General features: G+C 43.8%; 2 protein-coding genes across 6 annotated transcripts; one reads left to right on the top strand and one right to left on the bottom strand.

Moving 5' to 3' along the window:
- The first annotated feature begins 105,217 nt into the window (after positions 1-105,217).
- Positions 105,218-232,627, top strand: ATL2 (atlastin GTPase 2). Of its 5 annotated transcripts, XM_040351076.1 has the most exons (15): positions 105,218-105,344; positions 153,836-154,089; positions 160,870-161,004; positions 170,928-171,032; positions 191,404-191,454; positions 198,104-198,160; positions 200,574-200,666; positions 201,449-201,587; positions 204,513-204,640; positions 210,414-210,470; positions 210,542-210,613; positions 215,841-216,272; positions 227,437-227,451; positions 230,957-231,033; positions 231,445-231,538. In XM_040351076.1, the coding sequence occupies exons 1-15, from the start codon at positions 105,263-105,265 to the stop codon at positions 231,449-231,451; spliced, it is 1,704 nt and encodes a 567-aa protein (XP_040207010.1). In that variant the 5' UTR covers positions 105,218-105,262; the 3' UTR covers positions 231,452-231,538. The 5 variants fall into 5 exon arrangements, with proteins under 5 accessions (XP_040207010.1, XP_040207007.1, XP_040207008.1 ...); XM_040351073.1 differs by lacking the exon at positions 231,445-231,538 and having other exon boundaries at positions 230,957-231,377; XM_040351075.1 differs by lacking the exons at positions 105,218-105,344; positions 231,445-231,538 and adding an exon at positions 144,385-144,501 and having other exon boundaries at positions 230,957-231,378.
- Positions 232,628-237,689: 5,062 nt separating this feature from the next.
- Positions 237,690-255,209, bottom strand: EIF4A3 (eukaryotic translation initiation factor 4A3). The gene is made up of 12 exons (XM_040351072.1): positions 254,919-255,209; positions 248,543-248,615; positions 246,239-246,305; positions 245,413-245,475; positions 244,501-244,633; positions 244,322-244,402; positions 243,468-243,609; positions 242,527-242,665; positions 241,627-241,742; positions 240,091-240,198; positions 239,873-240,000; positions 237,690-237,920 (listed from the first exon to the last, which is right to left on the bottom strand). The coding sequence occupies exons 1-12, from the start codon at positions 255,091-255,093 to the stop codon at positions 237,904-237,906; spliced, it is 1,242 nt and encodes a 413-aa protein (XP_040207006.1). The 5' UTR covers positions 255,094-255,209; the 3' UTR covers positions 237,690-237,903.
- Between the last annotated feature and the right edge of the window lie 16,042 nt (positions 255,210-271,251).

The raw sequence follows: 271,251 nt of genomic DNA, 5'->3' as shown, positions 1-271,251 counted from the left end.
TACAAATACCCCCCAAATGACCCCTTTTTGGAAAGTAGACATTCCAAGGTAGTTAGTAAGAGGCATAGTTAGTTTTTTGAAGTTGTCATTTGTTCCCAGAATTCTTTGCAAAATTAGGATTTTTTTTTTTTTTTTTTTTCTTCACACCATATTGTCATTCTAACAGGTTATTTCTCTCACCTGGCATGTATATTCCACAAATGACACCACAAAATATATTCTGCTGCTCCTCCTCCTGAGTATGGCGATACCACATGTGTGAGACTTTTACACAGCGTGGCCCCATACAGAGGCGCAACACTGAAGTAGCAACTTCAAGCATTCTAGGAGCATAAATTACACATCTAATCTCTCAACCACCTATTACACTTTTGAAGGCCCTGGAGCACCAGGACAATGGAAACGCCCACAAAGTGACCCCATTTTGGAAAGCTAACACCCCAACGTATAATCTATGAGGCATAATGAGTCTTTTGAACAGTTCATTTTTTTGCCAATGTTTTTGGAAAATGTGGGGAAAAAATTAAAATGCATTTTTTTTACACAAAGTTGTCCATTTATAGGATATTTCCAACACATAGCATGTACATAGCAAAAATTACACCCCAAAATATATTCTGCTGCTCCTCCTGAGTATGGCGATACCACATGGGTGAGACTTTTACACAGCGTGGCCACATACAGAGGCCCAACACCGAAGTAGCAACTTCAAGCATTCTAGGAGCATAAATTACACATCTAATCTCTCAACCACCTATTACACTTTTGAAGGCCCTGGAGAACCAGGACAATGGAAACGCCCACAAAGTGACCCCATTTTGGAAAGCTAACACCCCAACGTATATTCTATGAGGCATAATGAGTCTTTTGAACAGTTCATTTGTTTGCCAATGTTTTTGGAAAATGTGGAAAAAAAATGAAAATGCATTTTTTTTACACAAAGCTGTCCATTTATAGGATATTTCCAACACATAGCATGTACATAGCAAAAATGACACCCCAAGATATATTCTCCTGCTCCTCCTGAGTATGGCGATACCACATGTGTGAGACTTTTACATAGCGTGGCCACATAGAGACCCAACATCCAAGAAGCACCATCAGGTGTTGTAGGGACACAAATTACACATCCAATTTCCTTACAATCTATCACATTTTTGAAGGCCCTTCATATTTCTAACACAGCATGTACATACCAAGAATTACACCCTAAAATACATTCTGCTGAGTAATGGGTAAAAAAAAAGGATTACCTGTGGTTTTAGTAGTGCAATTATCCACAGGAGGAGAGCCCTGATCCAGGCAGCAGGCAGGGACGTGGTCAGCGACAGTGAATGGAATTGTCCAGGCAGCAGGCAGGAATATTGTCCATAGTCAGTACAGGCAGGTATACTGTCCATATATAGTCCAGGGCCAGTGCAAGTAGAAACATTGCCAGCAGTGCCAAAATATTGGTCCTGGTAGTAAGCAGGAACATGGTCCAAGTAGCAGGCCAGGAAAGAATGGGGACAGGGGTAGAGGCTTCTCCCACCCAAATCTCTTTGAAGCCTCCGGGCAACCAGACCCTAATCTGGGAATGAGAAAACTAAAAATTTAGTTTTTTCATCCAGAAAAACAATTCTGGAGCCCCTCACATGTGTGAGACCCCTGTGTTCCCACTAGCATAGCAGGGTAAAAGATCAATCCAAGGGGCAGGCAAAAAGCGTGGTCAAACAGTCCAGGGTCAGTTCCAGAGCGGGCAGAAGTAGGTACAGTTTAGCGTTAGGCAGAAGCGTAGTCGTATAACAGGCCAGGGTCAGTTCCAGAGCAGGCAGAGTAGGTACAGTTTATCGTCAGGCAGAAGAGTAGTCGTATAACAAGCCAGGGTCAGTTCAGGAGCAGGCAGCGGTATGTACAGTGGCATAAGAGGTGTGGCCGTAAATGATAATTACGTTTACCATACTTTCCTAATAATCTAGTAAAGTATGGTAACGGCGGAAACATTGATTGAAACAAAGGCCTGGTTGGGAAGGACAATCAGGGCAATAATATGTAGTGTCTCTTCTAGTTCCTGCTTTGGTGCACACACAGCATCTCTTCTGACGTTTTCGGCCTGATTCATGGGGGGGGAGTTTATCAATAAAGTGTCGTTCATGGAGTCTGCTCACGCAATCAGAGCGAATGCCATCTGGTGAGTCTTCAGGGTACAAAAGGGAGGAGAAAATTTCTTCTTGGTAATAAAGATAAGATAAGGGGTTCCTTGTAGATTTACGGTAAACGACATAAGTGTTGTAAATGGCCAAACTGAAAAGATATATGGAGACCTTTTTGTACCAATAGCGGCTTTTTCTTGTGGGAAGGTATGGTTCGAGCATCTGATCATTGAAATCGACTCCCCCCATGAACAGATTATAGTCTTGAACACATGCCGGTTTTTGGACAGGGCCGTTTCTTTTGGGGATTTCCACGTAGGTGTCATTATGTATCGTTGAGAGCATGTGTACATTTCGTTTGTCCCTCCACCGGAGAGCCAAAACTTCTTCATTCCGCAAAGACGCCGTCTCCCCTTTTCGCAGTCTTTCCATAATGAGCCTTTGCGGGAAACCCTTCCTATTGGGTCGCACTGTACCACACGCTGGAGTGCCCATCCGGTGAAGGTTGCGGAAGAGGGGCAAGCTAGTATAGAAGTTATCCACATAAAGGTGGTAACCCTTTCCAAGTAGTGGATATACAAGATCCCAAACAATCTTTCCGCTGGCTCCGATATATTCTGGACATTCAGGGGGATGCAGTTGGGTGTCCTTCCCTTCGTACACCCGGAAGGCGTAGACATACCCCGTGACCCGGTCACATAGCTTGTAGAACTTAACCCCATATCGGGCCCTTTTGTTTGGGATAAACTGCTTGATGCCAAGCCTGCCTGTGAAGTGGACCAATGACTCATCCACGGAAATATTTTGGTCGGGGACAAATAACTGGGGAAATTTCTCTGAGAAAAAATTTAGAAGTGGCCGAATTTTAAATAATTTGTCATGTGATGGGTCATTTCGGGGAGGGCACTGGGTGTTGTCGTTGTAATGGAGGAAACGCATTATCATGTGGTATCTGGTTCTTGACATAGTGGATGAAAAGACTGGCATATGGTGGATGGGTTTTTTGGACCAATATGAGTATGATTCATTTTTTTTTGAGAGCCCCATGTTGAACGTTAGGCCTAAAAATAATTTAAATTCCTCCACTGTCAATGCTTTCCATTCATAGGGACGGGCGTAACTTGAATCAGGGTTGTCTCTTATGAATTGCTGTGCATAGAGGTTGCACTGGGCCACGATGGAGGATAATAGGTCTGGGGTAAAAACTAAATGAAAAAAATCAATAGGGGCAAAGTTCTCTGTGTTCACCTTAACACCTGGCTGGGCGGTGAAAGGGGGGATGTTTGCTGCTCCGGAATTGGGGGGAAGCCACGTAGGGTTTTCAAGGGCATAGGGAAGGCTGGCATGGGTCCTACCCCTTTGGGGCTGAGATGACACTCTGCTGGTTATTGGCCTTTGCTGCAGTGGTACTTCATTTCTCCTGGATGGTACTGAGCTGCTAGTTGATGCCACTGTATTTCTGGTGGATGGCTGCGAGCTGCTGGTTGATGCCACAGCGCTACTTGTGGTAGCCTGCTGCCCCATGTCAGAACGCCTTTGTTTCATGGGCACACTTTGCTCTTCCTCTGAATCTGTAGAAGACCCACTGCTTCCAACCGGTTCATATTCTGAATCAGAGAGCTCCCCGCTGCTCTCGTCGGTCAAGCACATATGTTCGTATGCCTGCTGAGTGGTAAAAAAACCTTTTTGCCATACTGGTGACTGTGGGCTGTGGTGACAAACTATGGTAGGGAAACTGGAACAGATATGGCTGCACTGATGGGTGCTGATGAGATGAGGCTGGTCTAATGAGTGTGCACTGATGGGTACTGAGGGTGCACTGATTATCTGCCACTGATATGCACTGATAAGGCGGCGGTGATGAGGATCCACTGATGAGCACTCACTTATGGGCACTATTGGGCACTCTAGTGGCACTGATGAGCGCTGTAGTGGTGCAGATGAGCACTATGGTGGCGCTGATGTGGTACTGATGGCACTAATGTGGCACTGGGCACTGATGGCACCGATGGGCACTGTAGTGACACTGGGCACGGTAGTGGCACTGACTGAGCACTGGTGGCACTGATGGAGCACTGGTGGCACAAATGGGCACTGTAGTGGCACTGATGGTGCACTGACGGACACTGGTGTGGCACAGATGAGCACTGGTGTGGCACTGATGAGCACTGACGGCACTGATGAGCACTGTAGGTGCACTGATTGGCACTGATGAGTACTGTAGGTGCATTGATTGGCACTGATGAGCACTGTAGGTGCACTGATTGGCACTGATGAGTACTGTAGTGGCACTGGGCACTGGTGTGGCACTGATGGACACTGGCAGCACCGATGAGCACTGTAGTGGCACTGGGCACGTTAGTGGCACTGATGGAGCACTGACGGCACTGATGAGCACTGTAGTGGCACTGGTGGTGCACTGATTGGCACTGATGAGTACTGTAGTGGCACTGGGCACTGGTGTGGCACTGATGGACACTGGCAGCACCGATGAGCACTGTAGTGGCACTGGGCACGTTAGTGGCACTGATGGAGCACTGACGGCACTGATGAGCATTGTAGTGGCACTGGTGGTGCACTGATTGGCACTGATGAGTACTGTAGTGGCACTGGGCACTGGTGTGGCACTGATGGACACTGGCAGCACCGATGAGCACTGTAGTGGCACTGGGCACGGTAGTGGCACTGACGGACACTGGCGGCACTGTAGTGGCACTTATGGACACTAGCAGCACCAATGGGCACTGAAGTGGCAGAGGTGGCACTGAAGTGGCAGAGGTGGCACTGGTGGGGACTGTATTGGCACTGGTGGGGACTGTATTGGCACTGGTGGGGACTGTATTGGCACTGTAGGGGCACAGATGGGTACTGTAAGGGCACAGATGGGTACTGTGTGGCACAGATGGGTACTGTGTGGCACTGCTGGGCACTGCTGGGCACAAGAAAATGATGACACTCACTTTAAAATGTCTTCTCTCCTCACACTCTGTAACGGTGTGAGGAGAGAATGGAAGGAGACCTTAGAATGACCTTACTGTGTTTACATTTTGATCGCTCCCTCATTGGAGGGAGCGATCAGGTGGTGAAGAGCCGCTATCATTGGCTCTTTACCGCGATCTGTGTTGCGCCGGGTCTCCTGGACCCGGCAAACACGCACACTCCCGCGAGCGCGCCGCAGGGCGCGCGTTAAACAAGGAGGTGCATGAGGACGTCCCAGGGACGTCCTCCCGGGATAACTCGACCGCGCTGCAGCAGTATTTCTGCTATGGCGCGGTCGGCAAAAGGTTAAATATGAGATCTGGGGTCAAAAAGACCTCAGATCTCATAATTAGACTAAAATGCAAAAAAAAAAAAATTGAAACTGTAATTTTTTCAAATGACAAAAAAAAAATTGTTTCTTTAAGAGGCTGGGCGGGACTGACGTTTTGACGTCACTTCCGCCCAGCAGAGCTATGGGGACGGGCGAAGGAGATTTTTCCTTCAGTCTCGTCCCCGCTCAGCTGCCGAACGGTCCCGATCTCCTCCGCCGCTACCGACGGCTCCCGAAAGCGGCGGAGGGCGCGGGAGAGCGGCGGGAGGGGGGGGGCCCCTCTCCCGCCACCGATAACGGCGATTTTGCGGCGAGACCTCTATTCCTCCGCCATCTAGGGTACATGATGAGAGCTGAGAAGAATTGCAATGTCCACACTTTAGATGTCTTTTTCTGTGCTTTACGGGGTAAAATAATAAAAGTAATAGCAGCTGAAGAGGTAGAAGAGAATAGTAGGTTGTGGGTTCAGGCGTATAACTTGGTTTGGAAACAATCCTGCTTCCAGCGATAAACTTTCGTCGCCACTCTAGACAAAGTGGGTATTGCGCACCTGGATAGGCCCCTCTCACTAGCCTGGCAGCCAGAGTGTTGAACAGAACTTTAGCAATTTTTATTTAATAAATATCACAATTTAAAAAAAATATATTTTTTCCTCAGTTTAGACCGATACATATTCTTCTACATATTTATGGTAAAAAAAAATCGCAATAATCGTATATTGATTGGTTTGCGCAAAAGTTATAACGTCTACAAAATAGGTGATAGATTTTTGGCTTTTTTTTTTTTTTTTTAACTAATAATGGCAACGATCTCCGATTTTTTTTTTTTTTATTTTATATTTTTTATTGTGACCGTGACATTGCGGCGGACACATCGGACACTTTTGTCACGTTTTTGGGACCATTCACATTTATACAGCGATTAATGCTATAAAACTACACCGATTTACTGTGTAAATGTGACTGGCAAGGAAGGGGTTAATGCTAGGGGGCGCTGAAGGAGTTAAAATGTTCCCTAAAGTGTGTTCTAACTGTAGGGGGGAGGGGACTAACAAGGGGAGGAGACCGATGTGTGTTCCTCTGTACTGGGAACACAGCATCGGTCTCCTCACCTCTGACAGGAGGTGGATCTGTGTGTTTACACACACAGATCCACACTCCTGCCATGATCACTGGCAATCGCGGGTGCCCGGTGGACATCGCGCCTGCCGAGCACACGTGCCGGGTCATGAGCGGTGCCACGGGCGCGCCCTAGATTGCCGGGAAGAAAGGACGTCATATGACGTCCACCCGGATTGAGGAAGGGTTCCTGCTGGTGTCATTTAAGGAAGAGGCTAAGCACCCGGATCTCTCTTGAATAAACTTTAATAAAGTCAAAACTGACAGGCGATCATCATCCAGCCTCTCATTAATGGTGCGTCCTTCAATAAAGTCTTATGCTGCGTACACACGATCATTTTTCGGGTTGTAAAAAATTACGTTTTTCAGCCTCTAGAAAAAACATCGTTTTTTTTCAACATCATTAAAACGACGTTGCCTACACACGACAGTGAAAAAAAAATGCTCTAGCAAAGCGCGGTGACGTACAACGGCACTATAAAGGGGAAGTTCCATACGGATGACGCCACCCTTGGGGCTGCTTTTGCTGATTTTGTGTTAGTAAAAGACGATTTGCGCTTTTCTGTCTGTTACAGCGTGATGAATGTGCTTACTGTTTACGAACGGTAGTTTTACCAGAACGAGCGCTCCCGTCTCATAACTTGCTTCTGAGCATGCGTGGGTTTTTCTCGTCGTTAAAGCCCACACATGATCATTTTTTACAACCCGGAAAACGACCTTGTTTAAAACGTCGTTAAAAAATAGAGCATGTTCCACCTCGCACTTATACTCCTTCCTACTCTTTGTGTCCCTCCCTCCCCTTGACGGGCTGCGAGCCAGGTGGCAAACGGACATCCCCACATTAGATACAGACGACTGGGATGACATATGGGACCTTCCCTTCTCCACGTTGGTGTCAGTTCGTGACAGACTGGTGCAATACAAAATAGTGCATAGGGCATACTTTACCCCCCACAGGTTACACAAAATGAACCCCACACACTCACAGGAGTGCTGGCGCTGTGGCGCCTCCCCAGGCGATTTTTCACATATTTTATGGCAATGCCCAGAGGTGGTGCATTATTGGGAGGCTGTGTTGGAACTGACCAACAAAATTGCTGGGACTCACTTGCCCTTAACTATGGAGGTTTGCCTTCTGGGCATCGTGGACAACGTTGTCCGAACCTCAGCCAAACGCACACCAGTAAGCGTACTGCTCTTTTATGCCCGTAAAAATGTGGCCATGCATTGGAAAAAACCCTCACCCCCATCCCTGGTACAGTGGCGGCGCCTGGTAAACACCAGCCTTCCCTTATATAAAGACACATATGCCAATCGCGGATGTCCGCAGAAATATGATAAGGTATGGCGGGTCTGGGTGGAGGAGCCGGAGACTGCTGGCTAAGACATTCTTTTTTGTTTTTTGTTTGATATGACATTCCCCTTCCCCCCCCCCCACCTCCTTCCTTGAATATGTCGGTTGCTACGGACCTCAGTCTGATACCATGTCTAGTTTGCGAGGGTCACTGTCTCTCTGATGTATCGGCTGCCTCTCATGACGAATTGTAAGACTTTGAGCTGTCTATGTCTTGTCTTGTCTAAATGTACTGTGTATTGTGTTTGAAATTCTTCAATTAAAATATTTTTCAAAAAAAAAAAAAAAATAGAGCATGTTTATTTTTTGTCGTTTTTCGGAACCCGGAAAATGCTCTGAAGCCCACACACGATCATTTTAAATGACATTTAAAAAAAATGTTTTTTACAACCCAAAAAATGATCGTGTGTACACGGCATAAGGCCTCTCCTGAGATACCAGCCTTGTGCTCGGTACTCCCCCAGACAGGTTCTTCATCGGTCGGCTTCCTCCCTCAGGACTGACAGGGCAGGACCACTCTGCAGTCTAACTACTAAGCCTGCACGGTATATTACTGCCCCGGACCAACAAGGTCCCGGAGCCAGGAACACTTGAACACGCACCCCCGGCCATGAGGGCCACACATGGGGGGTGGTGGGACGACAGATCAGCGATCGACGACCGCGAACCAATGACGTCTGTCCCTTAAGTACTCTCCCCCAGCATGCACAGCGAGGCGATCAATCCCCACTGATTGATTGCTGAGGAAGAACACCCAATGCACCCTGGCTTGACTGCTGCCACCCTTGGCCTGGGGTGGAACCGACACCCCAGACAACAATAGTGGACACCTGCAGTACAGCCATGGCGGGAACAGAGGCCCAATTTTTTTTTTTTCATCAATAGATTTTTATTGAAGTTTATCGTAAGCAAGAAAAATACAGTTATACAATGTGTGGTGATGTTATACATTAAGAGACAGTAACAAACGTCTCAGAATTGTGTGCGTAAGCACAAACAGGTTCAAAAACTGTTAACAGGAAGTTCTCAAGTTTTCACAGTAGATACAGTCGATGTAGTAAGTTGATATGACCTATCTCCAGGAACCCCCATTGGGATCACTTTTGTTACCTGGAGGTAGGTTATGGTCGCTCAGAGCATAATTTACGTAATATCAAATTTAAGATAAACAAAGTCTAACTTGCCGTTACATCATAAAGAAATACATTAACTATAAACTAAATACAAAAATTAATCATAAAAACTTTGCTGCTCCAGACCACCTTTCCCACTGTGACCAAGTGGCCTTTCCTTTATTCAAATTGCCAGCGCTAGATGCCAGGGTCATCTCATATCCGTAGTGAAGGTTTACCAAGTCTAAAGTATTTTCGATGATAGGGGGTCTATTCGCTTTCCACAGTCTGGTTATGCTTAGCCTAGCTGCTAAAAGGATATGTATAACCACATGTCTGAAAATATGAGGTATGGATTCTATAGTGAGGTTCAGAATCGCCAATTTAGGTCTAGGGGCCAAGTGCTGGTTGGTTATATCTGATAGGATTTGAAAAATAGTTATCCAGTAGGATTGTATTTTGGTACATTTCCACATTATATGGAATAAGTCTCCTTTAGCTGAGTTACATCTCCAGCATGTATCGCTCACTTTTAAGCTGAACGACGCAAGCTTGGATGGTGTGAGGTACCACCGCAAGGATAATTTTTGGGTGAGTTCCCACAGTGCCGAGCATTTAGTAGCCTTATATATAGATTGAATAGCTTTTTGCCATTGGAGATCCATGTAGGTTTGGCCCAGGTTGTTTTCCCAGTGAGTGTGGGGGGATGACTTGGTGAAGAGAAGTTCTAGAAAAAAGATATACCTTTTTAGTTTTATGGGATGTGTTATTCAGGTGTTCCCAGGCTTTTGGTAGTACTGTGTAAAAAGGCATATGAAGTTTACTAAGGCAATGTTTGATTCTAACGTAGGTAGAAGAGTCGGTGGTAGATAAGTTAAATTCTTTTTGGAGAAGGTGAAAGGGCTTAATCTGCAAGTCCTGGAATAGATCATGAATGGACAGGATACCCAGCCTTGACCAATGGGTCAAGGAGAGGTCAGGCGATAGGTGATGAAGAGTTTCGATTGGGATCGGTATTTGTGGGCTGTTAGAGTGGATGTTATTGTCATTTATCAGAGTATTCTACGCTTTAGCTGAAGCCAACATGGTGGGAGATAAAGTCGAGGATAGTTTGGATCTATAGGGGGTGCTGAGCAACCACCATTTTAAATTTGGGCGAATGAGTGATATGTGTTCTATATTGCTCCATAATTTAGTAGGGTGTGGACGGAACCATTCAGTAAGTTGGTCTAGTATTGTGGCAGAGGCCCAAATTTGAAAATGAATCAGTCAGAGATAACTAATTCTCTGACTACCCTCTAAATTTAGAGCAGGGCCAGCGAAGAAAAACAGCTGCCTGCTACAAATCTTTCACCATAAATTCAGGCCAAAATGCTACATTTCTTTGGTGAAAATAACCCAAATCTATGTATATTATTTAATCTGCAGGAAAGTTATAGAGTCCATATACTATGGGATATACAGTATATCTGAAAACCAATTAATCCTGATGTACTGACAGCCTATTTCATTTCTCAAGGCCAGGACAGTACAAATATCTCCCCAAATGAGACATTGTTGTAAAGTAGATAGTCTAAGGTATTTAGTAAGAGACATGACAAGTTATTTTGAAGTTGTACATTTTTGCCACAATTTTTTGGTAGATGAAGAATTTAAAAAAAGTTTTGTTTACAATTTCTTAAATTTTTTTACATACTGTCACCAGTGCAGTACAGTGTCATCATGTAACTGGTGTGGCGGTGAACAGAGACACTGACTGGTGATAGTTTGCAAACAAAAAAATTGAAAATATTTATTTAGTTTTTTTTACACAGAAAACGATTCACTCAGTGTTCACTATTGTGATTAGCCACAGCTAATCCCACGGTACAGGTGGTCTGTATTTGGTCACAGTGATCACATGGTACAAGCAGAGCTCATCATAATAGTACGCAATGAAAGCCATGAATCAAAGCCTTTTATTGTGTGCAATTGTCATGATCTGCTGTGACTGGCCACAGTGATTACATGGTACCAGCAGCAGGCCAGTACAGTGATGTGTCATCAGCTGTGTCCAGTGGCCCGATCCTGGGAGGACGTCATATTACATCCTCCCAGGATAAAAGGGACCCTGCTTGGCCAATATATTACAATAGGTCAGACAGGGGAATAAAGTGTATTATGCAATTTTGCAGCCAAAGTGGGAAAACACCTACTTTATATGTGTTGCATATATATATATATATATATGTATATATATATATATACACACACACACACACACACACACACACGGCCATTTATATGGATACACCTTAATAAAATGGGAATGGTTGGTGATATTAACTTCCTGTTTGTGGCACATTAGTATATGTGAGGGGGGAAACTTTTCAAGATGGGTGGTGACCATGGCGGCCATTTTGAATCCAACTTTTGTTTTTTTCAATAGGAAGAGGGTCATGTGACACATCATACTTATTGGGAATTTCACAAGAAAAACAATGGTGTGCTTGGTTTTAATGTAACTTTATTCTTTCATGAGTAATTTACAAGTTTCTGACCACTTATAAAATGTGTTCAATGTGCTCTCCAGTGACATGCGTCGAGTGCTACGCTGTGGGCTCTTGCTGAATGAAGCTAGGACAGCCACTGATGTTTCTTCATTAGTGACAGATTTCATGCATCCACATTTTGGCTAATCCAACACTGAACCAGTTTGACGAAACTTAGCAAGCAGTTTGCTAACTGTAGCATGGGAGATGGGTGGTCTCGTAGGCTGTCTTGCATTGAAATCTGCTGCAATGACCCGGTTACTGTGTTCACCAGACATCAACACAATTTCTATCCGCTCCGCACGTGTTAACCTCGGCGACATGTCAATGGCTGTAAACAAAGAGAAACTTGTAAATAGCTCATGAAAGAATAAAGTTACGTTAAAACCAAGCACACCATTGTTTTTCTTGTGAAATTCCCAATAAGTTTGATGTGTCACATGACCATCCTCCTATTGAAAAAACAAAAGTTGGATTCAAAATGGCTGACTTCAAAATGGCCGCCATGGTCACCACCCATCTTGAAAAGTTTCCCCCCTCACATATACTAATGTGCCACAAACAGGAAGTTAATATCACCACCCATTCCCATTGTATTAAGGTGTATCCATATAAATGGCCCACCCTGTGTGTGTGTGTGTGTGTTTGTTTGTGTATATGTATGTATGTATGTGTATGTGTATGTGTATATGTATGTATGTATGTATGTGTATATGTATGTATGTGTATATGTATATGTATGTGTGTGTATGTGTGTATATGTGTATGTATGTGTATGTATGTGTATGTGTATGTGTGTATGTGTATGTATGTGTATATGTGTATGTATGTGTATGTGTGTATGTATGTGTATGTGTGTGTGTATGTGTGTGTGTGTGTATGTATGTGTATGTATGTGTGTATGTGTGTGTATGTATGTGTGTATGTGTGTGTATGTATGTGTGTATGTGTATGTATATGTGTATGTGTATGTATGTGTGTATGTATGTGTGTGTATGTGTGTATGTGTGTATGTGTATGAATGTGTGTATGTGTATGTATGTGTATGTATGTATATGTATGTGTATGTATGTGTGTATGTGTATGTATGTGTGTATGTATGTGTATGTATATGTATATGTGTATGTGTATATGTGTGTGTATGTGTGTGTGTGTATGTATGTATGTATGTATGTGTGTGTGTGTGTATGTATGTGTGTGTGTGTATGTATACATACTGTGAGGGATTAGCTAGTGGGGATCACCTTTTCTGAAATCACAGTCTGTAAGCAGGCACTTTCTTTTAAGTCTGGCGGATGCCAGATTTTATTTATAAACGGTTTGCAGATTAAAATAAACAAAACAATAAATTAAATCCTTGCCGTCCGGCGCTAAACTAAACAAACAGGATCTCCTCTCTATACAGTGTGGGGCTAGTCCCTGACACCCACAAAACATGTAGTAAAGCAAACCTTTTCAGTCCAGCACTCAGCGCTCCCCTCACTCAGGTCCCTTCCTGAGTTTCAAGCCAGAGCCCTGTTGTGCTCTCTTCCTGGACATTTAAAGTCCAGCTGATTGTGGACTCAAACATCCGGACCGGAATCCTAGCCAGGCCCAGAGGCTGTAAAACCCGGAATGGATTCCGGTTCAGTCTCTCATAATGGAACGTATGCGAGGTGAAATGTACCTATGATCATGTATCGCACCTCGCATACTGTCACATATCCTCCCCCTCTGCTCAAGCCCCTGCGGCTGAGCACTTGACCCAACCATACAGTGCACACGGGAGAGGGCATCTGCATTATTTTGGAGCTTCCCTGGCCTGTGCTCCACCGTAAATTTAAAAGGCTGTAGAGCCAGGAACCACCTTGTCACACGAGCATTTTTCTCCCTGTTATCACACATCCACTTCAGGGGAGCATGGTCTGTGACCAGCTTAAATGACCTCCCCAGTAGGTAATACCTCAGGGAGTCTAAGGCCCACTTAATGGCGAGACACTCCTTTTCTACGATGGCATAATTTTTCTCGTGCTTGTTCAGCTTCCTGCTCAGGTATACCACTGGGTGCTCCTCACCATCCCTGATCTGTGACAGTACGGCCCCTAGTCCCACCTCAGAGGCATCCGTCTGTATAACAAACTCCTGGCTAAAATCCGGGGTTACTAGTACGGGTACCATACAAAGAGCCTGTTTTAACTTCTGAAATGCCCCCTCGGCTTCGGGGTTCCATTTGACCATGACCGACCCCTTACCCTTCGTTAGATCGGTCAAGGGGGCGGCAATGGTGGCAAAATTGGGTATAAAACGCCTGTAATACCCCGTAATGCCCAGGAAGGCCCTCACTTGTTTTTTATTGACTGGTTGGGGCCATTTTTGAATTGCCTCAATCTTATTGGTCTGCGGCTTGACCATTCCCCGGCCAATAATGTACCCAAGGTATTTGGCCTCCTCCAGGCCTATGGCACATTTCTTTGGATTGGCCGTGAGATGTGCTTCCCTAAGGGAATCTACGACCGCTTGTACACGGAGCAGGTGCGATTCCCAATCTGGGCTGTGGATGACCACATCGTCCAAGTACGCCGCTGCATACGAGCGATGTGGTCTCAAAATTTTGTCCATCATTCGCTGGAATGATGCAGGGGCTCCGTGCAGACCAAACGGCATCCGCTTATACTGAAACGAGCCCTCAGGAGTGGAAAAGGCAGTCTTCTCCTTGGCCGATTCAGTAAGCGGTATCTGCCAATAACCTTTCGTTAGGTCTAGGGTCGTTATGTAGCGAGCCTGTCCCAACCTGTCCACAAGTTCGTCGACCCGGGGCATCGGGTAGGCGTCAAATTTGGACACACTGTTAAGTTTTCTAAAATCATTACAAAACCTAATACTGCCATCAGGTTTTGGGACCAGCACTATGGGACTTGACCACTCACTGTGAGACTCCTCGATCACATCCAACTCTAACATATTTTTTATTTCTTCCGCAACTGCCTCTCGCCGGGCCTCTGGAATTCTATATGGTTTTACATTTACCCGAACCCCTGGTTCCGTCACTATGTCATGTTGGATCGTGTTGGTCAGTCCGGGTAAGGGGGAGAAAAAGTCTCTATTTTTCTGCACGAATGCCCTAACGTCACTTTGCTGTGCTACAGACAGGGAATCCGTGATGGGAACGTCAGGTATCACGGGTATCCGGTCTGTTGGAAGTGGGGACGTGGCCAGTAAAGTCTCTCGGTCCTTCCAGGGCTTTAAGAGATTTACATGGTAAATTTGGTGTGGTTTCCTTTTCCCTGGCTGGTAGACTTTGTAGTTTACCTCCCCCACCCTTTGGACAACCTCAAAGGGACCCTGCCACTTGGCTAAAAACTTGCTTTCTACCGTGGGAACCAGTACCAACACTCTGTCCCCCTGGGTTGAAAGTACGGACCTTGGCACCCCGGTTATAGACCCTCCTTTGGGCCTCCTGGGCTCGCTCCATATGTTCCCGTACTAGGGGCAGAACGGCTGCAATTCGGTCCTGCATCAAGGAGACGTGCTCTATGATGCTCCTATATGGGCTGACCTCTCCTTCCCACGTTTCTTTAGCAATATCTAGCAGGCCCCTGGGATGCCTACCATACAAGAGCTCAAAGGGGGAATAGCCTGTGGAGGCCTGTGGAACCTCTCGTATGGCAAACATGAGATATGGTAGCAAAAAATCCCAGTCTCTCCCATCCTTGTCAACCACCTTTTTCAACATACTCTTCAAGGTTTTATTAAACCTTTCGACCAGACCATCTGTCTGGGGGTGGTAGACAGAAGTACGTAGATGGGAGATTTTGTACAATCTACACAATTCCTTGGTAACCCTTGACATAAAAGGGGTGCCTTGATCGGTCAAGATCTCTTTTGGGATCCCTACTCGACTAAACACCTGGACTAATTCCTTGGCAATAACCTTGGCGGAGGTGTTACGCAAGGGTATGGCCTCAGGATAGCGAGTCGCATAGTCCAGGATCACCAGAATATGCTGGTGACCTCGGGCAGATTTCACGACCGGCCCCACCAGGTCCATGCCAATCCTTTCAAAGGGGACCTCAATTATTGGTAGAGGAACAAGGGGGCTGCGAAAATGGGGCGATGGTGCTGACATTTGGCACTCGGGGCACGATTCACAGTACTCCTTGACCTCTGCATGCAAACCGGGCCAGAAGAATCTTTGGGTGATTCTCTCCCTGGTTTTTTCGACCCCGAGATGTCCCCCCATTACGTGACCATGAGCCAGGTCTAGCACCACCCTGCGAAAGGGTTTGGGAACCAGTAGCTGTTCTACCTCTTCCTCTCCATGTTTTATCACCCGATATAACAAATGGTTTTTAATTGCCATGTAGGGAAAGGACACCACCCAATTAGGATCCACCGGTTCCCCATCCAACACCTTAACATTTTCCCTGGCATTCATGAGGGTGGGCTCTCGCAGCTGCTCGGTACAGAAATCTTCCCTCCTGACCTCCAAGTCGGGTACCACATTTTGGCTACTCTCCATGTCAGGGTCAGGCGAGGTTTCCTGTTCGTTACCCTCAGGCTGGGTGCTAGCTTCTAAGTCCTCCGGTTCCCCAGCCATGGCAGGGAATGGTGGAGGATCTCCGGCCTCCTCGATCCCACCAACAGCATGCCCTTCCCTTTGGCAAAACGGGTCTGGTGAGAGTTCTCGAGTTTCCCCAGGAGGGGGAGCGCTATCTACGGGCCTCCCTTCACTCTCCCATAACTTCCAAAAATGAGGAAAGTCCCTTCCCACTAAGGCTTCATGGAGCAGTGAAGGTACCACCCCCACTGAATGTGTTACACAGCCCCAGGGGGTATCAACCTCAACCACCGCTGTCTGGTAGTCCCGAGTGTCCCCATGGATGCATATTACCCCAATACAACTGGGGTGTAGTTTTGCGGGGTCTACACACACACTCCTGACTAAGGTCACCACACTACCAGAGTCTAGCAGGGCTGTAAGAGGCTTGCCATCTACTGAAATAACGCACATTTGTTTTTCCAGGCGACGCTGACCTGTCGCAACACATGCGACCTGTGCAAACAGAGAAAGGCGTCTTACCCTATCAACATAATCACATTGCATAGGTTCATCATTTAGAGGGCAGTTTGCAGCAATATGGCCTAATGCATGGCAACGAAAACACCGTATTTGCCCTACCCCCAGTCCTCTTACCGGTCCCAAAAACCTTCCTGGCTTCTTTGGCCAGTCTCCAGGTCTAGGACCTACAGTCTCATCTGCTGTAACAACAGTCTTATCCACTCTCCCCAAACTCTTGAACCCCGGAACAGTCTTACCCGAACCGTTGGGAGATCTTGCACCCCGAGACACTCCGAAGTGGGGCGTGGGTGGGTTTATTAAGTCCTCGGTAGCACTGTACCTCTCCACTAGGTCCACCATTTGGGCTGCAGTGTTGGGGTCCCCCTGTCCGACCCACTTTCTCAGGGTAGCAGGGAGCGCACGCAGGTACCGGTCCATTACCACACGCTCCACAATCTGAGGGCTGGTCAGAGTCTCTGGCTGCAACCACTTCCTGGTGAGGTGGACCAGGTCAAACATTTGTGACCGGGGTGGCTGGTTGCTGGAATAGGACCACTGATGCACGCGCTGGGCCCGGACTGCCATGGTGACACCCAAGCGTGCGAGTATTTCTGTCTTTAGAGTCTCATAGTCCTGGGCCTTATCTGGTTCTAGGTCAAAATAGGCCTTTTGGGGTTCTCCTGTTAGGAATGGGGCCAATAGTCCCGCCCACTGCTCTTTTGGCCATCCTTCGCGGTCAGCGACTCTCTCGAAAGTCGCCATGTACGCCTAAACATCATCCGCCGGTGTCATCTTTTGCAGGTGGTAGGAAGCACGTACAATCTTTGGTTCCGCTAACACCGGAGGTGCGGACCCCTTTTTCAGTTCCACCAGAGCTTCGGCAAACTGTCGGTTCATCTCCTGCTGGGCAGCGTGTTGTGCTGCAACGGCCTCTGCGACTTGGCGGTGTTGTGCTGCAACGGCCTCTGCGACTTGGCGGTGTTGTGCTGCAGCGGCCTCTGCGACTTGGCGGTTTATCTCCTGCTGGGCAGCCTGTTGTGCTGCAGCGGCCTCTGCGACTTGGCGGTTGGTTTCCCGCTGGGCTGCATTGGCCTGTAGCAGGGCCTTTAACATTTCTTCCATTTTCAGAAAAGTGCCCGCTGAATCCACCACGTGTGAGGGATTAGCTCGTGGGGATCACCTTTTCTGAAATCACAGTCTGTAAGCAGGCACTTTCTTTTAAGTCTGGCGGATGCCAGATTTTATTTATAAACGGTTTGCAGATTAAAATAAACAAAACAATAAATTAAATCCTTGCCGTCCGGCGCTAAACTAAACAAACAGGATCTCCTCTCTATACAGTGTGGGGCTAGTCCCTGACACCCACAAAACATGTAGTAAAGCAAACCTTTTCAGTCCAGCACTCAGCGCTCCCCTCACTCAGGTCCCTTCCTGAGTTTCAAGCCAGAGCCCTGTTGTGCTCTCTTCCTGGACATTTAAAGTCCAGCTGATTGTGGACTCAAACATCCGGACCGGAATCCTAGCCAGGCCCAGAGGCTGTAAAACCCGGAATGGATTCCGGTTCAGTCTCTCATAATGGAACGTATGCGAGGTGAAATGTACCTATGATCATGTATCGCACCTCGCATACTGTCACAATACACACAAAATCTCACAAAAGTGAGTACAACCCTCACATCTTTGTAAATATCTTATTATATATTTTCATGTGACAACACTGAAGAAATTACACTTTGCTACAATGTAAAGTAGTGAGTGTACAGCTTGTAGAACAGTGTAAATTTGCTGTCCCCTCAAAATAACTCAACAAACAGCCATTAATGTCTAAATTGCTGGCAACAAAAGTGAGTACACCCCTAAGAGAAAATGTCCATATTGGGCCCAAAGTGTCAATATTTTGTGTGGCCACCATTATTTTTCAGCACTTGCCTTAACCCTTTCAGCGTGGAGTTCACCAGAGCTTCACAGGAGTCCTCTTCCACTCCTCCATGATGACATCACGGAGCTAGTGGATGTTGAAGACCTTGCTCTCCTCTGCCTTCCGTTTGAGGATGCCCCACAGATGCTTAATAGGGTTTAAGTCTGGTGACATGCTTGGCCAGTCCATCACCTTTACCCTCAGCTTCTTTAGCACGGCAGTGGCCTTGGAGGTGTTTTTGGGTCGTTATGTTGGAATACTGCCAACTTGAGAGCAAAAACGAACAATGAGGACATGAAAACAGCACTGCATTAAGGTAAAGGAAGCTATTAAGATAAAAAAAAAAATTCCTTTACAAACCCTTTAAATATATACAGGTCATTCTCAAAAAATTAGCATATTGTGATAAAGTTCATTATTTTCTGTAATGTACTGATAAACATTAGACTTTCATATATTTTAGATTCATTACACACAACTGAAGTAGTTCAAGCCTTTTATTGTTTTAATATTGATGATTTTGGCATACAGCTCATGAAAACCCAAAATTCCTATCTCAAAAAATTAGCATATCATGAAAAGGTTCTCTAAACAAGCTCTTAACCTAATCATCTGAATCAACTAATTAACTCTAAACACCTGCAAAAGATTCCTGAGGCTTTTAAAAACTCCCAGCCTGGTTCCTTACTCCAAACCGCAATCATGGGTAAGACTGCCGACCTGACTGCTGTCCAGAAGGCCATCATTGACACCCTCAAGCAAGAGGGTAAGACACAGAAAGAAATTTCTGAATGAATAGGCTGTTCCCAGAGTGCTGTATCAAGGCACCTCAGTGGGAAGTCTGTGGGAAGGAAAAAGTGTGGCAGAAAACGCTGCACAACGAGAAGAGGCGACCGGACCCTGAGGAAGATTGTGGAGAAGGACCGATTCCAGACCTTGGGGGACCTGCGGAAGCAGTGGACTGAGTCTGGAGTAGAAACATCCAGAGCCACCGTGTACAGGCGTGTGCAGGAAATGGGCTACAGGTGCCGCATTCCCCAGGTCAAGCCACTTTTGAACCAGAAACAGCGGCAGAAGCTCCTGACCTGGGCTACAGAGAAGCAACACTGGACTGTTGCTCAGTGGTCCAAAGTACCTTTTTCGGATGAAAGCAAATTTTGCATGTCATTCGGTAATCAAGGTGCCAGAGTCTGGAGGAAGACTGGGGAGAGGGAAATGCCAAAATGCCTGAAGTCCAGTGTCAAGTACCCACAGTCAGTGATGGTCTGGGGTGCCATGTCAGCTGCTGGTGTTGGTCCACTGTGTTTTATCAAGGGCAGGGTGAATGCAGCTAGCTATCAGGAGATTTTGGAGCACTTCATGCTTCCATCTGCTGAAAAGCTTTATGGAGATGAAGATTTCATTTTTCAGCACGACCTGGCACCTGCTCACAGTGCCAAAACCACTGGTAAATGGTTTACTGACCATGGTATTACTGTGCTCAATTGGCCTGCCAACTCTCCTGACCTGAACCCCATAGAGAATCTGTGGGATATTGGGAAGAGAAAGTTGAGAGACGCAAGACCCAACACTCTGGATGAGCTTAAGGCCGCTACCGAAGCATCCTGGGCCTCCATAACACCTCAGCAGTGCCACAGGCTGATTGCCTCCATGCCACGCCGCATTGAAGCAGTCATTTCTGCAAAAGGATTCCCGACCAAGTATTGAGTGCATAACTGAACATAATTATTTGAAGGTTGACTTTTTTTTTATTAAAAACATGTTTCTTTTATTGGTCGGATGAAATATGCTAATTTTTTGAGATAGGAATTTTGGGTTTTCATGAACTGTATGCCAAAATCATCAATATTAAAACAATAAAAGGCTTGAACTACTTCAGTTGTGTGTAATGAATCTAAAATATATGAAAGTCTAATGTTTATCAGTACATTACAGAAAATAATGAACTTTATCACAATATGCTAATTTTTTAAGAACGACCTGTACACATCAAACGGTACCATGATAGTATTGTGCACCTTTAAAGTCTATAGCTATATGCATTTGTCAAGTTAATTCCAACCCATTTAATCCTCTGTGAAAATATCTACCTTATAAAGGATAAATAATCTTTATTACATAGGGCATGTTAGTTAAACACACAGTCTGCTATTTGCAGAACGTCTTTGTCCTCTTGACATTGCCGCCCTTTAGAAAAGGTTTGATAGTAATAATCTATATCTTGACAGGAATAACTTCCTGGAGATGCTCCAAATCTTCTATTAGGCTGTCCATTTCCTGACACTTCTGTTTTGTGGCATGCCAGCCAATGTCATTAAAGATATTGCCTTATTGACCTGACTGTGTAGACATGGGACATCTTTGTACTCATGTAGTCCTCTACCACAAAATATGACAATGTACACAGTGGTAAAAAGAATATTTATATAAGGTGTGTTAAAATGGAAATAAATAGTTGCGCTAAGTGATACCAAAATTGCAGATAAGTGATAAATAACATAAATAACAAATGAGTGTAAAAAATGTGTAAAACAACTCAGCAGCAGATAATGTAAATCGCAAAATATCTGCCAGTGAAAAAAATAAGCAATAATGACAATTGACATAAAAAATGCAAAATAAAAAATAATAAACAATATGTGATATAAAGTGTCCCAGGACAAGACAACCAATGGATACACAAATGATCAGATTGTATCCACATGCAAGGAACGATCAAAAATTCAATACAGCAAAAATAGTCCAATAAAGGGAGGAAAGACCAGCACTTCAAGTGAACACTGATAGATGTGTCTGCAGATAGGAAGTGAGACTGTCATCCACCACCACAGCGATCAAATATTCTCCCGTGCCACACAGAATAGTAAAGGGGGGACCCTTACCAAAAACGTAGGACCTCAAAGTATAAGGTCTAAACTCGCCTTTGCAGATATAAACCTCTGCAGGGGTTAAGGTAGATCCTCCAGCCTCCAGGCTCCTCGGTATCTCCACAAGCAATCCTCCTCTGAGACCAATAGTGGAATGATGGTGATTAATCCACCGAATGCCAGTCCATGGATCATAAGGGGTATAAGAAAATAAGCCACATGTGCATTATCTCCTTTCAAAAATAGGTGGTTTATTGCAAAGCTAGTGTAGCATTACAGCAGTAAAAAACGAGCAAGTTCAAGGAACGAGCAAGTCATAATTAAAAAATAGCCGGCTATAAAATATAAAAGCAAAGAATTGCGAAACACCCGTGCTTCCGGGGTCATGTGGGAGCGTAATGACGTCACTGCGTAGCTCCGCCCTGACCAGTTTCGACACACCTGTCGTTTTCAAAGGTGTGTTGTAACGAAGATAAGGTAAGCAGATGTCAAGTGATAGGACTCTTCCATTTTGTTGACGCAATGTTTATATTTCTCCATAACGGAAAATGTATTTATATTAGGTCATGGGTGTCCGACTAGACCGTTTTAGAGTAGACCACATATGTCCTAGAGCTCACTTAAAATGTTATTCCCCATAAAACTGGTAATAATAGAGATGAGCTACAAACAAGTTTAAAGTTGGCACGCAAATCCTTTTCGGGGGAAATGCAAAATCCAAATTATCTGCCATGTTCAATATGATTATTAACTTTGTGACCACTAGTGCACAAAACTATATAAAACGTATTTATAATAATCTCATGTAAATCAAAATGATATATAAATGCTTCCAAATATAAAGAATAGTGCAATCATTTAAAATATGCATGCCCAATAAATAGTACAAAGTCCAATCATCCAGTGAAGTATATTTATTATCCATATGAACAAATGTAGCATAATTCTAAAATCTTCCAACCCTCCGCAGGTGGCAAAAACACTGTTCTGTGCAACCACCACCAACCCCTGTGAGCACACACTCTCCTTGGTGACCGGACTTTTAAACTATAAAAGGTCTGGTATGGCAGGTCATAAACAAATGTCAACCACCCCAACCTGTAACTGGCCTTTGCAACAAGGAGCACATGGAAGGGCAACGCATGTCAAAAAACAAACAAAAATTCCAAGCTCACTTATCAGCCAGTCTGCAACAAACCAAATTGACCCTGTCTAACAGTTCACATTAACCACCTGAGGACCGCCTAACGCCGATATACGTCGGCAGAATGGCATGGCTGGGCACAAGCACGTACAGATACGTTGCCCTTTAAGTGCCCAGCCGTGGGTCGCTGGGCACTTAGTTAGGACTGCAGTATACTGGGGTGCCGTGACATGGCCGCTGCAGCTTACGCATGTATTTACAAATGTGTGCTAACTAAATTTCTTTGTTTTCAATGTGCAAACAAATGGCCACTGCCCTTATATATAACTGGCCTTTGCAGCAAGGAGCACATGGAAGGGCAACGCATGCAAAACAAAACCAAAGGAATTCCCAGCTCAACTTTCTGACTTGTCTGCAACTAACCAAATTATCCTGTCTAACAGTATGCGTTTAAAACAGGGGTTTAGTTTGCACACATTTGCAAATGCATGAGCAAGCTACATAGCCCTGTCAAGGCACCCCAGTATTTTCTGCAGTCCTAACTCTAAATATTGAGAGCCTCCACAGTGGAAGCACATGTATTTTAATGTATAGGGAGAGGGCAGGTGAGCCTGGAGGGAGCCCATCCCTCCTTAATACCCCTTTCACACTGAGACCATTTTCAGGCATTTTAGCGCTAGAAATAGCGCCTGTAAAGCGCCTAAAAATTGCCTCCCATGGTGCCCAAATGTCAAAGCCTGAGTGCTTTCACACTGGGGTGGTGCGTTTGCGGGATGTTAGAAAAAGTCCTGCAAGCAGCATCTTTGGGACAGTTTGGGAGCCCCTGCCCATTGCAATGAATGGGCAGCACTTCGGAAGCACCGCAACACGAACGTTTTTTAACCCCTTATTCAGCCGCTAGCGGAGGTTAAAAGTGCCTCGATAGTGCCCAAAAACCATTGCTTAACCTGCCTGGCGGTATTCCCGAGTCTGACTTGGGGTTAGATTTTCATGCTGCGAGCGGTAACCCCAAGTCAGACTCGGGCTCGCCTCGCTAGATCCACAGGCTTGGTTTACTTACCTTGTCCCTGGATCCAGCGATGCCACCGCGCTGTGTGAGCGAGCGGGACCTCGCTCGATTCACACAGCATCCTCCTGTGCCGCCGATCTCCGTTCCCTGCGACGTTACGACGCACGGGAGCGGAGAACGGCGCCAAATTCAAAAATGTAAACAAACACATTACATACAGTACTGTAATCTTATAGATTACAGTACTGTATGTAAAAAATACACACCCCCCTTGTCCCTAGTGGTCTGCCCAGTGCCCTACATCTTCTTTTATATAATAAAAACTTTTCTTTCTGCCTGCAAACTGTAGATTGTCCATAGCAACCAAAAGTGTCCCTTTATGTCAAAAATAGTTTTAGAGCAGCTAAAAAACAGCGATAATAAATTATAATCACTTGCAGAATTGTGCTATAGCGATTTGTGGGGAAATTCGTCAAAAAAATAAATAAAATGACAGCAACAATTCTGCAACTGAGCAAATTTCAGTGATTTTGATTTGATTACATTATTGAATAATTATTATAATTATATTATTATTTTTTATAATTATTTATAATTATTTATTATATTATAATTTTGTTTTTAAAAAAATGTCATACCCGGGATGCCTATTAGAATCTTGTTTGGTCAGATTTAAGTGAGTTATTTCAAAAAATTACAGGCCTACAATATAAAACGCCAAATTTCCTTGCAAATAATGGTACCGCTTTCAGCACCTTTTTTCTGAAAGAATCATACCGCCAGGGAGGTTAAACAGCTAATGTGGCCGAAGCCCCAGTGTGAAAGGGGTCTAAAGGCACAGGGGCACACTGGACACCCAGCATATAGCACAATGGCAGCAAATGTGTTAACCAATATTTCAACAGTTCAAATAACTGGCCTTTGCAGCAAGGAGCACATGGAAGGGCAACACATGCAAAACAAAACCTAAGAAATTGCCAGCTCAACTGACGGACCAGCCAAATTATCCTGTGTAACAGTATGCGTTAAAAACATGGGTTTAGTTTGCACACATTTGCAAACACATGAATAAGCTACAGAGCCCCATCAAGGCAGCCCAGTATTTTCTGTTGTTCGAACTCTAAATTTTGAGAACCTCCACAGTGGAAGCACATGCATTATAATTCTGCATTCACGCATTATTATTTCTGAGCAGCCAAGTGTGACAGTTTGCAAAGTTCAAACACGGATTTATTACTAAAGATTAAACTAATTTCTGCTCTAAACAGATGCATAATTAAAGAGTTTGTAAAGGTTCGTTTTTTTTTTTATATAAACATAGCATACCTGCTCTGTGTAATGGGTTTGCACAGAGATACCCCGATCTGCCTCTTCTTAGGTCCCCTGGCAGCACTCCTGGCCCCTCCTCCCTGCTGAGTGCTAGGCCGATACGTATTTTACATATTGCTGGTAAAAAAAAAAAAATCGCAATAAGCGAATGGTTTGCGCAAAAGTTATAGCGCCTACAAAATAGGGGACAGAATTATTATTATTATTTTTTTTTTTTCTAGTAATGGTGGTGATCTGCGATTTTTATCGGTACTGCGACATTATGACGGGCACATCGGACACTTTTGACACATTTTTGGCACCATTCACATTTATACTGCGATCAGTGCTATAAATATGCACCAATTACTGTATAAATGTGACTGGCATTGAAGGGGTTAACACTAGGGGGTGAGGAAGGGGTTAAATGTGTACCCTGCATAGTGTTACTAACTGTGGGGGAAGGGGACTGACTGGGGGAGGTGACCGATCTGTGTCCCTATGTACAAGAGACACAGATCGGTCTCCTCTCTCCCTAACAGGACGTGGATCTGTGTGTTTACACACACAGATCCACATCCTTGTCTCTGTAACCGCCGATCGCAGGAGGCTGGCGGACATCGCGGCCGCCAGGCACGCGCATCGGCATCCCAGTGATGCGGCGGGTGCGCGCACGCCCCCCAGTAGCCAGGAGGAGCGAAGGCCGTATAAAGACGGCCACTCGGAGAAGTAGAACCACCCTGCGGCCGTACAAAGTCGTACGGCCGTCGGGAAGTGGTTAAAACCACTTTAAGGAGTGGTCAGGGTCAGGTCTCATTTAGTTTCACATTTTGCGACTTGAGCAGCCAAAGGAGGTATTTACGATTCAGGCTGTAACCTTGTCCTAAATCTGTCTCGCCATGCGTCCATATGTCTCTGTGTTCCTGTTTAGCATTGCCTTGCCATAGGATTGATAAATGTCCCCCAGAGTTGCTCTGCTCTTAAAATGCCTCCGGCACTGAACCAAGGAGGAAGTCAGTGACAGTGCTGAAGCATGGAGAAGGTAAGTGAACATTGGGACAATTTTTTTTAAACCGGGGGGAACTTATAAATTGAAAAAACAATCCTGGAGTCCTGGAGATGCAAATTAATACAGCTGTTGTCTTGTTGGATGATTTTTTTTTTCATCGGGTCATTAGGCTTACAGCATAGTTTATTTTGTTGGTTCTTCTAGCTCACTCTGAGGTTTTTGGCAAGAACATATAAAGCGGTGAGAATGTTTATTTTCTTTTTGTTACCGAGAATAATACATGGCCAAGCCTCAAGTGATGGAAACACTTTACTAAGCAAACACAAATGAGAAGTTACATAAACCTGCAGCTAGTCTAAATACATAATTATCATTGTGTGGTATCACAGCAGTTAAAGTTAAAGGGGCTGTAAAGGTTCATCTTTTATTTTCTAAATTGGTTCCTTTGAGCTAGTGCATTGTTCACTTACCTTTTCCTTCGATTTCCCTTCTAAATGTTTTTTTTTCTTTGTTTGAATTTCTCACTTCCTGTTTCTCCTCAGTAAGCTTTCCACCATCATCCAAGCGGTGGAAAGTCATTTAGAACAGCTGACCGAACACCTTACTGAGGAGGAACAGGAAGTGAGAAATTCAGACAAAGAAAACAAAGAAAAAAAACATTTAGAAGGGAAATAAAAGGAAAAGGTAAGTGAACCACAACAATGCACTAGCTTAAAGGAACCTATTTAGAAAAAAAAAAAAAACGAACCTTTACAACCCCTTTAAGCTTTTTTTTTTTTTTGTCATGCTTTAAAGGCCTGAAGACAGAATACCTTGTACATCCCCCTCCTGACAATAATGAATGGAAAGAAGAAAATAAACATTCCGTATTATCATAGAGCTAATTCAGAGGACATCCGCTTTATTCCACAGATTGCCCAAACACCTGTTTTATCTTTATGGAATTCAGGCACTCTTAGAATAAAGGTATGACAAAAGCATATTTGGCCATACATCTCTGGTGGGTCACAGGACTACACTTCCCTTCTCATATGATGAAGAGTCAGTTGATAGTGGGCTATAGCCTGCTATCAGCTGACAGGGCAGAGCCGGTCCAGTCTCTGGAAAAATACTGACAATATTATCGGGATCCACCCTGCTGCCTGATAGTTGGCTCTGTCTTTCAGCACAGGGCTGAGAGCCGGAGCTAGCCGTGCCCATCCTCTCCTCGGCCTGGTGCTCCGATGAGCACTGGAGGAGCAGAGCGACTGACAGTCATTGCTCTGCTTGAAGCAGACCGAAACCTGATCGATCAGCGGTCCTGTGATCACTCACTTCTCAGTTTTAGAGTTGGTGTGGGACAGCTGCAACACCATACAGATGCTGCAGCATGGAGGGGAATATAAAGTTTGTTATCTTTACATCCCATACTTCTCCTTTTAAGGCTGGGTTCACATCAGTACCCATTAGTGCAGCCTCATTGGCGCACATCAGTGAAGGAGAAAAATTACTTATTTACCAAATGTTCTGACATAAAAATGTTATTTTTATATTTTTTCATTTTTTTAGCAAAAAATTATAAACCCAGCGGTGATTAGATACCAACAAAAGAAAGTTCTATTTGTGGGTAAGAAAATGATAAAAAAATTAATTTGGGTAGTGTTGCATGACCACGCAATTGTCATTCAAAGTGCGACATCGCTGAAAGCTGGAAATTGGCCTGGGCAGGAAGGGGGTGAAAGTGCCCGATATTGATGCTACTATGCATAATTTGCTATCACTGTTAATGAGCTTATAGGGACAACCACAATAGTTCATTACATTTGTAGACTCTGCTTCCTGCTTAGCAGTGCTACACAAGGGTGTGGCTTAAGAGCCGGTTCACACTGGGGCAACCTGTCAGGCGACTCAGCCGCCTGACAAGTCGCGGTCCACAGTAGTCAATGGAACCGTTCTAATAGGAGCGACGCAAGTTGCTCCGACTTAGAAAAAGGTTCCTGTACGACTTTGGGGGCGATTCGGGGGCGACTTGCATTGACTTCAATACTGAAGTCATTTTGCAAGTTGCCTCTCAAGACGCCTTGAGATCGCCTTGCCGAGTCGCCCCCAAAGTCGTGCCGCCTGTGGCTGGCCTAAAGAAATAAAGTGATTCAGCGCTGGAAAGTATAAATAAAACTAAATTGCAAGCCAGCACTGCAGATATAATCCAAAAAAATATCTCAAAGTGAATAAATAAATAAATAGTGCAGCGCCTGTGGCTGGCCGACTGGCTCTTATTGCACCTTCTAAAAAAAATGTAAGTTTGTGAGTTGGCCAACTCATTTTAAACAATGCACTTCCTGCGTACCTAATATATTGGGGTTAATTTACTAAAGGCAACTAGAATGGGCACAATGCAAAGTACAGTTGCCCTCTGCAAGTGCAATTGCTCCAGAGCCTATTAAATGAGATGAAGTTTCACTTTGCAAAGAATACCCAATCTTATGCAAGAAAAATAACAAAAACAGCAGTTTTGCTTCCATATGATTGGATGATGGAAGTCAGCAGAGCTTCTGCTCATTTACTAAGCTCTGGAGCAACTGCTCTTGTAGAGTGCGAATGCACTTTGCGAAGTGCACAGTCTATTTGCCTTTAGTAAATTAACCCCATTATCTCAACAGCTGTTAGAGTATGTAAACCTCAACAGCAAACTTCCCTTGTTTGCTTCCTTTTGGCATGTTAAAGCCCCGCTCTGTGATAAAAAATGTCCCCCTTTCCACATATAAGAAAGAAGACCCAGGACTGTGAAGCCGATAAAATCCTATATTAGGCAAAAATGGGACACATTCCTCTCACAAAACTCCAGCAACTGGGCTTCTTAGTTCAGAGACATTTACGGAGGGGGGGTTTATTTACTAAAGGCAAATCCACTTTGCACTACAAGTGCACTGCAGTCGCTGTAGATCCGAGAGGAACATGGAAGGAAAATAAAACAGCATTTTTGCTTGTACATGATTGGATGATAAAATCAGCAGTACTTCCCCTCATTTCAGATCTTCCCCTCAGATCTACGGCGACTGCATTTGCCTTTACTAAATCTACCCCAGAGCATTGTTAAAAGAAGAGGGGATAGTAACTTTTTTGAGATTTCAAAATTGCTGTATTTTTATTTCTTAAAAAAGTAAATTTTTTCAGTTTAACCACTTCCCGCCCAAGGTAGTCATTTGATGTCCTGGGGCCGGATTCAGATACATTTCAGTATCTGCCGGCGCGGCGTAACACATGTCAGATACGGTACGCTGCCGTAACTTAGTTCGCAAGTTCCGTATGCAGAAAGAACTTGCGCCCTTAGTTACGGCAGAGTAACGTATGTGTGGCGGCGTAACCCCGCCTAATTCAAATGGGGATGATGTGGGCGTGTTTTATGTAAATTCACTGTGACCCCACATATTTGACGTATTTTATGAATGGCGCATGCGCCGTTCGTGAAAAAATCCCAGTGCTTATGCTCGAAATTACGCCGCAAGTCGTCATTGCTTTAGACGTGAACATAACTTACGTACAGCCCTATTCGCGAACAACTGTGATTAAATATCACAAAAAGAAAGCTCTATTTGTGTGAAGAAAATGATTAAAAATTCATGTGTGTACCGTGTGCATGACCACGGAGAGCTTGTTCTTTTGAAACTTACTTACTGGCTGGATCAGCAGGTGAAGATAGAAAGAGGGCTTAAAAAAGAAAATGAATACAACCACATCTAAGAATTGGTTTGCTTTTGGGTTAATACATCTTTAAGACTACAGCACACTATTTGCTGCAATCTGCTATTGCTTGCTGGTTTAAAATAATTTGGACAATTCACTTTATCAATGGTTTCTAAATAGAAAGGTAAAACCACGGTCAATGCCTCCTCTCTTCTATGTGTTCAGTACTACCCATATGTATAATTCTTAGTCATATCCTTTGCTTATGTGCTTTGATTGCATATGTAAATATGGCCGGTGTGATTTACATGTCAAGGCTGCTTTGTAGTACCTGCCCAGCAATGATAAGATCCGTGGCTTATGATGACTGTTTTCCCGAGCCAAGTATATATAGTATATATCAGTTTGTCAAGAATAAACTTCACACAATTAAAAGAAAAAAATACAGTTATGTATTCATTTAAAAATAATGCACACTTAAAGTAGAAACTACAGACAAAACCTTTTATTTTCATTTTGGATGGAGTCAGTTTTATTGCCATCTGTGTCCATTGGGGAGATTTCCCTTCACTTCCTTCCCTATCGCCAAAACAGGAAGTGAGAGGAAATCATTGCAAATTAAGGGAATCCATTGGGCCTCCCAGGTCACCAGAACTAGTATTCCCATTGGATGAGAGAGCAATAAAAACTTAAAGTGGAGTTTCCATCCCAAATTTTTTTTTCATTATTGTGCTCATTAGACCTGAAAAAGAAAAAAAGAAAAAAACTTTTTTTTTACTCATCTGGAAATGCCTGTTGCTATGCGGTCCCACGAAATCTGCCTTTGAAATCACCTAGGATTCTGACATCATCTCCCTCTAATGCTCCTGGGCAATGTGTGTCATCATTTCCCAGGATGCAGTGTGCTACCCAATTATCACTCCCCATCCAAGACTTCCAGGAAGTAAGTGCTTGTGGGCTTCACAATGCCCACAAGCAAAATGACAACGGTGTGGACATAGTTTTATAAACTATCTTTTTTGAATAACTATGCGGAGCGGCGGTGGATTGTAAAATAGTAAGTGACCAGATTTATATTATAAAAACGCATGATGAAAAGACATACATTTAAAAAATGCTAATTGTGGTTGGAACCCCACTTTAAAGTGGTAGTAAACCGCTGAAAAAAAAATTAAATAAAAAAAAAAACGATAAGACAATTGCATAATGTGCTAGTATGCATCGCATACTTACCTCTGAACAAAACCCCAGGCAGCGGCGCCTGGTCACCACTGAGGGGACTGATATGTTCCCCGGGCATTTTTCCCACGTTTGTGGGCTCCAGCGTCGAGAGTGGCCTGAGCCGCGATGACGTCACTCCAGCGCATGTGCGAGGGAGCCTTCCTTTCCCACAAGAAGCTATGAAGTTCCACCACGATACGCCGGACCTTCAGAGCGCATGTGCCGCAACGGTACACATTAAGGCTCGATTCACACCTATGCATGTTGCTTTTGAGCGTTTTTGCAATGCTTGCTGCGTTTTTACCGCGATTTGCGTTTTGCATTTTTTTTTTACATTTCATTTAACCACTTAAGCCCCGGACCTTTAGGCAGCTAAATGCCCAGGCCAGGTTTTGCGATTCGGCACTGCGTCGATTTAACAGACAACGCGCGGTCGTGCGACATGGCTCCCAAACAAAATTGGCGTCCTTTTTTCCCCCACAAATAGAGCTTTCTTTTGGTGGTATTTGATCACCTCTGCGGTTTTTATTTTTTGCGCTATAAACAAAAATAGAGCGACAATTTTGAAAAAAATGCAATATTTTTTACTTTTTGCTATAATAAATATCCCCCAAAAACATATATACATTTTTTTCCCTCAGTTTAGGCCGATACGTATTCTTCTACCTATTTTTGGTAAAAAAAATCGCAATAAGTGTTTATCGATTGGTTTGCGCAAAATGTATAGCGTTTACAAAATAGGGGATAGTTTTATTGCATTTTTATTATTTTTTTTTTTACTACTATTGGCGATCAGCGATTTTTTTGTGACTGCGACATTATGGCGGACACTTCGGACAATTTTGACACATTTTTGGGACCATTGTCATTTTCACAGCAAAAAATTCATTTAAATTGCATTGTTTATTGTGAAAATGACAGTTGCAGTTTGGGAGTTAACCACAGGGGGCGCTGTAGGAGTTAGGGTTCACCTAGTGTGTGTTTACAACTGTAGGGGGGGGTGTGGCTGTAGGACTGACGTCATCGATCGAGTCTCCCTATAAAAGGGATCACTCGATCGATGCGCCGCCACAGTGAAGCACGGGGAAGCCGTGTTTACATACGGCTCTCCCCGTTCTTCAGCTCCGGGGAGCGATCGCGACGGGGCGGCTATAAACGAATAGCCGCGGCGTCGTCCCGGATCGCTCCCCGAGGTAAGCCGCCCGCCGCACGCAGCGGAGGGGGTCCCGATCGTACCCCCCACCCGCTAGAAGGCAGGGACGTATATATACACCCATCTGCCTGTACGTGCCATTCTGTGGACGTAAATTGGCGTGCGGTGGGCGTTAAGTGGTTAACAACCAGCTATAAACAGGTTAAAAAAAATGCAAAACGCAAATCACGGCAAAATCGCGGCACTTGTGTTTTTGATGCAGGTCTATTGAATTCTATTGCATGCAAAACGCTGCTTTTTGCAGGAAAAAAAGTCCCTGACCCTTTCCAAAAACGCAGAGGCACAAAAAAGCATTGATGTGAACATGTTCCATAGGAAACCATGTTAAAAAAATTCCCTTCATTTCTGCAAAATGCAAGATGCATCAAAAAAAGTGTGAATGGAGCCTTAGGAGATATTCATTTTACATACAGGTAAGCCTTATTATAGGCTTAACTGTAGGTAAAAATCACCAAGTGCGGTATACAACCACTTTAACAGGTGTTCTAATCCATCTCCACACTATCCAAAACTATAAAAAAAAGTTTAGCCTTTAGTTATACTTTAATGTAAACCTGACACCTCCCTCTTCCTCATAAAAAGCCACCACAATATAAAAGTATATATAATTTGAAAAGCAGTGCTAATTACAAGTTTACATGGAATTATGGAAACATATATATAAACTCACTCCTACGGGTATTAAAGTGCATAAAATATATTGATGTTTGTTAAACTAACACCCCTTTAATAATATATAAAACCTAGTAAATAATAATTGATTGACACTTTACAATAGTGCATACATCCTATGAACCTAATAAATGTGCAATAAGCAAACTGTAAAGTGCTTTCTTATGATAAATGAATGCATTTAGTAGTGCAATAAACATACCTTACAAAACATATACCGTATTTATTGGGGTATAGCGCGCTCCCGCGTATAGCGCGCACCCCTAAAGTTGGCCAGAAATTCCTGTGGAAAAAAGGATTTTGTACTTACAGTTTTGGTGTCTTGCGCGGCGTCCATCGGCGGCCTCGTCGGGTCCGGCGTCCGTCTGTGGCTTTGGGTGTCCTCTTCGTCGGGTCCGGCGTCCTTCTGCGGCGTCCTCCTCGCTCGTTTCCCGCTTTCCCGCACCGAGTTTGAATACTGCGCCTGCATATACCGAGCGCAGTACACTCGGGCAGGCTCGGCTACTGTCGCGCTCACGTCATGTACGTCCAGGACGTGAGCGCGGGAGGAGCCGAGAGTGGCCGACTATACACCAGTGTACTGCGCTTGGTATATGCCGGCGCAGTATTCAAACTCGGCGCGGGTATCGGCGTATATCGCGCACCCACGATTTTGCCCTGATTTTCAGTGCAAAAAAGTGCGCGGTATACGCCGATAAATACGGTACTTCAGTAGTACAATAATAAACCTCATAAACACATAGGGGCAGATCCACGTACAGCGGCGCATATATCCGCCGGGCGTAGCGTATCTAAGATACACTACGCCGCCGTAACGTATCTAAGATACACTACGCCGCCGTAACTTACTTTTTTTTTTCGAATCCTCAAAGAATGCGCGCCGTAAGTTACGGCGGCGTAGTGTATCTTTGGCGGCGTAAGGGCGCGCAATTCAAATCGATGTGATGGGGGCGTGTTTTATGTAAATACGTCGTGACTCGACGTAAACAACTTTTTTTTTTGAACGGCGCATGCGCCGTCCGTGGGGGTATCCCAGTGCGCATGCTCGAAATTAAACCGGAACAAGCCAATGCTTACGACGGTGACGTCATTCTACGCAAATCCCTATTCGCAAACGACGTAAAAAATTAAAATGTCGACGCGGGAACGACGGCCATACTTAACATTGAGTACGCCACCATATAGCAGCTATAACTATACGCCGGAAAAAGGCGAACGCAAACGACGTAAAAAAATGCGCCGGCCGGACGTTCATTCGTGGATCGCCGTATCTAGCTAATTTGCATACTCGACACAGAATTCGACGGAAATGCCACCTAGCGGCCAGCGTAAATATACACCTACGATCCGACGGCGTACTAAGACGTACGCCTGTCGGATCGATCCCTCATTCCGCTGTATCTTGTTTTGTGGATACAAAACAAAGATACGACGCGGGAACTTTGAAATTACGCGACGTATCAAAAGATACGCCGGCGTAATTTCTTTGTGGATCTGCCCCATATGGTGTATCAACCTTGTAGGTTCAACTAAAAAGTGTAAATGTGCAAAGTCCCCAAATAGTATTAGAAAAACAGTATCCACTTGTCACACAAATGTTATAGTGTCAAAAAGAAGCAAGCTGTTTTTTTAGTGATGTATTTCTTCCTCACCTCTTGTAAATGCACTCACCAGATGAGCTCATTCCTTGTTCATTGCGTCTCAATGCTCTTGATCAATTATTAAAACTAAAATCACCCTTGTTTTCCCTTCTCTCCACATTTCCATACCCATTAAAGTGGATGTAAAACCTCCATACTCCCAGTGAAGTGAACAGCCTCAGATGATACACAGAGATGAAGCAAATCTCCCTACAAAGGTTTTACATGTATATCTGCTGTCTTCACATTTATATACTGTTTAAAAAAGTCAGATCGTTTTAAGAGATTTTCTCTTCCTAGTTAACACGGTGAGCCAGATTCACAAAGAGATACGATGGTGTATCTCCTGATACACCATTGTATCTCTGACTTAAACTGGTCCTATCTATGCGTCTGATTCATAGAATCAGGTACGCATAGATATGGCTAAGATCCGATAGTGTTACACTGTGTTACACTGTCGGATCTTATTTTCAATTTGAAAATGGCGCCGGGGGCGTTCCCGCTGATTTACGTTGAATAATATGTAAATCAGCGAGATACGCAAATTCACGAACGTACGCGGACCCGACGCAGTGTTCTTACGTCGTTTCCGTAGCGGCTTTCCCCGTCGTATACTTACCCCTGCTTCTATGACGCGCAGCCAATGTTAAGTATAGCCGGCGTTCCTGCGTCGAATTTGAATTTTTTAACGTCGTTTGCGTAAGTCGTTCTCGAATACGGATGGACGTCGTTTACGTAAGCGTCGAAACCATTGACGTCCTAGCGACGTCAGTGGGAGCAATGCACGCCGGGAAATTTCACGGACGGCGCATGCGCATTTAAATCGGCGCGGGAACGCGCCTGATTTAAATAGTACACTCCCCCTAGCCGCTGAATTTGAATTCCGCCGGGGGTTTTACGATCCGCCGCCGCAAGTTTGGAGGTAAGTGGTTTGTGAATAACCCACTTGCCTCGCAAACTTGCGGGAGCGGATCTTAAATCAGGTAGATCGAGCGGATCTAAAGATCCGCTGATCTACGTGAATCTGGGCCAGAGTGTGATGTCTGAGCATAAAGCCAAGATAGCTAAAATTCAAGGTACTGGGGGCCAGATTCACATAGAATTGCGGCCGTGTAACGTAACCCGTTTACGTTACACTGCCGCAAGTTTTCAGTGTTAGTGCCCGATCCACAAAGCACTTACCTGTAAACTTGCGGCGGTGTATCGTAAACACGTCTGGCGCAAGCCCATCCAATTCAAATGGGGCGGGTACCATTTAAATTAGGCGCGCTCCCGCGCCGGACGTACTGCGCATGCTCCGTTCGCAATTTTCCCGACGTGCTTTGCGCGAAATTACGGCGGCGCGACGTGTTTGTGAATCTCGACATGCGTAACGTACTTACGCCGGGAAAAAAAAAATTTAAAAGCGACGCGGGAACGATGGCCATACTTTAACATGGTGGAGTAATTTTACAAAACATGTGTTACTGCAATACTTTTCTGTGAGAAATACTTGATTTTCTGGAAAAATTTCCTGCGGTGCCAACAATTTCAGTCATGACTGTATATATATATATGTGTATATATATATATATATATATATATATATATATATATATATATATATATAAAATATAGACAGAGACACACACACTTATAAATGTAAACAAACATTTTAAAATGTATTAAAAGTGAAAAATGTCAGTAGGGCATAGATTGATGTCAGTTGGTAGCTGATATTGTCAGTAGTTTTATTTATTTTTCTACAGTATTTTTTATTTACAATTCTTTTATGGGCCCTACTGGGGGCTTTGGTGAAACTTCAGGGGTCTAAACAGATGCCCGATGTCTCACTTTTGCGACAGAGAAAGGGGCTGAGGACAGTGATTCCCCAGACCCTTTCTCTGCAGTCTCAGCTGCACTGGACAGTGATTGAATGGGAAATGCTCTGTACTGAGCGGCTTCCTGTTCATTCACAAATTGAAGCCTAGTCAACACAGTTTACTAGGCTTTAGTTATGAATGAACACAGTGAGTAATCTGTACCAATTACTCACTGTGCTCGTTCAGAAAAGCAAGCAGCCAGTAAATGACACAGGCCCACGGGCAGCCAGAGGAATCTACACCGCACAGGGGTGATTAGGGAGTGCCCAGGCCCATGATTAAGGCAAAGATATCCAAACTTGAATCCCCCTTTTTTTTTATCTTCTCCACAGTCCCAGTGGAAACATATAGGGCAGAGACAGAAAAATCTTCCATCACTTTAAACCGTTTAATAAAATGTGCATAAAATCAGAACACTCACATGTTGGTGTTCCCATCCCGGCACCCAGAATGGCCCACCAATTTACAGTAAAGTAGTGCAGCTCCACCTGCTGTTCCAGCCTTCGGTGCAACCATACATTCCAGCAAGTGGATGTGACACCACAGGCCAAACCCCGCCCAACACATTTCATCATCCATGGATACTCCTGCTAACTCTTCCCTCCTCCTTGTGGGCAGGGCTTAGGCATCCCTGTATGTCATACACCTCTCCCCTTCTTGCATGACATCAGGCTGGGTCCCTAGGCACTCTGTGCTCAAAGAATGGGACAAGCGAGACAAGTAATATTTTACGGACGGACGTAGGGCGGCGTGGCGTGCTGTCGTCACCCAAGAGCTCCAAACGTTCCCCCAGTTGACAGGTGTCTGGGAATTTGTGTACCGGCCGGCACATCAGATTCAAGGCATTTTTTTACTGCATGTTTGTAAGTGCAATACAACTTTTAATAAATCTTTTTTACTCATTTAATGCGCTATGTGGAGCTGTTATTGTTTTTTACACGGTGGGCATTGATGTTGGTGAAGTTTAATCACTTGTGGATGAGACCCATGTTAAGGATCGTATCTGTCTGAACTGCAAGACTGTTAGTGACTACCTAATATATACTGTTCATGATCCCCTGTCACAAGGGATCATGGCGTTCTGGTAAGGAGCCAATCTATAGTTTGGTGGAGGATACATCACTTTTCTTTGGACATCTTTTCAACTGATTTTGGAACTTGGCACAGAGCACGGGTGTTTGGCATTTCACGTGTTAAACTTATGGACTTTATTGCTACAATTTTTACTTTATTTATATATTTTTTATTTGGTTAATATTCATTGATTTAATGATATGATCTACATTCTTTTTGATGTTCATTATTAATATCATCACTGTTTCACTGCTATTGAGGGGCTTGAGAGTGCTTTATAGTGCCCTCTAGTGGCTACCAACCTCTCTTGTTCTTTTTTTTTTTTTTTTGGATATTTGTGATTTATATATACCATCACATAGCTTATGATTTATACTATCATATATCACATACTTTTGTGTATTTTGTGATTCAAACATTTGTTTCAAACGGTTTAGAGGTAGCGCGATTTATATTTTTTCTCACAAATGAAGGTGCCAAAGCATGCATTCGATACAAACACTGTAGTCCTTAGTAACAAGACATTAACTTACACTGGACAGTACGCTGCGTGTTGGACCCATGTATTACATCTTCCCCCTAGATCAGTTTCCTTGTTGTGTTGCAAGCCCGGTTCTTGTGATATGCTGTGCATGCACCCCTTTGAGAGACTTCCGACCAGTGGCGACTGGTGGTACATTTTTAGGGGGGGCGGCAATTTGACCGTTTGATGCCATCCCCTCCCCCCGTCGGTCGGTCGGTCTAGTCTCCCACCTCCCCCCCTCCAGTTGACCGGTCCCCGCCCTTACCCCATCTAGGTGGGTCGAGCGGCGCCTCCTTCCTCAGCTTCACGTGGTGCAACTTTACCTGTGTCTCCTCCCTCCTTGTCTTTCTAGGTGGCCAATAGGATTTCCTCTCCTTTTCGGCCAATTGGGAAACGGGTCCCACTTCCAGACTAGCCTGGAGAAGAATCAGTGTGACAATATAAATTTGCTATTGTCACACAACTGGGTGCCCACCCTTTTCTGAAGCCTATTAGAGCCTTTGGCTCTAATCACCTGCTTTAAAAAAAAAAACTTGCATTAAAATCCATGCGTCCGGCTCTACGCATGTAGATTAGGGAGCCGGATTCATGGATAGAGGGGGGTTGCGCCCCTAATTGACGGGCCGCCACTGTTTCCGACAAAGCAAATCAAGTAAACAAATAAACAGGATACTTTGCTGAAATAGCTGCTCTCAAAAACAGTTTTAACACAAATCCTGTCCTTTAAGGCAATAAATCCACAAAAGGCACCACAAATCCCTTAAATGTAAAACATGGGAGTATAGCCTCAATTAGGAAATTGTAATAAACATAGTAAAGTACCATCATCCGGGTATTGATGAACACGTAAAAGGGGAGGGTGGGAATAGGGGGATTATTTGCTGAGGCTAAACCCAGAATAAACCCACCCAATGGAAAATGGACTATCTCGGTACTATTAAGTGAAAATAAACGGTGATGAGTAAAGAAGATAATTTTATTAAATTAAAATATTGCATTAAAACAGATAGTCTATTTTCCATTGGGTGGGTTTATTCTGGGTTTAGCCTCAGCAAATAATCCCTCTATTCCCACCCTCCCCTTTTACACAAATCTCTTAAAGTCCATAATTGGCAGTAATCCAAAAAGGCGGTATGTTCATGATTAGCAGCTACAAGTCCATAGGCAACTCCAGGCTCAAGCCCCTTTCTGAGAACCCCCAATTAGGGTCCTAACACCCCCAAAGGCGGTAATCTATCCAGCTACATTTTGGCTTGTCCTGTAGGGGGTGATAACTTTTCTGCAAATAGCAGGAAAAACATTAATCCTTACAGCCAGGTTACCCCTAGCTTTCAGGTCAACCTGATGACACATGAGTGTAGCCAGGAAAAACAAGTGCTTATGCAGAAAAAAAATGTTAACTCCTTGTCAGCCCCTGTCTAAACCCAAAGCAAATAAATGAATTTCCCTTTTTATTCCAGAGGCTGCTACATAAAATCAACCAATGGTTGCAAATGAAAACAAAACAAAAATAAAACAAATAAATAGCTAAATACTGAATATTCTTAACCCATCTGGGACAAAATAAATAAAAAGAATATAAACTTATTTTGTAAAACCATCATATGTGTTCAATCCCATGCATGCACAGTAGATCTGGCCACATCACCAGTGCCTCTAGAACATAGAACACAACACAGAAGGATCAGTTAATATCAGCATGCAAAACTGCATGCACCGCTGATTTTGCATGTTGCGGGCGAAATGTCCACTTTAATGCATCAATTGTAAGTATCTGAAATTAGATGTGTGCACTGTACATGGCAAGCTTTATTTTTTTTTATTTTTTTTTTGGGGGGGGGGGGTGATATTTAATTGCCTTAAAACAGCCTAGATTGAATAACTGAAAATGAGCTAATAAGTCAATACTTGTGTTCTGTTCTTCTCTGTTCACTTGATGGATCCACCAAGTGCATATTACATGAAAAGCCACATCTCTCTAATTGTACCAATAACTTTCAAGAGCACAGAGCTGTTAAATTTTCCAATATACCCAACAGATCAAATAATTAGCTGTAAAGAGCCTAGATACTGGGAAGGTTCCTCTGGTTGTTGGATTATAATGAAGATGTACAAGATAACTAGTTTGTTCTGACCTCTGTTACTTGGAAAAACAAAGTGTTACTCTAGCAATAGTGTGGATGTGTTTACATCCATTAGAGAAAGGAATATGAGTGTACTTATGACACAGGGGCTAGGACAGGGCTGACCTAGGATGGAAAAAATAATGTGAAAATAGCGCACCTGTCAGATTTTCAGTACATACATTTCCGTATTGATCCTAAAAGCACATTCCAGTTAAACATGAATATTTAACATCTTTGTCAACATTTAACTCTGATGCCTCATACACACGACCGGTTTTCCCGACGGGAAAACTGCCATGTTTGCTTTTTGTTGGGAAAACCGTCCGTGTGTATGCTCCATAGCAGTTTTCCAGACGAAAAAAAAATTAGAACCAGCTCTTTTTTTTCCTGTCGTGATTCCCGGCGGTCTTTTTCCTGTCGCGAAAACCGATTGTGTGTATGATTTTCCGAGGGGGGAAAAAACGCTTATGCTCAGAATCAAGTTTGAGACGGGAGCGCTCGTTCTGGTAAAACTAGCGTTCGTAATGGACATTCGTCACGCTGTAACGGACTGAAAAGCACGTGGCTGAAAAGCGTAAATCGTCTCTCACCAAACGTTTAGTAACACGAGGATCAGCAAAAGCAGCCAAAAGGGTGGCGCCATTTGAATGGAACTTCCCCTTTATAGTCCCATCGTACGTGCTGTACGTCACCGTGCTTTGGTCGGGCGGAATTTGGCATGAACGCATGTATGCAAGGCAGGCTGGAGAGGAATCACGTCGGGAAAAACTTTGTTTTTTTTCCTGACAGGAAAACCGGTCTGGGTACGAGGCATGAGAGTCCCTACTTCATCCTGCTCACCAGATCCCTCTGCATTTGTTCGTCATACACCAACTTCTCTTTCTGAACCCATGGAGTCTCACTTGCTTTCACTGAAGCATAAGAGGGAGGTTGCACTTTGCAGAATTATATAGAAAAAGGCTGCAGAACCAAGATGCCTTGCAATACCCAGGCTGCCATTGCCATTGTCAAATGGTGGCAGGTCGGCACGATAGCGCTAAATTACGGGGGTGGCGATGCTCGTGACCGGCAGTCGCGATGACCGCAGTCGGCGATCGATCGAGGGCACGAGAGGCAGAACAGGAACGTGTTTGTAAACGCACCGATCCCTGTTCTGTTCTGTAAGGAAAGACAGATCGAGAGTTCCTAATAGCTAGGAACCATGATCTGTCATTTCCTCTAGGTCAGTCCCCTCCCCCTACAGTTAGAAACAGACTAGGGAACACAATTAACCCCTTGATTGTCCCTAGTGTTAATCCCTTCCCTGCCAGTGACATGTTTACAGTAATCAGTGCATTTTTATAGCACTGATCGCTGTATAAATGCTATAAATCTATCCCCTATTTTGTAGACGCTATAACTTTTGCGCAAACCAATCAATATATGCTTATTGCGATTTTTATTACCACAAATATATAGAAGAATACACATCGGCTTAAACTGAAAAAAAATAATCCTTTTTTTTTTTAAAAAATGGGTATATTTATTATAGCAAAAAGTACAAAATATTGTGTTTTTTTCAAAATTGACGCTCTTCTTTTGTTTATAGCGCAAAAAAAAAAAAAAAAGTTGCAGAGATGATCAAATACCACCAAAAGAAAGCTCTATTTGTGGGGAAAAAAAGGACGTCAATTTTATTCGGGTACAGCATTGCGCGACCGCGCAATTGTCAGTTAAAGCGTTGCAGTGTCGAATCGCAAAAAATGGCCTGATCATTGAGCAGCCAATTCTTCCGGGGCTGAAGTGATTAAGCAGACCTTATAGTAATTTTACATGACTTCATGAATACAGGTAGATTCATGATACATCACAATGTACAACAATGGTAAAAAAAAAAAAAAAAGAAGCTCTACCTCTTATTAAAAAGCAGTTCTCAATCCAGTCAAATTACTCTGTCTGGGGTGTGATGATGTCATCAGTCTGCTGCAGACAGGAAGAGGCATTTCCTTAGTCTCCAACCCCAGTGATCAGGTTAGAAAATTTAAATTATCTAACAAGTGGCAAAGTCAAACCTCCCAACTTTTTGAGATGGGAATGAGGGACACCTATCAGCAAAAGTATGCAGGCATAGGACACACCCCTTGCCACGCCCCCTTAAAGGAGAATTGTACAAAAAAACAAGATTGGTTAAACCCACAAGTGCTTTTTTTACCACTACTATTAGTTTCTATTGGCTTTTGGAATTTACAAATGCAGCAATTTAGAAATCAGATGAAAGGTTTAGCACTGGAAAACGCTTCTTGATAGATAAATAGTCAATTTTATATACAGCTTTATGGATCAGACCAAAATGAGGGACAAATAAAGAGGAATGAGGGACAGAAGGACGTTGTTTCAAATCAGGGGCAGTCCCTCGAAATCAGGGACAGTTGGGAGCTATGGGCAAAGTGAGAGGCTTCCGTGTGGGAAGGGGAGGGGGGGAAGTAGGGGTAATTGGTTTCAGACATTTATAAATGTAGCCAATAACTACACATTATCTCAGTCTAGGAAGAAAATGCTAACCACAAATGACGCCTGAACGAAGATGATGCTGTGCTTCTGATAAGAATAGGAGATGAAGGCATTGTCAGGGAGAGTACTATGGCAGGTATTAAAGTGTTTCACTTACACATTACTTAGTATACGTGCACTTAACATGAAAAAATGTACCGTATTTGCCGGCGTATAAGACGACTGGGCGTATAAGACGACCCCCTAATTTTCCAGCCAAAATTTTGGTTTTGGGATATACTCGCCGTATAAGACTATCCCCTTCCTACTAGTCATGCCTCGCCTCACGGTGCCACCATTACATGCCAGACTGTGCCACTACATGCCAGACTGTGCCCCATTACATGCCAGACTATGCCCCATTACATGCCAGACTGTGCCACATTACATGCCAGACTGTGCCCCATTACATGCCATACTATGCCCCATTACATGCCAGACTGTGCCACATTACATGCCAGACTGTGCCCCATTACATGCCAGACTATGCCCCATTACATGCCAGACTGTGCCACATTACATGCCAGACTGTGCCCCATTACATGCCAGACTATGCCCCATTACATGCCAGACTATGCCCCATTACATGCCAGACTGTGCCCCATTACATGCCAGACTCGCTGAGCAGACCTGGGCGGTTTTCTGCCCTTGGAAATCAGTTATTCCACTGTTTGGTAAAGTATATCTAAAGCCCTTACCTTATCCTAAGACATGAATTGCAGACATGCAGAATTGCGGCCGTACGTTTTTTCAAAAGCCGTGCCTCCTACGTCTTCTTTTCCGTGATAGGCAGAACACTCAGCTTCCGAGGAGGCACTGTGTTCAGTGTTCGCCTATCACGGAGGCCCTCTCGTCCGAGGACGAGAGGGCCTCCGTGATAGGCGGACACTAAACACAGGACGAGAGGGCCTCCGTGATAGGCGAACACTGAACACAGTGCCTCCTGGGAAGCTGAGTGTACCGCCTATCACGAACAGAAGACGTAGGAGGCGCGGCTTTTGAAAAAATGTATGGCCGAGATAATCTGCATGTCTTAGGATAAGGTAAGGTTAGGTTACCGGCGTATAAGACGACCCCCGACTTTTAAGAAGATTTTAATGGGTTAGAAAGTCGTCTTATACGCCGGAAAATACGGTATGTGATGTTAGGTCAATTTTAATTCATGTTTTTCACCTCTAGTTCCAAGTCAGTGACTCTCTAAGTAGTAAAGACAGGGTTGGGATTATCCAGAGCATGTCCCTTTAAAAACAAGTAATTTTTGACAGTTTTATTTTTTTGCTCAAAGGTCTTGAAATGGATCAGACCAATCATCTGGTGAGTATCTGCCCCCGTCCTGATTAGGCCTATATGATTTAGAAGAACCACACTGAAGCCATACTCAGATATGTGTTACTTAATTTATTGCTTCCGGATACATGGGGTTTAATAGGTGATCGACTAGTGCTGTGAGGAAGTGCATCATTAGCATAGCGTTATCAAGATACTTGTAGCTTCTGATTGGTTATGTCCATGTAAGGTGAACTTCCTCCAGGATCTAGGTGTCATCATCTTGGGTGTAGTCCTGGATGGAGGCGCCATCTTAGTTACACATTCTTCACTCTATGGGGGGGGTCCTGCTAGCAGCCATTTGAGCAACGAATATAAAAGCAGCATAGGCGTGCGCACAGGGTGTGCCAGGTGTGCCCAGGTACACCCTAATCACCCTGTGCAGAATAGATTCTCACTACTGCCCTAGCACCTCTCTCACACCGCTTCCGGCTTCCCTCCTCTCCCGCTGGCTGTTGTTGCAGGGATGTTTTAGGATGAATGGGGGAAGGGGCCAGTAAATATGTTATTTTTTGGCCCCTTCCCTTTCTGAATGAAGATAGTGAGCGATCCGTAGGTAGTGTTTGAGCTTTGGGGTGCACACCCTAATGCAATAGGCTGCGCACACCTATGAAAAGCAGTTTGATATACAAAAATATAGAGTTTATAGTATAGAAAAGATACATAGAAAATGGATATTTTACCTGATCCATCACAGTCTAAATCCTCGCTACTGATATTTTAGCTATTAGTGGAGCCTTTTTACATCCACATGTTTTACATTCCATGGTAACTCCAACTCCAATGATATCTCCCCACCATAGTTTCTGTCTTTTCTTGGACTTTGGATGTTCTCAATTCGCCCTTGCAGCCAAGCGTTTATTATTATTATTATTATTATTATTAATATAATACAGGATTTATATAGCGCCAACAGTTTACGTAATGCTTCATAATATAAAAGGGAGACAGTACAGTTACAATACAATAAAATAAAAAAGGGTTAGAGGGCCCTGCTCATAAGAGCTTACAATCTAAGACTTATAACTTTTTTTATCTACTCCTCTAACCCGGTGTGTCAAATGGTGGTTGAGATGCTCTTCTATCATCCGTTAAAGGTAAGCCCCAGTCAATCTAAAGAAAAATTCCTTTGTAAAATTAAAATGTATTAATTGAAAATATTAAAACCCAAGGACCAACATGAAATGTAGGCAATTAGCATGTGTAGCGCCCTGCTCCCATTGAGTGGGCACTATGTGTTAACTTATAGTTGTCTGAGCAGTAGTTTGGTTTAGAAGGATTATGCTAAATTGTTGGCTCTGTTTCAGTTCGGCTGGGTTGCACAAGTTTCCCCTTGACGGTGGGTGTCGCTGTTACCACGGGTCAAGGTTGGAAAGGCAGCAGGCTGGATGCATTGGGTATCTCTTCCCCACAAGTAGCTCAGGGGGCGTGGTCAACCCGCTGTGCATTCTGGGGGGGGGGTACTTAAAGGACAGACGCCGTTAGGCGAGGTTCGTCTCCCGATCCAGACCTGAGGGCCCTCCTGGCCTCAGGGATGTGTGTGCTGTTTCGTAGCCTCGGGCCGGCTGGCCCGTAGCCTCGCAACTGATAGTAGGCCAAGGAGTTTCTGGGGCCTACTGATTCAGGGATGGTCCTTCACTACCTTATCTACGAAAGGAAGCTGAACCAGTGGGATTCAATTGATGGACGTACCCTGGCGGATTTGCCTCACTGTGTTGCCGGTCCAGCTGAAAGATTCTTGTCAAAGTGAGTTGGGTAACTTTTGTTGGAACTATACCAAGTGTGCAGTTGGTTACACGATCTTGTAGCAGAAGATCGTGGGACGGCCTGACAACACTTATCAAGTCTGTGACAGAGACTTTGTCGAGCTTCGCATCAGCTGCTAGGCCGGTGAGAGTAGGCCTATCTGGTGGTTGCTGGAATCAAGTGTGGAGGTGAGTTAATCCTCTGGATCTAAGTCGTACCCGTGATCCGCAAAGCAAAGGTACCTGAGTCTTTTTCCTGTCCCTCTACCCCTCTGTTGGAGAACTTTGCTTAATAAAACCCTTGAAAGAGACTTCGTGTTTGGTGCAGACATTCTTATGGACAACTCTTCAAGGACAACCCCTGAAACGTACGGAACAGTAAGGTAACGGCAGGCCCAAATCTAAACCAGCAGCTCCTTCAGGGGTAGTGCTACACATGTTTAGATGGAAAGGACAGCAATTAATAGCTTAGTGAGTCAAATTATCAGCTTTTCAAACAATAACGTGTAGCGGCACCCCCGAAGGAGCTGCTTGGTAATTTTTGGTTCTCTGTTCTGCTCCTTAAAAAAAAATCACTGCAAGCACGTCTAAAGACTCAAGTATGAATACATTTTACCTGGCTGTGGTTTTCTACCAGAAAAATAGACACACATCTGTTTAGTGATAAATGATACAAGTTTAGAAAAAATGTCAGTAGAACTTAAATGAGCACACAGATGATAAATATGAACACAGTCTACAAGACTAATAACTATGCTAATGCAGAATCTCCTAAAAGGTACATATTTAAATAAGCAAAGGGGAAACAGGTTTCTGGGTAGCAACTGTTAAAGAGGAAGTAAAACCAGAAAAAAAAATACAACCTGAAAGACAAAGGCATAATGAGCTAGTATGCATAGCATACTAGCTCATTATGAATTACTTACCTGAGATCGAAGCCCACGCAGCAGCCCTCGTTCCTCTCCTCCACCGCCGCCATCTCACTTCCTTGTATCGTGGCTTCGGCGCACATGTGCGCGAGCCGCCAGGGAAGGCTCAGTGCGCCTGCGTCGTTGTCTACGGCATGCATGCGCCGTAGACATCGGTGCCATCTTTCTTGCAAATATCTCCTTAACCGTGTAGGTTAAGGAGATATTTCTTGCACCTACAGGTAAGCCTTAATCAAGGTTTACCTCTAGGTCTAAGTGGTCTGTAAGGGTTTACAACCACTTTAAAGGCAGTCTTTAGTCCTGACTCATCGGCCAGCTAAACTTTGGGGCCCGGTAGATAACCGTTGGCGCACTTTAAGGCAGTCAACAAGGCCTGCAGGCAGTACTAGAGCTATAAGGTAGCTGTTCAGGTCATTTTTAATGCCTCAGTGTCTAGCGGTGGTAGCAATCAGCGGTCGTACGGCCCTCCCATAAGACCCAGTGACACAGCAGCAGTGGTCCCTCTGATCAGGTGCCAGCTCCCTCTGGGTTGCCCATGGCAATGCTGATAGTTAGCTCAGCAGATAGGTATTATGACAGCTGCTCCATCCCTTAACCCACAAGTCACAGTTCTGCACTTTCCAGGTATAGGCTTGCTTGGGTCCTCTGCACTTCCATCCAGTTGCACTGCTGACAGGAGGGGTGAGCGGGCAGAGCAGTCTTGAACTGGCAGGGCGCCTGGTTACAAATGTAAAAGTAGCATGTTTATACAGTTATGTAATATACTGTATATAATAAAAAGAGCATTTGCTATTTCTTGCAGTTTTGCATATTTTTTTTAATTTTTTTCAGAATATGTTTTTGTACACAGAAAAATAGGAGTGGCGCCGCCATGACTGCCATTCTTTTCTATTTTAAGTTGACATTGTGTAGCAGCAGCCTTTGTAGTCTTTAGGGCTTTCTAAACACAATGTGAACTGCGACTTGTATTTCATCGCAGCATGTCGTAAGTTTGTCATCTTTTGTTTCATGCTGCTTATATAATCGTCCCTAACATCTCGTAATTATTACTGCATGAAACAAATATTTCCTATAGGCCTTGACGCTGATTAAGTCAGAGCTGAATAGAGACCAGCAGAGCTACATGCTAAGCAGTTTAATTTCTGTTATATTAAAAATGTTTGTGAAAAAGACAAAGGAACACTGATGTAAGAGCATAAGAAGCCAGAATGGTATATGTATAGTGCATATAATTACCTTTTATATGTGACTTTTGTTAGAACATTTTTATTACATGTTAAAAATATGTCCACATTCAGTCCTCATTTAAATAGTTGCAGTAAGTCTTATCAACCTGCCCCTTGATCACATATTGTATGGCCAGGAACTGATATACCACATATGCAGAAAAACAAGGGCCCTACTGAAATGTAGCGCGCATTTGTAGTAAATGTAGGTTGAGTGGGTACTGCGACCCATCATTTTTTTTTCACAGAATTTTTTTTTTTTTACATATACCACTATGGGCCAGATCCACATAGAAATAGATCGGCACAGCGTATGTGAGATACGCTACGCCGCTGTAACTTACTTTTTGCTGGTTCGAATCCCCAAAGAATTTGCGCCGTAAGTTACGGCGGCGTAGTGTATCTCAAGCGCCGTAACAGCGCGGAATTCAAATCGGCGATTAGGGGGGCGTGTTTCATTTAAATGAAGAGCGTCCCCACGCCGAATGAACTGCGCATGTGCCGTCCCTAAATTTCCCGCCGTGCATTGCGCTAAATGATGTCGCAAGGACGTCATTTTTTGGAACATAGACGTGACTTACGTCCATCCCGATTCACGGACGACTTACGCAAAAAAAAAATATTCAAATTAAACGCGGGAACGACGGCCATACTTAACATTGCAAATCTAACTATACGCCGCAAAACACCAGCTTTAACTATACGCCGGAAAAAGCCGACTAGAGACGACGTAAAAGAATGCGACGGCCGTGCGTACGTTCGTGGATCGTCGGAAATAGCTAATTTGCATACCCGACGCGGAAAACGACGCGAACTCCACCCAGCGGACGCCGAAGTATTGCATCTAAGATCCGAAGGCGTACGAAGCCGTACGCCTGTCGGATCTAACCCAGATGCCATCGTATCTTGGTTTGAGGATTCAAACTAAAGATACGACGCTGGAAATTTGAAAGTACGCCGGCGTATCAGTAGATACGCCGGCGTACTCTCTCAGTGGATCTGCCCCTATGTTTCTAATTTGCAGGTTAGGTAAGAAGCAGGAAACATTCTTCAGGTCCTGGTTTTAAAGTAGTGTTGGTCAATCAGCACCTTCTTCGCCTCCTGTCTAAAGTCTCATACACACGATCGGACTTCCAACTGACTTTTCAATGGATTTTGCTCCGAAGGGCGTTGCCCATGAACTTGGTATGCATACACACGGCAGGACTTTTTCAGCCAACTTTCACCAAATCACATGTTTTTTTCTGCTCTTTACCGCCACCCTTTGGGCAACTTCTTCAATTGTTGTCTGATCTTTAGCATTGGTTAAGACCATGCGTGTTTGTACTTTGGACTTTAGTCCGATGGACTTGTGTACACACGATCGGATTTGCTCCATCAGACATTTGTTGCCGGAAAGTTTGTCTGTTCTCACAGTGAACATTTAAAAAAAGCAAAAAAGTTTGTCTGATGGAGCCTGCATACAGTCGCATTGTCTGCAAAAACAGGTCCATCTGAGGTTTGTTGTCAAAAAGTCAGATCGTGTGTATGGTCCTTAAGGCTGGATTTACACCTATGCAGTTTTAGTGCTTTTTGCATTTTGCAGATTTGCACTACAGTCCATTTAACATGGTTTCCTATGGAACACGTTCTGTAGTGCAAATCTGCAAAATGTAAAAAGCACTAAAAATGCATAGGTGTGAATCCAGCCTAATGCCCCATACACACGAGCGGAATTTCCGCCAGACAAAGTCTGATGTGAGCTTTTCATCGGAAATTCAAACCGTGTGTATGCTCCATCAGACTTTTGCTGTCGGAATTTCCGCCAGTGAAAGTTTGAGAGCAGGTTCTTAATTTTTCAGACGGAAAAAAAATCCTTTGGAGATATTTTCATATATTTCATTCCTCCATGGGGGTAAAAAAATAAATCTATCTGTTAAAACATCTTTGAATGGCAGACTAAAAATTGTTATCACACTGAGGGCAATGAGAATGAGGGCATTGTGCGGGTGGGTAATTTTACATACAGATGTATAAATGGTGCGCCCCTTATATAATGATACACAATAAACTACTATACCATGAAAAATTACAAAATAAATGAGTAATTATATTGCTATAAAATGTCAATTTAAATGTTCGCTGTTAATGTTCATAAAAAAGGAATCTAAGGAAACTGTGTGGGGTTATTTTATGAAAGGCAAATCCACTTTGCACTACAAGTGCAAACTACAAGTGCAAAGTGCATTGGAAGTGCAGTAGCTGTAGATCCGAGGGGGACATGCAAGGGAGATAAAAAACAGTATTTTGCACATGATTGGATGATAAAATCAGTGGAGCTTCCCCTCATTTCAGATCTACCCCTCAGATTTACAGCGACTGCACTTCCAAGTGCACTTTCAGTGCAATTTCAAGTGCACTTTGCACTTGTAGCTTGTTATTGTAGTGCAAAGTGGATTTGTCTTTTCGTAAAGTTTACAGAATCTGAAGACCAGTTATTTATGTCAAAAAGTGCTGTTTGACCGTTTGGCACACATACCGTATTTATTGGCGTATACCGCACACTTTTTTGACCTGAAAATCACACAGTGTCTGCTGGGAAGCCGAGTGTTCCGCCTATCATAGAACAACACGAGGAGGAGGCGCGGCTTTTGAAAAATGGACGCCCGCGGTCTGACTGAGATTCTGCATGTTAGGTAATGTAAGGGATCGTTGAGGCATGTAATGGTGGCACAGTGAGGCATGTAATGGTGGCACAGCAAGGCATGTAATGGTGGCACAGTGAGGCATGTAATGGTGGCACAGTGAGGCATGTAATGGTGGCACAGTCTGGCATGTAATGGTGGCACAGTCTGGCATAGTGAGGCATGACTAGTAGGAAGGGGGTCGTCTTATAAAGCGAATATATCCCAAAACCAACATTTTAGCTGGAAAATTAGGGGGTCATCTTATACGCCCAGTCGTCTTATACGCCGGCAAATACGGTACTTTATTTAACAAGTTCCTAAACAGATTTTTTTTGTGTGGAAAAAGCCTTAAAAATAACATTGGAGTGGTTACCTTATGAAAGATTTCTAAATACTTGTTAGAATCAGACTTAACAGTTGAAAGTGGCTTTGATGTAATGGAATTTGTCCCTGCAGGAAATGAAATGGCTTCAGGTAACATGCATCAAACCAGCTGTGCAGAATTCCTTCTTTTCTCTTCCTGTCTCCCTCGTCTGTTTCTGCAAAGCATCAAGATAAGTGTAGCACATGTATACAATAGAAAATAATTTTTCAACATAATAAGGTTTATTGAGTTAGAGAATCCAAAGAGAATATAGAATATTCCATTGTTCTGACCATCATATACTCTAAGGAAAGACAAATGGTTGCTATTGGTTTTACATTGCATATTGGTTTTGCTCAGCAATATTACTTTACTGTGTCCACAAGTTTGAGCACTGACTTATTTTACTACCTTCCATAGGTGTGCGCAGGGGGTGTGCCAGGTGTACCTGGGCACACCCTACTCACTCTTTGTGGGACCCCCTTACTGCCCAGGCTTCCCCCATTGTTGCACCACCACCCCCAGCGGTGCTGCTGCAGTGTATACACTGAAAATAAGGACTGGCCGCAATTCACTCCATGGGTGGCCTTATCGGTACCCTCCCACAAGACATCCTTCAATTGGAAAATTTAAATGTTTTATTTTATTTAACCACTTGAGCTCCAGAAGGTTTACCTCCTTTCTGACCAGGCAATTTTTTGCAATACGGCACTGCGTTACTTTACCTGACAATTGCACAGTTGTGCGACACTGTACACAAATAAAATTGATGTCCCCTTTTCCCACAAATAGAGATTTATTTTGGTGGTATTTGATCACCTCTGCTGTATTTATTTTTTGCACTATAAAAAAAAAAAAAAGACCAACAATTTTAAAAAACATAATATAAATTATTAAAAAAAAAATCAAATTTCTTCATCAATTTAGGCCAATATTTATTCTGTTATATGTTTTTGGAAAAAAAATACCTAGTAAGTGCATATTGATTGGTTTGCGCAAAACTTATAGCGTCTACAAGCTATTTATATTTTTTTGCTAGTAACGGCGGCGATCAGCAACTTATAGCGGAACTGTGATATTGCGGTGGACAAATCTTACACCTAACTGAAACTTTTGACACTGTTAGGGACCAGTGACACTAATGCAGTGATCAGTGCTAAAAAAATATACACTGTCACGGTACTGACACTCGCAAGAAAGGGGTTAACATTAGGGGCAATCAAAGGGTTAACTATGAGCCTAGGTTGTGCTTAATCACTGTGGGGAAGGTGACTAGGGGAAGGCAAAGATCTGTGTTCCTGCTTAGCAGAAACACATGATCTGTGCCTTCCCTCCTGACAGAACAACAATCTGCCTTGTTTACATAGGGAGATTGTTGTTCTGCCTGTGCCCTGTGTAATCGGACATCGAGTCTGCTGGGCTCCCGCTGTGTAGAATCACAGCAGGTGGGGGATGCCGACGTTGTACGCGTACGACCCCAATGACATTACCACAGTAAGAAAGCCATGATGGTCTCTGCCAACTTGAAACTCAGTGAGAAGATGGATGTGAAAATAAAACTGGTTAATGAGATTTGGACAGACCTGGGTCTTCTTAAATACTGGTGCCAAACTGTTAGCTGTTAGTTGCTAACTGTTGATTAGCTTTCTGTTTATGTTTATGTTAGCTGTTCATTAGATATACTGTTAGATGTACTGATGACTAGGGTTGAGTGAACCCGAACTGTAAAGTTCAGGTTCGGTACGGACTTTGTTTTTTTTTTGCTCCCGAACCCGAATAATTGGAAAAAGTTTGGGTTCGGGTTCGGAGTTCGGGTATGTTTTGGCGCGCCGCACGGCAGCCAATCGCCATTTGTTTTACTACTGTGACTGGGAACTGATCACAGCCATGCCTACTTATGGCATGGCTGTGATTGGCCAGTGCAGCATGTGACCCATCATGTGACCAGCCTCTATATAGATAGAGGCTCTATAGATAGAGGCTCACAGCACAGATCGTCACTCTGCTTTAGTTATGATAGGGAGAGGTTGCTGCTGCTGCTTAGGGACAGTGTCAGAGAGCTGTATCCTGCTTCAGAAATCTAAACAGGCACACTTTATTTCTTTGATATCTGCATCATCTTATGGTTCCTGGCTCGTCACTGTGCTTTAGTTATCATAGGGAGAGGCTGCTGCTACTGTTGCTTAGGGACAGTGTCATTTAGGTGTATCCTGCTTCAGAAATCTCAACAAGCACACTTTATTTCTTTGATATCTGTATCATCTTATGGTTTCTGGCTCGTCACTGTGCTTTAGTTATCATAGGGAGAGGCTGCTGCTGCTGCTGCTGCTGCTTAGGGACAGTGTCATTTAGGTGTATCCTGCTTCAGAAATCTCAACAAGCACACTTTATTACTAACAAACTAATTTACTAACGGACTAATTAACTAACGAGATAACTAACGAACGAATTAACTAACGAGATAACTAACGAACGAATTAACTAACGAGATAACTAACAAACTAATTAACTAACGAGATAACTAACAAACTAATTAACTAACAAACTAATTAACTAACGAGATAACTAACGAGATAACTAACGAACTAATTAACTAACGAACTAATAAACTAACGAGATAACTAACGAACTAATTAACTAACGAGATAACTAACAAACTAATTAACTAACGAGATAACTAACGAACTAATTAACTAACAAATTAATTAACTAACGAGATAACTAACAAACTAATTAACTAACGAGATAATTAACGAACTAATTAACTAACGAACTAATTAACTAATGAGATAACTAACGAACTAATTAACTAACGAGATAACTAACGAACTAATTAACTAACAAACTAATTAACTAACGAGATAACTAACAAACTAATTAACTAACGGACTAATTAACTAACGAGATAACTAACGAACTAATTAACTAATGAGATAACTAACGAACTAATTAACTAACAAACTAACTAACGAGATAACTAACAAACTAATTAACTAACGAGATAACTAACAAACTAATTAACTAACGGACTAATTAACTAACAAGATAACTAACGGACTAATTAACTAACGAACTAATTAACTAACGATCTAATTAACTAACAAACTAATTAACAAACTAATTAACTAATGAACTAATTAACTAACAAACTAATTAACTAACAAACTAATTAACTAACAAACTAATTAACTAACAAACAAACTAACTAACTAACTAACTAACTAACTAACGAGATAACTAACTAACAAGATAACTAACTAACAAGATAACTAACTAACAAGATAACTAACTAACGAATAGGGTTGAGCGAACCCGAACAGTAAAGTTCGGGTTCGGTACAGACTTTGGTTTGTTTTTGCTCCCGAACCCGAATAATTGGAAAAAGTTTGGGTTCGGGTTCGGAGTTCGGGTATGTTTTGGCGCGCCGCACGGCAGCCAATCGCCATTTGTTTTACTACTGTGACTGGGAACTGATCACAGCCATGCCTACTTATGGCATGGCTGTGATTGGCCAGTGCAGCATGTGACCCATCATGTGACCAGCCTACGTGCTATTAGCTGACAAAGATCAAGATGGTATCTGGTATCTACTGACTGAGCAATTTTCAACTCAATTTCTCCTAGTCCTCTGCCCTGCTGTCACCCAGTCCTCTGCCCTGCTGTCACCCAGTCCTCTGCCCTGCTGTCACCCAGTCCTCTGCCCTGCTGTCACCCAGTCCTCTGCCCTGCTGTCACCCAGTCCACTCCTCTGCCCTGCTGTCACCCAGTCCTCTCCTCTGCCCTGCTGTCACCCAGTCCTCTCCTCTGCCCTGCTGTCACCCAGTTCTCAGCCTTGCTGTTACCCAGTTCTCTGCCCTGCTGTCACCCACTCCTCCGCCTTGCTGTCACCCACTCCTCAGCCTTGCTGTCACCCAGTTCTCTGCCATGCTGTCACCCACTCCTCCGCCTTGCTGTCACCCACTCCTCCGCCTTGCTGTCACCCACTCGTCCGCCTTGCTGTCACCCACTCCTCTGCCCTGCTGTCACCCACTCCTCCGCCTTGCTGTCACCCACTCCTCCGCCTTGCTGTCACCCACTCCTCCGCCCTGCTGTGACCCACTCCTCTGCCCTGCTGTCACCCAGTCCTCAGCCTTGCTGTCACCCAGTCCTCAGCCTTGCTGTCAACCAGTCCTCAGCCTTGCTGTCACCCACTCCTCCGCCCTGCTGTCACCCACTCCTCCACCCTGCTGTCACCCACTCCTCCGCCCTGCTGTCACCCACTCCTCAGCCATGCTGTCACCCACTCCTCAGCCATGCTGTCACCCAGTCCTCAGCCATGCTGTCACCCAGTCCTCTCCTCTGCCCTGCTGTCACCCAGTCCTCTGCCCTGCTGTCACCCAGTCCTCTGCCCTGCTGTCACCCAGTCCTCTCCTCCGCCCTGCTGTCACCCACTCCTCCGCCCTGCTGTCACCCACTCCTCCGCCCTGCTGTCACCCAGTCCTCTCCTCTGCCCTGCTGTCACCCAGTCCTCTCCTCTGCCCTGCTGTCACCCAGTCCTCAGCCTTGCTGTTACCCAGTTCTCTGCCCTGCTGTCACCCACTCCTCCGCCTTGCTGTCACCCACTCCTCAGCCTTGCTGTCACCCAGTTCTCTGCCATGCTGTCACCCACTCCTCTGCCTTGCTGTCACCCACTCCTCCGCCTTGCTGTCACCCACTCGTCCGCCTTGCTGTCACCCACTCCTCTGCCCTGCTGTCACCCACTCCTCCGCCTTGCTGTCACCCACTCCTCCGCCTTGCTGTCACCCACTCCTCCGCCCTGCTGTCACCCACTCCTCTGCCCTGCTGTCACCCAGTCCTCAGCCTTGCTGTCACCCAGTCCTCAGTCTTGCTGTCAACCAGTCCTCAGCCTTGCTGTCACCCAGTCCTCTGCCCTGCTGTCACCCACTCCTCCGCCCTGCTGTCACCCACTCCTCCGCCCTGCTGTCACCCACTCCTCCGCCCTGCTGTCACCCACTCCTCAGCCATGCTGTCACCCAGTCCTCAGCCATGCTGTCACCCAGTCCTCAGCCATGCTGTCACCCAGTCCTCTCCTCTGCCCTGCTGTCACCCAGTCCTCTGCCCTGCTGTCACCCAGTCCTCTGCCCTGCTGTCACCCAGTCCTCTCCTCCGCCCTGCTGTCACCCACTCCTCAGCCATGCTGTCACCCACTCCTCAGCCATGCTGTCACCCACTCCTCAGCCATGCTGTCACCCACTCCTCAGCCATGCTGTCACCCAGTCCTCTCCTCTGCCCTGCTGTCACCCAGTCCTCTCCTCTGCCCTGCTGTCACCCAGTCCTCTGCCCTGCTGTCACCCAGTCCTCTGCCCTGCTGTCACCCAGTCCTCTGCCCTGCTGTCACCCAGTCCTCAGCCCTGCTGTCACCCAGTCCTCTCCTCCGCCCTGCTGTCACCCAGTCCTCTCCTCCGCCCTGCTGTCACCCAGTCCTCTCCTCCGCCCTGCTGTCACCCAGTCCTCCGCCCTGCTGTCACCCAGTCCTCTGCCCTGCTGTCACCCAGTCCTCTGCCATGCTGTCACCCAGTCCTCTGCCCTGGTGTCACCCAGTCCTCTCCTCTGCCCTGCTGTCACCCAGTCCTCAGCCTTGCTGTCACCCAGTCCTCAGCCTTGCTGTCACCCAGTCCTCCGCCCTGCTGTCTTCCAGTCCTCTGCCCTGCTGTCACCCAGTCCTCTGCCCTGCTGTCACCCAGTCCTCTGCCCTGCTGTCACCCAGTCCTCTCCTCCGCCCTGCTGTCACCCAGTCCTCTCCTCCGCCCTGCTGTCACCCAGTCCTCTCCTCCGCCCTGCTGTCACCCAGTCCTCTCCTCCGCCCTGCTGTCACCCAGTCATCTGCCCTGCTGTCACCCAGTCCTCTGCCCTGCTGTCACCCAGTCCTCTGCCATGCTGTCACCCAGTCCTCTGCCCTGGTGTCACCCAGTCCTCTCCTCTGCCCTGCTGTCACCCAGTCCTCAGCCTTGCTGTCACCCAGTCCTCAGCCTTGCTTTCACCCAGTCCTCCGCCCTGCTGTCTCCCAGTCCTCTGCCCTGCTGTCACCCAGTCCTCTTCCCTGCTGTCACCCAGTCCTCTCCTCCGCCCTGCTGTCACCCAGTCCTCTCCTCCGCCCTGCTGTCACCCAGTCCTCTGCCCTGCTGTCACCCAGTCCTCTGCCCTGCTGTCACCCAGTCCTCTGCCCTGGTGTCACCCAGTCCTCTCCTCTGCCCTGCTGTCACCCAGTCCTCAGCCTTGCTGTCACCCACTCCTCCGCCTTGCTGTCACCCACTCCTCCGCCCTGCTGTCACCCACTCCTCTGCCCTGCTGTCACCCAGTCCTCAGCCTTGCTGTCACCCAGTCCTCAGCCTTGCTGTCAACCAGTCCTCAGCCTTGCTGTCACCCACTCCTCCGCCCTGCTGTCACCCACTCCTCCGCCCTGCTGTCACCCACTCCTCCACCCTGCTGTCACCCACTCCTCCGCCCTGCTGTCATCCACTCCTCAGCCATGCTGTCACCCACTCCTCAGCCATGCTGTCACCCAGTCCTCAGCCATGCTGTCACCCAGTCCTCTCCTCTGCCCTGCTGTCACCCAGTCCTCTGCCCTGCTGTCACCCAGTCCTCTGCCCTGCTGTCACCCAGTCCTCTCCTCCGCCCTGCTGTCACCCACTCCTCCGCCCTGCTGTCACCCACTCCTCCGCCATGCTGTCACCCACTCCTCAGCCATGCTGTCACCCAGTCCTCAGCCATAGTGTTGAGCAGAATATGCCATATTCGATTTCGCGATATATCTCGAATATATATTCGAATATTCGAGATATATTCGCTAAATTCGAATATTCATGATATTTTATCGAAATTAAATGATTGCGATTTTTCGCTATTGCGAATGCGAAAATAATTGCGATTTTTTGATAACTGCGGTAGGAGCACTCTGATTGGCTCAGAATATTCGTGATATTTTATCGAAATATTGCAACATGCGAATGCGATATTTATTGCGCAATTTCGAGAAATGCTGGAGGAGCGCTCTGATTGGCTCAGAATATTCGTGATATTTTATCGAAATATCGCAACATGCGAATGCGATATTTATTGCGCAATTTCGACAAATGCTGTAGGAGCACTCTGATTGGCTCAGAATATTCGTGATATTTTACAATACAAAATAATTGCGAATATTTGGCAAATGCGGAAGGAGCACTCTGATTGGCTCAGAATATTCTTGATATTTTACAATACAAAATAATTGCGAATATTCGGCAAATGCAGAAGGAGCACTCTGATTGGCTCAGAATATTCTTGATATTTTACAATACAAAATAATTGCGAATATTCGGCAAATGCGGAAGGAGCACTCTGATTGGCTCAGAATATTCGTGATATTTTACAATACAAAATAAAAAGTGTTTTGCATTGGTGGTGATTCTTTACTCTATCCATCTGTCACAGCCGTTTGTCAATCAAACACCTTGAAGATTGAACACGTTCATGCTGCATGCTTTGGACTTTTTTTCACTTCACATATCAAAGACATTTTTATGAAAGATTATTTTTCTATTATTGGGACTATATTTCTTTATATATTTGTTTCACTGTGTATTTCACAAGTTATTTGCGCTTGCTTATTTTATAATTTGCCCACATGTCTTGTCACTAGACATATTTTTTATTCTTGTAGAGCGACTCCATTTTCTGTCTTGTATTAAATTATGTTGTATAACATTTTTGAGTTGCTGCTGTATTCTCCCCTTTTTTTAAGGTATGCGCAATTTTTTCCTTCTTACAAAAAAAATAATATCAAACATACAAATATTCATAACATACACATACACAAAGCCCCCCCCCCCTTTTGCATCAGAGACAATCAGAGTTCTCCTACCACAGTTATCGAAAATTCGCAATCATTTTCGCATTCGCAATAGCGAAAAATCGCAATTTTTTTTTTTTCAATTTGGCAACATAAAAGGATCGCCTCAGCTTAGCTACTCGGCCCAGGGTCTCTAATCATACCAGCAATGCTTTTAGACGTCGATAGGATGTGATCTGTTTTAAAAATCAAATTGAAAAAATGCGAATATTCGGAATTGCGAATATTCACCGCGAAATTCGAAATATAGCGCGATTTCTCGAATATGCTATATTCGAGTCGAATATTCGCAATGCGAATATTCGTGAGCAACACTACTCAGCCATGCTGTCACCCAGTCCTCTCCTCTGCCCTGCTGTCACCCAGTCCTCTGCCCTGCTGTCACCCAGTCCTCTGCCCTGCTGTCACCCAGTCCTCTGCCCTGCTGTCACCCAGTCCTCTCCTCTGCCCTGCTGTCACCCAGTCCTCTGCCCTGCTGTCACCCAGTCCTCTGCCCTGCTGTCACCCAGTCCTCTGCCCTGCTGTCACCCAGTCCTCTGCCCTGCTGTCACCCAGTCCTCTCCTCCGCCCTGCTGTCACCCAGTCCTCTCCTCCGCCCTGCTGTCACCCAGTCCTCCGCCCTGCTGTCACCCAGTCCTCTGCCCTGCTGTCACCCAGTCCTCTGCCATGCTGTCACCCAGTCCTCTCCTCTGCCCTGGTGTCACCCAGTCCTCTCCTCTGCCCTGCTGTCACCCAGTCCTCTGCCCTGCTGTCACCCAGTCCTCTGCCCTGCTGTCACCCAGTCCTCTGCCCTGCTGTCACCCAGTCCTCTGCCCTGCTGTCACCCAGTCCTCTCCTCCGCCCTGCTGTCACCCACTCCTCAGCCATGCTGTCACCCACTCCTCAGCCATGCTGTCACCCACTCCTCAGCCATGCTGTCACCCACTCCTCAGCCATGCTGTCACCCAGTCCTCTCCTCTGCCCTGCTGTCACCCAGTCCTCTCCTCTGCCCTGCTGTCACCCAGTCCTCTGCCCTGCTGTCACCCAGTCCTCTGCCCTGCTGTCACCCAGTCCTCTGCCCTGCTGTCACCCAGTCCTCTGCCCTGCTGTCACCCAGTCCTCTCCTCCGCCCTGCTGTCACCCAGTCCTCTCCTCCGCCCTGCTGTCACCCAGTCCTCTCCTCCGCCCTGCTGTCACCCAGTCCTCCGCCCTGCTGTCACCCAGTCCTCTGCCCTGCTGTCACCCAGTCCTCTGCCATGCTGTCACCCAGTCCTCTCCTCTGCCCTGGTGTCACCCAGTCCTCTCCTCTGCCCTGCTGTCACCCAGTCCTCAGCCTTGCTGTCACCCAGTCCTCAGCCTTGCTGTCACCCAGTCCTCCGCCCTGCTGTCTCCCAGTCCTCTGCCCTGCTGTCACCCAGTCCTCTGCCCTGCTGTCACCCAGTCCTCTGCCCTGCTGTCACCCAGTCCTCTCCTCCGCCCTGCTGTCACCCAGCCCTCTCCTCCGCCCTGCTGTCACCCAGTCCTCTCCTCCGCCCTGCTGTCACCCAGTCCTCTCCTCCGCCCTGCTGTCACCCAGTCCTCTGCCATGCTGTCACCCAGTCCTCTCCTCTGCCCTGGTGTCACCCAGTCCTCTCCTCTGCCCTGCTGTCACCCAGTCCTCAACCTTGCTGTCACCCAGTCCTCAGCCTTGCTGTCACCCAGTCCTCCGCCCTGCTGTCTCCCAGTCCTCTGCCCTGCTGTCACCCAGTCCTCTGCCCTGCTGTCACCCAGTCCTCTGCCCTGCTGTCACCCAGTCCTCTCCTCCGCCCTGCTGTCACCCAGCCCTCTCCTCCGCCCTGCTGTCACCCAGTCCTCTCCTCCGCCCTGCTGTCACCCAGTCCTCCGCCCTGCTGTCACCCAGTCCTCTGCCCTGCTGTCACCCAGTCCTCTGCCATGCTGTCACCCAGTCCTCTGCCCTGGTGTCACCCAGTCCTCTCCTCTGCCCTGCTGTCACCCAGTCCTCAGCCTTGCTGTCACCCAGTCCTCAGCCTTGCTGTCACCCAGTCCTCCGCCCTGCTGTCTCCCAGTCCTCTGCCCTGCTGTCACCCAGTCCTCTGCCCTGCTGTCACCCAGTCCTCTCCTCCGCCCTGCTGTCACCCAGTCCTCTCCTCCGCCCTGCTGTCACCCAGTCCTCTGCCCTGCTGTCACCCAGTCCTCTGCCCTGGTGTCACCCAGTCCTCTCCTCTGCCCTGCTGTCACCCAGTCCTCAGCCTTGTTGTCACCCAGTCCTCCGCCCTGCTGTCTCCCAGTCCTCTGCCCTGCTGTCACCCAGTCCTCTGCCCTGCCCTGCTGTCACCCAGTCCTCTCCTCTGCCCTGCTGTCACCCAGTCCTCTGCCCTGCTGTCACCCAGTCCTCTGCCCTGCTGTCACCCAGTCCTCTCCTCTGCCGTCACCCAGTCCTCTCCTCTGCCCTGCTGTCACCCAGTCCTCTGCCCTGCTGTCACCCAGTCCTCTGCCCTGCTGTCACCCAGTCCTCTGCCCTGCTGTCACCCAGTCCTCTCCTCCGCCCTGCTGTCACCCAGTCCTCTCCTCCGCCCTGCTGTCACCCAGTCCTCTCCTCCGCCCTGCTGTCACCCAGTCCTCTGCCCTGCTGTCACCCAGTCCTCTGCCATGCTGTCACCCAGTCCTCTGCCATGCTGTCACCCAGTCCTCTGCCCTGGTGTCACCCAGTCCTCTCCTCTGCCCTGCTGTCACCCAGTCCTCAGCCTTGCTGTCACCCAGTCCTCAGCCTTGCTGTCACCCAGTCCTCCGCCCTGCTGTCTCCCAGTCCTCCGCCCTGCTGTCACCCAGTCCTCTGCCCTGCTGTCACCCAGTCCTCTGCCCTGCTGTCACCCAGTCCTCTCCTCCGCCCTGCTGTCACCCAGTCCTCTCCTCCGCCCTGCTGTCACCCAGTCCTCTCCTCCGCCCTGCTGTCACCCAGTCCTCCGCCCTGCTGTCACCCAGTCCTCCGCCCTGCTGTCACCCAGTCCTCTGCCCTGCTGTCACCCAGTCCTCTGCCATGCTGTCACCCAGTCCTCTGCCCTGGTGTCACCCAGTCCTCTCCTCTGCCCTGCTGTCACCCAGTCCTCAGCCTTGCTGTCACCCAGTCCTCAGCCTTGCTGTCACCCAGTCCTCCGCCCTGCTGTCTCCCAGTCCTCTGCCCTGCTGTCACCCAGTCCTCTGCCCTGCTGTCACCCAGTCCTCTCCTCCGCCCTGCTGTCACCCAGTCCTCTCCTCCGCCCTGCTGTCACCCAGTCCTCTGCCCTGCTGTCACCCAGTCCTCTGCCCTGGTGTCACCCAGTCCTCTCCTCTGCCCTGCTGTCACCCAGTCCTCAGCCTTGCTGTCACCCAGTCCTCCGCCCTGCTGTCTCCCAGTCCTCTGCCCTGCTGTCACCCAGTCCTCTGCCCTGCTGTCACCCAGTCCTCAGCCTTGCTGTCACCCAGTTCTCTGCCCTGCTGTCACCCACTCCTCCGCCTTGCTGTCACCCACTCCTCCGCCTTGCTGTCACCCACTCCTCCGCCTTGCTGTCACCCACTCCTCTGCCCTGCTGTCACCCAATCCTCTGCCCTGCTGTCACCCAGTCCTCTGCCCTGCTGTCACCCAGTCCTCTGCCCTGCTGTCACCCAATCCTCCGCCATACTGTCACCCAGTCCTCCGCCATACTGTCACCCAGTCCTCCGCCATACTGTCACCCAGCCCTCTGCTGTCATCCTGTCCCTACTGTCACCCAGTTCTCTCTAAAAAAATAAATAAAAAATCGTTGGCAACTATGCTCGCTGTGTATGGCAGTTCAATGAGGGTCAACAAACATCACAGGGGGTATAGACAGGGCCGGTGCTAGACTTTTGCGCCCTTTCTATACCTTATAGAGATATAGAAATTATATTTTAGCAGTATAGAAGTTTTATTTTAATTTTTTTTTTGGGGGGGGGGGCGCAAATAGCTGGTCTCGCCTAGGGCGCGAAAAAGTCTAGCACCGGCCCTGACCAGCCTCTATATTAGATAGAGGCTCACAGCACAGATCGTCACTCTGCTTTAGTTATGATAGGGAGAGGTTGCTGCTGCTGCTTAGGGACAGTGTCAGAGAGCTGTATCCTGCTTCAGAAATCTAAACAGGCACACTTTATTTCTTTGATATCTGCATCATCTTATGGTTCCTGGCTCGTCACTGTGCTTTAGTTATCATAGGGAGAGGCTGCTGCTGCTGCTTAGGGACAGTGTCATTTAGGTGTATCCTAGTTCTATGCCTCCTTGAAAAAACGCTACGGGCGATGATGGAAGAGGATGTGGCACAGGAGGAGGAGGAATCGGGATCATTTCCAAGGCTTTCAGGGCAGTCATTCACAAGTGGCTCCGAGGGTGGGTTAGTGCACCAACAAAGGTCAACAATTGTCCAGCAAGGGCACAGTTCTGGAGGATGACGCGGTGGAGGATGAGGAGGAGGAAGACATGGAGGAGGAGGAGGAACCATGTTCACAGCAGGATGGCATCCAGACCAGCTCATGGCCATTACTGGTGCGTGGCTGGGGGGATACAGAGGACACAGATGATACACCTCCCACAGAGGACAGCTGTTCGTTGCCTCTGGGCAGCCTGGCACACATGAGCAATTACATGCTGCAGTGTCTCCGCAACGACCGGCGTGTTTCGCACATTATAACAGGTGCTGATTACTGGGTGGCCACGCTGCTGGATCCCCGTTACAAGGACAATGTACCATCCTTAATCCCCTCACTGGAGCGTGAACGCAAGATGCGCGAGTACAAACGCACGCTGGTAGACGCGCTGCTGGTTCAATTCCCACCTGGCAGCGGGGGCACAGTGGAAGCAGAAGGCGAAGGCAGAGGAGGAGGAAGAGGTCGCCAACACATCAGGGGCACCGCCAGCACCTCAGAAGGCAGGGTTAGCATGGCCGAAATGTGGAAAAGCTTTGTCAGCACGCCACAACAAACAGCACCACCAGCTGATATGGAACGTTTTAGCAGGAGGCAGCATTTCAGCAACATGGTGGAGCAGTATGTGTGCACACGCCTACACGTACTGAATGACGGCTATGCCCCCTTAAACTTCTGGGTCTCCAAATTGGGCACATGGCCTGAGCTTGCCCTTTACGCCTTGGAGGTGCTGGCCTGCCCTGCGGCCAGTGTATTGTCTGAACGTGTATTTAGCACGGCAGGGGGCGTTATCACAGACAAGCGCAGCCGCCTGTCCAGAGCCAATGTGGACAAGCTCACGTTCATTAAAATGAACCAGGCATGGATCCCACAGGAGTTGTCTGTACCTTGTGCAGAATAGACACCGGGCCGGCCTTACCCAGCCATTGTTTTTTTTCTGATCTTTCTAGGGTTGCCATCTCATCCCTTTAAAAGCAAAAACATATTAATTACACAGGTTCTCTGGCTGATTACGTTGCTGCTAATTAAACTCACTTGGTGCCTTATCGACAGTAAATTAGCCCCAGAACCTGTGTAATTACTCTGTGTTCTGGTTTAAAGGGAGGAGGTAGCAACCCTAGATCTTTCTCACTCTTTTGGGGTTTACCCTAATTTAAAAAATACATATATTAAAAACCAAAACCTGCTGTGTTGGCTACCTCCTCCTCCTCCACAGCCGCTTCCACCTACACCGCCACATCCACCTCAACCTCCTAATACATATGGACCTCGTCTTCCTAGGTCAAAATGATTTTATTTTTTATTTTTATTTTTTTATGTTATTTTATGTTATTTTGAGTTATTTCCCTATCCACATTTATTTTCAGAGTACTTGCCATGCTCTTCCCGACATTTTGCAATTTTTTTTTTATGCCATTTTGAGTTATTTCCCTATCCACATTTATTTTCAGAGTACTTGCCATGCTCTTTCCGACATTTTGCTGCCACTTGCAGCCCTCCAGCCCTTTCCCTTAGTTTTTTAGAGACATTTTTGTAGTCAAAAGTCCGGGTCCCCATTGACTTCAATGGGGTTTCGGGTCCGGGTCAAAATCCGGGTTCGGGTCCGAACCCGAACATCCAGGTGTCCGCTCAACTTTGAGACTACCAAGACTCTTCCCACCCACAGGTGAATAAACTGCTTAATACAGTATCATATAGTAAATGGGGTTACAGTCGCTGCTAGAAGCACAGTAAAAAGCCAAATAATATACTATAAGGCAATAATAATTTCTTAGCTTGCTAGATAAGAGCTGTGATGCACAATTTGTTTCTATATGATTGTGCAATACCACAATGTTATGTGTGTGTTGGGGAGTGGGGTAGGAGCACTGCTTCAGTTTCTCTTTTCCTATAGTAGTAAACTATGATACCATGCTTGTTGTTGTAATTATTGTCGGAGATTTTAATCCACAATACATAATGGCATGACCAAAAGTTGTTGCTGTAGCCAAACCCTAATGTGCATTGACAGCAGAGATAGAAGTTGGGGACAGCTCATTTAGTATCTGTTTATCTGACAAAATACAAATTAACTGCCGTAAGCCCTAATGACCAATAATAACATACACCAGATGTCAAGTTTTGGTGTCGAGGTGTATGTTTCCTAAGAGCACTGCTTCTTAACTGTTTTTTCTTTCAAATTAACATGCAGTTCCCACACCTCTACCCCATTGTATTGAACGAGTATTACAATTCTAAAGGATATCTCTGTGGGCAAGATGTGACTGCGTAGCATAAATGATGGAAAGTACTTATACACACTGAGAGAAATAACAATAACATTGTAAGATTCCATCTATAAAAACATTCATGGTAGATGAGTGCATGTAAGTGACCAACAGCAGTTCTAGCCAGAGGCCTACCCACAGGGTGAAGAACTGGAGTTGCAGTACCCTGAGTACCGTGAAGAGTCCGGGAATAAGGAGAACAGAGTTGAGCAGTGCAGAGGAGGGATGTTTGTACTCAGAGACAGAAGTTCATTTACTACTGCACCCTGTACTCTGTCACTACTAACCTCTAAACTCTGCATCACTTACTTTTGACCCCTTAATTCTATAGTAAGTGATGCAGAGGTCAGTAGTGATGCAGGAGTCAGTAGTAAGTAATGCAGAGTTCAGAGGTCAGTAGTAAGTAATGTGCTGTTTAGGGGTCAGGAGCATGTGATGCAGAGCTTGGGGATCATAAGTAAGTGACACAAAGTTCAGGGGGTCAATATTAAGTGCTGCAGAGTTCAGAGGCCAGTACAAAATCAGTTCAGAGTTCGTTAATGAGTTGGGCTCAGTAGTAAGGGACGTAGAGTTCAGGGGTCAGTAGTAAGTGACCAGAGTGTAGGAAACAGTAGCAAGAGACAAAAAGTTCAGGGGTCAGTAGTAAGTGACCACAGTATAGGGATCAGTAGTAGGTGACCAGAGTTTAGGGATCAGTAGTAGGTGACGCAGAGTTCAGGGTCAGTAGAAGGTTACACAGAGTTCAGAGTTCAGTAATGAATCAGGGGTAGTAAATGACAGAGTTTAGAGTTCAGTAATAAATCAGGGGTCAGTAGTGAATGACAGAGTTTAGAGGTCAGTACAAAACCAGGGGTCAGTAGTGAATGACAGAGTTTAGAGGTCAGTAATAAATCAGGGGTCAGTAGTAAATGACAGAGTTTAGAGGTCAGTAATAAATCAGGGGTCAGTAGTAAATGACAGAGTTTAGAGGTCAGTAATAAATCAGGGGTCAGTAGTAAATGACATAGTTTGGAGGTCAGTAGTAAGTGATGCAGAGTTCAGTAGTAAGTAAGTCACCTAATAATAACCCCCAAACAAGTGTCCCAACGTCTAATATTGGGCCCTGGCCCCTCCAATGTACCTCCACAGCTACTGTACTGTGCATTCCCTATTTAACATGTCTCATTCTATACCATATAAGTCAACTCTAACTCTGTTTAACCACATCTCTTTATACAAGAGAGAAGTATTCAGCGCAATTAAAAAAGGTTTTGCCCAGAGGGCCCAATTTATAGTCCTGGATACAGGCCACTGCATCCAAAATCATTATTTTTTTTTTTAAATCTGGCAATTTCAGGGTATGTTTTTTGTAAACCTAATAACAAAGTGTCTTGATCCAATAAGTTTTCATGGTTGTTTCATTTGGTGTTCAATACATCAGGCTGTTGACTGACATTTATCTTCAGAACCTGTTAAGCATTTCTTCTTCTTTCTTTTTTTTTTTAAGAAGAATTCAGTTACAACAAAACAGGATATGCTTTGTGAACAATTGCTTTTTTTGTTGCAAAAAAAAAAAAAAGGGTTCAGAGTTACAGAAAGAGGTAGTGTGGAAAAGATTAAAGTGGTTGTAAACCACTGGGTGCCTTTTTTTTGGTGACCTGCAAAGTAAAGCCATAATGTGCTAGTTTGCATTGCATACTTGCAGATTATGTAAATCTTAACATTGCTGGAGGTCGCTTCCATCTTTACCTATCTTCCTTCCGGGTATGCGGGCTCTGGCTGTGTGACTGACCGCAGCCGCAATGACCTCATTCCTGCGCATGGGCAAGGAAGCCACCGTTTACAGCACAGGATTCTGAAGGAACGGCCCGGATGACGTCATCGGCTGTATATATAGTAAATACCGTATTTATCGCGGTATAACGCGCTCCCGCGTATACGGCGCACCCCCAAAGTGGCCCGAATTCCTGTGGAAAAAAAGTTTTTTTGTTTTTTTGTACTTACAGTTTTGGTGTCTTGCGCGGCGTTCATCGGCGGCCTCGTCGGGTCCGGCGTCCATCTGCGGCTTCGGGTGTCCTCTTCGGCGGGTTGGGCGTCCGTCTTCGGCGGGTCGGGTGTCCTCTTCGGCGGGTCGGGTGTCCTCTTCGGCGGGTCGGGTGTCCTCTTCGGCGGGTCCGGCGTCCTCTCCGGCGGGTGCGGCGTCCTCTCCGGCGGGTGCGGCGTCCTCGCGTCCTCCCCGCTCGTTTCCCGCCACGAGTTTTGAATACTGCGCCGACATATACCGAGCGCAGTACACTCGTGTTACGTCGGGCAGGCTCGGCAACTGTCGCGCTGACGTCCTGTACGCTCAGGACGTCAGTGCGAGAGGCGCCGAGACTGCCCGAAGTTACACGAGTGTACTGCGCTCGGTATATGCCGGCGCAGTATTCAAAACTCGTGGCGGGAAAGCGGGTATCGGCGTATATCGCGCACCCACGATTTTGCCCTGATTTTCAGGGCAAAATAGTGCGCGGTATACGCCGATAAATACGGTACCTCCTAAACGGTGCACGCTTATGCCGCGTTTCCTATCATGCAAAAAAACGACGTTCATGAAAAAAACGCTCGCGCAAATCGCGGGGTCTGTAAACAATGGCAATCCACTACAAAATTTTAGGCCCAAATCCTTGACAAGTCGCTCCCCATATACCCCCAATCAACCAAATCAAATGCTTTTTCTATATCAAGTGACACAACTGATGAAAAGCATACTCAATCTCATGAATTGTTATACCTATCTCTATGAGGGCCCGCTCTGCCAGAGAGAAACTGGATATAGCTAGGAATAGGAGTACAGGCATAGCCCACTTTTAAGTACATAATTGGGTTTATTTACTATCGCTGGACAGTGCAAAATCAAGCACACTTATGCACAGAAACCAATGAGCTTCCAGATTTTATTACCAGGCTTAATTGAACAAGCTGGAGTTTATTTATTTATTTATTATTTATTTATTTCTATGCAGAATTTAGCCTGATTTTGCACTCTCCTATAGTAAATAAACCCCATTGTGTACTTAAAATTGGAGTATGCCAAAAAAAAAAAGAGTGGGGTATGCCTGTATAGCCTCCAATGCACCAAGGTTGTAAGGGGAAATGGGGCATTTAGATTACGATAGAAGACAAAGAAGGTGTTCATTATTTCATTGTGGTCATTAGATGCAATGGGGTTGATTTACTAAAGGCAAATAGACTGTGCACTTTGCAAAGTACAGTTGTATTCTGCAAGTGCAGTTGCCCCAGAGATAGATAAATGAGCAGAAGCTCTAATGACTTCGATCATCCAATCATGTGCAAGCAAAAATGCTATTTTTTTATTTTCCTTGCATGTGATTGGGTATTCTTTGCAACTGCACTTTGCAAAGTGCACTGTCTATTTGACTTTAGTATATCAACCCCAGAGTAATCTGCATTCTTAAAGTGGTTATATACCCAAATTTTACACTTTTACCTACAGGTAAGCCTATAGTAAGGCTTACCTGTAGGTAAAATTAATATCTCCTAAACCTGTACGGCTTAGGAGATATTCCTTATGCATGCAGCCGCAGATGTCAGTGGCGCATGTGCGCTGAATGCCCCAGCTGAAGGTCCGGCAGCGTTGCCGGACCTTGCCGGAAAGAAAACTCCTATGCGCAGTGACGTAATCGTGGCCCCAGCCACTCACAGCGCCTGAGCCGCAAACCCGGAGGTCAAGATGTCAGCTTCCTCGGTGTGGACCGGGCAGCAATACGGAGGCTTCGTTCTAAGGTGAGTATTTCATAATGAGCTAGTTTAATACAGGGGATGTCGGTATAGGCATTTTAGTCTGCTTCCAACAAGGCTAGTAGTTTCCCATTCATGTTACCCTGCTACAGTATAGACTTAGCTCTCCTCACTCCCACTGTACGTCTAGAAATCTCTAGAAGACAAGGGGAAGTAGCAGAACAGTAGCCTGCAAGACACTGAACAGCCCAAAGCAATCAAACTCTGTTCCACTGATTACAAAGGAGCTAACTAAATTTGCCTAGCAGCCTACTCTAAACTAGGAGGGTGCTGCACCAAGCTAAGGTATCCTATAATTTTAACACTAACATTTTTTTTACCTCTTTCAGTTTTATGAGAATAGTGAAAGTTTCATATTAAATTCACAGAAGAACATTAAAAAAATACATCAATAATAAATACACACTTGACACATATTAACCCCAAATTTGCTGGATTCTTACGAGACTGCAGTACTTTCTACATTCTTTGAAATTAAAATGTGTTTCTTAGTAACACTTTTTCATCTACTAGACGAAAAATACTGTTTATCACTCAGTGTGTGAAAGAGACACTGTTTAATTTAAGGGTTTAAACATGCTCTTTTATAATTATCCCTAAGAATGTAATGGAATGTGTAGATTATCCTCTCCAGCATGTCTGCTCGCATTTCCTAATAAGAACAAAGCTTTGTACAACAGCTTTACTATGCCTAAAAATAATTGTGAAAACCCAATGACTTAGTTGCATAATAGAGTTTGGGAGCATAATATATCAGTAGTAGGTCACTCATGGAAAAGTACAGATCAAATAAGGACAAATTTTAACTTTTTCAATTGTATGCACAATAGTTCTCAGTCTACAATACATTTGTACATCCCTCCATACCTAGAGCTATTCTGATGTATGTAGTGGTACCCCCGTAGGAGCTGCTGAGTTATGTGGCCCACCTTTCACCCTGACCAGCCCGGCATTCACTTCCAGAAACTCCAAGACAATGAACAAGTCCATCAGCTTTGTTATTTTGTATTTTATTGAGGGATTAGAACTTGGATGGGGTTAAGGAATTCATGGGATGCCCAGGAAAAAGATTCTTGCATGGTTTGGGACACTTTAGATACTCTCCTCCTGCACAACACTTGCTGCAGACTATCTCTCCTTCTCCCTCCAGCACAATTCTTCAGGCGCAGCTAGCACATGACCTGACCATAGGTGTGCGCAGCCTATTGCATTAGGGTGTGCACCCCAAAGCTCCAACACATATGCTTTTGACATATTTACCGGCCTTTCCCCGCTCTCCATCCTGAAACAATGTGAGGAAGGGGGAGCAAGGGAACACATGGGGGACCCGGGCATCAGAAGAAAGAGGGATGGCGGGGGGTGGCATATATTGGTACCGATCCCCTGTATTTTCCTCCTGTGGCAGCTGAATGTTGACGAGAGGGAGAGGATGAGAAGCCTACTTTCAGCTACTGCTTGTGGAAAATACAGATCGGTTCCACTAAAATCCACCGCCGCCGCTTCACCTTTCCAGGTTCTGAGGGTCAGCAAGGAAGGATTGCGGTTTACCTGTCACCTGCCCGTCAATGGCGGGTTGCCAACCACAAGATTTGTAAAAAGGGGGGGAACTAATGCGCAAAACCAAACTAACCAAGGGCAACTAAGCTCAGTTAAATAATGATAATAATAAAAAATATTAATTTATAAAAGCAGCAGCCACTACTAAAACAGTGATCACGCACCAATTAGCATATGTATAACAGGGAGTGTAATGGCGCTTACCAAAGGGAAACTAAAATATAGTAGGATACAATTAACGCACAGCAACGTATAACAACGTATGAATAATAATCAGTGAATTCAATCAATATGTGTTCCACTCCTAATTTCCTTGAAAACCCTTCATGACATCCATAATTCAGGTGTGAGGGGTAGGAATAGTGGATATAATGGATGAAATAAAATTACAATGATAATATGAAAATCATTGGTTATAATGGATGTGCAAAATAAAGTGTAAATAAAACTTCCAGTGATAACGCCAAAATTGGTGCTCAAGTGTTGACGTGGATATAGAAAATCCCAAAAATGAAATTACTTTGTGTCAAAAATACAAAATATTATGACAAATGAACCAATGTGCACAAAGATTAAAAAGTGCAAAGTGAATAAATACTGTTTAAATATATTCATAGACAAATATAGTTTCATAAAAAAATATAAATAAATATATATATAGTTCAAGTTGATGGGGTGTTCAGAGTGAATTCCAATGCTTCATAAAAAATGTTCCAAACGTGCAAGAAATGAAAAAAAATAAAAATAAATAAATTTCCCAGAGGTGAAATGTTGTTCAAAACAATGCTCCAATCCACCACACAATCCTCCAGTGTAGCTGTGCAGGTACAAGATAGAAAATGCTAGCCTCTCACCTCAATTACGATCATGTGAGCCTGTTAAATAGAGGATGAAACCCAGCAGCACACGCTCTGCATCCAGGAAGGCTCAGGCAGCTCCAATCCTCCACCTCCAAGTTCCTCCAGACCGCTCTCAATAAAAGCAATATTATATATTTTGTTTATTAAACTACAATTGATTTACTGCACTATGGAGCCTGCCTTTTGCTTTTATTGAGAGCGGTCCCGCAGCCCATACCCGGAAGCGGCGGAGAAGATCTATCTCTAAAACGGTAAGTACTGCTTCGATTTTAAAAAAAACAACCGATTCCCCTTGACAAAATGAGCCTCAATCTAATGTTAAAAATTACGTTTTTGGGTGAACCTCCACTTTAAATTTACCGGCACTACAAAGAAAAATCTTACTCTAGCACCTACCTAGGTAGAGGGTGCGACATGTATTTTGAATGCAAGGAACAATGTAAAACAAGAAGAACGCAAGGAGTCTTATTAGAAATTGCACAACATTGGACTCACAACATTTAAAGGATACCTGTCATTAGGGAAATGCATATGCTGCCATAGTTTACCTCTCTTGCAAATTTGAGTTGCCCAAAATTGCATTATGCAGCTGTATCGTCGGGAGAAGAGGCTACGAAAGCCAGTCTTGCAGTGCAGAGGAGGCTGCAGGATTGGAGTATCAGGTCAGTAATAGTTATTTTCCTGGTCTCCTAGACATAAATGAGCAGTTAACCCTTGCAGTGCAGGGGCAGCCCCACTGCAAGGGAGTTTTTTTTCCCTGTAGTTCTTTAAACACTTTCTTACTGGGCACATATACCCCCTTCCTGCCCATGCAAAAATTTCAGCTTCTGGCACTGCGTCGCTTTAACTGACAAATGCGCGGTCGTGCGACGTGGCTCCCAAACCAAAATTACGTCCTTTTTTTCCCCACAAATAGAGCTTTTTTTTTGTGGTATTTGATCACCTCTGCGTTTTTTTTTTGTGCTATAAACAAAAAAAGAGCGACAGTTTTGAAAAAAATCACAATATTTTATACTTTTTGCTATAATAAATACCCCAATTTTTTTTATTTTTTTTAATTTATTTTTTCTCAGTTTAGGCCGATACGTATTCTTCTAAATTTTTTGGGTAAAAAAAAAAAATCGCAATAAGTGTATAGTGACTGGTATAGCGCCTACAAAATAGGGGACATAATTATTATTTTTTTTTATTATTATTTTTTTACTAGTAATGGCGGCGATCTGCGATTTTTATTGGGACTGCGACATTATGGCGGACACATCGGACACTTTTGACACATTTTTGGGACCATTCACATTTATACAGCGATCAGTGCTATAAATATGCACTGATTACTGTATAAATGTGACTGGCAGGGAAGGGGTTAAACACTAGGGGGCGAGGAAGGGGTTAAATGTGTACCCTGCAAGATGATTCTTACTGTGGGGGGAGGGGACTGACTGGGGGAGGTGCCTGATCTGTGTCCCTATGTACAAGGGACACAGCATCGGTCTCCTCTCCCTGACAGGACGTGGATCTCTGTGTTTACACACAGAGATCCACGGTCCTGCTCAGTTACTGGGCAATCGCGGGTTCCCGGCGGCCATTGCGGCCGCCGGGCACACGCATCTAAAATATGAGGACTGTCAGAATAATAGAGCTATCGCGCCGCCGTCAATTGACGGCGGCCGGTAGTGTAGTGGTTAAAGTACATATATAAACTTTATCTGGATCACATTTAGTTTGTCAAGCACGGTGTATCAAACAATTACCTTTTTTTTTGTTTTCCCAAAATATTTGTCTTCCCTTTTTTCATCCTTTGTTGCATGTCAGTGCTGCTGATTGCCTTTGGACTTTTTCAGACATTTCCCACATGCTCCACTGTTAGCTGCACATCATTACTGTGAACCAGTTGAATGATGCTGAAGTTGGAGCACATCTGTGCAATGCGTATTGGTACAGACACTATGGGGTTGATTTACTAAAGACAAATAGATTGCGCACTTTGCAGAGTTTAGTAAATGAGGTAAAATGTTCTCTCTTGTATACAAATTCTTCTGATCAGCCAACATGAGCCTCTGACAATCAGTTGAACCATTGTTTTACTTCCTTTAAATCCATTCAGCCATTTCTATAATGAAACTCTTCCTGATTGTTATCACTTCCTCCTATTCTGCACAGGAAAGTGTCCTGCTGAATTCCATTTTTAAAGGCCGATAAATCACACAAAGAAACCCAAGGTAAAATAATTCTTATAAAGATTTGTCTTACATAGCCATTAAAAAAACAAAAAACAAATGTAGAACTACCCCCGCGGGAACCACTTGGTACATTGGCTTCTCTGTTCTTCTGCCTTGACTCTAAAGCCCCATACACACTATCAGTTTTCCTGCTGGTTTTCTCTTCAGGTTTACCAAAACCATGTAGTACAAGGACCTGATTGTATTCAAATTGAAACGCTTAAGGTTTGACCTCATATTAGATGGTTTTGGTAAACCTGAAGAGAAAACCATCAGGAAAACTGATAGTGTGTATGGGGCTTAACCACTTGCCGCCCACCAATGACATATTGACGGCGGCAAAGTGGTTGTAGAATCCTGACTGGACGTCATATGACGTCCTCGTTGTTGCAGGCTGTCAGTCTGACACCCCGCAACACCGATCTCGGTAAAGAGTCTCTCACATAGACTCTTTACCACGTGATCAGCCTTGTCCAATCACGGCTGATCACGATGTAAACAGGAAGAGCCGTTGATGGCTCTTCCTCACTCGCGTCTGACAGACGCGAGTATAGGAGAGCCGATCGGCGGCTCTCCTGACAGGGGGGGTTCGCGCTGATTGTTTATCAGCGCAGCCCCCCTCGGATCGCCACACTGGACCACCAGGGAAGCCCACCCTGGACCACCAGGGAAGGGCAAATTTAAAAAAAGGGGGGAAAAAAAGTCTGTAAAAAAAAAAAAAAGTCAAAAAAAGAAAAAGGCTGGAAAAAAAAAAGATGCCAATCAGTGCCCACAAATGGGCACTGACTGGCAACATAAGTAAAACAGTGCCACCCCACAGTGTCCATCAGTGCCGCCCCACAGTGTCCATCAGTGCCACCCCACAGTGTCCATCAGTGCCACCCACAGTGCCCATCTGTGCCACCCCACAGTGTCCATCAGTGCCACCCACAGTGCCCATCTGTGCCACCCCACAGTGCCCATCTGTGCCACCCATAAGTGCCCATCTGTGCCACCTATGAGTGCCCATCAGTGCCGCCCATGAGTGCCCATCAGTGCCGCCCATGAGTGCCCATCAGTGCCACCCATGAGTGCCCATCAGAGCCGCCTATGTGTGCCCATCAGTGCCGCCTATGAGTGCCCATCAGTGCCGCATACCAGCGCCGCCAATCATTGCCACCTCATCTGTGCCCGTCAGTACTACCTCATCGATGTCCATCAGTGCCATCTCATCTGTGCCCATCAGTGCCGCCATATCAGTGCCCGTAATTGAAAGAGAAAACTTACTTATTTACAAAAAAAATTACAGAAAAAAAATAATTTTTTTTTTTTTCAAAGTTTTCAGTCTTTTTTTAGTTGTTGCGCAAAAAAAAAAATCGCAGAGGTGATCAAATAGCACCAAAAGAAAGCTCTATTTGTGGGGAAAAAAGGACGCCAATTTTGTTTGGGTACAGTGTAGCATGACCGCGCATTTGCCATTCAAAGTGCGACAGTGCTGAAAGCTGAAAATTGGCTTGGGCAGGAAGGTGTGTAAGTGCCCCGTATGGAAGTGGTTAAGAACAACCTCAGACCCATTGACACTCCAGGTTAAGCAAATGGATGCTACACTGCTACTGGGAGCACAAATAGGGATACCCTGCACCAGTGGCGGCTGGTGCTCAACATTTTTGGGGGGGCGCAAACAAATAAAAAAATAAAACAATTGCAGGCTCACTGTGCCCATTAAACACAGCTACTGTGCCCATCAATTACAGCCACTGTGCCCATCAAACGCAGCCACTGTGCCCATCAACCGCAGCCACTGTGCCATCAAATGCAGCCACTGTGCCATCAATTGTCGCCACTGTGCCATGCCATCAATTGTCGCCACTGTGCCATCAATTGTCGCCACTGTGCCATGCCATCAATTGTCGCCACTGTGTCATGCCATCAAATGCAGCCACTGTGCCATGCCATCAAACACAGCCACTGTGCCATCATTTATCGCCACTGTGCCCATTAATTGTCACTACTGTGCAATGTCATCAAACGCAGCAACGGTGCCATCAATTGTCACCACTGTGCCATCAATTGTCGCCACTGTGCCATGCCAAACGCAGCCACTGTGCCACGTAAATGTGTGTTTTTTTTTTATTTAAAGGGGTTGTAAAGGTTTGTTTTTTATTTTCTAAATAGGTTCCTTGAAGCTAGTGCATTGTTGGTTCACTTACCTTTTCCTTCAATTTCCCTTCTAAATGTTTTTTTTCTTTGTTTTCTTTTTCTGAATTTCTCACTTCCTGTTCCTCCTCAGTAAGCTGTTCAGTAAGCTGTTCTGGCTGACTAACCATGGCTCGGATGATGAGGGCAAGCTTACTGAGGAGAAAAAGGAAGTGAGAAATTCAGACAAAGAAAAAAAAAATTTAGGCCCGGATTCACATACATCGGCGCATATTTATGCGGGCGTAGCGTATCTAATATACGCTACGCAGACGCAGCGCACAGATGCAAGCACTGGATTCACAAAGCACTCGCCCCCAAATCTACGCTGGGTTTCCTCTGCGTAAGCCAGCGTAGGTGGAAGTGGGCGTGAGCCATGCTAATGAGGCGTGACCCCATGTAAATGATGGGCTGAGCGTCATAAAGATACGAATAACGTACGGCGCATGCGCCGTCCCGTGGATGCAACCCAGTGCGCATGCGCAGAATCACGTCGGAACTACTCCCTAAGATACGTCGGATCACTGCCTACGACGTGAACGTAACCTACGCCTAGTCATATTCAAACAACGTAAAATACGACGGCTCTGTTCCCTGGTCCATACCTTTGCATGAGTTGCACCTCCTATATGTGAAATAACTTTACCCCCCATGTACGCCTTATGCAAACCGCGTATATTATGCGCCGAGCGCAAGTAAGTTCGTGAATCGGCGTATCTCCCTCATTTGCATATGTGCATAGAAAATCAATGGGAGCGCCCCTTGCGGCCAGCGTAAATATGCGCCCACGATACGCTGGCTGGCAATACGATGTCGGTCGTATGCAGCCTATTTTCAGGCGTATCTCAGATTGTGGGCACGGCGCATAGATACGATGGCGCATAGATAGACTTACGCGGCGTATCTCGAGATACGTCGGCGTAAATGCTTTGTGAATCCTGGCCTTAGAAGGGAAATGGAAGGAAAGGGTAAGTGAACCAACAATGCACTAGCTTAAAGGAACCTATTTGAAAAAAAAAAAAAAAAACCATTACAACCCCTTTAATCAAAATAATTCCAGTGCCATCATCCATATACAGAAATAGAAAGGACAATATACATTAAAAAGTGTGTGTTTAGCATCACTTTAATGTCCATAGGTATTGTTATGTATCATAAATACAATAAATAAGGCCTGTGGATAAACTATAAATGATAAATCATTTTTCTGCTGAGAACACCAAGTATATGCAGGATCTGCTAAGCCAGGGGTATTGAATTAAAATTCATGGAGGTCCGATAAGTAAAATTTTCTTCCAGCCGAGGTCCGCATCGCAGTTTCGTGCAATTACCCCAATTCTTTACATTGCAGCCCAAGGGTGCAGGCACGACACACCATTCGTTTGAATGGGCTGCTGCGCCTGTGTTTCTGCTGGGAAAAGGTCCTGGCATCTTTTTAAAAAGGCAGCCACAAGGAAACTGCATGATGCGTTTGTACCATGCAATTTCCATGTGCAGAAAATTGCACTTTGCATTTTAGTGCATTTAGGAGTCAATGGTACCCCTTTACGTTTTCTGTGCAGCACCTCATTTTGTGCGCAGCTGGTTGTCCGCTTCACATCTTCCCCACCACAGCCCTGTCCCCCTTCACATATCCCCCCACACAGTATTACCCCCTTCACATATCACCCCACACAGTATTACCCCCCTTCACATATCCCCCCACACAGTATTGCCCCATCACATATCCCCCCCACACAGTATATTACCCCATCACATATCCCCCACACAGTATTGCCCCATTACATATCACCCCACACAGTATTACCCCATCACATATCTCCCAACACAGTATTGCCCCATCACATATCCCCCACACAGTTTTGCCCCCTTTACATGACCCCATCACATATCCCCCACACAGTATTACCACATTACACATCCCCCCACACAGTATTACCACATTACATATCCCCCCACACAGTTTTGCCCCCTTTACATGACCCCCATCACATATCCCCCACACATTATTGCCCCCTTTACATGACCCCATCACAGATCCCCCCACACAGTATTGCCCCATCTAATATCCCCAAACACAGTATTGCCCCATCACATATCCCCCCACACAGTATTGCCCCATCACAGATCCACCCACACAGTATTGCCCCATTACATATCCCCACACAGTATTGCCCCATCACATATCCCCCCACACAGTATTGCCCCATCACAGATCCCCCCACACAGTATTGCCCCATCACAGATCCCCCCACACAGTATTGCCCCATTACATATCCCCCCACACAGTATTGCCCCATTACATATCCCCCACACAGTATTGCCCCATCACATATCCCCCCACACAGTATTGCCCCATTACATATCCCCCCACACAGTATTGCCCCATTACATATCCCCCACACAGTATTGCCCCCTTTACATGACCTCATCACATATCCCACCACACAGTATTGCCCCATCACATATCCCCCACACAGTATTGCCCCCTTTACATGACCCCATCACATATCTCACCACACAGTATTGCCCCATCACATATCCCCCCCCACAGTATTTCCCCTTTACATGACCCCCATCACAGATCCCCCCCATACAGTATTGCCCCTTTACATGACCCCCATCACAGATCCCCCCCCCATACAGTATTGCCCCATCACATATTCCCCCCCTCCACACACAATATTGCCCCATCACATAATTCCCCCCACACAGTACTGCCCCCTTTACATGATGCCCCCTTTACATGACCCCCCCTTCACACACACAGCACTGCCCCCGCTCCCCATCCTTATCATTTTCATACATTTTCCTCCCTTCCTCCCTTCCCTCTCCACTCCTACCTTTCACAGAGCGCGGGGCGGGAGGCGGGACAGTCGTGGACTGAAGGCGCGGGAGCTGTCGGGTTGACTTTTCGGCGAACTGGTGATTGGCTGCTAGGACCGCCTCCTAGCAGCCAATCACCTCCCATCTAACACGACAGGCAGCTACCTCTCTAGTCCCGCCTCCCGCTGTTCGCTCCTCTGCTAATAATAGCGGAGGAGGCTGGGGACCAAAGCGGCGACTAAATGGCGCGATCGCCGCGGTCCGGAAAGAGCAGCAGCTCGGGCCGGACGCGGACCGCGGGCCGCCATTTAGTGATGCCTGTGCTAAGCTATGACAATTGTGAAGAAGCGCTCAGCTGCAGGAATACTAGATACTCAGAAAATTGGATCAGAGTTGCTTTGTCCACTACTTAATGAGATTATACACTCCTTTGCACAAACACAGTTTATTTAATGCAATTTAACCCACATTATTTCTACGAGTTAAGCACAATAGTTTATAGTGATCCAATGCACATTAGACACAATATAAAATTACAGTTAGAGGGGCTGTAAAGGTTTGTTTTTAATTTTCTAAATAGGTTCCTTTAAGCTCGTGCATTGTTGGTCCACTTACCTTTTCCTTTGATTTCCCTTCTAAATGTTTTTTTTTTCTTTGTCTGAATTTCTCACTACCTGTTTCTCCGCAGAAAAGGAAGAAAAAGGAAGAAAAAATGAAAACAATGTTTTAATACCATATTGTATTTTATTAGCATTAGAGCTGTCTTAGTTAAAGCGGTGGTTCCCCCTTAAAAACAACTTTTTTTTATTCCACTGCCCCCCCACATTACAATCCGATTAAGGCTCTTAATATTTTTTTCCTGCTGTACATACCTTAGTACAGCATATTCACCCGTGCATCCGGGTTGCGAGTCCCGCGGGAGTGGGCGTTCCTCACAGGCTGTTGATTGACGTTTTCCCCAAAAACGAGCTCTCCCCCCGTCGCGTAAGCCGCGTCACGGTTGGCGAAAGGAGCCGAACGGCGAGTCGGCGCTATACTGCGCATGCGCATCGCCGTTCGGCTCCTTTCGCCAACCGTGACGTGGCTTACGCGACGGGGGGAGAGCTCGTTTTTGGGAAAACGTCAATCAACAGCCTGTGAGGAACGCCCACTCCCGCGGGACTCGCAACCCGGATGCACGGGTGAATATGCTGTACTAAGGTATGTACAGCAGGAAAAAAATATTAAGAGCCTTAATCGTGATGGAATGTGGGGGGGCAGTGGAATAAAAAAATGTTGTTTTTAAGGGGGAACCACCGCTTTAAGTATTCGGCCCCTTTTACACAGTCGGACTGTTCAGATCCGCCTGTCAGTTTTGACGGCGGACCTGAACGGCCGCTCCATGCAATCCTATGGAGCGTCGGATGTCAGCGGAGACATGTCCGGTGACATCTGACCCGATCCGATCCACCAAAATCAGACAGATGACGATACGTCCCCATCTGTCCATGGCGGATCGGGTAAGATCTGATGAAAACGGGCATGCTGTCCGTTTTCATCAGATTGCTCCATAGGAGACAGTGGTGCTACACAAGCCCCTCCCCACTCAGTCAGCAGAGAGGGGCTTGTCATCTGCCGGCTCAGCGGAGATCAGCGGACAGATCTACCGCTGAGCCGGCGGGAGCTGGCGGACTCCGTAGTGACGGAGTCCGCTTCGTGTGGAAGAAGCCTTAAAGCGGAGGTTCACCCTAAAAAACAACTTTCTACCATGCCATACAGCATACTAGCGTCAGCTACAGTATGCCTTTATTTTATTTTTTTGCGCTGTACTCACAGTTTAATCCATTCATTTCGTTTCAGACTCCCGCGGGGAAAGGCGTTCCTATGAAGAGGGGAACATGATTGATGGCCGGCTATGGCGCGTCACGCGTTCCGAAAATAGCCGGAGTAGGACTCGGCTCTTCACGGCGCTATACGGCGCCTGCGCACAGACTAGGAGCTGACTGCGCAGGCGCCGTGAAGAGCCAAGTCCTATTTCGGCTATTTTCGGAACGCGTGACGCGCCATACCCGGCCGTCAATCATGTTCCCCTCTTCATAGGAACGCCTACTCCACGTAGGGGTCTGAAACTAAACTAATGGATTAAACTGTGAGTACAGCGAAAAAAAATAAAAATAAAGGCATACTGTAGCTGACGCTAGTATGTTGGATGGCATGGTAGACAAAGAAATATTTTTTTTTTAGGGTGGACCCCCCGCTTTAAGGTAGTGACCTTAAATCTTTGTCAAAGTGCTAGAAGTGAGTACTAGCCCAGTATATACGTTAACCACTTTAATACCAGATACTGTTACCCCCCTTCTTGCTTAGGTACATTTTCATCTCTCAGCACTTTGAATGCCAATTACTCAGTCTCGTAACTCTGTACCCAAATTACATTTTTATAATTTTTTGGAGACAGATAGAGCTTTCGTTTGGTGGCATTTAAAACCAGTGGGTTTTTATTTGATTGTTATAAAAACACAACATTTTGGGGAAAAAAACGTTTTTCCTAATTCTGTCATAAAATGTTACAAATAAATAATATTTCTTTAGAAATTTAGGCCAAAATTTAATCTGCTACATTTCTTTGGTAAAAATAACCCAAAACAGTGTATATTTTTAGTCTGTTTGAAAGTTAACCACCTGCTTACTGAGCACATTCACCCCCTTCCTGCCCAGACCAATTTTCAGCTTTCAGCGCTGTCACTCTTTCAATGACAATTGCGCGGTCATGCTACGGTGTACACAAATGAAAATTCTATAATTTTTTTCACACTAATAGAGCTTTCTTTTCGTGGTATTTAATTGCTTCTGGGTTGTTTTTTTTTTGCTAAATAAAACAAAAAAGGACCAAAAATTTGAAAAAACAAACAAAAAACTGTTTCATAGTTTGTTATAAAATTTTGAAAACAGGTAATTTTTCTCCTTCGTTGATGTGCACTGATGAGGCTGCGCTGATGGACACTGATAGGCGGCACTAATGGGCACTGGTAGGTGGCACTGATGAGGCGGCACTGATAGGTGGCACTGATGGGTGGCACTGATGGTTGGCACTGATGATCACTGATGAGTGGCACTGATGGGCACTGGTAGGTGACACTGATAGACAGCAAGGATCTGTGGCACTGATTATGAGACACAGATGGGCGTTGATTGGCAGCACTGGTGGGCATTGATGGGTGGCACTGTGGCACTGGTGGGTACTGGTAGGATGCATAGTGGGCACTGGCAGCTGACACTAAAGATCACAAAAAATGCAACCGTGGCTTTATGTGCGAGGGACCGATTTCCCTCTGACAGAAGCCGGTGATCGTATTTTTTCCCCCTCACACAAAAAAAAAATACTGATTACAAAGCTTCTGGTTACATCACGTGATCAGCCGTCATTGGCTGACAGTTGATCACGAGCTAAGGGGTCGGGATCGACCCCTTACTCAGATCTGTGATCAACCGAGTCTCGTAGACTCAGTGATCACAGAGCGGGCCACGGCAGTTGAAGAGTCTACAAACTTTGGTGTATACAGTATATGAAAATTGATCAGTCCTGATGTAATGACTGCCTATCTCATTTCTTGAGGCCCTAAAATGCCAGGACAGTACAAATACCCTCCAAACAACCCCTTTTTGGAAACACCCCAAGGTATTTAGTAAGTTTTTTGAAGTTGTAATTTTTTGTCACAATTTTTTTTACATACTGTCACTAGAGCAGTACAGCGTCACCATATGATGACAGTATGTTAAAAAAATATATATAATATATAAATATATCCAAAAAATGTTTACTTTTTTATTTTCTTACAATTTTTTTTTTACATATTGTCAATAGAGGTGTACAGTCTCTCCATAGTGACACTTTACTGCTCTGGGAAGGTGATTCGTTTTTTTTTTAAAACTATGATTGCTTATTGTATCGAAGGTCACGGTATAAGCAATCATTTTTACTTTGTAAATTGCATCCATGCATGTGCAATTGTGTGCTATTGTGATATCTGTGATTGGCTACAGTTATCACATGGTACAGGTCCACAGTTATTGGCCCTGTACCATGTGATCACGGTGACCAATCACAAAGATCACAATAGAACACAAAGAATGGCTATGAATGAAAGTCATTGCGTACAACTGATATGTGATTACTGGGATCACATAGTACCAGGGCTGGCCTATTACAATGATCTGTGTGTCCCTGGGGCACTCACAAGGCATGCAACTCGGAGGGCATCATATAACGTCTATCAGGTATAACAGTTCTCCCGCCATGCCATGTTTTTATAATAGGCAGAGGTGGTTAAAGGAAAAATAGAGCCCCAAAAACGTCAGTTTAAGAGCAGTAGTGTGCATGAGGCCTATTCTGTGTAACTGATATTGCCTTAAACATCACTGTGAGTGTCAGTGTATGTCTGACAGGAAGAAACAGAGCTAAAATGCTCCCACACGGCAGCTGGTCCTGCCAGTCACTTTTGTACATGGTATGTCCTACTGAGCGGACATTGGAGAACCTGCAACAGATGTGCTTTGTCTGCCATGTCATCTTTACATATTAACATATCAACGCTCTTATTACTTAAGTGAAATTACATCTGAGGATAACATAATCCAAATGCAGCTAGTGAGATCTCCACGCGGAAATATTTTGCAGCGTCACGGTTTTACATTTACATGTAAATAATTTAAAAATGTGATGTTACTCTTACTACACAATTTAAATACAGAAACCCTAAACCCCAGTCCTTCTTAATAATTTATATTTCTGAAGCTTGGTATTTCCTGGAAACACAATGATTTTTTCCCAATAAAACCTTTTAAAGTGGACCTATCAGTAACTACATATATTCTCTAATAAATTCCTGACATGTCACAAATTAGTGAACTGTATCAATTTTCTTTACTGTATATTTTTTACTTTAAAAAGCCTCCCCTTACATTGATTAAGTTATAAAGTATACCCTTTTTCCATCAAAGGTATGATTGTTTAGGGGTTGAATCACACATTTGCTTTGCTAATAAGCACGTTGGTGCACTGTGGTGCTTTTCATTCTGAATGCCACCTTAATGCATCTTTCCCAAAGCATCTGAACATTGCAGTGCACCACAACACGTGGCCATGCATGACTGTTTGTTGCTGTGTTCTCCATTGGTAAAAATAGTGCATGCAGTAAAAGTCAATGGTCACCTGTTGGACGCTTTCCCCATCAGCAACGGTACACTTCAGGGGTGTCCACTTTCACCTTTGATTTACATCCTTACCCTGGAACCCTTCCTTAATAGGCTGAGAGGAAATCCTAACATGCAAGGGATTACCGTGAAGGAGAGAGAGTTCAAGGTCGCAGCTTTTGCGGATGACATTTTTCTCTCTTTAAAATTGCCCTGTATTTCCCTGCCTAGTCTTCTCAAAGATATTGAATTCTTTGGTACCTTATTGAATCTCAAAATCAATCACACAAAGTCACAAGCGCTAAACGTCACCCTCCCTTCTCATGAAGTTGCTCACTTTCAAGAGTCATTCCCATTCTGTTGGGAACAGGTTGCACTCACTTATCTTGGCATTCAAATACCCGCCCGCCTGACAGACTTATACCTGAAAAACTTCCATTCTGCCCTGCTTAAGATCCAAAGGCACCTTAAGGATTGGATGGGCCTGAATGTCTCTTGGTTTGGACGCTCAGCCCTGATTAAAATGATCATCTTGCTACGCTTACTTTACCTCATGCAATCAATCCCAAGTTCCTTACCATGAGGTTTTTTCATATCCTATCGGAAAGCTTTCCTGTGGAGGGATTCTCTTCCTCGCATTAAGTTTTCCCATCTCACATTACCTAAATCTAGAGGGGTATCGGGCTACCGGATCTCCAAAAATACTACTGTGCCTGCCACCTTACAAGGATCGCAGACTGGAATATTCATGCCTTCAAAAAATCATGGTATTCCTTTAAAAAGCCTTTTCATCTTGACCCTTGCACCTTCTCCCGTAGTTACCTCCAAAGAACTGGCCTCAAACCCTCTCGACACACCCGCTCATCACTCCCTCACTCCTAACATTCAGGAAGGCCTCGCTTCACGGGACATTCGCCCCTCTCCCGAGTTCTCTAACCACATTAAGAGGGAATCCTGATTTCCCTCCGGTGACTCCAATGCTTTTTTAAGCCATGAGTGGCCATTTGAGGATGTACTAGCCCTCCAGTTCTATTCTAAAGAGAAGCCCTTATCTTATTAAAACTAAAATCTACCACTAAGACGTCCTTACTATCCTTTTGGACCTATAGACAAATTCAACACTTTCTCACAACCCATGCCCATCAGTCAAGCTGGGCACGACAACTCACACCCTTTGAATCCCTGTGCCACCGCAAAGTTCAGCAAAGACATTTAATTTCTCTCCTCTACACCCTCCTCTCAGAGGCCCCAACTTAGGTCCCCACCCCCTCAGAGACTTCCTGGAACAGAGACTTACAACTGACCCTCTCAATGGAAGATTGGAATACTATCTATAAATACGCACATAAAGGCTTGTTTAAATGTAGCCATTCAAGAAAATGGCTACAAGGTGGTTACCAAATGGTATAGGACTCTGTCACGTCTATGCTCCATGTGTGGTGTCACCCCAGCCCAATTCCTATTGCACCATACGTCGCTACCCAAAAAAAATGACTTACTAAGTCCCTAGCCAGACTATGTATCCCCAGACATTGGCGCTCTACTCACACCCCGACAGTCAGGGAATGGTTGGCAAGGATCTCCACCATAAAAGAAATGGAGGAACTGATCCACATTTTGCAAGACAGGATTCACAAATAGGGATGAGCCGAACACCCCCCCCCCCCGTTCGGTTCGCACCAGAACCTTCGAACGGACCGAACGTTTGCGTGAACATTTAGAACCCGATTGAAGTCCATGGGACTTGAACGTTCGAATTCAAAAGTGCTCATTTTAAAGCCTTATATGCAAGTTATTGTCGTAAAACGGGTTTGAGAACCCGGGTCTTGCCCCAGGGAACATGTATCAATGTAAAAAAAAGTTATAAGATGGTTGTTTTTTCTGGAGCAGTGATTTTAATGATGCTTAAAGTGAAAAAAAAAATGAAAAATTCCTTTAAATATCATACCTGCTGGGTGTCTATAGTATGCCTGTGAAGTGGCACGTGTTTAGAACTGTCCCTGCACAAAATGAGATTACTATAAGAAAAAAGTATTTTAAAACTGCTTAATGTAATGTCTGGTCCCTGCAATATGGATGAAAATCATTGAGAAAATAGCATGGGTTTCCCCCCCTTCCCCCAGGTCATTACCAGTCCCTTTGGCCCTATATACTTTGAACAGCAGTATACAGGTGGTGCAAACAAGACAGGGACTGTAGGTTTGTTGTTAAGTAGAATCTGTTTGTAATTTTGAACTGGTACTTTTTTAAAGTGTAGCTCCAGCCAAAAAATCTATTTTTAAGCTTTTCTGAAAACATAGAGAGGGGTTATCACCCCTGTAACATTTGTTTTGCTGTCTGTGTGCATCTGTTCAGAAGATTGCAATTCACTGTTTGTCCCAATGACAAATGATTTTTTGATTTTTTTTTTTTTTTTTGTGAAAAAAGGATTGGTGATAAAGCAACAGGAGACACCTCTCACAGTTAGTCTTGGTGGGCGCTGGAACGCCCTGCTGTGTGAACTATTATATCAAGAATTGTAATTACATGCCATTGTTGAACAGTGGTAGAAAAATTGGGCTTTGGTGCTGGCGCTGGGGCCACAACACTGTAAGTTCTCACAGTTACTCTTGGTCGGCGCAGGAATGGGCCCTGCTGTGAAATATTAGATTAAAAATTGTAATTACATGCCCCTGTTGAACAGGGGCAGAAAAATTGGGCCTTTGTTGGGGGTGGTGGTGGTGGTGGTGCTGGTGCCACAACCCTGTAAGCCCTCACAGTTACTCTTGGTGGGCACAGGAATGGGCCCTGCTGTGAAATATTAGATCAAGAATTGTAATTACATGCCCCTGTTGAACAGGGGCAGAAAAATTGGGCCTTTGTTGGTGGTGGTGCCATAACACTGCAACCCCTCACAGATACTCTAGTTGGAGGGCAGGAATGAGCCCGCTGCAAAGTATTGCATCAAAAATTGTAATTACATGCCCCTGTTAAACAGGGGCAGAAAAATTGTACCTTAGGCACTGGTGCTGGTGCCACAACACTGCCACCCCTCACAGATACTCTAGTTGGAGTGCAGGAATGAGCCCGCTGCAAAGTATTGCATCAAAAATTGTAATTACACGCCCCTGTTAAACAGGGTGCCCAGAACCAAAAATGTTCTTACAAGCTATCAGCATGATCATTGAGTAGGAAAAGGATAGTCACTCAGCATAACAGGATAGTCACTCAGCATCAGCATAGGCAGTCTTGAAGGGATCTGACATTTAAAAAAAAAATATTCAGTTACATCAGCATCAGGTGCTTGGTAGCTGGTGGTGATCCAAGCCTGATTCATTTTTATGAAGGTCAGTCGACCGACCGAGTCGGTGGAGAGGCGCACCCTGTGATCGGTTACAAAGCCTCCAGCAGCACTGAATGTGCGTTCTGAAAGAACGCTGGATGCAGGACAAGCCAGTATCTCAATTGCGTACTGTGCACGCTCTGGCCAGTGATCCATCCTCAAGACCCAGTAAGCCAGAGGATTTTCGGTGGGAAAGGTGTCCAAGTCTTGCCCGTAGGTATTCCCGCACCATGTAAAACAGACGTTGGCGATGGTTGCTGGAACCGCTCAGACCTTGGGGCTTCGGACTAAACAATTGTCTGAACGCATCGATCAGACAGCCACCTTCTCCACCGCTCCTTCTGTGACTGACCGAAGCCTCAGCAACACGTTGTCCAGGACCAGGATTTTGTAACCTCCCAGTCTCTGGGAACACGTTGCACATACCTTTCTGCAAGGCCTCCCGAAGATGTTTTATCTTCAGCTCCCTCTGCGCCGGCAAGATAAGGTCCGCAACCTTACTCTTGTAATGTGGATCAAGGAGGATTGCCAGCCAGTAATGATCGCTCTCCTTGATAGCACTGAGGACGACAGGATCCGCAGCCACCTCGTCCCAGCCACGTACAAGTCCATGGGTTTCTTGGGACTGTAATTGATCCCTTGAAGACTGCAGCTGATGCTGAGTGCTAGCCTCCACCTCCATGCTGACACAATCCTGTCTTCTGCCTATATAGGCATTTGCCTTGCATAGAGGCGCCATTCTATTATTGTCGGCCGTCCAAGGACACCCTAAGCTATCCCCCACCAGGAGACCCTGCATCAAAGAAAACCATTGCTGCTGAACTACAACAAGACTTCCTCTGCAAACGGATAAGTAGCCATTGTTTCACTTGTAGTGCTTCACAATCATCTGCTACATGTATTGATTCTAATCAAATTGTTGTAATCAACTCTGGCTTACTATGTACTACCATACACCTTGAGATTGTCTGTTGTATTCTCGTTTACTTGCTGTGGAGTATCTTAAAGGGACATATACTCTCAAATTACCTGTACTATATTTGCCTCTCTTACGCAACTACCAGTTGCCTACACCTTGCTTAATTACTATGTGCCTGACATAAGTTCTTACTTGTTAAAGGCCCCATGCCCTAAGTTACTGAACATGTTCGCTCCAAACTTTTCTATGCTAAGGGTTGAAGCTATTTTCATACCTGCAACCTTAGTGGCCTAATACACAACTGTATGTTTAACTGATAATCACTTGCATATAGTTGTGCATTGGAATCTCCTAGTAAATCGTACTTTTAAACGATAGGGGTTGGTCACATGTTGTAATATGTCCACCCCTAGAAGCTCAACGCATTCTTTTATGTGAGAGAGAGATGATTTAGAGCAGTGGTCATCAACCCTGTCCTCAGGGCCCACTAACAGGCCAGGTTTTATGTATTACCTTGGGGAGATGCAGACTAGAATACTGCAATCACTGAGCAGCAAATGATATCACCTGTGATGTATTTCAGTTATCTTGCAAACCTGGCCTGTTAGTGGGCCCTGAGGACAGGGTTGATGACCACTGACGTAGAGAACCCCCAAACTCCTGTTTGTGTGGAGTGACGCCTGGGGCTCAGTACTGAAATCTTACATAGAGACGTGCATTGAAATCCTTTCCCTATCCGCAGTTGTGGTTCACTCCCGTTCACCAGAGCTGTTACACTATGCACTGCAAGGTTTTGCTAAACATGATATGTTATCTTTTGGTGCAGGGTTCACAGCCCTGTATTTTTATTTTTCCCTAGAGTTCCCAGCGCTGAGACTAATGCCCTACCCTATGCCCTTCTCACTCTAACCCTCCGTTTAACCCAAACCTCTAAGGCCTTGTACACACGGCCGAACATGTCTGATGAAAACGGTCCGCGGACCGTTTTCATCGGACATGTCTGCTGGGAGGTTTTGGTCTGATTTGTGTACACACCATCAGACCAAAATTCCCGCGGACAGAGAACGCGGTGACGTAGAAGACACCGACGTTCTCTGACACGGAAGTTCAATGCTTCCACCCATGCGTCGAATCAATTCGACGCATGTGTGTGATTTCGGGCCGCTGGTTATACGTCATAACCAGTGGACATGTCCGATGAGTCATACTAACCATCGGACATGTCCGACGGACAGCTTTCCAGCGGACAAGTTTCTTAGCATGCTAAGAAACTTTTGTCCACTGGAAACCTGTCCGCTCAGCTGGAAAACTGTCCGCTAGGCCCTACATACGGTCGGACATGTCCGCGGAAACTGGTCCGCGGACCAGTTTCAGCGGACATGTTCGGTCGTGTGTACGAGGCCTAACCTTCCCTAAAGTAAATCTAACTCCTAGTTAGCATACTTAAAAGGATCTTCTGTGGTGACCAACAAACTTGGACCAAAAATGCCAGCTCTGGAATTCCAGCACCAATATTTTCAGTTTCTTACTAAACAGCTTTATGCATCAGTCTTTTTAAAATTGTAGCCAAGTTCTGGACTATAGTAGTGTGTATAAGGAGGCAATGTTTTTTCCCTTCACTGAAATGTTGATGTTATCCTGCACTGTTATCCTCCAGCCAGGAGGGGGAGATCCAGAGTTAAGTTAGCCATAGAGCTAAATGCAGAACGCAGGGAAATTTGAGAGGTGTAGTCCAACTAAGGGGGGACCCAAGTACAATTGCCTGGGAAAACTCACTCTCTTGGCACTGTGGGAATCCAGGCAGAGGCAGCAGCCAGATCCTTGTCTGAAGGGAGGCTAAGCCGGTCAGGTTCAGCACCATCCACATGCGGGAGCACAAGATATCCAGCAGCCTAGTTTGCATCATAATTTCCTTCCACATTGCTGCCAGGAGACCTGAACATCCACCGGGTATAGCCAGCTGGACACCAGCTTCAACAGAGTAGAGCTGAGGGGGGCCCCTTCCACTGCAATCATGTTCCAGCAGTGGTTGAGAGGGCCGCAAGCTCACATATCGTTCTGCTTGCATACAGAGAGCCGCTGAGAGCAGGACATGTATGCATTAGAATTATACTGCGCTTGATTCAAATCAGTACCTTGCTGTTAATTTCATACTACATCTTCTCTAAGCTTGACCTGTGGGAATATTTAACTGCCACCCTAAGCACAATATTCAATTAGGCCATTACTACACTTTACTGCCTGCAGGTTTCTTAAGAGAGTCTTTCATCAATAGCGCCATTTTTAAAGGGCACCAATGATAGCCGGCAGAGAAGCCCTAATAGAGACCTTGTTTATCACTCTGCATTTTCCCTTAGTCCCTTTAGTTTTATCATCTACAGTACATATGGTCTGTGCCTATCCGATCAGTTTAGGCCAGGCATAGCCACCATCAGTGCACATTAGCAGTATAACCCATACTGTTAATGGTTCAGATGCCATTTTCTGCTTCCAGTTGCCCTTTAGGTAGTGTTTTACTGTTTATGCTGATCTGGAGGTTAAATTCCAAACCTTGCCAAACAGTTTGCCTGCAAATACCTTGCATGTGCTCTGCACATGCTCAGTTGCTCTCCATTTTTTGGCACTGTGCTGAAAATGTAGAGGCCGATCTGCTGAAAGCCTAAGGCCCTTTTCACACTGGGGTGGGAGCCGCGGTGGTGGTATAGCCACCGGAATTGCTGTGGGAATCGGCCGCTAGCGGTGCGGTATTAACCCCCGCTAGCAGCCGATAAAGGGTTAATACCACCCGCAATGTGCCTCTGCAGAGGCGCATTGCAGGCAGTATTGCAGCGGTTTCCCATTGTTTTAAATGGGAAGGAGCGGTATACACGCCGCTCCTCTCACCACTCCAAAGATGCTGCTGGCAGGAGATTTTTTTCTCTCCCGCCAGCGCATCGCCTCAGTGTGAAAGCCCTCGGGCTTTCACATTGAGTATGCAGTGCAGGAGTTTTTCAGGCGGTATAGCAGCAAACTCCTCAGTGTGAAAGGGGTCTAAAGATTTACTGCTGCTTTGGGGCTTCAGCAAAATGGCAGCCTCTAACAAGAAGAAACTGCAACAATGCTGGAGGCAAATTACAGCACAAACAAATTTTGATAGCATAGTTATTAATGTGGAATTTATATTCATTGCTAAAACACATTTTTTATTTATCAGGTTGTAATGGATAAACTACAGTGTTGACTTATACTATGTTGATTTTCATAGTATGGGAACATCATGGTGTGGGGCTGTTTTTCAGCATACGGTACTGGCAAACTTCATGTCATTGTAGGATGAAAGGAAAAATGTACCAAGACATTCTTAATAAAAATTTGCTGCCATCTACCAGGATGATGAATGTGAAACAAGGGTGGACATTTCAGCAAGACAATGACAAACCTCCCAACTTTTTGAGATAGGAATGAGGGACACCTATCAGCAAAAGTATGCAGGCATAGGACACACCCCTTGCCACGCCCCTTAACGGAGAATTGTACAACAAAAAAAAATGGTTAAACCCACAAGGGCTTTTTTTATCACTACTATTCCTTTATATTGGCTTTTGGAATTTACAAATGCAGCAATTTAGAAATCAGATGAAAGGTTTAGCACTGGGAAACACTTTTTGATAGCCAAAAAAAGGAATTCTATATACGTCTATATTAGTGCTGTCAAGCGATTACAATTTCTAATCGCGATTAAATCGCATTAATGTCATAGTTAACTCACGATTAATCACAATTAATCAAATTGAGTCTGTATAAATTCAATGTGTGGTGAACCCATCCAGGGGGTCACATACCCCGCTACCGAGCTAACCCCTTACTATATATATATATAGTAAGGGGTTAGCTCGGTAGCGGGGTGTGTGACCCCCTGGATGGGTTCACCACACATTGAATTTTTTTTTTTTTGTCAGCACGTACCTCTTAATCCCGATTTTCACCTGACGGCGATCCCGCGGGAGTGGGCGTTCCCAAGCACTGCCTGTGATTGACAGGCTTCCGAACGGCGCATACTGCGCGTCACAGGTTGCCGACAGAACCCGAACGTCGGTGCGCATGCACCGTATAGAGCCGCACCAACGTTCGGGTTTTTCCGGCAACCTGTGACGCGCAGTATGCGCCGTTCGGAAGCCTGTCAATCACAGGCAGTGCTTGGGAACGCCCACTCCCGCGGGATCGCCGTCAGGTGAAAATCGGGATTAAGAGGTACGTGCTGAAAAAAAAAAATGTTTTAAAGGGTGAACCTCCTTAATCGCGCGATAAAAAAATTTACGGCGTTAAAATGGGTTTGTGTTAACGCCGTTAATAACGCGTTTAACTGACAGCACTAGTCTATATAGATCAGACCAAAATGAGGGACAAATGAGGGACAGAGGGACATTGCTCCAAATCAGGGACAGTTGGGAGCTATGCAATGATCCCAAACACAAAGCCAAGAAAACTCTCAATTGGTTTTAAAGAAAGAAAATAAAGCTGCAAGAATGGCCCAGCCAATCACCTGACTTGAATCCAATACAGGGAGTGCAGAATTATTAGGCAAGTTGTATTTTTGAGGATTAATTTTATTATTGAACAACAACCATGTTCTCAATGAACCCAAAAAACTCATTAATATCAAAGCTGAATATTTTTGGAAGTAGTTTTTAGTTTGTTTTTAGTTTTAGCTATTTTAGGGGGATATCTGTGTGTGCAGGTGACTATTACTGTGCATAATTATTAGGCAACTTAACAAAAAAAAAAAATTTTTTTTTTTTTTTTTTTTTTTTTCACGTCAGACTCTGCTCACATATAGCGGAGAGGCTAGCTCACGGTTCGCCCGCCCTTAGCGTCTCTCTTGCGGCTTCGCATCATTCGTGGGTTTTTTTTTTCCTTTTCTTATGATTAAGTTCCTTTCCTTTTTTTTTTTTTTTTTTTTTTTTTTTTTTTGCCATTACAGGTTTAACATTTTTAAACTGTTAATTAATCTTTCCCCGCTTAACAAGTCTGACTGCATTCCTTGCTAGTATAACATTATTAGTCCCCCCCCAGATCTGTGTGCCATGTAATCTTCTTTATGCTTTCTCAGCTATCTGCTTCTATCATTCCCTGGGCAAACTTTTCTGAGGATTTGAATACTTTCCATTTTTCCCAAACCACCCTGTATTTGTCCTCTTCTCCTGTCTCTCTGCAGGCCAGATACTCCATCTCTTCTATATATTCCACCCTTTCTATCCACTCTTTAATTGATGGCCTCTTTGGATGTAGCCAATTTTTTGGGATCAGAGCCTTAGCTGCATTTAATAACACTGGGACCAGAGTTGTTCCATATTGTTTTTTTGTTTTTTCAGTTCCATGAAACAGACAGGGCAGCGGGCTACATAGAATCGTCTCCCCTGTTATTTCTACAATATATTTCAAGATTTCTTTCCAATATTCCTGGATTCTCGGGCAGTCCCACCATATATGTAGAGTTGTTCCTTTTTGTTTACAGTTTCTCCAGCATAGCTCTGAATTTCTTGGATGAATCTTACTCATTCTTGATGGGGTCAGGTGCCATCGCACCATACATTTATAGTTTGCTTCTATGGTGGTAATGTCCGCTGCATGATTGTATACTGCACCTATCATTTGTGTTTTATCAATTTTTTTACCGATATCGCTTTCCCATTTTTCTAAGAAAGGCAGTGTGTCTTGAGTCTCGAGTTCTGTTAATATCCCATATGCCTTTGATATTCCATGTGTCAGGGGCTTATCCATGCTGCATATTTTTTCTATTGGGTATAGTGTCTTATCTTCCCTAATTGGTTGTGGTAGTGTGCTCACAAAGTGTTTTAACTGCAAATACTCCCATTCACTCATATTTTGTTCCTTTTCCCCTATTTTTATCTCTTGTCTTAGTTTAATTTTCCCACGTGTAACAATATCTTTTAATTTTTTCTCCCCTAGGTGCTTTCCAAAACGTGTTCCATTTCCTGGTGGAAAAAAATTTGTGCCTGCTAATGGGGTTAATGGAGAGTTATACTCCCATTTTTCCCGTCTAAATATTGTGTCCCATATTCTAAATACGTTCCTTGTTATATTATGTGTGTTCGTGCTCAATTCCCTCATTTTCGGTGGTATCCATATATTTCTATTTAATTGTGTCCTACTTAATATTTCTTCCATACGTACCCATTTTTTTTTTGTGTATGCGTTTGTCCATTCTACCAACCTTGCTAAGTTTACAGCAAAATAATATCTTTTTATATCGGGGAGCCCCAACCCCCCTCCTTTTTTTTTCATGCTCAGCAATGGATAGCTTAATCTAGCCTTTTTTCCTGCCCATATATATTTCAAAATTACTGTTTTAATTACTTTAAAGAAGCTTTGCGGTATTTTTATTGGGAGCATTTGAAGTTTGTATGTTATCTTTGGTAATATCATCATTTTGAACGCATTAATCTTGCCTATCCAGGAGATATGTTTTTTTGCTAGGTTTTTCAGGTCTTGGTTAATGTCGTTGATTAAGGGGACAAAATTGGCCGAATAGAGTTTTTCAACTGTAGATGTAATTTTTATACCCAGGTACGTTATAGCTTCTTTTTCCCATGTAAATGTAAACTCTTTCTGAAGTTCTTCTGCTTCTTTTTTATCTATCCCTAAATTCAAAATTACTGTTTTTATCGGGTTTATTTTAAAGTTTGAGAGTTCACCGTATCTTTTTATTTCCTTTATGACATTAGGGAGGGAGACTCTCGGTTTGGTCAAGTATAGGAGTATGTCGTCTGCATACGCCGCCACCTTGTGTTCTTCATCTCCCACCCTCACCCCTCCTATCCCCGGGTTTTCCCGGATTTTTGCTAACAACGGTTCCAGGGCTATTACATATAGGAGAGGCGAGAGCGGGCAACCCTGTCTGGTTCCGTTTTCCATGTTAAACACAGACGACATACTCCCATTGACCTTCACCCTTGCCGTCGGGTGACTATACAAGTTCTTTACCCATTTCATGAACCTTGGTCCCAGGCCTATATTTTGTAAGGTTTCCATCATAAACCCCCAGTCGACTCTGTCAAATGCTTTTTCGGCATCTAAGGACATGAGTACGACTGGGGGCTTCTTTTTTGGATCTTGTTGTAACAGTAACAGAGTCCTTATGCTATTATCTCTTCCTTCTCTGCCCGCTACAAAGCCCGCCTGATCTGGGTTTATTAATTGCGGCATTAAACTTTTTATCCTAGTTGCTAATATTTTCGCGTATACTTTCAGATCTGCATTTAACAATGCTATTGGTCGATAGCTGGAGCACAACGTTCCATCTTTTCCCGTTTTAGGGATAATAGAAATATTTGCCAATAGAGATTCTTTTCTTATTTCCTCTTCCTCTCCTATTTTGTTAAAATAGTTGCACATCTCTGGGATCAAAAGTTCTTTAAATGTTTTGTAATATTTAATCGGCAAACCATCGGGGCCTGGGCTCTTACCACACGGTGTTTCCCGGAAGGCTCTGTGTACCTCATCTTGAGTTATTGGGGCCTCTAAGGATTCAATGTCGTTTTGGGAGATTTTAGGTAATTTCACTTCTTCTAAGTAGAAATTATTTCAATTATTTATTTTTACCAGTGAAACCAATATAACATCTCAACATTCACAAATACACATTTCTGACATTCAAAAACAAAACAAAAACAAATCAGTGACCAATATAGCCACCTTTCTTTGCAAGGACACTCAAAAGCCTGCCATCCATGGATTCTGTCAGTGTTTTGATCTGTTCACCATCAACATTGCGTGCAGCAGCAACCGCAGCCTCACAGACACTGTTCAGAGAGGTGTACTGTTTTCCCTCCTTGTAAATCTCACATTTGATGATGGACCACAGGTTCTCAATGGGGTTCAGATCAGGTGAACAAGGAGGCCATGTCATTAGTTTTTCTTCTTTTATACCCTTTCTTGCCAGCCACGCTGTGGAGTACTTGGACGCGTGTGATGGAGCATTGTCCTGCATGAAAATCATGTTTTTCTTGAAGGATGCAGACTTCTTCCTGTACCACTGCTTGAAGAAGGTGTCTTCCAGAAACTGGCAGTAGGACTGGGAGTTGAGCTTGACTCCATCCTCAACCCGAAAAGGCCCCACAAGCTCATCTTTGATGATACCAGCCCAAACCAGTACTCCACCTCCACCTTGCTGGCGTCTGAGTCGGACTGGAGCTCTCTGCCCTTTACCAATCCAGCCACGGGCCCATCCATCTGGCCCATCAAGACTCACTCTCATTTCATCAGTCCATAAAACCTTAGAAAAATCAGTCTTGAGATATTTCTAGGCCCAGTCTTGACGTTTCAGCTTGTGTGTCTTGTTCAGTGGTCGTCGTCTTTCAGCCTTTCTTACCTTGGCCATGTCTCTGAGTATTGCACACCTTGTGCTTTTGGGCACTCCAGTGATGTTGCAGCTCTGAAATATGGCCAAACTGGTGGCAAGTGGCATCTTGGCAGCTGCACGCTTGACTTTTCTCAGTTCATGGGCAGTTATTTTGCGCCTTGGTTTTTCCACACGCTTCTTGCGACCCTGTTGACTATTTTGAATGAAACGCTTGATTGTTCGATGATCACGCTTCAGAAGCTTTGCAATTTTAAGAGTGCTGCATCCCTCTGCAAGATATCTCACTATTTTTGACTTTTCTGAGCCTGTCAAGTCCTTCTTTTGACCCATTTTGCCAAAGGAAAGGAAATTGACTAATAATTATGCACACCTGATATAGGGTGTTGATGTCATTAGACCACACACCTTCTCATTACAGAGATGCACATCACCTAATATGCTTAATTGGTAGTAGGCTTTCGAGCCTATACAGCTCGGAGTAAGACAACATGCATAAAGAGGATGATGTGGTCAAAATACTAATTTGCCTAATAATTCTGCACTCCCTGTAGAAAGTCTATGAAAAGAAGTAAAGATCATAGTTCATAGTAGAATCTCAGTGTCCTCAGTGGAATGCAAGGTGCAGCAGTCCCAGTACCTCCAACCACAAGCAGAACAGAACCAACCAAATCGGCTTACCACAATTAACCCTTTTGGGGGGCCTGGGCCAGCCTATAATTCACTAGAAACAACACATTTCAACCCGCCTACACTCATGTAGATGCATGTAGGAGGAGGAAGCAGCTAAAAGTGAATAGAGGCCTGTTAGCTTCAGAGGTATTATATGTGCTTATCCTGGCTATTAACTGCACTAGGAGGCAGACAGTGGTGCTGGGATCACCAGTAACCAGGACTTTGGAGGAACCCACCCTTACCTGTAGTGGGTACAGAGGTATGGGAGTGGTATACTCAGGCAAATAAAAAATAAAATTATGTTTCTGAACAGCCGCACTCCAAAAAATATTGCCTTTTGCCTTTACAAGCCACAGCAAAAACTGAACACACAGCTGACGCGTTTCACACTAATACTTAGTGCTGAATCATGTTAAATTTTTGCTATGGCTTGTAGTTTTTGATTCTTTTTTACCAATAAAGGCAATATTTTTTGGAGTGTGGCTGTCCAGAAACATCCTTTTATTTTTTATTTGCTGTATGCATTGCTAGACCAACCTGGAGCAGTGACTTCCTTTGCCTATCTGTTCTTGGGGTCAGGCAGTGATAGATACAAGCAAGACCAGACCTATGTTACATTGTAGGGGTCATTGGATCTGGTGTTCCATCCTGGTATTAAACATATACTATGACAGAGAAGTACATTTATTAAAGCGGTGTTTCACCCTAAAAAACAAGTTTCTAGCATGCCATTCAGCATACTAGCGCGAGCTACAGTATGCCTTTATATTTTTTTTTGGCGCCGTACTCACAGTTTAATCGCGTAGTAAAGTTTCAGACTCCCCGCGGGGAATGGGCGTTCCTATGCAGAGGGAACGTGATTGACGGCCGGCTATGGCGCGTCACGCTTTAGGAAAATAGCCGGAGTAGGTCTCGGCTCTTCACGGCGCTATACGGCGCCTGCGCACAGACATCGGAGCTGACTGCGCAGGCGCCGTGAAGAGCAAACTTCTATTTCGGCTATTTTCGTGAAGTGTGACGCGCCATAGCCGGCCGTCAATCACGTTCCCTCTGCATAGGAACGCCCATTCCCCACGGGGAGTCTGAAACTTTACTACACGATTAAACTGTGAGTACGGCGCCAAAAAAATATATAAAGGCATACTGTAGCTCGTGCTAGTATGCTGAATGGCATGCTAGGAAAAAAATTTTTTAGGGAGAACCACCGCTTTAAGAAGGTTAAAGAGCAACATAGTATACGTCAATACTGGAGCCTAAAGTGGAACTTTACCAATTACAACCTGATAAAAAAAATCATTCTTTATTAATGAATATTAAAAATTATGCTATCGAAATTAGTTTGTGCTGTAAATTGCCTCCAGCATTGTTTTTGTTTTTTCTTGTTGGAGGCTGTCATTTTGCTGAAGCCCAGAGACCCTGAACAGCAGTAAATCTTTAGACTGTCAGCAGATCGGCCTCTACATTTTCCGTTCCAAAAAATAGGCATCAACTGAGCATGTGCAGAGCAGGGTGAGAAAGTGTATTTGTTGGATTTGAAACAGTAAAGACACCTATTTTTTATGTTTTACATAGCTATACCTGCAAAAGGGGCCAGCCTGAAGTGATCTAGCAGGGCTTAATTTTCTGACTAAAGTTCCTTATTGAAACTTTAATATATACAAAGTACAGTGCTGAATATTTATTTAATATAGGTGTAGATGCATACTTGCTAAAGAACAAACCTCAGGTATCGCTGGCTGTTTTATTTTTGTTGTCAGAGACAGAGAAATAAAAGTGGAACATCTCAAATTCACCAGCACACTGGTAAATAGTTGTTAGAATAAAAGTCCCCTGATCTAGACACACAAGAACACACACACACAGGCAGGCCCGTCGCTACAGGACATGCAAAACAAATAATTGCTTGGGGCCCCGAGCTGGCCTGAGGCCCCCAACTTCCCCTTCCCAGGCTGTAGCATGGCCGAGCTCCTCTTCTTTCCTCCTGTCAGTCCATGCGGTACAGGAGATTCAGTTTCCTGTTCTTGGCCGGAATGACAGGAAGTGCACACTGAGTGCTCACTTCCTTTCAGTCCGGCCGGGAACTGGAAACTGACTCTCCTGTACTGTACGGGACCCGGCCGGTGTTCTGCCGAATAAGTTCCGCCCGGCAGATAAGGACCCCTCTTGTACTGCGCATGCGCGGCGCAGAGTCTCCAAAAATACGTCAGGATACCTGACTGACAGGAGGAAGAGGAGCTCGGCCACGCTACAGCCTACAGGTAAGAAGGGGAGGTGAGAATAGAAAAACATGGGGGAGGGGTAAAAAGAATGTGAGAATGACCACGGTGATAATGGATCACCACCTCATAATAAATGAATGTGACATATATGCTTTTATTCATATTTTACCATTTTGTGATCACTTTTATTGGCTATATTTTACACGGATTTGTAAGATATTTTTATAAATAAACCTCATTGGTTGATGTACACTATATGGAGCCCTCTTTTATATTTCATGCTATGCTGGGGCACTAGTGATTCATCTTGCCCCACCATCACCCCTTCCATCCACCTGGATGTTGGTTTTCTGCTTGCTGTGGTTCTGCGCATTGCGTGCGTGCGGGGGGGGGGGGGGGGGCTCCATGTCCATTTTGCTTGGGGCCCCCTAATTCCTTTAAACGGCCCTGCACACAGGTCATGCCAGACTTACAAAAGACCCACACATCTATTTATAGTAATCTGTTCTCCAGGAGATAATAAGCTATTACACACGTTTTTCCAACACAGAGACATTGCTTTTTCAGATAATAAACAAAAAGTTAGCTAAGCCAGTTATTTCTACCTAAAAGGTTAAGACCCCTTTCACACTTAGGGCATTTTGCAGGCACTATAGCTTTAAAAATAGCGCCTGCAATCCGCCCTTAAACAGCTGCTCCTCACACTCCAGTGTGAAAGCCCGAGGGCTTTCACACTGGAGCAGTGCGCTGGCAGGGCGTCAGAAAATGTTTTGCCAGCAGTGAACTCACCGCTGCTAATGCGCTCCTGCCCATTGAAATCAATGAGCAACGCTGCCGTACCGCCGTCAATACTCCACTGTAGCGGCGCATTGCGGGCGGTATTAATCCTTTCTTGGCTGCTAGCGGGGCTAAAAAGCACCCCGCTATTGGCCGAAATGCGCCGCAAATCCGATGGTAAAAAAGTTTTACCGCTATTTTACCACCGAAGATATGGGCGGCACCAGTGTGAAAGGGGTCTAAAGCAGACATACAGTATACTGTGCAATAACCATCTCATTTGTCGCTTTGAATTTGTAGTTTAACCCCTTAATGCCTAAGCCTTTTTCTACAAGTTAAAATCCGTATTTTTTGCTAGAAAACATTATATATATTTTAGCAGAGACCCTAGAGAATAAAATGGCGATTGTTGCAATATTTTATGTCATACCGTATTTGCACAGCAGTCTTTCAAATGCAATTTTTTTTGGAAGAAATACACTTTCATGAATTAAAAATAAACAAAAAACAGTAAAGTTAGTCCAATTTTTTTTGTATAATGTGAAAGATGATGTTACGCTGCGTAACTAGATACCTAACATGTCTTGTTTTTTTTTGCGCACTTCTGGAATGGCGACAAACTACAGCACTTAAAAATCTCCATAGAAATGTCTACAGGTTACCAGTTTAGAGTTACAGAGGAGGTCTTGTGCTAGAATTATTGCTTTCCTTCCAACGATTGCGGTGTTATGCGATATCTCACGTGCATGGCTTGAACACCGTTTACATTTGCAGGCGTGACTTACGTATGTGTTCGCTTCTGCGTGCAAGCGCAGAGGGACAGGGCTCTTTAAAAAAAACATTTCTTATTTATTTTTATTTTTTTGACACTGTCCCTTTAAAAAAAAATTCTGATTACTTTTTTGCTGTCACAAGGAATGTAAACATCCCTTGTGACAGTAATAGGCAGTGACAGGTACTCTTTATGGAGAGATTTGGGGTCTATAAGACCCCAAATCCCTTATTTGCACTTGGCAGAGTTTAAATACTGATTTTTTTTTTTTTTTTGGTGCCTTTAGTCTTCAGTAAACTAAAAATGATATCATGACATCGCTTCTGGGTTACTAGATCCGAGACCTGACCAAAGCCGATTCCGGCTTTGTTCAGGTCTCCGGTCAGCCAGCGGAATGGCCGGCTGGTCGCTCGGACCTCCTGGTGGGACAGGAGAGCCTGGACGAGTTGTGAAAGGTGGCTGGAGGGGGGATGTGAAAGGCGACGGAGGGGGGGACTTGCTTAGCTGCATCGGTTGTTATTACAAGAAAGCCAACCGTCAACTCTAAAAAATGGTACCGGGATGATGCCTGCAAGGTTTCAGGCATCACACGGTACCACCCCTTCAAGCCGAAGGCCGCATATTTGTGTTACATCGGCATGAAGGGGTTAAATCAAAAAAGTATTTTATACCAACAAAAGTGGGCAGTGCATTTATACAAAATTAAAGTGGTTATAAAGGGTTAAAGGGGGGTTCAGGACCAATGGGACACGTTCACATTAACCTTATGTTTACACCTATACTTTCTTTTGTGCGTTTTGCAAAAACGCACTACAGTCTATTCAACATGGTCTCCCATGGTATACATTCACATCAATGCATTTTGGGGAAGAGTTGGGGACTTTTTTTCCTGCAGCAGATTATATTTTGCGTGTAATAGACTTCAATAAAGTCGCATGAGAAATGCAAGTGTAATGTTTTTGATGCATTTTGCCACTTTAAATACACTGTATTAAAGGGGTTGTAAAGGTACATTTTTTCCCCTAAATAGCTTCCTTTACCTTAGTGTAGTGCTTCACTTACCTCATCCTTCGATTTTGCTTTTAAATGTCCTTATTTCTTCTGAGAAATCCTCACTTCCTGTTCTTCTGTCTGTAACTACACACAGTAATGCAAGGCTTTCTCCCTGGTGTGGAGTGTCGTGCTCGCCCCCTCCCTTGGACTACAGGAGAGTCAGGACGTTCTCTACGTTGCAGATAGAGAAAGGAGCTGTGTGTTAGTGGGCGTCCTGACTCTCCGGTAGTCCAAGGGAGGGGGCGAGCACGACACTCCACACCAGGGAAAAAGCCTTGGAATACTGTGTGGAGTTACAGACAGAAGAACAGGAAGTGAGGATTTCTCAGAAGAAATAAGGGCATTTAAAAGCAAAATTGAAGGATGAGGTAAGTGAAGGAGGACTGCACTAAGGTAAAGGAAGCTATTTAGGGAAAAAATGTTTTACCTTTACAACCCCTTTAAGCTGGTTGCTATGGAGCGGGCCAGGAAGCCGCCCTTGTGTCCTTAACAACCGATGAGTCATTAGATGACAGCTGAATGTAAAAAAAAAAGATTGCTGGCTAAAAAAATTATGATGTGGGGTCCCCTTCAATGCATACCAGGCTCTTCAGGTCTGGTATGAATTTGGAGGGGACCCCCCACACCAAAATAAAAAAATTTAAAAAATAAAAATTGGTGTGGGGTCCCCTCTAAATCCATACCAGACCCTTACCCGAGCATGCAGCCCGGCAGGTCAGGAAAGGGGTGGGATGAGCAAGTGTCATCCCCCCTACGAAGGGGGACAAGGGCCTCTTCACCACAACCCTGGCTGTATAGATAGGACATGACCCAGTGTAGATATGACATGACCCAGTATAGATATGACATGACCCAGTATAGATATGTCATGACCCAGTATATAGATAATAGGTATGAGTATGACATGATCCAGTATATAGATAATAGATATGACATGACCCAGTATAGATATGTCATGACTCAGTATAGATATGTCATGGCTCAGTATAGATATGACATAACCCAGTATGGATATATTATGACTCAGTATAGATATGACATGACCCAGTATAGATATGTCATGGCCCAGTATAGATATGACATGACCCAGTATAGATATGACATGACCCAGTATAGATATGACATGACCCAGTATAGATATGTCATGGCTCAGTATGGATATATTATGACTCAGTATAGATATGACATGACCCAGTATAGATATGTCATGGCCCAGTATAGATATGTCATGGCTCAGTATAGATATGACATGACCCAGTATAGATGTGTCATGGCTCAGTATAGATGTGACGTGACCCAGTATAGATATGACATGACCCAGTATAGATATGTCATGGCTCAGTATAGATATGTTATGACTCAGTATAGATATGTTATGACTCAATATAGATATGTCATGGCTCAGTATAGATATGTCATGGCTCAGTATAGATATGACATGACCCAGTATGGATATGTTATGACTCAGTATATATATATATGTCATGGCTCAGTATAGATATGTCATGGCTCAGTATAGATATGTCATGACTCAGTATAGATATGTCATGACTCAGTATAGATATGTCATGGCTCAGTATAGATATGACATGACCCAGTATGGATATGTCATGACTCAGTATAGATATGTCATGACTCAGTATAGATATGACATGACTCAGTATAGATATGACATGACTCAGTATAGATATGTCATGGCTCAGTATAGATATGACATGACCCAGTATGGATATGTTATGACTCAGTATATATATATATATATGTCATGGCTCAGTATAGATATGTCATGGCTCAGTATATATATGACATGACTCAGTATAGATATGTCATGGCTCAGTATAGATATGACATGACCCAGTATAGATATGACATGACCCAGTATGGATATGTCATGACTCAGTATAGATATGTCCTGACTCAGTATAGATATGACATGACTCAGTATAGATATGACATGACTCAGTATAGATATGTCATGGCTCAGTATAGATATGACATGACCCAGTATGGATATGTTATGACTCAGTATATATATATGTCATGGCTCAGTATAGATATGTCATGGCTCAGTATATATATGACATGACTCAGTATATATATGTCATGGCTCAGTATAGATATGTCATGACTCAGTATAGATATGTCATGGCTCAGTATAGACATGACATGACCCAGTATGGATATGTCATGACTCAGTATAGATATGTCATGACTCAGTATGGATATGTCATGGCTCAGTATAGATATGACATGACCCAGTAGGGATATGTCATGACTCAGTATAGATATGTCATGACTCAGTATAGATATGACATGACTCAGTATAGATATGACATGACTCAGTATAGATATGTCATGGCTCAGTATAGATATGACATGACCCAGTATGGATATGTTATGACTCAGTATATATATATATATATGTCATGGCTCAGTATAGATATGTCATGGCTCAGTATAGATATGACATGACTCAGTATAGATATGTCATGGCTCAGTATAGATATGACATGACCCAGTATAGATATGACATGACCCAGCATGGATGTGTTATGACTCAGTATATATATGTCATGGCTCAGTATAGATATGTCATGACTCAGTATAGATATGTCATGGCTCAGTATAGACATGACATGACCCAGTATGGATATGTCATGACTCAGTATAGATATGTCATGGCTCAGTATGGATATGTCATGGCTCAGTATGGATATGTCATGGCTCAGTATGGAAATGTCATGGCTCAGTATAGATATGTCATGACTCAGTATAGATATGTCATGACTGAGGTGACCAGCACTTTGTTAATAAAAAATGGCAGTTAAAAAAAAAATTGTGTTATTTTGAGCCATGCTTGCCTTCTCTGACTAGCAAAAAAAAAACATAAATTGCAGCCTCACTATGCCATCACATGCAGCCACTGTGCCAATCAAACGCAGCCACTGTGCCCAGTTTGCCCCATCAATTGCCGCCAGTGTGCTGCCAGTTTGCCCCATCAATTGCCGCCAGTGTGCTGCCAGTTTGCCCCATCAATTGCCGCCAGTGTGCTGCCAGTTTGCCCCATCAATTGCCACCAGTTTGCCATCTTCGCCCTGGGCACCAAATGGCCTTGTCCCAGCACTGATGCAGTATATAGATATGACTGAGTATAACATGACTCAGTATAGATATGTCATGACCCAGTATATAGATAATAGGTATGAGTATGACATGACCCAGTATATAGAAGCTGCCAATACAGAGCAGAGGACACGATCAGTACAGCAGCCAGAACGGCAGTGAGGCCTTTGCGCATGCGCACAACCAGCCATAGCCAGGTCGGTCCCAGGACCCGGGAGCATTTCTCTGGACTGCGGAGACTGGGTGAAACGTCACGGGAGGGGGCGGGCCTAATTTCAAAACCAAGAGCCAAGATGGCGGAGAGAGGATCGCTGAGGAATAGGACTCGGCTCGATTCGAAGAGAAGCCGGGAAATGAATCACATTGACGGGCCAGGTAGGAACGCTTTATATAGAAGAGGGTCGAATGGAGGATTGTTCCCGCTGGTAGGCGGAGACTTGGTAGGCAGCTGTCACGGGCTGCTTGGCCGTATCTCCTGTGCTGTGTGTATGCGGGGGGCACTGGGGCGCCGAGAACGGTGCGCGCCTGTGACGTCAGCTGGGCACCGCTGCGGTTCTAAAAGGGTTAAGAGCGCGCGTGTGGCGGCGGATCGATATGGGTCATTTAATAGCCCGGGAGGTCACGTGACAGGCGCGCGCCTACCTATATATGATAGCGCTACACAATGGCTGGGGACCTATAGTGTGCCTGACAGTCCGGCCATGTGACCTGTCTTCACACCTGTCATTCCCTCCTCCCCCCTCGCCTGTACTCCAATGGGGAGGGCGGGCACCATAACAGATGTGAGCCTGGCGCTGTGATTGGCCTGTACTGGTACCATGTACCCCGGCTATGTCTGTACCTCTGCCATATGGAAAACTCCCACAGAGGATCACCTTGTATCATTGCCCATACCTTCCATCTGATCCCTGTCTACACTTGTCTGCATGGAGTGTGTATGTCCCTCTCATGCTTTTGACACCCCAGGTTCATCGCTTAAAGTATGAATAAACTGGGCAATTTTTTTCACTGATTAACCATGTGACCTCTGGAAGATTTACCCCCCCCCCCCCCCTCATTACCAGGCAATTTTTTGCAATACGCAACTTAAGCTGACAATTGTGATCGTCATGCGACGCTGTACACAAAATATATATATATATATATATATATATATATATATATATATATATATATATATATAATTTCTCCTTTTTTTTTTTTTTTTTTTTTTTTCTGGTGGTACTTGATCACCTCTGCGTTTTATTTATTTTTTAACAAAAGACCAATTTTGAAAAAAAAAATGTAATATTTTTTTACTTTCTGCTATATAACATTTATTATTATTATTATTATTATTATTATTATTATTATTATTATTATTATAATAAAATTATATATTCTGTGTTTTTATTTTTATTTTTTCATGTTTTTGGTACAAAAATCCTAATAAGCATCTACAAACTATTGGATATATTTATGAATTTTTATTTTTCTAGTAATGGTGGTGATCAGCGACTTATATCGGGGCTGCGATATTGCGACTGACAATCTGACACTTTGTGGCAACCAGTGACGCTAATACAGTGATCGGTGCTAAAAAATATGCACTGTCACTGTACTAATGACACTGGCTGGGAAGGTGTTAATCATCTAGGGCAGTGATGGGGAACTTTGGCACCCCAGATGTTTTGGAACTACATTTCCCATGATGCTCATGCACTCTGCAGTGTAGCTGAGCATCATGGGAAATGTAGTTTCAAAACATCTGGGGTGCCAAGGTTCCCCATCACTGATCTAGGGCAATCAGAGGCTTAACTGTGTTGCCTAACCAGTACTGTATGTGCTGCTTTTATTAGGGGAAGAGATGGATTTTAGTCCCTGCTTTGCAGAATCCATCACTCCCCCTCTCCCCCCCCCCTGGCAGAACAGAGATCCACTTCATTTACATAGACAGAGCTCCATTTTGAGTCTCTGCCCGATGATCAGAGGGTGCCAGTGGACATCGAGTGCCCACCACCCACAGATTGGTTTCTGCTGTGAATCGGAACGCGCCCCCTGCAGGCCAGGAGTGCAGATCACGTGTATAATTTATGTGACGCGGCACAGAGCTGCTGCCCTATAGCAGTAAAACAGCTGCAGAGCGGTCAGCAAGTGGTTTAATAGCGACCTGCGGTAAACCTTGGTTCACGGTAGTGCTGCCGCAGCATGATGCGTTTAGTGGTGCGTTTTTGTAGAACGACTGTGAATTTTTCATACTTTATGCGTTTTTATTTATTTTTTTGAGAAGACTGGATTTTATAAGCAAAATCTTGCCAAAAATGCATGGGTATGCATTTTACACTTCTTTTTATTTTTTTTGTCTCCATTAAAGCGGGGGTTCACCCGCACATGACACTTTTTACCCTTAGCTTCATGCTCGTTTTGTCTAGGGGAATCGGCTAGTTGTTTTAAAATATGATCCGTACTTACCGTTTACGAAATGCATCTTCTCCGCCGCTTCTGGGTATGGGCTGCGGGACTGGGCGTTCCTATGTTGATTGACAGTCTTCCGAGAGGCTTCCGACGGTCGCATCCATCGCGTCACGATTTTCCGAAAGAAGCCGAACGGCTTTCTTTCGGCTACTAGTGACGCGATGGATGCGACCGTCGGAAGACTGTCAATCAAGAAGGAACGCCCAGTCCCGAAGACCCATACCCAGAAGTGGCGGAGAAGATGCATCTCGAAAACGGTAAGTACAGCTCATATTTTAAAACAACTAGCCAATTCCCCTAGACAAAACGAGCATTAATCTAGGGGGATTGTTTGAAAAAATTGTTTTATGGGTGAACTCCCGCTTTAAAGTCTCTGGGCCAAAATCGCACTGTAACAGCACCAAATGACCAAATCTCCCACACTGCACTGCTCCTTATATGTTGGGTCACAGGTGTCATGCAAAAGTGGGCGTTTGTGCTCCAGCCATATTGGCTCCTCATTATCAATGTCAGCGTCCCTTTATCTTTTCAGCATGACAAAAACACATGTTGCTGAGAGGAGGAGCCCAGTTGGAGGAAAAAAAAAAATAATGCGTGTAGCTGCGATTTTCATGCATTTCCATTGAAGTCTGCGGGGAAAAAAACTGTGTTTCGTTGCACCTGTAGCTTCCCCAAATTTGCATTGATGTGAATGGGCACCATTGAAATCAATGTGATTTCCATTGCCATGCTATTCTGTGTGAGCCAATGAATAGTACTTGATCGACGTACTGTACTTGTGACCGCCGGACAGAAAAATGTACAGAAGAGGCTTCAGGGACCCGGTCACACAGATAAAGGAGATCTATGCAGGTCTGGGTAGAACATGCAAACTCCATGCAGCGCAAGCTCAACTCGTTTTCAATTTTCCCGGTTCCCCACTATAATGGTGCGTTATGTTAAAAATGCAGACAGGCTGCATTTTTCTCACACCTCGCTGTACCGCATGTCGCTGCTCTGGTGAAATGAATGAAATGTTGTTTTGTGTAAACAAAAAAAATAAAAGGGGGGCATGACTTGTCATGTAAATAAATAATAAGCTGCGCAGCGTGAACTGATTAATCAATATAGTGATCAATATTGATATATAAAACATGTGCATATATGGTTAATACGTGTGAGAAACACATATAACATTTCAAAATGACCTTGGAATTACATGGGAATTCAACACCATATGAACTCTTGAATACCATTTATTATCACTATATGTGGTTTGCACAGGTGTCTATTATGTGTGCACGTGTCATTTTTACTTTACTGTCATATGAATTTTTGAATAGCTAATTTTGAAATGTTATATGTGTTTCTCACACGTATTACCATATATGCACATGTTTTATATATCAATATTGATCACTATATTGAATTATCAGTTCACGTAGCGCAGCTTATTATTTATTTACTCTGGCCCGGATTCAGGTAGATTTGCGCATTATTTACGGAGGTGCAGGGCAACGTTTTTGCCCTTTGCCCCCCGCAAATTTGCTCCGCTGCCCTTGATTCACGGAGCAGAAGCTCTGTAAATTGTGCGGGCGCGCCGGCAAAATGCCCGGCGCAAGAGCACGCAATTTAAATGATCCCGTAGGGGGCGGGAATCATTTAAATTAGGCGCGTTCCCGCGCCGATCGTAGAGCGCATGCTCCGTCGGGAAACTTTCCCGACGTGCATTGCGGCAAATGACGTCGCAAGGACGTCATTTGCTTCAAAGTGAACGTGAATGGCGTCCAGCGCCATTCACAATTCACTTACGCAAAATTCAAATTTCGCGACGCGGGAACGATGGGTATACGTAACATGGGCTGCCCCTGCTAATGGCAGGGGCAGCCTTGCGCGAAAACCGCCATACGTAAACGACGTAAATTGCGTACGCAGGGCTCGCGCAACGTTGTGAATCGGTGTTGGTATGCAATTTGCATACTATACACTGAGCACAACGGGAACGCCACCTAGCGGCCTCCGCAAGAATGCAGCCTAAGATATGCGGGCATAAGAGCCTTATGCCGCGCAGATCTTAGGCTGCAGTCGGCGTAACGAGGTTCCTGAATCAGGAGCACTCGTTACGCCGGGGCAAGTAAGCAATTGCGCTGTGTGACCTATGGTTACACAGGCGCAATTGCTTCTTGAATCTACCCCTCTGTTTTTATGTTTTATCTGACATTTTTTGCTGCAGTAGCATTTTCACTTGTTTATTTCATTATTTCTTAGAATTAATTTGCACCATATATCACCTATTAATTCTAGATTTACCAAGACCCGTGCAGTACATTTCCACAATATGACTTGTCATGTGACTAGAGAGTTCAAGGTCACATGACAAGTGGGAACCGGGGCTCTGTGGACTCGTGCTCAACTTTGCATATCGGCCTGTAGTCCACATTGGGAGCAAGTAGCCTGGGGTGACGGCTCTGATCCTACATGGATGTACCATATATGTAGTGAGTGTTGGACAGGAAGTATCTTATGGACAAGATCACAAGGTAAAAATAAAGGAACAAGGACCCTTACAAAAAAAAACGAATGCAGCTAATAAGTGCTGGTGTATGTATTAGAGCTGTACGATTGTTAAAGAATCGAGATCACAATTCTACACCCCCTCGCAATCTTAACACAGCATTTCTTCCATTCAGTGCAGAGTTCTCTGCTCAAGCCGACAAAAACAAAACACAGGTAGCCTGCCAAGTTTATCACAACATTGCCCAGGCGAGATAAAGAGCAACATTGTAACGCTTCTTTCTTTTAGATCAAAGGGATGAACTGAGGTCAGTTCAACCATTTTAAAGGGTTTGTTGACACAGGGTTTATATATATATATATATATATATATATATATATATATATATATATATATATATATATATATATATATATATATATATATATATATATATATATATATATATATATATATATATATATATATATATATATATATATATATATATATATATATATATATATATATATATATATATATATATATATATTATCACACACACAGCTTTTAGGTGCAGGAACTCAACCACGACCCCCGTTCAGATTTCACAAACAGTAGGAGGGTCTTAAAGATGCAATAAATACCAGAATTGCTTTACATGCAGAGTTCAGGGGGTTACACACAGAGTGCAGAGCTGTCACTTGTAAACACAGAAACCAGACTTCTGTGTTTACAAGTGATTGTGGTGAGCAGGCACCCAAGGGTCTGAGCCAGAGGTGGTGGAACTGAGTTCCCCCAAGTTCCCCCTGAAAAAAAGATATATATATATATATATATATCTCCATGCCAGTCCCTCTATTAGAGGCTGGCCTAGAACACTGTGTTGCTAAAACAAGTGTTGTAAATGCATAATATCGGCTGTCTTCAGGCCGGTGAAATGACTCACGGCCACTTTCCAGCTCTAAATGGCTTCTGAGGGAGGGGCCGTGATCTCCCTCTGATGTCAGCAGGGGAGATCACGTGACCTAGTGTGCTATGCCAGCCTCTAGAGCAGGGGTGTCAAACTGGCGGCCCTCCAGCTGTTCCGAAACTACAAGTCCCATCATGCCTCTGCTTGTGAGAGTCATGCTTGTAACTGTTAGCCTTGCAATGCCTCATGGGACTTGTAGTTTTGCAACAGCTGGAGGGCCGCCAGTTTGACACCCCTGCTCTAGAGGAACTGGCAGTGAAAATGTTATGAATTAAATTTACAAGCAATATCGGCGGGGGGGCAGGCACAGAGTCAGGTGACAGGGGGAGAGAGAGGAGAGCAGAGGGGTATGACGGAGGAACGCACTTAGACCACAGTGATCAGGGTGGAGCTACCCTAGTTATTGTGGTCTATTTAGAGAGGGGATACAGGAAGTGCAATACTCAGGTGTGTTTTTTTGTTTTTACAGTTTAGAGGGGCGCCGATTACACTGTGCTGTGTAATCTGCTTTAAGTGACCAGAACATATATTCTATTTTTTTGGGGTTAACAAACACTTTAAAGACTAAACCTTTTTTCCATCATTTGTTGCTTACAAGTTAAAATCTGTATTTTTTGCTAGAAAATTACTTAGAAGCCCCAAACATTGCACGCACGCTTTTAAAGCCCAACTCCATAAAAAAATGTAAATGTTGGATAGACTAGGGAATGCGGAATAAAATGATGTTCTTGTTCTCCTCCACTCTGGGTTGCGGCCCTCGCCGTCCTCAAGTACAGTTCAGGGATATTGATTGATGTACTGTACTTGTGACTGCTGGCCAGAATAGCTTTCAGAAGATCCTTCAGGGACTCGGTCGTACAGATAAAGGAAATCTATGCAGGCCTGGGTAGAACATACAAACTCCATGCAGCTACAACCCTCAGCGTTACACTAGGGGCTTTTTCACACCATATCCATTAAGCTGTATTGATCTACATTTTTACGCAGCATGGCACTGCATGCCGCTGCACTGGCAGCGCCATGCATAATTTTGAATGCAGCATGGTCTTTCAATACATATGTGTAAATTGTGCATTGTGTTCTAACAATTTATCACACCACATCTACACAACGCACACAGGCGTGCAAGCATCTTTGCCTTGTTCACATGGGGCCTGTGATAACATAGTTGCTGTGTCCCAATATGACATCTGTGTGGGTACGGGTCTGTGAAATGACACTGTCTGCGTTCAGGAGCCCACACCTGCACCCACGCAGATGTCTTATTGGGACACGACAAGCGTGTCCCCGTGCAGCTGTTGTGTCTCAGTAGACATCAATGGGACTGCGTGGATGAAGGCAGGCTTGCGGTATTGTGCGTCCTGTGTGGATGAGGGCAGGCTTGCGGTATTGTGCGTCCTGTGTGGATGAAGGCAGGCTTGCGGTATTGTGCGTCCTGTGTGGATGAGGGCAGGCTTGCGGTATTGTGCGTCCTGTGTGGATGAGGGCAGGCTTGCGGTATTGTGCGTCCTGTGTGGATGAGGGCAGGCTTGCGGTATTGTGCGTCCTGTGTGGATGAAGGCAGGCTTGCGGTATTGTGCGTCCTGTGTGGATGAGGGCAGGCTTGCGGTATTGTGCGTCCTGTGTGGATGAAGGCAGGCTTGCGGTATTGTGCGTCCTGTGTGGATGAGGGCAGGCTTGCGGTATTGTGCGTCCTGTGTGGATGAGGGCAGGCTTGCGGTATTGTGCGTCCTGTGTGGATGAAGGCAGGCTTGCGGTATTGTGCGTCCTGTGTGGATGAAGGCAGGCTTGCGGTATTGTGCGTCCTGTGTGGATGAGGGCAGGCTTGCGGTATTGTGCGTCCTGTGTGGATGAGGGCAGGCTTGCGGTATTGTGCCTCCTGTGTGGATGAAGGCAGGCTTGCGGTATTGTGCGTCCTGTGTGGGTGAAGGCAGGCTTGCGGTATTGTGCGTCCTGTGTGGGTGAAGGCAGGCTTGCGGTATTGTGCGTCCTGTGTGGGTGAAGGCAGGCTTGCGGTATTGTGCGTCCTGTGTGGGTGAAGGCAGGCTTGCGGTATTGTGCGTCCTGTGTGGGTGAAGGCAGGCTTGCGGTATTGTGCGTCCTGTGTGGGTGAAGGCAGGCTTGCGGTATTGTGCGTCCTGTGTGGATGAGGGCAGGCTTGCGGTATTGTGCCTCCTGTGTGGATGAAGGCAGGCTTGCGGTATTGTGCGTCCTGTGTGGATGAGGGCAGGCTTGCGGTATTGTGCCTCCTGTGTGCGTCCTGTGTGGGTGAAGGCAGGCTTGCGGTATTGTGCGTCCTGTGTGGATGAGGGCAGGCTTGCCGTATTGTGCGTCCTGTGTGGATGAGGCCTTACCATGCAAGCTGCTGTGAAAGGGCCTAAGTGTTGTGTCTTTGGTATGACTTCCAGTTAGTTCCCATGACTGACATACACAGCTTAGTAGCACTTGTCACCCTGAAGGACATGTGTGGGACAGCTGCAGCTACAATGATAGTGATCTGCAGTTGTCATGCTGCCTATCTGTTTTACTATATTTAAGATGTCATTTCTGGGTGTACGGTCTGAGCAGATGTATAATATGTTGATGTTGCGTAGTAAAAGAAATGCAACCTCTAGAATTGTTAGAATTTTACCAGGTGCCATTGAGGATATACATTGGATGCAAAAATAGAATTCTGCTGTAACCCAGGAATAGACAGGGAGGAGGCTTGTAGTTCATCTACCCCCCCCCCCCCCCCCCCCATACACATGGATGAACCAGGGTGGCTTTGATTTAAAGCGGAGCTCCACCAAAAAAATGTAAAAATTCTAAAATGCTGCAAATATATATATATATATATATATATATATATATATATATATATATATATATATATATATATATATTTTTATACATACTTGAAGTGGCTGTTACTAGGCAGATCGTCCTAATCTGCCACTTCCTGATCCGCGGTCCGTTTTCTTTCTTCTGCTCCTCAGCTGGGGAATGGGGGAGCGGTGTCTTCTGGGACCTTGTGTGTGTGTGTGTGTGTGTGTGTCCCAGGAGACATCATCCATTCGCGGCTCGCGCAGTAGGGGATCGGGCGGTGAAGCCGAAAGGCTTTACTTCCTGATTCCCTCACCGAGGATGGCGGCGGGGCAGCCGAGACCCGAGCGTTTGCTCGGCTTCGGCTGCCGTCATCGCGGGCACCCTGGACAGGTAAGTCTCCTTATTAAAAGTCAGCAGCTACAGTGTTTTTTTTTATTTATTTTTTTACCAGACCTCCACTTTAAATCCACTAGTAAAAAGGCTTGATTTAAATCAACTCGATTTTAAAGTGGTTGTAAACCCTTGTTTACAACGTTATGGCTACAGCAGGTAAGCCTATATTAAGGCTTGCCTGTATCTAACAAGGATATCTCCTAAACCTGCACGGTTTAGGAGATATCCCTGTATTTGCATCTGCTGACGTCATGTGGCACATGCGCACTTAAGCCAACTGAAGCAATGGCACTATATGCCGTTGCTTGAGTTGTACTGTACTGTTCCCCTGCGTGCATGCGCGGGAGTGACGTCATCGCGGCTCCGGCCAATCACAGCGCCGGAGCCACAATACCCGAAAGTCACTCCGGGACAACATGTCGGCGGCTGCAGAGGGAGACGTGGACCACTGCGGGGGTTTCGATCTGAGGTAAGTAATACATAATCCGCTAGTATGCTATGCATACTAGCGGATTATGCCTTTTGTCTTGCAGGGTTTATTGTTTTTCAGGTTTGTTTTGGAGGGTTTACTTCCTCTTTAAATCATAATTTTTAAAGAGCAACTGTCATCTCTGTCCCGCAGCTCCTCCTTTGACCCGCTGTTGACTCACCGACCAATCCCAATCACTTTAATGGGATGGTTGGTGATGCGGTAGCGACACAAGGCGAGGGACGTGCTGGCAGCAGGTGAGTGGATGCCGCTAACAGACGGTTTCTATGATGGATTTGAAATGACAGGTGCTCTTTAAATGTAAGGACTCATTCTTGCTGGTAGTTATAATGTTTAATATTTGCAAAATGAAGGTTTCCTATTTATAATAATAAGCTGTCAGTGATATCCGAACCGATGCAATCATACAGATTGTAGTGCACAAATAAAGGGGGGGGGGGGGAATATTCCTGAACTTTCTTTTATTTCATGGTTTCTGTGAAATTGTGTGAATGCATCAATGCAGTGCATGTTATCTCCGCTTGGATTCATTGAATTGAGTTTACCAAAAATTAAAATATTGCAGAATATACAGCCTCATGCTACATAACTAAGCTCCATTTCATGCTGAATAAACTCAATTAGTAATATATCTTAAATAGAAATCTAGCTAGATTTTGACTCTAAAAGCGTTTATTAAAATTTTGATAAAAATCCCAAAAATCTGATTTCTAAAAAAAATTGTTTTATCCACCCTGGTTAGAACGACACACACTGTCACCGTGCTTCTCATTGCCATGTCCTGCTTGTTAATGTGAAGGAAATGGCATGCAGACAGAACTAGTCCAGTTTGATTTGGGTATAGACAACATGGCATGACTTGTTACTGGAAAGGAATGCAGTAGAACACCTGTGTGGCAAGCAGCATCTAAATATTATTCCTGCTAACAGATCGATTTTTGAAATGAAAGGAATGTTAATGCTAAAGCCTAACTCCAGCCAAGTTTTTCTGTTTTGGATAGAAAAGAAAAAGGCACTACAGTGATACCTCGGTTCACGAACTTAATTCGTGAACTGACTCTGGTCGCGAACCGAATTGGTCGCGAACCGAGGCACATTTTCCCATAGGGTTCAATGTAAATCCGATTAATCCGTGCTGACCTTTTTTTGGGGGTTTTTGAAGCACAAAAATATGAAACAAATTACAATACACATTAGTACAGTATAGTAATGTATATTTTCTTCACAACCTTGCCACCTTTACTACTGCTCTGCACTTTCTTTTTGCCACCATGCTTGCGCTGCACATTCTTGTCACCTGCATTTCCACTTTGCACATTGTCACTTGCATTTCCACTTTGCACATTATCACTTGCATTTCCACTTTGCACATTATCACTTGCATTTCCACTTTGCACATTATCACTTGCATTTCCACTTTGCACATTGTCACCTGCATTGCTGTTCTTGTCACCTTCATTGCTGCTCCGCACTTACAGTACTGTAGTACAGTACAGTACTGTATGTGCTAAAAAGCACACCAAAAATCCAAACATCACTTAAAATGTTTGCAGAGTACTCACAGTACTTATTTCTGTGTGTCTTCTTCTCTCCACGGTCTTCCTACAGGAAGTCACGACCATGTGAGAGCCTGGAAATAGCATTAAAATGGCCGCGGCTCCTGTTCGTGAACCGAGGCGGAGTTCGTGAACCGGAGCATATTTTTATGAACTTTTCTGTTCGTGAACCGAGTTGTTCGTGAACAGAAGCGTTCGTGAACCGAGGTATCACTGTATTTGCCAGATTTCTAGTTGTTCGTGACCCTGTTCCCTATGAGGCCTATACAAGAAATGATGGGTACAATTGTCACTGGAAATGCACACAAGCAGTAAAAAAAGTATTGTTAGAATTTCTTAAGGTGGAACTGTGCCAAATGGAGCTATAAAGGGGTTGTTTTTTTTTTTTTTTTTTTCTAAATTGGTTCCTTTAAGCTAGTGCATTGTTGGTTCACTTACCTTTTTCCTTTAATTTCCCTTCAAATTTTTTTTTTTTCTTTGTCTGAATTTATCACTTCCTGTTCCTCCTCAGTAAGCTTGCCCCCATCATCCGAGCCGTTCTGGCTGTGGGTTAGTCAGTGTGCTCGCCCCTCCCTTGGGACTACATCCCTGCAGGGAGACGCTGTGAACATTCAGTGTGTCTCCCCACAGGGATGTAGTCCCATGGTAGAGGGCGAGCACGCTGACTAACCCCCAGCCAGAACGGCTCGGATGATGGGGGCAAGCTTACTGAGGAGGAACAGGAAGTGAGAAATTCAGACAATGGAGAGAAAAAAACATTTAGAAGGAAAAGGTAAGTGAACCAACAATGCACTAGCCTAAAGGAACCTATTTAGAAAATAAAAAACAAACCTTTAGGCTCCATTCACACTAATGCTTTTTTTGGTGCATTTTGCAGAAATGCAGGGAATTTTTTTTAACATGGTTTCCTATGGAACATGTTCACATCAATGCTTTTTTGTGTCTCTGTGTTTTTGGAAAGGGTCGGGGACTTTTTTTCCTGCAAAAAGCAGCGTTTTGCATGCAATAGAATTCAATGGACCTACATCCAAAACGCATTTTGCCGCGATTTGCGTTTTGTGTTTTTTTTTCCAACCTGTTCATAGCTGGTTGTTAAAGGAAATGTAAAAAAAGAAAAGTTACTGGCTAAAAAAAAAACGCAAATCGCACATCAAACGCAGCAAGCACCGCACAAAGCATTGCAAAAATGCTCAAAAGCAACATGCATAGGTGTGAATGGAGCCTAAGGCTCGATTCACACTAATGCTTTTTTTGATGCATTTTGCAGAAATGCAGGGAAATTTTTTACCATGGTTTTCTATGGAACATGTTCACATCAATGCTTTTTTGTGCCTCTGCTTTTTTGGAAAGGGTCAGACTTTTTTTTCCTGCAAAAAGCAGCGTTTTGCATGTAATAGAAGTCAATGGACCCGCGTTTTTACCGCGATTTTGCCGCAATTTGCGTTTTTTTTTATTTTTATTTTTTTTTAAACCTGTTTATATATAGCTGGTTGTTAAATGAAAATTGATGTAAAAAAAACAAAACGCAAATCGCGGTTAAAACGCAAGTCAAAAAACGCAGAAAGCACCGAAAAAAGCACTGCAAAAACACTCAAAAGCAACATGCATAGGTGTGAATCGAGCCTCACAACCCCTTTAAACCAATCCTCAGCTGACCTGCGTAGCTCCATGTACTATGCAGCTGTTGATCCTTAAAGCGGAGTTCCATTCATTGGTGACAGAAAACCTGTCGGTATAGAAAGATGGAAACCGAGAAGTTGTTTTTAAGGGAAGTTATCCTTATCCTGACTTCACTATGTGCTGAGTCACAGAAATGGAATAAACATGCAGCCACTAAAGTCCAGGGTCTGAACTCATTCCGCATGCTGGTTTTTCAGGTCAGTATCTCCTTAGTGATGCCAAAATGAGACTGACACCTTTTTTAAATCCTTAAAAAAAAAAAAAAACATATCGTGCTTCTCATTTTTATTCCTCAAATGATTATAAAAAGGAAAAATACCCCGGGGGCTTTGTGTTGCAGCAAAGAATAATACAGTTATGATTATTATATCGAAATCATAATTTTTATTTAGAAAATATTTACTACTGGGAGAGCATATGTTGGATTCAAAACATGAGCTCCAAATATGTGACATAAAACATATGCATAAAAATACAGCCAAATGGGTACATATACAATAACATAGCATTAACATCCTATAATAAATTAGAAACACTGACGCGTTTCGACCTCATCAGTGGCGTTCATCTTCAGGGGGAAAGGAAGAGCTGCTCTGAAATAGAAACATTGGGGGTTATTTACGAAGGGCAAATCCACTTTGCACTTGAGGGGGACATGCAAGGAAAATAAACAGCATTTTAGCTTGCACATGATTGGATGATAAAATCAGCAGAGCTTCCCCTCATTTCAGATCTACCCCTTAGATCTAAAGCAACTGCACTTTCAAGTGCGCTTGTAGTGCAAAGGGTATTTTCCTTTAGGAAATTTTACCTTATTGTGTAGGTGAAATTGTTAAGGCCCAGAGTTAGACAATTCACGGGTGCCAGGGCGCAATCGCGACTAGAATTAGCGACCTGGGGTACTCGCGTCCCTGTTCCCCCCCCGACCCCCCCCCCCCCCCCCAGCGCCACGCGATCGTGGAGCGCCGCTCTGGCCGGTAATTGAGGCCGCGGCCTACTGCAGGCCTATAATTCCTACTGTAGTTTGGTGCCATCTTGTGGTCGCCGCTGGTATGACAAGAGACGACCAGCAATACTAATGGAGATTTCTGCCTGTATTTACTGCCCGCCCATCTCCTTCCCAAAGTGGAGAAGAGCAGGAAGCGACTGTGGCCATCATCTGGCGCCTTTTGCGTAATGGTGAGTGTGGGGGGGGGGGGAGCTGGTTTAAATAGCTTCATACTGCCTTTTTTTTATTTATTTATTTATTTTTTTAAAGAAGTAAAAACTTTTTTTTTCCCTTAATTTTAAAATGATTTTATTCATGTCCCTGCTTGGCCTCTTTCACCTCCCCTTTTTTATATATATTTTTTTTATTCTAACACCCTAGAGAATAAAATGGCGGTCGTTGCAATACTTTCTGTCACCCCGTATTTGCGCAGTGGTCTAGCAAGCGCACTTTTTTGGGGAAAAAATACACTTTTTTTTAATTTATTTTTATTAAAAAAATAAAATGACGGTAAAATTAGCCTAGTTTATATTGTGAAAGATAATGTTACACCAAGGAAATTGATACCCAACATGTCTCATTTCAAAATTGCGTTCGCTCGTGGAATGGCGACAAACTTTTACCCTTTAAAATCTCCATAGGCGACGTTTAAAAAATTCTGCAGGTTGCATGTTTTGAGTTAGAGGAGGTCTAGGGCTAGAATTATTGCTTTCGCTCTACCAATCGCGGCGACACCTCACATGTGTGGTTTGAACACCGTTTACATATGCAGGCGCTACTCACGTATGCGTTCGCTTCTGTGCGTATGCGTTCGCTTTTCCAGGCAAATTTGTCAAACCCTGAAAAGCCCTATCAACAATAGAACATCTACAGCATGTGTAATCTTTATATTGAAGAGTATTACCAATTAACGGCTGGGGGTAGAAACCTCCCCATTTGTTGAGTTTAAAGCCAACCGCGGACGCTGTGGCTGGCACCCCAAATGGCCCACGAGGAAGTGGGCGGAATGGGGAAACAGCAGGGCTGCAGGTGAACGGACAGACTCCAGGCCTACGAGAGTTCTCACTGGTGCCCCCCACACACCAAGGCTAGGGGGGTGCTAAAGAGCTGAAAAACCGCGTAATATATTACGTCACTACGTTCGTGTTTGTTGGCTGAAAATGTTCTGCCATGTGTATGCATGCCAAGTTCACAGACAACGCCCTTCGGACAAAAATCCATGGAAAAGTCTGTGTGTCCGATGTGCTGTCCTCTTTTTACAGGATGTTTTTGTAAACCTTTCTGCGTTGATATTCCATGTCATTGCTGAGGTATCTTTTTATAGGTTGTTTATTGCATCAGATGTTATTTGTAAGGTGTTGTGCCATCCCATGCCATATCACATGGATCACCGAGTGATTTGAAAATAAATTGCGAATCTTTCATAAACGTTACTTGTAAAGCAATAGAGGTTTTTTTTGTTTCCCTTTTTTAAAGGGGTTGTGAAGGTTAATAGCAGATGGTGACCAGTCATCTCTATGACTGTCGGAGGTCCGGGCACGACGTTATAACATCACGCCCGATACCCAGAAATAAACAAAGCCGAAATCGCTGTCGGCATGAGATCGGTGAATTTTTTTTTTTTTTTCACAATCTCATGCTTGTAAGCTTGGAGGAGAAATGTGGGGTCTTATTGACCCCACATCTCTCCATAAAGAGGACCTGTAACAAGGGATGTTTACATTAGTAAAAAATTAAGTAAAATAATAAAAAAAGTTTAGAACGCCCCTGTCCCCGGTAGCTCGCGCTCAGAAGCGAACACGCATGCAAGTCCCGCCCACATATGTAAACGCCGTTCAAACCCCACATGTGAGGTATTGTCGCATGCGTTAGAGCGCGTGCAACAATTCTAGCACTAGACCTTCTCTGTAACTCAAAAGTAGTAATCTGTAAAAAAAATAAAGCGTCGCCTATGGAGATTTTTTAAGTACCGAAGTTTGGCTCCATTCCATGAGTGTGCGAAATTTTAAAGCGTGACATGTTGGGTATCTATTTACTCGGTGTAACATCATCTTTCACATTATACAAAAAAATTGGGCTAACTTTACTGTTTTGTTTTTTAATTCGTTAAACATTTTTTTTCCCCCCAAAAAAGTGGTTTGAAAAATGTTTGCTCAAATACCGTGCAAGAAAAAGTTGCAATGACCGCCATTTTATTCCCTAGGGTGTCTGCTAAAAAAAAAAAAGTTTGGGGGGTTCTGATTAATTTTCTAGCAAAACAATTTAGATTTTTACATGAAGGAGAGAAGTGCCAGAATAGGCCCGGCTGTCAAGTGGTTAAAGCCTTTACTGGCTAGCGACGTAGTGGAGTACTTCAACACATGCGATGTGTCCTGCATAAATATCATGGTCTTCTTGAAAGATGCAGACTTTTTCCTTTACCACTTCTTGAAAAAAGTGTCTTCTAAAAATTGACAGTCGGTTTGGGAGTTGATTTGAAGTCCATCTTCAACTCAAAATGGACCAACTAGTTCCTCTTTATTAAAGCGGTGGTTCACCCTGCTGAACAACATTTCAGCATAAAATTCGGCATCGTAGCGCGAGCTACAGTATGCCGGTCTTACATTTTTTAACCCCGTACTCACTGTTTAATCGTACATAGACGATTTCGTCTGCCGCGGGGAATGGGCGTTCCTAGCAAGAGGGAGGGTGATTGACGGCCGACTCTGGCACGTCACGCTCCCCGAAGACAGCCGGAGTAGGTCTCGGCTCTTCACGGCGCCTGCGCACAGGCTATGCTCAGGCGCCGTGAAGAGCCAAGCCTATTTCGGCTATTTCCGGAGAAGCGTGACGCGCCAGAGCCGGCCGTCAATCACTTTCCGTCTGGATTGGAACGCCCATTCCCCGTGGGCAGACGGAATCGTCTAAGTCGGATTAAACAGTGAGTACGGGGATAAAAAATGTAAGACCGGCATACTGTAGCTCGCGCTACGATGCCGAATTTTATGATAGAATAAAAAAAAAAAAAATTTATTTTTTATTCTAGGGTGAACCCCCGCTTTAATTTCAGCCCATACCAGTGCCCCACCTCCACATTTCTGGCGTCTGAGTCGAAGTGGAGCTCTGTGCCTGTTACTGATCCAACCACATGCTGTCTTTGTGGAACAAAATCCCCATTTTATTTTCCCCCCCACCTCCAGGTTGGTGGAAAATGTCTTTGTAAGGCCCCTTTCAACACGGTTGGACCCTTCAGGTCCGCCTGTCAGTTTTGACGGCGGACCAGAACAGCCGCTCCATGCATGCCTATGGAGCATCGGATGTCAGTGGAGACATGTCCTCTGACATCTGACCGGACCAATCAGACGGATGGCGATTCGTCCCCATCCGTTCATATCGGATCGGGTGATATCTGATGAAAACGGGCATGCTGTCCGTTTTCATCAGATCTCTCCATGGGAGACAGCGGCGCTGCACAAGCCCCTCCCCGCTCAGTGAGCAGAGAGGGACTTGTCATCTGCCAGCTCAGCGGAGAGATCCCCCGCTGAGCCACCGGGAGCTGGCGGACTCCGTAGCGATGGGAAATATTAAGGCTTAAAGCTTAGACAGCTGAAGCTGCCTTCAAAAGGTATTTCACTTGTATGCTCTTCCAATAGAATGCACATGAGCAAATTCAAATTCTCCAAGAGGTCATTGGAGGAAAGGTTTTACTTTCACAAAGGAAGATTCCAGAAGACACCCTCCTTTAAAGCGGGAGTTCACCCGAAAAACAATTTTTAACATTAGATTGAGGCTCATTTTGTCTAGGGGGATCAGGTTTTTTTTTTTTGTTTTTTTTTTAATCAAAGCTGTACTAGCCGTTTTAGAGAGAGATCTTCTCCGCCGCTACCGGGTATGGTCTTCGGGACTGGGCGTTCTTATTTGATTGACAGGCTTCCGACGGTCGCATACATCGCGTCATGAGTAGCCGAAAGAAGCCGAACGTCGGTGCGGCTCTATATGGCGCTTGCGCACCGACGTTCGGCTACTTTCGGAAAACCGTGACGCGCTGTATGCGACCGACGGAAGCCTGTCAATCAAATGGGAACGCCCAGTCCCGCAGCCCATACCCAGAAGCGGCGGAGAAGATCTATCTCTAAAACGGTAAGTACAGCTTCGATTTAAAAAAAAAAAAACACCCGATTCCCCTAGACAAAATGAGCCTCAATCTAATGTTAAAAATTAAGTTTTTGGGTGAACCTCCACTTTAAGTGATACTGAAGGTGTGTGTGTGTGTGTGTGTGTGTGTGTGTGTGTATTCAGAACTTATTTTTTGGGTGAAAGTCCACTTTTAACCTTTTGCAGTGCAAAACCTCACTGCAAAGGTCGTGTGTGTTTGTTTTCATTTCATTCCACCTGGCGTTTTACTTCATTAGATTGTATGAGGCATACTTTGTTTTTAGCGTTTTCCGCAGACAGACATTAGCTTTCCTTATATTTGCATGAAATTTAGTGCTATATGTGTATATATATATATATATATATATATATATATATATATATATATATATATATAATATATATATATATTCTGATGGATTTTAGCATTGATCTTAGAAAGATAAAAACATAAGTGGTAACATTGCAGGATGATTTCTGACTTCTGCTAAGGAGTGTAGAACGTCCTCCTGACCTACTTTCTCAAGACGGTTTCCCAGGAGGTCTCACAATGATATACTGTAATTATCGACCCCCTTTTCACTACTCTTGTAGGGAAAGTGATTGCACTGTGTAAAATTTTTACTTTCATGCCTGTTCTTAGGACCATCAGTGGTGCCAAGTCTTTTCTAGTATACTAGAGATCGTTCCTTTTTTTTTTTTTTGTTAATAGACAGATGCTCTTTATGGCTTGAAGTCCATCCTTGCACTAAAATCCCTGCATCTACAGACATCCACGATCTAAGACTAACCTACCTAGCCCTGTAAAGAAGAAATAAGTACACATACCTTTTCTGAAGCCGAACCAACCAAACCCCATGTTGAGCTGTCGGCTACGGCTTTGCCGTGAAGGTGGTTGCAGAGGAGGCCACTGACAACAGAAGTCACATGGTAACTCTGTGGGTGACGTCGCTCCGTATTCATTTCATAGCTGCTGTCGCCTGTCTCCTCTGCAGAGCTCCAACTGCTGGAGACCGGACCAGAGTGGCTTCAAAAAAAGTGTGTATACCGATTTCTTTGTTACAGGGCTAGATGGGATTAGTGTAAGATTATGGGTGTCTGTAGATTTAGAGATTTTAGGGTTAGGCTGGATTTCTACTTTAAAGTGGAGTTCCAACCTAAAATGTAACTTTCGCTTATTGTATTCCTCCCCTCCCCCCTCCGGTGTCACATTTGACACATAGGTCCCAGAAGACAGCAGGGACCATTCAGATCGCGCAGCGCGACTCGCGCATGCACTGTAGGGAACCAGGAAGTGAAGCCGCAAGATGGCGGCGGTAGAACCCGATAGGCGAGGGACAGATCAGCTTCAGGTGCTGACATCGCGGACGCCCTGGACAGGTATGTGTCCATATTTTAAAAGTCAGCAGCTGCAGTGTTTGTAGATGCTGACTTTATAAAAAAATAAAAATTCAGCGGAATTTATGTAAAAATCTTTTTTTTTTGTTAGAAAATTACTCAGAACCCCCAAACATAAAAAAAAAAAAATATATATATATATATATATATATATATATATATATATATATATATATATATATATATATATATATATATATATATATATATATTTTATAAGTAGACTCTCTAGGGAATAAAATGGCGATCGTTGCAACTTTTTACGTCACACGGTATTTGCGCAGGAACAGTAAAATTGGCCCGATTTTTTTTTTTTTTTTTTTGGGATAATGTGAAAGATGAGGTTACGCTAAGTAAATATATACTTAACATGTCATGCTTTAAATTGCGCACATCATGGAATGGCGCCATACTTTGGTACTTAAAAATCTTCATAGGTGACGCTCTTAAGCCCCATACACACTATCAGTTTTCCTGCTGGTTTTCTCTTCAGGTTTACCAAAACCATGTAGTACAAGGGCCTGCCTGATTGCATTCAAATTGAAACACTTAAGGTTTGACCTCATATTAGATGGTTTTGGTAAACCTGAAGAGAAAACCATCAGGAAAACTGATAGTGTGTATGGGGCTTAACTTTGGAGGTTGCCAGTTTAGAGTTAGAGGAGGTCTTGGGCTAGAATTTGTTGCTCTTGCTCTAACACACGCAGTGACGCCTCGCATGTAATTTGCACACCATTTATATATGTGGGCGCGACTTGCGTAAGTGTTCGCTTCCATGCGCGGGGACAATGTAAACATCCCTTGTAATAGGAATAGTGCGTGACAGGTCTCCTTTGTATGGAGAGATCTGGGGTCAAGAAGACCCCAGATCTCTCCCCTTGGCAGGAAAGACCAAGAAAAAACAAAAAAATTAACTATCTCGGCTTTTCCAGCCAAGTTCCTGGTATTTTTTGACATTGGCCGGCCCAGACGTGACATAACGCCGCACCCAGGCTTTAGAGTCTGGGGAACATCTGGCTGCCAGAAATCTCTATGTCATCTCTATCAACTTCTGGCGGCAATCGATTCGTTCTCCGGCTCGCGGAACGCAAGGGCGAGCCAGCTTCAGGCGTCTCTCATCCACCTGTTATGATGCCAAATGTTAGTCCTAGCTTTTTGCTTCACACACAGCGACTGACTTGTGCGTGTTCTCAGCCCCTCCCCCACGTGTTTCTTCAAGGACTTTCTCACATTTTATATGCCTGTTAATCTGTGATTTAATATTTATGGACACCTTAACAGCCAGAACATTTCACACTCTAATGTCACTGAAATGGAAACCACAGCCAAGGTTTCTTGGGGGGGGGGGGGGGGGGGGGGCAATTGCATTTTGTTTACCCCTTTATAACAGAGGGTAAAAAAAAAAAATCTAAAGGGTAATAAATATGTCCTGGATTTTTTTTTTCCATCCAAAAAAATGTATATATTATATATAATTAAAAAAAAAAAACTTTAAGAATGAATTTAGATTATATTTCTCACCATAACCTACCACCAAAGAACATCTGGAAAAAAAATGTCCTGCTCCTGACCATTGCAGCGATGCCACATGTGTATGTTTGTACCTGCAGTAGGTCCCAGATGTGGTTCAGAGGCCATTCCAATGCATTTTCCGTGTGATTTGCTATTTATTCTCGCTCTCTCTTTTGCGCGCTCCCTCTCGTTACCACTTTAAGTCTATGAAGGTAAAAATCGCACCACACCATTCTAAACTCACGCAGGACCCTTTTTTCAAAGTCTCGTCATGCGATTCCATGTGTTTTGGAACACATCAGAAATTGCATCGGTGTAAAAATACACTGACCCGCCCCCCCCTAACCACTGATACTTGATCCTAATCTTTGTTCTAATTCTAACCCAGATCTAAATCAAACATTGATCTAGCATTTTTTTTTATAAAAAAAAAAATTCCAGTTGGCACGGGGCTCAAATTAACATTTGTTTTCAACCTCAACGATAAAAAGTTCATCAAAGGAGCGGGATGGAGAATTTTTCTTGATTTAACCACTTCAATACCGGCCTATCGTCATATGACGTCCACAGATGGGATCTCCCATCCTGGGTGGACGTCATGACGTCCTGGGCTTTGCCGGGGGATATCTGAATGATGCCTGCAGCTAGAGGCATCATTCAGATATCCATGTCTTCAGCCGGCGATCTTGCGCACCATAAGAATGATCATAGCGGCGGTTCCGCAGCTTGATCGTTCTTATAGGCGGTGGGAGGGGACACCCCCCCTCCCGCCGCCATCCGGTGCTTCTCCGGGCTCTCCCGTGCCATCGGGGGCCCGGAGAAGGAATCGTCCGGCGCAGGCAGGAAGCATAGAGATGACTGGTGACCAGATGGTCACCAGTCATCTCTATGACAGTCGGAGGACCCGAGCGCGATGTGATGACGTCACGCCCGGGGACACGCAAGTAAACTAAGCCGCGATTGCGGCTAGTGAGCAACACTGATCATGAGATCGGTGAATTTTTTTTCACCGATCTCATGCTTTCCAGCCTGGAGGAGAGATGCGGGGTCTTATTTTATCCTGCATCTCTCCATAAAGAGGACCTGTCACACACATTTCCTATTACAAGGGATGTTTACATTCCTTGTAATAGTAATAAAAATGATAAAAAAAAATAAAAAAAAGTGTTAAAACATAAATAAATAAAATAAAACAATAAAAAAAACAGTGAGCACATAGGTCATGCGCCGTAGGGAACCGGGCAGTGAAGCCGGAGCGCTTCACTTCCTGGTTCCCTCGCCGAGGCTGGCGGGGGCAGCAGAGTGAAGAGCGATCGCTCGTCCTTTGCTGCCGACGGAGCTGGACTCCAGGGCAGGTAAGTGTGCTAATATTAAAAGTCAGCAGCTGCAGTATTTGGAGCTGCTGACTTTTAATGATTGTTTTTTTTTTTTTTTTCCGCGGACATCCGCTTTAAATACTTTTGAATGACATTCGTCACGTTCATGCATAATCTAAGTTTTTTTTCTATGAAAGTTTGTTCGAAAATCCACTAGTGCGTGGCCAGCTTAAAGAGGAAGCAAATGTATTGATTTTAATGGTTTTCAAAAACTGTAATCGTTCACGGCATGCCTGGAATTTAGCCGTTACATTTGCTTGTGACCTCAACTGAACTGTCAAGCCATCAATGGCTGGTCTCATAACTGATCATATGCAGCACCATGGCATCTGCAGATTATCAGAGACCGAGATGACGGCTTCCAAAGGATAGGAGGGTTTAGGTGTTAATTTTTGCGTTGTGCCTAGGTGTCCAACTGCCTGTTTTGTATCTACTCTATATACTGTATGTCTTCATATGTGACCTTATTAGGCCATTCCTCATTTAAAGTCCCAAAATTAATTTTTTCAATGTCTTCATATGTAAATACTTAGGACGGCTTCACATTGTCCTGCTGTGCTTTTGCTAAAGTACAGCTAACACACAGTTTTCAAAATCCAGCATGCTGCATCATTGGTGTGTGGACATCTTGGAAAGTGTGTGGGAATAACCTGCATGAAATCTGCACAACGGGGCCCCACAGGGACGGTGTAAAGCTGCCCTTGGATGTTTTTTTTTTCTTTTAAATAAGTATGGCAGAAACCCCTCCTGACAGAGTTGAGTGTACGCTTTTTTTTTTTTTTTTTTTTTTCTCACTCCCTTCGTCCCAAAGGTCAGAGGTTCTGTTTCTTTTTATAGCAGTTGTATTTTACCGCTATCGCCTTTTTTTTTTTTTTTTTTTTTTTTTTTTTCCTTGTTTTTTGATAAGCAGCTGGAAAACTCCATGTCCTCTCTCCTGTGTGAAGGTTATTAACCACTTCCATACCGGGCCTATTTTGGCACTTCTCTCCTACATGCATAAATCATAATTTTCTTGTTAGAAAATTACTCAGAACCCCCAAACACTATATATGTTTTTTTTAGCAGACACCCTAGGGAATAAAATGCCGGCCATTGCAACTTTTTATCTCGCACAGTATTTGCGCAATAATTTTTCAAACGCCTTTTTTTTGGGGGAAAAAAACAGTTTTGTGAATTAAAAAATAACAAAACGGTAAAGTTAGCCCAATTTTTTTGTAAAATGTGAAAGATGAAGTTACGCCGAGTAAATAGATACCTAACATGTCACGCTTTAAAATTGCGCACACTCATGGAATGGCGCCAAACGTCAGTACTTAAAAATCTCCATAGGCGTCGCTTATTTTTTTTTTACAAGTTACAAATTTAGAGTTAGAGGAGGTCTAGTGCTAGAATTGTTGCTGGCGCTCTAACGCACGCAGCGATACCTCACATGTGTGGTTTGAACGCCGTTTACATATGTGGGCGGGACTTGCGTGTGTGTGTGTCCGCTTCTAAACGCGAGCTACCGGGGATAGGGGCGTTTAAAACATTTTTTTTTATTATTTTATTTTACTCGATTTCTTTTATTTTCACACTTTTTTTTTTATTTTTTTTTTAATTTATTTTTTTTATCACTTTTATTCCTATTACAAGGAATGTAAACATCCCTTGTAATAGGAATGTTTGTGACAGGTACTCTTTATGGAGAGATGCGGGGTCAATAAGACCCCACATCTCTCCTCCAGGCTGGAAAGCATTAGATCGTGAAAAAAAATTCACAGATCTAATGCTTTCAGCCGCGACTGTGGCTGTGTTTACATTCCGGTACCCGGGCATGACGTCATAACATCGTGCCCGGGCCTCCGACGATCATAGAGATGACTGGTGACCATCTGGTCACCAGTCTACTCTATGGTTTCCATCGGACGCCGGCGGATCGTTTCTCCGGGTCTCCGATGGCAAAGGAGAGCCCGGAGAAGCACCGGATGGCGGCGGGAGGGGGGGCGTCCCCTCCCGCCACCTATAAGAACGATCAAGCGGCGGAACCGCCGCTATGATCGTTCTTATGGTGCAGGGATTCGCCGGCTGAAGAGATGGATATCTGAATGATGCCTGTAGCTGCAGGCTTCCCACCCAAGGACGTCATATGACGTCCTTGGGTGGGAAGTGGTTAAGCAACTAATGCTGACTGCTGGACTTTGAGGCCGGGTTCACACTGGTACAACACGACAGTCATACAACTTTCATCCTACTTTGCTCTGTGGCATCAGTCCTACATCCATCCGACTTTCATGAACAGGATATTGCTTTGATCCGACTTTGTGATAGTCTGACTTGTTGTTTTGACCAATCAAAACAATCCCAGCATTAGATAAATTCCTTTTTACTGCTGCTGTAATCACCATGTCGGATGCTACAAGTTGGATGGGAAGGACAAGGATCCTACTTTGATCCGACTTCAATGATATTCAATGGGCAAAAGTAGGATCAAAGTAGTGCAGGAACTTTTTTCAAAGTCGGACCAACTTTTGTCAGACCAGTTAAGACGGCTCTCCTAGGGAAACGTTGATTTTCATACGTCTTGCGACATGAGCTTCCAATGTCGGAGCGTTTTTTCATACCAGTGTGAACCCGGCCTGAGGCTGGGTTCACACTGATACTACACGACAGTCATACGACATTCATCCTACTTTGCTCTGCGACATCAGTCTTACATTGGTCCTACATCCATCCGACTTGAATGAACAGGATACTACTTTGATCCGACTTTGGTCAAAGGCAGGGGTCGACAATATCCGGGTGCCAGGTTGCAATTGCGACAAGAAATTGTGACCTGGCGCCCGCGACGGCCGGTAATTGAGGCCGCGGCGGGGGAAGAGGGGGCGGACGCAGGCACAGGATCCTGTGTCGCTGTGCGTGACCGCCGATAATTGAGGCCGCGGCCTTGTGAAGTCCCCAGCTCTTCCTTCTGTGAGATGGCGCCATCTGGTGGTTGCCGTTGGTATTACAAGTTAAACAGCAATTCTAATGTCATTTTTCACTATTTTCACTGCCATCTACTTCCCTCTAATTAGAAGTTGGAACCCCCAAACATTATATTTTTTATTCTAACACCCTAGAGAATAAAATGGCGATCGTTGCAATACTTTCTGTCACGCCGTATTTGCGCAGCGGTCTTGGAAGCGCACATTTTTGGGGAAAAAATCCACTTTTTTAAATAAAAAAATAAGACAACAGTAAAGTTATCCCAATATTTTTTTTTAAATTGTGAAAGATAATGTTACGCCGAGTAAATTGATACCCTACATGTCACGCTTCAAAATTGCGTCCGCTCGTGGAATGCCGACAAACTTTTACCCTTTAAAATCTCCATAGGCGACGTTTAAAAAATTCTACAGGTTGCATGTTTTGAGTTACAGAGGAGGTCTAGAGCTAGAATTATTGCTCTCGCTCGAACGATCGCGGCGATACCTCACGTGTGTGGTTTGAATACCGTTTACATATGCGGGCGCTACTCGCGTATGTGTTCGCTTCTGCGCGCAAGCTCGTCGGGACGGGGCGCGTTTTCTGGCTCCTAACTTTTTTAAGTGGCTCCTAGATTCCAAGCAAATTTGTCAAACCCTGGTCAAAGGACAAGTCGGACTATCGCAATCAAAACAATCCCAGTGTGAGATAAATTCCTTTTACTGCTGCTGTAATCACATGTCGGATGTCAAAAGTCGAATGGTAAGGACAAGGATCCTACTTTTGATCCGACTTCAATGATACTCAATGGGTTGAAGTTGGATCAAAGTCGGACCAAAGTAGTGCAGGGAGCATTTTCAAAGTCGGACTGACTTGTGTCGGACCAGTAAAGACGGCTCTCATAGGGAAACGTTGTTTTTTACACGTCATGTGACATGAGCTCCCAATGTCGGAGCGTTTGTCGGACCAGTGTGAACCCAGCCTGAAAGCTGTTGAACACACAGGGTACTTGTTATAGATTTGATGATTCCTTATTGTTATCTGAAATTCCCATGGAAACTGCAGTTTGCACTCACCAGAAAGAGAAATTTAAATGTTGTATGGCAATTGTAAATTTGTAAATGTTCAGTTTCTTTTGCAGGCATCCTGTTTTTTGGGACCTGCAGCATTGACAGGTTTCTGCCTGGTTTTAGCAGAATCTTGGGATTTTAGGGATCTATGGACAAAGTTTTTGTTTTGCTTATCTGCCTGCTATGGGCTTCATACGTGACGTTCAGCAAATACCTACTGCAGATAAATCGGTCACTGTACTTTCATGCACCAGAAAAATATACCTGCACATTACCAGCTTTATACATATACCCCTTGGTTAGGAGGTAAAGTGAATCGTCCTAAAAAGTTGCTAATCTAGGACTCTTATTATTGTACAGAATAACGTAACATTAACTGTGTGAGGTGGTGCCCACTTTTTAGTAGCAAGGAAAGGTGGTAATGAATTAACCACTTAAGCCCCGGACCATTTTGCAGCTAAATGCCCAGGCCAGGTTTTGCAATTTGGCACTGTGTCGATTTAACAGACAATTGCGCGGTCGTGCGACGTGGCTCCCAAACAAAATTGGCGTCCTTTTTTCCCCACAAATAGAGCTTTCTTTTGGTGGTATTTGATCACCTCTGCGGTTTTTATTTTTTGCGCTATAAACAAAAATAGAGCGACAATTTTGAAAAAAATGCAATATTTTTTACCTTTTGCTATAATAAATATCCCCCAAAAACATATATAACATTTTTCTTTTCCTCAGTTTAGTACGATACGTATTCTTCTACCTATTTTTGGTAAAAAAAATCGCAATAACTGTTAATCGATTTGGTTTGCGCAAAATTTATAGCGTTTACAAAATAGGGGATAGTTTTATTTCATTTTTATTAATTTTTTTTTTTTTTTTTTTTTTTTTTTTTTCGTGACTGCGACATTATGGCGGACACTTCGGACAATTTTGACACATTTTTGGGACCATTGTCATTTTCACAGCAAAAAATGCATTTAAATTGCGTTCTTTATTGTGAAAATGACAGTTGCAGTTTGGGAGTTAACCACAGGGGGCGCTGTAGGGGTTAGTGTTCACTTAGTGTGTGTTTACAACTGTAAGGTGGTGTGGCTGTAGGACTGACGTCATCGATCGAGTCTCCCTTATAAAAGGGATCACTCGATCGATATGCCGCCACAGTGAAGCACGGGGAAGCCGTGTTTACATACGGCTCTCCTCGTGCTTCAGCCTCGGGGAGCGATCGCGACGGAGCGGCTATAAACGAATAGCCGCGCCGTCGTCCCGGATCGCTCCCCGAGGGAAACCGCACGCAGCGGGGGGGGGTCCCGATCGGACCCCCCCACCCGCTAGAAGGCAAGGACGTATATATACGTCCTTCTGCCTGTCCGTGCCATTCTGCAGACGTAAATAGTCGTTCGGCGGGCGTTAAGGGGTTAAAGTGATTATAAAGTCTGTTATTTTTAGGGGGGGGGGGGAATGTTCTGTTTCCTCCTCTGTGCAGTTGGTTTGGCACAGAGCAGCCCAGATCCTCCTCTTCTCGGGTCCCTCTTTGCTGCTCCTGACCCCTACCTCCCTATTGAGTTGCCTCACAAAAAGCAGCTTGCTATAGGGGCAGCCAAGCTGCAGCTCCATCTATTCGTTCAGATGTGGAGTGGCCCCACCCCCTCTCTCCCAATTGGCTAGCCGAGTTTGACAGCAGCGGTAGCCAATGGCGCCACTACTGTGTCTCAGCCAATCAGGATGGAGAGACCTGGCCGTCCGATTCAGTTGTGGACATCGCTGGATAGAGATGGGGCTCATGTAAGTATTGGGAGGGCTGCTGCACACAGGGTTTTTTAACTTCATGCATAAAGATAAAAAAATCTTCTGTCTTTACAATCACTTTTAAACATTTCAGCCGCCTCAAGGTTTTACCCCCTTAAAGTGGAGTTCCGCCTCACAGCCTTTTTCCTCCTGCGCATGTGCGAGTCGTGCCGTGCTTTCTGAATGGTCCCTGCTGTCTTCTGGGACCTGTGTGTGGGGGGCAGTGTAATGCGGAGGGCTGGACCTTGCATAGATTGTCGCACAAGATTGCAGCGATCTTTCTCTATGTGGGAGCAGATGCCTGGTTTTGACAGGTTTCCCCCTGAAAGGTGCCAAATGTGCCACTGGAGGGGGAGAAGAGTCCGATTGGCAGAAGTTCCATTTCCGCTTCAATGGCCAGGCAATGTTTTGCGATACGGCACTGTGTTACTTTGACAATTGTCGTTCGACATAAATTTCATGTCTTTTATTTTTATTTTCCCCCACAAATAGAGCTTTCTTTTGGTGGTATTTGATCACCTCCTGGGTTTTTATTTTTTGCTCTATAAACAAAAAAGTTGATTTTGGAAAAAGAGAAAAAAAAATCTAAAAACCTCCACTTGAGTTATAATGGTCAACCTGTCTTCCTTTATTTGCCTTTTTCTTGCTATTATATGAGAGCAATGTAATATTGTATAAATACTTTTACAGAGGATGTGCCAACACAGTTTGTTTCATGCAATGTTTGAAATCCAATCTTTTTGATGACCTATGAATAAACTTACATGCCCCCTAACCCATGCTGCAGAGCCTTTTGTTTTTCTTACCTGTCAATCAAGATATACTCCAATAAAGTGATACTAAACACACACTGTATCATTTACATTGTCCCTTCAATTTCTGTATGTGGATGATGACACTTTATTTCAATTTCAAAAAAGTACAAAAGGGCCCTAATATATTAAAAGTCAGCAGCTACAGTATTTGTTAGTAGGAGGTCAGTGCAAGTGAAAAAAAAGAATTATTCACATAGGAGTGTGTACCTATAATAAGGCTTACCTGTAGGTATAAATAGATATTCCCCCCGCAATGCGCCGCTGACTGCAGCGGCGCATGCGCAGCGGAGATCCTCAGTTAAAGGCCCGGCAGCCGCCGGACCTTGCCGGGGAAAAGTCTCCCGTGCGCATGTGCGGGCGTGACGACATCGCCGCTCCAGCCAATCACAGCGATGACATCTCCCTCGGTGTGGACCAGGTAAGTTCCCCTAACCTCGTTCCAAGGCAAGTATTTCATAATGAGCTAGTATGTGGTGCATACTAGCTCATTATGGCTTTTGCTTTTCAGGTTTAAAAAAAAAGACAGCGGGTTTACTACCGCTTTAAAGGCGTTGTAAAGGTTTGTGTTTTATTTTCTAAATGGTTTCCTTTGAAGCGGATGTGCCATGGGAAAATAATATTAAAAGCCAGCAGCTACAAATACTGCAGCTGCTGACTTTTAATATAAGGACACTTACCTGTCCTGGAGTCCAGCGCCGATCGCGCAGAGGACGAGCGATCGCTCGTCTCTCTGCTGCTCCCATCGCCATCCACGCTGAGGGAACCAGGAAGTGAAGCGCTGCGGCTTCACTGCCCGGTTCCCTACGGTGCATGCGCGAGTCGCGCCGCGCCCGCCGATTGGCTCCCGCTGTGTGCTGGGAGCCGAGTGTTCCCAGAGCACAACGGGGGGGGGGGGGGGGGGGGGGCGACGGGATGTGACGGAATGCCCGTCTTTTGCCCGTCTTTAGACAGGTATTTGCACCCCCCTCCCCCCTGAAAGGTGTCAAATGTGACACCGGAGGGGGGAGGGTTCCGATCAGCGGGACTCCACTTTAGGGTGGAGAACCGCTTTAAGCTAGTGCATTGTTGGTTCACTTACTTTTTCCTTCCATTTCCCTTCTAAATTATATTTTTTCTTCGTCTGAATATCTCGCTTCCTGTTCCTCCTCGGTAAGCTTTCCACCATCATCCGAGCGGTTCTGGCTGGGGGTTAGTCGGCCAGAACAGCTTACTGAGGAGGAACAGGAAGTGAGAAATTCAGACAAAGAAGAAAAATATTTAGAAGGGAAATTGAAGGAAAAGGTAAGTGAACCAACAATTGCTGACTTTTAATATTGGGACACTTGCCTGTCCTGGGCGCCCGCGATGTCGGGCCCCTGACTGACTTTTTCCATCGGAAATTCCGACCGTGTGTATGCCCAATTGGATTTTTTTTCCATCGGATATTCTGAGGATATCATCGGAGTTTAGATGTGTTCTCTTTTACTCCAATGGAATTCCTTTGGAATTCCGATGTGAGTTTGGCCGGGCAAAAGCCTGATCGTGTGTACGGGGCTTAAGAGTGGTAATTATATTACAAATGGAATGGTGTAACCTGTGCAAGTAGTAAAAGTAGCGAATAATCACACATGTTCGCTGTGCAAATAGGACTTCTAGACCTAGAATGAATATTGGTTTAGTACAGGGTTTGACAAATTTGCTTGGAATCTAGGAGCCAGCTAAAAAAGTTAGGAGCCAGAAAACGCGCCCGTCCCACCAAGCTCGCGCGCAGAAGCGAACACCTACGTTAGTAGCACCCGCATATGTAAACGGTATTCAAACCACACATGTGAGCAATAATTCTAGCCATAGACCTCCTCTGTAACTCAAAACATGCAACTTGTAGAATTTTTTTAATGTTGCCTATGGAGATTTTAAAGGGTAAAAGTTTGTCGGCATTCCACGAGTGGACGCAATTTTTAAGCGTGACATGTTGGGTATCAATTTACTCGGCGTAACCATATATTTCACAATATAAAAAAAAAATTGGGATAACGTTACTGTTGTCTTATTTTTTTTAATTAAATAAAAAAAAAAAAATCCCCAAAAAAGTGCGCTTGTAAGACCGCTGCGCAAATACGGTGTGACAAATTATTGCAACGATCGCCATTTTATTCTCTAGGGTGTTAGAATAAAAAAATCTACATAATGTTTGGGGGTTCTAATTAGAGGGAAGGAGATGTGAAAACAGTAAAAAAAAAAAAAAAAAAAAAAAAAAAAAAAACACACATTAGAACTGCTGTTTTGCTTGTAATGCCAACGGCCACCACCTGATGGCGCCAGGTCACAGAAGGCAGCTTGGGCCTTCACAAGGCTGCAAAGCCGCGGACTAAATTACCGGCCGTCGCGGGCCCGCTGCAATCGCGCGGCGGTGGGGGCGCACGGAGACACAGGATCCTGTGCTCCCGCGGCGGGCCTGCGACAGCCGATAATTGAGGCCGCTGCTTTGCGGCCTCAATTACCGGCGGGCGCCAGGTCACAATTTCTTGTCGCAATGGTGAGCTGGCGCCCGGATTTTGTCGAGGCCTTATTTATTGTCAAGCCTAAACTAATTTTTTTTTTTTTTTTTTTATGTATATTAAATATTGCATATAAATTGAGAGGGTTCAGGCTCCTCTGACATTTTCAGTCTAGATATTAGAAAGAGCCCGTTTATACAGATCAGTAGCTCAAGCTGAAATTTACACACACAATGTGAATGGCTTATACTTTAATAAAAGTCAGATCAAAGTTTGTCAAATACTGTAAACCAACCCTCCAATGCAGGTAAAATGTTCTCTTTGGCTAATGAATAGTACTTTCTGAATACTTTGCCGTATATTCAACATTTAGTTATAAATCAGATTTGTATAGCTATAAAAAAAAAAGGCAATGAAACTGAAATAAACTTGACCTAAAAATCATTGGGCTTCTTTCTCATAGGAGCCGCCTGGTCTGCTCAGCAGGTTTTCCATGAACAGATCCCCGCTGAATTGGAGCAGAATGATACAGATGTCACTTTTGTGATCTCTGTGCCCATGATTTTATTTTTATTTTTCCTGTCTGCTTTCTTTACAAGTATGGTTGTACCGATACTAGTATCGGGACCGATACCGAGCTTTTGCACAAATGTTCCCGATACCGAGCTTTTGCACAAATGTTCCCGATACCGAGCGTTTGCACAAATGTTCCCGATACCGAGCGTTTGCACAAATGTTCCCCATACCGAGCGTTTGCACAAATGTTCCCCATACCGAGCGTTTGCACAAATGTTCCCCATACCGAGCGTTTGCACAAATGTTCCCCATACCGAGCGTTTGCACAAATGTTCCCCATACCGAGCGTTTGCACAAATGTTCCCCATACCGAGCGTTTGCACAAATGTTCCCCATACCGAGCGTTTGCACAAATGTTCCCCATACCGAGCGTTTGCACAAATGTTCCCCATACCGAGCGTTTGCACAAATGTTCCCCATACCGAGCGTTTGCACAAATGTTCCCCATACCGAGCGTTTGCACAAATGTTCCCCATACCGAGCGTTTGCACAAATGTTCCCCATACCGAGCGTTTGCACAAATGTTCCCCATACCGAGCGTTTGCACAAATGTTCCCCATACCGAGCGTTTGCACAAATGTTCCCCATACCGAGCGTTTGCACAAATGTTCCCCATACCGAGCGTTTGCACAAATGTTCCCCATACCGAGCGTTTGCACAAATGTTCCCCATACCGAGCGTTTGCACAAATGTTCCCCATACCGAGCGTTTGCACAAATGTTCCCGATACCGAGCGTTTGCACAAATGTTCCCGATACCGAGCGTTTGCACAAATGTTCCCGATACCGAGCGTTTGCACAAATGTTCCCGATACCGAGCTTTTGCACAAATGTTCCCGATACCGAGCGTTTGCACAAATGTTCCCGATACCGAGCTTTTGCACAAATGCTCCCGATGCCTTAGCCGATACCTGGAATGGGTCAGCGGGCAGAGTGTCGCGGAAGTCTTAGTAAGGAAGTAAGCTGGCAGGGAGTGCAGAGTTCAGGGCGCAGCCGCATCATCATTTGGGATTCGCGACCGGAGCCGTCACATTCGGTCGCGGAAGTGACACTCCGTGTTGCCATCAGAGACACCCATCTTGGTACACCCTGCACTTTTTTTTTTTTTTTTTTTTTTTTTTTTTTTAGGTTTGGAAAAGCCAAGAAAGCATGCAGACCTTTCCCAGGTTCACACTGCTGTGATCAGATTTTGGTCCGACTTTCAGTGCAATTTGGACTCTACTTGGATGAGGTTTGCACAGGTGCCAAAATTGCAATTTGAATCGCACAAAGGAGTACCGGAACCTTTTCCAAAATGTCCCGTGTTACATTGATGTGAACGGGGCACCATTGAAAACTGTTTTCCATTGTCATGCAATTCTGTGTGATTATAATTGCATCTGGAATCGCACTAGTGTGAATAGAGCCATAGTGGCTGCACAGCGCTCAGTCCGACTTGATTTTATTCAGGGACAGGAAGTCTCTGTACCGCTGGTGAAGCACAGCGCTGTATGCTACCTACAGTCTATCTGGTGACCTGGCATGGTTTCTCTGTAGGTTCCATTAAATGACAAGGTGTGTGGGTGTGTTTTTTTTTTTTTTTTGTCCTGAAATATGCCCTTTAACCACTACAGCCCTGGACCATTTTATCTCTAAATGGCCAGGCCACTTTTTGCGATTTGGCACTGCGTCATTTTAACTGACAATTGCGCGGTCGTGCGACGTGGCTCCCAAACAAATTGACATCCTTTTTTTTTTTTTTTTTCTTTTTTCTCGCACAAATAGAGCTTTCTTTTGGTGGTATTTGATCACCTCTGCGGTTTAAATTTTTTGCGCTATAAACAAAAATAGAGCGACAATTTTGATAAAAAAAAAAAATTTTTGCTATAATATCCCCAAAAATATATATACATATTTTTTTTTCTCAGTTTAGGTCGATACGTATTCTACATAGTTTTGGAAAAAAAATAGCAATAAGCGTTTATTGATCAGTTTGCACAAAAGTTATAGCGTCTACAAAATAGGGGATAGTTTTATTTTTTTTTATATCGTGACTGCAACATTATGGCAGACACTTTTGACACTATTTTAGGACCATTGTAATTTTCACAGTAATCGGTGCTATAAAAATGCACTGATTACTGTGAAAATTACACTGGCAGTGAAGAGGTTAACCTGTAGGGGGCGCTAAAGGGATTAAGTGTATCCTATTGTGTGTTTCTTACTGTAGGGGGGCGTGGCTGGGCGCGTGATGTCACTGATCGTCGTTCCCTATGACAGGGAACAGACAATCAGTGACAGGCTTACTAGGAAGCATGGGGAGAGGTTTGTTTACACTTGCCTCTCCCCGTTCTTCAGCTCTGTGAGCCGATCACGGGACACCGGCGGTGATCGGGTCCGCTGGCGTGGTCACGGAGCTCAGGACCGGGTCGTGAGCTCCACCCACGGCTGGGCTCTTAAAGGGCAATGTACCTATACGTGCTTATGCCCAGCCGTGCCGCTCTGCCGACGTATATCGTCGTGAGGCGGTCCTTAAGTGGTTAATCAAAATGATCCATAGTTCTCCCTAGGGAACCCAATTGTCACAGGCAATACACAAATTGGATCAGGTATTTGCACCACTTCTGGGTCTGATCCCCGCGGGGAATCTAGCCTGTGACGTCACTCCCCCCCCCCCTCGCTGTCTTTTGGGAAACACTGTTCCCAAGAGAGAGCGGGGACCAGTGACGGAGCGCCGCGATCCTCGCGCATGCGCAGTAGGGAATCGGGCAGTGAAGCCGTCGGGCTTCACTTCCTGATTCCCTCACCGAGGACCGAGCGATTGCTCAGCCTCGGCTGCTGACATCGTGGGCGCGCTGGACAGGTAAGTGTCCATTTTTTAAAAGTCAGCAGCTGCCGTATTTGTAGCTGCTGACTTTTAAAAAAAAAAATTGGCGGAACCTCCGCTTAAGAGCACGAATGTTTAATTATCAATCCACTTAAAATGTGCATAGTATCTCCCGTATTGCATTGCATGGTGAGATTTTTTTTCTTTTTAATCCTTATATCCACATTAATCCTTCTAATTGTAATTCCTTGTGATCCCCTTGTTTTTGTGCTTTACATCTAGTTTGCTTTTCATCTAAACAACTTTCTGTGGAGTTAAAATTTAATTAGAAGTACGCTTCTAATGGCATTCGGTACTGAAAATCCTATTTGTCTGCCTTGCCCACGGTGCATAAAATCGTATAGTCTTAAGCACCGTACACACAATCGGATTTCCATCGGACGAAGCGTAGGACTTTTCTCGGGCCTATTCTGGCACTTCTCTCCTACATGTACAAATCATCATTCTTTTGCTAGAAAATTACTCAGAACCCCCAAACATTATATATGTTTTTTTTAGCAGACACCCTAGGGAATAAAATGGCGGTCATTGCAACTTTTTATCTTGCACGGTATTTGCACAATCATTTTTCAAACGCCTTTTTTTTTGTAAGAAAAAAAGATGGTTTCATGAATAACAAAACAGTAAAGTTAGCCCAATTTTTTTGTAAAATATGAAAGATGATGTTACGCCGAGTAAATAGGTACCTAACATCATGCTTTAAAATTGCGCACACTCATGGAATGGCGCCAAACTTCGTTACTTAAAAATCTCCGTAGGCGACGCTTTAACATTTTTACAGGTTACCAGTTTAGAGTTAGAGGAGGTCTGGTGCTAGAATTGTTGCACATGCTCTGACGCACGTGGCGACACCTCACATGTGTGGTTTGAACGAAGTTTACATACGTGGGCGGGACTTGCGTGTGCGTTCGCTTCTAAACGCGAGCTACCGGGGACAGGGGCCTTTTAATTTTTTATTTTTTTTTTACTTGTTTCTTTTTTATTTCTCTTTTTTTTTTTTTTTTTTTTTTTACATTTTTTTTTTTTTTTCGATCGCTTTTATTCCTTGTAATATTAATTGTAATAGAAATAGTGTGTGACAGGCCCTCTTTAAGGAGAGATGCGGGGTCAATAAGACCTCACATCTCTCCTCCAGGCTGGAAAGAATGAGATTGTGAAAAAAAATTCACAGATCTCATTCTTACTAGCCGCAATTGCAGTTTGTTTACTTACGGGTACCCGGGCGTGACGTCATCACATCGCGCCCGGGACTCCGGTCATAGAGATGACTGGTGACCATCTGGTCATCGGTCATATCTATGCCTCCCATCCGGCGCACTGAGATTATCTCTCCAGGACCCCGATGGCACGGGAGAGCCCGGAGAAGCACCAGATGGCGGCGGGAGGGGGGGTTTCCCCTCCCGCCGCCTATAAGAAGGATCGCCGCCGGAACAAAATTATATCTGAATGATGCCTCTAGGTGCAGGCATCAATCGGATATCACCGCACAAATTACAGGACGTCATATGACGTCCACCCGGGATAAGAGAACCCCTTTTTGGACGTCATATGACGGCTTGCGGTATTAAAGTGGTTAAGTTGGCGACAGTCGGCAATCAGTTTGCAAAACAGCGCGATTTGCAGAATCTGTTCACACCCATGCGTTCCAATTCTGGTGCAGACAAAAAAGAGTACTTGCTGTGTTTGGTTTGAATGCGATGCAAATTCACCCATACGGTTTTTATGGCCGAATTCGCATTACACAGACAACGCATGTGATCTGCACAGCAATGTGGTGCGAATCGCATGCGATGTCTGGCATCGCACTGGTGTGAACCGGCCCTAAAGGATAACTTTGATTTCAGTTCAGATTCTTTAGCAGTCTTGGTCATGGCTACCTGCATGAAGGAGTTTATACTGTGTTTGAACATAAGCCACCAAAGGGTGCTCTAGACCAGTGGCCATCAACCCTGTCCTCAGGGCCCACTAACAGGCCAGGTTTTATGTATTTCCTTTGGGGAGATGCAGACTAAAATACTGTAATCTCTGAGCAGCAAATGATCCCCTGTGATGTATTTCAGTTATCTTGCAAACCTGGCCTGTTGGTGGGCCCTAAGTACAGGGTTGATTACCACTGCTCCAGACTAAGGATGGGCTCTGGCGTGTTCGCATAGTACACGTGCAGAGCCCACCAGGAAGTGTGCACAGCGCTGCGCTAATCACAGTCAGGGAGACATTGTCCTGATGCTCGGCTGCAGGGATTGTGAAATGTCTCCCTGAGTTTGATTAGCGCAGCGCCGTGCACACTTCCTGGCGGGCTCTGCACGTGTACTATGCGAACACGCCAGAGCTCATCCTTAGTCTAGACCAGTGTTTCTCAACTCCAGTCCTCAAGGTGCCCTGACAGGTCATGTTTTCAGTATTTCCCTCAGATGAAATGGCTGTGGTAATTACTAAGGCAGCGAAACTGATCAAATCACCTGTGCAACATAATGTAAAGCCTGAAAGGGTAAAAGTTTGTCGCCATTCCACAAGCGGACGCAATTTTGAAGCGTGACATGTTGAGTATCAATTTACTCGGCGTAACATTATCTTTCACAATATAAAAAAAATTGGGCTAACTTTACTAGTGTCTTATGCCGCGTACACACGGTCGTTTTATGTGATGAAAAAAAATGACGTTTTTAAAAACGTCACTTTAATTGACCGTGTGTGGGGGAAAACGTCGTTTTATGTCTTCTAAAAAACGATCAAAAAAAATTGAAGCATGCTTCAATTTTATGTGTCGTTTTTCAAAACGTCAACTTTTACTTCACAGAAATTGACCGTGTGTAGCAAAAACGTCGTTTAAAACGACGTTTTTTCACCCGCGCATGCCCAGAAGCTACTTATGAAGCGAGCTTCAATGGAAAAAGTGGTGAACGTAACCTCGCTTTGCTAGAACATTGTGAGAAAAACGATGGTGTGTAGGCAACTTCGTCTTTGAAAATTGAAGTTTCAAAAACGTCATTTTTTACTTCACAGAAAATGTCGTTTTTTTTCATCACATAAAGTGATGGTGTGTACGGGGCATTATATTTAAATTAAAGTATATTTTTTTTCCCAAAAAAAGTGCACTTGTAAGATCGCTGCGCAAATACGGTGTGAAAAAGTATTGCCATTTTATTCTCTAGGGTGTTGGAATAAAAAATATATATAATGTTTGGGGGTTCTAATTGGAGGGAAGGAGATGGCAGTGAAAACAGGGGAAGCTCCATTAGCATTGCTGGTTGTCTTGTCATACCAACGGCCACCACAAGATGGCGCCATATCACAGAAAGAAAGCATAGGCCTGCAGAAGGCCGCAAAGCCGCGGCCTCAATTGCCAACAGGCTTGACCCAAACACGTGGCGGAGGCGCAAAGAGACGCAGGATGCGCCAGGTTGAGAATTCTAGTCGCAATGGCGACCTGGCGCCTGGGGTTCGTCAAACCCTGCTTTAAATCGGAGTCAATGGCTTGGTTAATTGGACAGCTATTTTATTGAAGAGAAATTCTCAAAACATGGCCTGTCGGGGGTACTTGAGGACAAGGTTGAGAACCACTGCTCTAGACACAGAAGTGATACTGCAGTAGGATAAATAGGCAATGTGCCTTTTGCTTTTATTTTATTTAACTATTATTCAGATTTCATGCAAAAGGCACTATGTGCCAGATTCACAGAAGAGATACGACGGTGTATCTCTGATACGCCGTCGTATCTCTGAGTATCTATGCGACTGATTCATAGAATCGGTTACGCATAGATAGCCCTTAGATACGACAGGTGTAATTGTCTTACACTGTCGGATCTTAGGATGCAATACCTCGGCCGCCGCTGGGTGGAGTTTGCGTCGTATTCCAGCGTCGGGTATGCAAATTAGGATTTACGGCGATCCACAACGGTTTTCGCGGTCGTTACGTCGTCGCTAGTAATAGTTTCCCGTCGCAAAGTTAAGGCTGCTTTAACATGGCTTAACTTTAGTCGAGCCATGTTAAAGTATGGCCGTCTTTCCCGCGTCAAATTTAAAAAAAAAAAAATTCTTGCGTAAGACGTCCAGGAATACGAAAGTACGCTACGCACGTCGCCGTTCCAAAAAATTACGTCACTTCGCGCAAAGCACGGCGGGAATTTCAAAACGGAGCATGCGCAGTATGTCCGGCGCGGGAGCGCGCCTAATTTAAATGGCACACACCCCTTTGAATTAGGCGGGCTTGCGCCGGAGTAAGTTTTCACGCAAGTGCTTGGTGAATCAGGCACTTGCGATGAAAACTTGCGGCGGTGTAACGTATATACGTTACGTTACGCCGCCTCACTTCTACGTGAATCTGGCCCTATGTGCTTTACAGGCGTCTATCTAGTTCCCTATGAATATTCATCCTTGCACAATGTCCTCCTCACCTGGTAATTGATTTAATGGTGGCTAGTAAAACCGTGCTTTTTATCTTGCAATCCTTTAATATCTGAAAACAATATCTACCTGGCCCGATTTTCTTTAAAGTTGTGATATGTGGCATTCATGAGTCAGTACTTTCAAGTTCTATCAGGTCATCTTATCATGTAGGCTGTAAGGTGCGAACTTCAACCTATATGAGCTGTGTTATCTTCGCTTAAAGACTGAAAATTGCTTTTACAATTCAAAGTGTGTGGTTAGTCAGTATATTGGTGATGTCTGTAGGAGTTTTGCTCTTTCAGAGGAGCTTTGCTTTCCGATGGGAAACCAGTGCTTGGATTGCATCTACTTGGGTTGTAAATACGGAATCGTGAAATGCAGAGGTGAGCTCTCTTCTGTAAGGACTATCCAAAAAGATCAATACTTTTATCTTATTGTACGAGGTAACAATCCAAAAACCAACAGGGTTATTTTTCCAAAGCTGGACTAGCTAAATTCTATTTCATTCTATCTAAATATAGGACTATTGATCCAATTTGCACTGACAGAACCGTTGGCATTAACCACTTGACTACCAGGCCAATTCTGACATTTCTCTCCCATTTTTTTGTTAGGAAATTGCACAGAACCCTCTAAACATTATGTTTTTATTTTATATTTATATATATTTTTTATATATATATATATATATATATATATATATATATATATATATATATATATATATTATATAAAAAATATATATATATATAAACAATTTTTTAGCAGGGACCCTAAAAAATAAAATTACAGTCGTTACAACTTTTTATCTCGCACAATGTTTACACAGCAATTTTCCAAGCGCGTCTTTTGGGGGAAAAAAACAGTTTAATGCATTACAAAAAAAAAAAAGCATAATGTGAAAGATGTCGCGCCGCGTAAATAGATGCCTAAAATTGCACATGCTCGTGGAATGCCACCAAACTTTGGTATTTCAAAATCTCCATAGGCGTCATTTTAGTTTTTTTTTACAGGTTACATTTTTTGGAGTTACAGAGGAGGTCTTGGCCTAGAAATATTGCTCTCGCACGGGGTGTGTGTGTGTGTGTGTGTGTGTGTGTGTGTGTATACCGTGTTTCCCCGAAAATAGGCCCGGGTCTTATATTAATTTTGGCAACAAGAGACACAGTAGGGCTTATTTTCAGGGTAGGTCTTACCATGTAATGTGCCGTCTTCTCTCCCCCCCTCTCTCTCTCTGCCTGACAAGAATCCCCAGTGTGAACCGAGTTAAAATGCTTGTAAAATCCTATAATCGACTCTACCGTAGTATATAATGTACAACATGTGTGTTTCTGTAAAATAATTGTGCGAAATACCTTTGTTATAGCGCCGCCCTGCGCTTCTGTGACCTGCCGGAGCTCTCTTCCCCGCAAATATATTACAGAAACACACACACACTTATACATTATATACTACTGTAATAGAGTGTATTATAGGATTTTACAAGCTTTTTAAACTAGGGCTTATTTTCGGGGTAGGGCTTATAATGCAGCCTTCCTGAAAAATAACACTAGGTCTTATTTTCGGGGTAGGTCTTATTTTCGGGGAAGACGGTATGTATGTATAATATAAAAAAAAAATATATATATATATAAAATATATTCTCTCTCAATTGAAGCTGTGCGCTAGCAGGACCGCTCCAAAAGTCCTGCTAGCCGCATCTTCGGAGCGGTATAGGAGAGGGGCGTTTACGGCTCCTTCCCATTGAAATCAATGTAAAACCACGGTAATACGCCTCTGCGGAGGCGTATTGCCGGCGGTATTAACGTTTTTTCGGCCGCTAGCAGGAGCTAAAACCTAAGACCACTAGCGGCCGAATATCGTGGTAAATACGACGTTGTAGCAACACTAAAAATCGTGCCGCTATACCGCTACCCCGTGTGAAAGGGGCCTTATACTCTGTAGCTCCTGCTGGATTTTTCTTCTTATCCGCTTGTAGAGGCTTCCATCACATTGCTATAATAATTGTATATGGGCTATAAACTGAAGGATTTATGAATAAGGGCCAGTTCACACCAGACGCAGTTCCATTCAGTTCCGTGTGCTTCTTTTTTATTTATTTTTTTTGCACAAAATACATGCACAGTGTTTTCCATGTATTCTAGTGGCTCTAGTTCACACCATGCAGTCGGTTTCTGCACCAGAAACTGACTGCATGGTGCCAACTAGAGCCATTGGAATACATGGAAAACACTGTGCATGCATTTTTAGTGCCGAAAAAAATGCATACGGTACTGTGTCTGGTGTGAACTGGCCCTAAATGGTTGTGGAACGAATCCTCTGAGTTTCCATTACTTCTTATGGGGAAATTTGCTTTGATATACAAGTGCTTTGGATTACAAGCATGTTTCCGGAACTAATTCTGCTCACAATCCAAGGTTTTGCTGTATATGCTTTCAGCAGCTTTAGCCTAGGTTCACACTGCTGCGATTTTACCGCGATTTTGCTGCGATTTCGGCCGCAATTTAATGTAAATCGCGGCCCGAAATCGCAAAAAGTAGTACAGGAACTACTTTTTGAAATCGCAGATGCGGCGTCGCACTGATTAGGACAGTGCCATTGCGGACAATTGCCGCCGATTTGAGATGCGATTTGACATGTCAAATCGCATCTCAAATCGTTCCAAATCGTACCCAGTGTGAACCAGGGCTCAAAGCTATTTTATTGCTTGGAAGCATGCGGTTTAGATACAAGTAATATCTCTTGTCATAATTGGCTTCATAGGTTCACTTCTGTTCAAATCTGAGCAAGCAGTGCCGTTCTCCCATGGTGTTATAAATGATGGCATAATTGGGTTAACTCTACACTATACGGGCAGGGAAATTTGGTCTATTTTCTGCTCTGTTCTCCAGCCCTCTGTCCTAATCAAATCGACTGTTTGCATATTGTGGTAGCAGCACATCCCAGAGGAATGCAAAGTCTTAAGCAGAACTTGCTGCTATTTCTGTCTCCTCTCTGAAGGATAGAAATAGGACTATGAAAGCACTGCTGCTTATAAGGACTACGAGCTTGCTGTTTTGTGTATTCTATGTGCTTGCAATGATAATATTTAGCTGCGTACCAAATATCATCTGTAAAATTGTAATTCTCAGATGGTAACAGGCTTAAAGATGTCCTTGAACTTGGATAAAATACTTAGAAGCATATCCTGGATGAGAACTTGCCTAAACTCTGTTGGCAGCCTTTGATGCTTATGTTGGGTATAATATGCCCCGGGTCAAACTAGTGCTTGGTTAAGCCTTGAGTGAAATTCTGCCCTATTGGTGCAGCTGTTGCCTCTGCTGATCACCAGCCCTGGAATTCTGCATAGAGAAAATAGGCCATGATTTAAGATGGCAAGGCTCCCTGGCGTGGCACATACCCACCATGTTAAATAACTGAGACTGTGAAACTAAACTGCTAACTGAATGAGATGACATTTTACTCGCCTCCTTTTAGTTCCGGGTATACTGGTGCAGAATGGGCAGACCTCTTATTTTTTTTTTTTTATTTTTTTTTTCCAGCACCACTGCACCCAGTCTTAGGCCGGGTTCACACCTATGCAAATTAGATGCGGATTTCCCTGCATCCAATTTGCATGGTAGGAGATTGTGACCGCTCTCTATGGAGCCGGTTCACGTATCTCCGGTGCCAATTTGCACAGGGGTCTGATGTTAGTACAGCGATCTCCCCTGCTGTGCTATTGATGGGGGGGCTGGTCAGCGCTCTCAGCCATTGGCTGAGAGTGCTAAACAGGAGGCGGTCGGCAGATCATTTTTGGTCCTGACTAGGGTTATACCGATACCAGTATCGGTATCGGGACCGATACCGAGTATTTGCGGGAGTACGAGTAATGTAATGTACCCCCGATACTGAAATAGAATACTTGTTAACCCCCGCCGCCGCAAACCCGTCGCCGCAAAGCCGCCGCCGTTAATCAGCGTGCAGGGAACATTACAGCTTTCGTTTGAATATCTGTATCCCCGCCGTGTATAGACACTCCCCCTTGCGCGGGATTGGACGGATGATCTGTCCAATCCCACGCATGGGGGAGTGTCTATACGCGGCGGGGATACAGCTATTCAAACGAAAGCTGTAATGTTCCCCGCACGCTGATTAACGGCGGCACGTGCGGCATCATCCAGGTAGGACATGGCTGGAATATTATGTGGGGGACATGGCTGGAATATTATGTGGGGGGACATGGCTGGAATATTATGTGGGGGGACATGGCTGGAATATTATGTGGGGGGACATGGCTGGAATATTATGTGGGGGGACATGGCTGGAATATTATGTGGGGGGACATGGCTGGAATATTATGTGGGGGGACATGGCTGCATTTGGGGACACATTTAAAAAAAGTATCGGTATTCGGTATCGGCGAGTACATAAAAAAAAAAGTATCGGGACAACCCTAGTCCTGACCCTTCGACCGAAGCTAGCCAACCTGCTTCTGTCAGACCAGCTGCTGCCACACACATGGGTGGAATGTCGGTCGGTTTCTATTGAACCACCTGACTTTCTGCTCCGGTCTACTAGGCTTTAGAGAGGGTAGAGGAGGAGCATTGCAGAAGAATAGACGATGGTCCATCAACGTCAAGGAGATTTAATGGCCGCTCAGGTCTAGAAGGAGGCGATTGAAGGGCATTCATTTTGAGAATGTTGGAAGTACATTTATTGACCTGACAAATATCGTTCCATTATTAAAGCGGGAGTTCACCCGAAAAACAATTTTTAACATTAGATTGAGGCTCGTTTTGTGAAGGGGAATCGGGTGTTTTTTTTAAAAATCGAAGCAGTACTTACGGTTTTAGAGAGAGATCTTCTCCGCCGCTTCTGGGTATGGGTCTTCGGGCCTGGGCGTTCCTATTTGATTGACAGGCTTCCGGCGGTCGCATACATCGCGTCACGAGTAGCCGAAAGAAGCCGAACGTCGGTGCGGCTCTATACGGCGCCTGCGCACCGACGTTCGGCTACTTTCGGAAAATCGTGACGCGCTGTATGCGACTGTCGGAAGCCTGTCAATCAAATAGGAACGCCCAGTCCCACAGCCCATACCCGGAAGCGGCGGAGAAGATCTATCTCTAAAACGGTAAGTACTGCTTCGATTTAAAAAAAAAAACACCCGATTTCCCCTTGACAAAACAAGCCTCAATCTAATGTTAAAAATTGAGTTTTTGGGTGAACCTCCACTTTAAATATCCAAAATTTTGTAGAGAACAATTTTGCATCCTGCCCCTTCAAATTTTCTTCTCACTGTGGTTCAAATTGCACAATGATTTGACCCCACTAAAGATTATGCAAGTGGCATGACCAGCTTTTAAGGCCGGGTTCACACTATGCGAATTGGTTGCGGCTTAAACCGCATCCAATTTGCATAACATTATAAAATACATTGTTTTCAATGAGGCTGGTTCACATATGTGCGATGCATTCGCACTGCGCATTGCCAAAAAAACGTGTGCGTTTTCTAGGCATTGCGGTGCGGCTCAGATGCGATGTCAGGCCCATTATCTTCTATGGGTACGCATCTGATTCGCACATGTGTTCATTTCTCTCATTCAGCTCAATACACTTCCCCCCTCCCCTCTCCCAGGTCTCCAAATTTGCATCTAAAACTGAGGTGATCTGCTGAACAGTTGTCTTATCTCTCTGCAGAGATAAGAGAGCTGAAATTCGCACCGCACAAGTGTGAATCCGGCCTAAAACGTGTACAGACTTCCTGTGGAAGTGCTGCAGTCAAATGTGTCGTTTTGTGACTTTGTCACAAAAATGGTCACAATGTTTGTCTCCTAGAAAATGTAACTTGCAAGGTAACTCTGAGGATAGAAATGTATGGGAACTGTCATTGGGTCAAATTGAAGCATAGGTCACTGGTGTCTTTTGTCTTACTACGTTACTGAGAAGATTTGCCACCCAGCATGCCCTTCTAGTGTTTCCTAATTCTCTGTACTACTACAACCTCCAGTATGCGTCCCTGGTCTCCTGCTTTACAATGGGGATTAAAAATCCTAGCGTTTCTCTACATTTTTTTTTTTTACTGTTGATGTCTGTCTTCACTCTTCTGTGTGTGTGTGTGTGTGTGTGTGTGTGTGTGTGTGTGTGTGTGTGTGTGTGTGTGTGTGTGTGTGTGTGTGTGTGTGTGTGTGTGTGTGTGTGTGTGTATGACAACTGTGCTGTTGATTTTAAAGTTTTCTCTGCTGAGTAGCTGTTCCAGGACCATACATGCATAAATGTGCAAATGTTTAAACTTGTAGTATTTAGCTATGTTGGTATTCTGATGGTAAATATTTTTAAGCCACACCATTTTTTTGTTGGATATATATCCTTAGGGCGCTCTGGATGTATATCCTTGTGGCGCTCTGGATGTATATCCTTGGTGGCGCTCTGGATGTATATCCTTGGTGGCGCTCTGGATGTATATCCTTGGTGGCGCTCTGGATGTATATCCTTGGTGGCGCTCTGGATGTATATCCTTGGTGGCGCTCTGGATGTATATCCTTGGTGGCGCTCTGGATGTATATCCTTGGTGGCGCTCTGGATGTATATCCTTGGTGGCGCTCTGGATGTATATCCTTGGTGGCGCTCTGGATGTATATCCTTGGTGGCGCTCTGGATGTATATCCTTGGTGGCGCTCTGGATGTATATCCTTGGTGGCGCTCTGGATGTATATCCTTGGTGGCGCTCTGGATGTATATCCTTGGGGCGCTCTGGATGTATATCCTTGGGGCGCTCTGGATGTATATCCTTAAAGTGGAGTTCCACCCATAAATATAACATTACATCAGTAGTTTTAAAAAAATGTCATTGGTCCTTTAAGAAAAAAAAAACAATTTTTTAGATGCCTTCAAAGTGTTGTTGCTAGGCAGAATAGTTAATCTTCCCTCTTCCTGCACCTAGGTGCTTAACCACTTAACGCCCGCCGCACGACTATTTACGTCCGCAAAATGGCACGGACAGGCAGATGGGCGTATATATACGTCCTTGCCTTTCCGCGGGTCGGCGGTCCGATCGGGACCCCCTCTGCTGCGGGCGGCTTACCTCGGGGAGCAATCCGGGACGACGGCGCGGCTATTTGTTTATAGCCGCTCCGTCGCGATCGCGCCCCGGAGCTGAAGAACGGGGAGAGCCGTATGTAAACACGGCTTCCCCGTGCTTCACTGTGGCGGTGCATCGATCGTGTCATCCCCTTTATAGGGGAGACACAATCGATGACATCAGACCTACAGCCACACCCCCTACTGTTGTAAACACACACTAGGTGAAGCCTAACACGTTCAGCGCCCCCTGTGGTTAACTCCCAAACTGCAACTGTCATTTTCACAATAAACAATGCAATTTAAATGCATTTTTTTGCTGTGAAAATGACAATGGTCCCAAAAATGTGTCAAAATTGTCCGCCATAATGTCGCAGTCACGAAAAAAACGCTGATCGCCGCCATTAGTAGTAAAAAAAAAAAAAAAATTAATAAAAATATCCCCTATTTTGTAAACGCTATAAATTTTGCGCAAACCAATCGATAATTGCTTATTGCGATTTTTTTTTTTTTTTTTTTTTTTTTTTTTTTTTTTATACCAAAAATAGGTAGAAGAATACGTATCGGCCTAAACTGAGGAAAAAAAATGTATATATGTTTTTGGGGGATATTTATTACAGCAAAAAGTAAAAAATATTGCATTTTTTTCAAAATTGTCGCTCTATTTTTGTTTATAGCGCAAAAAATAAACTGCAGAGGTGATCAAATACCACCAAAAGAAAGCTCTATTTGTGGGGAAAAAAGGACGCCAATTTTGTTTGGGAGCCACGTCGCACGACCGCGCAATTGTCTGTTAAAGCGACGCAGTGCCGAATCGCAAAACCTGGCCTGGGCATTTAGCTGCCTAAAGGTCCGGGGGTTAAGTGGTTAAGCTTCCTAACCTACACCGCGCAGACTCCTGGGAATGTAGTGGGTGTAACTTTCCAGGAGTCTGTGCACTCCCCAGTCTCGAAGAATCATGTGACTTGGACAGTACACGTGCTGAAACCTGATCTGAAACCTGTTACACTGCTTGTGCAGCACTGAGCATGTGCGAGATCTGCAAGGCTGAAATCCAGGAAGTCATACAGTCTGGCTTCATGATGCCCACACTTAAGATGGCCCCAGTCAATTTCTATTTTATAAAGTGTCTAAATGCTGTAACAACCTAACAAAACGGACCTTAGTTTACAGACTAACTTTACTAGAATACATTAAGCATGTGTATTACAGGGGTATTTATATTTAAAAAGTGAAATTGTGGCCGGAACTCCGCTTTAAATCACTCTGGATGTATATCCTTAGGGCGCTCTGGATGTATATCCTTAGGGCGCTCTGGATGTATATCCTTGGTGGCGCTCTGGATGTATATCCTTGGTGGCGCTCTGGATGTATATCCTTGGTGGCGCTCTGGATGTATATCCTTGGTGGCGCTCTGGATGTATATCCTTGGTGGCGCTCTGGATGTATATCCTTGGTGGCGCTCTGGATGTATATCCTTGGTGGCGCTCTGGATGTATATCCTTGGTGGCGCTCTGGATGTATATCCTTGGTGGCGCTCTGGATGTATATCCTTGGTGGCGCTCTGGATGTATATCCTTGGTGGCGCTCTGGATGTATATCCTTGGTGGCGCTCTGGATGTATATCCTTGGTGGCGCTCTGGATGTATATCCTTGGTGGCGCTCTGGATGTATATCCTTGGTGGCGCCACCCAAAATGGGAAGTTCTGCTTTAGGGCCTCCTCCCCGCTCCTTTTTCAGTAATGCCACTTTTGGAGGAGGGTGGGTGGGCACCCGATTTTTGACAGGTACCCATTCTCACTTCCCATCGCCTTGGTGATCGGAAATGGAAGTTCTGCCGCCCCTCCACCCCGCAGTCTTCTGGGACACATGACAGGTCTCGGACTGCAGGACCATCCACAATCTGCAGCACGGATCTCCTCTTTTTAAATTCCTGTTAATAAATAGTTGTTCACCTTTGCATTTCATAGATTTTTGGACAATTTTTTTTTGTTTGTTTTTACTTTTCTAGCTTTTTTTTTTTTCTCCAGTGTCTTTAAGAAACCTATTTTTTTTTATGGCCTGCAGAAGGCCAGCATAATGCCTAGTACACACAATCAGAAAATCGGGTGAAAAATACAGATTTCAAAGTGATTGTAGGATAATCAAATCATTAGTACACAGCTTTCGAGAGCCAATTGCGTCAATTCATCTGAAATTATCCAAAGGGGAAAAAAAAATATTTTCTCGTACCGGATTTTCGTTTAATCAGTACAGCAATCGCCCAAAAAAAAATTCGATGGAGCAAGATCACACATACTCGGGAACAAAAGAATACAATACAACACATTTTTCTATTAATATAATAATAATATTGTACAGGATTTATATTGCGCCAACAGTTTACAATGTAAGAGATTACATCACTTCCAAAGTTGTATTCTGTCGTATAAGAATTTTCCTAAATTTAGTAACCTCTTTATTTTCTATGTGAGACTAGCATGCATCATTTGTCCGATATTCTCATTGTGTGTACGAGGCTTTAGATGTAGAGTCGTCATTCCTGGTATTTGTGTACATTAATTAGTAATATCACTTTGTCTTTAGTCACCTGACCATGTTTTGCTAACAAAGCGGTTATCTTCTCTGAGGTAGCAATCACTTTTTTTCTCTTTGCAGATGAAAATAATGTGGAAGACATCCAGCTTGGTTCAGACTCTGATGCTGAGGTGATGGACAAGCCATGCCCCATCCAGATAGTCCTGGCTCATGAGGATGACCATAACTTTGAGCTTGATGAAAAGGCCCTGGAGCGTGTTTTGATGCAGGAACACATACGTGATTTGAATGTGGTGGTTGTGTCTGTAGCTGGTGCTTTTCGGAAAGGGAAATCTTTTTTGCTCGATTTTATGCTCCGATTTATGTATAGTCAGGTAAACCTATTTTCTTTTCTTTTGGGGGGGGCCAATTCACACTTTTGCATGCGTTTTTCAAGCTTTTTTTGACATGCTGCGTTAGGCATTGCCATTTAATGAACCAAAAAATATACCAGCTTGATGTGTTTTCCCTGTTTACACTACAGGCAATAAAGAACATATAAAACTAAGATAATCAATAAAACGTGAACTGGTGTTCAAAAGATAAAAACAGTGCTGTGAGTGGGTAATATTCACTCCAAATATAAAAATTAATCCTGGATGTCAGTGATGGTGTGGAAGGTGATCAAAGGGTGGTATAAGTGCACCTGATACCTAGAGATACACCAAATGTGGATAAATCCCCAATTGGGGTGTACGCTTACCACAGCAAACCAATGTATGATTTGCTCTCAGACCATCAGATCAAACAGGTACTGCATGGGTTAAATACTCAAGCGGAGTTACATGTAAAGACAAAGAACAACATTCTCATGGTGCAATAACGTCTAAACATTAGCCCCTGACCAAGATGGGTAAAGTCCCCTAGTCAGACGCCCTCAGTTGAAGTCGGAAGTGACGAAACGCGTCAGGGCGTGGCTACACAGCGCTACACAGGAAGTCTTCGTGCGTTCCACTGCGCTCCACTGACTACCAACCACAGCCGGGAAAAAGCTTTTCATCGCATCCGCAGCACTTGCGCGGCCCCTGTGGACAGGAGGACATCAGTGAAGGCGGTGAACTCTTTACGGTTTCTTATTATTCACAATACTGTACGGGCATTCACTAGGGGACTTTACCCATCTTGGTCAGGGGCTAATGTTTAGACGTTATTGCACCATGAGAATGTTGTTCTTTGTCTTTACATGTAACTCCGCTTGAGTATTTAACCCATGCAGTACCTGTTTGATCTGATGGTCCGAGAGCAAATCATACATTGGTTTGCTGTGGTAAGCGTACACCCCAATTGGGGATTTATCCACATTTGGTGTATCTCTAGGTATCAGGTTCACTTATACCACCCTTTGATCACCTTCCACACCATCACTGACATCCAGGATTAATTTTTATATTTGGAGTGAATATTACCCACTCACAGCGCTGTTTTTATCTTTTGAACACCAGTTCACGTTTTATTGATTATCTTAGTTTTATACTTTTAAATGGTTTTCCATTTAATTTAAAATGGCCGCTTTTAAGATCAATGCCACTTACACCACTGGCATAGTTTCTAGATTTGCAGATAGTCTGTTACCACTCCTATCTCACTTGGGTTGAGTTATTTAGCTACCTGGCGCCGGAAGTGCAACAATAGGCCCTTTTCATTGCACCTTCTTCAATAAAGAACATATGCCTTTCTTTGCACTAAGGTGCATTCACATCTCAGCGTTTTAAATATTGATTTGCTTCAATTTCAAAGCGCTAAGATGTAAATGACAAATCGCAGAATGCACATTTTGAGATGTCATTTGAATATCGCTGTGCGGTATTGTTGCGGCAACACGCATCGCATGAAGCATGTCGCTTAAAAAGTTCAGGAGCTTCTTTTGGTCGACCCGCCTTTACGCGATGCGGGCTGTCACAATTGCAACACGTTTTATTGCGGCAGAACCGCACCGCCATTTTAGGTGCCATTCAAATGCATGGCATCTCAAGTGTGCGTTCTGCGATTTGTCATTCACACCTCAGCGCTTTGAAATTGCGGGCAGAATTGCAGAAAATCTGCTTGCGATTCAAAACGTCAAGGTGTGAATGCGGCCCATGGGGCAGGTGTGTTTTTGACTATGTATGTGTGTGAGGTTGCCTTTTGAAAATTAATGGCAGATCTAGAGCTGCAACCAACGATTATTTTCATAATTTTTTTTCAGCTGCTGCGTATTTGGAAAGAGCAAGGACTTGTTAACGCAAAAAGGTGCTATTTTTTTTTTTTTTAGGTTCAATATACTTCAATGGAGAAGCTGCAGAAAAGCATGTAATGTGTTTTTGCGGCAATTTGTGTTTTTTAATCTGCCCAACAACATATTGGCCCAAAAAATTTAAAAAAATTATAATTTTTTTATTTTTTTTTTATTTATCATTTAAAAAAAAAATTGGGCCAATTTGTTGGGCAGATTAAAAACACAAATTGCTGCAAAAACACATTACATGCTTTTCTGCAGCTTCTCCATTGAAGTATATTGAACCTAAAAAAACAAAATGGCACAGTTTTGCGTTAAAAAGTCCTTGACCTCTCCAAATACGCCGCAGCTGAAAAAAAATCATGGATGTGAACGTGTCCCATAGGAAAACATGTAAATGAACTGTAGTGTGTTTCTGCAAAAAGCACCAAAAAACAGAGGTGTGACCCAGGCCTGAGATGTTTAGTAACATAATGGGGGTAAAAAAAAACAAAGAAGTACACAAAGAGCAAATAATCGCTACTGTATGGGGTTAATTTTTTACTGTGGGACAGTGAAAGTAATATTTACAGTAGCGATTTGCTTTTTTGTACTATAAAGGGCTAATTTTAGTTTTTTTAACCCCATTATGTTACTGGCCGATTATTCGATTAATTTCATAATCGATTAGTTGTTTCGGCCCTAGGCAGATCCTTTTGCTGTATGTAATGGAGGGATTTTCATTACCTTTTTAGCTTATATCTTTTTCACAGTAGTGTGTTCCTTATGTGGCCTGTTTTGAACTCTGAGATGCTGCGAAAGCCATACTGTATTGCTAAGTTGCATACAGTACAGTTACTAATTCCTACAGTGTGGAAAGTGCAAAATGTACAACCAAATTGTGCCAGACAATAATCGATGTTCAAATGATTTGTACAGGAACAATTGTGTACTAGTAGTCCATTATACTTTTTTTTTTTTTTTTGTACAACGGCCCCTTTCAATTTGTCAAGTGTCCGATGTGTCCGCCATAAGGTCGCAGTACCGATTAAAAATCGCTGATCGCCGCCATTACTAGTAAAAAAATTAACAAATATGACAAACTATCCCCTATTTTGTAGACGCTATAACTTTTGCGCAAAATCAATAAATGCTTACGATTTTTACCAAAAATATGTAGAAAATCGATCTAAACTGAGGGGGGAAAAAAATGTTTTTTATATATTTTTTTTTTAGTAAAAAGTAAAAAATATTGAGTTTTTTTGTTCAAAGTTTTCGCTCTATTTTTGCTTATAGCGCAAAAAATGAAAAACGCAGAGGTGATCAAATACCACCAAAAGAAAGCTCTATATGGGGAATATAGGACGTCAATTTTGTTTGGCAGCCACGTCGCACGACCGTGCAATTATCAGTTAAAGAGCCGCAGTGCCATATCGCATAAAGTGGCCCGGTCTTTGACCAGCAAAATGGTCCAGGGCTTAAGTGGTTAAATGATGTGTACAGTACAGCACTATTCACCATTGGCTATTCAAGGCATGGCTGTGTAGTGGACAGACTTGGCAAACATATAGCACATAACCTTTTATGGGAATTTCCAACAAATTAATAAAACTATAAAATCTTTGTAAATTTAAGTACACCGCTAAAAGTACATTAAACAGTCACAGGTGCAGCCATTTAAGGGGATTATATAGTCTTTTAAAAGGCTTTTGCTGTGCAGAAAACAATAAAAACAAATCCATCCTGTAAGCCTAGGTTCACACTGCTGCGTATTCAAAATCGCGGTAAAATGCGCAATTTTACCGCGATTTTGCCGCGATTTCGGCCGCAATTTAATGTAAATCGCGGCCCGAAATCGCAAAAAGTAGTACAGGAACTACTTTTTGAAATCGCAGATGCGGCGTCGCACTGATTAGGACAGTGCCATTGCCGCCGATTTGAGATGCGATTTGACATGTCAAATCGCATCTCAAATCGTTCCAAATCGTACCCAGTGTGAACCAGGGCTCAAAGAAGCTTAAGGTGGTGTGTCCCCGGGGGGGGGGGGGGGGGTTCCTCCCTCTGATCACAATATTACTATGGGACACAGGCCCTGTAAGAGTAAAAAAAAGGGGGGGAAATGCGCACCTTCAAAAAAAAAAAAAAGTACGTCTGTGTGTAAAAAGCTGGCTGTTGTCGTGAAATGCCTATTGGTGTTGGGTGGAGTTCTGATTTATGCCAAGTTTGGACTGCTCTAGACAGTTGACATTTTGTTTTTGTTTTTTCATGGACCCTGTGGACCCCAGTTTAGAGCCCCTCCTTTTAAAGGGAATCTTCGCTCAGGTTTAAAATGAATTGTCAGCTACAACTGCTGTAGTTTGCTAACTTTTAAAAAGCAGATAATTACTGGCTCATGGAGTCCAGCGCTATCTTCCCCACAGTCGATTTTTTCCTAGGGCTGTGGGTACCCAGACCGCCATCTTGGATTTGGGAGCCTGCTGTGACTTCCTGATAATTTACAGCCTGGTCCTGCAGCTACCTGGGATGTATGACGTTATTCCAAGAAGCTGCGACTAGGACAAGTTGACCTCTATCCATGCCTAGGCAAGGTTTAAGAATTTGTCACAAAAAAGGTACCCGCTCCCCAAGAAAAAAGAAGAAACCTTCAAATTTGTTGTGGAGAGGACGAGCGATACTTTAACTTTTGAGTGAAGGTCTGCTTTAGGACCTTGTTCTACCTAGTATGTCAAGGCCACTTGTGACTTAGTCCGGTCTGAACTCATTGGAATCCCGGATCGATTTTGTCAGATCTTTGTCAACACCTGGGAGTATTTGGATAGCCTAAAGCAGGCATCATTAAATGGCGGGTGGCGGTCCAGACAGGGACTGAGTGACAGTTCAGTCTGGACTGTGGTCGCTCCACCCAGCAGCCTGAGCGAACTCCTCTCCTCTTGGCGCTGCAGCTGTTAAGGATCACTGCCCTGTAGCGGGCAGAAGGAATGGCAGTGTGGACCCGGACCCCTCCCCATTGAACCTGCCCGCTGTGGCTGTTGAAGTCACAGCAAAGTGGCGGGAGGAACAGGTCTACAGGGGGAGCAGTAGCTGCCCAACACTTCCCTCCTCCCCATTGCACTCGCGTGCTGCTGAACTCGCAGCAAGCAGGACCCGGATCCCCTCCCCCCACATGCACCCGCTGTTGGAAGTCACAGCAAGAGTGCGGGAACAACGGTAGTCATACAGGGGTAGCTTCGCTGTCGACCCCCGCCCCCTCCTTACAATGCACTCGCAACCCACAGCAAGGAGGAGGGCGGGGGGCACAGAAAATAGCGGCGGCAGGTGAGCTCCCCAGAAGAGGAGTCCACCCTCCCCACTCTCCCTAACCTCCACAACACTGAGTTAGGTAGGGGGAAGGTTATTTGGGGGGCTGTGATGTCGGAGAGGGAAGCTGTGATGGGGGGGGGGGGGGGATGTAAATTGAGAGGTGAAAGCTGTGATGTAAGAGGGGGGGAACTGCTTTAATCCTGGGACCAAAGAAGTATCTTCTGTCCTAGCGATATTTTGTTCCCAGGTCATCTGCATAATGGGATACAATAAGCGTTCCTGCACACAGCTGAAGTCGCAATTCTTTATTCATTTTCCAGAGTCTCCCAGCATTGGCAGACTCTAGATTTTAGCTGCATGCCAGAAAAATAAGACCCCTTTCACACCGGGGTGGTTTTTAAAGCGCTTTGGCGCTGGAAATAGCCTCTGCTAAGCGCCTGAAAACTGTCTCTCAATCATTTAAGTGTGACTTTTCACACTGGGGCGGTGCGCTTTCAGGATATTCTGAACAGTCCTGCAAGCTGCAACTTTGGGGCCGTTTTGAGAGCGCTGTATTTAGCGCTCCCAAAACGCTGATGAAGAAGTCGAGGCCGTGCCTTCGAAACGCGCTCTGATTGGCCAGACAGCGTGTGGGCGGTTCCCCAGTTTGCAGCCCTGGACCACTCCCACCCACAGACACACAACTGACATCTCCATGAGGCTCCAGTCGCGGCTAACACGCGGTGCTCGTGGATCCCTTAATATACTTTCCAGTGGCCCTCCTGTGCTCCTGTGACACTGCATGTGGAAGTTCCCACCTGCTCTAGCACTCTGCAAGTGCTCCAAATTTTTTCACGCACGTTTTTAGTGTTGGTTTTATACTTGTATACTGAATAAATTCCTAAGCCGTTTAAAGGATTGGCTTGGCGCTTCTCTTTCCTTTAGCGCTCTCAAAACACTCTACCAATTGCAATGAATGGGCAGCACTTCGGAAGGGCCGCAACTCTTCTTTGGGGTTAATAGCGGCTGAAAATTGCCGCAAAAATGAGCAGCGCTTTAGAGCGATCGCGGCCCCAGTGTGAAAGGGGTCTAATGCATAGTTGTGACTTCAGCTGTGTGAAGGAACTCTTATTGCTTCTTCAGCTGTGTGCAGGAACTCTTATTGCTTCTTCAGCTGTGTGCAGGAACTCTTATTGCTTCTTCAGCTGTGTGCAGGAACTCTTATTGCTTCTTCAGCTGTGTGCAGGAACTCTTATTGCTTCTTCAGTTGTGTGCAGAAACTCTTATTGCTTCTTCAGCTGTGTGCAGGAACTCTTATTGCATCTTCAGCTGTCTGGGTGAACCGAAGTGATTCATTGTAGACATGCATTGAACTGGATGGACAAGTGTCTCTTATTCAGCCTTACCAGCTGTGTAACTATGTTGCTGAGGTTGGGCGGATTGTACTTTCGTTCATCCACATAGTGGGATATCTCAATGTCGTCCTCCTGAAGGAATCATATAATGGCATTTATGGCCACACCTCTACATTTCCCAGATGTTTTTATTTTTTTCTGAAATTATATTAAACAGACAACCTAGGCTAGTGACTGTAAAATGTAATGACAAATGCTCATATATTTTTATTTAATTTTTTCCCCAGAGGGCATCAAGTTGGATTGGTGGAAATTATGAGCCATTGATTGGGTTCACGTGGAGGGGCGGATGTGAACGAGAGACCACGGGTATACAGATCTGGAGTGAAGTGTTTGTTATTGAAAAGCCTGATGGATCCAAGGTAAGTGCTATGTATATCTCCTGACTTTGAGTCTTCCACTAATACAATAATATCTATTTAGGCAATGGTTCTAGGCCTAGTTCTGAATTGCCATAAAAGTAAATGTTTCTTGACCATACCTGTGTCTCTAACCTGCACTGAAATGTGCAAATTGTTGTGCTATATATGCCATCTACTTTGTCTCCTGCAATAGCCAGAGCTACTTGAGCAATGTTGTTGTTGTTGTTGTTGTTGTTGTTGTTGTTGTAGTACTAAAGTCCCATTATTATTGTAGCACACTTTGACTAATTGCATACCCAAATCATATGAACGACAGTAGCTTGCATGATTGGTAGGCATTGTTCGGTTTCAAATGCCTCTTTATGCATTGACATTCCTCCTTAGACCCAGTCTGCCCAGGCAGTATGGTCACCTGCTGCCTTGGAAGCATCCACAGGCAGCTTAACTCTTCAGTGAGACACAGAAGTTGCATCAAATGCAAATTTAATTGAACTAATTGCAGTACATGGGATAATTTTCCAGTCTTTGAAGAAAGCAATGACTTTCTTAAGCTCTCTCTCTGTGAAGTACGAACGTTGACTGGGGTAACATAGAAGAAATGGCATGGATCTTGCTAGGACTGAACAAGCTAGCACGAAACGAGAGGGGAGGACAGAGAAAGATATCAAATCACAAAGTAACAAAGCTGTAGTGGCTCTAAACTGCTCCTAAAAACCAGCATATTAAAGAACAATAGTACCTAAAGTTGAAAGCTGGCACTCCAATGTGGGAATGTACAGAAGACTATTGGAAACTGTTTCTGCCCATAGGGGCCAATTGGACAGCACAACCGTACCTATATTAAAAAGTACCGCCTCCCCTGAAAGGAGTTAATCGCAGGTTAATGTTAAAATAAATAATGTTAAAAGAAATCAAGGAAATATAATGTGTAGCAATGCATGAAATAATGGGATTAAACGCATACAAATATATACCGTATTTATCGGCGTATACCGCGCACTATTTTGCCCTGAAAATCAGGGCAAAATCGTGGGTGCGCGGTATACGCCGATACCCGCTTTCCCGCCACGAGTTTGAATACTGCGCCGGCATATACCGAGCGCAGTACACTCGTGTATCTTCGGGCAGTCTCGGCGCCTCTCGCACTGACGTCCTGAGCGTACAGGACGTCAGCGCGAGAGTTGCCGAGCCTGCCCGACGATACACGAGTGTACTGCGCTCGGTATATGTCGGCGCAGTATTCAAACTTGGCGCGGGAAACGAGCGGGGACGCCGGACCCGACGAAGAGGACACCCGAAGCCGCAGACGGACGCCGGACCCGACGAGGCCGCCGATGGACGCCGCGCAAGACACCAAAACTGTAAATACAAAACATCTTTTTTTTCCACAGGAATTCGGGCAACTTTAGGGGTGCGCGCTATACGCGGGAGCGCGCTATACCCCGATAAATACGGTAAACAGAATGCAATTAAAGGGGAGATGACGGCAATCCTAACCAATCCTGTGTCAAAAGGTGTTTCTAATCCTCTTTATTGGCACTCATTTTGTATATATTTATTCCTTTTATTTAATGTATTGCTCACACATTATCTATCGTTGGTTTCAACACTAAATTACTAAATACAGGTAGTGTCGTGCTGTCTTATTTGGCTATGATTAAATGTGATTAAGAAATGTGTAAGGTCACTACATTGTTTGATGTTTTTACCACATTTCCAATGATCTTCTGTACAGTTCCCTGGTGGAGTGCTGCTTTCAGCTTTAAATTTTGCTTACGGGAGTTTTAGTCACGGCACCAATTTTTTCCCACAAACCCAATATACATCTGGATGGAGCACAGAGTTATTTTTGCTAATAATGTGGCCTTCAATGCCCCACGGAAAAATACATATAAAAGGGACAGAACTGGTATGCTTATCCAATGAAAAGTGGACACCCATCATTTTCAGGCATCAAATGACCTAAATGGTTTTGCGAGTAAGCACTTTGAATGGGAAACATGTTGAATGAATATATCTACTGATTATTCAAGCCTTCGTTTTATATTATTTTGATGCTTTGTAGTGGGACCATACAAGGTCCCAAAGCCACAGGGTAAGTTCAGAAGTTTTCTTCTTTTCCTGTTAAACCCTACTTCTGAAATACATGTTCATTTGCTGGACAGCATGCCATTAACGGGACCAGTTTTGGAGGAAATCGAGCATTATATGAGGAATGTGTGAGATCATCTCTGATCGTATTTACTTCTATTTAGAAACAAAAAAGCCGCGCCACAAAATTTAAAACATTTTTGATAACAGACTCTGAAAGTGTGATAAGTAAGAAAAGTCCATATAAATTGTATATGAATCACTAGATGAAAGTCCGTGAGAAAATTACCATGTCCTTAAATGATTAGGCATAAATTCATGAGAGTTAATTCACTGCAGAAAAAAATCCTACGATCCACACCACCAAGTGACATGTAAACAGTGTAGGTGAACCCTCCACCGGAATAATAGGCCGCTTACCAGAAGGCAAGCAATTCGATCAGTTGGCTATAGCCCAGCCACGGCTTTTAACTCCCCAGGAATCCCGGATGGGACAGGTTAACTCCAGGTACACGATAGCAGCCAACTTCAATTGGTTCAGTTAGAATGAAAAAGAGAGGCGCACATAGCGTGACTCCGTTTAACAAGCAATTTATTTTAAAAATAATGAGATATACTCGCAAACGAACGATTTAAAACTGCATGTAAAAGTTACAAACAAATGCCGGCCGGCATGTAAGGAGCCCTCCTCCTCAGCGTGGTGACATAGCCTCCCAGACGCGTTTCGTCATTCACAGGATGTTATAAAGTTTTTAGCTGGAGTTCAGTCAAGTCCATCTAAAACTGCTCTTTCCCCAGACTGATAATGCTACTGTCCAAGGGTGTGTGTGCTTTGCTACTTCATACAATGTAAAACAAGAGTGCCAAATCTGGTGCAGCTGTGCATAGTAGCCAATCGGCTTTTAACGCCAACTTGTTCAATTAACCACTCCCTGCCCATGCTATAGCTAAAAGAGGTTACAGCGCCAGGAGGGCCTACATGGACTTCCCCCCGTGATTGCACTGCCCGCATGCCCCCTTCATACTCAGCTGATCAGATCAGGGTAGAGGGCCAATTGCAGCAGCCTTTACCAGGTGATCAGCTGTGTCCAATGACGGCGTGAGGAAAGAAAGACCCGATTGTGTTTACATCTGTGATCAGCTTACAGCGTGAGGAGAAGGGCGCCAATAACTGGCTTGTGTTAAAGGGACATCGGGACTGATGATCAGGGCACAAATTATCAGTACAGTTCCAACAGTGCCCACCAGTGCTGCCTATCAGTGCCACCTATCCAGCTACCACATCTAAGAATGTATACAATGTCTGGTTTTGGGTTTAATACTGCTTTAACTTGACAGTGTGGCTTTAGGCACATTTTTTCACGCTGCTTTTTCCTCCCCTGGAGCCAGGGTGGATTTGATTTAAATCGCTAGTAAAAAGGCTTGATTTTAAATTAACTAGATTTAAATCATTTTTAAAGGGCAACTGTCATTTCTCTTCCTCTGACCTGCTGTTGACTCACCGACAGTCTCATTCACTTTAATGGGATGGCTGGTGATGCAACAAGGTGAGGAACATGGCATCAGGTGAGTGGGTACCCGCTAACAGGCGCTGCTAGTTAGAATCTTTAATACAGTTGAACCTCGGTTTACAAATGTAATTAGTTACAGGAGTATACTCGTAATCCAAAGTACTGGCATATTAAAGCGAGTTTTCCCATTGAATTCAATGAAAACGAAAATAATTTGTTCCGCATTGACTTCAATGGGATGCAATACCAAATTCGGCCAGAGGTGGGTGGTCGCCAGAGCGTCAAACGGCTGAAAAGGCCCGAGGACACTTCGGCTCGTTTCCTGCGCCCCCGTACCTCAGGCCAAATGAGGTATTGCAGGCCAATGTTTGGCTTTTCTCGGCTCCTGCGCACCCGTACCTCAAACCAAATGAGGTACTGCAGGCCAATGTTCGGTTCTGCTTGGCTTCTGCACCCCCGTACCTCAGGCCAAATGAGGTACTGCATGCCTATTTAGCTTGAATTCTCTTGTCTTGCAAGTCGACACTTGCAAACCGAGTCAGAATTTTTTTTTAAATTGTTCGCGAATCAAAACACTCTCAAACCAAGTTACTCTTAAACCGAGGTTCCACTGTATTTGCAAACAACGTTAAGGTTTCCTATTTAGTATAATAAGCTGTCAGGTTAGTAAAATGGCGATATCAGAACTGATTCAATCATGCAGTTTGTAGTGTACATAAATTTGCAAAACAATAAAGGGAAATCTCCTAAACTTTGTTTTTATCTCATGGTTACTGTGAAATTTTTGTGAATGCATCAATGCAGTGCATGTTATCTCAGCTTGCAGAGCTTGGAATTATTGAATGAGTTTACTGAAAATGTAAATATTGCAGAATATACAACCTCATGCTACATAACTTTGCTCCATTTCATGCTGAATAAACAAAATTATTAATGTATCTTAAATAGAAAACTATATTTCGATTTTTTTTTTTTTTTTTTTTTTTTTTTTCCCCCCAAAAGCATTTTATTAAAATTCATTTGATAAAAAAAAATTATTATTTTTTTTTTTTTTCACCACCCTGCCTGGAGCAAAGTTGTCCAGTGAGGGTAAACGTCCTGTGTGCAGGAGGCATAACGAAAAGTAAGCGGATTTGTTTTACTTCATTTAAGACTGTCGAGCATTAATTTTCCAGCTTAATTTATGTGCTGCTTCCTTTTACAAATGGGTAATAAGAGCTCCACTTGGCAGACTTTAGGGTCACATCAAGTGCACATGGCTTAAATATTTGAGCAGCTTTCCTGCTGGAAGAATCCAGTAGCAGAGGCTGCCACGCTGTGGGCAGGAAAGAGAAGAAATAATATTAAAGCCATAGGGAGGCTTGTGATTCTAGATGGTCCGGACATCTGACTTTTTTTTTTCTCCAGTTATGTATTGCTGACAAAATCCTTTTATGTTTATAAAGAACACGTGACATAAGAGAAAAGAGGAGGCTTCCACTGCTGACCTTATAAAAATGCTAGTTGCCTGGCTTTGACAGCTATAGGTTGAGTTGCTGACCCTGGCTGCCTTGTAGCCTTTCTTTTACCCCCTTCATGGTCAGGCTTTTTTTTTTTATATATTCAGCACTGCACTACTTTAACTAGTTATTGTACGGTCATGCAATGCTGTACCCAAACAAAATTTATATATTTTTCTTCCCCCCCCACAAAAGGTGCTTTCTTTTGATGAACATTTGATCACCACTGGGTTTTTTATTTTTTGCGCTATAAGACCCCTTTCACACTGAGGCACTTTGCAAGGCGCTATAGCGCCTGCAAAGCACCCTGAAACAGCGGCTCATTCACTCCAGTGTGAAAGCCGGAGGGTTTTCACACTGGATCGGTGCGCGGGCAGGACATCAGAAAGTCCTGCCAGAAGCTTCTTTGAAATGCATTAGGAGCGGTAACTCGCCACTCCTAAAACGCCCCTGACCATTGAAATGAATGGGCAGTGCCGCTTCTAACCCTTTTTCGGATGCTAGTGGGGGTTAAAAGCGCTCTGTTAGCATCTGAAAAAGCGATGCAAAAACTACGGTAAAACACCGCTAAAAATGGCTGCATTTTACCACCGACGCCTGGGTGCTTTCAGTGTGAAAGCGGCCTTAACTAGAAAAAAGGGCATACATTTTGAAAAAAAAAATCAAATAATCTAAACTTCATCATTTTAAAGCGGAGGTTCACACAAAAAGTGCTTTTTGGATTCCCCCCCCCCCCCCTCCGGTGACACATTTGGCACCTTTCAAGGGGGAGGGAGGTGCAGATACCTGTCTGAGACAGGTATTTGCACCACTTCCGGGTCTCATCCCCGCGGGGAATCCCGCCTGTGACGTCACTCCCCCCGCTGTCTTCTGGGAAACACTGTTCCCAGGAGAGAGCGGGGACCAGTGACGGCGCGCTGCGATCCTCGCGCATGCACAGTAGGGAATCGGGCAGTGAAGCCGTCACCGAGGATGGCGGCGGAAGCAGCCGAGGACCGAGCGATTGCTCAGCCTCGGCTGCTGACATCGTGGGCACGCTGGACAGGTTAGTGTCCATTTTTTAAAAGTCAGCAGCTGCCGTATTTGTAGCTGCTGAGTTTAAAAAAAAAAAAAGTCGGAACCTCCGCTTCTGCTACATGTCTTTGGGTAAAAATAAATAAAAATACCAATGAAGTTTTATATTGGTTGGTTTACATATTGGTTATATACTGGAATTTCTATTTATCAGCGACTTCTAGTGTGTCGGCAGACAATCTGACGCTGACACTTTGTGGGAAATGGCTAACTGCCACTGACCTCTCCAGTGACACCAATACTGTGATGATCAGTGCTAATAATGTACACTGATACTGTACAGATAACACTGGCTGGGAATGAGTTAACATTTGGGGCACTCAAAGGGTCAAATGTGGGCCCAACAATGTTTACTGTGTGTAACGTGTGATGATTTTACGAAGCAATGTGGTTTTTATCCTCTGCTTTGGAGTGAAACAAATATCGTCACCTCGCCACTGTCAGAAGAGAGCTTTGCGTTGTCTACATAGACATGCTGGTAGGTAAATTGGATCTCGTCCAAATTGGCCCAGTATATATGTGTGTATGACTGTGTGTCCCTAGCGTGTCATGATCCTTCGGGGTAAAAATGACCGCACCAGCCTACTGGCTGGAAAAAGCGCCCAGAGGCGATTCAGTTTGCATGCGGTGCGCTATAAAAGTCATTCATTCACATACCAAAGCATTCTCCTGTCATTTTTTCCGATTATCGACGGGTCCAAACAATTAATCGATGTCTGGGAATCGCTGATTGATTGGTATGTGCTGGAACCAGTAACCGCACAGCCGGGCAGGCGCGCACGCGCTCCCCCTATTTGTATATACAGAATTGTGTATTTATATGTTGTTCCGCACAGACGGCCTGCGATGTAACGGTAAAACAGTGTGCGGTTGACAAGTCGTTAAACTTGAGTTGTACAAATACGGCTGTACTTTCTTAGCAGCAAATGAGTTGGTCTGGCTTTGTAATAAAAACATTTACAGTAAAACCTTGGTTTGCAAGAATAATTAGTTCCAGAAACATGCTTGTAATCCAAAGCACTTGTATATTGAAACATTCTTTTTTACAGGGTATAAAAGAGAAGAGATTCACCTCTAAGACCCCTTTCACACTGAAGCATTTTTAGTGTTTTAGCGTTAAAAATAGCTCTATTAAAACACCCATAAAACGCTCTCCATGCATCTCAATTGACCCTTTTTCACACGGAGTCCTGCAAGCAGCATCTTTGGAGCAGCTTTTGGGCGCTGAAAAAAACGCTCCAAAAACGCCCCCCTCCATTTAAATTAATTAAAAGCGCTGTAAAAACGCCTTACCCTTTCACACTGAGGCACTGCAAAAACACCCTAAAACGTTAGGGTCTTAGCGGTGCTTTACCAGCACATTGGGATTGCAGATGAGGCTTCGCTCAAATAACGCTCAAAGTGTGAAAGGGGCCTAAATGTAGCAATAAGTTGCTAAATGTTGTACCTTCATTAAATGTAGCCATATTGCTACACTTGGAGGCTTCTCTTTTTTTTTTTTTTTTTTATACTCAGTTGAGACAAGACGCTACTCTTGTATCAAGACATCGCTTGTATATCAAGGCAAAATTTATTAAAACATTTTGCTTGTCTTGCAAAACGCTCTCAAACCAAGGTTTTACTGTATCTTAATTGTACAGTGCGCAATGCATGAGGCTCCAGTATTTTACAAGAATCCCTTGGGTGATGGATCTGTTCTCTGGAGAATTTTTTTTATTTTAAATGTTCACTATGACTGGTAAAGCCTTCATTGTGTTCACTACAGTCTATACAGTGCAGTTCTCACCCTGGTTGCTGCTTATCCCAGTATTCCATATCTTACTCCATGAGGGCAATAGCCTCACCTGTAGCTATGGCTTTCTCAGGCGAACATTCCCTCTCTGCACAACACTAAATCTCAAAGTTACGACTCTTCCCCTGCATCGGAGCAGGAACCAATTTTAACAGTAGTGTCTCCATCCGATTCTACAATGTAGATCCATTTCAGGCACGCATAAGATGGCCTACCTAACCTAAATTTCATAAATATATTCCCTATTTTGTACACCTTTTGCGCAAACAATAATATGCTTATTGGTATTTTATTTAATTAAAAATATGTAGCAGACTACATATTGGCCTAAACTGATGAAGAAATTCGATTTTTATTTATTATTATTATTATTATTATTATTATTATTATTATTATTATGAATGTTTTATAACAGAAAGTAAAAAATATTGTTTTCTATTCAAAAATTATTATTTTTTTGTTTTTTTTATAGGGCAGAAATTTAAAACCGCAGAGGTGATCAAATACCACCATAAAACAGCTATATTTGTGGGGGGGAAAAAGTCATCAATTTTATTTGGGTTACAATAAATAAACAAAAAACTGCGCTAATAATAACACTAAAAAAGAACACACTATAGGCAGCAGCTGGCGTGCGATACACAAATGACATAAAACGGTAAACAAAGCCGCGCCCTGAACACTAAAACATATATAATACAGATCGTAGAGGATAAGGTATATTAAAGTCCATATACATGTATCTTGCACCATAGATCACACTAAGATATATGCAAGTCCGTAGGAAGGTATGGCATCACATTTAAGTAATTAGCAAAGGATTCCTATTGATTAGATCTCTGCAGATGAGGTCCTAAAATTCCATACCACCAAGTGACAGGTAAGGCAATACAGGTGAACCCTCCACCGGAATAAGAGGCCGCTTACCAGAGGGCAAGCAAATCGAGCATTTGGCTATAGCCCAGCCGCGGCCTTTGATCCACAGGAACCCAGATTGGAAGTGGTTAACAGCAGACACTCTATGGCAAACCAGCTCCAGTTCATTCGGTTAGGACATAAAAAAGAGGTGTACCATAGCGTGACTCCGTTTACAAAAAGATTTATTTAAAAGAATGAGATATACTCACAAACATGAAGATTAAGAACAGCATGTAAAAGCAAACAAATGCTGGCCGGCATACAAGGAGCCCTCCTCTGCGTGGTGACGTCACTGCGTGGCCTCCCAGACACATTTCGTCATCAACAGGACGCTTTCAATCCCCATTGAAAACGTCCTGTTGATGACGAAACGCGTCTGGGAGGCCACGCAGTGACGTACAAGTACTGTACTCCAAGATAGGGAATGTACAGCTGAGTCAAAATTCTAATTTCTCTCTGGAACATTGACAGCAGGCCCCATTATTACAGGCTAGTTGGAAGTTCAGCACAGTATATGTGCAGCCAGTATACAAATATTTTTGATCCTACTTTGATATTGCATACAGAGCTGTGAAAATGGGGTTAATCATCAGGGCAGGATGGCTGTTGACCCTAGGAGTGTATCTATACTAAATTGTAGATTTTTGGCAGTCTAGAATTCTAAATGCAGGACTGGAAATTTCCGATGTGGCAATGTAATTGCAAGCACAGTGAGCATGGTTTGTACCATTTGTAAAGAATCCAAATAAAAGGTTCCGTAGTCATATGTAACAGAATTATTATTTTTTCAGTGTGACTGTTCAGGCCCAGATTTAGTTTGCTGCTGTGGTGGTAAAGGGTCTTTACAGTGCTGGTGGTTCCTTTTTTAGTTCTAGATTTAAATTGGGTTTGGGAGTCGGTGTTCTACCACAAATGGATTGCTACTTTATTTGTTGAGTAAAAATTGAATATACTGCTAAACTTATATTCGTTATCTTTGTTTTCACCTTGTCATTTTAATTATGCTCGTTATATTTAGTTTCTTGTTTTTGCTCCCAGGTTGCGGTTCTTCTCATGGATACTCAAGGGGCCTTTGACAGCCAGTCAACAATCAAAGATTGTGCAACAGTGTTTGCCTTGAGCACAATGACTAGCTCTGTCCAGGTAACCTTTGGCATATGCTACTTTTTAACATGTGTACATATCATGTATTTGCAACTTTTTTCGTAGTGCATCGAAATTGGCTCAAAGGTATCCCGTTTTTTGAAATAAGTTTTACTTGACCTAACCTAATGGAAAATGTGTCCAAACTCCTGCTGCTTATAAATTGTAAGCACACCACAAAACACACCGCAGAGATTACTTTGCAATGTAAATTGTTTATATTATACAAGGCCTGCTATTTGCGTGACGCAGTGCACAGAACCTTGTTTTTAGTTATAAATAGCGACTCGTAAAAACTCCATGAATACAAATTTCTGTAATCAAGAATCATATATTAATGGCTTGTGTGGATGGAAAGGGTGTTTTTTTTTTTTTTTTTTTTTTTTTTTTATATATTCATAAACGGAAAGCAAGTACTGTGTCATGATAATCCATACGGCCTTGTGTACTTGGGTTTCAGCTCGTGTAAAAGCAGTGTGTAAAGCAAGGTTTTTTTTTTTTGTCTTACAATTTGCACAGCAAACTTCAGGTCAAGTTTTGGGATAGTGGAGGTTCACTCAAATGTAGTTCCTTTCGTGAACTTTAGTCCAGACCAGGGGTCTTCAAACTATGGCCCTCCAGATGTTCAGGAACTACAATTCCCATCATGCCTAGTCATGTATGTGAATGTCAGAGTCTTACAATGCCTCATGGGATGTGTAGTTTTGCAACAGCTGGTGGGCCGTAGTTTGAAGACCCCTGGTCCAGACAGTGAAGTATGTTTCAGGGCTTTTTGCCCACTTTTATTCAAAAGTAATGTTCAAAAACTCACGTGGAAGGTTACCAGAGTTTCCAGGATTCTGGTTATCCAGACTGCTTAGTCCCAGAGCCGGTCTCTGCACAGACTCACCTCATCTCATTCAGCCTTGTGACAAACTAACTGCCCAGCCTTGAGCTGCACAAGCTGCTGCCAAGTTTACAGTCTTGGGTTGACAGCCTGGTCAGATCACCTCTCCTTGAGACCAGTAGACACAGTCCTGGTGTCTGCCCACAAATGCTGCTCCTGCAACAGCTTGTCTCCAGGAAAGCGGCCACAAACCATAGACACCATGCCTGGTACACACTAATAGTTGTTTTTTTGTTCAACCCAGCAGGTTGAATGAAAAAAAAAATGGACAGCTCCAGTCGGAGCCGCTGTACCAATGATCCGAAGTTGGTAGCGCAATCTCCCCCGCTGAGCTGTGGTGTTCTGACATAACCCCCCCCCCCCCCCAGAACATTGGCTGAGAGTGCTGATTGGGAGCCAGTTGGCTGCTGGTTTTTCAGCATGCTCGTCTGTCAGAAGCCGGTGATCTGCCGTGCTGGTTCCAGGTGTCCTGGAAGTTTCAGCGCATGCGCAAACTGATGCGCTGAGCTGGTTCCAGCTATCGGGAAAGTTCCTTCAAGCACTGCGCAGGTGCAAACTTGCTGACAGAAATCCCCGAACGGCGGCCGGCATCCAGGGCGACGTGGATTTTGAGGTAAGTGGCCAGTCGGCCTCATGTCCTTCGCTCGCTCGGCCTCCTGGCTCTTTTTTTTAACATCCTCCAATCCCCGGGGATCTTAAAGAATGAGCCTGGATGCCGGGCGAGGTTCGGGGATTTCCGTCGGGAAGTTTGCGCCTGCGCAGTCAGTGAAGGAACTTCCCCCACAGTGGAACATTGAGGACAATACACCGGCCTAATGGCCGGCTTCTGTTACAACGGCAGCCATAAACACGGGCCAAATTTTTATTTTATTTTATTTTTTGAACCAGCATATGGCCCATGTGTACAGGGCTAAAAAAAAGCCTGTGAAAAGCTGTACAATCGGGGCGGTGGTTTCCGCTAAAATGATGAGTGTTGGAGGCTTCACCCCTCACAAGTCTCTACAAAGCCTCTGTGTACTCCAGAACCCAATCCTGGAGAAACCTGCAAAAAAACTTTTTCTCCATTCAGAGCAGACATCCATTAGCCCCTCAGTTTGCCAAAGTGAGAAGCATGGGTGACATCTAACCCTTCTGACACAGTAATTAACGCGCAACAGAATGCAAAAACCATAATGGGAATGCTGGTGTTCATTTTAGCACACTCTTGGCAGTCTTTAGTACTACTTGAAACTTATGCTGGCCATACACTCCACGAGAAATCGTCCAAACGAACTTTCGAAAAACGAAAGTTCTTTCGTGAGTGCAAACGATGGTGCCATCATGTAATGGGCGATCGTTCAGTGGACATAAAAAAAAAAAAATGGTTCGTTTTTTTTTTACATATACCTAGTGCAGAAAGTTCGGACGGGAAACACATTAACCTTCCGATGTATCGTTCGTTCGGTAGAAAATTTTCAAACTTGTCCTTCGTTTTTTCGGCTCAAAAACGTCCAAACGATTTTAGATTTTGTGCCCATTAACTGGCCGAAAAACGAAAGATCTTTCTTTACGACCGATTTTCGGCTGAATTTTCGTATAGTGTATGGCCAGCATAAATGTGACAATCGGCACTCCCAATGTGTTCTGTTTTAAAACCCCCACACTGAAGGTTGCTTTTTAAAGGCTTTGCGAAACCTGTGTACAGTTTACAGAACTCATTCACGATGATTTGTAAAAATCTCTTGTATAAATGTAAACAGGCCACATCCTGCTTGGCTTTACTGCAACAATTTGCAACATTATTAAAAAAAAAATTCACCATATGCTTTACCATAAGGCCCCTTTCACATGGGCTGTCCGATCAGGTCCGCCTGTCAGTTTTTCAGGTGGACCTGATCGGACATAGCGGTCTCCCCTATGGAGCAGTGGATATCAGTGATGACATGTCCGCTGACATCCGCCGCCATCTGATCCTGTCTGCCAAATCCAGACAATGGTCCTATTTTCTATCCTTCTGGGGGTTCGGATGAAAACGGACAGGTAGTCCGTTCTCATCCGATTTTCCCATAGAGGAGAGCAGGACTGGGCCCATCTCCGCACTGCACAGTGATTGGAGAAGGACCTGTCATCTGCCTGCTTAGCGAGGATCAGTGGAGCAATCCGCCAAAACGGTGGTGCCCTTGTGAAAGTGGCCTGCAGCAGAACTAAAGGCAAAACCTTTTTTTATTTTGTAAGCCAAAACAGGAAATTAAAGAATGTCTCCAAAATTAGGGAATCTCTGGTTGTCACCAGAACTAGTAGTGTCCTTGTTGGAAGATTCCCACTTTTCACTCCACTGTTCTGGGGACAACCCAAAATGTATGTTTTTTTTGTTTTTTTTTCACTTTTGTTGATGACAGTAAACATGACTAATGAGGTGGATCTCCTAACTGGGGCACATACAGCAGAAAAAAAAAATGGACCAGTGTTTTCATTAAGGGCGCACTGGCTCCCCTGGCCCCCATGCAGGACGCCGACTGCATGGATTCCAATTGGGATGGGGGGGTGCTTTTTTGAAGCACGTGATTAGAGCCAGAGGTTAAATAGAGTGTAAATTTGCTGTCCCCTCAAACACACAGCCATTAATGTCTAAACCGCTGGCAACAAAAGTGAGTACATTCCTAAGTGAAAATGTCCAAATTGGGGCCAAAGTATCAATATATTGTGTGGCCACCATTCTTTTCCAGAACTGCCTTAACCCTCTTGGGCATGGAGTTCACCAGAGCTTCACAGGTTGCCACTGGAGTCCTCTTCCACTTTAGGTCTGGAGACATGCTTGGCCAGTCCATCACCTTTACCCTCAGCTTCTTTAGCAAGGCAGTGATCTTCTAGGAGGTGTGTTTGGGGTTGTTATCATGTTGGAATACTGCCCTGCAGCCCAGCCTTGGAAGGGAGGGGGATTATGCTCTGCTTCCGTATTTCACAGTACATGTTGGCATTCATGGTTTCTTCAATTAACTGTAGCTCCCCAGTGCCTGCAGCACTAGACCATGACACTTCCTACTATGTTTGACTGTAGACAAGACACACTTGTCTTTGTACTCCTCACCTGGTTGCCGCCACACACGCTTGACACCATCTGAACCAAATAAGTTGATCTTGGTCTCTTCAGACCAAAGGACATGGTTCCAGTGCGTGTCTTCAGCAAACTGTTTGCAGGCTTTCTTGTGCATCTTTAGAAGAGGCTTCCTTCTGGGACAACAGCCATGCAGAACAATTTGATGCCTTGTGCAGCACAGTAGTGTATTTAGGTTTTGTGCTGCCCTAGGCCTGACTAAACTTGTGCACCCCTAATTTAAATATGACCCACCCACTTCCTGTCAAGGCCACACCCTTGCTGTTTAAGACCCGCCCTGAACATTTTGAGTGGGGACATTAGTTCTGAGGGCCTGAGGGGGGGGCAATAGAGTCCCTTAATTTGCATAGATTTCCTCTCACTTCCTGTTTGCCTATGGGGCAGTAAGTGAAGGAAAATCTCTGCAATGGGACATGGATGGTAAAAAATAAACTGACAGGGATTCTAATCCTCATTACAAAATGAAATAAGAAAATGTGTTGCCTATAGTTCTACGTTGGACACATTTCTGATAATTTTATGGAGAGGACTAAGAAGATATAACCATGCCACTGGTGCAGCAGAAAATAAATAGCACAGTGAGGAAGGTTTGTGGTCCAGCATGATAGGACAGTCAAAACTAGAAGCACCGCCCCCCCCCCCACAGTGGTGGAATTCTGGCCGCCTGCATACTGGAAGCAGTGTAGCTGCTTTATGGGGGCACTAGACTAATTTGACTCTCTGCCCAGTCCACCCCATAAGACTGGCGCTACACTAACAGTGTAGCGCAAGCCGGCGGGGACTCTTTCCGTGCTGCCCTAGGCCTGGGCCTTGTTGGCCTAGGCCAGGATACAGCGTTGGTGCAGCGTATGGTCTGAGCACTAACAGGCTGACCCCCACCCCAATGCTGGCAGAATTCGTACATCTATTTCCCAAAAACAACCTCTAGACATGATGCTGAGCATGTGCACTCAAATTCTTTGGTCGACCATGGTGAGGCCTGTTCTGAGTGAAACCTGTCCTGTTAAACCATTGTATGGTCTTGGCCACCATGCTGCAGCTCAGTTTCAGGGGCTTGGCCATGAGGTGCCATGTTGAGCTTTCACTGACCAGTAAGGATGAGCTCTGGCGCGTTCGCATAGCACACGTGCAGAGCCCGCCAGGAAGTGTGCACAGCGCTGTGCTAATCACAGCCAGGGAGACATTGTCCCAATGCTCGGCTGCAGGGATCGTGAAATGTCTCCCTGGCTGTTATTAGCGCAGCGCCATGCACACTTCCTGGTGGGCTCTGCACGTGTTCTATGCGAACACACCAGAGCTCATCCTTACTGACCAGTATAAGAAAGTGAAGGCGATAAAACCAAATTTAACAAACCTGCTCCCCGTTCACACCCGAGGCCTTTTAACACTAACGAGTCACATGAAACTAGAGAGGGAAAATGGGAAATTGGGCCTAATTTTTCACTTAGGGGTGTACTCACTTTTGTTGCCAGCAATTTAGACATTAATGGCTTTGTGTTATTTTGAGTGGACAGCAAATCTACAGTGTTATACAAGCTGTACACTCGCTACTTTACATTTTAGAAAAGTGTAATTGTCACATGAAAAGATATAATAAAATATTTACAAAAATGTGAGGGGTGTACTCACTTTTGTGAGATACTGTATTTAGCAAGGTTACTTTGTGGTATAACCAACGAAGCTCAGACCTCTGCAGTGTAAATGTGCTTTTACTAGACAAAAATGCTGTTTTACAATATTAGGAATACAGTACAAGTCTGACAGATCTCTATAGAAAGTTTAACTACCTTGTTTTTCAACCTTTTTTAAAGTCAAGGCACCCTTTAAAGTTAAGGACAATCTCAAGGCATCCATTAAAATTATAGACCGTCTCGGGGCACCCCATTCTAAAAAGTAAAAAAGTGTTCTTATGCCACGTACACACGGTCAGAATTTCCCACAGGAAAAGTTCGATGTGGGCTTTTGGTCGGAAATTCCGACCGTGTAGGCTCCATCTGATTTTTTCTGACGGAATTTCGGACAACAAAAATTTGAGAGCTGGTTCTCAGATTTTTTGACGGAAAAGGTTCTTGTCGGAAATTCCGATTGTCTGTATGCAATTCCGACGTGCAAAAAAACGCTTGCTCGGAATCATTGAATTTCATTTTTCTCGGGTCGCCTTAGTGTTGTACGTCACGCGTTCTTGACTCAAGTTTGGTCGGAAAAGAATCCACGGTTTTCTTGTCGGAATTGGGGCCAGATGCACTAAAAATACACTAACAATGCATGCACAGTGTTTTCCATGTATTCCAACAGCAAAGGTTCCTTATCACGTCATTGGTTGTTAGGATGCTGGTGGCTGGAAGGTTGTAATGATGCATAATTAAAACCTGTGGCCTTGTGTATCTAAAAGGCAGGTTTGTTTCACCCACTGACTAGTATACAATTTTGGGGATATTTTTAGGCATTTTGCCAAGGCACCCCAGGCTAGTCTAAACACAGTAAAAGTATGCGTAAAAGTTACTTCACTCCAGTTACTGTGGGTTCCTGATCTCCATTGACAACTTGGACTCAGGCTTCTTCTTGGCTGGTTACAGATGAGTCTTTTGGTGTTAATGCATTATGAAACCCTCTCTACCATCAGTCTCTGCTGCTGCCTTTATTTGGGCTTTTGGTGACAATGGTTACAAACTCGTCTTACCTTTCCAGTCCAGTCAAAAATTTAAATTTAAATTTTTTTATTAATTATATGCAAAATATTTTTGACATTATTTTCTGTATAGCTGATTGCCTGGCTTTGATTATACTTTCTAAGCTTGGTAATCGGCTTCTTCCTGTTCTTCAGGGACAACCTTACTTCCTTATTTCTGAATTCTGCATGGGGGGGCCTCTCTCTTCCTGAAAATGTTGTCTTTCTCTTTTACACAGGCAGGCCTACTGTTCATTTTAACCGCCCCTGTCTTGCCAAGCCCTGCCCCCATCCCTCCTATGCTTTTTAGACAGGCAGGCTTCTTTTTTTAGAGGGCAGGATTTTGAAGAATGTTCTGTATGTTAGAAACTGTAAGGCCCCGTACACACGACAGAGGAACTCGACGTGCTTGGCACGTCGAGTTCCTCGTCGAGTTTCTCGTCGAGTTTTGGGATGAAGCCGCCGAGGAGCTCGGCGGGCCGGCTTCTCCCATAGAAGAACGAGGACAACGAGAAAATAGAGAACATGTTCTCTATTTTCTCGTCGAGTTCCTCGGCGGCTCCATCGAGCCAAAACTGTACAGACGACAGAGTTTCTCGGCAGAATCCGGGTTTTGACCGAGTTTCTCGGTGAATTCTGCCGAGAAACTCTGTCGTGTGTACGAGGCCTAAGAGTTTACAGTGCAACATGCTGCAGATTTTCTATAGAGTAGAACCACGTGGTTGTTTCTGCATGACACTGTGATGGCACTGAGTGCATGGTGTGACACATGCCCAGCTGAGGTAGCTACATGCGAGTAATGAGTTTTAAGGCTCCGTTTCTACAAGTGCCACTTGTATTGCGACTTTGGACACAAAGTCGCATTAACAAGCCACAGCCATTTATTTCAAAGGCAAACGTTTCCATCTATGCGCCTTTGAAAATCAGTGACTTTGAAAAGGTACCTGCGTTACTTTGATGCAACTTTTATTGCGACTTTGCTCCAAAGTGTACAGTTGGATCAAAGCTGCACTCAGTCGCACTCTGAATCGCATAGCTTTGGAGTCGCACTAGTGGAAACATAGCCTAAGGCTAGAGTGGGAATTTGGAGTGTGACCTTGATGCAACTTTGAGTGCAGCTTTGAGACAACTTTACACTTTCTGGATCAGTCGCATCAAAGTATTTCAGGTCCAGTGTCCAGCTCCCTTCTCTTGTGCCTGAACTATACTGTATATGTGCCCTGCACCAAACACCCCCCCCCCCCCCCCCCCCCCACACACACACACACACACACACACACACACACACACACACACACACACACACACACACACACACACACACACACACTGGCTACACAGGAACAATGTCTCTCCCAGAAAGTGATGTCACTAGCTTTCAGGAACCACACCCACTGGCTGATTTTAGTCTTAGAAGGAAGTAGCTGAACTTTGCTCACATTAATGATTGCTGGGTGAGAATTATTTAAGTGTTAGGGTGGACTTCCACTTTAACAATCAACTAACCGACATTTCTGTCGCTTTCAATTAGAGATGCATTTTCAAATTCTACCTCAAGATGGCACCCTTCCATCATACATGCCATATGTTATATATTACCTGTTTACTGTAGCAATAGAGACAATGGTCTGCTCAAACTGTCAGCTGAATAGAACAATGGTATCTAAGTCCCCATTGTGTCCAACAGCATTTGTTTTGAGAAGCATCCTCAAACTGAACAGTAATCTGATTTCAGTTTTCTATGGCCAATTAATAAACAGGCTGTTCCATGTAATGTTATGTCTGATTTAATATAAAAAAAAAGTCATATTAACAAACGCAACACATTCCACCCTTGATTTTTTTTTTTGTTTTTTGTTTTTGCTCTGACTTTATTTGTATTCCTAATATTGTAATAGTTTTTGTATGTACATCTTTTATGAATAGTAAAAGCATATTTATACACTGCAGCGGTCTACGCTTCCTTGCTTATACCGCAAAGTAACCTTGCTAGATGGATGCAGTAAGTAAAACCAGTTACAATAGCAAACGAATATTTGTTATTATATATTAAAACACTGATCCTCCTCCCGGCCAATCAGGAAACAAGTCCTGAGACCGTCACACAATTGGCTGAAAGGGCAGGCAATCGGATTGTACGCCGAGGTAGGAGACGCATGGCAGAACCCACCGTGATGCAGAGGAGAAGACCCAATGCAAGCCATCGCCTGTCGGCAACTGAGATTTGGGTAAGTACGGGACTAGATAACCGACCAACGCCACCCGGGGGGATGGGTAGTGCGGGTGACCCGACTAACAGTGGGGGGGTGGTCGACCCCCCCCCCCCCCCCCCAAAAAAAAATCCATCAGCCACCACTGCTCTCTACTTTATCCAGAACTTAAAAAGAAAAGAGGAAAAAAATGGCTTCAATTGACTTTTTCCATGTATGTCGAGTAAAATCTGTGTCTTTTTTATTTCTTTGACATATGTGCCTCTTTTTGGCTTCATTCGCACAGGCACTAAAAGGGACATATAGGCAGTTTCAGAACGCTTCTGAAAAGGAGAATTGAGCTGGATGGCTTAGTTCATACTTCTTTGTTGCTCAAGCTTCAAATCACAGCAACTTAAACGTTAAATGCTGATATATGGTCCATGATACTTTAGTGGCTTCCCCTGGCAGGCTCCCCACTGCTAGCAGCCGATCAGCTGCAACACAGATGGTGAATGCTTTTTGTATCCAGTGCCTGTGTGACTACAACCATTTTATTGTGCACTTAAAAACTTAATCCATGAATTTAAAAATGTTTGTGCAGTGTTACTTTATTACCTAGCATCTTTTAGCCCTGAGAAAAGCTTTTGGATTTGGAACCATTGATCTTTTCTTAATGCAGCTGTCTCTGTAAATAAAACCTGCATTTCTTTATCGTACATTGAGGGACACAGGATTGTATTAAGTATTGGACTAAAAAAATATATATATATATGTGTATTATGCCAGCTCCTGTATAACCCTGCTTCCAAATGTCATGTTTTTTGCTAGTGTCCTAGAAGCTTAGATTTTCTTTTCTCAGCTCTGCTGTGGAAAAATATTACTTGGTTATACAGTACAGGACACGGGCAGATTCAAAGATGACTTTCTTATGGGCAGGTACCTTCAGTTATGTGAACACTGGCAGAAAAAACTGAGAACCCTGATATAACCCCTCCTGTTCCTAGCAATCCTCAGTTGTTTGCTGGTGTCTTTAGGTGTTGGATGTGTCCTCTCTAATGAATGTACTGTGATTGTTGGTCGCACTTACCGACTTCATCAATCAACTTCTTTGTTGCGTTTTGGCCATGGCATCTTGCGCAGCCTATGGATTGATACCCCATGCTTAGGACTGTACCTGGACTCCTCCAGAAAAAATGCGAGAATGGCCTGGAAAGTCGCTTTGGGCACCAGATCCTACATTGGACACCCACCTAAGTATGTAGTGCAATGTGCTGGGTATTTCACAGGGTGCTTTACAGGTCCAGGGAAGAGGTAAACCACACCTGCAAATTGTAGGTGTCCGGACTGTGTTTTTTTTTTTTTCCTTGTCACCACCCCCTCACCTATTCTGTGACCACACAACCTGGCTTGACATAGCAGCTTAGGGCTTACCCCACTACATAAAGAGAGAGTTTGGTCAGGGAGACTTTAAATTAGGCCAATCACTATGTAGAGTAAGCATGTGGGATATAAAAAACACAGTATTGCTTATATGGGTTCCAACAAGAAAGGGGGGAGTTTGTTAGGGACTTCGAATGAGAGATGTATACCAAAAAGCAGTCTTGGCCAAGAGCATTTTATTATGCCTTGTGAGATCATGTACAGCATACTGAATGACAAAAAAACGCATCCACAAAATCGCAAAACATGCTACAAAATACATATACATATTGATGCCATGGTACTTGGCGAATCGTGGAGTAAAGACAAGTCCTGCACAACATGAACCACTGGAGGGACTCGTTGGTATTGGAAAATCTAGAAGTAAAACCGTATAAATATCCATGTAGTATCCCCACTACATGGACACTACATGGACACTGCTGCAGACACCCTGGTTGATTCTACCACCCTTTTTGGAGTCCTGAGCTGCTAGAGTAGACTGCAAATGCATTGGATAGTGTGGCGGCCATCTTTTTATTTGGCTGCTTCGTGTTTGAATATCCTGGATGTTGCAGCACTTCTACAGGTGCCAGTGCACAGCTCACAGGGGACAAGACTTGCATTGCCCCATATGGCATCCAATATTCCTCCTAAATTTAGTCAGAAGAATTTTGCGGCATCTATGTTTGCCTTTCATTGGTCGGATATCAAACCTCATATAGTCCACAGGTGGTCAGTCGTATGTGACCTCGCCCCTGGCTCTGCCAGGATCTGTTTCTGATACAGCTCTGGCAGGGGTCATATACCTAGAACATAATAGGAGTGGAAAAGGAGGAGTTTGAGGCTGCTTCTTTTGAATCTGAGGTTTCCTCTCAGGAGGGGCCCCCTTCTGTTTTTTTTTTTGTTTTTTAAACTAAAACTTTTATACTATTTTGGTGTTGATTGAGGAAGTAAGATCATGCTTGGCACTAGAGCCGCTGAAAATTTCCTGACCTAATATTTTACCAGTATGGGTTCCCTTTAAAAAAGGCAAACTGTCCTTTCCTGTACACTCCCTTGTGGAAGACAAAGGCCCCTTTCACATGCACATGTTCGTTTTGACAGACTTTGCTTGCTCAACAGGGATTGCTCCATTGATTCCCGCTGAGCCAGTGGGTGACAGGTCTGTCTTTGCTCACTGTGCAAGGACAGACCTTTCAGAGCTCCGCTATGCTCTATGGGGGATTGGATGAAAACGGACCGTCTGTCCGTTTTCATCCGATGCGCCAGACGGATGGAAAATAGGGTTTCCATCCATCTGGATTCAGCAGATCAGATGTCGGTGGACGTGTCACCGCTGACAACCGTCGCTCCATAGACCTGCATCAGGTCCGCCTAAAAAAACTGACTGGCGGACCTGAAAAGGTCCGTATGTGAAAGGGCCATACTGTATAGGGACAACATTTTGTAAAAGTATATGTTCTGTCGAAGCACTTTGAATGAATGAAAAACTTGTATAGCGCTACATATGCAAACTGAATCGCCTCAAGGCGCTTGGTATCCATTTCCTTCTCATTTTGGCCTTCAGAATAGATGGGTCTTGAGTTTGTTTCTGAAGGCCTGGTGATTAATTTCAGTTCAGATATCGGTTGGTAATGCGTTCCACAGTCGGGGTCCTTGGACTGCAAATCTCCTTTTGTCTTATAACGGGCCTTTGGGATTTGAAGTAGATTTTGGTTAGTTGACCTGAGAACACGATTGGGGTTGTGGCATTTTATTTTCTCACATAGATATTGGGGAGAGATTCCTTGAACACATTTGTGCGTCAGGCAGAGGGCCTTAAATGTGATCCGGTCCTTCACGGGCAACCAGTGAAGGGACCTGAGGGAGTGATTGATTGATTCCCAGTTTTTTTCCCTGTTATCAATCGTGCCGCTGTGTTCTGGATGATTTGTAGACGAGCAACCTGGTATTTTGGAAGACCTAGATACAGGGCGTTTGCATAGTCGAGTCTTTAAACAATATCTGATAGAGCGGGAATCTCCAAACTTTCTAAGCAAAGGGCCAGTTTACTGTCCTTCAGGCTTTATAGGGGCCGGACTGTGGCTATTGAAAGTAGAAATTGTCCTGGCCTCAGTGGGAGTAAAGAATGCATCTTTCGTATCAGGGAAATCATGCCCCATCGTTAGGGCATGGTTTCTCCCACTGATACCAACGATGGGGCATGATTTCCCTGAGGAATAGTGCCCCATTGCTGGTGTCAGTTTAAGGAATAGTGCCCCATCAGTGGCTTTAATAGGAGGAAGAGTGCCCCATCTTTTGGTGTCAGTGGGGATGGTGCCCCATCTTTTGGTGTCAGTGGGATTACTAATGCCCCATTTTTTTGTGTCGGTGGGATTAATGATTCCCCATCTTTGTGGTCAGTGGGATTAACAGTGCCCCATTGTTGGTGTCAGTTGGAGGAATAGTTCCTCATTGTTGCCCCTAATGCACAGGTGTCAAACACAAGGCCCGCGGGCTGAATCCGGCCCTCCAGATTATTTAATGTGGCCCTCGCACCTCTCCTGCAGCTCCAGCCCTCATCTGGTCCTCGTCCTGACCCTACTTTCTGCTTTCAAGCAATGCATCCAGCCTCTTCCCAGCAGCAGCATAAGGAAAAGGGTATGCACTGTGATGTAAGGGAGAGTGGGGGACTCAACTTCTGATGGTGGGGTGGCTCTCGACATCTAATGACGTCTAAAGGGGAGGGGATGCGCTGGACATCTAATCTTACAGATACAACCGGCCCTTTTGAGGACAATCGTAATGCTGATGCAGCCCACGATGAAATTGAGTTTGACACCCCTGCCCTAATGGGAGAAATGGTGCCCCATTGTTAATGACAGTAGCCACAATATTGCCCCGTTGTTGGTTTCAGTGGGAGGAATAGTGTCTCGTATGAGTGGAAGGAAAATGCCCTAAAGGCCGGATAAAGGCAAGCAAAGGTTTGGAGACCCCTATCATAGAGGACTCCTTGCCTGCCTCAACAGACCTCTGATTGTAACAGTGGAAAAACTCCTAAAGTTTTAGGTGCAGCCCCAACACTTCCAGAAGACTGCGCAGTAGCATAGCGTTTTCACACATTAAAGCACCAACACTTTTTGCAGCATATCGCAATGCACATTGACGAAGGTGGAGCACTAGAACTCCCATCTCAGCATTAGTATCAGCATGTGCAATAATAACCCCCAACATTATTGTCAGGGGACACAATAATACGCCCCAGCATTGGTGTCTATGGACTCAATAATAAGCTCTTGCATTGGTGTCAGTGGACACAATATTAAGTCGGAATTGGTCAGTGGCAGTGACCTTTTACCTCACCTGCTTTATTGATTACGTCTTGCATTCACCCATGCAGCTCTCCTCAGACCAGGACTCTATTTGTACTGTGGGCATAGATAACTGCCTCACAGTACATTATTTTTTTTCTGTGCTTGAACATAGAGCGTTTCAGCGATTGGCACCCCGCTGCCACTTTATCTACTGTATATGGTGCTCAGTAGCCCGCGGGCCATGTGTTGGACACCAGGGGTATAGATGGACTAGCTGACTTCTTGGGTTAGATGTATAGAGTGGACCTGCTATCTGTCCAGAGTCCTGTGGCTTAAATACTGCTTGGCAGAACCAGTTTACCAAAAGTGGCTGGCAAGAATTCCTTTTGCAGCAAGAAACTCAACCCTTTCTTTAAAAAGGTCACCTGCTGTAGGGGCACCCTGTTGTCTAGCAAATGCAAGGCTAAGATTTCAGTGGGGAAGTCCCTAACCTCTACCCAGATAGTGTTTCTCACAATCCACGTCTTACAAGTTCACACCAGAAAAGCAACTCTAATGTAAGCCTCGCATTGGCTAAGCCCAGTTCCAAGCCTTCTGTACAATGTCAGGGTGCCGCCATTTCCTTGTTTATTATTTTTTTTTTGAGGGGGGTTACAGAAGTATACATAACCTCAATAGCGCTGGTAACAACCAACAAAAATATACAAGTTCACAAATAACCTCACAGCTATAAGGATGAGAATAAACAAAGCATTAGAACGAATGGTTTTAAATAAGAGTACCGTATAGAGAAAACGGAGGTTCAGGTCCTCCGAAAAGACACGTTACACAAGTCCATGCGACTGGAACTATAGCGCCATCAGGTGATCCAGTATTGTGAGGCACCAAAAGACAGAGGGGAATATTCTATACCTATTCTATGGATATTCTAGACCTTTTGGGTTCGGTCGGTCATCTCCCCAGGTTACATTTTGGAAAATTATATTCTTCCTTGACCTTGCTTGCAAGGTGATCTGAACGCTGTTACCTCTGCCAGGAGGGTATCTGAGCCGGCTGCCTTAGATTATCTGGATGTGGTTAGAGCGGTTAGCCTATGTCACGGCCCCACTGAGAATCCAGTTTTCTTTTGTGCTTCTGGAGAGATCTCAAACGGGGCTCTCTGCATCTTATTCCACTAGTGCTATGTGGATCTGTCAGGTTGTGGATTAGGCCTGCATGGTGAAGGACGGGGCACCTTCATTTTCAGTGAAGGCTCATTCTACTAGATCTGTTGGAGCATCAAGCTTCTGCATTGCAAATTTGTAAAGCTGTCATGTGGTATTCAGGTCACACATTTACTAAGTATTCCCAGTTGGACATTTTAGGTCTTGGATAATGCTGTTTTGGCTTCAAGTTGTGTTGCCATTTTAACCTCCTGTTTGTATTGCTTTAGGAATGCCCCAGTTGTCTCTAAGAGTCGGTTCACACTGGGGCAACTTGGGATCCGACTTGAGGTCGCCTCAAATCGTCCCAAGTCGCGCTGTAGAGAAAAACAATGTAAGTGAATGGGAGCGGTGTTAATACACACTACTCAAGTCGCTCCGACTTCAGAAGAGGTTCCTGTACTACTTCAATCCGACTTGTAGGCGATTTGTACCCATTGATTTTAATGGAAGTCGCCTCCAAGCCTGATCACTGTCTTAACTGAAGCGACTTTCCAGGAAGATGACATACATTTCTCAGGCAAACCTCTCCCTCCCTCCCCTAGAGCTGATTGTTGTTTGATTGGCCACTGGAAAGTCTCCTGTCCTGGAGACGACTTCAAGTCGTGTTGTAAATCGCCCCAGATCGCCCTGTGGTTCATGCTCAAGTCGTGTCGGAGTCTCCTCTGAAAGTCGCGCTGGAAGTCGTGTCGCCCTAGTGTGAACCGACTCTGAATCTACCTGTGTCCTGTATTGTATAAACAAAGTTGGATTTTTGTAAAAATCGATGTTTTGGCCTACAGAACACAGGAAACCCTCCCCTCTGTGATCCTTAAAGGGGTTGTAAAGGTTCGTTTTTTATTTTCTAAATAGGTTCCTTTAAGCTAGTGCATTGTTGGTTCACTTACCTTTTCCTTCGATTTCCCTTCTAATTTTTTTTTTCTTTTTGTTTTCTTTGTCTGAATTTCTCACTTCCTGTTCCTCCTCAGTAAGCTGTTCTGGCTGACTTGCCACCTCTCGCATGATAGTGGCAAGCTTACTGAGGAGAAACAGGAAGTCACATATTCATACAAAAGAGAAAAAAATATTTAGAAGGAAAATCGAAGGAAAAGGTAAGTGAACCAACCATGCACTAGCTTAAAGGAACCTATTTAGAAAATACAAAATTAACCTTTAATTGCTTGCTACAGAACTTGGAATTGCTTTGGGCAATCACCAGAAAGTATCAGTTTTATAACCCACTCATCTCTGAATCGACTTGTGTCCTGTACTGTACTCCTGGAAATGGGTTTTACAGCAGAGTCAAAAATCCTATTTTTTTTTTTTTTTATAATTTTTTTTTTTTTCTCTTCATTCATACTTTTTTTTTTTTTTGCCCATATTTATATACACACATATAAATAATGTATGTGGATAGTTTTTGTCATTGGCAACTTCAAGCAAGACTCTAAATACGCTACATTAGCTAGTCTCTTCACAGCCCTGATCTGTATCAGTCTATATCTGTGTTTCTCAACCTTTTTTTTACAGTCAAGACACCCTTTTAAAATGTAAAAAAACAAGCTAATCGTTTTACATTATGCAGCAACATCCACACACGACGGACACCCAACGTTGGAGGTGAACGCCCTTAGTTTCTCTCCCTCACTCATGTGACTCCAATACTAACAGAGGGGAGGGACAAGCAGGGATGTTTTTCAGGTGCTTGATGTCCTCCTTATCAACCATTGATGTCATTGGTTGTTAGGATGGTGGTGGCTGGAAGGTTGTAATGGTGCACAATGAAAACCCATGGCTTTGTGTAACTAAAAGACAGGCTTGATCCACCCGCAGACTTGCTTACAATTTTGGGGCATTTTTTTTTTTTCAAGGCACCCTTGAAGAAACTTGAAAGCACTTCAGGGTGCCTGGGCATCCTGGTTGAAAACGGCTGGTATATATTTAGTAATCACTTTAAAAGCTCTACCTGGACCCCCACAGGCCTTAAGATTGCACATATAGGCCCAGATTCACGTAGGAGGGCGTATTTGTGAGCGGGCGTAACGTATCCTATTTACGTTACGCCTCCGCAACTTTGACAGGCAAGTGAAGTATTCACAAAGCAAAGTTGCGATGGCGTAGCGTAAATAGGCCGGCGTAAGCCCGCCTAATTCAAATGTGGAACATGTGGGCGTGTATTATGTAAATGTATTGTGACCCCACGTAAATTACGCTTTTTCCGAACGGCGCATGCCAGTGCGCATGCTCCAAATTAACCCGCAAAAAGCCAATGCTTTCGACGTGAACGTAAATTACGCACAGCCCTATTCGCGAACGACTTACGCAAACGACGTGATCGACGGAAAATTCTACGCTGGCATGTCGTATCTCCTACGTGAATCTGGGCCATAGCCTGTAATGTGATCTTCAGGGCACTGAGCACTGCTTTTTATAGTTACTTTACCTTTTGTATTTTGTGTTAACCAGAGCCATGGAATAGCTCCTTGTGTGACCCAAGAGTTGTGACCTAAGATTATATCTATGTAGCACACATACAAGGTCCCCCACTCATAAATCGGGACACCACATTCTGTGTAAACATGACCAAAACGAAAGGATTTTTATAGATGTCAATATGTTGGTATTCTAAATTATCAACCGTATTTCTAAAAAAAAATTATATAATTTTATTTGAAAATGCATCAATTTCACATTTTTTTTTTGGGGGGGGGGGATATTTACTCTACCTGTTAATGTAAATTTTGCAGCATTAAAAATTTGTTTGACGATTTGTCTCATTTATTATTGCATTCAATATTAAAATATACCCCAAATTTTACATGCAATAACCATTAATGAATTAACCAACTGGCCTACGTTGTGCTGCCACTCGCATGATTGTGTCTTTATCCTGCTCTACTGTTTAGCTGTAAGGATTTATCACAAATGTGACTGTTGGGTGTCAGGCTTTGACACTTGTGAAAAAGTTCATGCACAAGCTCTCCTTGGTTCAGCTTCCTGAGGGCCCAAACAAGGGGCACAGTTTTTTTAAATTCTCATTGTATGCATCAGCTTAGTTCTATGACTTGGAGTTCTGCTCTTTCGGTGACGGCTCATCCAAATAGGAGTGTTGGTGTTTCCTCAGCTATTTGTCGTCAGGCTTCGGTAGCTCAAGCTTGTAAAATAATAAATATGGTGTAGTGCTAATACAACCCACTAACAAGTGTATAAATATACAACATCTATATTCATCAATATGAATGTCAATCCATATAAAAAATGTCTTCACGTAGATCCATGTGAATATCCAACAAATTTAATCGGGTTCCGCCCAAAGTTAAAAAAAATCAGAATTACTCACCCAAAAGTGAAAATCTAAAAAAATGTTAAACAACCCATATGTGTCACATTCAAAAGATGTCAAAGTTCATGTGAATATCAAACATCTCAGTCATGATTTTCAGTTACTCCACCCACACAAACTAAAAACCTAATAAACATTACAATTTCAATTACTCCATGCAAAAAAAACTAAGGACATAATAAACATTCCATTTGAGAGTCCCATACATATAGGCCCGGATTCACATACATCGGCGCATATTTATGCCGCCGTAGCGTATCTCTTTTACGCTACGCCGGCGCAGCTCACAGAGGCAAGCACTGGATTCGCAAATCACTTGCTCCCACTCGCTGTTAAAGATACGCTGGGTTTCCTCGGCGTAAGCCAGCGTAGGTGGAAGTGGGCGTGAGCCATGCTAATGAGGCGTGACCCCACGCAAATGATGGGCCAAGCGCTATAGAAGTACTTAAAATGAACGGCGCATGCGCCGTCCCGTGGGCGCGTCCCAGTGCGCATGTTTAGAATCACGTCGGAACTACTCCCTAAGATACGTCGAATCACTGCCTATGACGTGAACGTAACCTATGCCTAGTCATATTCACGTACAACGTAAACGACAAAAGATACAACGGCTTGTGTTCCCTGGTCTATACCTTTTGCATGAGTTGCGCCTCCTATATGGGGAATAACTTTACGCCGGACGTACGACTTAGGCAAACCGCGTATATTATGCGCCGGGCGCAACTAGGTTTGTGAATCGGCGTATCTCCCTAATTTGCATATGTGCATAGAAAATCAATGGGAGCGGAAAATGCGCCCAGCGTAAATATGCGCCCACGATACGACAGCGAAGCTAAGTTACGTCGGTCGTAGGAAGCCTATTTTTAGGCGTATCTCAGATTGTGGGCACGGCGCACAGATACGACGGCGCATAGATAGACGATCTCGAGATACGTCGGCGTAAGTGCTTTGTGAATCCGGGCCATAGTGTCCAATTGAGAAAATGCTTCAAGTTTTTAAGGTTGAATGGATTTTTTATTAACTATTTTTCAGGTAAAACAATAGGGGGTACAGAATAAAGAAAAGGGGGTGGGGGGGGTAGTGCTGGACATACACCATTATGTTAACGTTGCATAGTTGGGTCCTATAAATGCAATCATCATTACATGAGGGCTGCAGTCAATATCTCAAGCAAATGGCGTATCCAGTCAATTGGATACAAAAAAAGAAAACGGATAAATGATGTATAACCTAGGATTAGCAGGGGGGGGGGGGGGGGGTATAGATATGCAGTTAGTATGAAAGTTATCGCTCATACTCGGTTCAGCTGAGGTTGGATGCTTAGAGGGCCGGTCACCTGGGTGTGGTCATCCATTCTTCTGGACCACTTACCCCAGTGGTAAGGGCTTAATGGGGCTTAAGGGCTTAATGGTACATTTTCTTCCATCATGGGTTAGTGAAGGATACCAGGTCCAGGCAAATCAGAAAACGATCCTTTCCACCAAAAATCTAAAGCATTTGTGGCTTTGCCTCCTCAAACGATACCATATAATTTAGAAAAATAGCTTTCTATAAATACCATCCTTTTAATAAAACTTGTATTAAAAAAAAGAACTATAAGCTTCAATATAAAGCAATGGCAATATCTCTTCTTCTACAATAAAATACATTTACCTGCTTGTTCGCAATCTTCCCCAAAATATAAACGGAGCTGCGCATCTCCGTTTACGTTTTCAGCATAGTGCCAGTGTGCCGAAATGAATGACTCCTTCACATGTGAGGGAGTGACGCCATCCTGTGCCTGCCAATCAAGGTGGCCAAAGACCAGCACCAGGGAGAAGCCAGGAGAAGATGCTGACGAGGGATCTTTCAGGCATCAGACCAGAAGTAAGTATTTGTGCCTTTTAGTTCCACTTTAAGACAACAGTGATAACAGGTCACTTATAAACCCATTTCAGGCTTGCACATGTATTTAATATACTAAAAGACCTTTGGGGTCCAAAAAAAGTGCCAATTTCTTAACCTAGACTAAAACAGAAAAAAAATATTGTCATGAGAAAAAAAAAACCTGGTTGGGTGATTTGAAGAGTCATGTGTTTTTCTGACAATTCTGGTCATTGTGATAGGAAAAGTGGACCATATTTATAATTTAGGTTTATTTAGGAGCTCTAAGTTTTAAGGTCTTTAGAATTCTTCGATTGGGCATACTGCTACAATTTGGGTTGTTGCTGTACAATTATATATTAATTTTAAAATAACTTTTTTTTTCTGCTGATGACAATGGAGCGCTATAATGCATTGTGTTTCTTACAGGTATATAATTTGTCGCAGAACGTTCAAGAAGATGATCTGCAGCATTTACAGGTATATATTTTGAGAGGACTGTAAGATGGGAAACCTCAATTTGTTTTTTATTAGAACTTGTTCACACTATAGTGCACATGCATTGTTAACATTTATTTTGAAAGGGTTCTCAACAAAAAAATGTGAAAGAGCAATAACTTTCGTTTTTATGCTTTTTCGGTCTTCATGTTTGTTCCTACATATAATATGCAATAGTCTATGTATAAGGGGAGTCCATAATAATGCAAAATATATCCTGTTAAAAAGGAAAAAAATGTACCTTATCGCACCATACAGGACAGGAGAATTTGTGGACCCTGGGTTATAGGCTTGTATCTTCAGGGTATAGAGATCGGAGAATTGGCCCTGAATCAAAACTCCAAAAAATGGGGGGGGGGGGTTACGGGCAGTTGGACTATCACGGTACAGATAAACAAATAAAGTAAGGTATAAATGCACATATGTAAAAAGAATAGCTTAATTTTATTAATAAAAAATTAATAAGACAATACATTTATATATAATTAAAAACATTTGGTGGCAGACCATACGTATCACCAATAGACAAATCCCTGGGTAGGGGAAAAGTCCCAAATGGGACATGGGTCGTGGAGGGCATCTCGACTAGTTTCGCAGTGTGAACCGCTTCGTCAGGAGAATGTCTAAAGCCCCTAATAGACCCGGGACACTGATGGTACCACAAATGAGGGGTCCCCAGCGGCGGACATGGGGGGACGTGCCATGGATGGACTAACTGCAATGTGGGAGTGCAGTGTAAGGAGGTCAGACCCAGGGAGTGATATCAATAATGGATAGATGACATAATTGAAGGGGCGCTGTGGGATAAACAACGAGTTGCAGAGTATGGGTAATACACCGCAACAAGACCAAGCTTAGTGTACTGGGTGATGGTGATCCCTGGGCCCAAGATCCAAAATTGGGCTATTCTTTTTACATATGTGCATTTATACCTTACTTTATTTGTTTATCTGTACCGTGATCGTCCAACTGCCCGTAAACCCCCCCCATTTTTTGGAGTTTTGATTTGGGGACCAATACTCCGATCTCTATATACTAAATCTCCTGGATGATGGTACGACCAATTCTATTATTGTTAGTCATTTATTTGCAAAGAGGCATTTTTTCACATTGTATCTTCAGGGGTTGGGACACTAACTCGCTTTAGAGGACATGGCCATTGGGAGCCTCTCCTATAATCCCTTCCCTACTCTGATTCCTCGTTTTTTTGCTAGTGTCCTAAAATTATGGACCCTCCTCTTTACAGAAAAATCACTCTTGGCTTAAAGAGTAACTCCACTTATGTTGAGGTTGGGGGGTCCCCTCTGGGTTGCCGTCCCTTCCTCTCTGGGTGATCTATGCACATTGCAAGGATTTTAACAATCTTTGAGTCCTTCCTGTTTCTTTTCTTAAGAAAAAGCTCTTTGGAATACCGATTCCTGAATGGGAGTGTCTGTTCAGTAAAATTATCTGATACACTTTCAGCATTCTCTTGAGGAAAGTTGCCAAGTCTGTATCCCCTTAAAGTTGTCTCTCCCAGTAGTAGACCCTGCTGTCTCAGCCTTAAATATCTCATTGTACCAATTGAAGATATTTCTTCATTCAAAGATCCTGCAGATAGGAAGATTGAGACCCTTGTAAAGGCCTTTTATACTTGCAGGGACTGCTCTGCAACCAGTTATTGCAATTTGTCTGTCAAACTGCAGTTAACTGTACAAGGACAATATACAACCAACACGATCCTGTATTCCAGGACTAAGCAGAAATTCCCTATATAAATAAATAGGCTCTAATTAATAAAAAAAAACGTCTCTAATTAAAATGTTACATGCACAGAATTTTGTGGCTCAAAGCCTGGTAAGCTGTAGCTCCTTCACAGGTATGCCCATAGAAGAACATCTGTTTGGGAGGCACGTGTTCCTTAACCACTTCAGCCCCGGAAGGATTTACCCACTTCCTGACCAGGCCATTTTTTGCGATTCCCGCACTGCGTCGCTTTAACTGACAATTGCGTGGTTGTGCGACGCTGTACCCAAACAAAATTGATGTCCTCTCTTTTTTTTTTTTTTTTTTTTTTTGGATCATTGACATTTATACAGCAATCAATGCTAAAAATAGCCACTGATTACTGTATAAATGTCTCAGGCAGGAAAGGGGTTAACACTAGGGGGTGATCAAGGGGTAACGTGTTCCCTAGGGAGGTGTTTCTACTGCCTGGGAGTAGAGAGAGATCACTGTTCCTGATCACTAGGAACAGCAGATCTCTCTATACTTCCAATGAATGGTCACCCTCACTACTAATTATTCGAAATGTCTGTTCCAGTTTGCCTTTCTTGGAGTCCCAGATATGTGATTTCAAAGGGGTACAACATTTCAACATTCTACCCCCTTTACTGCATTCTTCTCCCAAATCAACAGAATGTCCTGAACCATCTCTTGTCCCCCCCCCCCCCCCCGGGAGTAGTTGGGCCAGTACTTCACAGGACAGGGCCAAAGGATTCTATTCAAAGCTGTTCATGGTACCAAAGCCCAGCAGGGGTTTTTGTCCCATCATGGACCTAAAATCACTCGGCAAATATTTCCAAATTCCATGGAATCTGCAAGGTAAGCTGTTGCCTCTCAGAGACGAGGGTAATACTTGTCATCTGTGGACGTCCAAGATACCTATCTGCGTATTCTTATTTTTCCACTTTCTTTCTATACTTTACAGTAGGAGACAATCCCGTCCAGTTTGTCACACTGTCACTTGGTCTAGCCTCTGCTCTCAGATTATTCACAAAGGTTCTTGGATTTCTTCTTGCCCTTCTAAAGGCTCAAGTCATCCAGGTCACAGGAAATCAAGAAGCACCTTTTTCAACCAGGGTGCCTTGAGGTTTCTTGGAAAAGTACTTAAAAATTCCCCCAAACAAGACAGCAGGTGATACATGTCTGCCTTTTAGTTACACAAAACCACAGGTTTTCATTGTGTACCATTACAATCTCCCAGCCACTGGCAATCTAATGATGTCATTGGTTGATAACATACGGTGCCTGCACAGCACCTCGTTTGCCCATCTCTGTCAGCACTGGGGTGTGAGGATGAGAAGCTGAAGGAGAAGAGAAACATTGGAATACTAGCCAGTATCCGTGTGCAAAGATGTATTTGCATGCTTTGCAGTATAAATCGCCTTTAACATTGGGTGTCCTATGTGTGTGGATGTCGCTGCGTTATGCAAAAACTTTTAGTTTTATTTTTTTTACATTTTCAAATTGGGTGTCTGGATTTTGTCCATAATTTTAAAGGATGCCTTGAGTGCAAAAATGACCAGTGTTTCTCAAACTTTTTTCAGCCAAGGCACCCTTTACAATTCTACACAACCTCGAGACACCCTGGGCCAGATTCATAAAGGATCACGGCGGTGTAACGTATCGTCTTTACGTTACACCGCCGCAAGTTTTCAGCGCAAGTGCTTGATTCACCAAGCACTTGCGTGTAAACTTACAGCGGTGTAATGTAAAGCCGTCCGGCGCAAGCCCGTCTAATTCAAATCGGGCGTGTACCATTTAAATTAGGCGCGCTCCCGCGCCGAACGTTCTGCGCATGCTCCGTTAGGAAATTTCCCGACGTGTTTTGTGCGAAATTACGGCGCCCCGACGTATTGTTTGAACGGCGACGTGCGTAACGTATTCCTGGACGTCATAGGAAAAAAATAATAATTTGAAATTCGACGCGGGAACGACGGCCATACTTTAACATGGCTGGTCTAAAGTTAAGCCATGAAAAAGCAGGCTTAACTTTGCGATGGGGAAAAAACGACTTGCGATGACGTAACGCACGCGAGTACCTTCGTGGATCGCCGTAAAAGCTAATTTGCATACCTGACGCTGGAAAACGACGCAAACTCCACCCAGCGGCGGCCGAAGTATTTCAGCCTAAGATCCGAAGGCGTACGAAGCCGTAAGCCTGTCGGATCTTAGCCAAATGCCGTCGTATCTTATTTGTGAATCACAAATTAAGATACGATGCGACAAATTTGAAAATACGCCGAAGTATCAGTAGATACTCCGGCGTATTTCTTCTGTGAATCTGGCCCCTTATTTTGAAATTTAAAAAACTTAACAAATAGATTTATATGCAGCGGCATCGGCAAAAGTAGGACACCCAACATATTAGGGGTGATTTATTTTTTACAAAGCAAATTTTTAACACTGGTACTGTATTCCAGCCATTCCCTTTGCCCTTTTTTTCTTCTTTTTTTTTATCCCTCATTCAGCTAATATGACCCCAGTGCTGTTGAAGAGGGGCAAAGGAGGACAACCTCATGTGCCCGATGTCCTTATCATCCTACTACATCATTGGTTGTTAGAGTGAAAACAGCTGGCCTGCAAGGTGCCCAGGGTTATAATGTTGCACAGTTAAAACCTGTAGCTTTGAGTAACCAAATAAAGAGGTTTGATTCACCTACTGGCTTGTTGACAATTTTTGGTAAATTTAAAGCAATTTTTAGGCATTTTGCCAAGGCACCCCTGAATGTCTCTAAAGGCATCCCAGGGTGCCATGGCACCCTGGTTGTAAAAGGCTGCTCTAAACAACCACCTGCTGAAGGACTCCTCTCCCTTTCAGCTATCTACAATCATTCGCCGGACTATTTAGATACTGCAGGCTTTTGGTTAGGTGATCGACTTACAAAAATCCACTCTTCCATCTTCTCCTTGCCTGGAACACTTGGGTTAAACATATCCAAAGCAGAACGCCTTCTTTCCAGAAAAAACCCTGCATTTTCTCAGAGCTTATGCTTGGCATATGAGGTTAAATACTGTAGATGCTCCAGCGTAGATGGGTTAAGAGAAGGAGCATGCCAAAGTCTTGTTGGTATGCTCCTTTTAACCCATTCGTGTTCCTGTCCAGTTAAGAGAATTTCCTAGTTTGATGGATCTCCAGCCCACCTTTTAACAGTGGGGGGAAGTCTGTCCTTCCATATTACTGGAATGTAAGAATGACAGATGCTAGTCTTTCAGGCTGGGTAGGGGTTTTCAGTCCCTCACTGTTCAGGAAACATGTTCATTGGTGGAAGCCCAGCTCCCTATCAACGTACTAGAGCTCAGAACAGTAAGGATGGCTATGCAGCACTGGGCTATCTTTCCTCAGACACTCAATCAGGGTGCAGTAAGGCCTTGCCTTGGCTTTGCCTTCCATCGACCACTAAGGGGGCACTAGGAGTCATTCAGGCTTGGACGCAAGCCAGATCATCTCCTGGATGAAGAAACACTGTCCAGTCATCTCTGCTGTCATTGCCTAGACCAAGTGAAATGGGCCCTTCACCTCAACATCGTCAACTTTTTATATCAGAGATGAGGGACCCCGGATGTTGCTATCCTGGCCTCCACATTCAACAACAAGCTACCCCCTCTTAAACTGCTGTCAGATGCCTTGCTAATTTCCTGGTCTCAGTTCAGGCTAATCTAAGCCTTCTCTCCAGTGAAAATTCTACTTTGTATTCAACTTAATAGAGCAGAAAAAGAAACTGGTGATTCTCGTTGAACCAAACTGGCTTAGGGGAACCTGGTACAACAACATACGCAGACCACTGAAAGAATACCCCTGGCCTCTTCCCAACATGACAGACCTAATGTCTTAGAGCCCTATTTCACTCTGCTTTTCGATAATGAGCTTTAACGACCTGGCTGTTGAGACCCCTGTGATGGAACCTCTTGGCGCCCCAATCAGGTGCTTTCTTCAGCCAAACCCTGCCTCCTGACCTTCAAACCGTTCCGAGCAGACTGAGCTTAATACCAGCCCTTTTTACCCCAACCATTGTACACAGACCAGATGTGAAGTAAAATCCAAGGACTGTTTATTGAAACTTGGACACAGACTTTATACCCCCCAGGAGGATATTCCCCTCTTGATCATTTTACACTTGCAATACAAACGGCCAACATATACTATAAACATTAGCTTAACCATTCAAAAGGGAAAATATAGGACCGGTCACTTTAGTAAGCTAAAAGCCCATCCAAAAGTATCAAATATACTTTTTTATTGAAAAAAAATATAAAATGATGGTATTTAAAAAAAAAAAACACACCCAAAGTTCACCCATTAAAAAGAACAGTATTTGTTACACATACAGACTCCAAACCACAACTTGGATTCTGGCTCTCTATAAATTATTAAAATCCTCAAGGCTCAGGTAGAAATGGAGGATCTCCTCTAATTCTACCTATTTCTAAGGATTGTTTTAATTTTTAGGGGGCCTTTTATAGAAGGTGTGGTTTGGGGATCTGTATGTGTCGGGAACATTGTTACTTTTTATTGGGTAATGTTTGGGTGTGCAATTTTGGAAATTTAATTTTTCAATATAATGTGTATATTTTTGCTACCTTTTTGGATGGGCATTTAGGTTAATGAGTTGTTACATCTCACATTTTTCCTATATATATATATATATATATATATATAAGTAAGCAATAATATTTAGGATTGCATAACCAAAGCTAGATGTGTTTGTATATGTGTTCTGCATCTAGTGCTACTCGGGGTTAATTGTTAGCTTATTGATTTAAATATTTGATGAGAAGCAAACACTTATACTGTAAAAGCACACATTTTCCTGGCTTCGCCCAGGGAATTTTCCGATTTGGTTTTACAAAACTTACACTGGTTTTCTAGCTTTTTACAGAGTATGGACGCCTTGCGATGGAAGAAATCTACAAAAAACCCTTTCAGGTGAATTTCACAATCCATATCGACCGTTTTTAAAATAGAAGAAGCTGTTTTTGTTTGCTATAGCTGTGCTCAATAGTTTGCATACCATGGCAGAAAATGTAAAAATGTGTTTTGCCTGCTCACTCATGTTTTCTTTCAAAATAGTACATACTTTATATTACTAATTCTCCAAGGGTATGCAAACTTTTGAGCACAACTGTAAGTTAGTATCAGAATATACACTGTTGCTAATACAAGGAGAGCTTTTTGCACTATACAGTATTTTGTGACAGTTGACAGTGTTTTGTTAGCAGAGATCATATGGAGACCAAGTGTATAATTTTTTTATTTTTTTTTGGAAAATGTTATTTGATTCATCATTGCCATATGAATATGGAATAAGCTGGTACTTTGTGTCACACATGTCCATTACAAACGGAAAAATAGCTGAACATTCTGTGACCGTCCAATCAATTATCAGTCATGGTTCCTTATCACTGGAATTATGATGGGTTGGAAAGTGTCTTCAAGCTGATAATGTACTTAATGGAGCAAGTAATTGATTATTAAACTATTTAGGGCTGCAACTAACGATTATTTTCATAATCGATTAGTTGGCCGATTTAGTTGGCCGATTTATTGTTTCGATTAATCAGATAATAGCCTTAAACAAAAACAAATTGGCATTTTTAATTTTTTTTTGGACAATTTGTTGTTGGGCAGATTACAAAACACAAATTGCCGCAAAAACACATTACATGCTTTTCTACAGCTTCTCCATTGAAGTATATTGAACCAAAAAAAAATAGCACCATTTTGCGTTAAGTCCTTGCCCTTTCCAAATACGCAGCAGCTGAAAAAAAATCATGGATGTGAACTTGTCCCATAGGAAAACATGTAAATGAACTGTAGTGTGTTTCTGCAAAAAACACAGAGGTGTGACCCCGGCCTGAGATGTTTAGTAACATAATGGGATTAAAAAAACAAAAATAAGTACAAAAAGAGCAAATAATCGCTACTGTAAGGGGTTATTTTTTTTACTGTGGGACAGTGAAAGTAATATTTACAGTAGCGATTTGTTTTTTTGTAATATAAAGGGCTAATTTTTGTTTTTTTAACCCCATTATGTTACTGGCCAATTAATCGATTATGAAAATTGTAATCGATTTAATTTCATAATCGTTTCGTTGACGATTAATCTGCCTTAAAACTATTGCTTTTTGATGACCTTTCCTAACTAATGATTTAATATTATACCGAAGTGAAAAATTGTAGGCAAATTTATAAAAGTTCTCCAGGTCTGTATAAAAGGTCTCTGTATAGATGGTGGCAGAAATATTAATTACATGTGCTTGATGTCCTCTTCTGTAAACTCTGATGGCCAGCATGTGTCTGTTTCTAGCGCTCCACTCTGCACACAGCAAGTCCGTGAAATGCCCCTTAATTTCTGTACAGTCAACAATTATTCCTGGCTGCCTGCAAATTGGTGTGCTGCGAACAGAAGGATCCTGCTCTGATTTTATAGATCTAAAGATCTGTGTCAGAGGAACAGAAGTAACTTCAATGTACATGATTGCCATAGGTGTGCGCAGCCTATTGCATTAGGGTGCGCACCCCAAAGCTTAAACGCACATTACCGATAACTCACAACGTTCATTCAGAAAGGGAAGGGGCCTGTAAATTACATATTTACTGGCGCCTTCCCCCACCCATCGTAAAACCTCTCTGCAGCAACATCAAGTGGGGGAGAAGAGGAGGGAAGACGGCAGTGCTGTGGGAGGAAGGGCAGTAAGGGGGAATCTGTGCTTCACAGGGTGATTAGGGTGTGCCTTGGCACACCTGGCACACCCACCCTGTGCACACGCCTATGATTGCACTACCATGCCCTGATCTATACATCTTTATGACATGGAGCTTAAAGTGGTACATGGTTGTCAAGTATAAAGTATAGGCATGTCAAATTGCATTTATATACTTGCAGCAGCTTTTGGTGGCCCTGCTTCAGCCAAATACTGAGGAGTTCCAATTGGCCAAAGTTACAATACTGCTTTTTTTTTTTTTTTTTTTTTATGTGCTTTATTTACCAATCGCTGTGATAGGATGCCTCACTTGGTCAGTATGAACCTCCGCTTTGGCTGACCCTGAATAGCATGACAGTTGGGCAATGTAGAGGGATGAAAGCGACTTTAGTTATGGGCAGGCATTTCTAGTTGGGCATTTAATGCATTTTGTGATGATTGTTTTAGCACTTTAACTGTATCTAACTTTTTGAATTATTGATTTACTAATCCGAGCAAACCTGGGTAACTAGATAATTTGTTGCCATTTCATAGGTATACTAGATAAAGCTGTGTCGGTGTGTATTTTTCTTCTTTTTTTTTTTTTTTTTTCTTACCGTATAGATTTATTCGTAATCTATATATTGTCATTTCAGACCCTCATGTTTTTGATCAGAGATTGGAGTTATCCTTATGAACATCAATATGGCTTAGAAGGTGGAAACCTCTTTCTAGAAAAGCGATTGCAGGTAACCAATGGAGAACAAATTGTCAGCTTACTCGGCTTCATAGTCGTGGTTCTTGCAGTTCTATCCAACCCCTACTATTCTCAGTGACAGCATCTCCGTGAATCCCAGCCAAGTTATACGCCAGAGCTCTTCTGCTGTTTGTTCTTCTGTCGCAGCTACCCTTAAAATACTTGGTGTCGGAGTTTAAAGGCGTGCTGTCACCCCTCTGCCATGTAACATTGCTCAGATTTAGCAGTTGAGCAGTGAATTAAGGGTGGTGTCTTTTTACAGATATGATTAATTTGGGCACGATAACGGTGTTTCTTTAATGCCTGCTCTAGGCTTGGTGCAGCTGGTGGCACACTTGAGCGCTGTCACATTCCAAGAAGTGTAAAGCCACCGATAAGCAGAATCTGCCAATTAGTGTCTGTACCCGTGACGTGAGCAGCGTCTACCGCTTCTGGCCTGCTTGCAATGTGCCTATGGCTGGGTGTTCAATAAGAATATAAAAGCTTGTAATTGTTCAATAGGTTTGCACAGCAGTGGAGCGTTATTGAAATACTACATCCTGCTGAGTGTTGGGCATGCTTTACCCTTTCACTGCCCTAATAGTTTTTGTGTATTGTACACACATGGCAATATGAGTGTTTTAGGCCCGAAGATGGATTAAAACCCCAAGCCTTTACAGCAGGCTTGTGAGTCTAGGAGAAGCAGAGATCAGGCTTGGTGTGGTATGGGCAAAGACATAAGATTACTTTTAACAGAAAATGAAATGATAATCTGTATTTCACAATGATCAACAGGTGAAACAGAACCAGCATGAAGAGCTGCAAAATGTCAGGAAACACATACACTCTTGCTTTACGAACATCAGCTGTTTCCTCTTGCCTCATCCTGGTCTTAAAGTTGCAACCAACCCCTATTTTGATGGCAAATTAATAGGTGAGTGTTTTATGTCATTCTGTAGAGAAAACCTCTTCCCCATGTATAGGGACAGTGAGCTGCTGGCAGTTGAATCTCTCCTACCCCTATCAAGTCCCAAGTTTGTTTCTAGGGTTTCTTTGCCTACATCTTACTAGTCCCTTGTCATTTTCCGTCTGACAGGCATAATCTTCATTTGCACATTACTAGAATGTTCAAGCCCAGTTCAAGCAAAACCTGTTTTTAGTTTTGAATAGTACTGTTAAGCTTTTATTGCGCTCTGTGACCTCTGTTTGGGAGATAAGTATTCCATTTGCACATGGTAGCCCACAGCTACTGGAATTCTAAATGAGATCAACTTCTACATTACAACTTTCTCTAATACAGCTATTGATGCCCCCCTCCCCCCTTTCAGTGCCACATTTGGCACCTTTCGGGGGGGACCTGTTTTTTGATAGGTCCCCTTCGCCACTTTCAAAATGGGGCCGCGGCCTGATCTCCCAGAAGTTCGGCACCCCTTCTCTTCCACCCGCTGCCAGGACCAATTAGAAAGAGTAGCACGCTTTGCATGCGCAGTAAGGAACCAGCTTGAAGCCAAAAGACTTCACTGCCGGGTTCCCTTACAAGCAATGGCGGCAGTAGCAGTACCCGGGAGTCGATCCGAAGGCTGGCCGGGGTGCTGACATTGCGGGCTCCCTGAATTTTTTTCACCCAGGCTGGACCTCCTCTTTAAGGCAGTGGTGCTCAACCTTTTGAAGAGAGTGGGCCATTTAAGTGATTTGGTAACCGGGGGTGGGTCACAATGAAATAAAAAGTTCAGAATTATAAAATGTTTTTGTTTAGAACAGCATAATAAAGATTATAAACCACAATCGGGATCATCATCCTCTGTGGGTAAAGTGGCCGTTGGATGATTACCCACTGTTTAATCACAAAAAGAAAAAGTAGATGACACTAGTGTGAACACTGACGTTGTTTACATTTTACTAGGACTCTGTCTATTTTAGCGGTTGAAGGAGGAAAATGGAAGGTAACAGTTCCGTGCCGCTACTCCTGTCCAAGTGTAAAACAAAATGTGACAGGAAGGCTGCACAGGCCCCCTGGAGCATAGGAGCGGGGTCACAATTGCAACCCCTGACACTAACCAGTGGTTGAGAGTGTGTAGTAAAAACGCACCTCAACTATGAGATTTTACCGCACCCCCAACTGCAAATGTAAACCAGTCTTTACTGTCCTGAGCCCCCTTTAATTCTCCGTACACATGATCGGTTTTCCCGTTAGAAAAAGTCAGATGAGAGCCTTTGGTCGGGAATCCCGACCGTGTGTATGCTCCATCAGACTTTGGAAAAAACATCCGTTTTTTTTCCCGAAGAGAAAAACGCTTGTGTATGGGGCGCATTAGGCTGCTTTCACAACATATATATTATCCCGGTATGGGATGGGGCATGGGACTGTACGAATGCATTTGGGTAGTTCTGAGACCACAGGAACCGTACACCAGAAACAGTTTTAGCGATAAATATATTTTAATCTTACATATTATATACATACAAAAATAGAATAAAATCACATATTGTATTTAGTTTCACCAATAGTTGATTGTTGAGATATTATATACAGTAGACTGTCAACACGTTTCGCCCATTCGGGCTTCCTCAGGGACGTATGTTTATGTATATATAAAGGATCTCAATCTGGAGTAAGAAATACAGATGGTGAACATATCTTGACTATTATATATAAATATTTACAAAACAAATTCATGTTGTTACTAAGGCGTTTGAAGTTTTACATGTGTATCTGATTTATTACAATAATAAAGACAACATATTAGCGATCAATCGCCGTTTTTTTTTTTGTTCCATGGTGGCACCCCTGTTCATGCAGGGAATTACAAACTTGTGTAAATAATTACCTCCTTGGTGATTCATCTCACTGGCCACAGAGAGGTGGGCACTATACAGCCCCAAAGGGTAAGCAGACGGATCAAGGACAGAAAGTACGTGGTGCTAATCAATCCTATTGGGAATATAAGGATATTGGGTTAATTGTCTACCATTTGGGGCTGTATAGTGCCCACCCTCTCTGTGGCCAGTGAGATGAATCACCAAGGAGGTAATTATTTACACAAGTTTGTAATTCCCTGCATGAACAGGGGTGCCACCATGGAACAATTAAAAAACGGCGATTGATCGCTAATATGTTGTCTTTATTATTGTAATAAATCAGATACACATGTAAAACTTCAAACGCCTTAGTAACAACATGAATTTGTTTTGTAAATATTTATATATAATAGTCAAGATATGTTCACCATCTGTATTTCTTACTCCAGATTGAGATCCTTTATATATACATAAACATACGTCCCTGAGGAAGCCCGAATGGGCGAAACGTGTTGGACAGTCTACTGTATATAATATCTCAACAATCAACTATTGGTGAAACTAAATACAATATGTGATTTTATTCTATTTTTGTATGTATATAATATGTAAGATTAAAATATATTTTTTATCTGTAAAACTGTTTCTGGTGTACGGTTCCTGTGGTCTCAGAACTACCCAAATGCATTCGTACAGTCCCATGCCCCATCCCATACCGGGATAATATATATATTCTTACCTTCAGGGACGGTAATGCTTTTGGCTACCCATTATAATATATTTTTTGTGCACACTCTATGCTTTATCAAATTTTCTGCTTTCACAACATATACACAGAAATAGCCATCTGAAATCAGTTCTCACTTTTTTTTTTTTTAAACAAGAGACCAGTTCTCACCTTTACTCCACTCCATCAAACCCGGAATTTAAATAATATGAATGGATTATGTAGCTTTTGTAGAGTCCAGCCCAGTTTGTTCCTCCTGTTGCAGCCATTATTTGCACATGTTCATGTAATCCATTTACATGTTTCTGAAATCCCGTCATTCTCTTATTTTAGATATAGATGATGAGTTCAAAAAAGAGCTTCAAAATCTAGTTCCTTTACTACTTGCTCCTGAGAACTTGGTCGAAAAAGAAATTAGTGGTAACAAGGTTACTTGTCGAGATCTCTTAGAATATTTTAAGGTAAGTTCACCTGACTGGTAATGCAACATGCCTTTATTGGGTAGAGAACAGTGATGTATAAAAACCATCTATGCAAAGCATTGCATTACTTTGTATCCAAGCATAAGAAGTACAAGAAGAGATGGTGAGCACCACATTGCTATAAGAGTAACAAAAAACATCATGCCTTTTATCATGGTCTGGGTCTTGTAGAGATAGTGGATAGACCTTGTTGTTTATGGAAAAAAATGCTGCAATAGAAATAAGGATTAATATTCATATGACATATTTTAGGATACGCATGTCAATATTTTAATGCAAATAACTATGGTACAAAATACAGTTTTTTTTTTGTTTTTTTTTTTTGGGGGGGGGGGGCTGGGGGGTTGTTTGTTTTTTTAATTCCACAGAATAAAAATCAAATTGATATTTGATGTGTCCACCTTTTGCCTTCCAAACGGCATTAATTCTTCTAGGTACACTTGCACGCAGTTTTTGAAGGAATTTGGTAGGTAGGTTGTTCCAACCATCTTGGAGAACCAAGTACAGATCTTCTGTGGATGTAGGCTCCCTCAAATCCTTTTGTCTTATCAGGTAATCCCAGACTGCCTTGATGTTGAGATCAGGGCTCTGTGGGGGCCAAACCATCACATCCATGAATCCTTGTTCATGAATCCTTATTTACGCTGAAAACGGTTCTTAACCTCTTCTTGCCAGCTGGCACGCATATATGTGGCCTCTTAACGAGTGGGCTTTAACGCAACCGTTTACTGTGCTGAGTGCGCTCCTAACATGGTAACTAAACTGTCAAGGTATGCTCCTGATGCATACTTGCGATTGGGGGCTTTTGTTTGTGACCGCTGTGACAGTCCTTCACAGTGGTCACATGATCGGGAATGCCTGCCTCTGCCTCACAGCAATTTGATCCACTAAAGAGCCGTCATGGTGGGAAGAAGTTAATGACATTGGCTGTATGTTTGGGGTTGTCCTGATGCAGAATAAATTTGAGGCCAGTCACACGCCTCCCCGATGGTACGGCATGATGGATACGTTTCTGCCTGTATTTCTTGGGCAATTATAAGGAGAGCATGGACTTGTACAACACCTCTCATGCCACCACTAGGCCTGTATATTGACATGCAGCGCTGTGCAGAGTGCCCACCACTGTGGGACTTCAGATCGCAGCAGTGCTGTGTTTGTGTGGAGCCACAATCGCAGTATTAAAGGGGCCACACAACATTTCCTTGTTGGGGCAGTGGGGCACTTGGAATTAGAAAGGAACAAATATGTGAGGAAACCAAGGCACTGGTGTTTGAAAACAAAACATAACTATGAACCGAAAAAGATACAGGACTTTTTAGGTGCTCACAACTTTAGGAACAGAAAAAAGTCACTACAATGTTAAAAATTTCATATTTTACTAGATTTTACTGTCATATTCCCATCCAAGGAGCTAAAACGTGTGTTAAAGCCACATAAGGAGATCGTATTGTAAAGCCGGTTCTTTGTGACAAGGGAGTTATCCTCATCTGCTAGCTCAGAGATACAGTAGCAGCTTTCTGGAATACTTGCTGGCTTGGCCTGCCTTCATCTCAAGTGGAATTGTTTCCCCCCCCTACTCCCTCCATGTTAACAAAGGAGGAACCAGTGGAGTACTAGGTAGATAATGAGATGTTTCCCTTAGAAGGTGACCCAGAACAATTCTCTTCCAAGGGTTTATATCGGGCCCCAAAACTCAGCATTGGTGAGTTTTCTCACAGACGTACGGACCAGTTAAAGTTGCCACATGCCGAATTCTTTGTTCCAGAAGTTGCAGGATTTGGATCATGGTAGCCACCACAACATCTCAATCCTTTCCTATACATTCTCATTTTAAGCTGTTTTGCAAGTGAGCTGGGCTCAACCCGACAAGACGTTGGTTCTGCCAAATGAGGTTCGCTTAGCAATTCCCCATGGAAAAGGAGTTGGTTCACTGAGAAAAGTATGCCTTTGGTGGATTTGGCAGTGGAATAGTGTCTTGGATGATTGCATCCAGAAGTGACTGACTGTAGGTACGACTACTCTGTTACCACTTACAAAAAAAGGTTACGCCTACAGTTTGTGAACCCATTGCTCCCTCTACATCTAGAAAGCATTCCTTTTTCCATTCTTAGGCCTTGGGCTCCAAGTTAAAACCTCAGTTCTGTAAGGTGCCATGGACTCTAAAGCCCTCTGATCTGGCAGACAAGTCCTTTTCATTATGAAGTGGCTCCCCCACGCGGCAGGGCGGTGGAATATTAAAGGATTTCACAGAATGGTTGCTTCTGGCTACAAGCTGTAACTAACTTTTAGAGCCTTCCTACTCTGTGCTTCATGCGTTTTTTGTTTCTTTTGAATTCACAAACAAAGATTTGCTCTTCTTTTTTTTTTTTTTTTTTTTTGCAAGCTTTCAATCATCTATCTGATGAGGGATTTATCTGAAGGAGTAATTATTTCTACTCGAACCTTCTCACATTTTAATGCGAATCCCGTATTGGGCCTCAAGAGAGACTCCAGTCTCTATGGGTGCAGAAGCCTCTCTCCAGCAAAGCATTTTCTCCTGGAATCTGTGAATATCATGCATGCTTATCTACACATAGTTACATAGTCAGGTTGAAAAAAGACACAAGTCCATCCAGTTCAACCACAAAAAATAAAAAAACAAAATAAAAAACGCAGTACAATCCTATACACCCAACTCCATACCCACAGTTGATCCAGAGGAAGGCAAAAAACCCCAGCAGAGCATGATCCAATTTGCTACAGCAGGGGAAAAAATTCCTTCCTGATCCCCCGAGAGGCAATCGGATTTACCCTGGATCAACTTTACCTACAAATCTTAGTACTCAGTTATATTCTGTACATTTAGGAAAGAATCCAGGCCTTTCTTAAAGCAATCTACTGAGCTGGCCAGAACCACCTCTGGAGGGAGTCTGTTCCACATTTTCACAGCTCTTACTGTGAAAAAACCTTTCCGTATTTGGAGGTGAAATCTCTTTTCCTCTAGACGTAAAGAGTGCCCCCTTGTCCTCAGTGTTGACCGTAAAGTGAATAACTTAACACCAAGTTCACTGTATGGACCTCTTATATATTTGTACATGTTGATCATATCCCCCCTTTTTCTCCTCTTCTCAAGAGTGAATAAATTTAGTTCCTCTAATCTTTCCTCATAGCTGAGCTCCTCCATTCCTCTTATCAGTTTGGTTGCCCTTCTCTGCACTTTCTCCAGTTCTTTGATATCCTTTTTGAGAACTGGTGCCCAAAACTGAACTGCATATTCCAGATGAGGTCTTACTAATGATTTGTATAGGGGCAAAATTATATCTCTGTCTCTGGAGTCCATACCTCTCTTAATACAAGAAAAGACTTTGCTCGCTTTGGAAACCGCAGCTTGGCATTGCATGCCATTATTAAGCTTATGATCAACTAAAACCCCCAGATCCTTCTCCACTACAGATCCCCCCAGTTGTATTCCCCCTAGTATGTATGATGCATGCATATTCTTAGCCCCCAAGTGCATAACTTTACACCTTCTGATCTTCTGCCTCACAAAAAGTTTTTGCAGTTGCTGTACAGGATCGCCACTGCTCCCATTAGTTTTCAAGGTTCTGACTCTGGTCTTGGAACTCCTGCCTTCCTGGGTGTTTTTGTCATGGGTAACCTGCACAACATACTTCTAAAGGAGCATCTGCTTCGCTTCTGGAAATCAATGTTTCTTATATGGTAAACACTCCTGGAGAGGTTGTGTTTTTTTTTTTTTTTTTTTTTTTTGACTGGGTCTTGACCTATAGTAGTCAGCATTAATCCCAACTCAAAGGTTTGAATATTGTGTCTGACCCTGTATTCCTTTCAAGCAAGTGATCCCCTTCCTGGTCTTGCTCTTTTGGGATAGGCTGCTATTCCTGTAAGGAGTTGTTCCTGTTTCACCTTGACAAGGTGGTTCTCCGCTATCCTTTTACTTGTGACTGTCCTTTGTTCCTTCTCAACCAGGACATGGTTTCCTTTCTTTTTGTCCTGTTCATTCTGTGTGGTTAGTGCTAACGGGTGTACCTGATGTCTAGTACTGAGGTTCCTCTGTTGCCCTCCCCTCATAGTCGGTGCTCTAGGACATCCCTATCGTAATGAAGATGAAGGTACCCTTTGTCATGGGATGTATTTTTTTTTGTTTACCTGTAAAATAATTTTCTTGGAGTACATCACAGGACAAAGGGATCCCATCCATCTGCCTTTTGTAGTTTATGGCTTGCTACAAAACACTGAAGCCTTGCTTAATGGGGAGGGGTTATGCCTAGTTGGGGACTTCCTGGGCCAGATTCACAAAGAGTTACGCCGGCGTATCAGTAGATACGCCGACGTAACTCCGAATCTAAACCCGTCGTATGTTTAAGTGTATTCTCAAACTGAGATGCACTTAAACATGCCTAAGATACGACGGCCTGCGCCGTCGTATCTTAGGGTGCAATATATACGCTGGCCGCTTCCATTGCGGTCGGCGTAGAATATGCAAATGAGTCGTTACGCCGATTCACGAACGTACGCTTGCCCGTCGCAGTAAATTTACGCCGTTTCCGTAAGCAATACGCGGCGTAAAGATAAACATGCCCCCTAGGTGGTGTATCCAATGTTAAGTATGGCCGTCGTTCCCGCGTCGCAATTTTAAAAATTTTACGTCGTCCGTGAATGGTGCTGGACGCCATTTACGTTCACGTCGAAACCAATGACGTCCTTGTGACGTCATTTACCGCAATGCACGTCGGGAAATTTTAGGGACGGCTTAGGCGCGGGAACGCGCCTAATTTAAATGATCCACGCCCCCTACCCGGATCATTTGAATTAGGCGGGCTTGCGCCGGAGGATTTACGTTACACCAAGTGCTTTGTGAATCAAGCACTTGCCCATAAAACTTGCGGCGGCGTAACGTAAATGCGATACGTTACGCCGCCGCAGATCTACGTGAATCTGCCCCACTGTCTTTTTGCCAGTGTCAAGTCATCTAGAATATGGTTATGCTGCCAATTTCAATGGAGATGAAGACACCCCTGTATCCTGCGATATGCTCCCAAAGAAGAAAGATGTCTGTATAATAATAAAAAATAAAATGGTTAGATGAGGGTTTGATCTAGGTTAATGTTTGCGTCAAAGGTTGGGCGCAGAGGTTATGGTCAATATGTTTTGGGTAGGATAAAAACCTTTTAGTGTCAATGTTTTTAGGTTGGATAAGAAAACAAAGTGCGCCGTTTCATCGCACCACTATAGGTACAAACAACAAATGGTATACACCTATATGGTGTCAGGAATAGAAGAATGTATTTGTTTTTTGGGGGGTTTTTTTGTGGTGGGTCATGGTGGTGGCAAGAAAGGTACAGGTAAATTTTATTTTTACTATTTTGGGCCAGTTTTCCTTTTGATGTTAAAGCAAATCGTCATCACCATTTACCACCAAATGAAGGCCCAATTTAGCCTGAAAAACAACATATAATTTACCTGGGAAAATAGTGTTTTCACTTACACTGTGTATACTGCTGCATACATAATGCTAAGAATGTACCGTATTTATCTGCGTATAACATGCACAAGTGTATAACACGCACCCTAACTTTAAGAGGGAAGTTTCAGGAAAAAAACAGCCACAGCCCCTCGCGTATAACACGCAGGCACAGTTTACCCTCTATTTTCAGGGTAAAAAGTGAGTGTTATACGCCAATAAATACAGTAATTCATAAAATCATTTGACATTTCCTGTTCTTATGTTGGCTGATCTTTATCTCTCTTCCAGGCATACATTAAAATCTATCAAGGTGAAGAGCTCCCTCATCCCAAGTCAATGCTTCAGGTATTATTAAACTCTTTTGTTTTTTGGAGATTGTTGTTTGATCTTTGTTAACTGTATTAATTATTTTACAGGCAACGGCAGAAGCGAATAACCTGGCTGCTGTTGCTGGAGCCAAAGACACATATAGCAAACACATGGAGCAGGTGAGATTTTTGTTCTCTAGAAATATACTTTGTTTTTCTTTTACTGGCTTTCAGTACCCCTGCTATAATTTATAGATATAAAATACCGGAGAGGGAATTTTTAAAGGAGAAGTTTGGGGTTTCAAAAAAGCACCCGTGCACACACAAGTGTTTTTTTTTATTTTTATATATATATATATATATATATATGCACCTTTTAGCCCGATGTCAGCTGAAACCAGGTCACAGGAGTTTAGAACGAACTGCATTTCTGTGATCCATAGAAATATAGCCAAATTCTATGGCTATATTTTACCGTTTTTTTTTTTTTTAGGTATGATCAAAGGTAAGATTTTGACCTTGGCTGTCCATTTTCAGAGACCGATTGCTTCACATTTCTTGGTACGTGCCTTGGTGGTTTGTGCAAGGTGTCACACATAAAATTCCATCAGTTAAGACTGTTGACCCTGTGGGACCTCATGAAGAGGTGATACTGCTCTGAAAAAGCTGCTGATCCCTTGAGTGGCTCCCACCCTACTGAGGCCGACAGGTGCTGGCTCTGCACAAAAGCATGGGATTGGAAAGAAATCCTGGACTGCTGCACTTCATTAAACAACGTCTTTATTGGATAAAATCAAATCAAAACATGATCCAAAAACAGTGCCGTCAACAATAGAAAGTGACCACTAGGACAAAAAAAATTGGCTAACATGTGTTTCACATCGTGAGATGCTTACTCATAGCTGAGTGAGTAAGCATCTCACAATGTGAAATATGTTAGTCATTTTTTTGTCCTAGTGTTCACTTTCTATTTTTGACTGCACTGTTTTTGGATCATGTTTTAATATGATTTTATCCAATAAAGACGTTGTTTAACGGAGTGCGTTAGTCCAGGATTTCGTTCCAATCCTGTGGGACCTCAGTTGGGTACTTTCTGTATTGCAGATATCTCCATTTGAACCCATCAAGGATATTCCTTAAGTCCTAATAACGGGGTGTTTTTGTGGTTGCCATTACTTTCGCTCCCAGAGTTTTAAAATTGGCTACTCTTTCCTGTAAGGAACCTGGTGCTCATTGACATGGTTGTTCTACAGCCTCAGCTGTGCCTTTTTTCTTCATTTTATCTCACCCAAGACATTGTGTTGCAGTCTTTCTGTCCTAGCCGTAAATGACAGGGGACAAGGCTCTTCATGCTGTTCTGTTACCTGTAGTGGACTTAGAGCTGCACGATTCTGGGAAAAATGAGAATCGCGATTCTTTTGCTTAGAATGAAGATCACAATTCTCTCACGATTCTCAAAAACTTAACGTAATTTAAATATGCGGGCCAGACTTGCGTATGCGTTCTGCGTGGTACTTTAATTATTTTAGAGAGACAAATATTAATATTTGCCAAAGTGATTTTAAATTAATATTTGCCAGAGAGATTTAAATTAATATTTGCCAGAGAGATTATAGAGAGAGAGAATATAAAACTATTTGCCAGAGAGAATATATAAATTATATACTAGCAGCTTACACTTGCCTGTGTGACATGTACAGGCTTGCCTTGTACTAGCAGGTGCACTGTCCCCTGGGAAGAATACTCCTGCTGCCCATCCACAGCATCGCGGTCTGACGTCAGTTCCTGTATCTCCCGAGTCTTAGCTGACATCAGTTCCGGTATCTCTGAGCCATTTCCGTTTCATGCTGGCTCCGTCGCGGCCGATGATTCCCCTCTGCTCCAACACAGGGACACAGGCAGCCTCACTCCACAGCAGCATCTGGCTTATAATGTGCACTCTGAGAATCGCCAAATCCAGCAGGTGAGATTGTGGGGGCTGGAGAATCGCGATAACGATTCTCCGCGATTAATCATGCAGCTCTAAGTGGATTACTTTAGTTCCTTAGTCTAATTCCCTCTTTGTGCTTGCTGAAGGAAGGGCTATGCAACTTCCAAATATACCATCTCTTGATGGATCCGTCGGCTTATATCTTAAGCATAGAGTCTAGATGGAAAAGTTGCACACGTTTTGGTAATGGCTCATTCTGGTGCCTCCTGGGTCAGGCTTCGGTAGCCAAGTTTTGCAAAGCTGCTGCCTGTCCTTCGGGTCATACTTTCATAAAGCTTTAAAAAGTAGCTGTTCAAGCCGCGCGGACACTACCTGTGGTCATCGGGTTTTTCAGGCTGCTGCTCTAGGTTCTAACCTGCTCTAATTTAGTTGGTTGTGACCTGTTGTGTTGGTCTCCCCTCATATTCAGTGCTTATTGTAATTGAGATGAAGAGACCTTGTGTCCTGGGATGTATGATAAAGTAAATGGGATTTTTGTGTAACTGTTTCTTGGAGTACATCACAGGACACGGGGCCCCACCAATCAGTTTTTGTGCTTTGTTACAAAAGCCTTGCCTAATTGGGAGGGCATTTCATGTCTTTTTTTTTTTTTTTTCCAATGTCTATCGCCTTAAAGCGGGGGTTCACCCGAAAAACAAATTTTTAACATTAGTTTGAGGCTAATTCTGGGAAGCACAATCGGGTGTGTTTTTTAAAAACAAAGCAGTACTTACCGTTTTAGAGAGAGATGTTCTCCTGCCGCTTCCGGGTATGGTCTGCGGGACTGGACGTTCCTATTTGATTGACAGTCTTCCGACTGTCGCATACAGCGCGTCACGAGTTGCCGAAAGTAGCCGAACGTCGGTGTGCAGGCGCCGTATAGAGCCGCACCAACGTTCGGCTTCTTTCGGCAACTCGTGACACGCTGTATGCGACGGTCGGAAGGCTGTCAATCAAATAGGAACGCCCAGTCCCGAAGACCATACCCGGAAGCGGGGGAGAACATCTATCTCTAAAACGGTAAGTACTGCATTGATTTAAAAAAAAAAAAAACACTTGATTGTGCTTCCCAGAATTGGCCTCAATCTAATGTTAAAAAAAAAAAATTCGGGTGATGCCCGCTTTAAGTTGGCACCATAACCTTATTGTAATGAGATGAAGATGTACTCCAAGAAAAGGATTTTACAGATGAACCTAAAATCCCATTTTCCTTAAGCAATAGCAAAGGGTCCTGCTGCTTCTTAACCATTTGGTGTTTTGTTGCAGGCTAGGCGATGTAAACGTACGTTGCAGCTTATTTCATGTTTTTTTGGTGCAAATCTGCACACGTCATGCCGACCTGTGCTGTTCTTGACAAGAACATGAGCTTTTCAGCAGGTTACAGACAATCATGTGGTCTGTATGCCTGCTGATTGGATGTGGTCAATCACAGCAGGGATCTGTTTGTAAACACTCTGGATGGATTTCACCCTGCCATTCAGAATTAAAAGCAAAGGGAGAAACCCAGCCAGATCTGTAAAAGCAACCCACATACACTTGTTTGACACACAGGTAACCCCTCGATTGCCCTCCTGATCACTGCTGTCACCTAGCCAGTGCCATTAGTACAGTGTCTGTGTACAGTATTATCACTGATGACTTTATTAGTGTCACTAGCAGTGTCAGTGTCTATCCCAGTCTGTCAGTTAGCGCCAGATTGTTCACCACACTATCGCAGTGACACCAAGTTGTTGATCACTGCCATTACTAGTATAGTGTCTGTATGTAGGGCTGCTGTTAGAAATCATGGTTCCCCATACAGCCTACCTGACATTCTACCCGTTCTACAGCGACCCCTCTGATTTTTGTTATAGTAATTTTACATTGTGAGATCGCACTGCAACCATGAGCCAAGTGTTTAGCTTGCAGTTGCAGAGCGGCCCCACTGAACTCAACAAGGAGTTGGTACTGCCTTCCACACTCTGCAGCCTAGGCAAAAAATGCCCTGTCTGGCTGTATTTTATTTTTTTTATTTGAATTTGGATGCGCAGCCAGGGATTGCAGTAAATCCGTGGCTCAGCCGCCCATGTGAAAGAGTCCTTAGGCCACATTCACACTTTGCATTTCCAAAATATGTGACGAAGGGCTTGGAAAATGCACGCTTTGCAGTACATTTTATAAATGCACTGCAAACTCGCATAGTGCTTGTGGTGCCAAAAATTGTTATTGGAACCCCAAAAACACTTGGCAGGCTTGCGTTTTGTCATGTGGCAACCTTGCAAAGCTACATGTCTGAAAAGAGCATTCTATGGTGCATTTGTCAAACTTAGGGCAGCCCCATTCACTTGAATAGACTGCCCTAAGTCTGAAAAACAGACTATAAAAAGTGTGAGCAGGAACACGCATTTCTGCTACGCTAAGTGTGAATGGGGTTTCAGGGGTGGCATATAGAAATGGCTGGGCATAAATGGCTGTCAGGTGGAGGGAGAGGTTTATTTACTGGCCCCTCGCTCCAGCACTGCAGTGATAGCCAGTGTCTACCTGCAGTTCTAGGCTGGCTCCTGGCACATTCTCTACCTTTTTCTCTATCCTAAAAAAAAATTCTACAGCTTCCCCCCCCCACACTCACCCCCTTCCAGCAGAAGCACTACAACATTCAGCCATTGCAGGTTACAATGCACACAGAGCACAGTATGGAGGTCAGCAGAGCTTAAGACTCAGGGAGGAACAGGCAGAGAACTTACCTCAGTCTTTCTTCCTTGCAAGAGATAACACTGCTGATCACGGGGAGGACCCGGGGGAGAAATATTTCATGGCAAGGGCAGAAAGAGCCTGCAGCTGTCCCTGCTGCTCCAAAATCTGGTCACAGCCTGAGAACAAAACCAGCACGGGGCAGCTTGCTAAATACAGAAACTGTGAGTAAGTAGCACAGCAGCCAGAGGGAGAAGGCCAGCAGCTCTGCTGGGGGTTCCAGAGGAGTCACAAGGCGATACGGTCAACTCTCCTCTCCTACAGGTGCCCGGGCCCCCTTCTGCACTGATGAGGCTCAGGCCCCCTACAGGAGGGCCGGTTGTACTGCCGTATCAGCAGCCCTGTCTGTATGGATCAGTATCTTGATCAAGATCAAAACTATACTAGTGTCCCTAATGGTATAGTGTCCCCAAAAACGCAGTGTGTTAGCAAGATCAGCCCTTAATATATGTTGGCTTGTGTTTTTCTAATGGTCTTTTTTTCGTTTTATATGATAAACTCAGTGGTGAATAAGCACTACCAATAGAAAGCTTGATTTGTGTAGAATTTAAAAAAAAAAATGTAATTTGCGTACAGTGTTGTATGACCGAGAAATTGCCATTGCACAGTGCTGTAAAGAAAAAGAAAAATGGTCTGGTCATAAGGGGGGCTAAAACCTTCTGGTGTTCAAGAGGTTAAAGAATGTAAATGGTTGTATTTTTCCAATAGGTTTGTGGTGGAGACAAGCCATACATCGCTCCTGCAGACCTAGAGAGGAAGCACTTGGATGCAAAGGATGTGTGTATAAAACAGTTTCGCTCTGTAAAGAAGATGGGTGGAGAGGAGTTTTGTCACCGGTACCAGGAACAACTGGAGGCTGAGCTAGAAGAATCCTATGCAAACTTCATGAAACACAACGATGGCAAAAACATCTTCTATGCTGCTCGCACCCCTGCCACTTTGTTTGCTGTCATGTTTGCCATGTACATTATCTCAGGACTAACTGGTTTTATTGGCCTAAACTCTATAGCAAACATTTGTAACCTGATCATGGGACTAGCACTACTCTCCTTCTGCACCTGGGCTTATGTCAAGTACTCCGGAGAATTTCGGGACCTGGGAACCTTAATAGATCAGATCGCTGAAATTATATGGGAGCAGGTTAGTATCTCCAGCTATCTTTCTAGTTATAGCTGTTCGGTAAATGTTGTTACTCAAATGTTGACTAAAAAGACTTCCTGATTTATTTTTTTTGGGGCTATGGTATAAGGGTGCCTTTGTAGCTCTTATGTAAGAAATGTTTCTTCCGTTGAAGTTTTTTGTTTCTGGTTACTTTGTTGTGTTCATTGTCCACTTGGTAATGTTACATGTTTTATTGTAAATGTCATTCTATTTGGGCTTTGAGTGACTCGGGGTACACATACACATGAATTGTGACTCCCAGAAAAGGTTTATGTTTGTCTATTCTGAATATCATTCAGATCATTTGTTGCAGGATGTAATGTAGAGTAAAATGGTGTGACTTTTAAATTCCCTTCAAGAAAGTAGCCATTCATTGTAGGATATCTTGATCTGACCATTGGGTTATACTGCCTCCTCCAGGAGTGGGACACAAAACAAAAACACAGTTTAGAGCCAGCCCATGATGCTGGTCAATCCCCCCCAACTGCTAGATGCAGCTCAGGTTTTAAAGCTGAGGAGTAGGGATCTAAGCTTCTTGCTAAAAAATCTTTCATCTCAGAATATGGTGAGCAATCACGCTCTCCTTTCCCCTTTTATTTTCCCTTCCCTGAACGGCTATACTTGGCAGTTCTGGTCAGCCAAGTGTAAAGTCCCCAGGCAACCTCTGGTTTTGGCTAAGGGAGGCGTGCTGATAACCTGATAGTCAATATGGCACGTGCGGCCTCCCCTCTCTCCAGGGTGGTAGGTGTGGGTCTGAGGCTGTGGGGGGTGGGGTACACAGGGGGACTAATTTACTTGAGAGAGCTCTCTGCTCGGCCCCTGTTTAGGGCTTCACCTCTTAAAAACGCTTGAAGCCTACTGGAACCTGGAAGCTGTGGCCCTTCTGCGACGTTGCTTCCACCTGTGCACATCTGTAGAAGGTGGAAGTGATGTGACTGAGATCATGGTTTGTGATCTGCTGGACCTGAATGCCATAACTACCATGTTTCCCTAAGGCTTTGCCCTTCTAGGGCCCTACCCCCATGCTGTGCAGACTTTGAAGTGGAAGTGATGTCAATGGGAGACTCTTGTCCTCTCTAGCTTGCTTCACCGTGGCACCTGCAGATAAACGGCTGGGTAGTTGCTTCCTTTGGCCTGCAGCTCTCAGTGGGTAGTATGGTGGCAAGAAGACAGTGTGGCACACTTTCTTTGCTAGCTGCTGTTCCTGGATTTGTCACATCTGGGATGCCATCTGCACAGCATCTATATGTTGATGGAGTTCCTTTTTATTCTACAGGGGGACAACAAGTTTGTTGGGCACCTTTTTCTTCCTGATCGTGGCACTGTTTTAGCAGCTGTATAGCAACAAATGGTGCCCCTTCCCCATCTTTGGGCCCCCGCGGTCACCTTAACTTACAACCTGTTTTTAATGAAGTCTTCTACTTGGTTTGGCAGTTTCCCTTGGCTTCACCCCAGGAGGATTTCCCTACATTCTTGCAGGCTTACGGGCCAGGTAACACCCTGCTTACCAATTACAGAAGTTGTATTTATACCTTTGCACCTTCTCCTGCATTGAGCCTCACACCATGTTTGTACTGATGACTCAACCTTTCCGTTTTTACCAGTATTATCCTCAAGTATAGGCTCCTTTAGGGTCCCTGATGAAGTAAAAATCTACGCTTCTTCTTCCGTAGTTTCCTTCTGCCTTCCCTTCAGAGACTTAAGAACCCTGACAGTAGTTTTCTCCTTCCTAACAAATAATTGTGCTCATTGGGGTGTCTTAAATGTTGTCTTCCAGAACTGTGGATCCAGCAAGGATCGTCCCTACTGGATGTAGCCCTTTTCAGTGGGGATGCATTGAGGACCCCACTTTTGGAGCGATCGGCCCTTGATGACCTTGTTCCACTATTATGTAACCTGCCTTGGCAGTGATATTTGCTGGTCAGATTTCCACTGTCTGGGTTTATGCCCACAGAAGAAACCTGTTCGCTGTAAAAGACTACTCCCAGTTATTGGAGCTTTTGGATGCCAACGTGCTGGTATGCCCTTTGAGGACAGCATAATTTTACAGCTGCCCTGGACACCCTTGAGATGGGTGCCACTGATGGTAAGGGTACCTATTTAGTCCAGCAGAGGAAGCCTTTGACTTTCCTATGGATGATGTCACTGCTCCAGGCTTTCCCAGCCATTGTCCAGTGTCTCTCCTCTCCCCAGTAGTCACTGGCTGCAACACGGGATCACGGTGCTGAACCAGATGTATTTTTTTTACACAGGTTGGTCAGCATAGGTTTTAGGAAGGGGACATTTTTAAGAATAGTTTAGTTTAGGGTGGAATTCTACTTTTAACTCCCAAGTCTGTTTCATCTTTTGGCTTTGAGGGCCATCAAGGGAATATTCTAGGCACTGGCTTTTCTCCAGAGCCTGGTGGCCTTCCCTTCTTTGTACTATGTGTGTTTTGGTTTCCTCGTTATTATTTCCTGTGCTTTATTTTGCAGGGTTTTTTTTATTCTGGGCTGTTGGCCTTTTTCTATGAAGAACCCCTTCTGGCCACACACATGAATGCAATGGTGTGGAGTATTGGAGTCTTTTTTTTTTTTTTCCTTCCAACTTGTTTTTGGCTTCTACCTCCGTTAAGACATGGTTCCCTGTCTTTCTGTCCAGCTCCAGTGGCTCTTGTGGAAGTCCTCTCTTCCTTATTTTTTGTGCTGTGAGGGTTATCTCTCTGTGGTTGCCTCACTGCTTTTGTGATGGGCCTTTATCCTCTGAAACCTGACTATTGCATGTTCCTCAGTCAGGTGACCTATCATATGGGGTTGGTTATACTTCCATTTTTGCAGCCTGTGAGTTGTTAGCATGTACTTGGAGTTGTTTTTTTTCCAACCCCCTTCTCCCTACACTGCATTGGGACATTCTAGTGGTCGGAGGTCAATGTGTCCAGTGAAGGGAAGAGTTTTTTTTTTTTTTTGTTTTTTTTTTGTACTCTATGTAATATTAATAAAGTAATTTTCCCCTGTGTTCATTGAGGGTCATGACACTCGCCATTCTGCTTGTTATATCTGTGCCCAATTCTTAGTCTCTATGCACTGCTTTGTGACTGAGCTGTCTTCTAACATTTGGGGGGGTTTGGCCACAGTCGGGGGCCGCCACTAGGCGGGTCCTTTTTTATGTTTTGAGCCTAGCGTCCAAATCCTGAAGTTGTAGCTATAACCCAATAATCAATATGTCAGCTGTGTCCTTCAAGGAACACAAAGAAAAGGATTTTATATTTAATGCCAAAAAATCCTATTTTGAGGAGGTAGCAGGCGTAAGCAACACAAACTTGATAGAACCTAGACTTTACTGCTGCGTGGTGCCAGTATTTCCTATACTGACCAGATCCTATCTTGAGCAGGGAAGGGTTAGAACCTCTGTCAATTTTAATTTCCATTGTGTCTTTTCCCAGATACCCAGCAAGTGAGATGCAATCTCCCTGTAGTAAGTTTACTTCCTAGACATTTTGTTGCTGGAACAACAAGTAGAGAGGACTCTTAATTGGGACACCATTTCCAATGATGACTTGGTCAGTAGTCACCTAGACAAAGTGGAAGAGAGTACTTCAAATAGGGACATAGACTGAAGTAAAGATGTGACGGAGGTTCTAACCATATTCTAGTCTACCTAAAAGTATTAGAAATTGTAAAAAAAGTGGGAGATTTATCAAGAGATTTGTTTTTACATTTTTTTTCTGAAGATAACTTGCAAAATTGGCTAGAAGTTGTGACTAGATTTTTACGCCTCACTTCGTAAATGGTGACATTCGTGCTTTAATTTTGTTCAGTGACTTTTCTGTAAGGATTGAATTTAGGTGTAAAGGTTGTGCTTTACTTCACTTTGAAGCAACGCACCTTTTTTTCTTTTACCATTTTTTTATTTTGTTTTGATTCTTTAAATAAAACTGAAAATTAATCCTGAGTAACCCATAAAATGTATATAAAGCAGAAAATCAAAAGTGCTTGGTGTATCGTGAAATTGCAGCACTATTTATGTCATAGTTTTATAACCCCTAATATTTGTTTATTTTCATCTTTTATTTTTTTTTTATTAATCAAAAAGATGTTGGTACATACATTTTCAGTAGTCCTCTGGCCTAAGTAAGATTCTTTGCAAGATTTCATTAATGGAAATGGCAGATTTTTTTTGTAGCTTCGAGTTCATCATTGTAAAAACAAGTTCGATCTGTTCCTGCGGTACCACAGAAATTGTGCAGCGTTACTGGAATATTATATAAACATTGCAATATCCTTTTGGTTTAAAAAGGGTAAAAAAAGGCAGCCTTACCCATTACCCTTGCATGTTGTGCTTGTGGTCATTAAGTGTTGGTGATAACACAAAGCAGATGTGCGTTATTTACAAGAAAAGATGTGAAAAACACTTGAAGCTCAGAAAGGTGCAGGAGCTACTTTGCTGCGTTTGTCACATTCAAAGTAGCGGGCTGCCCTATGTGTGTAGTGTGACCCTCGGTGAAAGAAATGTGCACGCCGATGATGCCTGGTGTCGCGAATCCTAGTTTGAATGAGGCTACTAAGGAGAGAAGGCAGTCCTGCTACCAAAATTGAAAGTCTTCTTTCAGTGCAGCTTAGGAGCAAAAATGGTAAATGTCATAGTGTAGGGTTTTTTTTTTTCCTTACAATTGTGATTAAACATATGACTGTATCACACTTCCATGACCCATGCAACGATGTGTGAAATTTTCTTCAGTGGTGTATGCTTGAATGAGGGAAAAATGTTCTTGACAGTACTTTGTGTGAGTGACTGGGTAATAAATGGCTCCATACAAAACATTTTAGAGGGAGTGATAATGAGACTTATCCCAATATGTAAAATTTCCACACAATTTAGTTGTTCCTTCCATTTGGTATGTTGCTTCGCTCTGATAGGTGAGTTCTGCGGTCTTCCTTTTTTGTCATAGGAGGATACCTGCCTGCCTCTGACAAGCACATGGTAGACCTGTACTGCGCCATTGGTAGAAGCAAGTGTGTTCTAGTCCTTGGATAGATGCACCTAGTGCTGCTCGTCCTCCATACAGTATATTTTTTTCCGCACGAAAATGGGCTGTTCCTAGAAAGCCTTTCTCTATTCTTGATCAAGCCATTTGGTCTAACTCAGAGAGCTTCTCTCCTCCTCCTCCTGACAACTTTTTGGCCTTGTACCCTATGGAAAGGGAGTATGGAAATTGACTGTTGGACCCAGTCCACTATGGACCCAGCTATTCTGGCACTAAATCATTGATCTACTTTTTTTTATTGACAGCATTCCCTCCTTTTAAGGATTCTGTTGATAGGCATTTGGAGATGCTTTTAAAGTTCTCCTTTGCTTTTAAAAATGTTCTTGCCTGCATCTGGCTATTGCCATCTTGTCGGCTGCCCAGAACAAGACAAACTGAACTGGAGAAATCAAGTTGACTTTTTCCAAACTCTCCAAATATAGATGATCTAATCTTGCTGCAAGATTACTGTATGGATATGATCTGTTCACCCCTGCAGGGCATCATCATCTACTGCAGGTCCTTCACCTTGTAGCAGACCCTCCACTTCTAAGCTCACTACACCTTCTCGTAAACCTTCACAATGAAAGTTTGCCCTTTCCCCCGGAGAGGGGCATATGCAGAGGAATGCCTCCTCAAAATTGCTCTACCCTAGAACAAAGACATCTTGGCTTGCTTTCCTTCCTGTATCATTGGGCTCTTAAACGAAACCCTGAGCTTTCATATCCCAGTACCCTGGAGACCCCCCTTTGTTTTCACAAAGCTGCTGAGTGAAATTTTTGGAAAAAAAAAAAAAAATATGTATTCACACCCCCTTCCCCGAAGTTGATACTGAATACTTCTCGGGCACTGCCCCACATTATATTACTTAAGACAGCCCTCAAAATTTCCACTCGCCTACTAGCATTTGGCGAGTGGATTTAAGCTGGGGCGAGTGATGACAGGGCTGCATGACCAATCTCCCTCCAATCTGTGCCTACACTTAGAGTCCCGATGAGATTGGCGGCCGAAGAGGAAAGGTGCATGCTCGGGAAAAGTAGTCTGGTGAGCCGCGCACAGGCAGAGCAGTACACAGGTGCTCTCCTTACAATTCTCATTAAGCCATGGGACCCAACAGTATGACCTCTCTGAGCCTGCCCCCCTCCCCCGGGCCCCGACCAATGTAGCTGGAGAGCAGAAAGTAATGAGTGAGGTGGAGAATTGCAAAAATTACCACTTTGGTGCAGCGCTCACTGAAAGTTGCCCTGACATGAGAGTGGCAGCCTTCTAGTTTGTGCAGTTTTCTTCTCCTTGTGCTCTATGTAAGTGTCCAAGTTTAGCCTGAGCACTGTGAGCAGACTGGTCTCAATGTGTGCTGTGCGGTGTCAGTGTGCGCTGTGCTAAGGTGTCAATGGCTGTGCAGTTGTGTGGATCTCAGCGCTGGATTGTACTCCCTCCCGCTGTGCTGCAGCTCCTCTCCTCTCTGCCAGCCTGAATAAAAGGGGGAAGTGGGGACATGCAAGTGTGGAGCCGCACACACAGGCTCCTGATGATGAGATGAATGGGAGAGAGAGGATGGATGGGAGTTGCAGAGGAGACAGCAAGAGAATGGGGAAGAGACCAAGTTCTAGTGCCCTGTCCCTCTGGTCTGCCCCCAGTGCCCTGTCCCATTTTGTTAAAGTTGTTGTTGGTAATATTTAATTTTGTAACTTGAGGCACAGGGCAGTGTATGAATTAGGTGGGGCAACTGGTGGCGAGTAACTCTTGAGGCCTGGCTAGTAGCTCAGGACTTGAAATTTTGAGCCCTGACTTAAGATATCTGGTTCTAATCCTGAATTTTTTTTTTTCCCATTCCTTTAAGCAAAACATTTTATCTATTTCTGTCCCCATGTTCAGGCACATACCGGTACTGTCATTGGCACTCTTCGTTTGCTTCTTCTATAATTTCCCCCAGGCTCTGCTTTGGGACAGCCAGTGCCCAGCTTCTCCACTAAAAGTCACTGAATTGCTCCTCAATATGCAGGAAGTTTTACATCCTGTAGTGCTACTCCGTCGGGAACTGCTGACTTGTGGTTCTTTTCCCTCTTCGTAGAAGCAGCCAGGCAAGCCTCAACATTCACTCCTTTTGGCTCAAACAGCTTAGGGATTTATTTATTTATTTTTCCCCCTAAGTTTATTGCGGAGTAACTTGGATGGGCTTAAGGAGGCTGTGGAATACTCCAGAACACTGAACGAGAATGCGAGGATACTCTTTCCTGAAGTTATGCAGATCACTTCCCCCATACGCTCTACATTTTATTATATTAGGTAATAATCGCTTAGTGTGATGCTGGGGAACTTTGTTCTAAAAATTCTTATTCTTTATCCTACAACTTCCACACAAATAGCCCTCAGTATTCTGCAGGTCTTTTGTTGGGAATTGTATATTTTTTTTCCTAAACCACATTCTACACATTTCATATGCATTCTCTTCCAAAAAATAAGCTCCTCTAATCATCATCTCTGGGAATGTCTTCTCCTTTCTCATGTCTTGCTTTTGAAGGCTTGTCAACCAGCTTTGATTCCCTTATAAGTGGAGTCACTACTGTCGCCTATGGTTGCCTGCTGCATATTACCTTGTGAACGACCCCTCTTACGTTCCTCACAGGACATTCCCTCTCTAGGTTTCCTCCCCGCTCTTCTACCTGGCTGGGAGGCTATTCCCCCCCCCCCCCTAGGGTTTCTGCCTTCAGGGAACAAGTCCTACCTTTCCTATTTTAGTCAAGCTTCTCAAGATATACAGCATCTGAATCCTGGCCTCACAAGTTGCAAGGTTCACAATTCCAAGCTGTTTGAGCCTCTGCTCATATGTACTTCTGCTGTTGTCAGTTAGGGTTCATTGGCCCTTCTTTTCTTTTTTTTTTCTGTGCACCTATTGCTGCTGTTTTTTTTTGTTTTTTTTTCTGCTCACCCCTCTGTTGATTGATTTGAGGCGTCCCATGGTCTAAGAATGGATTCCTGTGCCCTGTAGTGTGTGATTAAGATAATAAGAAATTTTAAGTGGCTGTAAATGCTTATCTTTGTGTACAGTACAGGACTGACTTCTCTTTTTGCCCAAAAAAATAAAATGTAGGCAAGCTCAATATAAACCCCTTGTATTCCCAACAGGCCAATTTTTGTGTAAAAACGGTACCAAGAGCCCCATTTTATGTCTTGTTCTTTTGAGGGGCATGTGACTGTAGGTACTTAAAAAAAAAAAAAAAACAGTCTGAGGAATGGGGTAGCAACAGAAAAACACTAGGATAATATGTTCATGCAAAAATAAAATTAAAAAAAAGCTCTGAAGCCACTTGACCTTGTGGGACTTAAAGCGGTAGTTCCCCCTCCAAAATTTTTTTACCCTTAGATTGATGCTCATTTTGTCTAGGGGAATCGGCTAGTTGTTTTAAAATCGACGCTGTACTTACCGTTGTAGAAAGCGATCTTCTACTCCGCTTCCGGGTATGGGTCTTTGGGAGTGGGCGTTCCTTTTTGATTGACAGGCTTCCGAGGGTCGCATCCATCGCGTCACGAGTAGCCGAACGTCGGCGCGGCTCTATACGGCGCCTGCGCACCGACGTTTGGCTACTTTTGGAAAATCGTGACGCGATGGATGCGACCGTCGGAAGCCTGTCGATCAAGAAGGAACGCCCATCCCCGGAAACCAAACGGAGAAGATCGGTCGATTTTAAAACAACTAGCCGATTCCCCTAGACAAAATGAGCATAAGACTATATAGGTAAAAAAAAATTTGGAGGGGGAACTACCGCTTTAAACTTTCCAGCCTTGTGCATCATGAGGATTACTGAATCAGAGATGCCTCTGGCTCTTGGAACCTGGGCTTTACAAACCATGCAATTAAAACTAGGAACCTTGAAGCATGCTAGTAAACTGAAACCAAAGATTCGGATGATCTGGAAAAGTCAAGCTTCCACCAAAAGTATGATCGGGTTGGAGTACCACACCTGTCTAGACCAGTATAAAGCTATGAGGATCACTGGAATTTGCTCCATCTAAATCAAGCTGCGCTAGTCATAAAGAGCCATCGGGGCATCCATTTCTTCCACTGGAGGAACCCTGTACCTGGAGCCAAACTGGTCCAAGCCAAACATACAACTTTCACGTGTGTGTACACAAATTTTGTGTGTATAAGTTTACATACCCTGGCAGAATTTATGATTTCTTGGCCATTTTTCAGATGATATGAATAACACAAAAACATCTTTCACTCATGGTTAGTGTTTGGTAAAAAATGACTTCAACCAATCAATTGTGTTTACTTTCTTTAAATCATAATAGCAACAGAAACTACCCAACTGACCCTGATCAAAAGTTTACATACCCTGGTGATTTTGGCCTGATAACATGCACACAAGTTGACACAAAGGGGTTTGAATGGCTATTAAATATAACCATCCTCGCCTGTGATCTGTTTGCTTGTAATTAGTGTGTGTGTGTGTGTGTGTGTGTATGTAAAAGATCAAGATTAATGCGTTTCTGGACTCCTGACAGACCCTTGCATCTTTCATCCAGTGCTGCACTGACCATTCTGGATTTTGAGTAATGGGGAAAGCAAAAGAATTGTCAAAGGATCTGCGGGAAAGGGTAGTTGAACTGTAAAAAAACAGGAAAGGGATATAAAAAGATATCCAAGGAATTGAGAATGCTGTGAATCAGCAGTGTTCAAACTCTAATCAAGAAGTGGAAAATGAGGGGTTCTGTTGAAACCAAACCACGGTCAGGTAGACCAACTAAAATTTCAGCCACAACTGCCAGGAAAATTGTTTAGGATGCCAAGAAAAACCCACAAATAACTTTTGGGTGAAATACAGGACTGAAGAAAACATGTAGTGTGGCTATTTTAAGATGCACAATAAGAATAAGGAGGCACTTGAAGAAAGATGGGCTGCATGGTCAAGTCAGAAGTCAGAAGAAAGCCATTACTACGCAAATGCCACAAAGTATCCCGCTTACAATCCACCAAACAGCACAGAGACACGCCTCAAACCTTCTTACAGTCATTTTGTCTGATGAGACCAAAATTTAGTTTTTTTGCCACAACCATAAACGCTACATTTTGGAGTCAACAAGGCCTATGATGAATGGTACACCATTCCTACTGTGAAACACGGAGGTGTTTTGGGGATGTGTGAGCTACAAAAGGCACAGGAAATTTGGTCAAAATTGATGGCAAGATGAATGCAGTATGTTATCAAAAAATACTGGAGGAACATTTTCATTCAGCAGCCAGGAAGCTGCATATGGGAAGTACTTGGACATTCTAACATGACAATGATCCAAAACACAAGGCAAAGTCAACCTGTCATTGGCTACAGCAGAATAAAGTAAAGGTTCTGGATTGGCCATCTCAGTCTCCTGACCTCAATATCATTGAGCCACTCTGGGGGAGATCTCAAACGTGCAGTTCATGCAAGACAGCCCAATAATTTACAGGAACTGGAGGCTTTACCATCTGAGAAGATAAGGAGCCCCATCAACAAATGCCACCAAAGACTTCAAGCTACCATTGATGTTAAAGAGACAATACATGGTATTAAGAACCAGGGTATGTAAAGTTTTTTTGATCAGGGTCATTTGGGTAATTCCTGCTGGGATTATGAATAAAAGAGTAAACACAGTTGATTGATAATAAATGGATTCAGCCAAACACTAACCATGGGCGAAATAAATATTTTTGTGTTATCATTCATATTCTCTGATAAATGGCCAAGAAATCAAATTCTGCCAGGGTATGTAAACTTAGGAGCACAGCTGTTTTTGGCTGGTTTTAGGCTGTAGCTGCTTTCTAAAGAAAACTACAATTTTGCACCCTGTCCATTTTGTTGCACCTGGAATACATTTTGTTGATTTAGCCTCTGTGCGATTTGTCATGTGACTTTGTACACCTAAAAACATTTATCGGAAGCTGCCAAAGAACAGGGTTATAGTCCTGAACGCATTTAGTTTCTGATGTGTTTCCTACATGGTAAGAATGAGAGTGCCAGCTCATTTCCAGATCTGTTTTGTATATTTTTTTTCCCTAGGATCTCCATTTTATTTTCCTGCTAATGTTATTCTATCCTTTTTAATCACTTAACAATTCTCCCCTTCCCTTATTCTTTGTCTTTTTACTCTGCTGCACAGAGGAGTCCCAAAAAGGTGAGGTGCTGTTGTCATTCTTTGAGGCATAGTTCAGGACTGAATGGCATGTGGTCTGGCCATGGTAGAGGGTCCTATATGTGGTACATTTAACAAGGTCTCTGATCTAGCAGTTTCTTAGGAAGAGGCCACAGATAAGGACAAATTGGCTAAGACTGGCCATACACTGTTCAAATCTTGGTCGGTTCAGGAGAAACCGGCTGAGATTCGAACCATTAATGGGCAGGCTCAATGTACCAAGTGGATCGATCAATCAATGGGTACAACCAGCCTGCCCGATTTGCTTCTGATTATCGCAAGTGGCTGCTAGTGATAATTGCTTACTTCTCCCAGTGGGGGGCGGCTTCCCCTACCTGCCCCCGTCAGGAGCAGACAATGTCTCGGCAGGAGGGATTCCCCCTGTCAGCACTGTCTGTGTTGATGGAGGAATTGGTGAAAATTTCTCCTGCAGTCACAGGTTGCAGGAAAGAAATTCACACATCTATGCCAACCTATGAACACTGATTGGGTAAATCCTCTAGTATAGCTCTAAATCAAGCGAAAGTGGGATTTATTAAGCAAATTACTGACCGCATTAAGCCTAGTACACACAATCAAGAAAAAAATACAGCTTTCAAAGCGATTGTCCCATAATCTGATTAGTACACAGCTTTCGATAGTTGATCAGGACAGGTCATGCAAAATTATCCGCAGGGACAAGCACGAAAAATGCTCTTGTACAATACCAGATTGTATGATTTTTTTTTATTCTTATTTAATCAGTACAGTTTTCATCTGACAACACAATACATCCAAATTTTTATTCCGGTGTATGAGAATCTTCGTAACTTTAGTAACTGCTTCATTTATGATATTGAGACTAGCATGCAAAAAAACACCAAAAACGGACGATCAATCGTCCGATAAGCACATATATAGTACAATTGATTCAGGAATTTTTAACATTGTTTTTTTTTTTTTGCAATCTGTTTCTTAGCTTCTGAATCTTAGCTGTTATCTTAGACCAGGGCTTGACAAATTGGCTTTGAATCTAGGAGCCAGCTAAAAAAAAAGTTAGGCGCCAGGTTTATTGACGTAACTAGGGCTGGTATCGGTCCCCCCTCCACTAACTACAGACCCCCCCCCCCACACTAAGTCCAGACCCCCTCCTGCAGTATAGATCCCCCTCACAAAGTACAGACCCCCATCCCGCATTATAGATTCCCCTTACTAAGTACAGACCCTCCTCCCGCAGTATAGATCCCCTCACTAAGTACAGACACCATCATTGCAGACCTCCATCTATCAATGCAGACCCCCCCCCCCATCCATCAGTGTACACCCCCCACAGTGCACCCGCCCTCAGTGCAGACCCCCCCTCTCCATCCGTGTAGGCTCCCCCACAGTGTAGACCCCCATCAATGCAGACCCCCCCCTCAGTGCAGATCCCCCCCCCCATCAATGTAGACCCCCCCCCTCAGTGCACCCCCTCTCCATCAGTGTAGGCCCCCACAGTGCACCCCCCCCCCCTTCCCTCCCATAGCGCCCCCCAGCACATGTCTATTTGGACTACATTAAAACATTTACAGACCTCAGAACAGCGCAGGATAAGCACAGCGGAGTGTGTTCCCTCGGACCCCCCTCCTCCTCCGTAAGCAGAGAGGAGAGGAGAGGGGGGCGGCTTCCGTCCGTTCCGCTGTGTGGGGGCGAGGACTGTGTGACGAGTAGTGTTAGCCGGCGGCACCGCTCGCTAACACTACTCGTCGCACAATCCGTCGTGGGGTCCAAGGCACACACACTCCGCTGTGCCTATCCCGCGCTGTTCTGAGGTCTGTAAATGTTTTACTGTAGTCCATGTGTCACCCGGTGCGGAGAGGAGCATGGCGCTGGGAAACCACTGACTCCGGGTCCCCGATGTTCTCGAGGCGCCTCCCACAATACCTTGGGGCAGGGCGACAGCAGCAGTGGGGATGACAGGCCGCCGAGGATCCCCAGCTGGACTTCACTCTACTAGCCACTCGTTCCTCCCTCTGTGTCAGCCGCTGCTGTGCCACTCTCTTCCTGCTCCATCCCTGCTTATACCACTAATCATGTTCATGGCCAAGACCCCGCAACCCGCCCTGTAGCAGAGGCACCTGTCATGGATCAAAGCCCAGGCGCCAGGGTGAAATACCTGGCGCCTGAGATTTGTCAAGCCCTGTCTTCGACAGTGGTCTGGAGCAGTCAGGCATTTATCGCATGGTACTGGTCAGAGCATAATCTATACTGGTCCGGTGGTATTTCTAATTCTTTAATCATGCTGCCATCTTATAGCAGATTTATCCCATTGCTTTACTCCCCCTATACAATAAGTCTTACCAGTTGTAGCCATTAATATTTAGTTTGGAACACTGTAACCGTTTGTTGCACATTTTAGGCTTTCAGTAGCTCCGTACCAGCACTAAACAAGAAGTTCCTGTTCTTCAGCCCCTTTGAAAGCATATCAACAGGGGGGTTAGCTTTTTCAGGCAAAGCGTTGTTGTAAATTTCTATTGCTAATAATTATCCACAAATCATACACTGACCAGCCATAACATTATGACCACTGACAGGTTAGGCTTCATGTACACGGGATGTTTTTACAAACTTTTTTTTTTACCGTCCTGCTAGCGCACCACACCAGTGTGAAAGCCTTGCATAGCAGCGGATGTTTGAGGGTGGTTAGCAGGCGCTATTTTTAGCGCAATAGCGCCTGCAAAACGACCCAGTGTGAAAGGGGTCTTAGAGCTGGTTCATAAGTTTTATTGAGGAAGGTGGCCTGGTCTGATGAATTCAAGAATGGTTTTGGGAGCAAAATGAGTTTGAGGTGTTGACTTGGCCTTCCCGTTTTCCACATCTCAGTCCAATCAAGCATCTCTGGTATGTGCTGTGAAAACAAGTCCAATCCACCTCCCAACTTACAGAACTTGTAGGAGCATTTTCTGATAACTTGGTGCAAAGTACAAATCAACAATATACTTTAGGTGCCAAACGAACATGCCAGCTTTAGGCCCTGGTCACATTGGCATTAACAGCAGGAGTTTAAGGTGCATTTTTTTTTTTAATGCTCCTTGGAATCCTAGTAAAGCAATCTGTAATTGATAATATGGACAGCCCACAGAGCTCTTTACATGAAGTGTTAAAGGCTCTCCACTCCTTCCATTTAAGTCTGTGGCAATGTGACACCATGTGTCTGCGCTTTGTTCTGGGGTATGCCTTTACCATTTTGGGGACCGGTTTTTAGCAAGCGCTATAGTTTAGATTTACAGATGCAAGACCTCGCTCAAAATACTGGATGCCAAACATTGGGACTATATTGCTTAGAGAACGCTCCTGTGCCAGTCTTCGCTGTCCCATCACCCTGTAGAAAAATAATGGTGGTATGAGTACTATGGCCAAAGACAAGATGCCTTTCAGGGCTGAAATGTACCTCAATTTTTCCTCTTTCACTCCCTTCTATCCTTTCCTATGGACTTTCTGTACCTAACCAACCACTTCAATGTTCCAGGTCTTTTCCAAACTCTACGAAGTTTGTAAACGTCGTCTGGGTCGCCAAGCTTTCATTTCCAAACCAAGACACAGAAGGTCATCAAACAATAACAAGAAGAAAAATTAAAGCATACATTCACCTTTACTTTCCTTTTCTGAGACATTTTGTTTTTGGGACAGTTATCAAAACTGGTGTAACACGCTTATTACAATTTCCTGAGTTCTTACAGGACTGGAAACCAGTGTGCCTCCAGCTGTCCATTCCCAGCATGCTTTGCCAGCTGGAGAGTCACAGGTTCCCTGCCCTTGACATATGGAATTATGCTATGTGTACTATTCATAGTTTTTATTTTCATTTTTTTCACAAATTCACAGGGTGAGAGGTGTTTTAGAGCACAAGTTTTATTTTTATTTTTTCATTTATTTACATTGCATGCCATTTTTGCCTTATGTTTTATTTTTCATCTTTTTTTGCTTTTATTTTATTCATTTTATTTTGTACACTAGGTGTTGAAGCCACTGAGTGATAACTTGATGGAAGATAACATAAGACAATCTGTGACAAACTCAATCAAAGCAGGTCTTACAGAGCAAATGACTCAAGCTTCCCGGATAAAGACAGACTGACAGTCCATTTCTCCAACTGCATCCTTTCCTGTCCTAAGCTTGTTTTGTACAATGACAACTCTAAACAGAAACCAAAGTTTACAGTTAGATGGAATAGAAACTGAATTGAAATGCTGCCACACATCTGTTCCCTATGGATTATCTATGTAGCTTTTTTTTTTTACATTTTTAGCCGTTATGGATGCTGCTTTGCCCTCTAGTGGCAAAAAGCTGTCAGTGCAGCAGTAGTGCTTCTGCACTATGACATCAGTTCATCTTACAACTTCGCTTTGTTCCAATCAGTTTGTCTCCCCTCGTCTAAGTACATGTAACCACAATGTTAAATTATGCTCTTCTAAAAGAATGAATGTAGTGTTCACTTATAAATTTTAATATTTATATTCCATATAGTTATGCTATTTATGATATATTGGGTTATAAAGCAATCTCCTGGTAAATTCACTGCCTTTGGTACATGTTCCCTTTTCACATACAGTATACATAGAAACCTTTGTAAAAACGAATGCCTTTTTTTTTTAAATCCAAGAACCTGCCATAACATAGAAGCATATCAGGGGAGATGGGCAGTGGATTTTGTTCCCCCCTATCTGTTCAGCCTTCATGTATATACTGTATGCCATTAATTTTATTGGGGGCGGGGGTAGGGCACAGTCCATCCAGAAGCATAGGCTACAGCTTTAGGAGCTCAGATCACGTGTACAGCATTTGTTATTTTCTATACAAATCAGATAGGGCATGTATATGATATATAAATAATATAAATACCAATTTTTGTATCAAGTTTTTGTAGTCCATGCCAAATCCCGGTTCTGTGGTAGGCTAAGTGAAGCCCCTGCTTGGGGACTGTTTGTGACTCATGTAAATGTGAATGCATCAACCAATCTCAAGTTTTGATATATTTGTGATATTTACCTGCCTTGAGCACTGCTGTCTCAGCCCAACGGTCGGAGAGAAAAAAAAAAAAAAGCATTTTTGTTGTGAAGCCTATTTGTCCTGTTTAAAAATTAAAGCGGTTTCCTGTAATTTATTTTCAGTATAATTAAAATCTGTTGTATATATGGCACAGCAAGCAACGGTCTGAGTTATTTTCCTCTTTTGACTATTATAACAAAACTGCAATTGTTGTTTAATGTAAACAGGTGTATGGGTTTGGATTTTATTGTGCCCACAGAAGTGTGCCCATTTAATAAAAGGGATGACATTTCAAAGTTCAGAAACGTACAAACAGCGTTCTTTTACTATGATAAAAAATGGGGCTAGAGTTTAAAAAAAAAAAAAAAAAAAAGTGGTCCATAACATGTAATTTACAGTACAATAATCTGGAGTATGTAACATAAGAGTGACAGCAGCTGTATTTAAAAGTACTGCACAACAAATGATGTGGTCCAGAGTATGTAACATACTGCACAGTATACAGAGGGAAAGCACAATATGAAATGAAGCCGTGTGTAATATACCAATATATTGTGTGCCCTGTACAGATGAGCTCACTTTATTATCTCCAGGACCAGCCACACCCGAGCTGTGACTTCTGAATCGAGCAGAATAGTGCTTAGTATAAGCCTTCTGTATAACGGTAATTAGACCAGAAGACCCCTTTCACACAGAGCCGCCCATATCGGCAGCGGTAAAACTCAGCTATTTTTACAGCCGACACTATGGGCGGATTTGCAGCACATTTTGGCCACTAGCAGGGTGCTTTTAACCCCCGCTAGATGCAGAGAAAGGGTTAAAAGCAGCGCATTGCAGGCGGTATAGCCGCGCTGTACCATTGATTTCAATGGGCAGCAGCGGTATACACACTGCCCCTTCACCGTTTTAAAGATGCGGCTAGCAGGACAATTTTTTTTACCGCCCTGCTAGCGCAACGCTCCAGTGTGAAAGCCCTCAGGCTTTCACACTGGAGACAATGGAGTAGCTGTTTGAGGGCGGATTGCAGGCGCCATTTTTAACTCCATCGCATCTGCAATACTAAATCTAAGCTATAATGCTTTGCACATTGCACTGCGAGTGTAACAGTTAAATGCGTACAGGCAGGTAGAGCGCCCCATTCCATGCCTTAACAGGCTGTACCCTCATCAACCAGTCATAGGTTTGGAAGGGGATTATTTCCAGTAGTGTTCGAGCCTCTTGTCAGGTTTATATTGCTCTGTTTTTGTGACATGAAGTAGAAAATGCACACAGGGGTTTATTTATTAAAGGCAAATCCACTTTGCACTACAAGTGCACTGAAACCGCAGTCGCTGTAGATCAGGAGACAAGCAAGGAAATAATTAAAAAAACAGCATTTTAGCTTGCACATGATTGGATAAAATCAGCAGAGCTTCCCCTAATTTCAGATCTAGAGACTGCACTTGCAGTAACAAAGTGGATTTGCTTTTGATAAATAACCCTCATAGTACAGAGACATAAGAAAGTGAAAGTCTCCCCAAAGTAAGGCGAAAAACACCTTCCACCAGTTTATCACCACCAAAATATATTCTCTGCCACAGTTCTGGTGACAAGCATAGCAGTGATATCTGTGGAGGCTGATCTCCTGCCTCTAAGGGAGAGAAAAACAAATTGCTAATTTTATTATCGTCATGCATGTCCAACCTTTGCACTTATGCATTATGATTTCCTATAGATTGAGATACTGGGGTAGATTTACTAAAACTGGAGTGCAAAATCTGGTGCAGCTCTGCATAGAAACCAATCAGGTTCTATTGTCAAAGCTGATTTGCTCCAATGCACAGCTGCACCAAATTCTGTACTCTCTGGTTTTAGTAAATCAACCCCAATGTGTGAACTAATTAATTTTAGTGTTATGTATTGGAAAACAACTTCTTGTAGTGAATGGACAATGCTGCCTCTGCTGCACTAAAAGTTCTTCCCTGCTGGACTACGGAACTCCTCATTTGTATTCATAACACCCCTATACAGGGAATTACTAAGAATGTAAACAAGGTGGTGTATAGTAATGAGAGGCGAGGTGCTGACATTACATAGTTCTGTAGTCCAGCAGCAGGGCGGACACCAACAGGGGATTTCAGTATAGCAGACGTGGCATTGTGTGCTCACTACAGGAAGTTATGGCACACTGAATTTCTGGAAGGACTTTGGGGGAAATGTGCATTTATTGCAGTAATGTATCAATTATTTGTGAGTTAAAATACTTCAGTATTCATGCATACAGTGAGGGGGAAAAAGTATATGATCCCCTGCTGATTTTCTACATTTGCCCACTAAAAAAATGATCAGTCTAATTTTAATAGGTAGGTTTATTTTAACAGTGAGAGAAAGAACAAAAATATCCAGAAATTAAATTTTTCAAGAAAAGTTATAAGTTGATTTGCATTTCAATGAGTGAAATAAGTATTTGATCCCATACCAAATCAGCAAGATTTGCCTCAGAGTTGACTTCTAAACAGGTAACGAGCTGAGATTAGGAGCACTTTCACACTGCCAGCGGGCCATTTTAGTGCCGCATTTCAGCAAATAGCGGGGTACTTTCTTCGGCTGCTAGCAGCGGTTAAAAGGGTTAAATGTGCTCGAAAAGCACTCCTGCCGATGTGCTTTGGCAGTAGAGCTGCACGATTAATCGCAATCTCTATTTCCATGGGCAGTGGAGGAACGGTGTAAACACTGCTCCAAAGATGCTGCTTGCAGGACTTTTTCTAACGTCCTGCAAACGCACTGCTCCAGTGTGAAAGCACTCATGCTTTCACATTGGGGCTGCAGGGGAGGCATTTTTCAGGCACTATTTTTAGCCCTTTAGCGCCTGAAAAACACCTTCAGTGTGAAAGGGTTCTTAAAGGGAATGCTTCCAATCACAGCTTTTACCTGTATAAAAAAAAGACACCTGTCCACAGAAGCAATCAGATTCCAATCTCTCCACTATGGCCAAAACCAAAGAGATATCCAAGGATGTCGGGGACAAGAAATTTTAGCCCTACACAAGGCTGTAATGGGCTACAAGACCATCACCAAGCAGCTTGATGAGAGGGTTACAACAGTTGGTGCAATTATTCGCAAATGGAAGAAACAAAATTACTGTCAATCTCCCTCAGTCTGGAGCTCCATGCAAGTCACCTCGTAGAGTTTGAATGATCACAAGAACAGTGAGGAATCATCCCAGAACTACACAGGAGAATCTTTTCAATAATTTCAAGGCAGCTGGGACCATAGTCACCAAGAAAACAATTGGTAACACTACGCCATGAAGGACTGAAATCCTGAAGCGCCTGCAAGGTCCCCCTGCTCAAGAAAGCACATAGGTCCGTCGGAAGTCTGATAATGAATATCTGAATGATTCAGAGGAGAATTAGGTAAAAGTCTTGTGGTCAGATGAGACCAAAATCAAGCTCTTTGGCATCAACCCAACTCGCCGTGTTTGGAAGAGGAGGAATGCTGCCTATGACCCCCAAGAACACCATCCCCACTGTCAAACATGAAAACCTTAAGCTTTGGGGGTGTTTTTCTGCTAAGGGGACAGGACAACTTCACTGCATCAAAAGGGACGATGAAGAGGTCCATGTACCATCAAATCATGGGCAAGAACCACCTTCCCTCAGCCAGGCCATTGAAAATGGGTCATGGATGTATTCCAGCATGACAATGACCCAAAACACACAGCCAAGGAAACAAAGGAGTGGCTCAAGAAGAAGCACATTAAGGTCCTGGAGTGGCCTAGCCAGTCTTCAGACCCTAAACCCATAGAAAATATGTGGAGGGAGCTGAATATTCGAGTTACCAAACATCAGCCTCAAAACCTTAAATGACTTGAAGAGGATCTGCAAAGAGGGTCAGTGGGAAAAAAATCCCTCAAAAGTGTGCAAACCTGATGGCCAACTACAAGAAACGTCTGACCTCTGATTGCCAACAAGGGTTTTGCCACCAAGTCATGTTTTGCAAAGGGGTCAAATACTTATTTCACTCATTAAAATGCAAATCAAATGTATACCTTTTTTGAAACGCGTTTTCTGAATTATTTTTGTTATTCTGTCTCTCATAGTTAAAATAAACCTACCATTAAAATTTTAGACTGATTGTTAGTGGTCAAACGTACAAAATCAGCAGATCAAATACTCCCTCCCCCCCTCACTGTAGATAAAACATGGTCATTCATTTAAATGATATTCAAAATACACATCTTGATACGATGCTAACCAAGCAAGTCTTTTTCCAGGGCCCTCTTGCCTTGGCGTGTGCGTTTTTTTTTTGCACAAAAACGCACGCGTTTGGTTCTAAGAATTCATTGCAATAATTGCATGTATTGTGCTGAATGTGTCACTTATGTTTTAGTGTTACATGCTCAGCCTCCTTGCATGTCCCCCTCAGATCTACAGTGACTGCCCTTCCAGTGCAATTTGCACTTGTAGTGCAAAGTGAATTTGCCTTTTGTAAATAACCCCCAATGTCTACAATCTCCCTTGTCGGCATGTTTGCCCGGTCTTCTGGGTTCAGCATCTTTGACCTCTTGCTTGACCAGTCTGGGGCGATACACATCCCCCATGCATGCTTAGGAGTCCATTCATCATGGCACAGGTGGTTGCACACTGAGCTGTGCATGTCCAGCTTAGTGTACATCCTTTGCAAGGAATTAAAGCCGTAGTGGGGGTTATTTACCAAAGGAAAATCCACTTGGAAGTGCAGTCGCTGTAAATCTGAGGGGTAGATCTAAAATGAGGGGAAGCTCTGCCGATTTTCGAATCCAATCACGTGCTTGCTGTTTATTCTCCTTGCATGTCCCCCTCGGATCTACAGCGACTGCACTTTTAGTGCAATTTCAAGTGAACTTTGCACTTGTGGTGCAAAGTGGATTTGCCTTTAGTAAATAACGCCTAGTAGATCTCTTCTGCAATTTAAAAAAAAAAAAAAAACATTTTCTGCTTTAATTTTTTTTGTACACTTCAGCATTACCTGAAAAATAGAATCCCTATATATAACAGACAATATTCTTGCCTGCAGTCAATGGTAAATGATGTCAGAAAACATACTGAAGTTTCACTCAACCTACAGTAGCCAAGATAATTTTGTATTTTTAATTTGGCAAATATTTTTCATAGACACTACAGTGCACTGAATACTTCCGAATCCATTAGAAAGGCTATATGTGGATTTTAAAACAAGTCAGAACAGAGACGACATGGGGGATTTGTATTTATTGAAAATTCACCAAATGCAATATTTACAATACTCTGCTTGCCTTGTGTAATGATTTGTTAAATAAAAGATAACATTAAAAAAAAGTCCACAATAAAAACTGTCTACAAAATATACCAGACTCAAAGTAAATGGTTATGTCTGATAGCGCTGTCCAATCCTCTTTAGTGCCATCCAGTCCTCTTACTTCACTCTTCAAATGAGATCAGCAACTGTTCAAAGAAAGAATGCAAAGTTACAATAACTATTCTACAAATCTGGTGAAACATTAGGATGCATGCTGTGCTAAAAAGGTGAGCAGTGCAACAATAATACCCAGGGCCAAGTAACTAGATATATTAAAAGGCAATAAGTTCTGTTCTTAACAGTAAATGTACAATTATATAACAGAAGAAACAGGCTCCCTTTGAGACGAATGCTTACATTTCTTTCATAGTATTAAAAAAGAAAAAACGCAAGTCCTAAACTGTTCTGGGTATACTTATCCAAGGCTGGCCCAAACAGACGTTCCCAATGAAAAGAAAAACCTGGCAACAGTTTCTTGCAGGGTAACTGCAGACCCTCATTTTAGCCAAAAAAATATTGTGCATGTGTATAGACAAAACAAGTCTCAAGCGTGGAATTTGCTGAATGGATCAGCAGCAAAATAAGAGCCCAAGGGAAATCTGCTAAAACTTCAGCCAACAGCCTCACTGCCAGTGGACTCCAACCTCTTGGACAAAATGCCTCATACCCTCCACCAGCTGTAGTGCAGTCCCCACCCGGGCAAAGGATGCCTTGAGCAAGGATTCCAGACAAATCAGTTGCAGCCTTAATGACCATTAGGCACTAGGAATGTAAGGCTCTTAAGCTATGAAATTGTGCATCCATCAAGGACATACTCCACTTCTTGGTAAACTTCTCCTCCATAAGGTAAAGCTAAGCAAATCTTTTTTCTGGAGCAACACTGTCAGGCCGAGTCTAATCTGTGCAACATCACCCCCTGAGAGGAGGGTGTAAAGCAGGGGTGCCCAACCAGAGCACTGCTGAGCTCTGATGAAGAGGCCTCTGCTGCCTTGAAACGTGTCAGCCGGCAGTGACATACCTCTTTCCCCCCTATCTGGGATTGCGGCTCGAGGGTTATCTATCATCATACCGTTGTTAAGCCTTTTATACTATCTCGTTTGTGAGTAGTTTTATTTTTATCTTACCCAATTATTAAACTGTCAAACGGTAATACACTAGGCTGGTGCGCCTTTCTTTTTCTTCTTTTTGTGCCCAACCAGTGGCCCGGGGGCCACATGTGGCCCGCGGAGCCCTCCAATGTGGCCCGCGACCTCTTGCTCTGGCAAGCCAAAACATAAGCCTGTATAGTGCTCCTGTCACAGGAAGAGTGATGCCAAATGCACTCTGCCTGGGGCAGCAACAGCTGGCGATAACTGAATGGAAGACCGCTTCGCTCATTGTGGCCCTTGACCGATTACCAAGTCGCTTAAGTGGCCCTTGCTCTTCAAAAGGTTGGGCATCCCTGGTGTAAAGGGAATGACTGGGAACCATGAACTGCCGTGGACCCTTCAAAGATGGAGACTCAGGAAGTGGCAATTTCAGACAGAAAACTCACTAAGGCCTTTTGCGGTCTGTTAAATTCTGAACTTGAGGTTCCTCGGGCACAGAGTCCTCAATTGAGGAGTCTTTCACCTCCCCCTCCTCTGCCCAATCACTTGTCTCTACCTTGTCTTCACACAACTCCTCCAACCAAGGAGAAGGGACAGAAGGAATACACCTCTATGCTTTTGACCATCTCACCCACACAGCTTACGCTCTATTCCGGTAAAACAGACATTTTTACTTTGTACATAATCCGTTGTCCTGAAAGTAGTTTAAATACCCGACAAGGGAAAGTGTTTAAAAACTGCAGGAGACCCCTAGACCCCCAGGGGGAACTGCACCAGGGGCATCTGTGAGCCCTGTCCCCTCTCTGCCATTTAGAAGACATACGACCTGCTGAACTAACAGGACCCGTGCCAGAACAAGCAGTCCCAATCAGCTGAGAGGACTGCAAGAAAGAGCGTACTGGTTACCCTAGGAGATCACCCAGCTGTCAGTGCCCTCCCTCCCCCTAACTGATGCACTCACATTACCTATAATAATAATATAAATATTAAGGATCCTGTATTGTACATACCATTCATGGGCATTTCATCAATCTGCGTAGAGTAGTACTGTTCAATATCTCTCAGAATACGAATATCATCATTCTTTACAAAGTTAATGGCCACACCTTTTCTACCATAACGTCCTGAACGACCAATCCTGTATTAAGATGATAAAAAAAACACAACTTGTTCAAACCTGTTCAACGTTGGATCAAGTCAAATGAAATGCAATTACACAAGAACCCACCTGTGGATATACAATTCTCTGTTATTGGGGAGGTCATAGTTAATGATTAGGGAAACTTGTGGCACATCCAGTCCTCTGGCCCACACATCAGTGGAAATAAGAACTCGACTGAAAAATAAAATAAAAAGTCAGTTTTCCAAAGAATACATCATCTCAAAGCAAAATTACATGAATGGAGGCAAATTACTACTTTAAATGATAAAAACGTACAGCTAATGAAGAATTGCATGCAAATTTAGCTGCTAAACGTCAGAAATCTGTGCAGACAGCAATCAGAGCTCTCTATGCCCCACTGAATACAGCACTTTGTGGGGGCTTTACTGGCTATACACCCCAGCCTGATTTTTATTAAGGAAGGCAGTCCAGTGCACCTAACACAGCAGTGCATAATGCAGAGCAAATAGCACAGTGGTTAATCCATCCACCTAGCAGCACTAGGGCCATCGGTTTGAATCCCAACGACAGCACAACCTGCCTGCATTTTCTCCCTGTGCGGGTTTCCTGCCACACTCCAAAAAACATGCTGGTAGGGTAATTGGATCCCGTCTAAGTTGGTGTATGTATGAATGAGTGAGTGAGAGTTAGGGACCTTAGATTGTAAGCTCCTTGAGATCAGTGTAAAGCTCTTCGTAAAATAGACAGCACTATATAGGTAACAAATATTTCATTATAAAATGAGACCCCAAGGACCCGGTCACATCTAGCGTTGGAATCGTCAAGATTCCAAATTGCACTGCAATGCTGGCAAAACACAGAGCACTTTGTGCCATTCATTTTTAATGGCATCAAAGCGCAGTGCGGCAATTACAACAAACCGCATCGCGTGAAGTTGGTTGCCCAAAAGAAGCACCACAGCAAAACCGCACCTCGTTTTTGGGCCATTCAAAATTAATATGGCACACAAACATGCGTGTTGCCAGCATTCCACCCACAATCCCTATCGCTAGATGTGAATCAACAAGCATTAGACAACCAATATGCCAGTGAATGCACTATAAATCTACATCAGCCAATTCCATGGACCGTCACAAAAGCAGAGGTTTCACATTCATACTTGCTGCAGCTGGCAGTTCCATTAGGAGAAAGAGGAGGGTAGGCGGGCAGCATAACGTAATGTCATCTGCTGCAGCAGGTAAGTCTTTGCCAATACTGGGAGGAGGGCTGGCACCTTGCCATTAGCAAGCCTTTCTCGAAAACATTAAGGTATGGTGGGAGTGGGCCACAGGGTCAGAAGAGGCTTGAGATAGGTGGCCTACGGGGGCACACCAGGGTTTGTAAATACATTTGTAAGGAACAGAGGGCTGAATGGAGGATCCTCTGGTCCTTCCTTGGGCAAGGCCGAGCCCATTTGCAAGCCATACCATGATCTCCTGGTGCCACTGAAAATTACATTGTATGCCCACCATAGTACCTGTGCTTTAGGTTGCCTATCCCTGCCTAAAAGCATGCATTAAATTGGCCATGTGCTACAACAGTCTTAACAGTGGGGGGGATTATGAACATGTTGAGGGGATTGTTAAATACTATAATACAAACCTTGCACCCGATCTGAATTCTTTCATAATGGACTCTCGCTCTTTCTGTGGCATGTCACCATGCATTGAAGACACTGTAAAGTTGGCTTCTCTCATTTTCTCTGTCAACCAATCTACCTAAATACAAAAGGTCATAAAAAAAAAAAAGAAAAAGGGTCAAAAGTCTATCTTAAAACAACCGCTTTACTGTATACATTTTTTTTTTTTTTTTTTAAGTGAGCCTGTTGGCGGAAAAAATAAAGAAAAATAAACAAAAAGCCAACCAAAAAGTTCCAGTAAAGGAAGAGGGGTTTTATGCACATGCTTTGCCCAATTTATAGGTTCATCATTCTACTGCACCATAAAGCCATCTGAATAATCTCTACTCTATAAAAGCGTGCCAGATTCCTACATGCCCCACTGTAGTTCCTCCTGCTGGCCTCTACATCACTACTATGCCCTATATCTTCAAGCTACGGCCCTCCAGTTGTTCAGGAACTACAATTCCCATCATGCCTAGTAATGTCTGTGAATGTCAGAGTTTTACAATGCCTCATGGGATGTGTAGTTCCGCAACAGCTGGAGGGCGTAGTTTGAGGATCCCTGCCCTATAGTAACATAAGAGCAGGTGGGAGAAATCACGTGGCACAGCGGAAGAGGCATTTGGCACTCCTGGAAGGATGAAGGCTGTGAAGTTGCCATGAGCAGATGCCAAATCAGGTACAAAAAAGAACCGTACTTTACAGTGCTTTGGTTTGATATGTTTTAGTAGTGGATGCATAAAAAAGGAGCAAAAGTAATACAATTCAGAAAGAAGACAAAGCAGCACATGGATGTAACACAAAACAGAGCTCACATGGGCTCTGCTGTTTGCTAGCTTTTTTTTTGCAGCATTAAAAATGAAAGACAAAAACCCACAAACCTTTCTTTTTGTATTGCAGAAGATCACAGCCTGCGTGATTGTAAGCGTATCATACAAATCACACAAAGTGTCAAACTTCCATTCTTCTCTCTCCACTGCTACGAAAAACTGCTTAATTCCTTCCAATGTCAACTCATCACTGAAAAACAGAAATATAAAATAAATCATATATAAAATACAGGAGGCTTAACCCTTTAACTGCCACATTCTTTTTTGCCTTTTTTTTTCTTCTACACAGGTTAAAATAATTTTGGGATTATAGACCTAAAGCGGAGTTCCACACACAAATTGAACTACTTCTTTTTGGATCCCCCCTCGGTGTCACATTTGGCACCTTTCAGGGGGGAGGAGCAGATACCTGTGTTATCTGGGAATTTGCTCCTATTTCCAGGCATAGATCGCCGCAGTATCCGCAGCAATCTATGCCATGTCCGGCCCCTCCTCCAGCTATCTTCTGGGAGACACACTGGTCCCAGAAGACATCAGTGAGGGGTTAAAGTCTGAACACAAAAGTTTTGACCGCTTTTAAATACTCTAATATTAAAAGCGGAGAAACATACATTTCCTCGCCTGCATCTACTTCCGAGTGCTGGTCTTCAGGCCTCTTGATTGGCCGGAGAGGGATGATGCAATAGTTGCATCCACACAGGAGTCAGTCATTCTGGCAGACTGGAATTGACTGTTATGCAAGCAGAGCTGTACAGCTCAGTTTACATCCCGGGAAACACAGAGCAGGCAAGTATTTTACTGCAGAAGAGACATTACATGTCTTTTGAATAAACAGCCTGCTGCTCGCAGTTTGTGGCAGTGTAACTTTAGTTCTGCTTTAAGCACCTTTCTTAAAACCCATATAACCTCTTCAGCTGCAGCCTAGGATAATGTAAAATAAAACACACAACTAGGAACAAAAGCTAGGTGCCTGTATAGCAAATAGTATTTACCGTTTCACCAGAATACGTATGGGATCAGTCATGAACTTATTGGTCATTTCCAGGATCTCATGTGGCAATGTAGCGCTGATCAGGCAAACCTGGGTGGCAGGAGGCAGGTATCTATATACATCATAAATCTGTTCCTTGAAACCTAGAAGATAACCACATCTGTAAGTTAATAAAATACAAAAAATAAAAAGCCAAAAAAGCAAAGGGTTGAGGAGAAGCAAAGCGTTAAAAAGTGTTACAAAACATGCATTGCAATCCAGCTTATGAAAAACCGGTTTTAAAAATAAACTACACAAAAGTATGTAAAAGTTCAGTTTAGCCAAACCAGCGTTTGACAAAAATAGGCTGCGCTTCTTAAATGTTTCAGTATGAAGCTTTGAGATACAAGTTTTGCAAACAGTCTCACAATGTGAGATTCTAATGCCAAATATACACCGTTTTATGTTGCTTAGCTATAAACAAGAACAATTGATCTCACTGAGCAACATTATAAGACAAGACTGCCCTATCCCTTCCGAGCTCCTCACCATACGCCACCATCAGTCCCATTTGTTGTCTTTACTTTTGGGTATCATACAACGAATCTCTCTGCATATAGAAAAGCCTTTCCCTTTTGTCTACAACTCAACTGTATTCAAATCAGCGATATTAGAAACAAATCTGATTTCTACATTGGTCTGTCAGATGCGTAGTCTCATTCTTTTAAGAAATAGCAATTACAAAATGTAAATACCAGGGCACATGATTTATTTAGAACTTTTTAGATCACGGCAAACCACACCCAATAACACATGATGTAAAATTACAAAAAACATCCCTCTAGTTAGGCGTTTCATAGAGCTTAAAAATGTTACCTTTATTAAGCATTTCATCAGCTTCATCCAAAACCAGCATTTTAATGGCACGTGTTCTTAAACTTCTGCGGCGAATCATATCTGTGCATAGCAACAATAAAGATTAACATACTAGCTATATAAAAAGGCAGATGTTTTAACTTTATCATAAGATAAATCAATTTTATTATAATCCTTACCAAAAACACGTCCAGGTGTTCCAGCAACAACATGCTGCCCATAATCCAGTTTTCGGATATCTTCACCAACATTGGTTCCACCAATACAAGAATGACACTGTACATTCATATAATCTCCCAAAGCAAGAAGCACCTATAAAAAGAAAAAAATTTAACAGTGATGCGAATATAAAAGCCCCAATGATGGTGCATTAAAATGTACTGTGCAGAAAACTTATTTTTTTCTAAAGTGTGGTTTACTTTGAATGGCAGCCACCTCCAGATCCTCTGTAGAGAGAAACCCCTTTCACATTGGAGGTGGTTTTCTGGTGTTTTAGCGCTAGAAATAGCACCTGTAAACCACGCCTCCCATTCATTTCAGCATGAACTTTTCTCACAGGCGCGGTGCTCTTGCGGGACATTAGGAAAAGTCCTGCAAGCAGCATCCTTGGGGCTGTTTGGGAGCACTGTATAAAGCATCCTGGAAAGCGCTTCGGAAGCACCAAAACACGGGCGCTTTTAAACCCTTTCTTCTGGCACTAGCGGGCGGGTTAAAAGCGACCCGATATTGGCCGAAAAGCGCAGCTTAAACAGCAGTAAAGCACCGCAAAACAAGCGGGGCCTTTAACGCTGGTGCTCGGGCGGCCCCAGTGTGAAAGGGGTCTTTAAAAGCCAGGGTGCATTAACCATCCAGTTTTCTGGTCACTAGCCCTGGCCACACCCCTTCCATTACTATTTGTTAATGAAGCTACCAGGTTCAGAGCTTGCATCTTAGGTTTTAGAGGTGCAATTATGCTATACAGGGGAACACCTAGTGGCAGCTGCTATTCAAAGCAAAAAAAAAAAAAAAAAAAAAAAAAAAAAAAAAAAGATTCCCCACAGGTTCATTTCAAGCATTTGTGTATGATACAAGTGAAAAACCTGTTCCCCTACCTTCTGAATCTGTCCTGCCAATTCTCTGGTTGGTGCCAGGATTAAAGCCTGTGTCTCACGAACCTAGAAAAGAAAAGTAAAAATTGACTTTCAACTGTTGGAAAAAAATGCATTTAATTTTTTTTTTTTTTTAAAGCCTTTAGTACATTAACCAGAGTCTAAGGAAGATACATAAACTATCAGCGGAAGTTCCACTTTTGGATGGAACTCAGCTTTAACCCCTTGATCACCCCCTAGTGTTAACCCCTTCCCTGCCAGTGACATTTATACAGTGATCAGTGCATTTTAATAGCACCGATCACTGTATTGGTGTCACTGGTCACCAAAAAATGTCACTTAAGGTCAGATTTGCAGTGCCGCTAAAAATAAATCGCTGATCTCCGTCATACTAGTAAAAACAAAATTACCCTTAATGAGATTATTTTTTGCAAAAATATGTAGCAGAATACTACAGAATTGGCCCAAACTGATAAATACATTTGTTTCTTAATATATTTTTTTAAATTTGTATTATAGCAGAAAGTAAAAAATATTGTCTTGTTTATTGCGCAAAAAAATAACCACCACAGAAATACCAAATACCACCAAACAAAAGCTCCATTTGTGGGAATAAAGGACATAAATTTTGTTTGGATACAACGCACGGCCGCGCAATTCTCAATTAAAACGGCGCAGTGCCGTATCACAAAAAATTGCCTGGTCACTAAGAGGGAAAATCCTTCCGAGGCTGAAGTGGTTAAATGTGGACACTTTGCTTTGGATAATACAAAACATGCTAGAGAAAAAAGTAATCTAATGAACCCAAAATATAGCAAGGTAGAACTACCTGAATATCTAAACACTGAAGAACAGACACACAAAACGTTGCTGTTTTTCCTGTACCGGACTGTGACCTGAAAGACAAAATACAGACATTTAATCAAAAGAAGCAGAAGTCAAATAAAAACATGCGATATTCATTATTTGGAAACCAAAGAGCAAACCCACAATAGTGAAGAGCACAGAAAGAGATCCAGGAGCCAATTTGCAGAATTCTGGAGGCTGCCAGTATCAGACTTAAAGCGGAGCTCCACCCAAAAATGGAACTTCTGCTTTTCGGAATCCTCCATGCCTCCGGTGTCACATTTGGCACCTTTCAGGAGGGAGAAGTGAGCAGATACCGGTGTAATACAGGCATTTGCTCCCACTTTTGGGCATAGGTCGCTGCGGTGACCTAAGCCACGTCCAGCACCTTCTTCACCCACCCACCACTGTCTTCTGGGAGACACACAGGACAGCAGGAAACCGTAGTATCGAGCAGCTCGACTCGCGCATGCGCAATAGGGAACCAGAAAGTGAAGCCGCAGGGCTTCATTTCCTGATTCCTTAATTGAAGATGGCGGCGGCAGCACCCGAGCATCAAGGGACAGATTGGCTTTGGGTGCCGACATTGCGGCGCCCAGGATAGGTAAGAATCCATATATTAAAAGTCAGCAGCTGCAGTATTTGTAGCGGCTGACTTAATTATTTTTTTTCGGCGGAACTCCGCTTTAAAGTGATGGTAAAGGCAGAAACAAAAAAAGCCTTGTGTGCAGCAGCCCCCCAATACTTACCTGAGCTCAATATCTGTCAAGCGATGTGCACAAGTGTCTCGGCCCCTCGTGATTGTCTGAGACACAGCAGCGGCGTCATTGGATAACCGACGGCAGCAGGAGACAATCAGGGGAGAGAGGGGAGGCAGGGTCGAAATGCAGTTCCATGTCTGAATGGACACAGAGAGCCGTGACTCAGCTCGGGTGCCCCCATAGTAAGCTTCTTGCTGTGTGTGCACGCAACAGAAGAGACTTTACAGTCAATTTAAAAAATTAGATTTTTTTTTAAATCATACATCCTAGGTGGATGCATTGATCCGATGCTGCATCTGTCCCCCAAGGCTGAGAATTGAGCGATCAAAAACCGATGATTGTTCAGTTCTCCCTGCCGCTCTAAGCAGAATAACCGTTGGGCTCAGTTCATACTAGATGCCGATGCGGCTCCAGCAGGGGTCCTGTGTGTTCTGGTTCACCGTTTAAGGTCAGATTTCAGCCCAAATTTTGGGCTGAATTCAGACTTGAAATGAACTAAAAGACGCAAAGGGCTCCTGTGCAAATTCGCACCGGAGCCGCATCGGAGATATGTGAACCGGCTCCATAGAGAGCCAGTCAAATTCTCCCGCCATTGCAAATTGGATGCAGTGATCCCACATCCAATTCGCAATAGTGTGAAGCCTCAGTCACCGCTCTCTGTTCTGCACCCCACCCCAGCGCTCACTGGAGTGCTGGGCTGTGGAGGGGGCAGGTATGGCAATGTAAAACATAAAAAATAAGTGCCTGCATCGTTTAAAATCCAGTTTCACCCTGCTCTGCACATGCTCAGTTGCATTTTAGGGACTACAGAATCTGTAGAGGCCGATCTGCTAACAGCCTTAAAGTGGAATTAAACCCTCTTATCTTGTACAGCCAAGGAAGCTGCTTCTGTTTGATCTGCAGTTGCCATGGTGCTATACATCTGATCAGTTATAACACCAGCCATTTGATGATTTGACAGTTTAGTTGAGGAAACAAGCAAGTGTGACAGTTCGCAATGCAATCGATGGGTTTAGTTACGCTTTATGATTTACTGCTGTTCAGTGGCTCTGAGCTTCAGCAAAAAGAAACAGGAGCAATGAATAAAGGCAATTTACAGCACATGGTAGCTTAATTATTGACGTGGAATGTATGTTCCTTGCTAAAGAACATTTTTTATCAAGTTGTTATGGGTAAAGTGCTGCTTTAAAGAATGTATTTAACCAATCATTACATTAAACTTACATAGGATTTCCAAGATTACATTAAAAAGGGGGCTAAAGTGGTTTTATCTCAAAGTTCAAGTGTAAATTCACACTATATGTCCCAAGCATTAGGACATTTGGGAGGACAATCTCTCCACCTACACAACTTATAAGGGATTGGGGTCCTATAAATATTATTGGAAGTTATCCTGTCATAGTAACCTTTTAGGAGAATAAAAGCACTTAAGATATAAGTGTTATGCGACCCTAAACGGCGCATAACAACATTCTTCCCATATGTATCACTAGACAAAAAGAAAATAGATGAAGTCTGTCACTTACTGTGCTATTACATCTCTTCCTTTGATAATCTGCTTGATTGCTCTTTGTTGGATAGCGGATGGTTTCTCAAACCCTGAAAAAAAATTTAATTATTATCATTCTAACAATGAACATAGGAAACAAGGTTTCAAAATATTTCAGCAATTAAAAAACTTTATTGAACATGTGAAAACATAAGGCTACTCAGAGGGCCAGTTTACACATTTGTATATAGAGTTTGTAATCTCTTCTTATGATTGATGCTAGTCAAGATAGACCATCACGTATATCTCATATTTCCTGTGAAGTGATTGTAGAAGTTAGGAATAAACTTTTGCATTGCCAAGTGTGCAAAAGCATGCTTACCATTTAAAATTAAAACAATGCCAACTAGGTGAGGTAATAATGCAGCAGTGTGGGAATATCAAATCACATGAATAAGTTACCTAGAAAACCTTGTTCTATGGGCCTTTCATTTGAATCTGTGTTGATCTGTGCTGGTCAACACAGATGATATGAATATACCTAAAGGAAACCATTCACTTTTTTTTTTACCAAAGCTCCTAAACTCAACTCCATAAAGCCTATGTCCATGTACACATTAGGCATTTATCAGAGTTTAGGAGCTGCTGCATTGAGTCAAGGTTAAACCTCCTCTTCTGAACGCGGAGGGATTGTGTTAAGGATAAAAAAGGTTTGACAGCAAGCCGAGGGAAAATGTAAAACGCTGCAAAAACTTGCCATGCTTTCCCACAGCCACAGTAAATGTAGGCCAGTGTACAGGAAGCCCAAGGACACCCTGCATAGTGGTAAAAACGGACAGGGGTTTTGGCTGGACTTGCAGTTTTAAGATATCCCATCAGTCTCACACCTGAAGTTCCCTGCAACAGAACATCCTTAAAGCGGTGGTTCACCCTAATGAAACATTTTTTTTTTATAGCATTAAATTAGGCATAGTAGCACAAGCTACAGTATGCCTGTATTGATTTTTTTAGCCCGGTACTCACTGTGCAATCCTCTATAGAAGATTCCGACTCCCCGCGGGGATTGGGCGTTCCTATCAAGAGGGAGGATGATTGACGGCCGGCTATGGCACGTCACGCTTCTCCGGAAATAGCCGAAATAGGACTTGGCGCTTCACGGCGCCTGCGCATAGTCTGTGCGCAGGCGCCGTATAGCGCCGAGACCTGTTCCGGCTATCTTCATAGCTTCATACGGACATCCTTTACTGATGTTGGCTTGTAGTTCTTAACCACTTCAATACCAGGCACTTACATCCCCCTTCCTGCCCAAGCCAATTTTCAGCTTTCTGCGCTGTCGCTGTTCAAATGACAATTGCGCGGTCATGCTACACTGTACCCAAACAAATTTATCGTTTTGTTCCCACAAGTAGAGCTTTCTTTTGGTGGTATTTTATTTTTTGCTAAAACGTTTTTGTTTCCGTTATAACATTTTGTAAATAAGTACGTTTTCTCCTTCACCGATGGGAATTGATAAGGCAGCACTGATACATGGCACCGATATGCATCCCTGGTGGCACTGGTAGGCATTTCCCTGGTGGTATGCTGGTGGTCCTGGGTGGGGGCTGTGCTGATAAACACTCGGCACAGACCCCCTCCCATCAGAACAGCAGCCCCGTCACCTCCCCATCAGGAGATCGGCTCTCCTCTACTCGCATCTGTCAAACGCGAGTGAGCAAAAGCCGATCAACGGCTCTTCCTGTTTACATTGTGATCAGCAGTGATTGGACACTGCTGATCACGTGGTAAAGAGCCTCCGTCGGAGGCTGTTTAACCAAGATCAGTGTAGCGGTGTGTCAGACTGACACACCGCACCACCGATCACCGCGATGCGTGCGGCGGCTGTTATCCTGCTGGACGTCATTTTGCTATATGCCGGGCGAGAAGTGGTTAAGGAACTACCAGGGCGCTGTTGAGCACTGTTGCATTTCCCTCCTTCCTGTCAGTGTGAAACTGCCTAGCTGTACAATGTATAGACTCACACAGGAGACCTGCATGGCACCAGTGATCTGCTGATCATTGTTGCAATGCTTTTTAGGCTCCTAAAAAAATAAAAATAAAAAAAGTGCATTTATTTTTTAAGGTGAACAAAATGTGGCTCTGCTATTGCACAGAGCTATTTTTTTAGTCCACAATAACTCATACCTATTTTTTGCACTACAAACAAAAAAAGACCAACAATTTAGAAAAAAAAATCCTTTTTTTTTTTTTACTTTCTGCTATAAAACATACCCAATAATAATAAAAACAAAATGAAATCAAAATGTCATTTTAGGCCAAAATATATTCCGCTACATATTTTTGGTAAAAATAATTCCAATGAGTGTATATTGATTGGTTTGTGCAAAAGTTAGTCTACAAACAAGGGCATATTTTTAGGGAACATTTATTTATTTAACTTTTTACTAGTAAAAGCGACAATCAACAATTTTTAGCGGGACTGCGACATTGCAACGGGCAAATCGAACACCTGACACTTTGGGGACAAGCGACATTATTACAGTGATCAGTGCTAAAACAATAAAATGCACTGTTACTGTACTAATGGCACTGGCATGGAAAGGGTTAACATCAGGGGAAATCAAAAGATAAGTGTGTCCCTAGGAGGTGCTAACTGTGGGGGATGCGCTTTAACTAAAGGAGAACAGATCTGTGTTTCTGCTTGGCAGAAACACAAGATCTCAATTTTTCCCCTCTGGTAGAACAGCGATCTGCCTTGTCTACATAGGCAAACCACCATTCTGCCTCTCCACAGAATGATTGGCGGGTCCCGGAAGACATTGCGTCCACGGAACCCACCGATAAGCTCTTGCCGTGTCCAATCACAGGGGGAACAAGGCTTCGACAGGGCACACTCACCCCGGAGCCGAAGAAACCACTTACGCTTAAGGGCTGCCCTGCCACAGTAACCACTTACGGACCCACCAACCGTGGATAAACATATCAAATTTGATGTTAATCACCGTTATGGCAGTAGATGGCTTTATATTTTTATTCACGGTCCTCTTTCACATAAAAGTGGTCCCAGCAGCGGATTTGCCACGGGATCACTTTTATATGTGCGGCAGGAGGGTTAACCCCCCTTCTGGACATCTGTCACTTACCGGAGCCGTTGGAAGTGACGGAAACTATACGATCGATGTATGGGCAGGACGGCAAGTGAGGGCGTGATGGCCCCCACTCGACTCTCTGCCCTTGGAAGACCAGAGCAAGCAATGTCAAACGTCACTTCCACCCTCTGGCCTTAAAAGGGATTACCAGGAATGTTTACATATAAAGTGATCCAAAATTGTATTTTATTTTTTAAAAGGGACAATGTCAAAATAAAAAATAAAGTAAAATAAGAAAGAATTTTTTATTTTATTTTTAAAAAGCGTACCGTCCCTCCGTGCCCACATATGTAAACAGTGTTCAAACCACACATGTGAGGCATCGCTGTGATCCTTCGAATGAGAGAAATAATTCTAGCTCAAGACCTTCTTTAACTCAAAACTAGTAACCTGTTGAAAGTTTTAAGTCACCTATTGCGATTTTTAAAGCGGTTGTACACCCTCATTTGTTTTTTTTCTATACCTGAAAAGTAAAAGCCATAATGAGCTAGTATGCACCGCTCATTATGAAATGCTTACCTTAAAACGAGGTGTAGGGAACTTACCTGGTCCACGCTGAGCGAGATGTCATCTTGCTCCGGCGTGTTTTCCGGGTATCGCCGCTCCAGCGCTGTGATTGGCTGGAGTGGCGATGTCGTCACTCCCGCGCATGCGCGCGGGAGATTTCATTCCGGCAAGGGCCGGCGGCGGTCGTCCCTTTAGCCGAAGATATTCCCCTCGCAATGCGCCGCATGCGCAAGGGGGTATCTCCTAAACCGTAGAGGCTTAGGAGATATTCTCTATACCTACAGGTAAGCCTTATTATAGGCTTACCTGTAGGTAAAAGTTAAAAAAAAATAAAAAATAAAAAAAGAAGAGTATACAACCCCTTTAAGTGCCAACATGTGTCGCCATTCCATGAGCGGGCGAAATTTTGAATCATGACATGATAGGTATCAATTTACTCAGCGTAACATTATCTTTCACATTATAGAAAAAAGTTGGGCTAACTTTACTGTTTTCTTATTTAATAAAAAAAAAAGTGTATTTAAAAAAAAAAAAAGAAAATCCTTTTTTTTCTCCACAAATAAGAGCTTTCTTTTGGTGGCATTTGATCACCTCTGCCATTTTTTATTTTTTGCGCTATAAACAAAAATAGAGCGACAATTTTGGTTAATAGGGGGTAATCAAGGGGTTAAATGTGTTCCCTGGGAGCGATTTCTACTGTGGGGGGAGGGAACCAATCGGTGTCCCTATGTACAAGGGACACACTATCCGTTTCCTCTCTCTGACAGGACGTAAATCTCTGTTTACACACAGAGACCCATGTCCCTGGCTCTGTAAGTACCAATCACGGGTACCAGGGACGCCCTCCTGGCAATTGAGCGCCGTGCTGTAGACGTCTTTTGTCTATAGCGCGGGCGCGAAGTGGTTAAGTAGTATTCAAGCAAAAAATAAAATAAAAAATTATAACCTGTAAACAAGTGTCAGAAATCGGCTCGGTCCTTAACCACTTTAATACCAGGCACATTCACCCCTTCCTGCCCAAGCCAATTTTCAACTTTCTGCGCTGTCGCTATTTAGATGACAACTGCGCGGTCTTTCTACGCTGTACCCAAACTACATTTTTATCATTTTGTTCCCACAAATAGATCTTTCTTTTGGTGGTATTTGATCTCCTCAGGTTTTTAATTTTTGCTATACAATTAAAAAAAGACAGAAAATTTTGAAAAAAATAAGTTTTTCCTATTTTCTGTTATAACATTTTGTAAATAAGTAAGTTTTCTCCTTCACTGATGGGCACTGATAAGGTGGCGCCACTGAGGGGCACTCATGGGTGGCACTCATGGGTGGCACTGAGGGGCACTGACATGCGGCACTGATGGGTATCCCTAGTGGCACTGGCAGGGATTTTGGGTGGGCACTGGCATGGATTTTGAATGGGCACTGGTCAGCAGCTGCCTTGGCACAGATTGGCATTCCCTGGTGGTCTAGGGAGCATACCTGGTGGGCCAGTGTGGATGCCCATCCCTGGTGGTCCTGGGCCACATGCTGGTGGTCCTGTGTGGTGATATGAGGAGGGGAGGGGGGGGGGGCTGCGCTGATAAACAATCAGCACATACCCTCCCGTCAGGAGAGCAGCCGATCGGCTCTCCTCTACTGGCGTCTGTCAGACACGATTGAGGAAAAGCCGATCAGCGTCTCTTCCTGTTTACATTGTAATCAGCCGTTATTGGACACGGCCGTTCACGTGGTAAAGAGTCTCCGCGGAGGATCTTTACCTAGATCGGTGTAGCAGTGTGTCAGACTGACACACCGCACCACCGATTGCCGCGATGCGTGCCCCCCAGGCGCGTGGCAGCTGTTCTCCTGCAGGACGTCAATAGACGTCCCAGTCAGGATAACGAAACCACTTCCCGGACATCAATTTACTACTGACCGGGCGGGAAGTGGTTAAAGCGGAGTTTCACCCATTTAAAAGTCAGCCGCTACAAAAAGTGTAGCTGCTGACTTATAACAGACACTCACCTGTCCAGCAATGCGGGCGTACGAAGCCCCGCTCCTCTCCACGGCACCAACATTCTAACCGCGGGTGCCTGGCTGTGGCGACACTGCGCGCTGTGAATGGTCGGGCAATCTTCTAGGGATCTGTGATGTGTCCCAGAAGATTGCAGGGAGGGAGGAGAGGTGATCTTCCTTCCGGCACTGTGGAGTCCCAGGAGGAAGTGGGAGCAGGGCGCCTCTAAAAAGAGGGTTTCCGCTCCCCACCCCAAAAAAAATGACATGCCAAATGTAGCATGCCGGGGGTCACCATTACTTAAAGCGGAAGTTTCATTTTCGGGTGGAACTCTGCTTTAAGTCTTATGATCGGATATCGTACGAGAAAACCTTTTGTGCTTGTCCAATCAGATGATCTGTTGTGATCGGCTCTCAAAAGCTATGTACGAACAATCAGATTATTGGACGATCGGCTCTAAATTAATATTTTCCATATGATTTTCTGATTGTGTGTACAGGCCATACAAGTGGGGATTTTCCTCACCTTCACAAGCAGTGAAATCCTAATATCAGGGACACAGCAAATATAAACTACAGCAAGCTTAACCCTCCCTAACCCGAGAAACGTGTTGGGAAGCCATACTATGTGCTCCATGAATACAGGAAATAGCAGAACACAAGTGGGATCATCTCCCTCGTAGTCTACGAAGAAAGACGCGCACACACAACCACGTGCACTAGAACTACAGACGCCACGGCCATAGAATGCAGTCCCCTCCCGCCTCTCACCATAGGCATAGATGCCCCGCAGCAGGTCCTCCCGAAGCCCCATGGTATCGAAGGTGGGAGTCACATCCACCTCCTCGCTGGTCTCAAACTCCACTTTCGTCATGTCTTCGTCCCTCATAAGCCTCTTCCGACTTGACCCGCTGGTCACCCCAACAGCTACCGCGGCGCTCGCCATTCTTCCTCACACACAGGCCCGATACCAGCAAGACTGAAACGTGCCGTAAACCGACAGCGCGCCCCAAACCCAATCCTTTTCCCAGCAGCCACCAGCACGTACAGACGGAGAACGTACACGTCAGCACGTACACGTAACCGCGCTCGCCGAAACAACGCGAGAACGGCGGAGGTCATTTGGCGCCATTTTAGGTCGCTGCCCGGCTTCTGCTGTTGTTATGTCTGGGGAGAAGTGCGCAGTTTGGTTGGTTGAAACGCAGCACGTGCATCAAATGTGTTCTGTTTCTGCCTGTGGGTTGGGTAGCTAATGGTTAACATTACTAGGGGGGTTCACTGAGAAGGTTTCCCCTCACTTCCTGGTTTAGAGACAGAACAGGAAATCACTTGGAGAAGAGGAGACATGTATATATGAGCAGTGTTACCAACATGGGGTGTTCCAGTCAATTAGATTTAAAGTAAGGTGACCAGATTTTTAAAATGAAATCTGGGGACATATTTTTTTTTTTACTAGTAATGGCACCAATCAGCAACTCTCTGCCCGTCGCCACCGCCGCTGCCTGCCTCACAGCCTGTGTAGTCTTAACCACTTCCTTACTGGGCACTTAAACCCCCTTCCTGCCCAGAGGACTTTTTGCGATTCGGCACTACGTAGTTTTAACTGACAATTGCGCGGTCGTGCGACATGGCTCCCAAACAAAATTGACGTCCTTTTTTTCCCACAAATAGAGCTTTCTTTTGGTGGTATTTGATCACCTCTGCGGTTTTTAGTTTTTGCGCTATAAACAAAAATAGAGAGACAATTTTGAAAAAATAAAAATACAATTTTTACTTGTTGCTATAATAAATAGCTAAATTTTTTTTAAAACATTTTTTTTTATCCTCAGTCTAGGCCGATACGTATTCTACATATTTTTAGTAAAAAAAAAAAAATCGCAATAAGCGACTGGTTTGCGCAAAAGTTATAGCGCCTACAAAATAAGGGACAGAATTATTATTTTTTATTATTTTTTTTTTTACTAGTAATGGCGGTGATCTGCGATTTTTATTGCGACTGCGACATTAAGGCGGATACATCGGACACTTTTGACACATTTTTGGCACCATTCACATTTATACTGCGATCAGTGCTATAAATATGCACTAATTACTGTATAAATGTGACTGGCAGGGAAGGGGTTAACACTAGGGGGTGAGGAAGGGGTTAAATGTATTCCCTATATAGTGTTCTAACTGTGGGGGAAGGGGGGTGACTGGGGGAGGGGACCGATCTGTGTCCCTATGTACAAGAGACACAGATCGGTCTCCTCTCTCCCTGACAGCACCGCTGTCTGTGAGAGCCGGGAATGAGAGATGATCTCATATGTAAACATATGAGATCATCTCTCATTGGCCGCACAGATCGCCTAGGAAACGGCCGCTCCGATTGGCCGTTCACGGCGATCTGTGATTGGCTGTGTCCAAGGGACACGGCCAGCACAGAAGTTCCCCGCTGCGCGCTCGGGAGCGCGCACGGGGAACGCGGAAAGGGGCGGACGTCAAATGACGGCGCCCCAGAGAAGTAGAACCACCCTGCGGCCGTATATAGTCGTACGGCCGTCGGGAAGTGGTTAAAGGAGTTCTCTAAGCTAAAACTTTTAACCCCCGCTGTGCCCGGGCTGTAAAACTATACAAAATAAACTTTCACTGCCTACGATCCCCCGTTGTTCCGATATCGCCGTCCCGGTCTCTTCCGCTTCCTGCGTGTCGGTGACTCACAGTGCGCTCAGCCTATCAGCGGCCGCGACGGGACATTGCTGCGGCCGCTGATAGGCTGAGCGCACTGTGAGTCACCGACACGCAGGAAGCGGAAGAGAACGGGACGGCGATATCGGAACAACGGGGGATCGTAGGCAGGTAAGTGAAAGTTTATTTTGTATAGTTTTACAGCCCGGGCACAGCGGGGGTTAAAAGTTTTAGGTCAGAGAACTCCTTTAAGGCTCATACACACAGTCAGACATCAAAATTTCCCTTGGATTTTTGTCCTAATTGATTTGTCTGGCCACACCCATAGCATACACACAGTCAGACGTTTCTGCAAACTTTTCTAAAACTTTCCTAACATCACATGTTTTTTTTGCTATTTTCTGCTCTTTACCGCCACCCTTTGGTTAACTTCTGCTATTGTTTGTTGCTTTTAACATTGGTTCTGAGCATGCGTATTTGCACTTTGTCCAAAAGTTGGTTGGATTGCTGTACACACAATCAGACAAGGCACCATCAGACTTTTATTGCCGAAAAGTTGGTCCGTTTGCAGACCCAACTTTTTGTCGGATGAAACCCGAAAAAGTTGGTCCGATGGAGCGTACACATGGTCAGACAAATTAGAAAACTTGCAGATTTTGAAGTTGGTTGGCAAAAAGTGTGACCGTGTGTATGGGGCTTTACTCTCCGGGCCCTAGGGTGAGCACATTTCCAAACTACCATTCAGGGACAACCCCCCCCCCCCCTCCTAAAAATCAGCTTGTGCTGTACAGCATCACAGCACAGTGATTGGACACAAGAGGCGGGATTTATGATTTCTCCAATCACAAGCATGGGGTGGGGATTGTGCTATAAATATGCACTGATTACTGTATAAATGTGACTGGCAGGGAAGGGGTTAACACTAGGGGGCGAGGAAGGGGTTAAATGTATTCCCTGGGAGTTATTCTGACTGGGGGAGGTGACCGAGCTGTGTCCCTATGTACAAGGGACACAGCATCGGTCTCCGACAGGACGTGGAGCTCTGTATTTACACACATAGCTCCACGTCCCTGCTGATCGCGGGTACCCGTTTTTTCCCTGCGGCGCGCGGGGGGAATGTAAAAAGCAGGATGTCCTCCGGGCAGGTGAGAGGTCTTTTGTCTATAGCGCGGCTCTCAAGTGGTTAAGCTAGTGCATTGTTTCACTTACCTTTTTCTTTGATTTCCTTTCTAAATGTTTTCTTTCTTTGTCTGAATTTCTCACTTCCTGTTTCTCCTCAGTAAGCTTGCCCTCATCATCCGAGCTGCAAGGATGTAGTCCTAAGGCAGGGGGCAAGCACGCTAACCAACCCCCAGCCAGAACAGCTGGGATGATGGGGGCAAGCTTACTTAGGAGAAACAGGAAGTGAGAAATTCAGACAAAGAAAGAAAACATTTAGAAGGGAAATCGAAGGAAAAGGTAAGTGAACCGACAATGCACTAGCTCAAAGGAACCCATTTAGAAAATAAAAAAACAAACCTTTATAACCCCTTTAAGCCTCGTACACACAATCGAATTTCCATCACACAAATCCGTGGAATTTTTTGCCCGAAGGGCGTTGGCCGTGAACTTGTCTTGCATACAGACAGCAAAACTTTGCCAGCCAACATTGACGAAACTACGTGGTTTTTCAGCTCTTTAGCACCACCCTTTGGGCAACTTCTGCTAATGTTGTCTTATGGATCCGATCGTGTCTACAAGGTTTTACTGCAACCATATCCGGACAGGAAGAAAAAGGGTGTGATATGGATTTGTGTCAGGCTCAAAAAGGCACCGACATGCCTGAATATTCAATAGATACAGAGAGATTATTTGGGGGGATTTTTTGGGTGCCGACACATTGAGAGCAGAGAATTTATATATAAAAATATATTTTATTAATATAAAGATATACAATTAAAAAGTTCCTTATTGATAAACAAGTATCAAAAACAATATAGTATGCCATCAAAGAGGAAGTTATCTTATCACATAGAGGGCGACGGTTATGTAGGTATCCCGACATGTTTTGGCACCGTAGGCTTACTGAGGGCAAATATTTAAAACACAATGTATATCACTACATAAAAAACAAAACATATTTTAACGACTTGCCGACCGCCGCACGCCAATGTACGTCGGCAGAATGGCACATTAAAGGGGACATACCTAAACGCCAATGTGCACAGCCATGGGTCACGCGCGCTCGCGACCCTGTCGGGTACTCCGTGACTGCGCCCGCAGACCCGATCGCCGCAGGTGTCACGCGATCGGGTCACAGAGCTGAAGAACGCGGAGAGGTAAGTGTAAACAAACCTCTCCCTGTGCTTCCTAGTAAGACTGTCACTGATCGTCTGTTCCCTGTCATAGGTGATCAGTAACGTGAAACGCCACGCCCCCCGCACAGTAAGAATCACTCATTAAGTCACACATAACCCCTTCAGCGCCCCCTTACACTGAAGTTTTATGGAGAAAATCACTTCCCCTTAAAAATTTATTTCACCTTGTGTAGAACTGCAGCAGTGTATGGTCACCCTTGAAGTACTGTCGAGTGGTCTAGTAAGTGTGTTAATTTCATATGCATGCCGATCGGCTGGCGTCTGATGTCACCGGCCGAGTGCAGGGATCACTGCACAGGCGCCATAGTGTTAATTGCAGAATACTATGGTGTCCACAATGCACCGTGGCCTGGCGAAGACACTACGGCAGATGACATGCCCCAATCAGTGGGGGTGCATCAGTCCCTTTCACACACAGAGCAGCAGGCATCTGGAAACACCTCAAACAGTAGCCTCCCAGGGGAGGGAAAATAGACAGGGGAGAAGGGGCCCGCAGACAAGGTCCAGGAATGTGAAGATTGAGGGGCAATACAGAACACATGGCAAACAATCAAAAATATACAGCCGATACAAGGCACTATAGGTTAACATACATATTCTTTGAATATGATAAAACAATGTATCACAAATAGGGTGTATAAACACCCCAGATAGCAATCGAAGTCAAGACTATACAGGTTCAATGATCCCCTATATATATCAACAAATAAGTTTCAGTTTCCAACATTCAAAAATCTTCAAAGGAAAAAGGGGGGGGGGAGAGGGGACAGAGGACAGGCGGAGGCGATGAAAGACCAAAATGTCGACTCACAGCAGTTTCCATTTGTCTTTTTTGGATGGGGGATACATGGTCCCATATTTGTTTAAAAAGGGGGCGTTTCGTTTTGCCTATGTAGAAACAACCACACATGCATTGCATGAGATAAACCACTCCTAGAATTTGGCAGATAACCCTATGTCTAATAGAATATACTGTAGTTGTCCATTGGGAAGGACAATTTCGTTACCATTATGGATGAATCGGCAAACATCACAGCCACCACAGGAAACAGTCCCTGTACTATAACGGTTTTTGTTGGATTCCATATAGTTAAAATGGCTGTGTACTAGGCGGTCTTTTATCAAACTCGCTCTTTTGTATGCGATTTCTGGATATTGTTTTTTTTTTTTTTTAATCAAAAGGTTTTTATTGCTCACAAAACATACAGTTACAGGAAAACAGAAAACAGAATGACATATTGCATTCCAGTATATACAATAACAGAATTGCTGGTCATACAACATAGACGTAACTACACAACATTGCTCATATGCTATACACCACCTAACCCAGACAGACCCAGTTTCCGGCCCTCCGTCCCCTCCCCTGTCCATGTAGCTTCCCAGATGTATAGGCCAGGGACCTTATCTAACGCCTTCAACTGCCCCTACACCCCTTGGATATTGTTTAATGTGTTTATTGATCATGGGGTCTGCAGACAACAAAGGACAAAATTTAGTTAGAATTCCCCTGATTTGTTTATGCTGTTTGCAATAAGGGTTAATAATTCTTACTGGTTGTACCCTTTCTTTTTTGGCCATTGTAGAATAGATCAGAGAACATCTTTCTTGTCTCTTTATTTTGTTGTATACTTTTTTTTAGGCAACTGTGCCCCTGTCCCACAGTCTGGAATATAATTCCAGGGCTGCTTTGAGAAAATCTCGTTAGTACAGTTCAAATACAAACATATTGACTGTAAGGTATGCTTTTCAATAATGGTACTGGGTGTGAGATTGCGGCATGCCCTCTTTCATCGCCTCCCCCTGTCCTCTTTTCCCCACACATATAAAATGAACACTTACTAGACCACTCGTCAGTACTTCAAGGGTGACCGTACGTTGCTGCAGTTCTACGCAAGGTAAAATAAAGAGCAAGTGATTTTCTCCATAACGCTTCAGTGTATTCACTGTAACCTTATTGAAGTGTATTCGAATATGCTCACCATGTATCTCTCTCCTCTTTAGTTATACCTGCTGCCACCTGTTTAATCTCCGCTAGTTGAAGGAGACAGTTGATTTGCAGCAGTTACTTGGTCTGTTTCTTTGTAATCACAGATCTATATCTATTTATCCTATATCGCAGCCATTATCACTCTAAGCCTAATATTATGTTTGCTCTTATATTTAGATTTAGTAAGTTTTAGCTATATTATGCTCATTCTCATCACATATCCCAGAATGCATTTTCAGCATCCCACTGCCTGTCTCTATTTTTTGACAATCAGTGTTACAATTCCATCACAGCACCCTTTGCTTAGTTGCACATCATCAACTTATGCTGCGAGTATGCTATATGTGTTTGGTGTGTCACTCCAATGTGTGGCGTCCACCCCCCTCCCCCTCCTTTCTTTTACCCTTTTCCACTTATGCCTTGCAATAACTCAGTTGTTGAGTCGACAACTAATGGAGTAATATTATACTATCTGGGCCCTTTGCGGTCGTCTTATGCGCCCCCCTAGTGTTCATCACATCATCCTTTGCACTTGCTTGGATGCATCGGGAAGCTGAGTCAGATGAGTGGCGATAGGACTTAACATGGCGAACAATATTCAAAATCTTCTCTTTCTTTGAATTATTTTGGCTCTATACTCTGTTATAATATGTAAATGTAGTGTCTTAAAATATGTTTGTTTTTTATGTAGTGATATACATTGTGTTATAAATATATACCCTGAGGAAGCCCACACTTTTTGTTGCTTTGCAGCCTGAAATAAAGACAACAATGTTTTTGTTTTATCCAGCTGTATTTATTTGGTGCAACTTATAACATCTAAGTGAAAGATATAACACCAACATGTCAGAAAAATGTTTTAAAAATTCAAAAACGGAATCGCTGAGTTGGAAAAAGGATCACACCCTTCTATAATTGACTAAACTCAATCAGGTGTGGCTAATCACCTTCTCAATGGCGTACAAAGCCATTTGACTTTCAACTGTGATCAGATGTAATCATTTTTATTAGATCAGCTTTCCTGGAGCATTTCACTCCCTGGTAGTGTAACTGAAGCAAACAATCAATGGGTGGCAAGGCACTGTCAAAAGATCTCCAGAATAAAGTTGTAGGGGACATACCATTATTCTCTATGGGCATTCCATTTTGTTCCATTATTGTCTGTGGGCATTCCATCTCCCTGTTAAAGTCTATGGGCATTCCTTTCTGTCATTCATTTTAGTATGTCCCATCTTTGTTTCTGGGAAAAATGGCATACATTTAGTTTATTTACATCATTGCATGACCGCACAATTGTCAAAGTAACGCAGTGCTGTATCACAAAAATGAGCCTGGCCATGAAGGGGGTAAATCTTCCTGAGGACAAGTGGTTAATTACAGTAGAAAATGTCTGACATCTTGCTCTGGGTTTTATTGCTACTTGTGTTGTTATTGGGGAGATGTCACCTCACCTCCTGTCAGGATATACAATAGATAAAAAGGTATTTTTTTGGGTGCCGACACATTGAGAGCAGAAGTTTATATATAAAAAGATATTTTATTGATTCCAAATATTTTATTAAAATTTTAGAATAAGGACAAAAATGAATATAACAAATTCTCATTGTTTAACAAACGATAATGGATGCAATAAACACCATAGATAGCATTAAATAATCAGATTAATTTATATTTATAGCTTTGCTATATATAGTAAGTTGTACAGCAAAGGGGGGGAAAGAAAAGAAAAAAAAAGGGGGGGGAGTAGGGAAAAAGAGGGAAAGGGAAGAAAAGTGGGATAGAAATCATGCAATACATTGTGAAATAAAAGTAGAACACACAAGATAGCAATCAATCTGAGAATATTATAAAGAAGCATTAGATAAGCGACATTCACAGAGTTGTCCCATAGCCACTTCTTTGTTATCTTGGCTGTGTGCTCAGGGCTGTTATCCTGTTGGAAGATGAACCTTCTCTCCAGTCGAGGTCTAGAGCGCTCTGTACATTGCTGCATTCATCTCTTCCTCAATCCTGACTAGTCTCTCAGTTCCTGCCATTGAAAAACATCTCCACAGCATGATGCTGCCACCATCATGCTTCACTGTAGTGATGGTATTGGCCAGGTGATGAGCAGTGCCTGGTTTCCTCCAGACATGAGGCTTGATATTCAAGCCAAAATGTTTAACCATTGTTTCTTCAGACCGGAGAATTTTTTTTTGTGGTCTGAAAGTCCTTAAGGTGCCTTTTACCAAGGAGTGGCTTCTGTCTGGCCACTCTATCATACAGGCCTGATTGGAAGAGTGCTACAGAGATGGTTGTTCTTCTGGAAGGTTCTCCTCTCTTCACAGAGAAACGCTGGAGCTCTGTCAGAGTGACCATCAGGTTCTTGGTCACCTCCCAGACTAAGACCCTTCTCCCCTGGTCACTCAGTTTGGCTGGGCGGCCTGCTCTAGGGAGAGTCCTGGTGGTTCCTAACTTCTTCCATTTACAGATGATGTAAGCCACTGTGCTCATTGGGACCTTCAATGCTGCAGACATTTTTATGTACCCTTTCCCAGATCTGTGCCTCGATACAATCTTGTCTCGGAGGTTTACAGACAATTACTTGGACTTCATGGCTTGGTTTTAGCTCTGAAATGCCCCGTTAACTGTTGTACCTCATATAGACATGTGTGTGCCTTTGCAAATTATGTCCAATCAATCAACTGAGTTCACCACAGGTGGACTCCAATCAAGTTGTAGAAACATCTCAAAGATGATCAGTGGAAACATGATGCTCAATTTTGGGTCTCATGGCAAATGCTGTGATTGCTTATGTGTTTTATATTTTTAATAAATTTGCAAAGATTGAGGAAATTTCTTTCATGTTGTCATTATGGGTTATTGTTTGTAGAATTTTGAGGAAAATAATGAATGTATTCCATTTTGGAATACGCCGTAACATGACAAAATGTGGAAAAAAAGTGAATCGCTGTGAATATTTTCCAGATTACTGTATATGCTTCTGAATCAGCATTGTCAACTGAAAAAGCATTTTGGGAAGAAGCTTATAAATTATTATAAGGGAAAGGTGGTTACCTGTTCTCATGCACAGTATAGTTGAAATGTCCTTAACATATATACAGTCCATGTAATTCCATTTGTAATATAAAAAAAAAAAAAAACATTTTGAGAAGCAAGTTTAGTTTATTCAATGAGTAGGCTGTACTTTTATTTCAAGCATAATACTTTTATATACACTGCATTCCATGTTCCCAATGTAACAAAATGACTTTCAGTTTGTAAAACTACTACACACTGATTTTTTTTTTTTTATATATTCTCCAAAAACTAAAAATTTTCCCAGAAAAAAAAACAAAGAAAACAAAAAAACACACAACTGGGTAAAGTTTTTTTTTTTTTCTCATGGCTTTAAAATGTCTAGAAATGTTACATCTCTACAAAACGACTTGCCCACTGGGCACTTATAACCACTTCCTGCCCAGGCCAATTTTCAGCTTTTAGTGCGGTCACACTTTGAATGCCAATTCATGCAACTTTGAATGCCAGTTCATGCAACACTGTACCCATATTACATTTTTGTCTTTTTTTTTTTACAAATAGAACTTTCTTTTGGTGGTATTTAATCACGATGGTTATATATATATATATAACCATCGTGATTAAATACCACCAAAAGAAAAGAAAATATATATATATACACACACACACACATATATATATATACACATATACATATACATATATATATATATATATATATATATATATATATATATACACACACACACACACACTGTATTTATTGGCGTATAACACTCACTTTTTTACCCTGAAAATAGAGGGTAAACTGTCCCTGCGTGTTATACGCAGGGGGCTGTGGATAGTTTTTTTCCCAGAAACTTCCCTCTCAAAGTTAGGGTGCGTGTTATACGCCTGTGCGTGTTATACGCCGATAAATACGGTATATATATATATATATATATATATATATATATATATATATATAGTTATATATTTTCCTTTATGCTTGCAACAACACCCAAAAACACATACTCCTACTCCAAGTATGGCGATACCACATATGTGGGACTTTTACAAAGCCTGACCACATGCAAAGGCGCAACATGCAGGGAGCACCGACGGGCGTTCTAGGAGAATAAAATTACCATCTAATTTCTTGACAACCTATCACACTTTTGAAGGCCCTGGAGCACCAGGACAATGGCATTACCCGCAAAATGACCCCATTTTGGAGAGCAAACACCCCAATGTATATTCTAGGAGGCATAATGAGTCATTTGAATATGTTTTTTTTCCCCACAAGTTTTTGGAAAATGTGGAAAGAAAATGAATTTTTTTTTTTTTCTACATGTTTTTACAGCACTGATAAGCACTGTGTTGGCACTTATGGGCACTTTAGTGGCACCGATGTGCACTGTGGAGAACTGCTGGGCACAGATGTGTACTGATGTGGCACTGTAGAACACTACTGGGGCACAGATGTGGCACTGCTGGGCACTTGGAATAAAGGAAAAAAATTCACATTGGACAAAGGGCCGCCGAGATTGGCCCTTTACCCCGATCCGTGACGCTGCCTGATGCGCGCCCCAGGTGACGCGCGAGAAGCTCGTTCACGGGAGGATGTCACTGTACATCCTCCCAGAATTAGCTGGCCGCGCTGTAGCCGTCATTTGACTATGAGGTGGCCGGCAAGGGGTTAAACCCACAGATGCAAATATTTCACCACTAGTTTTCCTTTATAATAGTTTTAAAAGCAACTGCTATATGAGGTCTGGATGACATATTTGGGGTTGTACAACACTTTTGGTATTTTAATACTACATTTTTATGGGCATTCATAGATGAGACTCAAAAAAGGGAGAAACATGGGAAGCACAGAGGGACGGTGGATTTGGTGTCAAAAGAACACTTCCTACACACAAGGGACAGTTGAAAGCTATGTTATACAGTGTGCTTACAGTGAGGGCACAGGCTTTAAACACTCAGTGCTTACAGTGAGCCCCCACTATAATAGTGTAGGACAGAAGAGTGCATGTTCCTCAGGTGCGGTAACTGGTTCAGTGTTCTCTGTACAGTATTTCTGAATATGTCAGAACTATATAAAAAAAAAAAGTATAATAGTGCGAGATTGGTGCAGATTTTAGAGTGTAAGTACCACTGGTGTGTGGAGACAGATTAGGAGTGTCTCCTTGTTCAGAGTTACAGTATATAAACATTTCAGATATTTGTATTTTTGTTTTCAACTTGCTGTGGCATTAAAGTTGGAGTGAAATCAGAGCATAAAAAAAATATTGGATATCCATGGACTAAATGTTATTTTCTGACTCCGATGTTCATTACCAGCTGCCATCTTTCCCAACGACAGAACAGCAATCACTTTCGGTAACCATCAATATGCAATGCCTATCCCCAGTCTGGTGGAAACATTGTAACTGACCACAAAACTCATGTTATAAAACACAAAAGGGAAATCACACTGGTCTTGCATAATATCTTCCCTAAAAGTATAGCAAGAGTCATCTATTATACTTGTTAGAGGGGTTAATCGACCATGGCATTATTTAATGTCCTATTGAATGAATATATTGATGTGAAAATGTAATGGGCACATTATGTATTAGGCCATAGTTGTAGATTTATGAGAAATATAGTGGCAATAGAAATGTAATTGTTCACTGTTGTTAAAAGTTATAATTAGGCCCAAGAGATGGGGGTTGGGCTGGAGAGGCTCCAGTAGGTGATGCAGATAAAATGGACTCTTGGCGAAGCATGTGTGCTCTTGGTACTTACAGTGGATATAGAAAATAATCACATTTTGTTGCTTTGCAGCCTGTTTTTGTTTTATCCAGCTGTATTTACTCAATGCCACCTATTTTTGTATTTTTATTTGCACAGTAATTCTCTCCCCTGCTGTAATACGTGCTCGCATCCGTGCAGATTCCTTCACCCGAATATGCGTTTTTTTTCTGCTTGCTTTCAAGGATCCACTGAGCTTTCACGGTCATCCCCAGCCTATTTTAACAGGCTATCCAGTACCTCACTTTTCTGACGAAGGGTCATAACAATATAGTGGAGGTACTTTAAACTACCTAGATTACAACTTCAGCCCCCTCTTTGTATCAGCTGTTGGGACAACCTTGTAATTTATCAGCCTACTGCAATGACAACCTCAGAGAATCCATTACTGCTTGCATCTTTTTGCTGGCTACCTAGCCAAACTGGTTTTGTTTTGTTGGCGATATAATCTAATCAAGTAACTTTAATATAAATATATTTTAACTAGGGTTGTCCCGATACCGATACTAGTATCTGTATTGGTACCGATACCAAGCATTTACCCGAGAACTTGTACTCGGGCAAATGCTCCGATGCGCCACCCGATACTTGTACAGTCAGGGTAATCAGTGGGGTGGGGAAGTTACAAGCACCGATCACCGCTGTATAGATTTAAAAGTCTGACAGCCGTTTCTCCGCTTCTCTCTCTGTAACCTAACCCCCTGCACAGCTTTCAGCTGTTTTAGTTAAATCAGCAGTGATCGGTGCTTGCAACTCTCCCACACACGATCACCGCTGACTGTCCCCGCATCCTCCTCCAGCCCCCCTCCGTGCTGCCGTCCCCCTCGATCTGTCAGGATGGAGAGTGGAGGTAGGAGCCGGTAAATCTGGCTCCTTACTGTTCGGAATCACTGACTCTGTCCATTCACATAACTGGAACATCTTAAACTGTGTTTACAATGTTTCAGTTTATGAATGGAGAGGAGCCGGTGTCTTCTCTCAAGTTTCAGCGCAGCTGAGAAATGACTGGGGAATCTGTGTCCCCCAAAGGGGAGATGTCAGAGGTCTGTTAAGACCCCTGATATCTCACCAAAGCCCAACAGGGCTAATAAAAAATAAAAAAAAAATATTGTAAAAAAAGAAAAACACACACCACTGTCAAAAGTCCACCCCCACCCCTTAAAAATAATATATAAAAAAGAAAAGAAAGCATTGTAAAAAATAAAACTACCGACATGTGCCACTGTCACATGATATTAAAAAAAAAAAAAAAAAAAGTATCTGTAATCGGTATCGACGACTTGGAAAAAAAGTATCGGTACTTGTACTCGGTCTTAAAAAAGTGGTATCGGGTCAACCCTAATTTTAATTATTTTTTAGTATAAATGTTTTATATGCACGATCCAGTACACTCAACTTAGCAATTGCCTGACAGGATCTAACAGAGAAGGCTGTTGAATGTTCCACAGGACCAGATTGCTTGATGGTTTGCCTCAAATCGCCAACATCTCACCTTCCCTACCCAAAGGGTTTGAGACGGCTTCTCCCTCTCGACCTCTGTTGAGGTGACTGGGGCTTTCTGGCAGGGACACACCACGATCATCTTCTAGTATTGGCAGAATCAGGTTCTTTTAATTGATGTAGGGCTACATGTTTTTCAATCACCTCATATGAAATCTAGAATACCAATATCTCCCCCAGTATACCCCTGAAGGAAGGATTGACCTGAAATGCGTCAGAGTGGAGTAGAGACATATAGCCAGATTCAGTAAGACTTAAGTAAGACTTACGACGGCGTATCAGTAGATACGCCGTCGTAAGTCCGAATCTGCGCCGTTGTATCTTTAAGCGTATTCTCAAACTGAGATACGCTTAAATGTTGCTAAGATACGACCGACGTAAGTCTCCTACGCCGTCGTATCTTAGCTGCATATTTACGCTGGCCGCATGTACGTGGATTTACGCCTAGAATATGCAAATGAGCAAGATACGCCTATTCACGAACGTACTTGCGCCCGATACGCCGTTTACATAAGGCATTTTTCAGGCGTAAAGATAAACCACCAAAAAGATGGCGCAGCCAATGTTAAGTATGGACGTCGGAACAGCCGTCGAATTTCACGTCGTCCGCGTAAGTCGTACGTGAATGGGGCTGGGCAAAGGTTACGTTCACGTCGAAAGCATTGACTTTTTGCAACGTGATTTTGAGCATGCGCACTGGGATACGTCAACGGACGGCGCATGCGCCGTTCGTTAGGCGCGTCATTTACGTGGGGTCACGATTCATTACCATACAACACGCCCACTACCAGCCTACTTTGAATTACGCGGGCTTACGCCGGCCCATTTACACTACGCCGCCGTAACTTAGAACGCAAGTTCTTTGTGAATACGGTACCTGCCTCTCTAAGTTACGGCGGCGTAGTGTATCTGAGATACGCTACGCCCGCACAAACTTAAGCCAGTCTTTCTGAATCTGGCTAAATGATTTCAGGTGTATATAAAACGCAAAGATGCATGCAATTTGAGCCATGCAAGTTTTTTTTAGAATACGCATTTTATATCCACAGAACAGAATTTGAAAATTTGCAAATAAATATGTTTTTTACAACAAACTTCATTTGTGGTCAAGTTTCCTTTAATGTCCCACCCACATATGGGTGCATTTGTTTTTTCTATCCAGTTTTCTGTTCCAAGTATATAGATGTAAAAATGTAACAAACTTGGTTAACACCCCTTTCAATCCACAGTTTCTCTACAAAGCTAGAAACACATAAAAAAACACAAACAAAAAAAATCTAAAAATGTAAACGAGTGGGCGTGGCCTGGAGCGGCATGGGATAGGACGCTAGCTAGCTGAGCTCCGCCGGCCGTTTATCCTACCTACCCTATCCTGCGGTTACACCCGAGGCTTTTCCTGCCAGAACGATCCAGCAGACCCCGGACTATCCAGCGATCATGGCCCCACCCAAGACGAGCAAGTCGGCAGGCCCGAAAATAGATCAATATCATCGTCAGGAGAAGGACCCCCCGGCGCAAGATGGCGGCGCCACGAGGGCAGAGGAAACAGCAGTCGGCGCGGACATAGCCAAGGTGCTTCTGGCTATCACATCCTGCCGGGAAGCAGTAGCAGCCTGCCAGACCACCCTCACGGCAAAGATAGAGGAGGTAAAGGTGGACATCTCCCTGGTACGTCAGGACATGCAGCGACTGAGGGAGCGGGTATCCGAGGCAGAGGTGAGACTGGGTGCCGTAGAGGACTCCCTCCCCCCTATCCAGTACTCTACAGAGGCCATGCAGTTGCAGATCAATCAGCTCCTGCAAAAGCAAGACGACCTCGAGAATAGAAGCCGCAGATGTAACTTGAGGTTTGTCGGCCTGCCCGAGGGGGTGGAGGGGAGAGACCCACAAGACTTCCTGGAAAAGCTACTCCGGGACACTTATGGCAGAGAGGCCTTCTCCCCCATGTTCGCTGTGGAGCGCGCCCACCGCATGTCGGGCAGACCGCCGCCACCCGGGGCACCCCCCCGCACGCTCATAGCCAAATTCCTTAATTATAGGGACAGAGACGCTATCCTCCGGCTGAGCAGGGAGAGAGGTAATATCCCATACGACAACAAGATGGTGGCCGCCTTTCCTGATTTTTCGGCTGAGGTGCAGCGCAGAAGAAAGACCTTCATGGAAGCCAAGCGGCGTCTCCGGGTCAAGCACATAAAATATGCCATGCTGTTCCTGGCCCGTCTACGCGTGGAGGGTGAAGACAGAGCTCACTTCTTTGAAGACCCGGAGGAGGTGCTGACCTGGTTGGAACGACAAGACAGACACAGATAAGTACTATGTCTCCCTCGGCTGTGTTACTGTTATTGGCACCTTAGCCTCACAGTTTGTTTTGACCATCCCAGCGGGGGCGCCGGGCCCGGCTACCCCCGTACCCCGGGAGGTTCCCCCTCATTTCTCCCCCTAATGTACCCGGGCGGGGTGCCTCAACCCGACAGTTGATGTCCCCCTGAATTTCCTTGGCCGGATGCTCATCCCCCTCCATATGAGGTGTAGTGGGCTCCGAACTGCATCCTGGACATTGCTCTCTGACGCTCGGAGCCCCGAGACACCCGGGACACCCCTGCAGGGTGTGACCCCCCTTCGGGGGGCTACGGTATGCGGGAGGCTGAGATCCTCTACTCCCCACGCGGGCAGATCCTCTCCCGGGGCCATTGGTTGGGGGGGGGGGGTTCTCTTGGGTTTTTTTCTTCTTTTTATTATTTGCTTTTACCATTATGCTTTTCTATTTGTTTTTACCATTTTGGATGCTGGA

Source organism: Rana temporaria, chromosome 4, assembly GCF_905171775.1.
Source record: "Rana temporaria chromosome 4, aRanTem1.1, whole genome shotgun sequence".
Lineage (NCBI taxonomy): Eukaryota > Metazoa > Chordata > Amphibia > Anura > Ranidae > Rana > Rana temporaria.
The sequence above is the reverse complement of the archived record's forward strand: the minus strand, read 5'-3'. Positions and strand labels throughout refer to the sequence as shown.

Coding starts and splice junctions, on each gene's coding strand:
- ATL2 (XM_040351073.1), top strand. CDS start 105,263: ATGGCGGAGAGAGGATCGCTGAGGAATAGGACTCGGCTCGATTCGAAG. Junction 105,345..153,835: donor GAATCACATTGACGGGCCAG/GTAGGAACGCTT, acceptor TTCTCTTTGCAG/ATGAAAATAATGTGGAAGAC. Junction 210,471..210,541: donor ATCCCAAGTCAATGCTTCAG/GTATTATTAAAC, acceptor ATTATTTTACAG/GCAACGGCAGAAGCGAATAA.
- EIF4A3 (XM_040351072.1), bottom strand. CDS start 255,093: ATGGCGAGCGCCGCGGTAGCTGTTGGGGTGACCAGCGGGTCAAGTCGG. Junction 248,616..254,918: donor GCGGGGCATCTATGCCTATG/GTGAGAGGCGGG, acceptor ATTTTTTTTCAG/GGTTTGAGAAACCATCCGCT. Junction 244,634..245,412: donor TGGCAGGACAGATTCAGAAG/GTAGGGGAACAG, acceptor TTCTTTTTATAG/GTGCTTCTTGCTTTGGGAGA.